The following is a 240,063-nucleotide window of genomic DNA, read 5'->3' on the forward strand; positions in this document are numbered from 1 at the left end:
CTCCTTCACTGTTTTTTTTTATAAGACTCAATATATATATATATATATATGATCTTTATTCATCATTGGGACAGGTAGGTGAAGCAGGTACTTTTGATTGCATTTTTTAAGGATTTTGACAGCACTAAGGCATATACATGTAGCTCCAATTTATAGTTGACCTCTGCTCCTCAATTGGATTGTGGCAACACATATTTGCATATACAAGTAGAATGTTGTTCTTAAGTTTCAGCACTTTACACATAGTTTCCGGTTACAAGACTAGATGATACTGGTTTCTCATAAAATTCTGTCAGTACTGTGCCAATAGTTTCCTAGTAAAGTTGAACATTCCAAGATCACTCCTTCCATTTGCATGTACATGTACAAATGTACTTGCAGCCTGAAATTAAATATCAGAGTAATTCTGTCAGAAAATCAACAATTATTGACATTCAAAAGCATATAGATGTAGACTTGTTCATAATGGGGAATGTGTCCATAGGACACAGATGAGCAGCCCCTTGCATGTAAAGAATGAAAAGAGTGACACCACCCAAATTTTTACTTAATCTGAGTTGTGTTGTAGTAAGCATTGCATATAAGTATCACAATATTTGGATAAAGCAAACTTGTGTTAAAGAAAGGAACAAAAATTTAGCTATTTTAAAATTTATAAAGGGGCATAACTCTAGAAAAGTAAAAGCAACCCCACCAAAAATTCAAACTTCATGTGTGTTTGTTGGTAACAAGAATAATATATATGCATTAATTGTGAATTTTATTTAGTTTAATAACATTTGTAGAGGCAAACTGAAGTTAGAGAACAGAAAACAAATTTCGGACGTACATGCAAGTTTGATACCGGTAAGACTGACAATGAAAGGAAAATCTAACTTAATGCCCCTGCCACTATGGTGTAAAAATAATGAAGAATTTGTTGTGATCAATAACTAGCAAACAAAATATAATTACATGCACAACAAGACTAGTGTAAATAGTGATTTTGTTTCTATAGGTTGAATAAAGGCTTCTTGCTGTTCAGCTGCCTTAATTTTGAAAATGCAGCTCATGCAGTCCTCATGAATAAATTATGCTGAGGCTTTTTGTACCCTATTTGGAATATAGGATACACAAATTTTGTATTTATTAAAAATTACTATTCACAAAGCAACAATTATTTTCAACTCAAAATACAGTACCTGGCCAAAAGTAGTTGTCACCTGCATTTTTTTGCTACATGTATATCATGTAAATATTTTATATAAAAACACATTTCTTCAAAAAATATTTTGAGGGCATTTCAAAATGTATGGTTGGATTTAATTTATATCTACCAGAGCTTAAAAGAAGTAGAATGGTCTATATTAATATGTGTTTATTTGATAATAGTTTCGTTTTAAGTGTTTTTGTTTTTTTCTTGAGAATGCATAAAATATTTTTCAATAATTACTATATTTATATATAGCAAATGCCAATTTAAATTTCTTAACAGAAAATAATGAAAATGAGACTAAAAAAGAATAAAAGCACAATATACAAACCTGTGACAATATTGCTTCTATTGGTACCAGGTTGCTTAAAATCAATCCAAAATGACCCCAAAATATTTTTTTTTAATGTTGTTTTAAATACACTATATATATGTTTAAAAGATGTACAGATGTATTGCCTCCTACTGTAAGGGTTATCATTTACAAATTAGGCCAATTATGTAATATTCTCAAAAAAAACCAAACAAGTCAATCAAACCCCTTGAGAACCTTAATTGATTATTATTTGAGGGGGTAGACAGGGGTAAGGAGACAGGGGAATGAGGGATCAGAGAAAAGGGTTATCTTGGAAATACATGTTGTCATTTTTATTTTGTCTTGGAACAAGGAGATGGAAGTATTGAAGTAAGAGGAGAAAGTTTTAGGGTAAAAGGGAAGGGAAATATAGTTGGGACAAGGGAGTAGAAACTGTGCATGCCCTAGGGAAGTTATGGGGTACCCCACATACATATGACCCTAACTCTATGTAACTTGGCTACGAAATTAGATTTACCAAATGATGATTAAAAAGACTAATTCATTGACACTAACAGTAGCGTAAAAATGACAGTTGTGGTGGTTCATAGTAGCTAGATGTCATCCCCTCCTCTTCGTCCGTTTGCACACGGATATCTCTCAAAACGGGCCAGACATGTTTACAACTTGCCAGTAAAGGGTGAAAATACTAATATAAACACATAAATAAGATACCAGCTATAACGATTAAACATGGAACAGAAATTGAGCTCGTACAAGGTCTCAGTCGCAGTGCTTTTCAACAGTAGCGAGTATTTTGAGACAGCCCCCAAGTTTGTATTTTTCGTGATATTGGTAACATTTGGCTGCCTAAAATATCGAAATATATGTTTTCTTATGAAATAACTCTACCTTCATCGTTGTATATTCACCATAATGTCTGTTATGTATGTAAATGGTCGTATTCATCAATGTGGTATGCTGAACGACAATGGCGACCTTGAAATTCCTCTGGTCCGGTTAATGGCGCCAAATTAGAGGGAAGCAACTCGCGCCAGACAAAATTACCGTATTTCACCTAAATAATCAAAGTTTCGCTTCTTGATAACAAACAGTCATACGATAACCACATTTATATTCAGCCATCGTTTATTAATATAATTTCAAACATTATTTTTATATAAGCCACCAATAACGAATTCACAATAAAGTAAATAATGGACTGCATTGAAATCAGACCTTATGGGGTAGAGGGGTTAAACAAAAGCTCGTAACTTTTTAAAAAGCCTGGTGACCCCCATTTTATTTTACCTTAAAATGCTCGAAAAGTTCATAGCTTTGACATATCTGTTTTTAAAAAAAATCTACCGGGAAAATTTTACGAAAAATCGATTCAATCAATATTTTTTGCCTTAAACTGAAATTAGAAAATGCAAAATTTAGACATAAATCTGAAAATAAAAGGATTTTTAAGTCAAAAACAACAACGGGAAAGGTTTCCATTTCAAATTCTAATGTTTTTTCGTATAAAAATTATACTGACTTGGTTTTAAAACTCTTTAAATTTGATGTAACCGTTATTGTTGTAAGGGTGGACATGTTTGGAAAAAGGGTCAAAATCGCACATTTCGCTTCAATTTGAGGGGAAAACGAGCCTGGTGACCCCCTTTTTTCTTTGCATTTTTGGATTCAGCATAAAAAAATCTACAGAATAAGTGAAAATAAAAAAAATCTACCGGGGGTCACTATTGGGGTGAGCCACCTTAATGACAACAGAAATGTTTGAATTTCATTATTCAGTACTGGAAAAATACTTCATATAAGGTTTGTACATTTTACTTTATACTCACCAAGTGAAGTAAGGCTTCAAACGTCATGCAGGAGAGATAAATCTTCAGTTCTCCAGTAGGAAAACTTTAACTATCGGACCAAAATCTATGTGATAATTTTAGTTGTCTGGTGATATCTTGAATACTTTTAAATTTTGACATGTAAGAATGATAACCCAGTAAATTTTTAAAGTATTTTATGCTGTAAAATATAAACTTTTCAAAATATTTTATTTATACATATAGATGTGAGCACAAACACCTACTTCCTGTTGGCTGAAAATTTCATATTCAAATCCACGCTGTAGGGGATAATTAGTGTTCCCCTAGTTGGTCCCTATATCCTAATTTTACAAAAGGCCCAATACCTCAAATCACAAATCAAGATCCACTTCAATGGGTTGCATCACATTTTCCTTTCTTGAGTTATGTTCATTTATAATGTTTTATGAAAACTGGCACATCATATGGTCAGCAGTATAATATATGTGTTCCCAGATTCTCCATTTGTTCAAAGTGGTGTTATCCAACAAATGTTTTTGTCACACTTTTCTCAGTAATAGTCAGGAGGACTTGAAATTTGGTCTGATATTGGCTTGGCAGTGATGAGTTATATTTTGAAATAAAATTAATATTTTTTTCACACATTTCTCCAGTACTTCTCAAAGAATGACTTCCTGTTTGAGCTTGCCTGTTGTGAGTTGTAAAGTGTGAATGCTTCTCAAATATGTTAGACACCTACTACCTGTTTTACAGTACTGTGAACTTGGAATGAGGTATGATAAATACTACAACAAAATGTGAAACTTCTTGTTATATAGTAAGTATTAGAGGTTCTGGATTTCTTTACTTACCCTAGGTGTTTTACCATGTATGCATAAAACAGTTATTTATTACAAAGTCAAATCTTGAGTTGTGAATGTTAACTTTGAGTTTTGTTTTGATTAATGTCTGCAAACTTTATCTTTTATGTATCATTAAAAGTTATGCTCACAGCTTTAAATACAATTCAGATGCAAAAACGTTTTACACAAAGACTTTTCATATACATTGAAATAAATTATATTCTTTGAGTAATATATTGTGTGTCTGAAATTTCAATTGCAACTAGACAATTTTTTAATTGTAAATTAGCTTTTAGCCATGGAAATGTACTTAAAAAAGATGTCAAATATTGCCAATTTTGTACTTATTGACGAAAATTGATAAGGTTTTTACATTTGTACCAACAATTTCAAACTTTCAACTAGTTTTAATAACTTATTTTGCTTTTTAAAGAGTGAAAAATGATTTCCTTTAGCAAAAATCCCCATTAAATGACAACAATGGCTATTAATATTTTGTTGCCATAAAAGATGAACCATAAAATCACATGTTTGAATGCACAACTATACATATAACTGATAATCGGTAATGAACGAATAGATTTTAAATTATAAATAATTCAATGTCGTGAATGATTTGGATTTTTCTTTTGACTGTTGAAATGCATGTTTATTTAGAAATTAATCATATTGTTGTTTGTTAATATATATATGGATTCCTTTTATTGTTGGATACCAATTTTTCATTGTAAATCTAAATGCAAAATTTAAATATTGATATTTGTATGGAGTTCTTCTAATAAACTATAATTGATATCCACCATGTAAAGTGAAGTCATAGATTATGTCATTTATGCCATATATTGGTAATGTTATTTGTTTTTATACGATTAGATATTTTTTTTAATACTATCTGTTATGTGTTAATTCAGTCATGCAAGGTTTTTAATAAAAAAGTATGGTACCACAAAAAAACATTTTTTTTCTTTGTTTGGGCTGCTTTCATATCAAGCCTATGACTTCTATTGCAGACAGTGAGACAGGGAACATGACTTGGTGGTGCTAGAGACGGCAGCGTTAAATTATTATGTAAAGGCTTTATACTTCAGATAATAGAAGAACTGGATGCTTCATTCTTTGTATAAAGATATCTTATATTATGACGTTTCCCTCTGCCACTTTCCTTGATCTCATATTCATGGTTCAGTGACTACTTGAAAAAAACCTTAATTATGTGAATTATGAGTAGTAAGAGTATCCATATTTGGTATGTGCGAGATCCTCATGCCTGTCAGTAGGTTTTCAGTTCACCTCAACCTCATTTCATAGGTCATTGAACAACGTTTAGATTTTGTGTTCAAGTCCATATCTAAGATACTATAAGCAAAAGGTCAATTATATTTGATGTATGGAATGATTGTAGGGTGAACATGTCTGTCTGGCAAGATTCATATGACCTTGACCTCATTTGAATGGTTCATTGGTCAATGATAAGGTTTTTTGTTTATTTATCAGCTACTATACGCAATAGGTCAACCATACTTTGTGAAATGAATGTTTGTAAGTTTTACATTTATATTTGTCCTGCAGGGTTTTTATGACCTTGACCTCATTTTTAAGGTTCATTGTTCAATGTTAAGATTTCACGATTTGATCTGTTTCTGGGGTATTTTTAGTCATAGGACCACTTTATTTGGTATATTAATGATTGTAAGATGTCCATGTCTGGTGGCATGGTTCATCAGACTGTGACCTCATTTTCATAGAACATTGATATAAATGTTAAGTTTCAAGTAATAATTGTAGTTAAAGATACGTATCACAGGCTTTCAACATGAAATAAATGATAAAATTAGGGAGAGACATTTCATCATTTGTTAACTTGTTCTTTCAAGTAGTTTAAAATTTAATCAAACATTGTTGTTTTATTAGCCAGGGTTTTCAAAACTTCAAAACCAGTTTCTACTATGGTGATGCTAGACTGGTGGGCAGGTAAAAGTGGATACCTAATTTGTATAAAGTACTCATACAATTTTTAATCCTGATCCATAAAACTTCAGACGTAGATTGAACATATTTCAACAACTCCTACACCTTTCAACCAAGATTTCTGAAACTTCACAGGAAGATTGTTCATATGTTGTCAGAAGTCGTACACCTGCTACTATTGAATTGTTTGAGATCTTTTTATGCCCCCGCCGTAGTAGAGGGGGCATTGAGTTTTACACTTGTCCATCTGTATATCTGTACGTCCCAAAGTTGGTTTCCGTTCTCTAACTATAGTTTGCCTCAACCAAATGTTATGAAACTTCTACACAATGCTTATTACCACTAAATACAGATCCGGTTTGAATTTTGGTGGCAGAGATCAAGTTTGAATTTTGGGGCTTTCACTTTTACTGTGCTGGAGTTATGCACTTTCAAATGGAAAAATTGCTGAAAAATTTCAAAAATATCAATCAAGTCATTTTGTTTTTATACTACCGCAAAAAAATTTAGCAACCCAAAAAAATAGGGTCACAAGTTCGACTCACAACAGTTTAGGAATTAGGGGCCCAAAAGGGGCCCAAATAAGCATTTTTCTTGGTTTTCGCACCATAACTTTAGTATAAGTAAACAGAAATCTTTGAAGTTAAAGCACAATGTTTATGACCATAAAAGGAAGGTTGGGATTGATTTTGGGAGTTTTGGTCCAAACAGTTTAGAAATTATGGGCCCAAAGGGTCCAAAATTAAACTTTGTTGGATTTCATCAAAAATTGAATAATTTGGGTTCTTTGATATGCAAATCTAACTGTGTATGAAGATTCTTGACTTTTGGTCCTGTTTTCAAATTGGCCTACATCAAGGTCCAAAGGGTCCAAAATTTAACTTTATTTGATTTTAACAAAAATTGAATTCTTGGAGTTCTTTGATATGCTGAATCTAAATATGCACTTAGATTTTTGATTATAGGCCCAGATTTCAAGTTGGTCCAAATCGGGGTTCAAAATAAAGTTTCTTTGATTTCAACAAAAATTGAATTCTTGGGGTTCTTTGATATGCTGAATCTTAACATGTATTAAGATTTTTGTTTATTGGGCCAGTTTTCAAGTTGGTCAAAATCGGGTTTCAAAATTAAACTTTGTTTGATTTCAACAAAAATTGAATATATAGGGTTCTTTGATATATGCTGAATCTAACCATGTATTTAATTTTTTGATATTTGGGCCCGGTTATTAAATTGGTCCACATTGAAATCTAAAGGGTCCAAAATTGAACTTTATTTGATTTCATCAAAAATTGAATTCTTGAAGTTCTTTGATATGCTGAATCTAACCATGTATTTAGATTTTGGATATTGGTAAAGGTAAATGTCCAATTTAAAATTTTTAAGTTTTTAAGTTTTTAAGTTTAAGTTCTTTGACAACATTCTTTCTGTGTCAGAAACCTATGTTGTGTCAACTATTTATTCACAATCCAAATTCAGAGCTGTATCAAGCTTGAATGTTGTGTCCATACTTGCCCAGTATTAGGTCCGTTCGCGCCAAATACACTTTTGCACCCTACACGTTTGCACCTCGCACGTTCGCACCCAAGGTCTGTTCGCGCCCAATTTTAATTCAAATTCCAGTTGAATAATATGAAAATCATGATTGTTGTTTTAAATTGCTATGATGTAAATAAGGAATGTATTTATAGCTTGGTATGCGTGAAACTTTGAAGATTTTAAATGAAAAACACAAAAGATAATTGTTTTTAACAACTTGGTCCCTTTGATCTGAAACATTGAAACAATGAAATATAGCAATACAATATTATGACCAAAACATGATAAAATTTATTCAACACACAAAATAACGTAGTCAGAATCTCAATTCATTTTGAAACAAGTAAATGAAACAAAGTTAAAGCAATACACTAACCAAAACATGATGAAGAGTTATTCAACACAAAATAAAACATTGACAGAATTGCACTTTATTTAGAAAGGAATAAATTTTTTTAACAATAGTTTCCAAAATATGATTAAGATTTATTCAACACCAAAAAAATCCTGTCTCACTTTATTTTGAGACAATGACAACAATTATACTTATAAGAATACACTTGATTACAAAGTTATTCAACACAAAACCAATTAAAATTAGTTCTTGAGTTATGTCCCTTTATAACTTTATATATTCGAGAAGGGCATCATCTGTGTCCCTATGGACACATTTCCCATTTTTTCTTATTTAATATGACTTTGGAACTAAGTTATTTTTCCGTCAAAATTCAATAAAAAAAAAATTACCAACTTTTAAAAATATAAAAATTGTTCAAAAACTATAATTCTAAGAAATTTAACAGTAGACACTCGGTTGGTACATAAGTAACATCGAACTATTGAATATATTTTTAAATTATGGAAAAGAAGTTATTTCCCGGAAAAAAACGATAAGATCCGGAAATTAATTATTACTATGAACCGGAAGTAGGTTGAAGAGCATCTGATGGACCAAAAGTAAAGTTAAAGCTTCTCGTTTAAAATGTAAAGTATGTGGAACATCAAACTTCTCTACACCATGCAGTTTTAGGATGATGTCAAAGGAATGGCCTTAGGACGCCAAGAAGGCCAGGTAAATCATTTTAAGCTTTTAAACACTGTATAACAATGTCCGTCTGTACAATGTTTTCATAATATTTTCGTATCATACATGTATGTCACTGTGTCAGTGTGTGTGTGTAACATTGGTGTAACGGTAAACACTGATGATACTTAATAGATTGGAGAGGCAGCAACCAATCAGCACATTTTTCTATCTAGACGTTAATATACAACATTCAATTGTAAAATAAGGGGGATTTGCTACCTGAATTTGTCTGAAAGCAATGAAGCACTGAAGGTTTGGGTGTAAGTCCAAAAGATAATGAGTCTTGAGAGGCTACTTTATTTTTTGCTTTGATATTTAAAAGTGACACTTTCAGGGATCTCCATGGCCTATTTAACGATGGCGCCCCACCATCGTTCAAATGTCTTGCACCATCGTCAAATGACTTACAATAGAATACAAATACACATAAGCATACATCGTAAGTAAAAATATAACTTAAAGCACTAAAAGCATAATACTAATCAAACAATAGGAAACACTTTCTTTCACTCTTCATGAATAACTTGTTAAATTGAAAGTTAATTGAAATAAATATTACTTTATAAATACTGTTACAATTCTTAATATTTCTTCTTTAAATAAATACTGTTCTTAAAAATGTGCATAAATTATCTTGTACCGATTATGATCCATCTATAGTAATAATGATGTGTCTCCGAATATCAAATAACTTGCAATTAATAAAAACTAGACAACGTAACGTACGTAAAAGGCTAAACGTCATAAAACTTTAAAACGGGAAATATAACAATTCATAAGAGCGCAACATTACATGTATGCGCAAATACCAAAAATTGTATCTACAATTATTACAAATAAAATAAATAAATTCAGTCATAATAAATAAAGTCGCCCAACAATTTGGAATTACATTTCGAATCTAACACATTCAAATTGATACATCGGCGTTTCCGGTTTCTTTTCAGACTTGTAAGATGCATGTTGGATAGTATCGATTTGCTAGATAAAAGTCATTATAAAACTTTTCATTTGACAAAGTTAGCTTTACAAATCTAATTAACCTTACGACTCATTTTGTCGTTGCTGCAAACCAGCCTATGCCGGTAATGGATTCATGATTTCTGAATTTGACAGTGTCCGTGAAAAATAAGCTCTACATGATTTTTAACCCCCATAACAATTACTGAAAATAACAAGAAAACAACATGGGGACCTTCGTGATATATATATAGCTATTGGTCATTCTCGACTAAGTTAAAGGGAGGGGGCATGAGGGCTTGGTCTTTGAAGGGTTACAAACTGCAATGATTGAAAATATATATAGTAACAATAACATCTTCATGCCTTATATATCATGTACTGTAGTACGCCGCTAGATTAAAACTGACGTGGAAAGGTAACACATGCCCACCGAAAGCTCTTTTAAGAGAGCCCAGGTGGTCGTGTGGTCTAGCGGGACGGCTGCAGTACAGGCGATTTGGTGTCACGATATCACAGTAGCATGGGTTCGAATCCCGGCGAGGGAAGAACCAAAAATTTGCGAAAGCAAATTTACAGATCTAACATTGTTGGGTTGATGTTTAGACGAGTAGTATTACTTCTATATAGTATTTAAAATGAAAATTCAAATAGATATAATTTAAATGATTAAATAAGCAATGAATTAGCATGTTCACCTATCCTTATGTGGAGGGATGAAATACTTTCGATCGTGCTACACTGTAAGGCGTAGATACAGTTTATGATGGTGAAAGTTCCTCCATTGTTCAATTTTCATCCATGGAGATCCCTGACTTTAAGACGTCATAATTATTTGGACTAGGTGCTTGTCATGGGACGTTTTTGATGTTTAAACACCTTGACCTTGCCATTACTGCAATACTGTACATCACAAAGGTTCCTGAAAAGTTTTGACATTATACTACAAAATACTTGATGCCACAATGGAAAAGTGATTGTTGTATGACATTAATCATGTCTATAGTTCAAGCTGCAAAGTATATGTCACAGGCTCTAGACATTCTGTCATTAGTATAAAAATATTGGCAGTGGGAAGAAAACAGTGTCCATATATATATAAAAAGGGAATGCTTCCCATGTCAAAATCAGCAAAATGTAAACAAAACGGTTTATTTTTTCGTGAAAGGCTTGTGCTTTACTGGTGCAGTATTTTTGGACAAGGGAGTACCTTATTATTACTCCTGTGAACTTTTTACTGGATATTAATCAACTAATCTTTTTTATATATATATGGACACTACTTTCTTCCCATTGACAATATGTTTATATCAACTGTCGCAGATTTCCAAATAGTGATAAGGTGTATACTATCAGTATAATTATAATTCCATGTTTGTAAATAGAATTAAAATAAAATAAATTGAGTTATGTCCCTTTATAACATTATATGCAAGAGGGGGCATCATATTTTCCAATGAACACATTTCCTATTTATTTGGTTCTGTTTGTCTCATTACATGCATTAGCAACAAAGGTCGCTGAAGGCGAGACATAGATGTTGGCAGCGTCAACATTTGTTAAGTTTTCTGATAAAGTTAGTTTGAAAGAAATAAGTTGTGATAGATTAATGATATATTCTATAAAGTTGAACTACTATATAGGTTCAGATTAGTTAAATACTATTTTGAGGCCATGTCCCCTTGTGTATTGTCCAGCGACTTGCAATTAAAAGGCAAATTACAATGATAAGTTTCCTGCTTAAAGATAGTTCGGTATGAACTAAATGTGATAGATCATATTTATTTTCTATAACGTTGCAATACTATCAATTCTTATCACTTTGACAACTATTTCCAGAACTAGTGTCCTAGGTCACAGTCCAGTCACTTTGAGTTACCGGTAATTAGCTATAGCAATGTGGCTGTCCATCAGATTTTCTTTTTCTAAAATTTCTGCTGTCATGTGAGACATAACTGTGTCAACAGTTTATTAAATTACTATATTAACAAACTGGCAATATTGTATCAGATTGTCTTTTCCTTAATTTTCTGCTGACAGGCAAGACATACATGTATCTCTGTCTTTTTAGCTCACCTGGCCCGAAGGGCCAAGTGAGCTTTTCCCATCACTTTGCGTCCGGCGTCCGTCATCCGTCGTCCGTCGTCGTTGTTAACTTTTACAAAAATCTTCTCCTCTGAAACTACTGGGCCAAATTGAACCAAACTTTGCCACAATCATCATTGGGGTATCTAGTTTTAAAAATGTGTGGCGTGACCCGGTCAACCAACCAAGATGGCCGCCACGGCTAAAAATAGAACATAGGGGTAAAATGCAGTTTTTGGCTTATAACTCAAAAACCAAAGCATTTAGAGGAAATCTGGCATGTGGTAAAAATGTTTATCAGGTCAAGATCTATCTGCCCTGAAATTTTCAGATGTATCGGTCAACCCGTTGTTGGGTTGCTGCCCCTGAATTGGTAATTTTGTGGAAATTTTGCAGTTTTTGGTTATTATCTTGAATATTATTATAGATAGAGATAAACTGTAAACAGCAATAATGTTTAGCAAAGTAGGATTTACAAATAAGTGAACATGACCGAAATGGTCAGTTGACCCGTTTAGGAGTTATTGCCCTTTATAGTCAATTTTTAACCATTTTTCGTAAATCTTAGTTATCTTTTACAAAAATCTTCTCCTCTGAAACTACTGGGCCAAATTAATCCAGGCTTGGCAATAATCATCTTTGGGGTATCTAGTTTTAAAAATGTGTCCGGTGACCTGACTATCAAATCAAGATGGCCGCCACAGCTAAAAATAGAACATAGGGGTAAAATGCAGTTTTTGGCTTATAATTCAAAAACCAAAGCATTTAGAGCAAATCCAACACGGGGTAAAATTATTAATCAGATCAAGATCTATCTGCCCTATAATTTTCAGATGAATCTGACAACCCATTGTTGGGTTGCTGCCCCTGAATCGGTAATTTTAAGGAAATTTTGCTGTTTTTGGTTATTATCTTAAATTTTATTATAGATAGAGATAAACTGTAAACAGCAATAATGTTTAGAAAAGTAGGATTTACAAATAAGTCAACATGACCGAAATGGTCAGTTGACCCGTTTAGGAGTTATTGCCCTTTATAGTCAATTTTTAACCATTTTTCGTAAATCTTAGTTATCTTTTACAAAAATCTTCTCCTCTGAAACTACTGGGCCAAATTAATCCAGACTTGGCAATAATCATCTTTGGGGTATCTAGTTTTAAAAATGTTTCCGGTGACCCGACTATTAAATCAAGATGGCCGCCACAGCTAAAAATAGAACATAGGGGTAAAATGCAGTTTTTGGCTTATAACTCAAAAACCAAAGCATTTAGAGCAAATCCAACACAGGGTAAATTTATTAATCAGATCAAGATCTATCTGCCCTATAATTGTCAGATGAATCTGACAACCCATTGTTGGGTTGCTGCCCCTGAATCAATAATTTTAAGGAAATTTTGCTGTTTTTGGTTATTATCTTAATTTTTATTATAGATAGAGATAAACTGTAAACAGCAATTATGTTCAGCAAAGTAAGATTTACAAATAAGTCAACATGACCGAAATGGTCAATTGACCCCTTAAGGAGTTATTGTCCTTTATTGTCAATTTTTAGTGGAAGAAGACGTCAAGTCTTCTGAAGACTTAAGGGGCCGACCATTTGCATTGAGTCTCCGTATGCCGCATTCATTTCGTGTATTACAATTTCAAAACAACTTAGATTCCCGACACAGATTTTTACACATGATTAGGCATCTGAATCATTTAATTTGTAAATTATGATTGTAAAACAATCACTATCGTAAATATGACCCTTTTATTTATGTAAATTATTAGATTTCATCTCATCCACATGAACGTTATTTGTTTACTTGTAACAGGATGTTTTGACTGTAGATATTTGTATTACGCATGCGTGAATTTGGTATCGGGACAACTTGCCCTGTTTACAAGTTCGCCCTTGAAGTTACGAATTTGCAATCCTGCAGACAAGAAGATTTTGTTTTTATATAAATAAAAAGGATATATATATAACGTGTTGTCTTTATTCATGGCTTTCCTTTGTCATGTGAATTAGATGCCCTTCGTAACATACATGTGACCTCCCGTTTAGGAGAAAAAACTCCCGTGTATGAAATTTTTCAGACGCCATATTTGATCATTTCTTACTACTGTACATCTTCGCTAGCCAAGGGTTACGATCCACTCCCGCTCTCTTCACCCTTGGCGGATTGAGATAAAATTTCGGAGACACAAGATAAGGATTTTTATTGGTTGCAGTCAAAACTCGCTGCATCCAATCAAAATGCGCCTGTAACATGATCACGTGTAAATGTAGAAAGTGTTTGTAAACAATTGCCACGTGTTTTTTGTGCAACAAGCCTTTACATCCCTAAACATACGACTATATTTAGTGAAAACTTGAATGTTTTTAATCAACAAATGGAAGTTCCTGTGTATGTTTCATGCACAAATGCATGAATGTTGACGTATGCTTTCATTTCCGGCTTTACCAAGTGTGTAGCATCTAGACGCTACCGTGTTTTTACCTCCAAGCTGAAGAGTTCAAGTGCTACCATTGGTCAAGACTAATGTATTCTGAATTGGCGTGGTTTTTATCTTCCGATAGATGGCGCAACATTGTTATCGCAAATGTTGGCTCAATCCGCCAAGGGTGAAGAGAGCGGGAGTGGATCGTAACCCTTGGCTAGCGAAGATGACTACTGTACGGGTGTAGTTGACACCTGTGTTAAATTTTACCTGAACATCAAAGAAGATGTATAATTATATGGCTTCACTTGACAGCTTGGGTGTCAAACATACTGGTAATCAACGATGTTCAGGGGCGGATGCAGGAATTTTCGAAAGGGGGGGTGCTAACCCAGGGCAAAGGGGGGGTGCAAAACATATGTCCCGATACAAATGCATTGATCGGCAAAAATAAAGGGGGGTGCGCACCCCCGGAACCCCCCCTCTGGATCCGCCACTGATGTTTACCTCCGTCTAACTGCCGTTGTGTTATCAAAACGATGTGTATTGGGAATATTGAAATACTTTTTTGTTACTTCCCTTTGTTTTATCCTGTTTTTAGTTATTTTGATTTTAAAAATGTAAATTGTAAAAAGACTATAAATGATTAATATTTTAATCAAATAATCATAAAAGGATGTTGATTAAATGAATTTAAATGATTTTGGACAAATAAAAAAAATAAAATTTATAAATTATTTTAGCAATCTAGACCTCCTTTCAAGGATTAAATTGAAGGTTATATCATAAATTTGTTTATAACCGATTAATAGTCAACATACAGTATGTGCAACTAGACTAATAAAAGGTCTAGTAGTTAGAATAATACCTAGTAAAATCTTGTAATTTTAATTTGTAAATGTTAGTATATATTAGATTTTATTGTGTAAGCTAAGAAATAGCAAGACATTTTACACTGTTTTTAAGTCTTTTTAAGCTTTCTACAAATATGACTTTCATAATGCTTAAAATCCATGCAGTACTAGTGTTAGTGTATGTTATTTTTTTAATTAATTTACGATGTTGCAAATGTACAGATAAGATATATAAATATAATGATTCATTTGCAAGCAGTGAACAATCATTTGTCAAAAACAAAACAAAACAAAACAAGAAACAGATTCTTCTTATTATTTTATTTTATTCAAATAGAGAGGCAATAAGGGAACTATAAACATTACAATTTGATGGAAATTTGAAGAAAAAACACAATTTCTACATCATTTGGTTACATTTACGACAAAATTTATGTCGATAATAAAACATGATGTTTTGACCATTCAGTACTTAATATATGCATAGTTCTTGGGGAAAAGTTTCATCAAATAATATGAATATAAATGACTTTTTTTGTGCTCATTTTTTACAGTGGGTTGTGATGATCTTCCAGTTAGGTTACCCTCATTTGGAGTGTTGTTCCCAACCTGTTAAAGGTCCATCTTTGTGCATAATTCAAAATTGGAAATTTCAACAAGCATCTAATATTCTTAATCTGGAAAATAAACCCTGGTCTGCTAGCTTCATGTATATTTTTTCTACTGATTTAATATATAACTAGAATCATACAACCAGACTTAAGGAAAAGGCATGTAAGTTCATCATACAAATATGACAATTTTTCTAGACAATCCAGATCTTGCAAAATACATCGCTAAAAATTGTAACCTTTAAAATTGTTGTTGTGCAGTAAAAACCCATATGGGAACTTTCAAAAGTTGGCAGGTATGTAACAAGTCTTGCTATTTTTATGCTCCATTTATGGGCAATATGTTTTCTAGTCTGTCCGTCCGTCCTGCTTCTGGTTATAAAGTTTATGGTCGAGGTAGTTTTTGATGAAGTTGAAATCCAATCAACTTGAAACTTAGTACACATGTGTTCCTCTTGATATGATCTTCTTAATTACTGCCAAATTAAATATTTTACCTGATTTTCATAGTCAACTGAACATAGAAAATGATTGTACGGATTGGAAATCCATGTACTTATGACCTTTTCTTGTTTGAAGAAAAAAAATACATTTCAACAATAATGGAACAAAGCAGCCTGGGTAAGTGGGGCTGCTTTTATGGTAATTCAAGTTACCTTTTATTCACCTTCTTCCACTTCAGAGCTATCAGCTCTTTGATTAACAATTTTCATAAAATTTGTAAATTTTTATTAACCTTTTCCACTGAAACTACTGGGCCAACTTCATTATAGATAGAGATAAATGTAAGCAGCAAGACTAGTAAAGTAAGATTTACAAACACATCACCATCACCAAAACACAATTTTGTCATGAATCCATCTGCTTTCTTTGTTTAATATTCACATAGACAAAGGTGAGCGACACAGGCTCTTTGGAGCCTCTAGTTTCAAAGCTACTAGACCTTAACAGGTTTGGGACATAAAATGGGGAATAGTTCCCTAAATGAATATCTATTTTATACTTTTCTGTAACATGTACATGTATTCTGTTAAAAATCTGTATATAATGCACCAAATTTCACAAAGATGAAGCAAGACTATCAGGGGCGGATTCAGCCATTTTAAAAGGGGGGGGGGGGGGGGTGTTCCAACTATATGTCTCCATTCAAATGCATTGATCGGCCCCTGGACCCCCCCCCCCCCCCCCCCCCCTGGATCTGCCAATGACTATATATGTATACATTTTTTGTACTGAGAAAAAAATTGACTTTCCATTTCTATGTAGCAACATTCCAGCAGTGCCTGCATATAGAGTACTATATACCTCCCAATTGAAACGATATTCCCGTGCTTGTATTTCCTATCATGATATCCTCGAAAGAGGATTGCTGCTCACAAGGAAGCTATTAACCATGAGTTCCAAATACTGTGGATTCACTTATTTTCGTGGATTATAGAAAACTTGCATGTTCGTGGACACTTAAGTTCGTGGTTTCGCCGATGTCTGTATACAAGCTTATAGAAAATTTGGTATTTGTTGGACATTTAATTTCGTGGTTCGACTGTACCCTCGAAAGCCACGAAATTTGGTATCCAACGAATAATAATGAATCCACAGTAGGTTATTTTACTGACGCCATCACGAGTTGGTTGACCGTTATGAAATAACCGTTGCACAGATGATATTGGATATGTTCCTTACATCGTAACTACAATCCCTTCCCTTTTATGAATGTGACCTACCTAATTAGACTATTTACCGGGTTTGTAATAACATGAGCAACTCAACAATTTTCAAGGCTATTCAATAATCTTTTTAAAGAATAATTGCTCTTTAATAAATGTTGAATGACTTTAAAACTTTGATAAATACAAAAAGAGAAAAACTGTAAATTGCAAAATTAAGCTAATAATGATTCATTGCTGATCATCAGCATCAAGTCTGTGAGGTAAGTATTTTCTAGTCTATGGCTATGAGTAAAAGGTCAAATGTATTTTGTGTCTGCATTGATTGAAAGGTGTATTGTACCTAACATCATTTTTTCTATGAATCATTGTCAATGACCATGTTAAGTTTGTTTTACACTTGTATCTAGAAGACTTATAAAATAATGATCAGGCTCAGATAAGTATGTGAGACATTTCAGCATGTGCACTCTAGTTTTGTTTCAAACATGTTATTGTATATTTAGGTATACATTGTAACATGCAAGAAAACACTACTATGGCATTTTATTTTATGTCTTAGAATACTCTGTAAATTCCAATGTTAATCTGACACGACCTTATGAAATATATGTAAACAATATTGCCACAAGGCATGATGGAAATTTTTTAATTTCTTGTGGTTATCAATGTGACATATTATATGCATACATTGATCTAACATTTATAAAATTGGAGAAGTAGTTATATACCTCATCTGTTTATTTTAAGATATTCCCTCAGTTTTGAATAACTTTATGTTTTCATAGTTAAAAAACTTTTACAAAGTTTATTATGATTACAAAGTAAACTTTATAACTAAACATATAAAAAAATATATGCATTTATTTATTTAAGAATATTCATACACAGGTATAAACAAACCAGGGTCTACATCTTATTAAACAGTGAAATTTTCACATGAAGTTGTAAAAAATAGCCTTACAGTCAATACACCAGTTGTGAAATACCTAGTGATTATTGAAGCATCCGTCAAATTATAAATCATTTTACAAAAGATACCTGTGAATATTATAGTGTTTGATTGATGACAAAAATGTAGGAGTTATTGACAGCTTAAATCCCATTTACCTTTTAAAAAGCCTCTCACCTCAAGGACAATTACCTACTTCATTAATTATTATGTATATGTAGGTGTGAATAAAGAATTTTTGGCTACATGTTTTAACCAACTGCTGCATTATGTGTGTAAAATTTTGGCTGCATTTTAAGTATTGACAGTTATATATGTGTTTGAGTTATACAGATATATGTTAGAGATGATGAAAGTATTGCTAATGTGTGTAAGGAATCATTCTCCTACCTCAAAGGTAAATTATATTTCAATTCACTTTTACTCTTTAATTTGGTAATATGACTAAAAGTATATCAGACAAAATTATTTTTCTTTTTATAAACACTGAACATACATGACATATAGGGTTTCTAGCACAATGTTTAGATGTGAAAATAATTTTACTCATTTGTAAGTCTAAATATGATTAATTTATTTTGCTTTACACAGAATTAAAAAAAAAAGATGCTGAAGGCAAGACAATCATGTAGATGTAATTTTTGCAAAAATTGTGTCATGTATTTAAAACATGTTTTACAAAAACAAAAGTTCCATTTTAAATTTTGTTAGCTTCATTTGCATTTAGCATTTCCTGAAATCATAATAATATATCTCTCTCAAAATGAGGTATAATTTTAGTTTATTAAACAATTGCAATAATAAGTACACACAAAATTTCTGAATTAATTAAGTATTTGAATGTTTCACCTTATTCAGTATTGAAAAAAGTTTTTTTTTGTTTTTACCAATTTTGTTTAAACAGTATCCATTGCAGATTTTTTTTAATGAAAATATAACATTTGATCCCTTTTTAAAACGCTAATTAGTTTCTTTATACATAGCTATCAACCCCCCTACTAAATATAAAACATCTGATTCTATTTCAAGAATAAATAGAAATCCTAGAAAAGGAGAATGAAATTTCAAACTGAAATTTTGACCAAAAAAAAAGAAAATATATCGAAAATTCTGAAAAATTGTCCCTAAAACGAAAATAGTTGGGATACTGTGACCTACTTTTAAAAATGATCATATCTACTTCTTTACTTCCTTCATCAATAATTGTTGCCTACATGTAGATCTCCTCTTCTTAATAATGGACACAATGCAATTTGTGCAATACATTTTTCTAGTTAACAGATCATGATCGTTATGTATTAGGCTAACATAAGAAAAAATGGGACTGTCAATAAATATTGAGGCATTACCAAAAAATGAGTTCTTAAATTGATTAAATAGCCTTATATTTTGATCTGGAAATATGAAATTTTTCAAAAGTTTAGTATTGTGTTTTATTCTTAGGTATGTCAATGACATAACTGATTTATTTACATACACTGTACTAATTTTCAATACTTGACTTTACTTAGTCAAATTAAGTATTTATATATTTTCTTTATCCATGTTCGTCTGGCAAATAACTTTATTTAATCTGTGAAAATATGCATAATACCCGGCCACGTCCACTTGTATTTTTGTCTATCTGATGAGTTAAGCCTTTTTCAACTTATTTTTATATTTCGTTCTTATGTTGTACTGTTATACCACTGTCCCAGGTAAGGGGAGGGTTGGGATCATGCTAACATGTTTAACCCCGCCACATTATTGATGTATGTGCCTGTCCCAAGTCAGGAGCCTGTAATTCAGTGGTTGTCATTTGTTTATGTCTTTATGTGTTACATATTGGTTTTTCGTTCATGTTTTTACATAAATAAGGCCGTTAATTTTTTTGTTTGAATTGTTTTACATTGTCTTATTGGGGCCTTTTATAGCTGACTATCCGGTATGGGCTTTGCTCATTGTTGAAGGCTGTACGGTGACCTATAGTTGTTAATGTTTTTGTCATTTTGGTATTTTGTGGATAGTTGTCTCATTGGCAATCATACCACATCTTCTTTTTCATATTTAAGTATTGCCTGTATAAGATGGATTTTCTGTTTAAAATTACATATAATTTAAGACATTGCTTGCTTCAGTATTTAACCTGCTGCACATTTGTTGAGTCAATAGCACACTTTTCAGCTTACCTGGTTAATGGTTTGTGTAATATAAAAAAGAAGATGTGGTATGATTGCCAATGAGACAACTATCCACAAAAGACCAAAATGACACAAACATTTTCTGGTCAGCTTTCAAAATTTGAACTAAATGTTGGTAACCAAAGTTGTATGATTATGATTTGAAGTGGGTTTTTTTAATGCCCTAGTTTTTAAACCCCTGTTTAGGGTTTCTTTAAATTCAAATCAATGAACACCACTAAAGTGTTATAATATAGTACACAAATAAATTACAATGAACATCAGCCCCTTATCTCCCTCCACCAACTCTTACAATACGTTCATTAGAGGTAATTTAGTCTATGTTTATATCTACATTATAAACAAGCAGTACCATGTACACAGTAGGTCAGTAATCAGTATTTATCTTGATGCATCAAAACAGATAAGTTTGAAGGGATGATCAACCCTAGGATCAACCAGTGGATGTGTCTAGTTTCTCACTAACTTCATTACAATTTATGGCTTTTCAATTTGTATTCTGTTCTTAGTATTAATATAGAACATTAGTTATTTTTTTATTTTACAAATTTGTGTTGTAAGAATTTATGGAATTATTAGTTATTTTATGGAGTAATTAAAAACATGTGATAGTTGAAGAGATGAATATTTGATGAAAACTTACACATGAGAAGTTAACTCTTGAAAGATCTTTTGAATAACTGAAGAGATTTTCAAGTTGAAAGTCATTGAAAGTGCTTTACAATAATATTTGGAGAATGCATGGGACAATTTTCTTGTTTGGATATAACTAGTGACAAAGGTTGCAACATTTTAGGGAAAAAAACCTGTTTTGGATGTTTTATGACTGGAATGTGATGTTATATAGTTGATTGTTTTTGTCTGGATTAATACTTATCATATCTTGTATCAGTGTTTTAGCAATTCAACTTCTTTTACGTCAGATGCAACTTTGAGATTCTTTGATTACTAAATAATTATCTATCTAAAAACTGCTGGCTTAGCTTCCCTACGTGGAAGGATCAAGATGGATCGTTTTTTAAGAACAAGAAAATGAAATACAGATTTAAAATATGAAATTGAAGTATTCATATATATGTTGACAAGAAAGATTTTTTAACATCTTTAAAAAACATTCATATAAATGATGTCTATTTTTAAACAAGGAATTATAAAGACAAGCCAAAAAATTGAGGTTAACCTTGTGTCAGATTACAATATTTTTTGGAAATAAAAAAATAGGAAGTACTGTAGTGATTTATTACACTAATACTAAGGATTTGTAATTTTAGTGATATTTAGCCGAAATTAGAAGTGGGAAAAATAATCTCTGTGAAGTGGATATATTCAATAACACTACTATATCAAATGGGGAAATTTATGTGATAAAATGAAACAAATTTAATTTGTTGAAACTTCCTGAGAAGGGAGAATGACAATTTAACACTTGAAAGTCACATGCACAAACAACCACAGAGTAAATAAAAATACCAATACATTGTTGACGTTGTTTGCTAGTTGGATAAAATGACATTGGTAAGTTTATTTCAATAGACTAGGGTAGGGATTAGATCCCCCTTGATGTTTTGTTCATGTTTATCTGTTTATATGCAGAATTTAGATATTTTTGCTAGGTTGAAATCAAGTTAAGGATATAGACAATGGTAGATTGGGGTTGGGGTTGGGAAGGGTAGGGTAAAACCTGTTTTTTTGCAAACTGCAAATTGGTTGTATTATGCTATGGTGTTGTTTAATCTATTTCTTGTACATCATCTTGCTTTTGTGCTATTTTGATAATTTTACCAGATTTTCCTGTATATGGTTTTAGCAGGGTTCTCCATGAATAATACTAATAGATTTTGTGTAATTGATTCCCCTTAAAGTAATTGACCAGGATCCTTAAATTCGTAGTGTCGAAGTTGACAGGAAAAAGTGCAAACACTTTTTTTTTCTCTGCCCTCATAACAACACTAGAACCTTACATACGATTGCATTATATGGTTACAAATAATCAGAGGAGAATTCCTTATGGTTTATGAAATCATTGCTTGGACGGATAGTAAAGATGCCAAAAAACAGATACAAATATTATGTATTTAGTGTCATTTGAATTGTTAGTCCTGATTTTTAGAAACAGCTTCTTTTTTATGCATTCATGGTAAAGAAACTTTATGTAAAGTCAATTTCGTCAGTAAACACATGACATGTGGCAAAAATAATCATTTGTGATGTTACAGTCTTTCTTTGAATAAAGTAATATGGTAGTAAAAGTTAACCATCCACTTAACATAAGTTTATCACTTTAATTTGCATATTATGTGGGTGTATAATAATCCACCCTTTATCACAGAAAAATTAGATAACATATATATACATAAATTACAATGATTATTGAAAGAGAGCATCAACATTATTTGGTTTAGTTTGATAGTTGTCTGTAAAACAATCGTGACTAATTTAATATACTGTAAATTCAGAAATTTCTGGGAGAATTTTTTATTATGATCGTTGAAAATGGACAAAATTGTCAGATTGGAAATGAATAATGCTTTACACAATTAGAAAAATGTCAGTTCTTTTTTTTGTGCTATCCATTCTAAAATATCATTACAAAAATTGAGAATTTACAATAATTATAAACAAAATATCAATGACAATCAAAAATATCTCCTTAAATTTTGTTAACTTTATTTTGAGCTGTATGATATACATATTTAGATTTGAGTGGTATACATGTATGGTATAAACTGCTTTAATTTATAAGTAAAAGTAAATTACATATCATTAAAACTGAGGAAGGTGATGTATTTTGAAAATTGATACACAATACCTCTACACACAGTTTGTTATTTAAATTAATATAATACAAGTATTATTAGGTACAAATACCTATGTCTAATATTATATGAGTCAACCCATGTTTTCCTTTAAATTTTTATTCATACAAAAGATTTTACACCTGTGTGTAAAGTGAGTTACTCCTACACAAACACTTATACTATACACAGACAAGAATCTAACTCATTGTGTAATTACTTTTTAATGCATTTGTTTACTTTACCAGTTTTATGTTAATTGTAATTGATTCAGTTTATTGAAAAGTGTAGGCTCTTATCTGGTAACTTGTGGTGTTGGATTTCTCTTCTAGCTGTTAGTATCTTTAATCTTATCCCCCCCCCCTTTTCGCCAAAGAAAAAAAACAAGACCACATATAAAAACGGTTATAACTTGTCATTCATTAGCACAAATTGTCTGATTTTTGAAATCTATTTTTAGCTCACCTGGCCCGAAGGGCCAAGTGAGCTTTTCTCATCACTTTGCGTCCGTCGTCTGTCGTCTGTTGTCGTCCGTCGTCGTTAACTTTTACAAAAATCTCATCCTCTGAAACTACTGGGCCAAATCAAACCAAACTTGGCCACAATCATCATTGGGGTCTCTAGTTTAAAAAATGTGTGGCTTGACCCGGTCAACCAACCAAGATGGCCGCCACGGCTAAAAATAGAACATAGGGGTAAAATGCAGTTTTTGGCTTATAACTCAAAAACCAAAGCATTAAGAACAAATCTGACAGGGATATATTTGTTAATCAGGTCAAGATCTAACTGCCCTGAAATTTTCAGATGAATCGGACAACCCATTGTTGGGTTGCTGCCCCTGAATTGGTAATTTTAAGGAAATTTTGCTGTATTTGGTTATTATCTTGAATATTATTATAGATAGAGATAAACTGTAAACAGCATTAATGTTCAACAAAGTAAGTTTAACAAATAAGTCAACATGATCGAAATGGTCAGTTGACCCCTTAAGGAGTTATTGCCCTTTATAGTCAATTTTTAACCATTTTTCGTAAATCTTAGTTATCTTTACAAAAATCTTCTCCTCTGAAACTACTGGGCCAAATTAATCCAAACTTGGCAACAATCATCTTTGGGGTATCTAGTTTAAAAAATGTGTGGTGTGACCCGGTCAACCAACCAAGATGGCCACCAAGGCTAAAAATAGAACATAGGGGTAAAATGCAGTTTTTGGCTTATAACTCAAAAACCAAAGCATTTAGAGCAAATCTGACGTTGGGTAAAATTGCTGATCAGATCAATATCTATCTGCCCTGTAATTTTCAGATGAATCTGACAACCCGTTGTTGGGTTGCTGTCCGTGAATCAGTAATTTTAGGGAAATTTTGCTGTTTTTGGTTATTATCTTGAATATTATTATAGATAAAGATGAACTGTAAACAGCAATAATGTTCAGCAAAGTAGGATCTATAAATAAGTCACCATGACCGAAATGGTCAATTGACCCCTTAAGGAGTTATTGTCCTTTATAGTCAATTTTTTACAATTTTCATAAAATTTGTAAATTTTTAAATAACATTTCCACTGATACTACTGGGCCAAGTTCATTATAGATAGAGATAATTGTAAGCAGCAAGACTGTTTAGTAAAGAAAGATTTAAAAACACATCACCATCAACAAAACACAATTTTGTCATGAATCCATCTGCTTTCTTTGTTTAATATTCACATATACCAAGGTGAGCGACACAGGCTCTTTAGAGCCTCTAGTTTTTATATATATTTATATGCCCTTAGGATAGGCTAATACATCTTTCTCTACATATAAAAAGAAGATTTGGTATGATTGCCAATGAGACAACTCTTCACAAGAGACCAAATGACACAGAAATTAACAGCTATAGCTAGGTCAACAATATAATACCTATTTAATTAAATTCAGACTAGAAACCCCTCAGAGAGAAACCTTTTGACTATTTCATTTTATTCTTGCAAAAATTTCAATATGCAAAACAAAGGTGTCTCATGCACTCCTGGCACACCAGTTTATTTTGTACTATTGATCTTATTCCGAAGTGCCCACTTCAAGTGGAAGGGATATTTATTTGGAAGTTTCTACAAATGAGTATTTATATGGTTTGGTTCTGATAAAAAGAAATTTGGTCCAAAACATTGACGGGCATTGACTTTATACTTTAAAAATCTTATTTTTGAGAGCCTATCCAGCAACTGACACCAATTATGATTTTGAGTTTCCTATTATGCTTTTTACTTAATGCAGATTGTTTTGGCAATATACCAATTAATAAAAATCTGCCAAGGAAAACCTTGATACATATGGTACATATTAGTGTCTATGGAAATAATTTTTAATGTATGTAGACAATCTTCATACTCTTGAAAATCACTAAATTAATTAAAACATAATATAAATTAAAATTAAAAAAGTACCATTTGTTTTAGAGTGTTGTATTTAATGTTTGGGATATTCCAAAACACCTACAACTTAACTGCCAAGAGTTACATTCTGGTTCATGTCTAGTGAGCCTTTATTTTACCATCAGTTTTATCCATGCAGTAAGTCACAATTAGTTAAATTCACAGGTTAACTTAAGCATATATGTAGTCAAACATGCCATAAAGGTCACATCTATTAAGAAAATTCTACTGGGGATTCATTATTATTCATTGGATACCAATTTTCATGGATTATGTGGTAACCCAGGAACCAAGAATTTCAGTGTCCAAAGCTTTACAGATTTTCTCTAGAAATTTATGCAGACTTCAGCAAAACCACAATCAAATATTCATGAAAATGCAAGTTTTCTTCCATCTATGAAAATTGGTACCTATGAAAATAAATGAATTTGTAGTATCTCAGCTTTTCAGCCTTTTTTCATTCCAGAGTATTACCTTTGCATTTTAAACCTCAATTAAAAGGTCACCTCTCATAAAGGGTAAGTTTTCTTTAATCAAGAGGATGACATCCATTTACAGATGATGGAGGTCTAAATGCTGAGGACAGGTCTAACTGTACATTTAAAAAAAAATTGCAATGATTTTAAAATGATGTTATAAAACATTTTTCAGGATGACATTACACGTTTTTGGCGTGAGGAGAGAGAAGAAGGAGCAGTGTACAGTGTTTATCTCAAGAAAATCACATACCACTCATTCTGTGCGGTAAATATCATTATTTATTATAATTTTACTCAATTAAAAAGTATTAATAATACTTTGAATTGTCTGAAGAAGTCTCAGCAACATTAAAAAATGTCAATCACAATTGAGTTTACATATAATACAGTAATGATGCATTAAATTTAAGGATGATTGCTGCCAATATTTAAGATAGTCATTTGTTTTACCAATAATGGTACTTTTCAATATAAATTTGGGAGCTACAATGGTTTAGTGGTCTAAGTAGTTGAACTACTGTCACTTAGGCTATGAGTTTGAATCAGGCATGTGGCTGGTGCATTCAGCTCCAATCAATTGACTAGGATTGTCATTGTTCCTACCAAATGTTAATGGTTCTCTCTTGGAACTCTGACATGATCACATCCTAAACAAATTAGATTAAATACCATGAAATAGTGCAAAAGTGGCCTTAGATATTAATCATTTGATCAATTTATGTATTTTTTTTGTTGCACAATTTTAAATACTGTGAAAAAGGAAATTTGAAGAAAAAAGATTGACAGAATCAAAGTGCTAGTTTGGCAATTGCAAGGTATTTTTAGGTAGAGTACATGCAACTTTATTCCACTTTGAACTAGTAAAAGTTCATGATTTATTGTTTTAAGTGCTGTAATGCTATATTTAAAAAGTTGTTTTTTTGACATTTTAATGGCAGTCTGCAGTAACTTCTATAGTTATATAACCATAACATGCACAAGGTCATTGATTTTAGAGTTTTGAATTGATTAATTTTGGAGATAAGATGTTCATTCCACTTCCTTCTATCTGAAAAAATGATTAATATTTTCCTCTATTGCAAGTTAGATAACGATTGAATTAAATTTCCTATCATTCTTATCGGACGTTTTGTGTTCTGAAGATTAATACATTTGTACTACATCTTATATGTATGGTATATATGCTCCCAAAAAACAACAGTGTCAGTGTGAACCGAGACATTTTAAAACAAAACTTTAGAGAAATTCATTTCAAATAGAAACAGGGTAGAAAATTAAAGCATAGAGCACCTTAATTTTGAAATGATATAACTACACCTGCAACTGTTACACTCAATTTAATTTGAAAATATTCTGATTCTTGAGTAGGATTACACCTACAATAAAACTGTAGAAAGGTTGTGTTTGTCTGATATTTTGAAAAAAATGTGTGGTTAACAGGAATTATCTAAAAAAAATACCTGAATCAAAGAATATTTTAGTTCATTTATGTTTTGAAATTTAGAAATTTTTCTAGGCCTTGAACTAGTACTCATATTTTGTTAAGGGGCCAGCTGAGACCAGCCTCTGGGTGCAGGATTTTGTTGCTGTGTTGAAGACCCATTGGTTGCCTTCCACTGTTTTCTGCTCGTTGGTTGGGTTATTTTCTCACTTTGATACATTCCACATTTCTCTTCTCAATTTTTAACAATGAAAGACAATTTTAATAGCAAACACCACATAGGTGGAGATAGCCTGTGTTGGGCAATACCCTGACTTTTGTTTGTTCTATTTTTTCTCAAAATGGAGAACTGTAGCCTCTTGTGTTAATATGCAATTGTTTTATAACTACTTTTATGAAGTTTTAACAAGATGCCCATGGTTATTTTAAAAAGTGAACAAGTTGTTATTAAAATCTTGAGTTGCTCTACTAATTTGAACTTGAAATAATAAAGATCATAGATTTGTATTTACATAGTAAGATTTTTTTCTATTTATTGAAACGCATATCATGCATATAGTTTAAATAAAGAAAATGGTATTACAATCGCTAAAATTTATAAAATGATTATTAAGCCAGCAGTACTGTACATGATGATGTAGTGTGAAAAATAAAAATAAAAATTTCTAATTTAGATTTTGCTCTACATACAGCTATGAGATTGAATATTTGGTATTGTTTATTGTTAAGTGTGGTGTGAACTGGTACAAGCAATCAAAATAAAACTGAAAGTCATTATGTCTATACCATTAAAACATAGTCATTTTTAGCCTAAATTTTAACTGAGGTCTACTTTCCAATAACACCAATTTCTGTTTTTTGTGAATGATCTTATATTTAATAAAACTTACCAGTTTCGACTAACTTTTCTAGTCAGATTGATCTATGAAATGAACATAAGAACGAGGAGGGAAATCTTTTTTTTGACAGGTTATCCAGTTTACAAAAAAAACCAAAAAAAACCTCTTAGTTTTCAAATGCATGCTTGTATTAGATATGCATTGCAACTAAAACCTAGGTGCAGCCTTGGAGATCATTCAATGTTTCTGGGTACAGATCTTGTCTACGTGATAATTACATCATTTACATTCACTAATGCTGTCTTTTTTTCTGATTTTCCTGATAACCTCTTCACTAAATGCTTTAAATCATTCTTTTTATTCTTAAAATGTTTTACAGTTTCAAGCAGAAATCTGTATTTTTTATTTTCTAAATCAAAATAACTGTTGTGGTTGTTATCAAGATAATTCTATTCTTGCATCTAACCATGTCAGAGAAAATTAAAATAGAATAAACTGTTCATCTTCAATCTATTGTTTTTCATTACAAAAAGTATTCTGCTGTTTGGTTGGGATGTTGTCTCTTGGACACAATCCCCATTTTCATTCTCAATGTAACAGGTCCATTTGTATGATCCAGAATGTTACCTGTTCGTCTAAAATAAATTCAAGAAAACATACTGTCTTGTTTAGCTCATTATTGAAGGCTGTATGGGGAGCAATATAGTTACATTTAATCTACTTCATTGTACTTTATTTGGACTCCTTTAGACAGTTATCTCATTGTAAATCAAATGACATCTTCTGTTTAATATAGTCTATTGCATAAGTACTGTAAGCAAATGAATATATATATATGTATGTTAAAAGTAAAAAAGAGAAAGGGAACCCTAACTTGAATTTGATTCTTGTTGAATACAAAGATATTTTTGCTTGCTTATCAGATGGAGTGATTGTGAAAACAAAATGTACCGTAAATGGCAAGTACCTTGAACAATAATCTCATTAACTTGTATTTTGAAAAAAATAATTATTTTGTTAAATACTGTATTTCAGTTGGAAAATGAAAAAGGTAAAGAATTTTCACATCTCATGTGGGAGACACAGAAAATACGAGTGATCAAAGCAGGGAGATTAGAAAAACTAGTGGAAAGCTTGGTGACAGTCAAAGGAGAGCTGGACTCTACTTATGTGAATGTTTTCTTGGCTACTTTTCGCACATTTGCAACACCCAAACAGGTTTTGGATTTACTTATAGACAGGTTAGTCAACAAAACCATTTATTTCCCTGTGTATTATGTACATAACAATATAAAGGTCAGAATATCGTCATTTATTATTATATGTTTTACCACCAAAACCCCCCAGTATGAAACTTAAACTTTTTAACATCTAAGATTATGAATTGTTATAATGGGAGGCTTCTAAAAAGCATTTCAATTGTTACTGAGTAGGTAGACCCAAGTGTTTTTTTAAAGAGAAAAGAAAAGTTTTGTTTTTATACTTCCTATCTCCAACAAGTTCATGTATGTGGAGGATATTTTAGTGCATTGTTATGCCATTTTAATGAAAAATTCATTAGTTTTGGTTTAAAAGTATAAATCCTGGGCTATAATGTCCCACTAAAATGTCCCCTGGTAGTTCAAATTTTTTCGCTAAGATAATTCAAGCATACATCAACATTTTTAGTCAATTACACATTATTCAAAATAATTACTCATGACTGTGATGTTGTAATATTTAAAAAAAAACCCGACCAGTTCTTATAAACAGGATGATTCCATCTGTCATCATTTCAGTTTTAACGTTTTGTTGTTGTTTACTTAATGCCATTGCAACGGGCAAACCCATAGTAACAATATCAAGACAAACATTCAAAATAGAAAAAAATATTTCCTGTGTTTTGGCAACCTAATTGTTTCCATGATAACAAATAAATATACCAAAAGATGGTTTATTTATTTACATAATAATATAAACATCCAGAGAAGTTAACAATGTATCTACTCTCAAGCTGCACCTGTTTGTTATTGTGTAAGGGCATCAGAACATCTGGTAAACTAACTACATTTAATTACTATTGAAAGATGTTTTCATTATTTTGCTTATTTTCTTATATTTTATTCTTGTACTTATATCCCTGTTTAAAAGTTATCTCAACTTGAAAGATATTTTTAAATGATATAGAATCTATTATATTTTACTTAGATACTAGTACAACAAATATTTTTACATTATTAACTCATAATTTAGTAACTATGTCCCTGTGAATAATTAAAGAATTTGAATTTGAATTTCCTTCATACATTCATTAAACATTTGTATGTACAATCTGAAAATATAAATTCTAACCTGTGTTTTATAGATTTAAATGGTTGAGAAAAACTGGTACTGATAGCAAAGAAAAGAAGGAATTACATGATAGTCAGCAAAGGTATTTTTATTCACCACTTATAGGCATTATGATTTTTGGTCTGTCTGTCCTGCTTTAGGTGAAAGTTTTTGGTCAAGTTAGTTTTTGATGAAGTTGAAGTCTAATCAACTTGAAACTTATAAAGTACACATAATCCCTATGATATGATCTTTCTAATTTTAATGGCGAAGTTTTAACCCAAATTTCACAGTCAACAAATGGGCAGGTTAAATTTTTTGGTTAAGGTAGTTTTTGGAGTTATAAGCAAACGCCAATAGAAACATTTAGAATTTATAGATTTATGAATGGTATTATTTTGCTGTATATGATAAGGCATAATTTCAAGTATATGAAACAAAAGCGAAACTTCAATAAAGATTTATCATCTTTAAACAGTAGAAATTTCCTCATTTTGTACTTCAGGAAAGGAAGTAAACCTCTTTGTGAGGCCTTGACATATTAATCACTGATAGATATGAAGTAAACTTATTTGTGTGGCCTTGGAATATTAATCACTGACAAATACTGTGGATTCATATTTATTGGCTGGATACTATTTTCGTGGATTTTGTGGATACCTTGAAGCCATGAATTCCTATGTCTAACCAATTAGAAATTTTCTAAAGGAATGTTTGCAGACATGGCAAAACCAAGAAATCAAACACCCACAAAAATGCAAATTTTCCTCAACTCACGAAAATTGGTACCAAAAATAAAAGATTAATTAACAGTACCAGTAGTATTAAACATCAAAGTAGTAAACTTATTTGTGTGGCCTTGGTATATTTAATCACTGATAGATAGGAAATAAACTTATTTGGTTGGCCTTGGAATATTAATCACTGACATAAAGTATTAAAGAGCAGATGCTACATGTCTGTTAGTGATGATTCAATGTCTTACTCATTATAACTCATCACTACCTATTTCTATTGGCAATACCAGTACCATTTTACACTTCACAATTAATGATTAATTAATGAATCCTCTGAGATTTATGTACAAAGCTTGTGTTTACATAGGTATATAATGTAAGATGTTTATCACAGTTACTTTGTTGGTAAATATATAAACTCTTTCTATATTGAAGATCACTTCAAAAGTTCCAGAAAGGATGTTAAAAACATTTTCTATCCCTCATAAAACTGAAAAATAAAAATTAAAAAGAACATGCTTGAATATTGAGCCTTATGTGTTTTATGATGTAACATTAAAAAAACTCAAAGGGTTTGTTTCAATTTCCGCTTCATTAAACAACTAACTATCAGATGCCGGGATATATATGCTGTTTCCAATTCATATACTTTGTATACACCATTTAGATTGATTAAAGAAATTTGTTTTACATGATAATTAATCTCATGGTAGCACTTTTCTATGAGGTCTCTATTTCATCTAGCTTAACATATAAGCCATTTGTTTATAACTGAAATTACTGAATGTTTTTAAATGGCTATTTTGTGTGTGTGTGTATGATGAGAATTAAGATAACATTACATCTGATAGAAATACCATGTGTATAACCAACAATAATGTTACCTAGATAACAAAGATAACATTATCATCTCTTGGAGGATCTGATTGTTAGAGTTGTAAGACTTACAATTTATAACCTTCTTTAACAGTTTCTTCATTATTTATTTTTTATGCCCCTGCTTTAGCAGAGGGGGCATTTAGTTTTACCCTAATATGTCTGTCCGTCTGCAGTCCGTCCGCCCGTCCTTCCATCCATCCAAAAATACATCTGTACATCCCAAAATTGGTTTCAGTTCTCTAACTTAAGTTTTCTACAATCAAATGTTATAAAACTAAAACACACTGCTTATTACCACAAACAACAGATCAAGTTAGAATTTGGTTAGTTTAACTTTACTGTCAGAATTGTATGCTCCCCACCAAACCCTGATTGTCATTATAGAACAATTTTCCTGAAAAATTTAATTGGAAATTTTCATAAAATCCTTATGTCAAATACAATAAAATTGAGAAAGGAAATGGGGAATGTTTCAAAGCGAGAACAACCCGAGCATAGAGCAGACAACAGCAGAAGGCCACCAATGGGTCTTCAATGTAGCGAGAATTCTTGCACTCGTAGGTGTCCTTCAGCTGGCTCCTAAAAAATATGTATACTAGTACAATGATAATGGATGTCATACTAGACTCCAAATTATACACAAGAAACTAAAATTAAAAATCATACAAGTCTAACAAAGGCCAGAGGCTCCTGACTTAGGACAGGCGCAAAATTGCGGTGGGGTTAAACATGTTTATGAGGTCTCAACCCTCCCCTATACTGAGGGTTGAAAGTTTGTTTTTTTGTGAAATCTATCCAATTGCAATTTTATAAATAAAAGAAACATCTAAATAGAAAAATAAAAAAATTACACAATGGTCTACAGTATTTTTTTATAGGACCATATATTTACTCATATTGACACAAAGCGTAATATAATACATGAACATAAGTATTTTTATTCCAGAACAATCAAATCTGTGATATCAGTATGGTTGGATACATATCCTGATGATTTTCGAGAAGATCCAGACTATCAATGCTTACATACTCTTATGAAATTCTCAGAACGTCACCTACCTGACAGTGACTTGTCATCACGAGCCAAACACAAATTAGAAAAATTCCAAAAGGAGTCTCTAAATAGATCAGGTATTTATTAACTGACATTAGTAGTCTCATTAGGAATTGAAGACTGGGGGCAAAAAGATGTGATAACAACTGCAGGTCTGATACATTAAGACCATATTCATACTTGCAAAATATATAGATATATAGATAGATTACAATAATAAAAAACTCACAATAATTTCTGAACTTACATGTACAGTATTTCCTCTATCAAACATATGAATGTGCTTGATCTTGTCTAGTCCAGTTGAAAGAAGTGAGGTGAAAATACCTAAAGGAATATCAACAATAGCACTGTTGGAACCTTAAAACATAGCATACAGGTATCCCTGTGCTGATGATAATGATTCTTAGAGAAAATTGGAGTTTTATTGTGACTTTGGAAACAGATGTAAAATTTAAGCTAACAAACATCTTATTATTCATCCTATTGACGATTCAGCTGTATTTATTATACATGTATGTGCATGCCAATTTATATATTGTATTACTTCAAAATAAATATGTTAAGTTAATTTGTAACATTGTGTATTTTCAGATGGTGGTATAGAATTCCGGTTCTCTTTATGTGATGAGGTAGATCACATGATGGATATGGATTATGTTAAGCCATTACAGTTAATGGATATCTCCAATCAGAGGCTAGCAGAACAGTTGACATATAAAGATGCAGTAAGTATTAGGCAGTTTTGTAGGTTAGATTAGGGTTCATAACAGACCCAAATATCACAAATAAACAGCTAAGTCTCAAACATGAGAACTAGTCTGCAGACTATCTATTCTTGGAAACTTTTTAAAAATCAGAACTGTTCACCATGAATCTATTTTTAAAAGCAATTAAACAAATATTTTAATAGTTCTCTGTCACATTTTAAGCAGTTTTAAAGACTCAATTGAAAATTACAAAATTATGAAAATCACTGCCAAAGTTTGTAAAGTTAGAAGAATAAGATTGATAAAACAATTTTAAACAGTGAAAATTAATGGATTATACTTGTTATAGATTTTTTATCTCTTATTTCAGCAATTGTTCAAAATGGTTGTACCTCATCAATGTCTAGGTGCGGTGTGGGCTCGGAGAGACAGGAAGCATGGTAGAGGAGGTAATGTGGCTTCAAGTGTATTGGCAACAATAGAACAGTTCAACAGAGTCTCTTTACGGGTTATTGCTACAATTCTGAAAAATCCTGAACTCAGAGCATCACAGCGTGCTAGGATTATACAGAAGTGGATAGAGACTGCTCAAGTAAGTAATTCAGTATTAAATAAAATTCCTAGTTTGGTATTGCAGAAAGGTGATACCCATCTACTATAAAACATAACATTCATATCCTATTTTCTTAGTCATATACTACCAGCTTTTTAGTTGTGATCTTTTTTAATTTAACATCCACATTTTTCAAGAACCATGGAACTGACTTTATATTTGAACAATTATTTCTTCACACTTGTTCCCAACTGGGCTAATTCATTTGCTTTGATAGAAAGAGTTTTAAGAAAATATGAAAGATTCAGAAATATTTGTAGAATATATTTTACACCCCATAAGAACTGTTTTGTTACTGTAAAGAACAAGTATTTTTTTTTGCACTTGCAAGGGTATAAATTCTTAATTGTGACTGAATTGAAGTGTATTCTTTTGACAGGAGTTGAGAAATTTGAAGAACTTTTCTTCTCTAAAGGCTATAATCTCAGGACTTCAGGCTCACTCTATATACAGGTTAAGGAGATGCTGGTCGTCTCTTCCCAAGTAAGCTATTAGTAATTACAAAATGTACATGCACATATAAACGTATTACGTTACATATATTATTGATTAAAAAAGAGGGGCGAAAGATACCAGAAGGACATTCAAACTCATAGATCAAAAACAAACTGACAATGCCATGACTAAAAACAAAAAGACAAATAGACAAATGATAGTACACAAGACACAACATAGAAACTAATAACTAAGCAACACGAACCCCACCAAAAACTGGTATCCTTGATATTCTTTGATTTTGAACTGTCAATACTGTTAAAGCTATATACATGTCAGTACCAAACTTACATTATAAACAAGAGTTTCTATAAACATAATCATGATATTATTGATAGAAATCTTTCATTGATATGTCCTCTTCTCATTTTAATCATCTTCACATATTTGGTTTATGAACTTTATAAATGATTGAATTTATATAGTGCACTTTTATTTTACCAACAAGCTTATTTAATCATTCCTGTTTTTCAGAGAGAGTATAGAATTATTCCAGAGGCTTGCAGAAATTTTCTCTAGTGAAAATAATCAGATAGCCTCCAGAGAATTATTAATGAAAGTAAGTAGTCAAATTAAAGTCAGGGTTATTGCATTTCAGAAAAGGTCAAAGTTTGTCTCATATTTTTACAGGTTATGTGAAAGAATAGATTATTATAACTTTTTTTTCCAGAAATTCAAGCATTGTATCAGCACATTCAATGGAAAAAAAAGTAAAAATCACAAAAATACTGACCTCCGAGAAAATTCAATAGAAAAGTCCCTCATCACATGGCAAAATCAAATGATCAAACGAATAGACAAGAACCGTCATATTCTTGACTTGGTACGGGTATTTTATAATGTAGAAAATGATGTTAAAACAAACTTTCCCTTAAAAAGATCATTTCAATTAAGTTGTTTTGAAGACACTCTGGATTTGGTTTTGCCTTTTATGAGTGATGTTGAGGTGAGGCATTTTAATGTTATTCTACTATGGGCATGCAGTAATTATCTTATTTTTCAATTACTTTTGGTCCACCATTTTTAGGAAGCAACAGCCAAGTTCCCTGAAGTAGATATCAGTAGTAAAACAACAAGGAGAAGGAATATGCAGAAAAGACAATCATGGATTGACAATGTAAGATTTCACAAAGTCATGTAGAATCAGATTAAGTAGTTACACTTGTATTCTTTAAAAAAGATCTATTGTAGAATATGTTATAACACTAATTGATGTTTTATAGAAATTTAAACCTTTATCAACTTCAACAAAGACTTAAAAGTTGCAAACAGCAAAATTGTAAAATTTGAATAATATTTTTGAAAGATAAAAAAATCAGTAATACACTGATACTGATGTCTTGAGCAATTTTAAGTTTGAAGCACCATTGTAGTATAAAACAAGGTCTAAAAAGCTGTTGAGCTTTCAGCAACATGACACAGGTATACATTCCTTTTCAGTCGGATTACAAATACAATTTTAAATATAATCATTGTAACTCCTAAATTGGTTCCATATAATTTATTTGTTTTGTCATCTTCTTGAAGTTACTGTAAAGGAATTACTTGATTTTTCCAGGGAATTGTGCAAGGAACGGTCCCTTACTTAGGAACATTTTTAACTGACTTAACAATGATAGATAGTGCTATATCAGACAGAACTGAAGATGGATTAATTAATTTTGATAAACGAAGAAAAGAATTTGAAGTTCTTGCCCAAATCAGACTTTTACAATCTGCTGCTCAGATTTATAATTTCACGGAAGATAAACAAGTGTGGATCTGGTTTGATGCCGTCCGAGTTTATGATGAAACTGAAAGGTAAATAACAATATCCTAGTGGAAAAATATATAGAATATGTTTTCCATTAGCCTTATTATTCGTGTTTCATACAAGGGGTGATTGAGATTAAAAAGAAAAAAAAACATACATTTGAAAATACTAGGCCATGACTTACCCACTAGTTGTAATAACATGGTAATTAAGGACCAGTAATCTTTAGGGCTGAAAAACACAGATCACATGTATCCACAAAAAAAGAACTATTAAAATTATGTTTGTCCTAACATATTATATAACTAACTTGAATATTTAGTTTGTTGAAACCTGCACTCTTTGTTTCTTCCACCAATAAAAACTAATGGTAACAATATATCACCATACTGTTGAACATGTTGAAAGTGGTGTTAAACACCAATCAAACAATCAATCAATCAATCCTATACTTAAACTTTGTTGAAATGCATACTTCTTTTCTGTTTTTGGCTTATATTATGTGTGAATGACCAGGCTTTGTAAGAAAAGATTGACAAACAGAGTTTAGTTTTGTTCCGCTATTAATATGTCTGTTTGTCAACTTGAAGCAATAAACATAATATTCAGGCCAAAATATGACATTTACCATACTTTCTTTTTCTCTTTTGTTCATATACCATAATAGAAATGATCATTACGATGTATTAAACAGCTGTTGACATTTCAGTGATTCTATTATTTTCTTTTTTAGTCATGATTTATCTTGTTCTATTGAACCACCAAAAGATGGAGCCACTAGGCTTAAAAAGAAATCATCCAGGTAAGTTTGATCTGTAATGATTGTAATTACTGAAATATGAAAAGGAAAAGAAAATACTAGTTTGGTGTTAAAAAAAACTAGTATGAAAAGAAAGACTGAAGGTTTAACATTCTAGGATAAGTAGGGAACATCTTTTCTAAATTGCTAGGCATTATCTCTCCCACAATTGTTAGTTTTGCTGGTTTGGACAAAACTTGCTTATAGTATGGTAGATAGATTGATTGGAATAGTGGGTATCTAATTTGTGTGATCAATTCCTCCTACAGTTTTCAACCCAGATCCCAGATACTACACAGTAAGACTGCATATCTGTTGAAGTTGTACACCTTTGATCATGGAATTGTTTAAGGATGATTTTTCTCATTTTCCCAGACTTAAGAACTTTAGTCTTTTCAGCAATGGAAGAGAAATTCTGTGTAGAAATCATATCCTACAGTTTTCAACTCCAGATCCCTAAATTTTACAGGAAGATTGCACATATGAAAAAAGTTCATCTGCTATTATGGAAATGTTTGAGGAATTGAAAACTTAGTCTTTTTCTGCTTAAAAAAAGTTTAAAACCTTCACAGAAATAGCGTACAACTATTGTAGAAGCTGTGCACTTGCCATAATGGAATTGCTTGAAGATTTTTTTGTATTTTCCCAGACTAAGAAACTAAGTGATTTTCCAGCAATATTTACAATTTTTTTTTATATTAACACCTAAAGTTTTCAAATCAAACCTCAAACATCACAAACACTTACATATATTTAAATTTATTTAAAGCCTAAAGACGACCTAGAAATGTGACAGGTGTGAAGGCGTCCATGATTTTTTTTTATCTAAATGTTGTATCATAATTTTTTTTTCTTTGATAGATTGATACTTTGATATGTAAGTGACATATATAAGTGCATATTTTACATTTACAGTCTAAGTCGTCCTCCAAAATTAGATGGATCCAAACTAGCTATGTTTTCTTGTGGACTTGATGATCGCTCCAGTATCTGTAGTTCATTAGATTCTCCTGTCTCACCTACTCCTGGCGTAAGTTTATTAAAAAAGTGTGAATTTTATTCAAGCTAATTATTTACCACTTTCAATATAGAGAGTCTTTATGTATTATTAAAAATTGTTTGCCAAACTGTTTTATCTTTTGACTAAAACATCGATATTTTTTGTCTCAGTGTTTATGCTTAACTTGTCATGTATGCTTTATTACATCTTATTTTAAATCTTATAGGAAGCATCCCTTTCATTGTATAGTATATACATCCATACATTTATTGATGTTATATGTTTGTTATTGACAGTATATTTGTTATTGGTTTCATGCAGAATAAAAAAGAAAAGACAAGCAAAGCAGGAAAAATATAAATAATTTATGAAACTTGACCAAACAAGGATTACCCTTTGAATGAAAATATTTGAAATCAAATTTTGAAAGTGTTTTAATATGAAACATAAAGGTTATGGTTGAAATTTAAAGAAATAACTTGTTGAATTGCCTTAATTTTTAAGTCCTCATTTCATCTTTAAACTGATATATTTTCAGATGTCTCACTCATCATCAACATCATCTTTAGTATCATACGACAGTGACCCACCAACTCCATTTAAATCTTCTGACTCGTGTGTGATACGTGTCAGTTTAGAATCGGGAATTTATACCAATACTCATGTTTATAAAAGTATTATGGTAAGTACTCATACAACAGATTATTGTTCAGGTTGAAATATGTCAGAAGGACAGCCGTTTATATAAACACAAAGTTGCATAAAAAAAATATTTTGAAGATGTTTTATTAAAACTTTTTGTAGTTAGGATGCGCACATTCATAAGCATAAAACAGAATTAATATGTGCACTTAAATTGGCTCGTAATTTTTGAAGCATCCAAATGTTTTTGCACTTTCATTATTGATTAGACATGTTTTGTTCCTTAGATAGTGTCACAAAAACTTAAAACTGATAAGTATGATAACATTTGAGGCATTAAGAAAAGATCTGATGTTTAACAAAAAAAAAATTGTTATGAATACAATGTATAAGGAAATTGTTAAAGTGATTTGAATACTAACATACATGTTTTGTCTTTTATTTTACAGTTACAAAATACAGACCATACCAATACTGTGATAGATAAAGTGCTAGACAAATATGGAATAATTCATGGTAGACATGATGAATTCTGTTTATTACAACAATTATCTGATGGAGGTAAGCTCAGACAAAAAATTTAGTACTCTGGAAGACAACACTATATCACCTTTGACATTGCATTAGTTTCTTTGGTATGATTTAGTATTTGAATTTATAACTAGTTTATACCCATTTAGTCATTTAGAAAATTGGATGATTCTTAATAAAAGGAGAAGGTATGCAATTTTTGGGCTCTGAATTTGAAGAAAAGTTAGTCATAACAAAATGAAGTTTTGCTACAGGATGACCAATAAGAAGATGTCAGTGTGGGTAAAATACCTTTTTAGGAAAACTGGGCTCATATCTAATTCTAAAAAACAAAATCTAACTGAGTTTAGGTCAAATGTGTCAATTTCTATATATGTTTATCACATCATAGTTACAGCTTCTCTACCATTTCTTTATTGAAGCATCTAATCAATGAAATGAACAAAAATTTTGAAATAAAAGAAGAATTTGACTGTTTTTTCAATAACAAGAGCAAGAAAAAGGCTCATTTCATATATCCACCCTTTCATAGGGCATTGTTTGTAAAATTGAGATTGATCTGGAAATAATATTTAATCTTTTGCAATTTGAAAGTCTACTTTTGTCCAAATTCATTACTGAAAGAATATCTAAATCCAATATTTTGTAATGTGCTATGCATACTTATCAATATACCTAAGGTTATCCAATAGTTACTTTTTTACAACACAGAGTAATGTTTATTTTTTATTTTGCAGAATTCCTCATCCCAGATAAAGCAAATGTGTTTTATGCAATGAACAATACAGAAAGTGAACTTAAATTTATTGCAAGGTCTAAAGAAGATCAACAAACTAGGTCATTACATCGTAAAAGAGGAAGACGGAAATTCAGAATTACTTGATAGTCGCCATTAAACAGTGACTTATATTCTAGATATAATTCTCATCACAAATGAAGAAAATGGATGCTGTACCTTCCCAGAATGCTCTATTCCTAAAGAACTGGAGATGATACCCTCTTCTGGGTATTTTTTCTATGAGGTGTCTAGAAACAGACAAACTAAAAGAAATATGTAAGGATATGAAGGTGTTTTGTAGATCCATACATAGATCTCATTAATTTCTGTCATTTAGTTGGAAACCAGTGGAAATACAGTTCATGTACACCAACTCTTTCAAGATCATCTTTTATAAACCATTGTGTACAATTTAATGCGTTTATGTTGACATATAGGGCTTTTTGTTGCATACACAGAAACAATTTAAAATGAACTATTAATTATTTAAAATACATGAAAATGGAGTGACTGCTAACAATAATGATGAGCTGAATATGGTTTTTGATATCTTTTTTTTGAGAATATACGTTAAATGTTTCAAAAATATAATAGGTGTATAGTTTATTAAAATATGAAAATTATTTTCTACTTTTTGACTGAAAATTGTTAATTCTTTATTTAGGACCAATCTTTCTTAATATTCTTGTGATCAAATCTTTATCAAAGTTGTCCAAAACCTAAAACTTAAATAAGCAATTTGAACAAGGATCAACATTTGATTGGACTGAACACAACAGACGGCAAGTGTAAAATTAATATCAGCAAATCAATATAAATGTATGAGTTACTTCCCTTGTAAGTCATTCCAGATAAAATTTAGTATAAAAAAATTCACAGATAACAAATACTGACAGATTTGTATCCCCTAGTTATGCATCAGCTATGGCAGAAGATGTTTGGATGTTGTAAATAAATTCTATAGATGATCTCAATAAAAGTCATACTTAAAAACTTTTATATCAAATCTGATGAAATTCTCATTTGGTGTGTGGGTTTTCCTCATTGTTGAAGATTATTTAGTGACCTTGACCTGTTATGTTAAGTTCTCAATACATTGTTGAATAGCTGTCTCATCTCTTATCAGTTTTTGTCTCACCTGTGTCAAAAGTCGCAGATGAAAACGGTTTCTATTATTAAAGTATGTGTGCTGATTGGCCTACTTCAGGTTCATAAAACTGTGGTCATTCTACTTAAATTTAGTGCAATATGATATATATGTGGTGCTGTTTTATTTTTGTTACTAGGTAACAGTTATGAAACTTTGGTGATAATATGTGTATCTGTGTATAGTTTCAGCTTATGAATGGTTGACATATTTATCATACTTTTGTCTCTGTCATGTAAAAATCTGTTTACACAACAGAAAAACTGTAATATTAATATTATCTGATAAAAAGGCTTATGTTAATAGATTGTCAATTATTTTAAACTATATATGTTCTTAATAAAAGTATTGACTTTTTATTTAACATTGGGTAAAGCAACTAAAGACATTTTATCTTGACATTATAGTGATAATCCTTATTCAGTGATATAATAACCTTCATACAGGGTAATATAGATTTATCATACTCTCCATAACAAAAAATCAAAATTATAATTTAAGTTATGTCTTTATCTTGGTTTTGATATCTTTGCTCATTAAACTTAATTTTGTACAGATCACACACTTAAAATATCATTGTTTTATTAAAAGTTAATTGCAATATTGTATCATGTATAATCCATAGTGATTAACCTTATTTTAGAAACTCGAGCCTCTTTTTATACTGCCTGACTTGCCATTTTTGTGGTTGTGATATTTATATAGTTGTCCCGAATTTTTGTAATTTTTACTATTTTTAGATATGATGTAACATATGAAATGATTTGCTTTCTATCTAGTCATTTAGTTTTTATATATTATTTTACAATCAATCATCATTTTATCATGTTACTTAAGATGACTTGCAGGGTTGAACATTTTGAACTAAAAAAGGGGTGTCTGTATATTTTCAGGTGACATAATTAACAACTAGATAATGAAAGTTCTGCTAAATATTTTAATTTGTTTTGTTTATGATGATGTCATATTTACAGAATTTTATCTCGGAACTTTAAATCTGTAATATAACAAAAGTACATTGTATTCCGTGGGAGTTTTTAAAGGTAAAAGACAACATGTTTGTTTTTGGCAGTATTTTGTTATTTGCTCTGCATTTAGAATTTAGTTAAGAGATGTGTTTAACTTTTCCAAACATTGGAAAGTAATTTTCCTGTAAATATGAGGCATTATTTTAGGGAAATACACATTCAGAAACAGTTTTTAAAGTTTTCTCCAAAATAAGCATGGTATTTAAAAAAAAAATGTAACAATACTGCTGACATGTAATTTTAGTTTTTTTTTTTTTTTCGCTTTGATCAAGGCATTTTTGAATAAAACCAATTTTGACAATTCATAACTATAAATACAGTTTTTGAAAAATTTTCAAGGTAAAAGAAAATGTCTACAAAATTACAACACTACATAAGTAGCTGACTTTGAAGCAATTTCTTGTTATAATGTATCTTATTATAAAAATTGTGAATTATCCGAAAACCAAGTAATACTATAAAATATATTGTTAAGGCAGCAATTGTATTAATTTGTGTTATTTGTAACGTTTTCCCAAGTATGCATACAACATTTCTGTGGTATAAGTGATCGTTTGTTTCATTTAGCATATTGTAATATAGATAATAATTAATAAAAGATGATTATACCTTTCTGTAAAAGAATATCCAATAGGCATTGTAGTTTATTTAAGCATATCAAATAGCATTATTTCTAGTTCTTTTGATAATTGTCTTGTGATACTTAAAATTGTTTCCTTATATTTCAATATACCTTGAAGTAAAAGAACATTTAGTTTTATAGTTGTTTTACAGGAAACTGTATGTTGTTAAAATCAAGATGGATCATGTGATGCTACTTTAGTCAGGTGAACTATTCTTATGTTTATGTTAATCCCTGGGAGGCAGATTTGATAAATGTCACTCTTCAAAACAGCGCATGAAGCAATCTAAAAAGAATGTACAATTTAAGAAAACTATCATAGTGATTAAAATAATTGAATAAGTTTGGTTTATATTATACAGAAATAACCTAAAAATGTATTTTAACATACTATTTGGTATGTAATTGATATGCATAAATACTAGTGATTTTACAAGTAAATGTTGTTGTTTTTCAATCTGATCTTGAAGCTTATAAATTTGAAGGAGTTTTTATATTTAAATTTTTAGTATTTTTTTTTTGCATTTGCATTTGCAAAAGATCAGCATGAAAAGTGTCTAAAAATATCATTGCATTTTTTTTCATCTATCCTATTGTTTCTATGATAATGTAGTTATCCTTAAATTTCCTGTTCTAATACTCTCTGTGATGTCTGAGAATAACAGTGTAGACAAGGTAGGATTTAGATTGTTTATATATGTTACATTGTTTTGTGTATTGTCATATAAATGTTATGTAAAAACAAGCAAATAAAAAATCATTATTGAAGCTTTGTTGATTATAAATTCTGATATTTCCTGATTCAAACGCTTGTCATATTTGCAACCCAAAATTAAGCATAGAAATTGATAGCTGTGTGTTCCTTAAACCTTTGATTAAGCATAATATTCAGACATAACCTCCGGGTGCGGGAATTTCTCGCTACATTGAAGACCTGTTGGTGACCTTCTGCTGTTGTTTTTTTTATTTGGTTGGGTTGTTGTCTCTTTGACACATTCCCCATTTCCATTCTCAATTTTATAAATATTTCATGCATATCTTGGAAATGAATAGAATTACAACCAATCCAATAGGTTTATTGGAATGGATACCGGTAGCAAGAAATTGAACTGCCATATAAGGGAATGTTGGATAGTGGCAGAATTTGCATTGCATCAGACAACCTGCCTTCCCCTTGAGAGTTGTGGTAAGGGTTCTTCTATAAGTTGAAATATTCCTTTCTTAAGTCATCAGATCTTATCTGACAAAAGCTGCATGACTATAAGGGATGGCAATAAATACTTCCTCTGAAAATCTGGAACTTGAATGCAAATATCATCTTGAATACTCAAATGAAATGTTTTAAGACATGTGCTCATCTGCAATATAACCACCTGAGTTTATTTCTAATTGACTTCCATGTAATATAAATATCCAAACACAACAGATATGCAGCACCAATTGAAAAATTATTTACTATTCTCATTACATGATGTCTATCAAAGTCTGTTAACTTTTACAAAAAATTTGCCACTTAAATATTTGGGTCAAATGGAATCAAACTTTATCACAACCGTTCTTTGTATTTAGTTTTTAAAATGCTGTTGATCCTGACTGCCAAACAAGACTGGTATAATAAGAAAAATAAGCTATGGGTAAATTGCAAGTTTTGACTCATTTTGAAAACTGTAACTGAGAAAATCAGACCCAGTAATAATACTGCCCATTTTTTTTTACAAAAATGCAAGATTTTTAGCTCACCTGGCATAGCCATGTGAGCTTATGCCATCACTTGGCGTCCGTCGTCGTCGTCGTAAACTATTTCAAGAATCTTCTCCTCTGAAACTACTAGGCCAAATACTTCCAAACTTTAACTGAATGTTCCTCAGGGTATCTAGTTTATAAATTTTATTCGAAGTTTTGATCTATCAACAAACATGGTCGCCATTGCTAAAAATAGAACATAGGGGTCAAATGCAGTTTTTGGCTTATATCTCAAAAACGAAAGCATTTAGAGCAAATTTGACATGGGGTAAAAATGTTCATTAGGTCAAGATCTATCAGCCCTGAAATTTTCAGATGAATCAAGCAACCCATTGTTGGGTTGCTGCCACTTAATTGGTAATTTTAAGGAAATTTTGCAGTTTTTGGTCATTATCTTGAATATTACTATAGATAAAGATAAACTGTAAACAGCAAAAATGATCAGCAAAGTAAGATCTACAAATAAGTTAATATGACCAAAATTATCAATTGACCCCTTAAGGGGTTATTGTCCTTTAATGACAATTTTTCACAATTTGTTCATCATATTTGCTAACTTTAAAAAATCTTCTCCCCTAAAACTACTCAACCAAATTCAACCAAACTTCAACTGAATGATCAGTAGGGTGTATAAAATAAAGTTTGTGTTTTTATTTTCTATTTTGTCAAAAACATGGCCATCATGGCTAAAAATAGAACACAGGGTAAAATGCAGTTTTTGGCTTATATCTCAAAAACTCCAGCATTTAGAGCAAATAAGACAAGAAGTTAAAGTATTTATTAGGTCAAGGTCTACCTGTCCTGAAATTTTCAGCTGAAGTTGGTTACTGGTTTTTCAGGTATAATGCCCCTGAATTGATGATTTTAAAGAAATTTTGCAGTTTTGGGTTATTATCTTGAATATTATTATAGATACAGATAAACTTAATAGCAAAAATGTTAAGCAAAGTAAGATCTACAAATAAGTCAATTGACCAAAATTGTCAATTGACCCCTTAATGGGTTATTGCCCTTAAAAGACTTTTTTCACAATTTGTTCATCATGTTGACTTACTTTAAAAAATCTTCTCCTTTGAAACTGCTGTATCAATTTCAGCCAAACTTAGGCTAAATGAGTTTCAGAATATCTAGTATAAATTTTATATTTTATTTCCTTGTATGTCAAGAAACATAGCTCCTATGGCTAAAATAGAACATAGGAGAAAATGATTTTTTTTTTTTTGCTTTTGAAGAAAATAAGACGATTCAAAGAACATTTAAATAAATTGAAAAGCCAAAATAATCATTGATGAGAGATTTAACCAAAAAAATTCAGGTGAGCGATTCAGGCTCTTGAGAGCCTCTTGTTATTATAGCAAGTTTATTCCTTATAGGAGATATTGTTCTTTGAGTACTATTTTTGGAAAGTTTGCTATACATGTAGATTGCTATAGAAATAAAGTTTCTAGATAATGTAGTACTGGTGTTTGAAAACTAATATTAGAAAGATGCTTTTGAAATTTTGAGCTCTTGTATTTCAATAGCATACAGCTTGAATTAAAATGTACTGAATTTTCATCGATAAATCAAATAAGTACATTTTAATTCAATACACTCAAGTAAGAGTTATTCTTTACTTGCTTTTTCACAATAATTCTTGTGTGGTATTCTTTGAATTTCTTGGCAGTTATGGTTCTCTTGGACATGCTTTTTAGAGGAATTAGTCTGGTTCAATAGCCTGAATCAGCCCCTCAACTACTTTTTACATAAATAATAACTTTGGCTTCAAAGCCTTGTTCGTCCTTGTCTGGAGATCTTCTTGTAGTTCCAGTTTGGCAAGCATTTTGGAGACTTATCCATCCTCTCTTCACTTGTAATCTCTGGTGATAAATTTTGCTGCTTGACATGTTTATTTTTGTTACTGGGTAGGGGTCCCATACTATGGCTCCATATTGAATTATGAGATCAATTCTTAAAAGTCTAGTTCATTATCCAATCTGACACAAATTTCAATAACTGGAATGCCACTCAAGTTGAATATATGGTGACCCACTATAACAGCATAATTACTTGGAATTGTGTTTAATACCATGATGGTTCAATGGCATAAACTTAACTGGAGACAGAAATTTGACATGAAAAATTGTGGATTAGTGTAAAATAAAAAAAAATAGCTTACTATGATATATGGTTAAAGAATGTTATATAATATCAATATGGCAGAGAAGTGGTTTCAAGTTTAATATAAAGGGACATGACTGACATGAAATAAAAAATCAAAGGATTATCCCTATTTGTCTAATGTTCAAGGTGGAATAAAACAAGTATAACAATATCAATCTACAGAAATAGAATTTTCTTCAAGTAACAGAAATAACTATGTCACTAGTAACTTATTTAATGAGTATGTGGGTAATTAGTCCTATAACACATGACCGTGGGAGCATTATTTACTATTTCTATTCACTGTTCTGTTTTTTTCTAGTATCAAAGAAAATAATTACACATTTATTTACTTACTAGAATACTTCAGATCAATCAGGCAGTCTTTATTTAGTATTTACAAAAGAACAGCGAGTAGTCATTGGATATTGTAGATCATTAAATAGTCTTTACATATTTATTAGTACAAAAAAACCAGCCAGTAATCATAGGATATTGTAGATAATTCCAGTATTCTTGACCTATTTATTTGTACAAAAAAAAACCAATCAGTATAGTCATTGGATACTGACTGTAGATAATTCAGGCAGTCTTGACCTATTTATTTGTAAAAAAAATAACAGCCAGTAGTCATTGGATACTGTAGATCATTCAGGTAGTCTTGATTCTTGACCTGTTCATTTGTATTAAAAAAAATCGGTCTCACTAATTAGCGACAACAAGAATTTTAGCGACAACAAGCGTCAACAAGCGACAAGAAGCGACAACAAGAATTATTTTAGCGACAACAAGCGACAAGAAACTATTTAGCGACAAGAAAACATATTTTTTTTAATTAAAATTAATTATTGCAATAAATATTGAAAGAATATGCAAAACAAAATAATTTTAGCGACAAGAAAGTTAAAATTGATAGAAAAAAATGAAACATTATTTACATAATATTTTATCACTCTATTATGTATAACATTCGTTTATTCATACTTTGACTTTGATACATATTCTTCATATTTAAAAATATAAAAAAAGAAGCTCAATCTCTTTCTTCTTCACAAATGTTTAATTTCTTCACTACCAATATACTAATATAAACTTCACAATCACTTTCTTCCTCACAAATGTTTCATTTCTTCGTCTATCTATATAATAAAACATTTTAATTGGACATATCTGCTCGTATATTCAAAAAAAAAACATTACATACAAATTTCTTTATCTAATAAAAAAAAAAATGTTTTCTTGTCGCTAAATAGTCTTTTTGTCGCTTGTTGTCGCTAAAATAATTCTTGTTGTCGCTTCTTGTCGCTTGTTGACGCTTGTTGTCGCTTCTTGACGCTTGTTGTCGCTAATTAGTGAGACCCAAAAAAATCAGTCAGTTGTCATCTTCACTTCACGCACACATACACGAATATCAATTACCCATATGCTTACGAGGCATGTTGCAATGTTAAACTTATTACGGTATGTGAAAATCAAGACTTGCATAAAAAATATCCCAATATTAGAGGCAGTGGCGTCATTTTTCCTCAGAGCTTTCATCTCTTTGATTATTGTATGTCAGATAATCCTTCTATAAAAGAGGGACGAAAGATATCAAAGGGACAGTCAATCTCATAAATCTAAAACAAACTGACAACGCCATGGCTAAAAATGAAAAAGACAAACAGACAAACAATATTACACATGACACAACATAGAAAACTAAAGAATAAACAACACGAACCCCACCAAAAACTAGGGCTGATCTCAGGTGCTCCGGAAGGGTAAACAGATCCTGCTCCACATGTGGCACCCGTCGTGTTGCTTATGTGATAACAAATCCGGCAAATAGTCTAATTCGGTAGGTCACATACATGAAAGGGAAGGGGATTGTAGTTACGACGTAAGGATTCCCGATATCATTTGTGAAACGGTTATTCCATACCGGTCAACCAACTCGTGATGGCGTCCGTAAAATTTACGAAGGGATGATTTCAACTTCACCATTTGGAACTCTTGGTTTAATTGCTTCCTTGTGAGCAGCAACCCTCTATCAAGAAATCATGATAGGAAATGCAAGCACGGGAATATCGTATCAATTGGGAGATATATACTCCGTATGCAGGTGCTGCTGGAATGTTGCTACTTAATAGAAATGGAAAGTTCACAATTGGAAAGCTGAAATCATCTCTTTTGTCGTAAAGTTTTGTTTTCAATCGACCCTCATTGTCAATTTCTAGATGAAAGTCAAGATAAGTCTCTCGAATGCATGTATTTTAATCCTTAACAGTTATTTACATGAATGTCAAAATAATGAAACACTGATTACAGCACTGACATGTCAGCTTAAAGGTCATGCCGTTTTAAGATATCGTTAATTGAGAGAGCACTTCCTACAACTCTAGAAATAAGTGGTAAATATATTAATGAAGATGTGGTATGATTGCCAATGACACAACTCTCCACAAGAGACCAAAATGACACAGAAATTAACAACTATGGGTAACCGTACGGCCTTCAACAATGATTAAAGCCCATACCGCGTAGTCAGCTATATAAAAGGCTCCTAATGACAAATGTTAAACAAATCATGTGGCAAGATTGCCAATGAGACAACTATCCACCAAAGTTCAAATGAAGTGGGTAAAATTGAGAATGGAAATGGGGTATATTTCAAAGAGACAATAACCCGACAAAAGAGCAGACATCACCCGAAGGCCACAAATGGGTTTTCAACCGGCGCAGCGCGAAAATCCCGCACCCGGAGGTGGTCCTCAGCTGGCCCCTAAATAAAATTTAGTACTAGTTCATTGAAAAGGGACGTCAAACTAAACTCTAAAACATATAAATGAACTAAAATTAAAATAAACAGCTGTACCACGAGCGGATGATACGTCCATCGTGTTGAGTGTGTTCAAAGTTTTATGCAATAATCATAAATGGTTTCTGAGATGATGGCGCGACATGTGAACCCCCGCCCCTCTTTTTTTATGTTTCCAAATAAAATAAAATCTTGAATCATCACCATAAAGAATACAGATCTTAAGATAATATAACTAAGAAGTGTGTAAAGTTTTAACCAATAATCATAAATCGTTTTTGAAATACGGGCGCGACATTTGACCCCCTTTTTTTAAACAAAAAACTCAATATCTCTTAAATTGAATTTTAAATCATCAAAAAAAGGCAAACAGTTCTTTAGATAAGTTGGCTCGGGACTATTCGACTGCGCATAATTTCACGCATGAATTAAAAAAGTATTTGTTGTAAGAACGACATAATTTTTGTAAATATTTTGATTGATTAGAAATGTAAAATCATTGTAGATATGAGACTTATTTTCGTTATTATCCGTATTAGTTAAAGGGTCAAAATGACATTTAACCCATTTTCACCATTTTCCCGCCAATATTTGGGTTTTTAGGCAAATATTTTTTTTCCCGTATCGGTGACCGCTATGTTTTTTATTTGCTTATTCTTTGAAGCTATATTTCAGCTTTTTATAGTCATAGTACGTTTTTTATATATTCCGATAAAAATATGTCAACACCTCTATTTTCCCTATCATTTAATTGAAAAATGGTCCCTTTTACATACCTGTTTAAAAGTAAAATTTTCAGTGAGCTTAAATGGTCCGTAACCCCCTACTTTTTCCGACCAATTTGATTCACCTTCTGTATTGAATAAAATAACAAAAAATACGACACTTCTGATAGAAACTTCGAATAGGCCCCAGCTACGGGGCGCCGAATGGGACTCTTGTGGTTTTGTACAAAATTCAATTCTGTCATAACAAAATATTTGTCATGACAAAAGTGACTTTTGTCCACTGAAAGATAATTTTGTATAACAAAATTTCAAAGGAGTAGGTTCAGTAAGACCCCTTTTTGGCCCCAAAATTTAGCAGTTTTACAAAATTGTTTTAAAATGTAAACCTTTAGTTATTTATTGGACAGTAGAATGCTTCTGCTACATAAATATTGGCTGTTTTTACAATACAATGCACATATATCGAGTACTAGCACCATAAAGTCATGCTAAATCACTGAAATCTTCACAATTCTAGCATTTTAGTTAAATTTTAGACGGTTTTCGTGTTAAACAAAAGTGGCCGCATTCGTGTTCATCCTTAATATTGAAATGTAAGTTGTATTTTATTATAATACATAACATATATAAAGGTTGAGGATGAACACGAATGCGGCCACGTTCAATTTTGACAAAAAACAACCGAAAAGTGACATTTTTCGGCATATTTGATAGATTTTCCATACTTGAGCTTGAATCGGATCGTTTTAAATGACTAAATCAGTTAAAATCTTTCACATAAACTGATTGATTCAAATGAAATAGACACTTAAGTGTTTAAAAAGTGGTAAAAATCTTTCGTCAGATGAACCTGAAATATTTGAGGCCAAAATCGGTCCTTACCGGACCTACTCCTTTGTAGTATGCTACAAATTTTGTTAAACTGAACTCATTTTTGTTGACAAAAGTCAATTTTGTCCGTACAAAATTGAATTTCGAGTTCAAAACCACAAGAGTCCCATATATACGGCGACCCGTACCAGCCACCTTAATATAACTAAGAAGTATGTCAAATCATAACTTGATCGTTTTTGAAAAAAAACACACACCAGTTTAGTAAAAATAGTCTCGTAACTAAAAAAAAACTATGTTACTTTCATAAAATTTAGATGAAATTTACGGTGCGACATTTACCCTTCCGGAGCACCTGAGATCACCCCTAGTTTTTAGTGGGGTTCGTGTTGTTTATTCTTTAGTTTTCTATGTTGTGTCATGTGTACTATTGTTTTTCTGTTTGTCTTTTTCATTTTTAGCCATGGCGTTGTCTGTTTTAGATTTACGAGTTTGACTGTCCCTTTGGTATCTTTCGTCCCTCTTTTTAGACGCCAAACAAACGGACGGAAAGCCGGACATTTGTATACCTCAATGATTTACGTCCCGTCAAAATTTTGACGGGCGTACATCATGTACATGATCGTATAAAACATTCAAAAATAACAAAGGCCAGAGGCTCCTGACTTAATTGTTACAGACACAAAAATGCGACGGGATCAAACAAGTGGATGCAAAGCCCACATGCTGATATATATTAATCTGAATGTTATTGATTTTATTCATTAAAAACGCTATACGGTAATACGATTTCTTTCTAATAAGCAACTATGTAGAATTTACATTTTACAAGGATTTCTATACAAATCCTTGCATTTTATTATGCTAGCAATTTCCTTTTGGATATTGATAAAGTTAGAATTATCATTACAGTAACTCTGAAAACAAAATTAGTTCTACTAAATTAATACGGAATAATGCGTCTGCATTCATTGTAATTTGTATCAGAGATATGTCTGATCGAGTGGGACTAATAGATGGTCATAGATACATTCAATGTATGATTTACCATTTTCCATTTTTTAAGCATAATATTAATATTAGTGCCATTCATGTATAAGGGTACTTACTTTCTAGTGAACAAATAATACTTGATCTACATTTTCCAACGCTAATGTATCACAGGCACTTGTCTCAGATTCCCCCCCCCCCCCCCCCCTGTATTTAGGATTTTTTTTTTAGACAAGAGAAAAATTCTTATATGCCTAAGGTATATAGGATTCTTTCAGAGACAAGTGCCTGTGTAATGTATTCTAGACTTAAATAATAAGGGGTTTAAATTATTTCTTTTCGTATTTTTTTCGTGTGCACGTGTGCTCCACAACGGAGGAAAATACAAATAAAAAGAAAGTCAGAAATCTTTTGAAAAGAAGGTATAAAATGTGTCGACTTCCTGTCATGAAAAACGTAAACACAAATAATAAAGTTGGCACCAGTTTTTCATTTTAGAACAGAACAGACGATCTAACCACGTCAACTACATTAAAAAAATACCCGACTGAGATGCATAAAAACAAACCAATACCTGAACGACCTAAACCACCGTCCTTTAAAGAAATAATCGAAGATGTAGATAGTGCTCCAAATGACGACGTGGTCTTCTCTCCATATTCCTCTTCTGATGGTAACTAATTAACCGATCTTTATAATATGAGACGTGTTATATACATGGCTGGTAACACCCTCCATAAATCGACATCTTATTACATTTTCATGTGTACAACAACGTGCTCTTTTTCAGGGTCAGAAGTCTAAGTTTATGGAGAGAATCTGGGTCTACAATAACGATAAACTATACCCATTATCATGAATATCCTCTGTTATTTATTTTTCAGCATCCCATTATTCCATAAAGTATTTTTCTCTAAAATTCTTAATTTTTCTGTTGCATTATTCATGTTATTCTCTATTCTGTAAACCCCATCTACTAGACCGAGATTACTCTGACGTCCAACAGCTGTTTTGTCAGACACCCAAGCTTGTCTGGCAATACAGCTGTTGAACATCATAGTAATCTCGGATTACCCCTACACATCTACATGTAGTCCCTCTTTCATGTGCAAAAACTCCCTCCACCATTGTTTATATCTCTAAACTACTTTTATTGTAATAATAGTCAGAAAGTGCATGGATAAGAGCAAGAACACATTAGATAAACATAAAAGGTCAACATTAATTTTCATACATGTGTATTAAAATAATATTTAGCAAATAAAAAATAAAACCAAAAACATATTATTTAGAAAAAAATTGGAGTCCATTCCCAAAGCATATATATATATATATATACATTATATATGTGATGCATTGGTTTGGACTTTAAATTGATGCACATCTACTGAGATTACTAGATATCTCAGACATCTATAGTATTTTGCTATTGCTACTTTATTTGAAAATAAAAGTGTATGTTTCTTACATGAGAAGTGTACATTGCATTTTTTTATGTTTTTTTTTAGATATTAAAGAAAAGTCTACAGCTTTAGAAGAATCCTATTTGGAAACATCTGAGTTGAATATTGAGAATGAAAGCCCACAGGATGAGGCATATGATCAGGCAGTTGAGTTTATAAAACTTACAAACAAGTTAGAAAGTGCACCAACATTACTTGATGAACAGTTCAGAAGACTACAAGAACTTAAGTCAGAAGTTTCAAAATCTATAAACAAACTTAAAGAATCATCAGAGGCATTGCAGTCTTAGCATACAATGTATTTGATTGTTAAAATGCTTCAAAATCGTGATAGTGTTCATTAGAAATATTTATAAATATGAAAAGTGGTGAATGTTGTTTAATAGTTTTAATATTTATTTTTGATGTCTTAGTAATGATGTATTATGAAATTAAAAGGTATATACATGTACATAATATGAATGTACAACTTAAAATAAATGGTTACTGTGAATTAAGCAAAAAGTCTATACCAGCATACAACAATGTACAAATGAAATAAAGTTAGACTGAAAATCAACCATACATTTAGCTCTAATCAACAATCACAAACCACCATGTTATAAAATACAAAAAAGTTAATTGATTGGAAGTTGTGTCTTTTCATCTATCCCAGATATTAGTTTGACAACCTAGTTACAAGTGTTTGAGTCATGCAGAAAAAGATTAAAGCTCCCTATATGCTAACACACAGTTTCGTGCACATTGATTCTGCATGCAAGAAAGAAATGGCAAAATAAAAATTTATCAATTGAATGTTAAAGGAAACACCTATGCTGTCACTTTTTTAATTGATGACATATCATTAAATACCGACATTTGGTTTCAAAATATTTTTTGTGTGGAGATTATGACAAAATCGGGAGGTAACTTGTATCTTTTACAAGATTTGAATTTGTAATACTCAGTCTAAGACATGTAGTTTTGAAGCACATTTTACACTGTACAGTTCATCAGTTTGGAATGAGATGCACCTATGGGCATTAGAATTATCAGATCCCTTTGTTATCGTTAAAAATATGCCGAGTCAATATGATCAACAGGCTAACGGGGCCAATCAACCTGCAACCACGCTAAAACAGTATTCAAAGTCTCATTATTTTTTGTGTTGATAGACCATATGAATAGAGAACTGGTGAGTGGAGTCGCATCAAGTATTATTAGAAAATCGCTTCTTTGTGCTGTATCTGCTTCATTGTGTTCTAGGAAATATCCCAAACAAACAAATCTCAATAATGTCTGAAACATACGAAACTGACCTGGCATGTAATTTTGACGAATTCAATTGGGAGGTCGCTCGATGACGAACACGTACTCTTGTTTATAACATCTGGCGAGTGCTACCATGTCATGATGGAGATCTATCAGTCACGGTACTACGAATGTTATTGAAAACAAATGTACGATCAACAATGAACAATGACAGTTACATAGCATTACTGCATATTCATCGGGATTTCAGTGTGAATATTGACAAAGTAATAGAGAAGTTTGTTTCTGCCCAGACCCGAAGAGCAGATTTTGGACAATTTTGAGTAAATTATGCCTCACAAATATGTGTTTTTTTATGTATTACTCTATTCAGAAGATTTATTAATAGTTTTACATTCCTAAATGTTTATCTACATATTGCTCGTCTTTTAATCGTCCTATGACCGAAAACAGAAAAAAAACATTTTTCTGCATAATAGTTTTTTTTTATTTTTAAGGTGTGAACTTTGTCCAAACTGATCCATATATATAGGGCTTTCTAACCTTTCATTGAAATGTAAGTTTTTGCAATTGGTTTAAGACCTAACTATGACTTTAAGATGGAAAGCAGCAATAAAACATATTTTCTTGTGTATTTATTTCTTGAATTACCACACTAGTATACGTAAAGCCCGTCAGTTTCGTTTCCAATAATTATCAAATTCATCTGTGATGCCTCCTAGTTTATTTACAATCTAGTGGTCATATGATTTATAAGCACTGAAAAATAATGAAAATCAATGGCTTTCATTTCAGTATTTTCAGTGACTATCAAAAGTTGCATGTTTATATATAACGGCAAAATAGTCCGCTTTATCAGAGACATATATACACGTATATATGTCTCTGGCTTTATTAAATATAATTTGATTTTGAATTAATATGTGTATCAATATGATCACAAAAATACAGACATGAATAAATAATTGGTGACTAAGCCTTTTCAGCCATATATTAGCCATACTTACTCTTTGCCAGGGTTCTATGTTTTAAGATTTTATTTGAAAACAATGGTTGTTCCTATTTACCAACATGGCCAGCATTACTCAATTACTATTGCCACGAATGAGAAATAACCAGTGAAATTAAAACATTCTTATAAATCATGTACGCTCATTTTACTGAAAACGTATGCAAAATGATAAACAGGTGCTACCCTTTAAGATTTTATGGTAATGATAACAATAGCCTGGTATCCTGAAACCACCCCCTCTTCGTGACCACCACACGCATTTAGCCAGGAGCCCAGGCTTCATTCAATGACCACAACTTCCATTAAAAAGGGCATACGATACAGTTTTGAGACTGTATTTACAGTTTGATGAAAATTTCCATATATAGTCTATTATTTGGCTGATTTAATCAAATATGTTATAAAAAATATACCTCCATGTGCTACTTTTTGAGTAAAATGAGGTCGAAATTTTGTATATTTGCTCTAAATTCGGATTTGTGGCCTTATTTTTCCTCCCAAAAGAAAGACATAACTTTTTTGTTTTAAAATATAAACCATAATTGTTTTTTGTTAAATAAGTTGTAATTTCTGCATTTTATAAGTATCATAAAAATTTATGCTTTTTTTATTCAGAAATAACCTATTTATCAAATGGTCATGAATTGAGAAAAAAACCCGCCATTTTTTATGTATATATTTATCAAAATTAAGAAAATTGTACTATTTACCGTTTTATAAAATTTGAGGTTAAGTTTTTGTGGTGAAGTCTGTTTCTCAATTACTAATACTATGAACAATAGGTGTACCATATTTGGTGTATGAAATGATTGTAAGGTGTACATGTCCAAATGCCAGGTGTCATCTGACCTTGAACTTATTTTCATGGTTCAGTTGTTAAAGTTTTGTGTTTGGGCTGTTTTTCTAATACTGTATGCAATAGGTCGATTATATTTGGTGTATACAAATATTTTACGATGTACATGCGAGTCTAGCATGTCTTATTTGACCTTGACCAACATTTTATTGTTCATTGCTAATTGTTAAGTTTTTTTTGGGTTTGTTTTTCTTATACTATAAGCAACAGGCTAACTACGTTTAGTGTATATATGGAATTATTGTAATGTTTATATTTTTGTCTGACAATTATCATCTGACCATGAACTTATTTTCGTGGTTCATTGGTCAATCTTAAATATCCTGGTTAAGTTTGCTTCTTAGAAACAGTATGCAATTGTCAACTATATTCAAAGCATGTAATGATTGTAAGGTTTACAGGTATGTCTCAGGGTTCATCTGACCTTGACCTCATTTTCGGTGGTTATTTATCCTGGTTTTCCTGGTTACGTTTGTTTCTTAGATGTGCTATAGGTCAACTATATATTAAGTTTTTATAAGACATCTTCTAAAGTTTATGATTTATATAAGATACCTTACAAAATGTATAGGTATATAATTTTTTTTTATAAGGTATCTTGCATCTTTTAAAAGTTTTCTTATATAATAAAATATAAATAAAATGTCGTATATTAATGTACAAGATATCTTATATAATGAACAATGAAGGTACTGTCACGTGTGACCCAATTGCGGACAATAGATATATTTGTGTTGATGTTCCGTCAATTGCTCCTACAGCGTCTCTAATTTTCGGTCAGGTACCCTGTTTATCCCTACATTAATTTATTGTTGGCCATTGGACGAAATTTTCTGTTTTCCTGCTAAATATAGGAATACATCTGTTAATTAAATTTAGTATTGTTGCACTACTAGTTGTTCAAATTAAAATACTATCTCCATACGTAAATATTAAATTTGGAACAATTCTTGATTTACTGTTATCTGTTTTAACCCCTTCACACTTTTGTTATTTCTATTAGAAATAACAAAAAATCTGAGACTATTTAAAGCGAAATCAATTTGCTGTTATATTGACCCCCCCTTTTGCCCCCTCAATAAATAAATTAAATAAATTGATATAATGGACAACGGAAACACAGATTGCTTAAATATAAAGAATAATTTGATTGTCAGTTCATTTAATGACATTCTCAAATTCTCGTTCCTAGCGACCTCCTTTTTTTGTTCTGAGTCGAGCACACCTTTGTAGGTTTTAATTTTACATTACACGTGGATTGTGTTCATCAACATGGCAGACGTTAACAATGCAAGCTATGGTGAGTGCACGATATATACTATTATTTCAATGATTGATAAACATTTAGTTTCATTTAATCCGCTTGAACCAACCATAGGCGAATAGGGACTAGACCCCCCTTTTTCTGGAATTTTACTCAGGAAGAGAAGCTGCAGAAAAGAAAAAGACAGGATGAAAATTTGTTTTAAAAAAGTCAGGATAAACTCATAAAAAAGGCAGTACCGAATAGAGTGAAAAAAAGACAGGACAGAGATTAAATCTAAAACAAAAATGCAGGACACAACTTTTCATTCTAACCCCCTGTAAAAATGATAAAATGTACACCTTTTTTCCTGCTTGATATTTTATGTTCGTTTTCAAAAATTCATTTCTTTTAATCTTTAACTGATATACCTTTGATACATTTTTCAAAATACGTTTTTTTTGCAGCACCTACCATTCTTATGAAAAAGGAAAAGCTGAGACCTTCGCGTAACCTTTTAGCTGCCGTAGCTGGTCCGGTTCCTAAACAACCAGCTGTCGTAGCTGAACCAGATGCCGTAGCTGGACCTGCCCTTCAGCAACTAGATGTCGCCGCTGGGCCTGTTCAAACAGATGCCAAGATAGAAGACAAGGCCGTTGAATTGACCCACCTTACGGTTGCGCGACCAAAAAAACTTAAAGCGAAAAAGCGCCCATTATTGGACCTTATTTACGAAAACCAGTTGGAGTATAATAAATTTATAACAAAAAAGATTCCCAAACTTTTAAAGATGCTTGGGGTCTCTTCTGACTCAGATTCAGAATAAAATTTATTTTTGATGTTTTCTTGCTTTTTTTGAGGCGCAGTAGAATAAAATCACATAACTACATTTTTGTACAACACACAATTAAGAGTTACCGCATGTTCTGCATTAAAGTAAGAAAACCCTCTCGAAAGCAAAAAAGAGAACCTCCCTCCCTCAAATTTTTGTTTTTAAAAAGAAACAACGCAAAACAAAGCGAATCAGAAACAGCGAGCTCGGATCGACTAAAAAAGAAATCAAATATGTAGGCGAAGCAAAATATTAAATCATTTAAAAAAAAATATACCGTGCCAAAGACGTACACATTATCAACATATCCAGGACTTGGTTCAGGCGAACTAAACATGCGACGGAGTTTTACTAGTCTATCTAATTGGAACAAAAACCTATCATATGAACGGAAAGAGATGTAAATTAAAAAAATATCGATACGAAAAAATAGAGGAGATAAGAGAACCAAAACTATGTGCAGAAAAACTTCGGAAAACATAGAAAACAAATTATGACCCGGTGACAAAACAACAAAATAAAGCAATGTTGTGGGTCAGATGAGGTTATACTGTCAATCACGGTCGTTATTCTATTGGTATTTTATATAACCTCATCTTACCCACTTAACAAGCACCGACTTATCGATTCCGTCTAGGGGTTATTATTATTGAAAGATGACTTAACCCACATTATTGTTTTAGGAGGAAAACATATTTGATATAAATACCTAAAAAGGCGAGATCTGCAAGCAATAAAAAAGACCAACACTGTAAGTTACTTCCTTATAGGATGGGATTTTCCACCCCAGGCATATAGATGATGTTAGCTGTATTTGGTATGAAATATCGGATCTTTTTGTACTCTTCAGCTTTGTACATTTTTTGCCTTTGATTTTTTTAAGGCGTTACTGGCGAGTCTTTTCAATTTGTAGACGAAACACGCGTCTGGCATCTCTGATGAGTTTTTTTGAATGTCGATATACTTGCTCAAGGGCTGGTATGATCTATTGCTTTCTCTTGGCGCCCGTCGTCTGCCGTCGTCCATTAAATTCTACAAAATCTTCTCATTGCAAACTTAAACCATACATGGCCACCTTCATCCGTGGGGAAACTAGTTACACAAAAATTGAAGTTATTGCCCATGCATGATGATTTTTACCCATTTTGTGTTTGATGGCGAAAATGATAGGGATATCCGATAATAGAGAGAGAAACTAATGAGAAACTGTAAATAAACAAAATTACAGCCCGTAACAGAGAAGTGATCGAATTGATGTTTCTTTACCGTAAAAATTAGCTCAAGTACGTTATCGACAAACTTAATTGAGTAGTGACCGAACTATTGGTACTTTAACGTTAACAAGATTGACAATGCTGACAAACTTTCATGTGTCGATAATCAAGTTTAATACAGATAATATTGAAAATAATTCTAATAATATAAAACAAAATATGTCCATGCACCATTTCGATCCGGCGAAAAGTAGTCATTTCTTCAAAGTCAGAACAGAAAAAAAAGATTTATGGAAGGACGTCTTGATAAGTCAATATCAGGGTCAGAATATTGTTTTCTAAAAACTACCAGGCCCCTTCCTCCATGAAAATTAAATGGTCCGTGGCAAAAATAAAAAATTCCCACATGTTCAACTTCAAAATTTGACCAGATTGTATTCTTAACTGTCGGATAATATACTAGGATAACATAGAAACTTTCCTGTATGTGACGATTCTGTACTCATACTTCACGCGTAGTTGGGTACAAGTGTCCTCGTAGTGAACGCACCCGACTACGCGTGCAGTAAAAAGTGTACTCTTACGTCGGATACCGTGCAGTTTCTTTGTTATATCTGCATGTACTTTATCAAATACATGTACATGTTAATATTTACTTAATATTAAAAGGGTAAAAAATATTGCTGAAAGCCCGTTAAGGGTTTCTTTCTTGTGTATGATTATATAATTTTTCACATATCTGAACTCATTGACGATAATGTAAGGTGCTCTATTAGAAAAAAATGGATTTCTAGTTCGGGTTTGAAAAAGAAATTTCGCCTTTTCTTGAGCCTGTTTTGTACATTTAGTTTAATATATATGATCCAATGGAACCTTCGGTAAATAGGGAAATGAAAAGATATGGGGTAATTTATAGAGAGACCACACTCCATCCATGAGAAAAACGGAAGGAATTTAAAAATCTAGAGGTCTCCACAAGGCTTTCAACAAGGGTGGAATCTCACTCCTTCTGAAAAGCTCTAAATCGCCCCAACGTGTACATACGTTTGGTCATCAAAAGATTCTGGTTTCTCTTTTTGTGTGTCATAAATGTTCAATTCGGATTTGAATTTAATTTACCGAAACATAGATGTGCAATAATTCCGCTTCCTATACATGTTCATGAAGTTCTTAAATTTTGAATGTTCATTTCTTTAAAAAACACAATTTTTTTACAACAAAAATTCTCAAAATGTCCGTTAACAATGACAAAGTTTGACCATGAAAAATCACATATGTAAGAAAAGCAGTCGTTCAATTGATTATAAGAAAGTTTCAGTGTGTCATGTCAAATTTCTTTAATTTGAGAGTTTTCCTTTAGTTACAAATGTATCTCCATGTCTGATGGTGAAATAAAAATGAATGTCTCAGAAAGGGGTGAATTAGTTTCCATAAATGACAGATCTAGATGAATCGGGCCAAGCTTAGTAACTTACAGTAAACAGACTACTGTAACATCGACGCACTCGTCGAACTGTTTAAAAGATTTGTAGTTTTGACCAAAAATTTGTATACAACTTCATTTATAAATTAATCTGAATTTCATAGCGCGTCGTCACAATAATAAAAGTTATAAAAAAAAATCTATAACCAGCAGATCTATACTTCTATAAAGAAAGTATTCTTGTACAAAAGGGTATTTATTATAAAATGGTCCTAACTATAGAATAGATAGTTTACCACAGAATCTTAAACGGAAGTTTCGACAATATTAAACAGAAGAGATTTGAAAATAAATTTAACTTTAAATGAACACTGAAATAATTTTAATACCTCGAAGGTGTAAAGAATAAACCAACAATCTCAATCTTTAAAAGTGTCTTCATTGCACTAACCGACGAGTTCATGTTTACAGTAGAAACAGTGGATGTGACTCCAATAAATTCTTTAATATTGTAGTCATGAATATTTATCGCTTGTAATAAAAGAGGGACGAAAGATACCAAAGTGACAGTCAAACTCATAAATCTAAAACAAACTGACAACGCCATGGCTAAAAATGAAAAAGACAAACAGACAAACAATAGTACACATGACACAACATAGAAAACTAAAGAATAAACAACACGAACCCCACCAAAACTAGGGTTGATCTCAGGTGCTCCGGAAGGGTAAGCAGATCCTGCTCCACATGTGGCACCCGTCGTGTTGCGTATGTGATTACAAATCCGGTAAATACTATAATTCGGTAGGTCACATTCATGAGAGGGAAGGGGATTGTAGTTACGATGTAAGGAACATATCCGATATTATTTGTGAAACGGTTATTCAATAACGGTCAACCAACTCGTGGTGGCGTACGTAAAATTTACGAAGGGATGATTTCAACGGCACCATTTGAAACTCTTGGTTTAATAGCTTCCTTGTGAGCAGCAAACCTCTATCAAGAAAATAATGATAGGGAATGCAAGCACGGGAATATCGTATCAATTGGGAGATATATACCCCGTATGCAGGTGTTGCTGGAATGTTGCTACATGTACTTAGAAATGGAAAGTTCACAATTGGAAAGCTGAAATCATCTCTTTTGTCGTAAAGTTTTGTTATCAACCGACTATTAAATTGATAAATTTTTTATCGAGGTCGCACCAACTGTTTCTACAGCTTAGATCAGTTACATGTAACATGATCTCGTCGATTCGCACGACGAAGCCATTGTTTATGACAGAACACACATTCTAGATTATGTATTTTTGTTTCCGTCAGTTAGAAAGTATTTGATCATTTCAACTCCTTTGTATTTCATAATATGTGTGACATATGACATATGTTCGATTGAATAATGATTTCCTCGTAACAAATGATAGAAATTTCGGAGATCCCGTATTTGATCCTTTACCGTTAAAATGAAAATGCCAATGACAGAGGTTGATTATAAAAAATGTTTACTGTGTTAAAAAAACTTCGACTTAAACAATGAAAACTTACACGTTGGACATGAAATATTTTGTTGATGAAGAAAATTAAATTATGTCACTTCTGAAATAAGTTTGTCGATAACGTAACTTTTTCTGACGGTAAAGAAACGCGAATTCGATCACTTCTCTGTTACGGGCTGTATACTATCATTTTGATACTTCTGTTCATATCATACTAGTTAACAAAAGTAACAATCCACATATTTGAGCCGAAATTTATCATAAAATACAATAATATGGAAAACTGCTAACTTATCCAACGAGAAACACCTACTTCAAAGCAAAGGCGTCTGATTAAAAAAAAAACTGTCACCAAGTAGGAAAGTGACAAAATACTGTGTTATATAAACGGGTCAAATACAATTTAAAATTGGAAACAAATGCATGCATCATTATAATCTTTATTGGCAAACTTTGAGTGTACTTGGTACTGTTGGATTGTTGTTAGTGTAGATTTTCACAAGAAGATTATACAGCCAGATATCATGTGTTTTCAACCACGCTCTATTTTCCATCTCTGTTCCACAAAGATGATTGAAGTTGCAACTGAAAAAAAGTGAATGATATTGCTGTAACTATTGGATGCTTACAATAAGATCTTAGATAACATCTTAAAAAAATGCGTTTCAAAATAATACAAATTCATAAGGGAGAAAAAATAGCATTAACCAAATTTTCAAAATAATTGACAATTCTAAAAAATATTACAAGTAACTATTATTTAGCCCTGTTACATTATTCGATATTAAGACCATTTGGCAACCAATTGTCAAATCCCGCTTCATCCAAACTGAAAGATTCAAAATAGTGATATAAATAAATAGACGATCGTAATTAATTCAAAGCAACAGTATCTTACTTGTTCATTCCCACTGCAGGATCAGCCCCAGTGCGAATAATTGTATGGAAGAATGAAGATGTAGCCTCGCCCCAATACTCAGCAGAATTTGCCGTACCATATCCATGCTGCCATGTACCGTGTTGTTTTATGTAGTTATATACATATCTCAACTGTAAAATAATAAGTTCACATAAAATTGCATTTGATACATTTACATTTAACTTTAAACCATGAGTTTTACTGTTCAGTTTTAGTCAAACAAAAAATGCAATGTCTGTATAAACAAATGGTAGATTCCTGCGTTGCACCACCTTTAAAGAGAAAAAGCCCATTATATTTAGCCTAAAAATCGTAAATTTATACACTTTATATATACACTTTATATATATCTAACATTGTTGGGTTGATGTTTAGACGAGTTGTATATATATATATATATATATATAAGTACGTCTGAGTCAGTGACAACCCTACAACAGATGTATCCATCGGATCGCCATCAATGATGGTGATACATGGCTGTGTACATAATGTATATACAACTCGTCTAAACATCAACCCAACAATGTTAGATCTGTAAATTTGCTTTCGCAAATTTTTGGTTCTTCCCTCGCCGGGATTCGAACCCATGCTCCTGTGATATCGTGACACCAAATCGCCTGCACTGCAGCCGTCCCGCTAGACCGCACGACCACCTGGGCTCTCAAAAAAAGAGCTTTTGGTGGGCATGTGTTACCTTTCCACGTCAGTTTTAATCTAGCGGCGTACTACAGTACATGATATATAAGGCATGAAGATGTTATTGTTACAGATCAGCTAAATTATCTATAGTAAAGGATCCTACAAATTAATGTAAGATACAGTCACAGAAAATAATTATTTTCATAAGTACGTCTGAGTCAGTGACAACCCTACAACAGATGTATCCATCGGATCGCCATCAATGATGGTGATACATGGCTGTGTACATAATGTATATACAACTCGTCTAAACATCTATATATATATTATTGGTGTGGAATTAAAGTCCCATAGGATTGTAAGTATGCATGATTTTTTATTTTAGTTTCTTTTATATATTTCGGAGTTTAGTATGACGTCCATTATCACTGAACAAGTATACATTTTTGGTTAGGGGCCGGCTGAAGCACGCCTCCGTGTGCGGGATTTTCTCGCTGGACTGAAGACCTATATTGCCTAAGGCTGTTATCTGCTCTTTGACACATTCCGCATTTCCATTCTCAGTTTTATTTATTTCATCGCCTTTCATTTTCATAACTGGACTGGAGTTTTTACAGTAGTAAGTTCGAATTTCTGACTAGTTTAACAGTTTGGTTTTCTTGTATAAAAAAAACCCTGCTATTTTGGTCAGGATTTTGAATAAATTGCAATAGACGGAGAGCAACACTTACAGTCCAGCCACAGTAATGATAAAAAGTAAAATCACAAAACTACTGAACTCCGAGGAAAATTCAAAATTGAAAGTCCCTTATAAAATGGCAACATCAAAAGCTCAAACACACTAAATGATAACAACTGTCATATTCGTGTATTCTGCAAAATAAACGTAACGTGTCAATTAATTCATATTTCATTTGAGAAAACTTCGTGCACACAAGGACTATTTGAATTATAAATTTAAAACATTTTTTTACATAATCTCGACAATTCATAAAGTTGCTTCTTATATAAACACATGACATACTAATTCAGTCGAACATATATTGAAATGTTGATACGCAACAAATAAATAATAAAAACGACAATAATGATTTTGTTTTGGTTTATTGACATATATAATAACTCGTCAACTGGGATTTTTTTTGGATATATAAACTTTTCTCATCAAGGGATACATTTTCTGTTGCTTATTTGTTAAAACGGTCAAATACATTAATTGAATTCTAACACATGTAAAAGAACGTATATACTAAGACGAGGTTTACTGTTGATACATGAATGTGTATTAAACGGGCAATTTTGTTGAGGAGTTAATCCTATTTTCTCTTAAACAAAACATATGATAAATCACATGCATATGACAACTAGACAAAATACTGCAATCCCGTGTCAACAATCTTTTAAAATGGGTCAAAAGTTTAAAGAATTTATAAAGACTAACCATTTGTGTAAAACAGTAGATAAAACATAATAGTATGATACATGCAAGCATTTTTTTTAAAAGTCTTTGCCAAATAAGAGAACGAATACGAACGATGGATGAAATATAGATTCTTACATTGATACCAGTGGATTATCGGATTTATCCAATCGAGATAGTTAAATTATCAATTTTAAAGTTCGAGCCGCCTCGGCGAGTACTTTAAAATTTATAATTTAACTATCGAGATTGGATAAATCCGATAATCCACGAGTAACTATGTAAGAATCTGTTTCTCTAATGATTAAAAAGACATTTTCTTTTTTGTTTACCGAAAATCCCCTTCGAGTGCCTTTCACATTGCACGAAGTTGTCAATTTCATTAACACCTGTTATCATATTTTGGTTCATCCAGTCAGCCAAAAAGGTCATGACCCTTAAAATCATCCAATGATCTTCTGAGATCACCAGCAACCACACGTTGATTAAATTTTTTTATACAATGGGTTCGAAAAGGGATAAATTTCCATAGAATTAGAGAATTTAAATTACGCGACCTTCTGTTGCTAAAACTCTTCAAATACAATATAATTTGCAGATTGAGACAATTTAAGCTTTATTTGATGTAAATTATTATTATACATAAAATAGTAGAAAACGTCAATGATACGGCAACCTAATAATAAAAAGAATTAAAAGACTAGTTGTCTTACTTCTGTTTTTTATTTAATCTTTGTGTTAGTCTTAAATTGTAATTACACTTGACATGCTAGAAGGATACCCAGTAAATGTGTCATAGCTGAAATGTACAGCACTCGATCTGTTTTGTCATATAATTCGCTAGTCTCCATTTAAGCACATTATTAAATATCATAGTGAAATTTAAAAAAAAATATTTACCCTGTCTCTATCTACTTTTGGCATGTATTTATCAACTAAGTGGGCAAATTCGTGAACTAAGATATTTTCTTTGTGACCGTAAGGATCATGTGAGTTACATAGTACATTATCTTCTAAAACAACAGCTCTTGAATTGGTCAGACCAGCAATTGAATCATACTTTCGTCCGTCGAATGTACAGGTATGCTTACATGAACCATCACATTTGTCTGAAAAATGTTAAAAAATAACGTCTTAATTCATGACAAAGATCATATTCACGAAAAGTATTTTTCTACCTATATGCAGTACTGATTAGTCATGTACGTTTGTTTAATCTAACTTATGTCCCTTTATTTAGTATCAACTTTATTTTGAATAAGCCTTTGCTTCATTTAAGAAGTTTTGAATGTCAACTTCTGTAATTTATATTTTTTTTAATGGTTTATGTTATGTCATTATATTATACACATTAACATATATACGACTGTATTCCAGTTAAAGGCCAGTTCTGAGCTTTACTCGTCAAAGGGTTAGTACGTCTCTGTTGTTTTCATAGTTAACTGCAGTTCCTGTCACTATTTTTATCATTTAATGAAACGATTTCTATTTTGTAGTTCTGTTTCAATTAGTTTATAACCATATATAAAGAAATAATTACTATAATAATTTTTATCATCATAAACTATTTTAGATAAAAGACTTACTATGACACTGGGGTGTATCTTTCAGGTTATAATTTTCAGGGTAAATACCCGGACCTTCCGACTTAGCAAAAATGCCGACCCCATGCGATCTTCCCAAACCACAAAATATTGATGATGACATATGTCTGGTCATCAAGCCAACAACGGTACATCCCTGAAAATGACATAAAACATTAAAGCTTTAATATAAATGTTGATAACAGGCCAGTCGCAATCAATCATAATCTAATTAAAAGTAAGAGTACTTCACATTACTTTAGCCTTATCTAAAATTACCACTCACCTTGGTTAGAACCAATCATTCGAAAGTAAAATAACAAAAACACCAAACACCGAGGAAACTTAAAACGGGAAGTCCCTAATAAAATGTCGAAATCTAACGCTCAAACACATCAAACGAATGGATAACAATGTCATATTCCTGACTTGGTACAGTTATTTTTATTAAGCAAATGATGGATAAAACCTGGGTTTGTAGCTAGCTAAACCTCCCACTTGTTTGACAGTCGCATAAAAATCCGTAATATTGACAACAATGAACAATGTGTAAACCTAATGGGTTAAAATGTCAAAAATAAGATTACATCAGTCAACATATGGTGCTTTTATCTTAATCACTATAACATATAACACTAATACCAAATACCTCGCTTCGACCACGACAATGTAGTTGTTGTAGCATTGACAGCTACAAAATTTACTTTTTGTATTGCCTATAGCCAGATCACTTACAATGGTTGCTAGCACCGATAACTTTAGTTACTAGTAATATATTGTAGACTTATGGTAGATTACTTATCACCTCGCTTAGAACAAGATCTCTCTCGTTGTTGTTACACAGATAGCTAAACTACCGTCTTATCCTATATTTCTTCTCATCTTGTTCAAAGCCAGATCACTTAACAGATATTGTGGCACTGGCAGCTTAATGATAAACTATCGTGTATTACTCATCGTCTTGTTTAGAATAAAAAAATATCACAGCTTTTGTATAACAGATAGCTACACTATGGCATTGTCATTTATTACTTCTCACCTTGGTCAAAGCCAGATCACAAACAGAAGTTGAGTATCGACTTCAATTAATAAAAGCCTTATGGTGTATAACTTCTCACCTAGCTTAGAGCAGGAGATTGCACAGTTTTGGAACACAGACAGTTACACTATAGCCGTATACAAATTTCTCACCTTGGTCAAAGCCAGATCACTAACAGTTGTTGTAGCATCGATGACTACACTACAACCACTTGGTTTGCTCGTGTGACATCTTCCTGAATGATCCACCCATCGGTGTTTGAATCCTACACGTGTTTGATGCAGATGTACAGGAGGGGACGGTAGCAGGAACTGTAGCTGAAGATCAGGTGGCAATTTACTGTAAAAATTGTACTATTATATAAAAAAGAAGATGTGGTATGATTGCCAATGAGACAACTATCCACAAAAGACCAAATGACACAAACATTAACAACTATATTAGTACATTTGAGATTTACAATATCACTAGCCTTTTGGTGCACAAAATAACGGTTCTATTTAAAGAAAAAATATTGAATATGATTACAATGAATTCTAGTTGTTACTGTATCATTACTCCATATAACTGATAACGGCTGATAAAAAACTTGCAAATAAGCTTTAAAGTTATATTATATGTCTATCTCAATTCATAGCTTAAAGAAATAACTTGTAACTTCATAGTTGCATTTATAATTCAAAGTTTCTCTCTGTGATGTTATAGCGTTGATTGTACGCACAATTTTAGTACGAAGCGCTTACACGCAGATTAAGTTGGTTACATCTTTACCACCCAATGAGTTACACAAAGAAATATTCAATTCTCAAGTTAACACTGTAACTATGAAAAAGCTTCAGTTTTTGTTAAGAAAATATCAGGAAAGATCAGCAAATCAGTGCATCGATAATATAAACGTGTCCAAATGTAGGGAATTGATACGTCGTTGAACTATACAAACCTTATCTCATCGTTCGAAAGAGGAGGTGACGAACTATGAACTTCTGAAATGAAGAACAAACTTGAAAAGAAATGAACTATGAAGTTAGGAAGCAATTAAAAATTCTCTTCGCAGAAAACTGCAACTGAAATCGCACATGTTGTTTTCGATACTACCACAGCACAATTATCCATAATAGTGATTGTAGAGAATCAAATGTCAGACCCTTAATATTTGTCACTTAGCATACGATTTTATAGAAATAGAAATGAATTAGACTTATAAATCTAGCAACTATTGTCTACCGTTAAAGTAAAATCACAAAAATACAGAACTCCGAGAAAAATTCAAAAAAGAAAGTCCCAACTTGAAAGGCAATATCAAAACATCAAATGAATGCATAACATCTGTCATATTCCTGACTTGGTACAGGCATTTTCTTATTTAGAAAATAATGAATTAAACCTGATTTTACGGCTAGCTAAATCTCTCACCTGTATGACAGTCGCATCAAATTCTATCATATTGACAACGATGTGTGAACAAAAATAACAAGCATAATAGTTTAAAAAGTAAAAAATAGGTGTACTTTTTCTTATTAAGTCGTATAAACATAACACATGTAAGTGATTACGAAACCTATAATGATAAAAAGTATAAGATTGGATTTTTTTTTAACAAAAATGGCATTGATTTGTTAATTTCTTATTAAATATTGCCTCACATGTTTATTTTTTAAAATGAAATCTATAACAAAGATGCTACTAGCTATGCATTTTGGAATTAAAAAAAATAAAAATAAGTATTTGTGCTACCCAACTTTGGAGAAGAGTAAGATTAACATTTTGAAATGAGGCAACAACAATTCCAAAAAATATTGAAAACGAACGAGAGACTCCATCAAAAGATGTGCTGAATTTTATCAAGACGGCAATGATATAGTTTGATCGAACAATTCATCAGAAGTACACAACTTAAACTCTTCTGCAAATATAACTTTATGTCACTGAAAGATCTTCAGTGATGAACTAAGTTGTCGCTAACAATAGTTATTGATGTTTACTAAAACAGTTATAAAGAATATTAAATGTCCGTGTAAGACGTACTTTTAAAGAAAGTCCATTATTAATACTAATGCAGACCGAAACATAGTTGAAAACTATCCCACACATGTCTTTTTTTTGTGGGGGGGGGGGGGGGGCATCTATTCGGAAGTATATGAATAGCACACATTTAATCATTATTCAAAACAAGAACAATAAACAGGATTAAACTTATCTGAAAACCTGACCTCATCGTTTCACGATTTTTATGTCGTGAACTTTTGTAGCCAAATTTACTGCCAAATTTGGTATTGGTTTTTCTCACTGCTGCCTATAATTGCTTAAATCCACTTCATATGCAATTTGGTAGATAGCCGTTGTCTCATTGGCAATCATACCACACCTCCTCATTCTTATATTATGTATTGATAATGGATTAAGTAAATGATGTACCTTTTGCGACTTTTACACTGTGAAGATTAGAGAACATTGGACTACATTCTCTAAAAATATCTAGTATCGATTTGAGTGTACCAATGCCAATCACGGAAGACTGTTTTTCCCAAACATCCTTTATATTCATATATTTAAAACATGTTATAACCTTATATATTCCAGTATTTTTATAACATTGCGCTATCAACTCAGTACTTATTCAATGAAGTCTACGCCAACGTTTGGCAGATACGAAGACGTAATTTTAAATAATCAGCATTTTTATTTAATCAAATGAAGCTTTAAACCATATAGAAAAATGAAAACATACCACACAGTATACAACAAACGAGAGCCAAAACAGCAGCAAAACGAACCATTGCGAACTGAATGCAATCTGTCCAAGTTTCGTGCACGTTTTTATCGGAGATAAGCTTTGATAAGACATGTACCAGATTTTTGGGGTTCACACTTTATTCTGAATACTGTTGACATTTGAAGAGGAGTCGTGCACGTTTCTGAATATTCATACATCCCTTTTTTCAATTTTTGACTTTAGGTGTTCAAATTGAAGGTTAATACAAAAAAAGTCGCACGAAATATCACTCAATATTTAGCTGAAATCGTTGAAAAATAATGATAGGCTCAAATAATTGTTTCAAAAGCGTCGTCAGTTTTGTTTAGGTACCTTAATATTTATAAATTGTACACTAGAATCATATTTTGTCTACATAAGGCTCATTAGGGCTCATTAGGGGCATTTGTATCAAATACGATAACAGTTAACACAAGTATGCTTCCCCAGCAGTCTCACCAAATCTTTAAAAAAATGTTTTAATACAAAAATTTACTAGCAGATATGTCAAAGGGACTCATAACAGTCTTTAACAACAATGTATAGTTGTGTCGTCCATTACGAAACAAAAACTGAATTGGAAAAGCATTTTTTTCTTCCACTTTGTTAAGAATCTTCCTCTTCTGTATAATTAGTTATCAAAAGTTCCCGGGATTATAATTGTGTACGCCAAACGCGCGTTTCGTCTACATAAGACTCATTAGTGAAGCTCAGATCAAAATAGTTGTAAAGACAAACAAGTACAAAGTTGAAGAGCATTACACACCTACCTATCCTCTTCGCTCTTGGCGGAGCATAAGGTCGCCACAAGATTTCGCCATCAAATTCTGTCTTTAGCCTTTGTTTCTGCTTCTCCCCAGATCTTGTCAATCTCCCTCGGTTCGGCTTCAATTGTTCGACGCCAGGTGGTTTTGGGTCTTCCTCTTGGTCTCTTCCCCTGGGGTGTCAATTAAAGAGCTGTCCTGGTGATTTGAGGAGCATTGAGGATCCAAAACGTTTTACCAAATACGGCTAAGGTAATCTATTCCTGTGATAAAAAAATCTTTAGTTTTTTCGAAAAATCAAAGTTTTGTAACAGAAAATTTATAAAAATGACCATATAATTGATATTCATGTCAACATCGAAATGCTGACCACTGGGCTGGTGATACCCTAGTGGACGAAACGTCCACCAGCAATGGCATCGACCCAGTGATGTAAATAGTTTTCAAAGGTACCAGGATTATAATTGTGTACGCCAGACGCGCGTTTCGTCTACACTCATATGCGGTTTAGCTTAGCGAAAGGTAGTGCGACGTAATCAGTCAAACAAACATTATTAGATTAACTCTCTAAGGAACGATCGTTTCCATTGGTCAATTCAAACCTTCGACCTCACACCTTCGAAAAATAGAGCACACATACTATAACGTTGAATGGACTGATTAATATTCACGTATCTGGTCAAGGTCGTTTAAAGCTTCCATCGACGTATTCTAATACATGATTCCAATCACAATTCTAGCTTTTATAAATGTGCATGTAAAATTCATTGGTTTTATAGTTTTCTGCAATCGGTAGTTAAGTTTAAACTTTAAAATCTTAACAGTTTTCACATCTAAATATTCAATTTAAATGTCTCATCTAGATGAAGGGACGACATTTAAAGTTGAAACTGTTCAATGTAGGATAACAAAAAAAGCTCAATTCACATATTTTTTCATTTACTCCACACACCCACCCTCCCACCCCCCAGTTGCTTATCCTGCATTTTCTTTTACTCAATGGACTCGATGAATTAATGTTGTACTTAAAAAATGAAACCGTACTTTACTACAAACACTTCATATTCTTTTCCAAGTTTTATGTATTCGACATAGGATAGCGATTTTTTTTTCTGATTCCGTTTACTTCAAGAAGAAAAAATCCCGAAATTGTAAGTAAATTCATAACATGTAACCAACCATGCTTTGTTAGGAAAAAAAACGGAGATGGCCAATCATGGCACAGGGGATGATTAAATGTAGCTTATAAATTCCAATGATATAAGTTTTATTAGGTTTTGCTATATGTATCCTCGGTTGAAAAACGAACGTAAATTATATATTGTAAATATTTATAGACCGTTGGTATTCCCGTTTAGATGGTTTTACACTAGTAATTTTGGGGACCTTTATAGCTTGTTGTTCAGGGGCTCCGTGTTGAAGGCCGTACATTGACCTATGATGGTTTACTTTTGTAAATTGTTATTTGGATGGGGAGTTGTCTCATTGGCACACATCTTCCTTTACCTATGTAAATAGAAACAAACAGTTTTTTAAAAAGTGTTTATTCATTAGATCATTTAAATGTATCGATAAAAAGGTGAGTTTCTTCTTGCACATGCATTTAGTCATCCTTAATTTCTTGATATTTTGTTTATCATTTTATCATACACGTTTCGTTTTGTATTTCATTTTAAATACGAAAACATACTTCATATACTTTAGCGGATAGTTCAACAATGTTATGGAGCTCTATTCTTACAGTATAAAATTGAAAGATAAATGTTCATCCATTTAAAATCGAAAGCAGTACATTTATGATTGAAAAAAGAAGATGTGATATGATTGCCAATGAGACAACTCTCCACAAGAGACCAAAATGACACAGAAATAACAACTATAGGTCACCGTACGGCTTTCAATAATGAGCAAAGCCCATACCGCATAGTCAGCTATAAAAAGCCCCGAATTCAAACAAGAGAATTGTTCTTTATAAACTACGATTTCTCACAATTATTAATTTATTATTTAGTTCCACACATGCATAAGAAATAATCTTCGCCGATGTAACATTTCAATTTATTACAACAACCTGCCTTCACTGAAATCATTCAGGTGCACCAATGATAAAGTTATTTTGTTTCTTTCTTTGGGGGACAATTTCCTCCGTTTATGGTTCGCTTATATAGATACACTTTTGTACTGTGTGTATGTTTTATAGCATGAAAATAATAAAAGAGGAATGTCAGTGCAACCCCTGATTAATTATTGTAATGGATCAGTATTATGAGATATCCTTATATTTCTCATCATGCCGGGTACAAGATAATTGAGTTGCTGCATGCAAAGAACTTGGAATATTATAAAACAAAATATCAGTATAATATTTCGACCCCACTATTTGACGTTAACAAAACATTTATTTATTTATTTTGACCAAAGGTTTGTAAACTATACAAATAATTGTTTTTACGTTCGTAGTAACATGATAGTAAATTCCATTGTCAGTCACCTGTGTCAATTCACGTGCACATTGACTACACTGTTGTTGTATTTAAATCTTTCAGCCAATGAAATGAGACGTAACAAGTTGTTTGTTTGTGATACGCCAGAATGTTATCAAAGAACTATCAAACGCTAAAGTCGACTGCATTTCAGTATATATAAGACTCATCAGTGACGCTCAGATCAAAATAGTTGTAAAGCCAAACAAGTACAAAATTAGAGAGCATTGAGGACCCAAAATTCCAAAAAGTTTTACCTTGGATAAGAAAATCCTTAGGTTTTCGAAAAATCAAAAGTTTTGTTACAGAAACATTATAAAAATGACCATATAATTGATATTCATGTCAACACCGACATGCTGACTCCTAGGCTGGTGGTACCCTCGGGGACGAAACGTCCACCAGCAGTGACATCGACCCAGTAGTGTAGATAGTTATCAAAGGTACCAGGATTATAATTGTGTACGCCAGAAGGGCGTTTCGTCTACATAAGACTCAGATCAAAATAGTTGTAAAGTCAAACAAGTACAAAGTTGAAGAGCATTGAGGATCCAAAATTCCTAAAAGTTTTACCAAGTACGGCTAAGGTTATCTATTCCTGGGATACCTTTTTCCAAAAAGTTTTACCAAATACGGCTAAGGTAATATTTTCATGGGATACCAAAATTATATATATAAATATGTATATCAAAGAGGGACGAAAGATACCAGAGGGACAGTCAAACTCATAAATCGAAAATAAACTGACAACGCAATGGTTAAAAATTAAAAAAAAGACAAACAGACAAACAATAGTACACATGACACAACATAGACAAGGGGCTGTCACAACGACAGCAAACCGGATTTATTAACATTTATTTGTGTCCTGCAAATATCACAAGAACCATAACTTATGAACGGTGAAAGTAAAAATCGTCAATATCAAATTTGACCTCAACTTTGTCATCAGTATCAACATATTATAATTTGAAAAGCTTAGATTGAATGGTTTATGAGTAAATGCAACAACTTGAATGGAAATGCCATTTTACGATCTTTCAAGAACCATAACTCCTGAACGGTAAAAGTCAAAATCGTCATTATTGAACTTGACCTCTATTTTGTCAAAGAGGCGCATACAAAAACTAAGATGTAATATGAGTACAAGAGTTTCTAACCCTTTCAAGAATCCGGAGGTTGTGGATGCTTTATCCTCTTTGCATGACAAATATGTCGTTGTTCCGGCAGATAAAGCCTCCAATAATATTGTCTTCATATGTAAAAAACATTATTTGCAATGTCTCACTACAGAGCTTGGAATTGATCAAACTACTGGTAATCCTACATATTCTTTAACATCATTTACCAAGGATGAAATTTTACAAAATCATAAATCTGTCCTTCTTTCTTTTGGTATCAACATCAAAGAAAACGAAGAAAACTTGCCCTCATTATACTGGATACCTAAATTACACAAAACTCCATATAAAGAACGATACATAGCTGGGTCTTCAAAATGTTCGACTAAACATCTTTCTAAAGTATTGACTACTATTCTTTCTACAGTTAAAGATGGGCTTCAAAAATATTGTGAGGAGATATATTCTACCAGTGGTGTTAACCAGATTTGGATTCTCAAAAATTCGAAAGATCTACTGCTTAACCTTCGATCACAATCTTTGCAATTTTGCAGCAACATAAAAACTTTTGATTTTTCTACGCTATATACTACTATTCCCCATGCTCAGTTGAAAGATTGACTTCACCAACTCATAAAACAGAGCTTTTTCTATAAAAATGGGAATCGTAGATACAAATTTCTTGTTTTGGGATACAATACTTCATATTTTGTGAAGAATCACACTGAATCTTCCAGAAAATATACTGAAGATGATATTATTAAAATGCTGGACTTTTTGATCGACAATATATTTGTTGAGTTTGGAAGATTTATATTTCAACAGACAGTCGGTATTCCAATGGGTACTAATTGTGCACCCCTGCTGGCTGATTTGTTTTTGTATTCGTATGAAGCAGAATTTATTCAGAACCTTCTAAAAGACAAAAAGAAAAAGCACCTTGCGAAATTCTTTAATTTTACTTTTCGATATATTGATGATGTTTTATCGTTGAACAACTCATACTTCAGCCAATACTTACATCTCATATATCCCAGTGAACTTGAAATTAAGGATACTACTGATACTAGAAGGACTGCTTCATACCTTGATCTTTTCCTCAATATTGACGTAGATGGACGACTTCACACAAAAATCTATGATAAACGGGACGATTTCAACTTCCCAATTATCAATTTCCCATTTCTCAGCAGTAACATACCCTCTGCCCCTTCGTATGGTGTTTACATATCACAATTGATACGTTATTCACGTGCATGTTCACACTATACGGACTTCATATACAGGAGTGTGCTCCTTACGCAGAAACTGCTCCAACAAAGTTATGAGGAGGACAGATTAAAATTGATACTCCGTAAATTTTATGGACACCATCACGAATTGGTTGATCCATATGATGTCTCTTTAACCAAACTAGCTAAGGACATTTTTACCACATGGTAGATTGTGGTTTGTCATTATGTCGTCTAATCTTTTAATTACCAAACGTGACTTATTCCCGATTGTGACCGTTTTGCTGAATGTGAATTCGCATTACTATAAGACGTGTTTCTGTACTTGTTTATCCCAAATTCACGTATTTAGTTTACATGTTTAATGTTATATTTGTAATTCTCATCAGATTTTGTCAAATGTGTTGACGTCTTCTTATTATATATTTAGGTATGACGCATAGAAAAATTAATCACCTCCTCTTTATTAATTATATTAAATTTTGTACGATTATTTACGTTTGAAGTTGGATTCATAACAAACTGGACATATATATATATTACAGTTAATTGCTATTAATAAGTATTGCAATATGCATTTTGTTTAAATGAATTATCAGTATTTAGTTCTAAATCAATCCTAATTCTATCTCATTTTTTAATGATAGTTTTTCATATGTGACGTCATGCTGTTTCTAAATTTCATAAATTCAAATGTGGCATAACGTTTCTGCCTTTTCGCCATCGTATGTGACGTCACAATTTTTTTAATTACGTTGACGCCTGGACTGATTCGGATTTGTGTCTATTTTGTGATAAACTTGGGTTAAGTTTTCTGTAATTAGTTAATATTTCAGTTTCATTATGTATATCTCTTTCATATTCATTTGTTAAAATTTACTGTTTGCAATAGCATTAAGTATTCTATATAATAAGGATGTTCTTATCCCGTGCATAAAAACAATGCCGTATTTGTCAAAACCTTTTCAACTTTTGATCTTCAGTGTTGTACAACTTTGTACCTTTTTCACGTTCGATCTTTTATATCTAGGCGTTATGTATTCAGGTTTAGTTTTCTGTAATTAGTTAATAATTTAGTTTCTTTGTGTATATCTCTTTCATATTCATTTGATAAAATTTACTGTTTGCAATAGCATGAATTGTTCTATATAATAAGAATGTTCTTATCCCGGGCATAAAAACAATGCCGTTTTTTGCGAAACCTTTTCAACTTTTGATCTTCAGTGCTGTACAACTTTGTACTTTTTTCACTTTCGATCTTTTATATCTGGGCGTCACTGGTGAGTCTTGTGTGGACAAGGCGCGTTTTTGGCGTATTGAATTTTAAACCTGATGCTTTTTGTTATCTATTAATCATGTTTTTCTGTGTCTAATATGTTCTCCTATTTATTTGTATTGTAGTCCTGTAATATTATGTTGTCATTTCAATGTTATATTTAACTTTGCCATTAAAGTGCGAGGTTTGGCATGCCTTAAAACCAGGTTCAACCCACCACTTTTATTCCCCTTTAAAAGTGTCCTGTACCAAGTCAGGAAGATGGTCATTGTTATAATATTGTTCGTTTCTCTTTGTGTTGCATTTTTACGTTGAGTCGTTTGTGTTTTCTCTTATTTTTGAGATATTGAGATAAGACGTGGCACGGTACTTGTCTATCCCAAATTCATGTATTTGGTTTTCATGTTACATTTGTTATTCTCGTGGTGTTTTGTCTGATGATTGGTCTGTTTCTGTGTGTGTTGCGTTTCGGTGTTGTGTCGTTGTTCTCCTCTTATATTTAATGCGTTTCGCTCGGTTTTGGTTTGTTACCCCGATTTTGTTTTTTGTCCATGGATTTATGAGTTTTGAACAGCGGTATACTACTGTTGCCTTTATTTGTCATCAGTAACAACATATAAAAATTTCAAAAGCTTATGTTGAATGGTTCATGAGAAAATGCACGGACACGACTGACAACACCATTTTTCAATCTTTCAAGAACCATAACTCCTGAATGGTAAAATTCAAAATCGTCATTATTGAACTTGACCTTCATTTTGTCATCAGTAACAACATATTAAAATTTGGGAAGATTTGGTAGAACAGTTCATGCGTAAATGCACGGACACGACTGGAAACTCCATTTTTCCATCTTTCAAGAACCAGACTCCTGAACGGTAAAAGTCAAAATCGCCATTATTGAACTTGACCTTCATTTAGTTGTCAGTAACAACATATTAAAATTTTAAAAGCTTTGGTTGAATGGTTCATGAGTTAATGCACGGACGTGACTGGAAACTCCATTTTTCCATCTTTTAAGAACCATTATAAACTCCTGAACGGAAAAAGTCAAAATCGCCATTATTGAACTTGACCTTCATTAATTTGTCAGTAACAACATATTAAAATTTTAAAAGCTTTGGTTGAACGGTTCATAAGTTAATGCACGGACACGACTGGAAACTCCAGTTTTCCATCTGTCAAGAACCATAACTCCTGAACGGTAAAAGTCAAAATCGCAATTATTGAACTTGACCTTCATTTAGTTGTCAGTAACAACATATTAAACTTTTAAAAGCTTTGGTTGAACGGTTCATGAGTTAATGCACGGACAATATTTGATTGCCGCCCGCCCGCCCGCCGTACATCCCCAAATCAATAACCAACATTTTTGTCCCAAAAATCCGGTTAAAAATTAAAGAATAAGCAACATGAACCCCACCAAAAACTAGGGGTGATTTCAGGTGCTCCGAAAGGGTAAGAAGATCCTGCACCACATATGGCACCCGTCGTGTTGCTTATGTGATAACAAGTGAGGTAAATAGTCTAATATCTATAGTCTAAATATCAGTGACACAGTACGAAGTTGATGATTATTAAGGAACAAATATTCCGAGAATACAGCTAAGGTTACCTAATAATGGGGTAGAACATAGTCAGTATTTCTTAACATTTATGGTGTTGTAAACAGTATAATATGACGCTATCAACGACTAGTCGTGTCAACAGAGAAGTACTGACTACTGGGTTTGTTATTTCGTCGGCAGGGAACCTCCAACATCAGTGACATTGACCAAAGTGGTTGTGAGTAAACTCGTGATTATCATTTGGTACGCCAGACTCGCGTTTCTAATTAAGTTTTCATTTATACAAAATGTTGAGTATAAAATAAAGATGTAGGATCGATGTACACTGGGACTTAATATTACAACCATATGGACATTAGCTTGTTTTTCAAATAAGTTGGCGAAAAAATTTATTGTTCAAGAGAAAGGGTTGGAGAAAAGAAAATTGACCAGGGGAACTATGTATATTTGGTATACGATTGTAAGTTTCAATTGTCCGTCTGGTAGGATTCATGTGACCTTGATTTCTTCTTTAAATAAAATATGATTCCAGGAAAAACATCATGACCTGTGTACGGTCATTATTCATACTGATAAAACATAATACTGTTACTGTTTGTTACATATAAAAATCATAGTTTGAATTCGTATATTAGGCATTAGATTATACTTCTTCGTGTTTGCTGTTGAAAACATTTCGTTAAATTTTTGTCATGTATATTTATAATGCATTAACATGTTAACAAAATTGGACATTGGAGTTTTTGAAAAGTTGTTACATAATATAAAAGGATAATGTGTATTAGCAAAGTTAAAAGAACCTGTAGAAAATGTGCTTTCTATGGCCCTTCATCATCCCATCATCTCTCTAATATTTAAGAAATTTAAAAAGGAACAAATTATCATCATTATCTTTATTGGCAAACGCTGAGGGTACTGGTTACTGTTGGATTGTTGTTCGTGTAGATTTTAACAAGTAGATTATACATCCAGCTATCATGTTTTTTCAACCACGCTCTACTTTCCATCTCTGAACCACAAAGATGATTGAAGTTGCAACTGAAAAAAAGTGAATGATATTGTTGTAACTTTTGAATACTTACAACTAGATCGAAGGTGACTATTCAGAAAGCACTTGTAATAAAACGAAAGACGCACATTTCAAACAAAGTTCAAACAACATTTGATATCAGATTACATTGAGATACTTTTCACAAGAATAAATTAAAAACTAATGATATGAAAAATTAAGTATGTTTAGTTATTTTAATATTATTGAATATGTCTGTTATTTATTGAACCAAATGCAAGGCCTATTACTATGCAATAAATATATTTACATATTCAATCATTATCTTACTTGTTCATTCCCACATCCATAATACGGGTCATAGTATGGAAGAATGAGGATGTAGATTCAGCCCAATACTCAGCAGAATTAGCTGTACCATATCCATTCGGCCAAGTACCGTGTTGTTTAATGTAGTTGTAGACATATTTCAACTGTAAAATAATTATTTAAAATTAATTTTCAATAAAGATATTAAACCTTTATCATGCAGAGCTAGTTTTAAGTAATCCATATCAATTGTAATATTTCTTTTGATATCTTTTAACATTATCTCAACCAATCAAAAACAAATCTTAGATGTTGACACTATTTTCCATTAAAAAAATAAACACAAAAGCTGAAAAAAAATAAAACCACGAAATTTACAAAATATATTGGTTGTGGATTGTTGAAGGTAGAGCTGTCGGCACGGAACGTTTGCGCTTTTTCATAGGACATTTGCGCTTTTTTTTGTGGACACTTGCGCTTCAAAACATAGGACATTTGCGCTTTTTAAAAATGGACATTGCGCCTTTTATATATGACATTTGCGCTTTTTTATATATATATCTATGACTTCCCTTCTCTTTTATCCGAGCTTTAAAAGTTTAAAATTCATTTTATAGCACATTGTTGATATGTGTTTAAAAGTTTATGTACAGCTAAAACATTCTTAAGAAATAAAATCAAGTACTGTCATCACAATTACAGGTCAGTTTTAGCTTGATATTTGAAGCACAATGAGTAAACAAATTTTGCTCTTGTTATCTGTCCTGATTGGTACTTAGCCCGAATCTCAAATAAATGATCGAGTTTCTCCTTCCCATTTCAGTTGTACATTCCTTGTATTGTTTAGAGAGTCCTAATTCTTGAATCTATCTTTACCAGGCTTGGGACAGATGGAAACGGCAGCACTTCAAGAGAGCTGATGGGAATAAATTTCTAACAACAACCATAACCCGGTCATAACTTCAAAATCCATGATCAAGACTGTGAAAATGTGAACTAACTAATGACAAATATTAGTATAATTTATTTACGTAATGATAACTTCTCGTTAAGTTTACAGGTAGTCGACTATAGGTAAAAAGCGCAAATGTCCGATCAATTTAATACAGGTGAATCAAAATTAAAAGCGCAAATGTCCATAGTATTTGAAGCGCAAATGTCCTATCGTTTTACAGGTAAAAAAGCGCAAACGTCCTGTGCCCAGAGCTGTTAGATAACTAGAGGATATTCAAAGGTCGAAGTAATACTGACAACGACTTAGCAAATCACGAAAAAGAACGAAAAGACGAAAAATCAATACAACACTACACATGAAACTAAAAAACTTTTTGACACCAATGGTCTGGGCGGGAGGAAATCTTTGGTATTACAAAATAACATACAGTTAGACCAATCAAAATGTGTGAAATAAGACATATTACAAAATCGTCAATGTCAGTTGTTTGTAAAGTTTGCCTCCAAAATGTTGTATGAAAACTTGAAAATCGTTGTAGAGTGGCGTTGGGAAAATAATAATTGTACAATTCTTTATTTCTGTGAAAATAATTCAAGTTCTTGGATAATCCGGAAATGTCAACGTTTTTATTTCACTGCTATTTACAAAAATATTCAAGTTCACAAGCAACATTTTGGAAGCATGCATTTTGCCAAATTTTTTTTTCAAAGACTGTTTGTGAGATATTTTTTTCTTGAAAAATTTGTAATTTACAACATTTTAGATCCCGTTTAAAACGATCATCAGTTGTATCAACTATTACTAAGACCACAAATGGATGAAATATATAACATTATAGAGAAATATTTGGAAACAGTGCTGACTTGGAAAAAAAATCACATCCTATTTTCTTCGAGTCAAAATGAAAAAAATACGAAAATCTCTAACTATCATATGACAAAATGCTGCAATTTCTGCGTCATTCAACATTCACACCCTGAAGTTTAAGGCTTTTCAAAATAAGTTAATTTTGATTTTTTTTTTCACAACCACCAAATAGCAGAAAATTAAAACTGACTGTTCACGATTGCATCTTAGTGTGGTCCTGTACGGTTATAAATAAACTCTTCATAGATACCAGGACTAAATTTAATAGATACGCCAGACGCGCGATTCGTCTACAAAAGACTCATCAGTGACGCCCGAATCCAAAAAAGTTAAAAAGGCCAAATAAAGTACGAATATACCCCCACTTGATAAGCAGTGAAGATGGCTCACAAATTGACATGTGCTATACTTCGTTCTGTCACAAGCCCGCCAGTCTTCATTTAAGCACACTTTTAAATTTCAAATGCTACGTCACTTTGCGTTGAGGCCTTGACTAATTCGGGTGTGTCTATTTTTTGTGTTGGATTTTGTCGGTTTATGTAATGTATCTGGTTGTTTTTTGTAATTAGTTATTACATTCAGTTTTATCATGTATATCTTTTATATATTCATTTTATAAAATTTACTGTTTGCAAAAGTATAGATTACTCTAAATAATGAGGATGTTCTGGTTCCAAACAGAAAACCATGGCCGTTTTTGGCACAACTTTTTGAACTTTTGGTCCTCGATGCTGTTCGGCTTTGTACTTGTTTTGGCTTTCAAACTATGGTATCTGTAAGTAAGTCTTGTGTGGACAGAACGCACTTCTGGCGTATTAAATTTTAAACCTGGTGCCTTTAGATAGCTATTATTTTTGTGTTTCTTTGACAAATATGTTCTCCTATTTATTTGTATTGTAGTCCTGTAATGTTGTGTTGTCATTTTAATGTTATATTAAAAATGGCCATTAACGCGGGAGGTTTGGCATGCCACAAAACCAGGTTCAACCCACTATTTTTTACTTTAAGAAATGTCCTGTACCAAGTCAGGAATATGGTTATTGTTATATTATAGTTCGTTTCTGTGTCTGTTACATTCCAACGTTGTGTTTCTTTTGTGTCGTTTGTTTCCTCTTATATTTGAGTGTGAGTTCACATTATTATAAGACGTGTCACGGTACTTTTCTATCCCAAATTCATGTTTTTAGTTTTAATGTATTTTTTATTCTCATCGGATTTTGTCTTATGCTTAGTTCGTTTCTGTGTGTGTTACATTTTAATGTTGTATGGCCGTTCTCCTCTTACATTTAATGCGTTTCCCTCGGTTTTGGTTTGTGACCCGGATTTGGTTTTTTGTTCTATCGATTTATGAGTTTTGAACATCGGTATACTACTGTTGCCTTTAGGACTTCTGGTATAACCAAGATAATTTAGTTGTAAATGACACTCTTAAGTATTTTGTCAAAACTAGAATATTTGATCAAGCTAATCAATATTTGAATCAATTATTGGATGGCTCGCCAAAGTGTTTTTTATATAAAAACTGTGTAAATAATGTTCGTTTACAATTTTACCTTACTAAACATGTGAATTTTAGAGTGTATCTAACTAGAATAAGATTGTCTTCACATAACTTATTTGTTGAAACAGGACGATATCACGGGGTTAATAGATAAGAAAGGAAATGCACTCTCTGTACTTTAAAAACGATAGAAGACGAGTTTCATTTTATTTTACAGTGTGATTGTTATAATGAAATTAGGAGGCAGTATATTAAGCCATATTAATTTATTATAAGCGTCATTTAAGCTTATACAGTTGTTGGGCACAGAAAATGTAAAAGACATATGTAACCTTTGTAAATTTCTTTTCCATGCATTTAAATGTAGAACAGACATGTTATAAGTTACCAATACTTAATATAGATTATTATTCTTCTCGGATGTATTCATTTATCAGTCATGTATGTTTTGTGTATTTATTTATGATATATTGTATTTGCATATATATTATATTTGTACTGATAGGCATCATTTGCTCAAAGTAATAAAAGAATTGAAATTGAATATTTTACATATAACATTTACCCTGTCTCTATCTACTCGTGGCATGTATCTATCAACTAAGTGGGCAAATTCGTGAACTAAGATATTTTCTTTGTGACCATAAGGATCACGAGAATTACATAGCACATTATCTTCCAAAACAACAGCTCTTGAATTGGTCAGACCAGCAATTGAATCATACTTTCGCCCGTCGAATGTACAGGTATGCTTACATGAACCATCACATTTGTCTACAAAATGTTTGAAATAACATATGACAAAGAGCATATTCATTGATAAAGTATTTTATAAATATTATGTGCAGCTAAACAAAAGATCAGAAAGTATTTGACGAGATTAACTGACCTTATTTAATTTAATCAAGTATCAACATAGTTTATTTTTTATATTTATCGACATTTGTTTCATTCAAGTAGTTTAGTTCGTCAACTAAATGTTTGTTGATTATTCACTGATGTAATAATGTTCATTATCATACACATTATAATACCGGTGCACCATTTTAGTCCCTATCAGTTCTGAAATGTTTTTAACGATTTGTCACGTTTCTGTTGTTTTCACAGAAACAGCAGTTCTTGTGACTGTTTTGTTAAATTTTTGATTTATAATTTGTACTTTTATAATTATTATTATTAATAATCTTAGTCATAACGAACTTACTGTGACATTGGGGTGTATCTTTCAGGTTATAATTTTCGGGGTAAATACCCGGACCTTCGGACTTAGCAAAAATGCCGACACCATGAGATTTTCCCAAGCCACAAAATATTGCTGATGACATATGTCTGGTCATTAGGCCAATAATGGTACATGCCTGAAATTAACATAAATATACAGAATTTAAAGTTTTGATATAAATGTTGATAAGTCGCAATCAATCATTATCTCACTTAAGGATAATGTTCCCTAGTGTTGATTCAATGCTAAACATATGGAAATTATCCTTGTACTCTCATATTTGGCAATTTGGTGACTGATAGATGTAGGATTATTGCATGCAGTGCTAGCATTGATTTTCTTAAAAACAAGTTTATTAATGTAATTATTGGTTAAAACAAATATAAATATGGACCAAATCAAGTACACCTTGGTGCGCCCGACTTTAGTAACTCAGCACGAGGTGTTTTGGAATTTACAGGTTTACAAATGCTAGCACATCATAGAAAAGCAAGTGAGTAATGTATGGTTCAAATTTTATAACAAACATCTCTGTATTAAAGGCTGTGGATTTTCTATAAAAATCTTGGTTATTTTTAACAAAGTCCTCTTTTTCTATTAAATGCAATGCAACAGTAAATAATAATGCTTTGCATCAAGTTTCCCCTTGGTGTATGTACAAAATGGCTTTAAAAAATCTCTTTTATTCTTTATATCTGTAGTTTTGATACTATTGAAGTTTGAAAAGTTCGTACAAAAATTGCTACAGAAGGGGTCATAAACCATAACGAAATAGTACCTTACATAAAGTTAGCCTGATCCTATATTATTTCTCAGTTGGAATCAATCATTAATAGTTGATTGCTTTAGCATCAAAAGTCATGTTTTAAACTACTTAAGAACATTGCTACGAAAACGACAAAGCAGTTGCTGTAGCATTGACGGCTACACTATAAACATTTCATATTGTTTACAACAAGATTGTGAACAGTTGCTGTTTGACCAACAGTTTCAATTTATACAATTTACCCTTATAGAATATTACTTTTGTCTTTGATTAGAGAAGAATCTCTCAAAATTGTTGTAGCACATAGAGTTACACTATAACCTTATCCTATATTACTTCTCACCTTGGACAAAGCCAGATCACTAACAGTTGTTGTAGCATCGACGGCTACACTACAACCACGTGGTTTGCTCGTGTGAAATCGTCCTGAATGATCCACCCATCGGTGTTTGAATCCTATACGGGTTTGATGGAGATGTACGGGAGGAGACGGCAGAAGGAACTGTAGTTGAAGATCAGGTGGCAAATGACTGTAAAAATCTTGTTATTAGCATATTGAGGTTTAAAAAAATCAATAGATTTTATGGGAATGATGAAAGGTGGATTTAAAGCACAATTTGAACATTAAAGTGTGAATCATGCTACAATGTGTGCTGTTGTATTGTCATTTCACTATTAAATCCAGTACAGCTGACAAAAGTTTGCAGTCTAGATATGTTAATATTATGACGACGAAGATGCTTACCTAAGTTTATACCTTAAGAATGATTATGATTATGACAAATGCTGATTTCAAATAAATATTGTCAGCAAATCAGTTCATCAATAAACTAAAATGATGACAAATTCAGAGAATAGATTTTTTTAAACTAAACGAACCTTATTTCATCGTCTGATAGAGGAGGCGATAAACTCTGAACTTCTGAAATAAAATAAAAAACTTCGTAAGAAATGAGCTGTAAACTGTTTTAAATCTCGTCGGTACCATTCAACCTATACCTGCTTACTGGCATATTTTCAAATTCGTTATAAAGAGTGTGAAATCTATATCATGCGAGGTATATATCTCCCAATGGATACGCTATTCTCGTGCTTGCATTTCCTATCATGACTTTCTTGATAGAGGGTTGCTGCTCACAAGGAAGCTTTTAAACCAAGAGTTCCAAATGGTGAAGTTGAAATCCTGCCTTTGCAAATTTTACGGACTCCATCACGAGTTGGTTGACCGTTATGGAATTACCGTTTCACAAATGATATCGGATATGTTCCTTATGTCGTGACTACAATCCCTTCTCTTAAATGAATGTGACCTACGTAGTTAGGCTGTTTATCAAATTTGTTATCACTTAAGCAACACGACGGGTGCCACATGTTGAGCAGGATCTGCATACCCTTTCGTAGCACCTGAGATCACCTCTAGTTTTTGGTGGGGTTCGTGTTGCTTATTCTTTAGTTATTATGTTGTGTCATGTGTACTATAATAATTGTTTATCTGTTTGTCTTTGTTTTTAGCCATGGCGTTGTCAGTTTATTTTCGATTTATGAGTTTGACTGTAACTCTGGTATCTTTCGTCCCTCTTTTATTGTCGCAAAAAATTACTATTGTTTAAACTTAATACCAAAAATAGGTTAAAAAACTACAGTTTTGCAAAACAGGTATTTAGTTTGGGATGACTCGGGCTACCCTTATTATTAATAGGAGATATGTTTTGACAAACGCATACTAAAAACCAAAACAGAAAACCCACTAAAAATTATCTATCAAATATTGTTGTTTTGGCAAATGTTCTAAAGAAAACAACATTCTATTCCTATTACCTATGATGAGTTAATTTTATGAATAGCAAACATTCCAACATTATTGAGCATTGAAACAATAAACACATTTGAAAGCATCTGATAACGTTACATAATGCATTTAAAAGAACTAGATGATATGAGAACTTTCATATTCAAAGAATTCTATGGTTCTTTTACACTCTGAACATAAGGGAACATTAGCATAATACCTCTATAGCATTTTATCCCACAATAACACACCAATTGGTTAGAGAGCAATTAAAAGTATTCTCCTCAAAGCAAGATCATTTTTTATTTCAAAATTTGGATGAGAAATAGAAAGTATTGTGTCAGAAGATGAACTCACTTTGATTCCCAAAATAAATCTTAACTGCTAATTTTTCTTTAAATAAGTCAGATTACAAACCACTTCCGATCAAATCAAAGTAACTTCTGGTGTAATCTTCAGGCTAATTTTATGCTGATTTCCAATGGTTTGAATGGTTTCTTACCCATTCTTTTTCTTGAAATAAGTCAGTTTTAAAGTCGCTATAAATCCGGTTTACAAAATGACCATACGGTTTGTAATAATATTTTTATTAAAAACATATGATTCTAGTTATTTGTATACAAAGAGCCAACAATTTGATACATCCACTTTTCAAAGGGTAACGGTTGACTTTTAAAGTTATATGTCGTCCAACCTTATTGGAAGGTCTCATGGCTTTATGATCTATCAATATGAAGGTTTACCAAAGGTTCAAATCTATAACTTCAAATTCACATATGACTTTAACCTCACTTTCAAGGTCATAAAAGAAAGGCTTCATTAAAAGAACACGAGGTCTATACTGTTACATGGAAAAGTGAAAGAATTCATTATTTATATAGTTGACTGTATTTTCTCGACCTATCTTTTTTAATATGTTTATACTTGTATTTTTAAACAGTGTGCTGTTAGTTATTTCATGTGAACTGAACCACAACGGTATTTTAAAAAATAAATAACTAGCATTATCATTTATCGAAAGAAGCTTTTGACGGATGAGAAAAAAATAATAACATACCGCACCGTATACACAAAACGAGAACCAAAACAGCAACGTAAACCATTGCGAACTGAATTCAAGCTGGCCAAGTTTCGTGCACGTATTGACTGAAGATAAGCCATGATAAGTAAGACATGAAACATAAAATCAATGTAGGCTATAAAATACTTATTTCAAGTCAAGATGATGTCATGATGCTATCAATATTGTCTTCTTCAAATTTACTTAAAATAAAGACATTGTGTTTTAAACTGTTGCACTTGTTCATCAGACAAATCAAAAGTCGATAATAAAGGAAAACAAAATTTAAATTGATACCAAACTACTGAACAGTTAATAGTCCACACAAGACTACGGTTACAAGCATATTGTTATCCTCGGAGTTAAGTATTTTTGTGATTTTACATTTTATAGTTCAGACAGTTTTGGAAATAAAAGTATTTCTTGATTTTTCATTTGAGTAGGGACTTCCGTTTTGAATTTTTCGTTCAGTATTTTTGTACTTTTACTTTTGTCAACGCTTATAACAGTTAATTGTGGAAATGTGTCACAAATGGACATGTCACAAATGGACTAGGAACATTGAAATCGAACCAACAACATAAACTAGGGAATTGCAGGAACTCAAAAAAGGAACGAGACATAGTACATTGTCAAGGTAACCATCTATTGGTATGCGTTAATTTTCTGCCAATCAATACCACAGTCATCAAAAATGTCACACGAAAGAAACAGGACACTAATCAATGAATTTTACAAATCAGAGGATTATTCCGATATCAAAAGAGCAATAGAGTTTTATTTATTCGAGACACACCCTAATAGTCTTATTCTGTCGTTCGTTTTCATGACCCTGATGAAGAAGTTTTTGTGTCAGCAGCAAACTATTTATGAAGTTTATAAAGCTTGCAGGACTACAAAATTATACATGCATAGCAATATTAACAACAATCACATCAAAGATTAGGTTTACTAAATAAAATGTATGATTAACGAAAAAAATCTCCGTCTTACTTAAAACTATTAGTCTAGGATTTTCGATATCACAACTAGTTAAAATATTTACTAAATTTGATCATCGGTACAAGGACATCATTCCTAAATATAAATCAACATGCAGAAACTATCATTAAAAATGGCACATTGTCGTATTAGTATTGATTCACTCATAGGGTCTTTGCATTGGAAATAAACACATTTGATCTAAAACCAGAACAACCCAACTTAAAGTCACTTTACCTTCTGAAAATTCAGCCTCTTTTTGTAAGCACTGTTTTATAAATCAGAGGTGAAATATTGTATTTCTTAAATGATTGAAATTCAACATTTTAGTGTGAGAAATATTTATTTATATGCAAACTTTAAGGCCACTTGGTAAATATGGTTGATTGTTTGTGTACACTTTACTCAGCAAGTTATACAAAGATGGGTCATGGGTTCTCAGCCACTGTCTATTTTCCATCTCTGAACCGCAAACCTGATCAAAATTGCACCTAAAAAGGAAAATTAACTCTAAGAAAAGTTGAATAAAGTTAAATACATGTTAATGAAGTAAGAATAAGCATAAACACGAGTACAAATGCGATTTTCAATCAAAGTTTAGTTATGGATACTGTAAGTAGTAATTATGTTATTCTTAATATACATTTTTTTTATTTATAAGAGACAATAACATTCTTTTGAATGAAAATGATATGTGACTAAAAGTTGTAGAACTAAAATGAAATATGAATCTTTTTGAAAAAACCCAAAATTAAAGCCGTTTAAATCATCAGATTTAAAAATAATAAATATGTCAGTGTAAACCTCTTGTTATGAGGAAGACTTATGTTAAAATGTAATTCGGCTATAAAACATGCATTTTCTCTTACTGTCGTAGCTGGTTATTAAAGCACTTTTTCCACAATAGACCACTTTCGAGTTCATCCGTCACCGGAAAAAACTCGTCAATTATACGCGCCTTTATCATCGTCATTTGTGCGTTTAGGGGCGTCGTCACTTCCTTCCAATGTTGAGCGAGTGGTTGGAAAACTATAATTCTATCTTGTACGAATTATTCGGCAAATTGAATTCTCAAAATTGACAATCAACACTGCTGTCATTAGAGAAATGTCAGTAAGTACCTACAGAGCAACCATTATTTCTAGTTTATCCTGCACAAAGACGATCACTAAGACGCTTGATGAACGTAAATAGTGCAGGGATACAGGCGAGCCCCTCTATCTGATAAATGACGTCATAAAGGCGTGTATAATTGACGAGTTTTTGCCGGTGACGGATGAACTCGAAAGTGGTCTATTATATATATATATTTAATTTCATTCATACAATGTACCAATGAAAAACATTTTAGATGACGGTTCTTATTTCCAAAAATAAATTGAAGGTACGATTGGTTATTACGTAGCAGCTCATAATATAAAGATTTTCTTTACGGAGCCTTTATTCGTTTGATTTTTTTTCATAACAATTTGCAGATTTAATAATAGAATTGTAAAATGGGATGTTTTGAATGTTTCGTTTTTCTGCGATTTGGTAAAAAATGATTGTTTACACGAATGTAATTGGTTGAAAATATTTTTTTTTTTTTTGGAATAATGCTTTTGGCAATGTAAGATTATATTAAATGAAATAATAAGTTATAGTTCATAAACAATGTTATTTTTTCCCCCAGAACAAATATACAAACTCAGGCAATTTATAATTTTAATATATATTAGAACATACATCGCATTTAGAACAGACATTCAACCATTACCTATAGTATTTAGTTATTTTGTTACAAATATGTGTCGTAAAAGAGTAAATTAATGTAATAAGAACTTTTTGTCACACCGGATTTAAAGAAAAAGTTATTAACACTGAGTATATAAAAAAAAAGAAATACATTACAATATATATATATATAAGGAAAGGATTCCGTCCTCCAAACACAAACCTTTTATTTTTTATTGCATAATAATAAAAAGAAGTTCTGGAGACAACAGTTAAAAGACCCTATCAAATATCAAATAAACTAGTGATATTTTGATTTCTGATAATTACTCACAAGTCTAATCCTACTGAAGGGCTATGAAGGCCTGGGTATACGGCAGTATGAAACCAAGCAGATGTTGCTTCAGCCCAAAACTCGGCAGAGGTAGCCATACCATATCCGTCCTTCCAAATTTTGTGTTGTTTATCATAATGGTAGATATAATCAAACTGAAACAAAACTTAAACTAGTTATATAAAGCATATGGAATTTATTCTATTAATTTATAACATAAATTGTTTAATATATTGATTAAGTTTTTTTTTATGTATTCACTAAGGCTTAAATTACTGGTTTAAAATAAATAAAAACATTTGTATACAAATATCATCACTATGCGAATTGTCAAACATATAACAACATTTTTAAATACGAGAAAGACAAATTCTATTCCCAATCGTATGTTGTACAAATATTTATCAAATATGTTATTTGCTATTGCTTTTTGAATTCTATATTCTATATTCTATCTATTTTCAAAGGTTCGATGTTCGTTTTTTGTGCGTTGCTTTCGAATTGTCTCGTTTGTCCTTCTGGTTTATCTTGATAGAGGGTTGATGCTCACAAGGAAGCTATTAAACCAATTTTTCAAAATGGTGAAGTTGAAATCATGACTTCGAAAATTTTACGGACGCCATTACGAGTTGTTTGACCGTTATTGAATAACCGTTTCACAAATGATATCGGATATGTTCCTTGCGTCGTAACTACAATACACTTCCCTTTCATGAATATGACCTACCGGATTTGTTATTACATAAGCAACACTACGGGTGCCACATGTGGAGCAGGATCTGCCTATCCTTCCGGAGCACTTGAGATCACCCCTATTTTTTGGTGGGGTTCGTGTTGTTTAGTCTTTAGTTTCTATGTTGTGTCTTGTGAACTTTTGTTTGTCTGTTCGTCTTTTTTATTTGTCAGGTGTTTTTTGTTTTCGATCTATGAGTTTGACTGTCCCTCTGGTATCTTTCGTCCTTTTTTTTACCAACTGCCGTCAGTCTTTTGTTACTTGTATCTTTGTTGTTTTTGACTGTTGATTTATAATTACAGAAAAAAAAACCAATTCGATCAAGCTAAGCTATTTTCAAACAATGTTATTTGTATATCGATAAGTATAATATAGATATACGAAGATTTGGAATAAATGCTAATGAGACAACTAAAGTATACCAATTCAGGTCAAAGTGCGGACTTCAACACGGAGCATCTGCATTTTATGCAATGTATATTATTATATGATTTATGATGTTGTTGGCTTAACATTTAAGTTTTTTTACAACATAAAACAATGGATCATTTTGACTACAATTGAATACAATCATATACCCTGTTTTTGTATGATGTTGGTAAGTGTTTAAAAACTTGATGGCCAAACTCATGCACACAAATACTCTCTTTACGATTGTAAGGATCCTTGTTATTACACAAAATGTTATCATCTAAGACAACGGACCTTGAATTAGTTAGACCAGCAATTGAAGCATACTTCCTCCCATCGAATGTACATGTATGTGAACATGTACCATTACACATTTCTGTGAACAGAAGATATATTACATTTAAATATAAATAAATAGCCCTTATGCAATAATTGTAGAAAATATAAAGATAACAAATAGTGACCATGCTCGTTTTGTCACTAAACAGCAAGAATCACATTGCAGTGTATCACTTGTAAAATCAAAATCTGAATCATCTCAATTCATTTAGCAACATTTATTTCAAAAAGATTGAATCAATGAAACATTTGTCAATATTTATTAAAAAATCATTTGTAATAAAATGTCATCATGTCATTCAAAAGGCTGGACTGATCCATGTGCGAATAAAGAATCCTCGTATACTATAAATCTGTGCAGTGTGTTGTATTAGTTTTCATGTATCTGATATACTCATGCACTGAAACTATCAAAGTGTATAAAGAATTTTCATTCTTCCCTGACTCGTTCTAAAGTACAAATTAAATACATACTCAAACCAAGTCAAAAATATGAAATCAACATTTCACTTTGACGTTGTAAGGATGAAACAAAATCTTTTGAAATAAACTGTTTACAAAACTTGATTAGAAATGAAAAAATATTAGTGAGCAAATTCATATATACCCTTAATCCCTGCCCCACACAAATAGGTGGTGCTATTATGTTAGAAAAAAGGAAGATGGTGGTGGTTTGGATTGCCAATGATTCACCATCCTTGTGACAATACTAAGAAGTAAAAACACCAAAATACTGATCTTAGAGAAAATTCATTTTGGAAAGTCCATAATGACATGACAAAACGCATCGAAAACGCATGGAAAAAAACTGTCATGTTCCTGATGTGGTACAGGCATTTTCAAATGTAGAAAATTGGTGGATTAAACCTGGTTTTATAGCGCTAACCCTCTCACTTTGATGATAGTCTCATTAAATTCTGTTATATTTACATTGATGCGTTAACTAAACAGACCCAATAAAGACAGTTTGTAGACGATCTAATTTGAGATTGATTGTGACCTTGATGTTGGTAGGGAACCTCTTCTCATTATATTTGACCACGTATCGAAGCAAGGTATAAATATGTTCCCTGGTAATTGCCTCTAAATCCAATGAATTAAAAACACCCAGAAGCTTTCACTTTTAAAGTAAGTTTGCGATCCGATATTGAGTATTTCTATTTCAATGATTATAAAACTGTCTAATTGACTGACTGACAGATGAACTGGCCAAAAACTATATTACCCGCTACTATATAACCCGCTTCTTCTAAACCTTGTTCTGTTATAACACTGTCACAGGTTAGGGGAGGGTTGGGATCCGGCTAACATGTTCAACCCCGCCACATTATTCATGTATGTGCCTGTCCCAAGTCAGGAGCCTGTAATTCAGTGGTTGACGTTAGTTTATGTGTTACATATTTGTTTTTCGTTCATTTTTTTACATAAGTAAGGCCGTTAGTTTTTTCGTTTGAATTGTTTGTTTTACATTGTCTTATCGGGGCCTTTTTTAGCTGACTATGCGGTATAGGCTTTGCCAATTGTTGAAGGCCATACGGTGACCTATAGTTGTTAATGTCTGTGTCATTTTGGTCTTTTGTGGATAGTTGTCTCATTGGCAATCATACCACATCTTCTCTTTTATATTGGGTTTTAAACAGTTGTTCAATGTATCACACAAACGCTAATGATAGCAGTAAAACATTGCCTTGCCGGAGAATAAACATACTATGACACTCTGGTGTATCTCTGACGTTAGCGTTTTCTGGATACACTCCCATTCCATCTGATTTTGCAAAAACACCTACTCCATGTCCTCTGGAGCTGTAGTCAAATATTTCTGTAGACATATGTTTGATCATTAATCCGATAATAGTGCATGCCTAAAGAAAACATAAGCTTAATATAACAACAAAGTCCTGTTACTCTTCCAACCCTTTCGGAGCACCGGTGATCACCACCAGATTTGGGTGGGGTTCGTGATGCTTATTCATAAGTTTTCTATGTTTGTCTTTTCTTCTTCTTTAGCGTTGTTAGTTTATTTCGATCTATGAATTTGAATGTCCATTTGGTATCTTTCGCCCCTCTTTTACTTTTGAGTCATTTTTTAATCTTTGATCAGGTTGTTGCCTTATTGACACACTACCTGTTTCCATTTTCAATTTTGTGTTTAACTCTTTTCATGTTTTGTATCTTAAAAGGATATTTGACCCATGTACACTGTCAATGTGTAAATTTCTAATAGACGTTCATCTGAAAACTTTGTTATATATAATTGAATAATGTATGTTTTTGTTGGGATAGATAATGTATATCCCTTATTTTACCAGAACACAAACCCCCAAAAAAAATTCCAAAGAAACTTCCGTTTGTAACTTATGTTTTTTAAAAGTAATTCATATCATTCACACAGTTATAAATATAAGTCGTTTACTATTTATATATTATCTAATTATTTACACAATATAATCAGATAGAGATAAATAAGAAACTCAAACCAAACTTTGATTTAATAGGTTGAAGACCATATAGTGATATCGAACTTTTTCTTGATTTCTTCATTTATGTAATTAAAATATGTTTAAATTAAGTCTAACTATCTTTGGAACTGACTTACTTTGCTAAGAGCCTCGTCACTAACTGTTGTTGTAGCATCGACAGCTATACTCGAACCATTAGGTTGAGTTGTGTAACATCCTCCGGATTGATTAACCCATCGGTGCTTAAATCCTACCCGTGTATGACGAAGTCCAGGTGGTATACTACTACAAACATAATTCCACTTTCAATCATTTATGTATAATATTGCCTAATATGATTTTTGTCGAAAAACATTTAATCGCTAATCACTCTCAGTCAGTAAATAATAAGTTGAAATTTACAGAAACGATATAACTAATCGACTGCTTGAAATTAATCTTATGTATTTAGAATAAAACTTTTTTTTAAATCATTGGCATAACTTTTGGAATTTCAATGTTCCTGATTGCTTTCATTTTGAAAATATTGATAATGTGCATTAGTATTCGTTGGATACCAATGTTTGTGGAAATTCGTGGGTAAAGGGTAACAACGAATTTAAATGTTCAACGAAATGCAAATTTTCTAAAAGAATGCATGTGAACTTTGTCAAAACCATGAATTATAATATCCGTGAATATAGTTTTTTCTATTCACGAAAATTGGTACCCACGAAAATAAATGAATCTTGAGAAGTTCATATATATTTAAACTTCCACAAGTGAATTAGGTTAAATTGAAAAGTTAACATGCATTCTATGAATATGATTAAACAACAGGATTACGACCACAATTATGTAGCCTTATCACATGACGGAGTACGTTAATAAATTGCAAAACTTGTTGTCTGCTCTAATACAATTATACAATATGTTTAAACTAAATTTATTTCTACTATTTATTTTATTTCAGGCATTGTGTTTGAACATCACAATTTGTAATTCAGTATATGGATGGACTCATCTTATTTCTTTTATTTTAGTGTTAATTCTTTGTTATTCTTGTGAAAATATATCCACAAATCAAAAAGAAACCATATTGAAATTCCATATGATATCAAAGAAACGCTATACAAAAAAACCCTAAATATAAACCACATGTGTTAAATTGTCATGTTTCAGGAATAAAGTACTATCTAGGGCTAAAGAAGATACACTTTATAAGGTTAAACAAAAATATTTCAATTATATTTGTCCAGTAACGGCTTCTTATTATGAGAAACTTCCATCCCCTCCCTTATGTTTGATGTATCGATAACATTTCTAAAATGCATTATCAGTTATAAGTAATTTATCATTTATTTCATCAGAACACAAACCCAAAATAAAATTTCAAAAGAAACTTCCGTTTGTAACTTATGTTTTTAAGTAATACATATCATTCACACAATTAAAAATATAAGTCATTTACTATTTATAAATTAAATTATTTACACAGAATAATCAGATAGAGATGAATAAGAGACTCAAACCAAATTTTGATTTAATAGGTTGAAGACCAAATAGTGATATCGAGATTTTTCCTGATTTCTTTTTTTCGTCATACAATGAAGCGATTTAGCTAGCAATTAAACCAGATTCAATTGAATTTTATTTTCTACATCAGAAAAGTCAGGAATATTACAGTTGTTATAAGTTCGTTTGCTTTGTTTGAGCTTTTGCTTGTGACATTTGTTTAAGGACTTTCCTTTGTGAGTTTCCTCAGAGCTCAGTTTTATTGTTTTCTTTCTTTTTATCACGTTTGGTTGCACGTTTTACAATTCATACAGAGACAATCGTGAACCATTTTTAATTATCTACAGATCAGTTAAATACTAGAACTTCTAATACTACCTTGTGTCTTTGTTTGAGATATGAGGTGATAAACATCCAATTCCTGTAAATAAATTGTCACAAAAGAAAGTAATTTGTCCGAAACTAAGTATTTCTTATGTGTTTTTTTGTGTTTTTCTTTTATAGTTATCCTGTTTTTTCAAATGAAACATCCTTAGAAATGTTATGGTAGAACAAATATCACAAATATCACCTCATTGTAAGAATAATTATAAGCCTCATTTTAAGGTTAAAAATATACCAGATAAAAATAAAAGGCTTAAACTATTGTGTCTTTATGCCAACTAACTTCAGACAGCTTAATGCATCAAACTATTATCTGATACTATTGTATGTACCAACGATATACGACTTTGTTATGGATAAAAACTGCACATAGATTAACATTTAAATACTTATAGAATGATCCTTAATTATACATTATTTTCCATTATCAAACGATATAAATGACTCAAATTATAAAAACAATCTGCTTTACGTACCATTCAGGATACACAACACCAGAGCAAAAAAATCGAATATCATGGTAAAACAGTTGCACTACATTTCTGTCACGTTTCGAAAGTTCTAATAAGATAAGCTAGATCAAATATTATGCAATACATGTGATTTATTCGTGCATATTTTGGAATAAGAGTTCAAGAATAAGAAAAGTCTTCAATCTAATAATCATCAACAGTTAGAGTGTGCGAGATCAAGTTTATGAATACGATTTTGCTACTAGTTTATTGTATCGAATTCAAATTTTTGACAACGAAAACCAATGAACTATTCTCTCCAGACTTGGGAAAGGCAAACACAGAATGTGAGAATGCGGCGTGGGTACCTATTCTTTTGAACGCTCAATCTAGAACAGTGGTGTAAAAACATTATATAAGTACAGTTGAATCGTGCTTAACTGATCAGATCGATACAATGGTGAAAAATGATTACCAAAAACACGGACCGGACAGAGCAGGCTACAGATTTGATAGTACTCGCAGTAACTGACAGCTAGATCAAAGTCAATGGCAACTAATGAAAAGAAGAATGGAAACAAATATCTTATTTTGGAAAGAATATATCATACTTTTATTAGAACCAGAATAAACTCCTCTTCTTGCTTAAATAATTGATATATGACACATATCATACCGAAGCTTTTCATGAAGAATGAAAAAAAAGCTAGCATTATTCTTGTTAAACTTTAGGTTCTGCTCTATAGAAATATTCCTTTCACTCAATAATTGAAAGTGCAGTGTTTATTAATTTATGTATCCCATCGAACTTGTCATATGGTCAGTTAGTTTAACCATATTTATTTTTAATGGATTGGGAAACAAGTTTTTCAACTTATATTAATCCTTTTCCACTTTGCGGGTGCGAGTACTGCCTTGTAGTGGCATTACCCTACTCATTTTCGAAATCTACAAGGGTGTCTTTAACGTGCAAGAGATATGGCCAACTCTTAACACTTAATCGCCCCCTTCCGACAGACTATCATCGTTTCCTCAAGACCATACTCGCAAATGGTGTCAAGGGAGAGCCGAAAATTCAATTTGGTGATGTGATATTGGTGTTTTAACGCCACTTTTAATGAAAAAAGCTAGCATTATTCTTGTTTAACTTTAGGTTCTGCTCTATAGAAATATTCCTTTCGCTCAATAATTGAAAGTGCAGTGACTGTTAATTTATATATCCCATCGAACTTGTCATATGGTGAGTTAGTTTAAACATATTCATTTATAGTGGATTGAGAAACATGTTTTTCAACTTTTATTAATCCTTTTCCACTTTGCGGGTGTCAGTGTTGCCTTGTAGAGGCATTAGCCTGCTCCTTTTCGAAATCTACAAGGATTTAACGTGCAAGAGATATGGCCCACTCTTAACACTTAATCGCCCCCTTCCGACACACTATCATCGTTTCCTCAAGACCATACTCGCAAATTGTGTCAAGGGAGAGCCGACAATTCAATTTGGTGATGTGATATTGGTGTTTTAACGCCACTTTAAAACACAGTATTCAGGCTACTTCGATGCGGCCAGTTTGTATTGGTGGAGGAAGCCGGAGTGCCCGGAGAAAACCACCTGCCTTTGATATTCCTTGTCAATTAAGATTGAAGTCGAGTGCACCCACACGAACGGGGCTCACAACCTAGGTGTTGACTTGCCAGTGATTACAGTAGTAACTACTTAGACGACTAGGCCACCACCGAGGCTGTATTTGGAAAACATTTCAAAATTTTGGGTCCTCAAAGCACTTAAACTTCATAATACGTCCCCATAACATTTTAGTGTTAAGCTTCACTGATGAGTCTTATATATGTCATATAACTTATTATAAGTCTTTTATAGACGAAACACGCGACTGAATTACATTTTTTATTCTGGTATCTAAGATTAATTTAATATAATAAAGAACACCACAACAAATTCAGTTAAGTTTGCTTCTTATCCAGATATTAATCTAGATATTGACGATAAAGTATTTGAAAAAAGAAGATTTCAGCTTTCCTATTGTTTACCTTCTTTTCTTTGTAGTAATGTGCTAGAAGTTAGTACGATTTTCTCCAGATTTATCGTTTATCAAATGGTATCGTTAACCAGGTTAAACTCAACCAAAATGAAAATACTTGTTCCAAGTCAGATTTATGACAGTTTTATTACATTTCTGCCCGTTGTTTGGTATAGTCTTTCATTTTATTTTGTAAGGTTTTATTGACTTTTTTAATCAACCTTACAGTTCGGTAATTTTAATAATACATTTTACTATTATGGCTTCATTATGAGAAGGTTGCTGCTTTAAGAAAAGTTAATGGACGAAGGGTTTCTAGTGGCTACGTTGAATTCATCCCCCCGAATGTTCTTTTTTGACGCCACCATAAAATATATGTGTCATATATAGGTTAAAGATGATAAATTGTGACATCGTCGTTTGATTGATAATTATCTCCTTTTGAAACTATGACCGATTTCTATTTGACGGATGCAAATTGTGCAGCAGATACAATGTATGCATTTGCAGCAAATGGTTTTGGGTTGTGTCGATGTTGCTCAGTCTATGTTTTTCTAAATAGTGTTTGAAATTGTCTGTTCGTCGATTGTCGTTTTTCACCATTCTACTGTTGTGTTTAGTCTTAGCTAATTGAACTTCATTTTATTATTTTATTGTATAATGATGATGGCATGTCACTCACTCTACAAGTATGGGCTTGAATCTGATTTATCTTGAAAATTGACATTAGGGATACTAACAATATCAGAATGATAACAAGACGAAAGGAAGATACAAAGTGGATATTAAAAACGCACAATTCGAAGAACCACAGCGCCATTTTATTAATTGTTTCTTGACAATTAATCAGATTGACATATTTAAACTATATTTATGACACATGTGACGATTTACATGTTCTTTATTTTATTTCCCCATTTCACAGTTTTTTGGTTTTTTTTTCACAATCCCATCGCAAGGCGTTTAGATCAAATTGTTACATTTACAATTAACGAGTCATTGTGTGATTTCCAAGGATACATAAATTTCTTTTCGTTATAAGGCGTAACGAATACCGTTATGCGTAGTTATTTGCACAGGTGGATTCAACCGTGCATACAAAGCGGGAATTTAAATCATTCGACGGTTTGCATTCAATCAGTCTATACGTTTAATTCAATTGTTGTTAAGGTCTGTTTGAATTTTTTTTTAAATTTTTTTGTTGTTTTTGTTTTAAAAAACAATTTTTGTTCTATAGGTACTGTCTCCCACACGTATCAGATAATTCTAATAAACTAATAGTACAATTCAACAGATGCAAATGTACGCTGTTCAAAGTTACAATATTTATTCAATTGTCCGTTTTCATTCATTTACATGTTTAGTTGTGATTTGTTTCTAATTTTTGTATTTGTATTTTATAGATTGTGCAGGCTGTTGGTCAATTTTCTAGTGAAGAGAATGTGATAAGGACGGTTTTTGTGTAACACCTGCCATTCTAAATTTTTGTTCACATGTTGTTATTATGTTCCGAATGTATTCTTAAACGATTGGATGCTGCAAAACTACATCCCATAAAAATATTTGTGTCATTGAGCATTGTATAGAAAAGAAATGCTTTATGTTCGGTTGAACCCGTGAAAAAGAACATAAAAATATTCACCATAGTCTAAATGATTTTGAAGTAAACAACTTTTAGCCACCTTATGTAAATTCATACCGTATAGTCAGCTACTAACGGCCCATACGAAAAAGGGTAAAATACGTAGTTTCAATACACAAGAAATAAATAGGCCAGCTTCCAATTGAAAAGACTTGCATCCCCTTAATTTGAACTTTGGTGGATAGTTATTTCATTTGCAATCATACCACATCTTCTTATTTTTATAAGGAGGAAACACAAATTTGATATGCTTATAACTTTATATCTCAGTACGTTTTGAAAGTTTCATATAATTCATTATGATTCAGTTGTTTACATGCACACTTTTAGACCACTAGGTGTTGATGGTCGGTTATTAGTGTAAACTTTCACCAACAAGTTATACAGCCATACATCATGAGTCTTTATCCATTGTCTGTTTTCACTTTCCGATCTACATACGTGATTAAAACTACACCTGAAACAATCGAATATTTCACTAAATTACATTTATTCTTCGATCATAATGACACAAGATCAATTAAGAGGGGACGAAGAACATATCAATTAGTCTTCAAGTGAACCTGAAGGGTCGAGTAAACATTAATGTGCTGTCATTAATATCTCAAAGGAGAAACAAACCTTCAGTTTGTTCTTTGGCAACGAGACATTTCTACTCGTAGAATCAGTATTAAGTATTAAGTTTTGCCATTACGTAAAAGCAGTATGAGATGTTTGATGTTTTTTGTACACTTGCATTTCTGAGTGACATGCGAATGAGAAGGCGAAATTGGCTATTCAATTAAATATGCTCGTCGAAGAACACTAATAAAAAAGGTACACATTTTAAAAGAATGAAACATTGAATACTGATATGATTATTAGTTTTCTACTATGTTTAGCGTTTGCTGCAAATAATCTGTTGATGTCTTATTTCTGTGTTTGATTTGTAATTCAATGCAGTTTTTATAGTTTTCGAAAAAGTATCTGGACGAATTTTATGGCCCTGTTAACCGACTTGTTTTATACTCAAAATTCTTACAATACATTCTGTAACACAATATGAAAAAAAACCAATATTTAATTTAAAGTTTATCAAATATTCATATTGTTGATTCTTTTGTCCTTTTTTGGTAGTACCAAAATTATGTTTCAATTAGTTTATACGTATTTCAGGTGAGGGAACTATACCGACAGGATTGTCTGCCTCAAATATAAAACTCGTTGACAAGAATAATAACCTCAATTTACTCATTCAGAAACGAAATTACTTGCTACAAACCAAGGGGTTTACATATCTCAGTCAACACACAATTCTAGAAGATGATACTATAGTTGGGCTTTTAATTTAGAAATTTGAAATACTAAGGCTTTTCTACCTCAGGCAAAGGTAACCCACCATTTTTTTCCTTAAAAAATGCCCTGTACCAAGTCAGGAATATGGCCATTGTTATATTATAGTTCGTTTCTGTGTGTATTACATTTTAACGTTGTGTCGTTTGTTTTCTCTTGCGATAAGACGTGTCACAGTACTTGTCTATCCCAAATTCATGTATTTGATTTTGATGTAATATTTGTTATTCTCGTGGGATTTTGTCTGATGCTCGATCCGTTTCTGTGTGTGTTACATTTTTGTGTTATGTCGTTGTTCTCCTCTCATATTTAATGCGTTTCCCTCGGTTTTAGTTTGTTATCCCGATTTTGGTTTTTGTCCATGGATTTATGAGTTTTGAACAGCGGTATACTACTGTTGCCTTTATTTACCTTAGCTGTATTTGGCAAAACTTTTCGGAATTTTGGTCCTCAATGCTCTTCAACTTCGTACTTTATTTGGCCTATTTAACTTTTTTGGATTCGAGCGTCACTGATGAGTCTTTTGTAGACGAAACGCGCGTCTGGCTTTTATTTAAAATTTAGTCCTGGTATCTATGATAAGTTTATCTACATATGATACAGTCAAAGTGCAAAACAACACGATCTATGATAATCTACACCTGGTGGAGAAAAACCTTAGTGTTAAAACATAAGTATCGCTTCTGACACAAACACAATTTTTTTTCATGAGAGAAATGTACGCATCAGGTCTCCAGAGACCTTGTGATTCCGATTATGTTCACTTCCTTCCTTTTCTGCTAATTATTTGATTTATTAGGTGTCAAATTAATTCAATGCATTTTAAAAACTTACTCATCCATTCCTACAGCTGGACTATGATAGCCACTTCGTGTTACTGTATGGAAGAAAGACGATGATGCTTCAGCCCAGTACTCAGCTGAGTTAGCTGTACCATATCCATCTTTCCACACATGACGTTGTTTAATGTAATTGAAGATATACTCTAACTGTAATATAAAGTTTGTTTTTTATTTTTTACCTTAACCGTAATGCACTCATTTTAGATGTATTTGTCATTCTTAAAGGATTGACGCCCTTTGATTTGTAAACGGAGGCAGTAAAATATTATTAGTTTTAGAACGCCAGGCAAGAACATAATCACTAAAAGAAAAAAGAAACTTTAGTAACAAAATACAAAATGACTTTAAGAGGTTATTCTTCTATAACGGTTTTAAAGGTCTTGTTTCTTTTTTTTTTTTTTATCAAATTGATACCTAATTTGTGCCAAAATTTTTATAGCATTATCAATACTGATAAACAATCACTGTCGTCAACTGCTTATGTATCGTATAAGAAATATGTACAATTCATAATTTTGTCACCAAACATTAAAAAAAAAAATCGCAGAGTGTAAAGTGTACCGCTACTAACATTTATATCTGCAATATTTGGATTAAACCTTTTATTTTAAAGGGAAAACGTTTGGAAGGATGTTATGTATATACATTTGATACCATTTAAACAATAAGCAACACTGAAATATGTCAAGGGAGGCCTAAAAAGGACTCTTTAATACCAGACAATGTAGATGCAACAAGAAACACAGAAAAACAAACTCATTTGCTTATGTGTTTAACTAATTTGGTCTTTACAGGTGAAAATTGTGTTCCTCATATGATAATCTCGATTTACTACTCAAGAAGACATGTGTTAAAATTGTTTATCATATATACCCTGTTTCTGTCTGTTGTTGACATATATTTATGAACTTGATGGGAAAATTCATGAACTAGAACATTTTCCTGGTGCCCATAAGGATCTTGGGCATTACAAACAATATTATCATCCAATACAACAGATCTTGTATTTGTCAGACCAGCGATGGAGTCATATTTTCTTCCATCAAAAGTACAAGTATGTTGACATGAACCGCTACATGTACCTGTAAAAGATGAAAAAGGATATAAAAACAAAGGTTAAGAACGGATGTGGAGGTAAATAAAATATAGTTTTGAAGACTTGCAACTACGTTAATTCTACATAAAAGCATTAAATTATCATACATGAGGAGCATCTTACAGAAAAAAAAACCATTTAATATAAACTGAATTCGTTGACCTACCACGACATTGTGCAGTATCTCTAAGGTTGGCGTTTTCAGGATAAACTCCCATTCCCTCTGACTTTGCAAAAATACCGACACCATGTGCTCTGGAAACAAGATTGAAGGTTGATGATGACATATGTCTGGTCATCAATGCAATAATTGTACAGGCCTGAAAAAGAATCACGCCATTGCAATTGAGAATTTATGCATGTTCTAAACTACCGATAACATCGAGCCAAGGACTGAATATTCTCGGGAATATTAGAAAATGTTTCGACACACTGATTTGATTATACCTATCTTTTTTAATGAATGGCTATTATTTATTTTGAATGTATTGAACCATAAAATTTAATCTTTAATCTTCACCTTGAATAAACCGCGAAGCTGATTATGTAAAATGTAATGAGTCAAAAATTAATTTTATAGTTCAATAAATTCAAAATAAATTATTACCATTCATTATAAATAAATTTCTATCAAAAATAAGGCGTGTCGCCATAAAAATTGACAACATCAAAAATAAGATTAATACTTTAAACCAATCAGAAGACAGTAAATACACCGAATTTATATATCATTAATTGAATAAAAGAAATATTAAATATCAGTGTTAATACATCTTTAAATTTTATGAACTATATAATGTATATATAATGTGTGTTTTTTCAATAAATATAAATGCACATCAAAAATTGCAACTATACTAATAGAATACTATATGAACGTTGTAAAATTCACAATCAAGATCACAGTTACAAAACCCTTAAATGTTGGAGTCTTATTTTTCATAAGTCATGTATTTTCATTGAATATCTCGCTGATATCTCAGTTTTTAAAATGTTAGATGTATTACCTTGGACAGGGCTAAATCACTAACTGTTGTTGTTGCATCTACCGTTATACTGGCACCAGAAGGTCTAGTTGAATAGATACGTCCAGCATGGTCCACATAGCGACTTTTGAATCCTACACGTGTGTGATGTTGTTGAAGTGAATGCGATGGTAGTACAAACTGAACCTGAAGGTCAGGTGACAAACGGCTACAAATATACAAAATTATTGTAAATTTTGTGTTATATTATAATTTTGTAACAAGGCAATTGAAATCAAATATGTTTAGCAATAGCTCGAACAGTTTGTTCACAATGCCAATAAGGATAGCTTTATAAAACAGAAAAAGAAAATTGTAGGATTTTCAATATCGAATTCGAAATTAAAAAGTCACCCATATTTTATCAAGGTTCCATTTTATAAATGTGATAAAAGGATAATACCGACCTTATCTCTTCATCTGACAATGGAGGCGAAGAACTCTGTACTTCTAAAAACAAAACAAATTACGATCAGAATATCTAATACTACACAGTCAGTGTGTAATAAAAAGTAAAATCACAAAAATACTGAACTCAGAGGAAAATCAATTTGGAAAGTCCATAATCACATGGCAAAATCAAAAAACAAAACGCATCAAAAACGAATGGACAAGACCTGTCATATTCCTGACTTGGTACAGGCATTTTCAAATGTAGAAAATGGTGGACTAAACCTGGTTCTATAGCGCTAACCCTCTTACTTTAATAACAGTCTCATCAAATTCCGCTACATTTACATGATGCGTTAAATAAACAGTCACAATTAATAAAATAGTCAAAATATGGGTACATCAGTCATAATCGTATAACAATTTTAAAAGGAACAATTTAACAGAACACAAAAACATCTACTATATACGAACACATGGATTGATTTGAGTGTCTGACGTCAGAAAAATTATATACGTCACATAAATTTGTCGTTCAATGTGCATACAAACAATTTTAAAATTTACATAGGCAATGTACGCATACAGGGTTAAAAAATCAAAAGTATGTAAGAATAAATTACAGAAATAGACCGAGATTCAAACTAGTCCAAAAGTTATACATAGAATTTATGAGAATCCAAAACTTTTAAGTGAAGGGTACAATTCATTTCGATAATTTCAAATTCATACCAAAACATCGTGTGTTTGTCAACTTCGATTTCCCACTCTATAATATAAGGGCAAAAGATATTAAATTATTTACCCGTAAAGTAATTGGGTTTTTTTAACACATATATAATGATTTGTTTTTCTTTAACGTCTTTGTTTACAGTCATTTCTCAAAGAAGAATTACTTTGATTTATATAACTTTATTCAACAAAAAAAAAGCAGGAGAAAAAAAGATAAATTCACGGCAATATTTCAAAACAAATTTGCAAAAATGTAAAAGAAATTACATAGACAAATTATTGACAAACACTGACATACCAATTAGAGTACATAACGTAAGAATCAAAACACCTAACTGGACCACCATGGCGTAAGAAGAACCCTACCACGTCCCTTGAGTTCTCAGATAAACAGAAAATTAGACACTAGTATGTCAATGGTTTTATATCTTGAACTACCGCTGTACTAACATGTAGACATATGAACTCAGTAATATTCACCAATTCTTTATCTTAAGCGTGACCTGCGAATAATGGTATAGTACAGTTAATGACCGGAACAGAAAACAGTCAAATTTATTGAATATCATAGGATATCTAGAAAAGTACCTAGCCAGGCTGGGATATATTCAGTTTAAAGTGAATCTTCAAGTGCAAATTCTGTGGTTAAATGAAGAGATGAAAGATACAAAATGATTGTTAAAGTTAATAAAAAAAAAATGACAAAAAATGACTCATTACCGATTTCCATTTGAGATTAATATCATACTGGTTGCATGCAATGAAAAAAACATTCTAGATACGAGATGTTTCCCAGCATTAGATGTTGGAAAAGAGCTCATATGACAAACTTTAATTATAAAACTCTGACGAACTTAGATATGATGCTCCTGTGGAATGGAAAATAAAATATTTGTCTTGGAAACAGTTATAGTTTTGTAAAGCTATTACTTTATCATTTTTATTTCAGTTCAAAACATGATTGAAAAACTTTGCGAACTGAAATATCGCACAGCCCTTGTTTTAGCTTTTTCATTTATAAAGATATGATGTCTAGCTTTACCTTAAATGTATTCTATTCTGGTAAAATGCAAAATAATAACGGTTGTGTAGCAGACATAACAGATAGATGAAGTCAAGATAGTTGTAGTATTGGCATGCATACCATATCTTTTTTCAATTTTGAACCATAAACTCAAAATTTCAACGCAATCTTAAAAGGATTTTTTTTTTCTGAAATCATTTTTTCGATTTGTAACCAGATTAAATCTTGACCTCATTCTTTACTTCAGAAATCCAAACCATAATCTACATATGATTCCAGAACATTTGATTGTTGAGAGAAATTGGTATTCGAAAAATATGGAAAGTGTGTTAATAGACACATTTTGTTCCATCAGTATATTCATACGTTCCAAACGATATTTTTGTAAAATTTTTGAATCACGCAAGATTAAATAAAAAAAGAAAAGTAACAGTTTATTAAACCTATTGAATATATGGTCAAATTTCTACTTCAAAGATCCAAAACATTTTTCTAGCCAAGACCGGTTTGCTTTGCATTCCAAAATTATCCATATGTAGATAAAGTCATGATACTATATTTAATTTGTTCTATTGACCCTGTCTTATCTATTGGAACCGTTGTCATTTCCCTGTGAGGTAACATATAGTAGCTTTCACATGTATGATCCATGGGGAATTGCCTTTAGCTTGGTCTTTGAGCTCGTATATCAAAAAATTAGGTTTGAATCATGAAGTTAAAATTACTCTGTGTACTTCCTAAAACATTTTAATGTAAAATGGATATTGATAATTTTTTTGTCTCGAAGATGTGGTATGATTGCCAATGAGACAACTATACACAAAAGACCAAAATGACACAAATATTACCATCTATAGGTCACCGTACGGCCTTATTAAAAGCTAAATAGAATTAGTGAAGACGCAGTGCCTGATTATATGTAAGACATACTAATTAAAAATCCAACATGTTCAAAATAATGGTGGCTTCGAATAAAAAAAATTGATAGAAATCACCGAAGTAATTCTACTTATACTAAACATTTTAAAAACTTTTTGAAGATAGAAACTGTGGTTTCAAAATATTGATAACTATACTATATTTACCTATCATAGTCTATGATTCAAAGATCTTGGAATCAAATCGAAAACTGATGAAGCACTGATATTTCACCCCAAGAGAATGAGCTTAGTTTGAAACTCAAGTAAAGACATATATAACAAAAATAGCTTGATTTTAAAGCATCCTTTAAACTATGCACCACATCATTTTTCTTAGTTTTTTTGTTGTAAAAGAAAGACCACTCTTATATTAAACTAACTACAAGTTTATGATAAAAATTTCACATTTTCAAATTGTATTGCATCATTTATGATCTATAGTAACACATTTTCTTATGACTAATTTGATAATACATTCACATAAGCATTGAATTTCTAGTACTTTAAACTGCACAATTTGGGTATTAACCGACGAAACTATGCAAAATTTAAGTTTAAACGTGTCTAAGAAAACATTCTTTACATTTTGAAAATACTAGAGAAGTGACTTAGTACAAAAAGACTCAGAATATCATGTCTAAATAATAACTAGACTTGGACACCCACCAGTCCTTAATTATATACTTGTTAATAGAGTAGTGACTTAGTACAAAAAGACTCAGAATATCATCTCTAAATAATAACTAGACTTGGACACCCACCAGTCCTCATTTATATACTTGTATGTATGTTAACTGTATTTTCATCATACGAATGATGCATCTTCGTGTGAAACATCTCTTGTTTGAAGTTTTTTTTCGCCTATCATAAATACACATTTTTCCATGCATGAAATAGACCTGAAAGGTAACACATGGAAATTACAACTAGAAGTTGTGAACAAACAGGCATTGCCTTGACAAAAAAAGACATACGAACAAAAGAAAAACAAATGTTTACAAAAGTAATTTTTCTCTTATTGTTGATGTGTTCCCTCGTTTTTAGTTTGTTTTCTCTCAACCGATTGATGACTTTTAAAAAGCAATATATACTACTGTTGCCTTTATTTTACAAAATACAACATTGAAAACTAAATACAAATCAACACAAATTCCCACAAAAAAACACCCCAAAAACACAGGTGATATCAAGTGCCGCTCTACATTGGGCGCATATCCGTCGTGGTTCTGATTTAAGTGTAAAACCCGGGTGATAAGTATTATTCGATATATCATATTCTAGAAAAAGAGGATAGCACTATGGTTATGACAACTGGACCGATTATTCTATTGTTTACTTTTTATACATTGTGACTGAGATAAAGAGGTTTTTCATTTCTGTTCATACCACATCTTCTTATTCATATATCAGTCGCCATCTAAGAAACAGATATTGCATAATAGCCAAACAACTCGCGATGTCGTGCATAAATTTTTCTAACGGTTGATTTCAACTTCACAGCTAGAAACTTTTGGTTCAATAGCTTTCTTGAAATCTTCTCTCTATGAATTCGTTAGGCAATGGAAGCTCGGAAATATCGTATCACTTGGAAAATATAAACTCCATATGTAGAAACTAGTGTGATGCTTCACTGGCATTAAATCCTCTCTTTTGTCGTTAATTTGTGTTCTCAACCAAACCTCATTTTTACTTCTAGTGGCTAGTCAAGATATGAGGCTGACTAAACTGTATCTGTATGAAATGGCAAAATCAAAAGCTCATACATATCAAACGAATTGAAAACAACTGTCATATTCCGATAGATGCGTTCAACAGTCACAACACTTTGAATAATGTAATGAAACAACTTCATCTAGATAGGGTAACATAAAGGTTAAGTAAATCATCACCTTTACTTCAGTTTTACCAAGAAGCTAATGTATGCCTCTGGGTTTTTTTATGAAACAAACCAGGACCTTTATTTTAAATTTGTGTTTATGCTTGAACTGGGGAATTGATGTGTAACGGATAGAAAAGTAAAATGTTCAGTACTGTTGTAAAAGGAAAGAGACTTAGATTGTATGCACATTAACAGTATCTGAATCTGATCCCAACCAGGTAAGATCGATGATAAAATTATTTTTTATAATTTAGAAAAAGGTTTTGAGAAGCATATGCGAAGCAATATAAAAATGTTTGTAAGAACATTTATGTCATCTTAAATACGGATACTGCAGATCCAGTACTATATCTTTGGTTGCAATTCACAAGGAACATAGATCAGACCTATGATAGTTAAGGATTTCATCTTCGATAAGTGAAGTGGATGGTATATGGTGAGATTGTGAATTGTGAATACTTCATTCTTTGCCAAGTAGTAGATGCAAAAAGACACAATAAAGACTTTTTTGGGGGATTTATCTGCGAGGACAAAAACATTTTTTCAAGGAAGTAAGACAGGTGCTTAGCAATACTTTGGTCGATGAGATTGATTAAGCATGTGAATTCATTGACCAAATTCAACTGTAAGTTTCGTAAACGACGTCATAGCTTTAACTATATGAAAGAGTATCTGCGTCTTGTGGTATGTGTATGGACTATTCCGAAAATATGGGTGTTTCATCAATAAAATTGAGAGGTGTTAAATACATAAAAAGTAAAATAACAAAATTACACAACGGGATGTATAAGTATGGATCCATGTCAAGAACACAACCAAAAAAAGACTAATCGGTGAAAAGTATAATTGTGAAGAAAAATAAGAAATACTATAACATTTTATTAAGATGATAAACAACGTCAGTACCTAGAATCTATACTTCAAACTCATCGTATATTATTTGCTTAGTTGATACGGAATATTTTTCAACAAGGTCTTTGTACCTTCCGATGAATTTTTTTAAGAAAAAGAACGAGGCGTTCTTTGACATACCCCTGGTTCATCTGCTTTCTACTCGGACACTGATGACGTTTTACAAAGAATGAGTAGCAGCTACAAGCTCTCGAATATCGATTAAGTTGGGAAATATGTATCCCATATGCAGGTGATATTGGTAAACTGCTACTAAGGTTGGGGAAATTGTTAATTTTAAAATTAAAATCGTCATGTGTGTCCTAGATTCTTGGGGCCTCGGTGGCCGCGTGTTCTACGAAGTTACTACTTTAATCACTAGCCAGTCAACACTGAGGTTGCGAGTTCGAACTCCACTCGACTCAAATCTTAATTGTCTAGGATTGTCAGTTTTCCCATCGAAGTGGTTTTACTCCGGGCACTCCGGCTTCTTCCACCAATAAAAACTGGCCGCCACGAAATAGCCAAAATGTGGTGCTTAAAAGTAGTGTTAAAAAAATCAAATCATAGATTCTACTTCAAATTAAACGGACAGTAGTCTATTGGTGTATAAATCTCAAAATTTTCTCCTCTTATATTTAATGCGTTTCCCTCAGTTTTAGTTTGTTACCCCGATTTTGTTTTTTGTCCATGGATTTATGAGTTTTGAACAGCGGTATACTACTGTTGCCTTTATTTATCAAAACTAATTTACAAACTGAAATAGATGAAATTGAATAAACTTAAATAAGCTGGACCATGTGCGAATTGGCAGGGTAAGAATCTCCAAATATGTACAAATCATCCTCCATGCAAATACACGCATAGGTAAAATGTAATTATCAGGATTATAATAAACCGATAAAAATACAAAACAGAATTATCCTGGTATCTGTAGATCTAAGAAAGCAAAAACTATGTTAATTGTTAGTTGAGACACTATTATATAGTGTCGGTCAAACAATTTTGGATTGTAACAAAAAAAAAGAAAGTTGTGTTGATTTTAGTTATTCTTATCCATAACTCTGTTGAAGCAGATTCTGTGTAAAAAGCACACCCTTGTTTATGAATTCCGTTTCAAAATATACCTAAACATGGTCCAACTTCTCAACATAATGTGACTGTTCGAATCTTTTCTGAGGTTGTCTTTGGTAATATCTAAAATTCTTTAGATTGGAATTGACACGTGGTATACTTAGATTTTGTGATTTTTATTTACCTCAAATACTGTGTTTTATTTTGTTTTTAAGTGTAGTACCACCACATCATGGTACGTCACATCCGGTTGAATACGAAAATAGGTATGCAAATTGAATTTGACAGTTGTAGAAAATTAACCCTGCATTTTAATGCACTTAAATTTTTCTGAGTCATAGACACAAGGGGTACAATCAAAATCACGTGATGGATATACACACACCGGAAGTAACCGTCGAGCAGACCGTTTGAAAGGTAAGTAGTCGTATTAACTTGTTTATATCAATACAATTTAATAAATAAGGTAGTGCACCGAATGTCGGATACTATCTAGTTTTGAAATACACAATTATCCTTGCTGGAAAGCGTGCAGTTAATGCTAACACTTCGACACAGTTATCCGTCGAAAATTTGGAACTGTGTCGAAGTGTTTGCAATAACTGCACGCTTTCTAGCAAAAACAATTGTGTATTTTAAAATAACATACTATCCGACATTCGGTGTGCCAACTTATTAATCAAAATTTAATTGATATAAACAATAAAATGCAACTGCTAACCTTTCAAGCGGCGAGTTCGACTGTAACTTCCGGTGTGTGTGTAAATACTGTAGATTTTTCTTTAAGAAGAGCTGATGTATTAAATTGATTTTTTCCCAGTTTGTCTAGGATAATTGTCGATGATGTTTTAATTTTGATGAATTTGTTCCTGTTTGTCTAGCTAGAATGATAAGGACGAGCCTTTTTTTTCTATTTTCTCTGAAATGATTTACGAGTGTTTGTTTTTCTCATTTTTTATTCTTTCAGTTATGGCAGGAATGTTAAGGAGAATTTTTTCGCTTATTAATTGTGTGTCGGTATGTATCAGATAATAAAGGAGTTCTTTTTTGGCATTTTTTTTTTAATGCATACATATACTATGATTAAATATAATAACGCTTTACCTGACAAAACTAGAGTCTTGTTGATAATGAGTCATTCAGTTTTTATTTTGTATACTTAAAACATTCAATATATACCTTTATGAATACGTATTAGTCAAAGGTAACTATTTATTGTGAAATGTAAGGAATATTTTTCTTTTGATTCAATGTAACTCGTATTTTTTTTCAAATTTACCGGACATATACTTTTTAATGTAGACAACAGAAACTGTACAATGCATTTAACACATCAATACAATTTAGTGATAAAATCCGCAGAGAAATGCAATTATGGCAATCAGAAATACAGCAAGCAGGTTAAGGAAAATTCTCCATAGTCTTTTCTCTTGTAGAAATGTTTTTCTATCAGCTACTTGTATTTCTTGGGTCAGATGAGAATCGTTGCTACCAAACAGGAATACCACGAAACGTGAACACAACCCTCCAGATTGACGTTGATCGCTGTCGCATTCTTCTGTGATAAATAAAAAATGTGTATTGTATACCATTCAGACGATAAAAGATGTTATATCTGTCTGTCTGTCATGCATTTATATTTATAAAAAACAGAAATCGCAAAACAAGAACCCGAATAACAAACTGACTGAAAGGTGTAGTGTATACCAAGGGATAGCTTAATGCCCCATGTTTCAGAATTCCGCTTTCATGAAAAAAGATTTAATCGCAACTAATGTCAGTTTAAGTTATAATCCTGGTACTAAGACAGTCTTCAATATTAATATATGCAATTTTTCGATATATATTTATATTTATCTTACCTCCTATACATTTCTAGAAATGTGATTGGTTAAAAGCATCCGCGTGAAGACCGTGAATATTATATATTAGGTTAGTATGGAGGCGGGGCTTATTTCATACACGGTTAGTAGTGATGTTACGTCCCTTTATGCAAACAAAACAGAACTGATAAAAATCTTGAAAAATCTTAAAAGCTTTCAACAGACAAAGAAATTGATGATAAAGATTAAAATAAATTCATTAAACACATTTAAACCTTAAACATTTTAAAGTTGTTATCGTTGGCTATTCAGGATTGAAGACTGGATTGCTCATTTTAAGAGATCGCAAGTCTACATTTTACACGTTAACATAGTCGGTAAAATAAATTCGTTACATAGTGTGCTAGGGACGTAATACGGTATATACCTTATTAGGTGACTAGCACACTATGTAACTAATAATATTCATGTTTCATTTTGATATCTTCTTAAGCAGATTCTAATCCAACCTCATAACTATGGTTATCAGGATAGTTATGTGCTTTAGGCGCTTAAGTTGGTTAGCACTTTCCGTCCTACTACATATTCTATAGTCACAAAAACATCAGAAATTATTAAGCAATTGTGAGGCCCCAGTGGCAGAGACAAATACATACCCCCTAGGTCATTAAACAGATAAAAGAGGGACGAAAGATACCAAAGGAACAGTCAAACTAATAATATAACATAGAAATGCTATGAATTGATCATTATAAAGATCCTCTGTTTAGAAAACAATAACAAACTTTCAAGTTTAAAAACACTTAGAGTAAAAGTTTTTATTAAACTGATAATATCAATGGTCCATACAAACGTACCTACTTAAAACATGAAAAAAAATATCTTTTAAGTACCTTTTATTGTCATATGTTCTTCACCAACTTTGTCCTTACGATTGACTGTATACGGGTCATATCGAGTCCACCACGTCACACCTACTAACTAAAATTGACTCAATTAGCTTTTACATTGCAATCATTTTTACATTACTAAAAGACTTATTTTTTTTATAACTCGTGAAAAGAACTACATGTACTTTTTACATTTTTAATTGTCTAACGTCTATCGTTACACATTGATTAATACTTGTAATGGATGACAAAATGGCACCATAAACCTTACATTAATACCTCATATATGAATATACTTCTTTCATATTTGGAGTTCATAACTATTCTATAAAAATGAAATGACAAAGTACAAAAAATAAAATTAATTTAATTTTATATTAAATTTGTACCTACCTCAGCTTCGGTTCTTTTAGTAGTAAACATGCTGATAACGACTACTGCAGATGCAGTCAACACCAACAGAAGAGGAATGAAATACATGGAGTGTAACTTGTATAGAATTTCTGGTCGGGTTTCTGGTTTACCACATGCTGGAGCAGGATAAACAAATTCAAGTATAAGCCGTGTGCCGCCAACTACATGTCCTATCAATAATCCCCAGAAAGCTCCCTAAAATACAAAATTTACTAAAAACAAGAATAATTTTCTATTTTTACGATGTTTTATACTAATTGATGTTTCAATACCAAATGTGAATCATTTGTGTCACTTTATATAAAGTAACTATTCGTCCTTTCCCGGCATGGTCGTGGCTTATCTCCTTTTACAAAACGCAACTATGATTTAACACATTTCGACCCAGAGTGTCAGTACTTAACACTGTTCTTAAGTTAAGTCAATCTTTTGGACTGGTTAATGTCATTTGATATTTAGTTTTGTTTTGCCTTAACTGTTTTTCATCTTTGGGTATTTTTTGAAATTCTTTTGTTTTACGAAATCTAATGGTTTTAGATAAACCAAAAAAGCGTGAAACAACAAAAAAGACAAACCCAACAGTAATTTATATATGTGAAAATAGTGGAGTTATATTGTCGATAGAAAACGTAAATTATATTTTTAATGTTCCTATCTAACATACGGCTAAATCATATACTATTCCAAAGCATGTCTGATCTATCTTTTTCTGTCCAGGGTTTCAATATTTTTTTCGACGCAATATCAGCAAATTAGAATCAAATCGGATATAACTTATAAAAATATAAAAAGTCACATGAGCTATGCATGCGTCATCCATCATGCGGATCGACACTTTATCGATCTAAGAGGTTTTCGTATAAAATCTGCTTCATATAAGTACAAAGACAAGACGGACAACAGGGTACGGAACAAGTAGTTATTGGAATAGCGACTACATACACATATATGGTATGATGATTCAAATACATATTGTTACTTTACCGCTTCAGTTGTCCCTTTCCAGAAAATAGATGTTAGAAACAAAACCCCAAGTGGCGATCCAAGATATCCCTCCACGACTACCATGTAAGTAAACAGTTTTCCTCCTTGTGCTGATTTAACCAATGGTATCCATAAAATGCTTAAGGTACACATCAGAACAATAAACAATCTGATAAAAAATGAAGCATAAATATATAGAAGATAAGGTTTGGTCACGTATGTTGGCTCTCTTAACTTTGTAATAGAATAAATTAATTATGCAAAAATTGACAAAAACCAAAACTTAAATCCACTAGTGTGATTCAATTTTATTACACTGTCGTTAAATGTAATTAGACTCAGAATCAAACATCGACTCACTAGCTTTAAATGAACTAAAAACTAAACAAAACCATCACAAAATCATTGGTCATGAAAGACGTCCTTAGACAAATTGCTCACTTAAGATATGCCAAGTTTCTTTAAGACACCTCTCAAAATACACATTTGCCTCAAGATATCTGAAATTACTAACGTTAATTTACTGTTTAGTAATTATATATCTGTGTATTTCGAAGTGTCGTGTAAATACTTCTTACAACTTTATACAGTGTTTACTCTATCTCGGCTGCTTAACAATTGGATGCTTTATTTTACAATTGGTGATCACCTTAGTGCTTACAATATTCTAAAAGGTTATTTATTCAATTTAAAAAGACTGTTTTATATGTTTTAACAACAAACAATGTCCATATGAACTATAATACTTAGTGAAACTATTTCGTTTTCATTGGTCATTTTATTTACCTTCCAACTATCAACAATTCCTTTTGTGTAGATGTTGTCCTTACCCTTCTCCAAATATCCATTGTGAACACTGTACTAGCACTATTGAATATAGATGTCAGGGAACTCATAATTGCTGACATCATAGCTGCTATCATGAAACCTCTCAATCCTTTAGATCAAAAGTATTGATTGTATATCCAGACAATACATAAACAAAACAGAAACTTCAAGACCAAACTGCTCTTGTTTTTGTGTTTATTTTTTAATCATATCTCGATTTATAGATTTATGCCTGTATCAAGTCATGAATATGAAATAGTAATCCATTCGTTTGATGAGTTTGGGCCTCTGATTTGTCCATTTGATTAGAGACGTTTCGTTTTGAATTGTCCCCGAAGTTCAGTATTTTTGTGATTTTCCTTTTTATTAAGATAACGTAGAATGTATCTTTATAGACCTGGTACATTGTATCTTTAAAAAGTAATTTAAAACGCTTTCCAAAAGCATATGTAGATATCCTCACTAAGTGACTGAAGTTATGAGGTTATGTGTAATCTTCTTCTTCTCGTTTGTTAATTACCAACAAGTAATAATTTTAGTCCCTTTTTCCGTATAAAAAAGATCATTAAATTTGTTCAGTTAAAAAAATAAGAACATGAAAAATAAATTGAAATCTGGAATATCTATAATATGAGAAGGTTAAATAGAATGAAAACTGATTCTAGTTCCACTTTTAATTGCTGAAAATGAACTACAGGAATCGCAATTACGTATTAGGTTACATTCATTACTCAAAAAAAATATACAACAAGAGTAAATTATAAAAAAGATTTTTACCGACAGGCATCAACTCCATTACTAATTTTGGATATGCAATATTAGAACATCCAGCTGGATTATCGCACACTTTCATACATACGTCAGGGTCCACACAAGCAACTTCATCTAAATAGGATAATACATAATATATTTTTTCCTAACTTGTATTTGATTTTGATTTTTTAACAATAAGTCCATAATATTGTCTGAGGCAACTAAATTAAGAATCTCAGTAATAATTTGTATTGTTTTAGTGTATTTCACAATAACTTACAAAATTATTTATTAATATTCTTGTACTTGTAATAAAATAAATCGGATGATACCATCACTAACTTAATCCCTATTTATATTCAATTGTGACGTTATTTTTTGTGGCGTCGACGATACATTCGTATGACACACTGTGACAGTTCTTCACATTATTATGCTGTTTTTGTGTACTGTAGTAAATTAATTTTAGGTGTTCGTTATTTTGCTGTGGTAACATGTCGAAACGAACTATTATATCATTTATTTTGTATTTCTCTGTTCTGAGTTTTCTTGCATTTATTTGTATAGTATTCCTGTCATGTAATGTTGTGATTTTATGAGGTTTGTTTTAACATTGTCATGAAGCGCGAGGTTAGGCTTGCCATAAAATCAGATTTAACTCACCATTTGTTTCTTCAAATGTCCTGTACAAAGTCAGGAATATGGCAATTATTTCAAATATTTCGTTTCTATGTATATTTGGTTTTGTTGCATTACAGTGTTTCTGTTGTTCCGTTGATTTCCTCTTATAGTTGATGTGTTTGTCTCGGTTTTATTTTTTTAACCCGGATTTGTGTTCTCTCAATCGATTAACTAATCGATGACTTCTAAACAGTGGTTACTATTGTTGCCGTCATTTATTGTCACAAAAAACATCCAAAAACATGCATGATCGAAAAAGTGTATACCTGGTTTACGTTAAATTATGTTATGTTCAAGATATATAGTTCATTGATTTTGATGACGCATATTTGTTGACAGAGAGAAATGTCAGAAACAACCTTAGAACATTACTTTTTTGTATTCGTTAAACCACAATGGTTTGTACTGTTTGGCTATCTCGTACTTATACGGAACTTGTTCCTTAGACTTCACCAGATGGGGCATCTCTTTTTCTGTCCCTAACTATGTGTACGTATAATCTTTACCACCTTTTGTGAATTTAAATGTAAAATTAAACAATTTAACAACTTGTAATTTATTATTATAGACCGGAACAGTGTAGCGGGATACACATGTTTGTTAGCGCTGAACCCCTTTCTAACCTAGTACAGTGGGAAAAGCATACCATACAACACATTAAATAACAGTTTAAAACGGTTATGATTATCAGACCAGTACAAACTACAAAACAAATCACAAAACGACAAAAGGTGCAAAACACCCTTGTACGAGTATACTTGCATTTACTTATATCAAGTTCATAGCAAGTTTCAACTTATGAGTACACCGAGTTTTTATATGACAACTTACCAAAGCAGAACATAGATTAAGTGTAAAGAAGTCATTCACAGTATGATGAACGCACGACCATGACTTTGTACAGTAACCAGTTATTAGTATCGACAAGATAGTATTCATAACTGTAAACCCTAAATAATAAGTTATGCTTGAATTCGTGAAAATATTTAGTATTGGTGAAGACATTTTTCACGGATCTTCCTATAGTGCTTTTATTGATAACACTGAAGAGTAGGTTAATTCAAACGGGTCTTTTTAGTTTACTCGGTTGTAATCTAATTTACAGGCTCTTTAAGCAACACCTTAAAAATAATTGAATATCGTATACATTGTTCCGTTTATAATATGGCTATGTGCACAGCTTAACTTCATCAACCAAAACCTTTGTATTTAAAATCAAAAATATGAAAAGGGTTCAAGTTATTTGAGGTAGTAAAATAATTTCTATTAATAACTTATCAGTGATACATAGATAAAGTTTATTAAAATATAAAACGTCACCAAAGATTGCACTTTGTAAATTAAACTGTTTCACAAACCACGCCTCTTTTGGGGAGATATATTATGTTCATGTAATCAATTTTGTGTACGTACTGGTTCAAAGATATGCTCTATAGGTTTCATCTTATAGAGACATAACTTGGGAATATATCCAGTAAAGATATATATGTATAGATGTGCAATTAAAATCTGTGAAAAACCTAAAGTCAAGGTAGGGGTAGTACAGAAGTTTAGTAGAAGATAAAACTCTGAGAATTTTGGGGCATATAAACGTTGAAAATGTGCCGCACAACCCTATATGTTAATCCTATAAAAAAAGCAGTAGTGCATATGAACTATTCGTTCTAGGATATATTAAACATCATAGTAAAAGTAGTACAGTTTTAGCCGTAAAAGGAGTTCCATTGATAAATAACATTGTCGATATTAACAGAAATACAACCTAGTATAGGCACTGGCATAACGAACGTGTTCGAAGGTACACTGTAAGAGAGAACCAAATAGAAAATTAATCAAAGGAATTAAAAAATTCCGTCTTTTGTCATTAAAATCTGCATAAAGTTCTCCGTGGGAAAGAAAATGAGAAGAAACATTACGGTCTATGTTGAGCTCAAAGAAGCTATTAAACCAAGAGTTCCAAATGGTGAAGTTGAAATCATCCCTTCGTAAATTTTACGGACCCCATCACGAGTAGGTTGACCGTTATGGAATAACTGTTTCACAAATGATATCGGATATGTTCCTTACGTCGTAACTACAATCCCCTTCCCTTTCATGAATTTGACCTACCGAATTAGACTATTTACCGGATTTGTAATCACATAAGCAACACGACGGGTGCCGCATGTGGAGCAGGATCTGCTTACCCTTCCGGAGCACCTGAGATCACCCCTGGTTTTTGGTGGGGTTCGTGTTGTTTATTCTTTAGTTTTCTATGTTGTGTCATGTGTACTATTGTTTTTCTGTTTGTCTTTTTCATTTTTAGCCATGGCGTTGTCAGTTTGCTTTAGATTTACGAGTTTGACTGTCCCTTTGGTGTCTTTCGTCCCTCTTTTGAGATTTTTTTTTAATTTCTTTTGGGTAGACTGTATAACTATCTGTCTATTTGATATATTTCTGATACAACAATTGAATTTCTCTAAACCACGTATATGACCTTTTTTCTGTTATTCGTTTTATAGTATAAGTGATTTAAATTCTATATACTAGATTTTAAAAAACCGGCATATTACATATGTATCATCTCCATATTTCGATATCATCATACTAATTATAATTTTTGGTTTTAATTTCAAAATCATTTTGTTTATTTACCTGGGTATAGAATCCTGCTGATCATTCCAGGAAACATCAGTAAAAATAACGGCAAAAGTTTCAAGTATCCCGCTACAAGTGATCCTCCCTTGGCATGTGAACAACTTTTTGCAGCTAATGACCGTTGGACTATAACCTTGAGGTTAATAAATAGTAATTTTTTATAAACGAACATTTTCATTTATTTTTCTGAAACTGGGTTAGATTTTTTGATTTCTTACTTATGAGTAATAATTTTCCTTATAAATAAACTCATCACAGATACAAGGATTGAAATTTTGTATTTGCGCCGGACGCGCATTTCGTCGAAAAAAGACTCATCAGTGACGCTGGAATAAAAATAAAGTTAAAAAGACCAAATAAAAAACGAAGTTGAAGAGTATTGAGGACTAAAGATTTCAAAATAAAGCTAAGGTATTCTATTTCTATTTTCTAAGGTAGAAAAGCCAGAATTTCAAAAATTCAAGCTTTGTAAACAGTTAATTTAATATAATGACCATATCAATGATAGTTTATGTCAACACTTTAAAAGTGCTCACTACTGGGCTGGTGATACCCTTGGAGAATATAAACTCCTCCAGTAGTGACATAGACCAGTGGTCGTAAATAAACTCATCATAGATACCAGAATTGAAATTGTTTTTGCACCCGACGAAAAGTGCATGTTCTAAATAAAAGACCGAAGAGATTTTATAAATGCTTATATGTATGTTCATTTTTAAGTAAGCATACATAAGAATAACTAGTAGTTTATTTGTAAAATTTGTATTAGTTAAGTTTATCTTTTTTGTTTAAAAATCACCATCATACAGTAATGTTTTTGATGTTCGTAAATATTTACAGAACATGATATTTGTATCATGGAAACAAGTAATATAATGATCAAGTAACTAATACTTACTTGATCACAACACCAGTACCATAAACAGCCAATAGAAGCCTGGAACACAAGTCCTGGCCAAGGGTTTTCCTGTCCCGCAGCATCGAGAAAGATATGGAACGCATCTTTCCTTGGTAACCCACAGGTCGTGTTCAGATCACGGGTTGATGGAAGTGCTTCCATGTATTTCTTTTTCATTGCATTATAACCTCCAACATGATTAAAACCTAAAAATAGGTAAATTAGATAAACATGATTTAAAATGTACTAAATCTTATATTTATATATATAATCATTTAAATGGTTTTTTTTGCATATATGTTAATCCAAGCGTACTCTTGAATCGATATTTTTATACATTGCTCCTTATATAAAACAATAGAAAACCGAATAAAAATGTATACAACAGTTTTATTAAGCTACTTTATCATTTTCTTATTCAAGGAATAGATTACCTTAGCCGTATTTGGCACAACTTTTTTGGAAATTTTGGGTCCTCAATGCTCTTTAACTTTGTATTTGTTTGGCTTTATGACTATTTTTATCTGACCGTCACTGATGAGTCTTATGTAGACGAAACACGCGTCTGGTGTATTAAATTATAATCCTGGTACCCTTGATAACTATTTACACCACTGGGTCGATGCCACTGCTGATGGACGTTTCGTACCCGACGGTATCACCAGCCCAGTAGTCAGCACGTCGGTGTTGACATGAATATCAATTACATGGTCATTTTATAAATTTCCTGATAACAAAACTTTGACCTTTTCGAAAAACTAAGGATTTTCTTATCACAGGAATAGATTACCTCAGCCGTATTTTGCATAGACGCAACGTTAGATATTGCTACCACCACGAAAAATAGAGTTAAGTAAATATTTTAAGGGAATTTTTTTTATAGAATCGTAAAATAAATATTTCAAATTATACATGAAAATAAAGATTGATTCTTAAATTTTTACATTATGATAGAGAAAGAATAAAAATATAATATGCATAGGCTTAGGAAGACACAGATTATCCGAAAAACGTTTACTTAAAGCGTTGTCCCATGTAACAAGCTAGAAACATAAAACTCGAACAATTCGCGAAATGTTTACGCAACTCTTCGAAATTTTGAATGAACATTCTATGACATGATATTGTTCAGTATTGGTAAGCATGGCTGTCTCCATTTAAAATTTGCATACATATTTTCAAAAGATTATGATGTACGGAAATGTCCCATCGGAAATTTAATTTGGAAACTTGAAACATTTCAGTTCAAAAATATTTTTTTTACAGATAGTGCATTAAATTTTAAGCACGATCGTTTTGTACTAAGTGTAAGCTCCCAAAATTCGAATTGGAAAATAAATTGAGCTGGATATTCAATTCAAAACTATAGATTTGCAATGTCTTGCGGAAATGTCCGAGTTAAACTTGCATGCCTTCACAAAATTTTTACGGCCAAACAAACAGAGATTTGATTCGGTGAAGATTATTTTTCGGCTTTGATAACTACACCACTAAAAAGTACTTTTAAAGTTGAAGTTAGTACATCAAATAGCATTAAGATTACTGAGTTATTTATAAAAAATAAAGATTAATGAAAATGTCTTGCAAGTTTGTCCTTTATCATAATTTGACGTCGCCAGAAGCGTAATCTGCTAGGGACGGCATGAACTGCATTCGCGTGTTCCTTCCTCCACTAAGTATAAATGTCTTGCTTTCAACAAAACGAAATGATGCACACATTACAAACATACACATCTATTAGATGATCAAAAAGTAAGAAAACTTCAGTACCATAAGTACAAGCTATTGTATGTCACTGCTTGAATAAAATCATACTCGGTTTGAAAATATGTATAATGCAGCAATATTCCTCCAAAAACACATAATTACTAGCAGTAAAATTGAATATCTTATTTTAATTATGAAATCATATTGGATGGGATCCTCACGGCATTTATACTTGTGTGTTATACTTTGCATTTACCCAAAAAGGAAAGCAGGAAGAATTAGATAAAGCACGTTTCCAATTTAACGTAATTTTTCTGTTACACTAAATGGTAGCAATATCTAACTTTTTGGAATTTGGGGTCCTCAGTGTTCTTCAACTTTTTTGTTTGGCTTTATAACTATTTTGATCTAAGCGTCACTGATGAGTCTTATGTAGACGAAATGCGGGTCTGGCGTATTGTATCATAATCTTGGTACCTTTGATAACTAATTAGATACTCTCGAGAGCAAAGACAAATAAGGCTGAATTGAAATTCAAAAATAAAAAATATGTGAATTGTAATTAGACTTTTACAGTGAGGATGGGAAGCGGGTATTGATATCTATCACGGCAATCATCATCTTGCATTACTATCTAATGGATATGTTTAGTCTCACAACTTTAACTTACTTATTCCCATTACTATGATGGCTCCAATAGTCATGATTGATGTTTGTAGTGTATCTGTATACATTACTGCTGTAAGTCCACCTTCACATAATAAAAAGTACAATATTTCATTTGTAATTGCTACTAGATTAAAGAAAGCACATTAAACGGTTTTAACTCATTTCGTTGAATTTGTTAAGCCGACCATTCGTTGAGTTTTGTTACATTATCCTGTAAAAAGTATCTTCACCTAGTCCGGCATTTTCAACAGAAGAATAAATAGGGGCGTATTATATACAAAATGACAGATTGTGTGTAAACATGGTGTATATGGTTATAATAAAAACATAAGAATGTTTTTTTTGTTTTTTTGTTTTTTTAAAGTACATTCAATTACATGGTATTACAAACTGATTAAGGTATAAAAAAGACGTGTTAAGTGCAAAAGGAGGCGAAGAGATTTTCTGCGCATGCTGTAAAATTATTATCGCAACTAAATTCTAGAGAGCTGTACTAAGATTCTTCTGAAATTGTTTACAAAAAACAAACAGTTGTCCTCAAATGTCGTCAAATAAATATTTTATAATAAAATCTAATTGTATATACTATAGTTTATATACCTAAAACTGTGTAAAGTCCTGTAATAAATAACAATATAGCAATCGATATATACATGTCCCATCCTAAAGCCATCTGTATGAACAGGGATCCAGCAAAAATACTGACCTAAAAAATGAAACTATTTCAATCGATAGAACGATGTCCGGACTTTGTGCAATGTCGAAAGCTTTTCTTCATATTAAATAGAATACTGTTACTGATAGTGTTTTATCTAAAGCACGACGCCATGTCCTTATTTCCTGACGCTCTGCCCTATTTTCGGACACCCTGCCCTTTTTCTACCGAGAAATAAACGCTACGATACGTGCTCTTTAGCGTTATCTGCATCAATATCGAGTTGCGGTATTGTTTGTTTTGCTAATCGAAGGGCGACAAGCATTGACTTAAGTTGGTTGCATGTTGTTACATGAAGACAATACAATATTCATCACTTCCGCGAGACTCGAGAGCGTACATCAAATCATTCAAGTGTTGGCAACAAAGTGTGTTACTTCATTAGAACGATTAACACATTTTATTTTTTAAATTTATATAAAAAAATACATCCAAAATATCAATGCATTTATATGTATTATTGTATTATTGTATGAATATACCTATTAACTTTGAGGCACTTTTAACACACTTACGGCAAGCTTAGTTAGAATATACAAAATGAGAGATAGAATACTAAGGTATGTTCGCATCCTTTGCCCTCCATGGCGTTTCTGTATGTACTCCGGTAGAGTATACACCTTAAATGATAAAAACAGTAACTATATGGTTAGAGAAATCAATATAAAACAAGACACACAAAAAAAAAGAAAGACAAGAGCGAAATGGAATGAAATGACATTTCTCGAAATGTACTGTGTATGTGCTTTAGTAGCCATTTCCAAATCTCCTGGTAAAGTTGAAGTAACTCGCCGTTATGAACTGGTCCTCTTTAATAAAGTATCTGTGTCACAGATGACCACGGATACATTCTCATATATTTTATGATAGTTTGATACTAAACCCCAAACGGGACGGATTGTCCCTGATATTCATATGGTGAAGACATAATCTTTTAATCAGTTTAATTGAGGTCTGGAGCTGGCATGTTAGTTAACTGCTAGTAGTATGTTGTTATTTATGTATTTTATTGTCATTTTGTTTATTTTCTTTTGTTACATCTTCTGACATCGGACTCGGACTTCTCTTGCACTGAATTTTAATGAGCGTATTGTTATGCGTTTACTTATACATTGGCTAGAGGTATAGGGGGAGGGTTGAGATCTCATAAACATGTTTAACTCCGCCGCAATTTTGCGCCTGTTCCATGTCAGGGGCCCGCGCTCTGGCCTTTGTTAGTCTTGTATGATTTTTGTTTAAGTTTCTTGTGTATGATTTGGAGTTTAGTATGACGTCCATTATCACTAAACTAGTATACATATTCTTTAAGGGGCCAGCTGAAGGACGCCTCCGGGTGCGGGAGTTTCTTGCTACATTGAAGACCCATTGGTGGCATTCGGCTGTTGTCTGCTCTATGGTGGGGTTGTTGTCGCTTTGACACATTCCCCATTTACTTTCTCAATTTAACGGATATGTTGTGGACTGGTAAAACAAATAGGATTTTTCTTCACTTCTTTTTTACTTATCATGAGCAATAAGAAGGAAGTCACGCGTGAAGCAGGATATGTTTAACCTTCTTGAGCAAATGAGGTCACTTCTAAATTTTTGGTGGGGTTAGTGGGACCATATGGTATGTTATCTATGCATTTTGCTTTGTATCGGGTTTCTAATGATTTTAAGTTTCTCTTTAAATTATCTCTGGGGTATCCCGTCTACTTATTATTTGATTCAGTGCAAAATGTTGCAACTTTTGTATTTATTTACGCACTTATTATACTTTAAAAAAACCTCCAAAACAATACTAAAAAAAACACAAAATTTCTGAGAGAAATTAAATTCTAGTAGAACATTTTGAGGCACAAAAAGTAAATTACCATAAAATACTGAACTGTGAGAAAAATTCAAAACGGAAAGCCCTTTACCAAACAGCAAAATCAAAGCTCACATTAAACTTTCGTCGTAAAATTATAAAAAAAAAAAGTTGATTTCTTTAGAACTTTATTTTTGTTAACAGGTGACTTCTTTCGAATCATTCTTTTCTAAACCTTGAATTCAGTTTATACAAATACAATATATTTTTTTTTATTTTTTTATTCAACCTACCCCAGCTGAAACGTACACCGGTATAAATATCCATCCTAACGCCAAGATAAGAAAAATCACCTAAAACATGGCAAAACAATTTAAACAATTCTAAGAACATTAAAAAGAAAATGCTTTTTAAAAGAAGAGGTAAGATAGACTTAATTGTGTGTGTGTTTGTTGTTGTTTGTAGCTGTTCACCACATTTGGTTTTCGTCTACTGTTTTGTGTTCTTGTTGTGTGCTGTCAAACCACTGTCCCAGATTAGAGGGAGGGGTTTGAGTCACCTATAACTAGTTTAACCCTGATACATTCTGTATGTGCCTGTCCAAAGTCAATAGCCTAAAATTCCGTATTTGTCGTTTTTTGCTGTGTAACATATTTGTTTTTCAATCATTATTGTGTACATGTTTAGTTGTGACTAATTGTAATTTTTAAAACATCCAAATGCTTATTGAAATAAATTGCCTCCATACAAATGTTAAACACCGTACAATAAATGCAAATAATAAATGACAAACAAGTTTTACTTACAAACCATTCAAACAGTACCAAAGAAATACCAGATGCCGCTCCAGCCCCTGCTAATCCAACAAAATGTTCACTTCCAATGTTACTTGAAAAAAGTGAGGCACCGACCTGATGTTAATACAAATAGGTAGATATAGATAGAATGTATTAAAGAACCTTTATTAGATATACAATGTTTCTGTTTTTGATACTAAATATATGATAAAAATATATAAATACAATATATTTACGAAAGAAGAAAGTCACATTTGATGAATATAATATCAAAAGTTCACATCAATAAATATTCGAGTGGAAATAAAAATCAAAGTACTGAAGTACTGAACATCAAATGACCTCAGGTTCTTGTGGATGGTCCAAAGCACATGTCACAGAAACAGATCACATCTCTATACCTAAAACTGAGGTTAATGTACAGAGATATTTTTTCGGATACAAGTTCGTGCATGGATGAAGAATAAACGATACTAAATTCAACCGCAACGTAATAAATATTATCTCGTAGTGATACAAATCAGTATACATGGGACTATTTAACTAATATTATTATAGTCCCAGAGTATACACTGGTTTGTTGTTATATATCATATTAATATAACGGTTGCATGTATATATATAATTCATTTTACTATTCTAATTATAGTGCAGTGCAAGTGCATGGTGGACACTCCTCTGTAAAAAATTCGATTTTTCTGAAAGATTGATTATGAAAAGCCATTTATAGTTTCCAGAAAAACAATAACATCTAGTAATCGGTCCTTGTCACTGGGGTAAAGCTGATGACCGTAACTGCATTCACGGTCATCCCAAGATGTCGGACGAAAAATTAGGTCAGTATTGTTATTGTCTGTTAAGGTGTTTCTACATCATTTTCTTTACAAAGCATACATTGGTACGATGTAAATTTATAAAAGATTCGCACGGAAGTCACAAATCTCTACCAAGGAACGTGTATAGAACGGAAAATTGGATTTGAAAAATTCGCTAAGATGACCGTAAATCATCTTTAAAATATTTTCAAGATGACCGTAACATATAATAAGGATGACCGTGATTGGTAAAATGATGACCGTAATTTCGGAAGGATGACCGTAATTTATAAAGGATGACCGTACCTTTCATAGTATAACCGTCATTTCTAAGAAAAATCCGTCTTTTGTATTACCTTTTTTGTATCAAATAATTAATCGTGTTGGTGAAAGACGTATTTATAAGACAACATTAGTTTAAACAATATTTATTCAGATAATTCATCATGATACGATATTATACAAAGGAAATAATATTCAGGATTCAGAAACAAGCAATTTGCTTTTACAAATCTGTCTCCTTTACAAAAATAATTCACTTATATATATTGAACAATACATAACTATAAATACTGGCATGCTCTGTAATAAATATATGAATATGAAAAAGGTGAAAGAAGAAAAAGAAGAAATAATTTAATGAGAAAAAAAATTAAAAAAAATAAACATGAATTGTTGTAATGTATACAGTGTGACATGCTTTGGTTCCTATTGAGTGACGAAGCATTAACACCAAGGGTTAAAACGTTTACTTTTAATAATATATTTCTGCACCAAACTAAATAAATGACTATTTTGCTCATCTGAGAGTACCGTTGATCCAAAAAGCAAAGTTTTTGTGTTAACTTGGACAGGAAGAACTGAAACAGAATCCAATAGTTCTTTTCTTAAATTAGTATATATAGGACAAGATAACAGGAAGTGAGAATTTGTTTCTACATCACCACAACGACAATTTGGAGAGTCCATACTAAGTTACGAAGGAAAAGGTGAGAATTCATTGAACTTGAATCCATTCTTAAGCGAGCATGAAGAATTTGACCAAAACGATGTCCTATATAATAATACGCTGGGATCTTACTATTTTGGGTACTAATTTGTTTTTTGAATAATGATAAAGATTCACATTTTCTTATGTTTAAGTTAAGAGTGTCCCATAGTTTTGTTGTTGCAGGGATGAAATATTCAGAATATAAACGGGTCCGTGTGTTGACTTGTGAATTATTTTTTCTCTGTCTTGTATTATGATCATGACTACTGTCTACTGAATCAGGCAATAAGTCTCTTAAATACTCTGGAGTTTTATTATTCAAAATTTTGTGATAATGAGTTAGTCTGTGATTGCGTCCGTCTTTCAGATAGTTTCAACATATAAATTGTTTATACTGGTAAGTTTAAAACCCCGCGTGACGATACGCGCTGCGTCAAGCTGAATACTTTCAAGTTAAGCAATTAAATTCTGTCCCAAACGACATCGGCATATTCAAGAATTGGGCAAAAATTTTTCAAGTCAAAATCTATCAAGAACGTTTTTCATTTTTCTCATTATATTTATTCTTTTGTAAGATTTAGAAACTATATATTCAATATGGTCGTTCCAGGATCCGTTTTTAGAAAAAAAAAGACACCTAGATGTTTGTGTTTACTTACTGTTTATAGCTCTTGGGTGTTCATATTTAACGGAGGATGAAAGGGTCTATTTATATTTTTGAAATTATCATACTTTCAGTTTTTTTGGGCATTAAAATTAACAAGCCATTTTTTTGACCAATTATAAATCTTATCTAGATCGTCATTTAGAATTTTAGCTGTTTCTGTTGGATTGTCAACCATAATATTTAATGAAGTGTCATCTGCGAATAGCTTAATTTGAGCTTGAATGTCTTCTACAATATCGTTTATAAATATCAAAAAAAGGAGAGGGCCTAGAATGGACCCTTGTGGGACGCCTGCATTTACAGGTAACCATTCGGAACTTGAACCGTTAATAACCACCCGCTGGACTCTATTTGTAAGATAATTTTCAAACCACCTTAGTAAAGAACCCTGTATGCCCGCTTGTTGAAGTTTAAATAGCAGTCCCTTATGCCGGACTCAATCAAACGCTTTTATACTTATATCACAGAATACTACCCTTATTTCTTTACCGCTATATAAAGCCTTCCCAAAATCATTCGAAACGTTAATTAATTGATTAACTGCTGAATCCCCCCGTGTAAAGCCTGACTGATTTTTCGTTAAAATATTATTGCGCATAAAGTGATTGTAAACATGTTTATATACACATCGTTCCATACACTTTGATATTACACTCAACAAGGAAATAAGTCTATAGTTTTTAACGTCATTCTGTTTACTGTTTTTATAAACTGGGGTAACATTTGCTCTTTTCCATTGATCTGGAAAAGTATACGTACTTAACGATAAGTTAAATAATTTACATAGTGGATATTTTAAAACAGAAGATGCTTCTTTTAACAATTTGGGACTTATGAGGTCTGGGCCAGAAGCTTTTGTAGGATTAACAATTTTCAATATATCTTCAACTTCAGTAACAGTAAGTTCTATATAACTAATGTCATCACTAATATTATGAAGTTCTTCAGGTAACACAGCACTAGAATCATCAATATTTGACTGGGAAGAAAAAAAAATCGATTAAATTCATTTGCCTTTTCGATTTCATCAAATATTAAGTTGTTATTAACCATTAATGGGGGTACACTTGCGTCGTTTGTTTTTAATCCGGATATTTGTTGAACCGTTTTCCACCAGTTATAATTAGTAGTGGACGGGTTACTGTTAGTGATTTTTTAGATTAAATAGTTGTTATAATCATCCTTCGATTTTCTTATTAAACTAGTAACTACATTTCGTATTTTCTTATTATATTTTTTAGCCTTTCTGTGGATTCTATTTTTTCCTTATCTTTTTTTTAACATCATTTGTTAGCCATAGAGGTTCATTTTTGCGAACAGTTATTAATTTATTTGGAAAACAATTTTCAGCAGCTTCTATGATAGTTTTTGTTATTTCGGTTGTAAATTGTTCAACGTTATTTAAGTAAATTACGGAATCCCAATTTTTTTCAGATAAATGTTACGATATCTGTCATAGTCTCCTCGATCATATAGCCAAATTTTCCGCTTAAAAGTTTTTTGACGACATTTTGGAAAGTTCAAAAGACTAATTAAAGGACAGTGAAAACGTATGTGGTCCAATAAAGGTGGCCCGACTCCATAGTAATTTATTATGTGAGCATCATTTGTTATAAAAAGGTCTAACAATGATGACGACGATTCAGTAAAATGAGTAGGTTCATCTATCATTTGTGTAAGACTAAATTGGCTTAACAAATGTGTAATTTTTGAAGACAACATTATGCTAAAGGTAGACAAAAATAAGACCTGCTTCAAATACATGGTTCGTCATATATAGCATCCAACTACTAGCCAAATAGTTAAAAAGAACTAACCGAGCCCCTATTGCGACAAAATCAACAAAAAACAATGCATACAAATATAGATGTTTCTTTCAATTGACGGTCATCCTTTTAAATTTAGTCATTCTTTATAAATTACGGTCATTCTTAACAATTAACGGTCATCTTTTAACCAATTACGGTCAGCCTTGTTATGAATCGCTAATCCTGTTACGGTCATCTCGACTACGATTTACGGTCATCCTCGCGAATTTTTCAAATCCAAATACCCGTTTTATACAGGTTCCTCGGTAGAGATTTGTGACTTCCGTGTGAATCTTTTATATATCTAAATCGTATCAAAGTATGCTTTGTAAAGAAAATGATGTAGAAACACCTTAACAGACAATAAAAATACTGACCTAATTTTTCATCCGACATCTTGGGATGACCGTGAATGCAGTTACGGTCATCAGCTTTACCCCAGTGCTTGTCGGGAGTGTCGCAAAACATTCTTGGCATATTCTCCCGTAAGCTTTAATTTTTCGGTACGTGTGCATAGATATCATCAATGATTTTTTTACTTTTCTATATAGAACTAATTACAACATATTTTCATATTATTAATTTGTGTTTTAATAAATATTTATAGGAGTATCTACTGATAAAATGAATTTGAAACAAGCGATAAGTAATGTTATTTTGCACTAGATAATGACCGCGGGTCTATAAATTTTATAGATCGGTTGAAAACCCAAAACAAATTTGCATAATGTAAATTGCGGCGATAACAATACATCGAAATGACCTCACGGTCATCGCGATGTAAAAAAAATCGATTTAACTCAAAATTTACGTTAGCAAAGCAATTTATGCATAAAGCAAATATGTACTTTTCAAAAATCAGTAAGATTACGAAATCTGTAATTTTTTAACTAGACATAGTCAAGCTACTTTCGTGACCAAGTTATTTATAAAATAATGCTTACGATAATTGACAAAGTTTTTCTTTCCTCAATTCAACATGTTGACTTTGTAATAACATAAATACACGTATTACCCTGTTTTTGATATAACCATCCCTAAGTGTAAATAAGCCTATGCGATCTATTAATATCGTTGGTCTGTATGTTTAATATATCATATGTACTACAAATTCTATATGATAAAACATAATGTGGGCAAGTCTAGACAAAGGGGAAATAAACGACAATCAAATAAAGAAAAATACATACAGAATTAAAAAACAATTTAATACTTGTTATGATAATGATTAAGTTCGTAAATTCTTTGTCATCAACGTGCGATGCTCTTCATCTACAGATTGAACTTACCGCAAACCATGGCATAGAACGACCGGCCAAAAAGTAATTCTTCACATTGCCTCTGTTTGGTCGACATAAAGTCTGAAATATTAATATACATTCATTAATGATAGAAACAAAAACTAACGTCTCGAAATTGTTAATAGCCATATATCAAATCTAATAATATTTTAAAAATTCAAGTTTTGAGTCAATTATACGAAACGGAAGTTTGTGTCTGTACAAGGCATCAAATAAACCACAACGAAAACCACATGGCCAAGCGAGCTAGTGACACGCACTTTGATAACGTTCGCAAATATAAATATATGCTCGTGTCTTTCGAAACGTACAGATAATTCATAAATTAAGGAATTTATTTTCACCAAAGTACCAAAATTCGATTCATCTAAAATCATGAAAATTCAGTAACTTTTTTTTAATACACATATTTTTAATTAGTTATCAAAAGTACCAGGATTATAATTTAGTACGCCAGACGCGCGTTTCGTCTACATAAGAATCATCAGTGACACTCAAATCGAAATATTTATAAAGCCAAACAAGTTCAAAGTTAAGGTAACACGATACCGAATGGCATATCTCCCGATTTCCAAACTTTTTGGCACACGTGTTCTTTGAATCGAGTTACATCGGAATATGTAATTTTTGTTTTCTTGGTATTTTCATAAGAAAACGTCAATTTTGGCGACAAATTTACTTAGGTATATAGGGAAAATGGCTATTTTTCGGCTTACTTTTTTATATTTTCCAAGGGATGGCTATGTCCTGATATACGGAGAAAAACAAAAAACTAACATAATATCCAGGATTGCATACTGAATCCATACACGTATAGAAACTTATATGTCACCATCCTTGTTTTTGAGATAAATGACTTCAAAGTTGATTGATACCCTTAGAATTTGGCCGAAAACGTGTGACGTTATTGAATACAGAATGTAACGTTATTCCTACTCAGAGAAATGGAAAACAAAATATGTGTCGGAATCTGAATGGTGATTATTTTATTTTCATTTCCCCTGTCGGGTGTCGTAAATTTCCTAGTAATGCAATAATGAAATATTTCGTCCCGTTCATAGAAATTTCACTCAAGTGAATTGAAATTAATTTTGTCTGATTTTCACACCAAACGAGCATATTGTATTTCAGTGGGTGTGGTTTGTTTATGTCTGTTTCCCGGCCGTTATTGAAAATCTTGGTTATTATTTGTATATTCCGAAGGCATACTGAATGTTTTACGGAGGGGACCAACCTAGTTTATGTGTTACATATTTGTTTTTCGTTCATAGTTTTATATAAATAAGGCCGTTAGTTTTCTCGTTTGAATTGTTTTACATTGTCATTTTGGGGCCTTTTATAGCTGACTATGCGGTATGGGCTTTTCTCATTATTAAAGGCCGTACGATGACCTATAGTTGTTATTGTTTGTGTCATTTAGGTCTCTTGGGAGTGTTGTCTCATTGGCAGTCATACCACATCTTCTTTTTAATATATACTTCAAACTTGCTTGAACTGGTTGGTTCCACGTGAATCTTATAATATACTAGTTCATGAATAAATCACCGGAAGTAGATACACGTTAAATTCACGTTTTGTTTTTTTTTAAAATAAGATTATTCAAATATCATCTTAATTCTAAAATTTAATTAAAATCATGAAAAATACCTTCATATTTTTGTAAAGCTCACGTGGAAATAACATGAGAAATTTGACGGTGATTCATTTGAATAACTGAGTTTTTAACTCCATCCTTTAAGACACCGATGGTGGTGTCATCGCTTCATCCATGCAGAAAAAGAGTACTTTACAAATTTGATCCAGTTAACAGTTTTATAATTGCTCGGTTTTTGGTGGTTGTTTAACGTTCAGTGGCAAATAGTTCATGCATGTTGGGGACGATACAATACAATTTTGAAAACAGTTGTTAATTAAAGACACATTTGATGCACCAGTCAAAAAAGGTTGAACATTCTGTTAGTTGTGAAAATTATGAGTGAAAATTATGATCCTAAAAAATACATATTCTAAAAAATAAAATAATAAAACTCAAAGACAATTTCAGAACTCGATCATATTCTTAATTTGCTAAATACATAAGTATAGCGTACTCTGCGTGTGGTAAATGTGTCAGTTGGTTGCTCAGCAAGCAAGACAAACATTGGCAAACTGTACGCAACATTTCACAAAATGTCTGTCATTTGTGGAAAATTATTTACAAAACAAATCTTGAGATCAGATATGCATTCTTTATAAGTAAAACAAACTGCGAAATAGAAAGGTTCCAGCTTGAAATTCCACATTTATGAGATGGAAGCCGGAGTCTGAACTCTGCGTTCCTTTATATTCTATCAAAATGCCTAATCAAGCAACCTGTCATGAACAAAAAATAAAGATAATCCAGAAGATATGCGCAGCTTTAATATAAGTTGTAACACCATGTACATAATTTAAACCCGAATCAAAAAGACTGTAGTGCTACGTAAATAATTATCCGTATACACCCTATATATGTATATATACCAAGTGCGGGATTGACGGTTGAACAAAAACAAGTGACACAATATGATGATACGTGCCTATTAGGATTTTGGTGACAAAAAATATTTGAATATCTAGTTCGTATAATGGAATAGTTATTCGGAGATTTAAAATGAAGTAGCAATGTAAGCAAACTAACATTTCCGTCATTTTTGTCTTTGGTGGAAAGTTGATAAATTGGCAATTTTACCGCACAACCTTATTTCTTTATGGTTTGAATTTTCTACCGAAGAATAAAAGTTTTAAGACTTAAACAAATATGTACTAGAGACTGACATGTTAGTTTGATACTTATACTACAAATACTTTGATGTTTTGATGTCGTTAAGTAGATATAGGAAGATGTGGTGTGAGTGACAATGAGACAACTCTCCATTCAAATAACAGTTTTAAAAAATAAACCATAGGTCAATGTACGGTGTTGTACAAATAAAATGTTCCATATAATTGTTTGCTTTATCTATACTTGTACTTTTACTTGTCTCATGTTATCCCACTTCCATAATGAGCAAGCGGTAACGTAGATATTTCTTTTTGCGTAAATGTTCGTTAACTTTGTCGATTTCTTTTAAAAAGAAAAAAATAGAGGCAATGATTTGAATTTTAACAACTAAAGTTACAAGTGACGATTGTAAATTGTAGGATTGATTGGCTTTACGTCCAGTGACAAATAGACCATGCATGTTACATGTATGGGCGAGAACAAAATAATAAATACAATTGGTAGGTTATGAAATAGAGGCGTTCCGGGATTATGGTTGAGTAAATTTTGAATGGCACTTGAAAATGAGGGTATATTGGATAGGGACAGAAACTTTATCTTGCAACAGGCCACATACAGATCGACCACTCAAAGAGTTGTTGCAAAGATTTTTGATTTTCAAAGAGCACAGCACTCTCTTTATTCGAGGCATCGGATTTAATTTCCCCATTCTGATCGGATGTGGCTGCAAAGTTGATACATCCCGCACAGCCAAATGGACGCCTCGCTTTGGAAGCATTTTACTGTCGGTCAAAAGAATCCCAAGTTCCAATTTCTATTCCCTTGTCACCCTTGGGTGTAATTCGTAGAATAAAAACAAAATATAAAAATTATGTATATTGTCAGAAAAATAAAATGTATTTGTACTCACTACGGAACAAGACTCTTTCTGTCGTTTGAATAACTAGAGGCTCTAAAGAGCCTGTGTCGCTCACCTTGGTCTATGTGAATATTAAACAAAGGAAGCAGATTGAAAATTGACTACAAAGGTCATCTGAAAATTTCAGGGCAGATAGATCTTGACCTGATTAACAATTTTACTTCATGTCAGATTTTCTCTAAATTATTTGGTTTTTGAGTTATAAGCCAAAAACTGCATTTTACCCCTATGTTCTATTTTTAGCCCTGGCGGCCATCTTGGTTTGATGGCCAGGTCACCGGACACATTTTTTAAACAAGAAACCCCAAAGATGATTTTGCCAAGTTTGGATTTTTCAAAACGGCATTTTGTTTCATTTTGCAGGGAGATTATGTGACCCAAATTTAATGAAACTGTAAATAGAGGATTTTTTTTTATTTTGATAAACATGGAGTAAAAAATGACGTTTTTTCCTCAATTCATGAACATTTAATAAATATGAGTTATTTTTTAATCAAAAACTGCATAGTTTTTAGAATATTTATAAAATACAGAAATTACCGATTATTTAACAAAAAACAATTTGTGTTTATCTTCTATAACAAAAAAGTTATGTCTTTCTTTACAAAAAGAAATTACGGCCACAAATCTGAATTTTGAGCAAATATACAAAATTTCGACCTCATTTTACTCAAAAAGTAGCACATGAAGGTACATTTTTTATTACATATTTGACTTAATCAGGTAAAAAATAGCCTTTATGCAAATGTTCATGAACTTGTAAATACAGGATCAAAACTGTATCGTATGCCCTTAAAGAGCATTGAGGATCCATAATTCCAAAAAGTTGTGCCAAACACGGCTAAGGTAATCTATGCCTGGAATAAGAAAATCCAAAGTTTTGTAAACAGGAAATTTATAAAAATGACCACATGATGGATATTCATGTCAACACCGAAATGTTGACTACTGGGCAGGTGATACCCTCGGGGACGAAACGTCCACCAGCAGTGGCATCGACCCAGTGGTTTAAATAGTTATCAAAAGTACCAGGATTATAATTAAGCACGCCAGACGCGCGTTTCGTCTTCATAAGACTCATCAGTGACGCTTAAATCGAAATATTTATAAAGCCAAACAAGTTCAAAGTTGAAGAGCATTGAGGATCCAAAATTCCAAAAAGTTGTGCCAAATACGGCTAAGATAATCTATGCCTGGAATAAGAACATCCTTAGTTTTTCGAAAATCCAAAGTTTTGTAAACAGGAAATTTTTAAAAATGACCACATGATTGATATTCATGTCAACACCGAAATGTTTTTAAAGGACGTCACTTAAACTTGTACACCGTTGTACGATCTTTGAATAGTTTTTTTTATAGGTACTTATTGATTTTAATTTTGATAAATTTTAACACAACGTAAAAGATTGCAGGCTATTTCCACATGATATCTAACAACCGTGTATAGCCCTACATCATCTTAACTGTCGAGTCCTGTCCCAAACCAGGAGCCTTTATTTCAGCGGTAGTCGTTTGTCATATTTGTTTGTCTCGATATTTTTTTCCCGTTTAACATTTGGTAATGATGGACCCTTATAAATACCTTTATAGTTTAGTCTTAGAGGCATGATTTTTTTATTAGTTGTTAGTAGCTTTGAACTAGCTGTCAGATATCTGCGAGTACTCTCAGATCTGTTCATTGTGTCTTTTTGTGTCTGGATGTATAAGTACCCGGCAAATCTGACACGGGATTAAATTGTTCATCAGGTCAAGATCTATCTGCCCTGAAATTTTCAGTTGAATTGGACAATCCGTTGTTTGGTTGCTGTCCCTGAATTGGTAATTGTATGGAAAATTTACTGTTTTTGGTTATTATCTTGAATACTATCATAGCTAGAGATAAACTGTAAACAGCAATAATGTTCCACAAAGTAAGATTTACAATTAAGTCGAATGACTGAAATGGTCAGTTGACCCCTTAAGAAGTTATTGTCCTTTATAGTCAATTTTTAACAATTTTTCGTAAATTTTAGTAATCTTTTACAAAAAAATCTTCTCCTCTGAAACAACTGGGCCAAATTAATCCAAACTTGGCAACAATCTTCTTCGGGGTATCTAGTTTAAAAATGTGTTCGATGATTTGGCCATCCAACCAAGATGGTCGCCACGGCTAAAAATAGAACATAAGGTAAAAATGTGGTTTTTGGCTAAAAACTCAAAAACCAAAGCATTTAGAGCAAATCTGAAATGGGATAAATTGTTCATCAGGTCAAGATCTATCTGCCCTAAAATTTTCAGATGAATTGGACAACCCGTTGTTGGGTTGCTCTCCCAGAATTGGTAATTTTATGGAAATTTTACTGTTTTTGGTTATTATCTTGAATATTATCATAGCTAGAGATAAACTGTAAACAGCAATAATGTTCAGCAAAGTAAGATTTACAATTAAGTCAACATGACTGAAAGGTCAGTTGACCCCTTAAGAAGTTATTGCCCTTTATAGTCAATTTTTAACAATTTTTCGTAAATTTTCGTAATCTTTAACATAAATCTTCTCCTCCGAAACAACAGGGCCAAATTAATCCAAACTTGGCCACAATCATCTTTGGGGTATTTTGTTTAAAAAATGTGTTCGGTGACCCGGCCATCCAACCAAGATGGTCGCCACGGCTAAAAATAGAACATGCAGTTTTTGGCTTTTAACTCAAAAACCAAAGCATTTAGAGCAAATCTGACAACAGGTAAAATTGTTTATCAGTTCAATATCTATCTGCCCGTAAATTTTCAGATGAATCGGACAACCCGTTGTTGAGCTGCTGCCCCTAAATTGGTAATTTTAAGGAAATTTTGCTGTTTTTGGTTATTATCTTGAATATTATTAGATGGAGATAACCTGTAAACAGCAATAATGTTCAGCAAAGTAATATTTACAAATAAGTCAACACCACTGAAATGGTCAAAACACACCCTAAGGAGTTCTTGTCCTTTATAGTCAATTTTTAACAATTTTCATAAAATTTGAAAACTTTTACTTACATTTTCCACTGAAACTACTGGGCCAAGTTCATTATAGATAGAGCTAATGTTATTAGCAGCAAGCATGTTGTACAAACACATCACCATCACCAAAACACAATTGTGTCATGAATCAATCTGCTTCTTTTGTTTAATATTCACATGTACCAAGGTGAGCGAAACAGGCTCTTTAGAGCCTCTAGTTTATCTATCTGACGAGTTAAGCCTTTTTCAACTGATTTTTATAGTTCGTTCTTATGTTGTAATGTTATTACACTGTCCCAGGTTAAGGGGAGGGTTGGGATCCCGCTAACATGTTCAACCCCGCCACATTATTGTAATTCAGTGGTTGTCGTTTGTTTATGTGTTACATATTTGTTTTTCGTTCATTGTTTTACATAAATAAGGCCGTTACTTTTCTCATTTGAATTGTTTTACATTGTCTTATCGGGGCCTTTTATAGCTGACTATGCGGTATGGGCTTTGCTCATTGTTGAAGGTCGTACGGTGACCTATAGTTGTTAATGTTTGTGTCATTTTGTTATTTTGTGGATAGTGGTCTCATTGGCAATCATACCGCATCTTCTTTTTTATACTTTCTATATTGTATGTGTTTTGCTATTGTTACGTACGTATTAGCTGTAACGTCATCATAAGCAGTATGAGGCACGGAGGAAAATGCAGTGGCAAAATATAACTTTAGAAAGAAAAAAGGTCCAGAAGTTTTTACATATACAATATAAGGTCAAAGTTAAAAAAATATCATCATTTTTGCACGAGGCTTAAAAAACCTAGAACAGTTTTGTGCCGAATACAAAACAATAATGCTACAATAAAAGCTATGCAAATGTGAACAAATCAAATGTGAACACAAAAATAAAAGATTATTTGTCACCCCTAAGATAACCCCAAACTACGAAGAAAAGTGACGAAACAAAAAATCGACATTACACGATGTATCACTATGTTACTATATTTGGTAGATAAAGACAACATGATGTGTATTTTTTTCAGTATAAAACTTGATGTATTAAACTATAAAGTATTGTAAAAAGTCAATGTTGTTACGATAAAAGCCGTTTTTTCATGTTTAATTGAAAACCATTAATAAATTTAAGGGTTTTCAAATGACCAATATGTTTGAGTGAATAAGCAAGAACTTCAAATAACTGATTTGCGAAGATTTGAAGTTATTTGTAGTAAACCCCCCGAAGTTCATCTGCAAAACATTTCAATTACATATGAAATATACTTAAAAATTAAGATAATTTTTAGTGCCATATAAGCGAATTAATTTAACAAAAACTTACCCACAATCCAACACCTAAGACAGATATAAAATATAAAATGACGACTAGAATATCTGCCCAGTGGTTCAATCCTTTCGTGTATGCCATTTCACTTGTATACTACATGTAGTACTATGAAAATAGTTTCACTGCATAATTAGAAACGTTATCTAGTTCAAGTAAACACATTATCTAAATGTAATTTATTTCCATATGAAATACCGAATATAAATGCAAATATTATCAAATATATACTATAAGATAAACAATGTTGACATTTTGATTCGACTAAATTAGGTTTGAAATTATTCCCGATAATTGTCAGACTTAATTGTCAGAAATCTATCGGTATACACATGTATTCGGGGCCATTTATAGTTGACTATGCGATATGACTTTGTTAATTTTTGTAGGCCGTACGGTGACCTGTAGTTAATTTCTGTGTCATTTGGTCTCTTATGAATATTTATCACATTGGCAATCATACCACAAAAGAGTTTTGTAAAAGTTAACGGACGACTGACGACAGATGCATAGTGATGAGAAAAGCTCACTTGGCCCATTGATTCAGGTGAGCCAAAAAGGAGAGAAAGACAGATGTAGAAGATCATCGCATATAGCGAGCTATGACTGTTGATTTGCTGGTGTTCTTGATCGCCGTACAGTGACCTGTATTTGCTATATTCTTCATTCGATCTCTGGTGGAAAATTGTCTCATTGGCAATTATATTACATTTTTTGTTGTCTTGCCTGCAACTGTTACTTTCCGGCAACGTCTGCTTCACTATTTGTAGTAAGCTTTATTTTCGAAAGTTTGAAGACATGAATGATTCATACAAGATGCCTGGTGTTACATAGTTTCAATCTGTCATACACCAGATCTTGTTTTCATTGTTCATAGACTGCTAAAAAAAAATCTGTCATATGAAACCCCGCCACATTCAGTCTGTATGTGCCTGTAATGTAAGAAGCCTTTAATTCAGTTGTTGTCTGTGCGTTACAGATTTTTCTTTCATTTTTTTGTACATAAATTTGGCTGTTAGTTTTCTCGTTTTATTTGCTCCTTCTATCTAAAAAAACCAACCCCAAAATACTAATTGGAAATGCAAAAACAGGAACATTAGTTAAATGTTTAATTTTGAAAACTGATACAAATGAACATTTACAACATTTTAAAACTGTGCCAGCACATTAGGCAACATAAAACGGAATGTTGGTGATAGTTTTGTATCAGTAACTAAATTATTAAAAGAACTGTACATGATAATGGCTTATTTTGTCGTAATAATACATTACACTTGTCTAGTAAAGAAAGCTTATGCACAGAAGTTGTAGGTGTACTATTACCGAAAGTATCCTGTATGATGATACTATTGAAACAATTTCTTCGGGTAACTGTCATTTTTCGAAATATAAAATTATAAATTTTTAGGAAAACTAAGGATTTTCTGATCCCAGGAATAGATGATTTTAGTCGTATTTGGCACAACTTTTTTGGAATTTTGGGTCCTCAATACTCTTCAACTTTGTACTTTGTGCTATTTAACTGTTTTGATATGAGCGTCACTGACGAGTCGTATGTAGACGAAACGTCTTGTGTATTAAATTATAATCCTGGTACCTTTTACTATTTACAAACTAGATAAAATGACGACCCCACACGTCAAGATAGATATTAGAAATAATGATAAAATCACCTGCAATTGCATTCGATTTATTTAACTTTGTGACAATATGATTTTTGTTTAACTGGTTGTATGTTGGTCCCCTTGTATATGTCTCCAATGTTACCTACTAAAGTTGTAACAAAGTTACATACCAATAGATTGTTGAACAATTTTTTCTTTCTTATCTAAAATTGTTGAAGTTTCATTTAAACATGTTTTAAAAAGTAAATTCAATCTAAATTATGTCAATTGTTTTACATTCTAATTTCGTGACCTTTTATAGTTGACTATGCGATATGGGCTTTGATCATTGTTGAATGTCGTACGGTGACCTTTAGTTGTTAATTTCTGTGTCATTTTGGTCTCTTGTGGAGAGTTGTCTCATTGGCATTCATACCACATCTTCCTTTTTATATGTGTTGATTGTGATCTCTGTTCTACCAATTATATTTTCATAACTGTTGTAGTTCTGTGCTTGCTATTTGACTTCATTGTATTGTTAAATGTTTACTGTCATTATTGTCGACCTATACATATATATATTGGTATGGCATTATATTTGCTTTTGCAATAAAATATTCACTTATTTATTCATTCATTCAATTAATTTATTCCGAAAATAAATAACTATTTTAATCAAATCAAAGTGATTGAAACAAACCACATTTCAATACCTCCCAATCAAATATGCATGAGTGCTGTGTGGAAGCCATAAAAAAATTATTCTTGCTTAATGTATACATATTCCCTTGCAAGTTTGCATGTTTATATTTATGTTGTATTGATATATCTTTTACAAAGTGTTTCTTTTTCAATCTGTAAGTTTATCAATATTTGTATATTGTCTATTCGTATTATGGCCGTTAATAATTGTCATTTTTAATTGCCTGCTTTGATTTTTACAAATTTCTTAATTTGTTTTATAGTTGTTTAAGAGTTTGCATTGTCACACTATTTCAAATAAACTTGTCGAGCAAAAAATGACAAAATTTGTTAAATTTATTTGCATTTTATAGTCTTTAATGTATCATCACCTACATATATTCTTTGATGCAATATCAGTTACCGGAACATACATCTAGGAAAGAATTGCGCGCTAATTGGTGCTCATCACGAAATAAAGTTTAATCTTTTGTTCCATGTTGAATACCTAAATTTACTTTTAAAACCAATATCAACAATCACACCTTGAAAAGCTGATACTTTCGTATGTTTTGTCTGCATATTGTTACGTCTATATTTTGTTTCGCAATTGCACAAATTTGTGACGTCAATTAATACTTCATTTCACTATTGCTATAAATCATAAATCAATCAGTAAGATATAAGGATGGATTTATTTGCATATGAATATAATTCTAAAAAATAATCAAAATTAATAGGTTCTGTTGAATAAAATCAAAACGAATATAATACCATCTCAATTTAGGCAAAATCATCATTATATTATTGTATGGTTTAATATTATTATACTAGTATATATTATAGTTTGGCCTCTTAAGTATTTATACCAATACACCAACTTGTTATGCTCCAGGTATACTATAGTATAATGAACGTGTTCATAAAACTAAAGACATCTTTTATGCATACTACTAGTATATGATTTACAAAAAAATACTGATTTATACTTTTTACAGATAAGATGACATTTGTATTTTTCTGCCAATGTAAAAATCAACCTAGTTGTCAGCACTTTTGTGCTGCATTGAATTATCATGATGTTAATTTTCAGTAAAAGTGTTCATAAAATGTGAAATATTAAAGAACTCTAAGATTTGTTTTATTCGAGTACTAGCGATGAAGAAAAACAACGCACATCTGGTGTACCAGAATATAGGCTAATATCTTTGATGGAAGTATTTACAGCCACTGGGTCGATGCCACTGCTGTTGGGCGTTTCATCCCCGAATGAGTCACGAGACGAATAGTCAGCACTGCTGTGTACATTTTCTGTTAATTAACTTTCATAAAATGCTGATTTTTTTATGAGTTGTTTTATCATATGATTTATGACTTTTCAACACCGGTAAACTACTGTTGCCTTTTTTTTACCAAACCATGGCAAATTAAACCAATTCTAAATAAATGCTATCCCTATTTGTACTTTATTTGAACAATAATTAATATTGACAACGAAAGACACGTGTATTGAACTCTAATATGTACATTTTCATATGCATTTGTTATTATAAAGTGTATTTCATAGCATATATGTGTATATACCTGCAAATCAAAATGGCGATAAACACTTTTCATAGAAATAAGATAACTGGTGAGCGACAAAATGTAAACGCAATACTACATTTAAATTATATATTGAATGTAAATTTCATTTTTGGGTTACCAAAATTTGCTAATAATAAAGCGGAACGAAAGATACCAGAGGAACAGTCAAACTCATAGATCGAGAACAAACTTACAATGCCATGCCTGAAACATAAAAAGACACAAAAAGACAAACAGACAAATAATGGTATATAAGACACAACATAGAAAACTAAAAACTAAGCAACACAAACTCCACCTTAAACTGGGGGTGATATCAGGTGCTCCGGATGAGTAAGAAGATCCTGCTTCACATGTGGTACCCGTCGTGTTGCTCAGGTAGCACTCCACAGTTAGGTGTGTAGTTTCGCATTTTGGCCCCTGTGGATTTTTCAGATAAGAGCTAGTGTGCAATTAAACTCATTTTTGGATAGCTGAGTATTATAGTAGCCTTCGTATTGGGTTTATATGAACATCAAGAGGTATATAATGTATGTAATATAGGCTGTTTTCTGTATGACTGTCCGTATTTTGTATTTCCATACCATACATTAGTCTGGCAATTATTATAATGTCCAACTTTTTGTCGCACGAACTTTGTGATTAGATTTTACGAAAAAATGAGGCGAAAGACACCCATTTTTATTTGATCATTATGAAGATTTATGAAAACAGTTTCTAAAAAGGTATCACTCAAAGGTATTGTAATTCTTGTTTGATCCAAATTTTGGGGGAGGTATGTGACATGTTTACCCCCCTTTTTGCAATATTTTACGGTAAATAAATGTGGAATGTTGCCATGGTTACACATAAAAGGGATTATTTTTCACCCTTTTAGCTTATGAAAATCAAATCTATGGAAGATACTGATTACATTCATATGCACATGTACAGCACAAACAGTTAGATTACTGTATAAGAAATCCAGGAATAGGAGATGATAAAACATTTTGTGGCTCATTTCTTATCTTTATTTTCTAACTGTGGAGTGCTACCTCATGTTATTTCAAACCCGATAAAAAGTTAAATTCGGTAAGTATTTACACTCTTCCGTTGCTGTTTTTGTTTTTGTGTTTTTTGTAGTTTTTAACTTACTATTTAGCTGTTAATGTAATATAAATTGGAAGAATACAATAATAATTGGACTGGCGACATTTGGGATTTGGGGATTTGCCTACGTATATGCATTTCTTCCGACGACGAAAATTCGTCTGTTTCTGATTGATCACACATGTATTAAAATTTTCTTTAACTATGTCAGAACAGTTATTCAAAATTAAGCTTGTCATAGACCATTTTCAAAATTAAATTGATTGGCGGTCATGCTACACGTACGTTCCCTTCAAAATATCTCGAAAGTACAACTAACTACTTATCCCAAATAATGCCCGACCCAATAACCTTATGTTACAATTAATTAATTACTCTTATTTATGTTCAGCTAAATACTGATACCCAAATCAATTTGTCAGAGATTCAAATTATGTCCCGTTGAACTTTCCTCCTCTCGTTTGAATTGTAAATGGATATCAATGGGATCGCTGTAATTATAAAATTACTTTTATGTCCTTTGCTTTGAAAATATATAAATATAAACATGTTTCTTATTTAGGAGAATAAAATTGTCATTGTAAAAAGATGTTGCTACTCAAAAGCAGTTGTTTTATATTTCCGTAGATTTGCTACGAGCATCCTTTAGGGTTACAACAAACAGCCAGACAATATGTCATATTGTTTAATCATAGCTGAAATCTTTATTGTTGCAAACGTTTTCCCTTGTTCCTTTCTCATACAGCTTCCATTGAAAATAAAGATCAGTTGATTAACGATTTTAAAATGTATGATTTCAAATAAACTTAAATCAAAGCCGCGTATGACATCCAAATAGATGATATCGTCTTCGTGGCAGTGCTATCTGATCTTAGATATGCACACATAGTGTCCGTAGGGTCCACTTATTGCGCAGATTATGTCAAGCTTGAAATAGTCCGAGTCTGGAAAAGCAGATAATATATTTCACAGATATTATTCAAAATGTGCTAACAATACCAAAAACCACAATACTTGTCCAAGCGCTTCCTAGATTACAAACTATCAAAATAACATCAAAGTCTTTCAACAAAGTGGTATATTATTGGTTCAAGTAAAAAAACAAATGCACGAACAGAAGTCTTCAATATATACTGTCGGACATATGTAAAGCATAAATTGTATTTTTTAACTACATCTTTCAAAATATATATTATGAAAATTAAAGAACTTCATCTGAAATTGTAAACACAAAGGTAAATAACAGATACAAAAACATTTTTTTCTTTTTGGAAGCTGTGTCATTTGACGCTATAACCATGGCAACTAATGTCACCATAATATTTGACATATAAGGGACATATCGATGACAAAAAAAATAGAGAGAACTGAGATGAACAACACATACTCAAGTAAGAAATGCCTGGGTAAAGGAATGGCAGAGTTTTATCAAGGAATGACAGAAGATTTGATATTAATTTACCAGAAACACCAAGTAAACATGTACAGTCGAACCTCGTTGTGTCGAAGTCGAAGGGACCAAACGAAAGTATAAGACTCATCTGAAGTTCGACTCATCCGAGGTCGAGTGTGACGTCATATGTTTGAAATGTATGAAATACCAATATGTGATTTCTGTGAACTAGATACATGTTTATTGATCATTGTGCTTTTTCGATTTGATAATATATGATTGTGTACTATGTTCCGACTATCTGGATTTTAAACATCTTTCCTTGGGATTCTTTGTATTGAACTATTGGTCATATATGTCTTTAAATAAAACGGTGTGTTACACACATCTTACTCACATGAAGCAAGAATCCTTTATTATACATTTCTACTCAAGAAAGGAAGATTTACTATTCGGAAGCTAGAATTATAACATTTGTCACACAGATTTGTGTTGAAGCGTCTTTTGTTGTCGGTTGTTCAGGATCTAGGTATGAAGCAGTTTCTGTGTTTTCAAGCAGTGTTTTTATTCCTTTTTTGCTCACTTGGATAGATGAAATGTCTTTTTTCCCTTTAGATTAATAACTAAAAATCGGGATATAGTATTTAAGAGTCGAGAAGGATACAAAATCGAAGCCAAGAACGATAAGTGTTCCAAAAAAATATTTGTATTAAACTAGTAGACGCAAGTTCTTTTAAAAACACAGGTAATTTATGCTAATTACAATCTGTACTCACGTGAATGTATTAAGAAGTAAAGTGAAAAAAATTGCTGCTTATATTTTTACTATTTAAATAAAGAACATCTTCTACGATGTTCTTATCCTAGGCAGATAACCTTAGGCGTATAAGGCATAACTTTTTGGAACTTTTGGCCACACTGCTTTTCAACTTTGTACTTGTTTTGGCTTTTGAACGTTTTTGATCTGAGCGATGCGTCTAGCGTATTATATTATAAACCTGGTACATTTTGGTAGCTATTATTGTGTGTTTATCTGTCCTATATGCTCTCCTATTTATTTGTATTGTAGTCATGTCATAAAATGTAGTCATTTTAATTATATTTAACATTGGCATAACATTTGGAGGTTTTGCTAGCCACAAAACCAGGTTCAACCCACCATTTTTATTAAGATGTCCTGTACAAAGTCAGGAAAATGTTCATTGTTGTATTATAGTTCGTTAATATGTGTGTTACTGTTAGTTTTGTGTTTCTATTGTGTCGTAGTTCTCCTCTTATATTTGCTGTGTTTCCCTGAGTTTTGGTTTGTAACCCGGATTTGTTGTTTTCTCAATCGATTTATGAATTTCGATAAGTGGTTTCACCCTGATTCTATCAAAATGTGTTTGATTTCATGCTTTTGCCAAAGACTGCATACTGGCCTATATAAAATTTGTTGTTCGTTGAATATTTTAATTCGTGGTTTACCAGTACCCAGAAAACCACGAAAATTTGTACCCCACGAATAGTTATGAATCCACAGTACACAATTGTATGCAATTACTGAACATTCTAAAAATCATAGATATTTTCAGAGCAGATCTGACATTTGACAACATATGAACGTATACTAGTAGTATATATAACACACAATTAGAGGAAGAAAAGTGACCATCAGTCAAAAAGACACTTACAAAGAATGACTTTACAAAGATTTTACAGAATTTTTTCCTGGCTATGTAAGAATTATAAATACATAATTAATTGGACGCTTCGACGGGCTTACTGTGATATAAACTCGTCTTAGGTTGGAAGTAAACTCCGTACTCCGGAGATATACGTTTGCATAAACTCTAGTCAAAATTCGATACCCATTGCAGAAGTGTGGTACGCTCTCTCTGTCTTTGCGAAAATCACATTTGTAATACAACACTTCAAGGGTTCGTTGGTAACGTTATACAAGAGAAAAATACAGCTTCATAATTGGCCATTTTTTGCAAGTTTCAGGGTGAAAACTTGATATCCACCATCCAAGTCAAACAAATTTTTTGGACAAGCCGATTTGACACAATGTTACGTTTGTTTTCATTCTGAATTTCAATTCTTGCTGTTTATAACTAGACATTTATAATATACCTATTACAGAATATATTTTGTTGGTGCATAAGAAGCCAAGTACAAAGCAGTTAATTCCCTTACATCGTCTTCCTTCTTAGTTCTGACATTTCAGGATCGTTGTGGCAGGAAAATCTCAAGTTCTTTTGTAGTATACTGAGATGTCGGATATACGATTAAAAAGTCCCAATACTTCTATCAATTCCACAGTAGGGAAAATGATAACGAACAATACACAAGTAACGCCTTAAACGATAAATAAACTATACAAAGTTCAACAAGAAACGTTGTTAAAGAAACTGTGAATGAAAATAAAAAGAAGTCAAATGAATCTTGCGCCAATTCAATAATTTGGTATTTGATAACTTATCTGTTGTCGTTGTTGTTATAGATGGGAACGCAATGTGGATGTACTAACATATTGTTCCTCTCCTGCTGCTGTTCACTTTATGAGAACAAAACTCTGTTGGCGTTTTACTTATGAGTAAACTACTCCTGTTGTTGTTATCCTTTTGAGAATTTGACTCCTATAATCGTTTTTCTAAGCCTACACAACTCCTGTCGTTAACTACGGATAATATTCAAGTGGTCTTGCTTGCTTGTGTAAAAAAAAACTTAATTTACTATGTTAATGTAAAAACACAGTAGTTTTATAAGCTTTCGGTTTTTTGGTGGGTTCTACTTTATAGTATTGCACACTCTACATTCATGTAACAATTAATAAGCAAATAAAACGGAAGATGATTATTGGTGATCAAAAGGCACATATCGAAGGAGTATAGAAAAAACCCACTAAAAATCTAAACAAAATAACCGATGAATACCACAAAACTTTCTCAAACACAGTATGTTTGAGCTTTTCGAAATAAAGGAAACAATTGCACTTGATATTTAGACCGTTAGTCACATTGAATGTTGATACATTAGTATCTTGTTAGTCTTTGAAGAAGAAATAGTTTGACTACGACAAATTCATTGTGTCTCATGTAACAAACAACCGGGAATCAAATCTTTGTCCTCCCACATTCGAGGCGATCACATAACCACGAAACCATCAAGAAGGTATGGAGATGTTGGAAGCAGATGGGATCTTTTGTGTGGTGTTAAAAGTAAAATAACCAAAAGTACCAAACTCCATCGAAAATTCGAAATTGGAAAGATCCTAATCAAATGACAAAATCAAAACATCAAACACACGAAACAAACGAAGAACACTTGGTACAGGTAATTTTGTCGATTCTGATTATTACTTCTTATTAATTGATATGAAAGTCCAGAAGTTTCTCTCCAGTAAATGATGTGTGAATAAATATTTGATTGCCTTGTAAATGTAAATTATCTTCAGGGAACAGTATCTTCATATTGTCATGAATTTAAGAAAGATGTCTGATAAAATTTGGGTTTTCTGGAAGGTAGATACTGCAAAAATTATCATACACTCATTTAGTGTTTTAAATTATTCTTCATTTTAAAAAAATATATCACACTAAAATACTCTTTGTAATTTTGAAAAATTTCATTGCCTAATTCTTTGACATTATCACACTTTTTTTTTATTATTAGTCTATAATTATTCTAAAGTTTTTGAATAAATTAAACATGAGAATCCAAATATTAGGATTGTTTGGATAAATTTCACATGGTCCTATTATAGAAAATGTGTAATTAAATTAACGGTACCAATTTTCTTGCACCAGATGCGCATTTCGACAATACATGTCTCTTCAGTGATGATCGTGGCCAAAATATTTAAAATCCAAAGCTTATATAAAAGATGAAGAGCTAAAATCCAAAAGGTTCAAAAAGTAAGTGTCCCATCAAAGATTATAACATTTGAATTTTTACCTTTCAATGAATATGCTATTTGTTACATTAATAGTTTTTCTTCGTTTCTACATGTATAAATAAAAATATCCCTTCGCTCACTGTTTTGAAACAGTGTTTATTGTACCAAAATATAAGTCTGTTATCTTTAATTAGTTTTAAATACAATCCTATGGCGGTCTCGACATTTACCGTTCCAAAGTTGTGTCCATATTGCAACAGGTGGAAACTGATATCTCGTCAAATTAAAACATTTAGTCAGCAAAAACACTGCTTCAATGTCATTTTGTGTACTAGAAACATGGTTACTAAACTTATTATGTATACCCCCTAACAACTGTTAGACTTGTCACTTTCGAGTAAAATTGAACAAAGCCTATAAAAGAAATAAATCATTTATTAAATGAATAAGTACACATGCAATGATTAGTGTCACAGCTTTGGTTTGATTTACTTCGAAACAATTTAGTTCTTGCAAGAGTTACTCCTATTGTCGCAAACAGGAAATCTTTCACAGCAGTCAGCATTTCTTGTGCAAGGATAACCATACCAGCAGTCGATGCAACGCTTTGCGCTAGGATCACAAATATTGTGTTTTCTACAACAATCGTTTGTTGTTGAACATGGACGTCTGAAACACCACATGTTTGGAAGTTTCATCCATGGCTTGTCCCTATTTTGACTATAACTGAAACAAAATCAAAACAAAATTTAAAAGTGACTGTCATCAAAATAATCGTGACCTGTAAGATACACATATGTCATGCATGGTATAAATTTAAGTGCATATGAAGATTATGAGTAATTCAAAACTTTTCGATATTGAAAAAAAATAATATCCGAATAAAATAAATGTCAATATTCTTTAATATTCTGAGTACTGGCATTTACATTTACTTCATTATGAATAACACGATCTAAAAGGGATAGAAATTTGATCTACGTCTAGGAGCCAGTAACGTTTAAAATTTACACAGTGTAAGAAATTATACACTAAATTCGATATCTCATATATAACACAAATCCTATTTTTAAGTAAAAAGATCGATGTATAAGAAAAATAATACTACAAATATTTCTACAGCTAAAAGAAAATGAAAAACTGAAACAAGAATTCACATGAAAGAGACAACAACATGCAAACTTATCAGAAATTACAGACGTATTATTTGGACAATTCTCCCTATAATTTTTTTTCTACAGTAACTTCAAAACTCTTCACATCAGCAAAATGTTTTCACTGAAAGATGCAACTTAATTGAATTGACATTTGTATATGTTGATTCGCAAAATATAATCAAGTTATTCTTAAACACATCTTTCTGTTTTGTTACGATGTATTAATATAGGTTCTTTTATATTCTATATTTTCATTTGTGGATTTTATTTCAAATATAAAGCTTCGAATGTGAAAAGTGGGAAAACAATATATGTTTGTAGATAAACATTCCGACTATTTTAGTCCATGCACATGCACATGCTTAGTAAACAAAATCACTTAAAAGATATTTGCGACTTTCATGTTTCCGAAAGTCATATTTAATAAAAGCAAAGATATCACCAAAGGGAGTACCGAAAGAAATGTGTAGATGCTATTTTTGTGTTTGTACATACTTGTTAGAATACTTGTAAATGTACCTATAATGTTTTCGATATGGCCGGTATCTTCTTCGTGATCCGTATCGGCTTCTTGGTCTGAAGCTGTACGATAACATGGCATATCTATATTAAAAAAAGAATGTATAGGTTACGTTTATACGAGGGGTTATAATAGATTACCGTTGAATACATCAATTCGTTTCTACGTATCATGATGTCTTCAATATTTTATAAATGATATCGGATATGTTCCTCACGTCGTAACTACAATCCCCTTCCCTTTCATGAATTTGACCTACCGAATTAGACTATTTACCGGATTTGTAATCACATAAGCAACACGACGGGTGCCGCATGAGGAGCAGGATCTGCTTACCCTTCCGGAGCACCTGAGATCACCCCTAGTTTTTGGTGCAGTTCGTGTTGTTTATTCTTTAGTTTTCTATGTTGTGTCATGTGTACTATTGTTTTTCTGTTTGTCTTTTTCATTTTTAGCCATGGCGTTGTCAGTTTGTTTTGGATTATGAGTTTGACTGTCCCTTTGGTATCTTTCGTCCCTCTTTTGTAAAGTTTTTAGATTTTATCTATATTTTTGGTGTTGTTTTTTTTTAAATTGGAAAACGAAAAAAACTAACTTTGAAGCAAGTTTTAAAGTAAGCACATTTGAATATTAAAAATGGTATTTAAAAATGTGTTCATATGTGAAATAATATATACATATGAAATATGAATAATGAATAATATCCAGTATCGGCTGCAGGAATTAAATTTTAATATAATCTATTAAATTTATGCTCATCCAATTAAAGGTATACCTTTTGTCTGTCGGTAGAGATTCTGTTTCCTGTTGGTCTGGCAAGTAATTATCGTAGTTACTCTGATATGCTGCAACAAAGCAAAAGTAAATACATTAGAAATTCAAATTTAAGTTCAAATAAAGTTATATTTGAAATGTTATACAGTATGCACACGGCCATTTAGACAATTTAGTTGTAGGACCAAGGATTTATAACGTACGACAAACCTATGTTTTTACAAATAAATGTTTTGATTTAATTCTTTATCAGTGTTTACCAACTTTGTACTTGTTTGGTTTTCTAACTGTTTGTGATCTGAGCGTCACTGATGCGTCTTATGTAGACAAAACGCGCGTCTATGTGTATCAAATTATAAGCATGGTACCTTTGATAACTGTTTACCGTAAAATGATTAGAAAGGCAGACTGTATTAATTTTATGATGATTATACGACTATAGTTTCAGATTGATAGCATTTTAGCGTGATACATTTTAGAAACCCGTATGCTTTGCTACATAGAGAGTGTAAAACACACATAGGTGGTATGATTAATCTTGACATGTCTAGAATGGAAAGATGATCGTGACTGAATGTCTAAGCATTCTTAGAATAATCTTGTCTATACAATTATACTTATGAAAAAACATATATCCGGCACTTCAATTAGTACATGACAAGTAGTCTCTGATGAAGAGTTTTCTCACTTGCAATTCTACCACATCTCCTTGCTTTTATATTTCATGTATAAGGTAGTACTTTAATCCGAGTCGTTATATTCCGGCCGCTCGCTATCACTAACTGAATGACAAGAAGAGGTGGATGGCGCTATAGATTTATATTTTTAAATTTATGTTGAATATGATTTTTATTCTTCAAAAAAAGCTACATAAGAGAATATTTTAAGTTATTCTTCAACCGAAGTATTTTTAATTGAGTAATAATAATAAAAAAAAATCTATTTAGCAGTAGATATTATTATTCTAAAATTATTTCATAAAGGAAGGATATTTTTCTTCATTTTCATTCTTAAATGATAAATAATTTTGCTGATCAAAAAGTAAAACTGCATATGTTTACAGTTGTCGTATTGGCAATCTAACGTTGTATTTGTATTGTTATATCCATTAAAGTTTAAGTTAAATGAAAAAAAATGGCAATTGTAAAGTTTGATATGCTAATGACAGCAATGGATATGGATAAAGACGTTGTTTATGTCGTCCGGTAGGGAATTGCAAATATGTTTTTCCTTACTTTGGTGCATTATAGCAAAGATACAATTTTATTATAGTACGTTCACAGTTTCAAGCAAAGACAAACTCATGAATAGGTAAACATGTTTTACTTAAGTGCCTGCATAAAATAGTTTGTTTCTCTCTCTTTTAACCTTTAAAATAAGTTATTTCGAAGATCACGATTAAAATGGGATAGATTGAGTACATAAAGACTACCCTTAAAATTCGGATACTATTCATACCATGATTGTAGTTAGTTATCAAAAGTACCAGGATTATAATTTAGTACGCCAGAGTTTGTTATAAATTTTATTTCATTAAATTCCACACGGTTTACCAAGAAAGAAACTAAAAGAAAAGGTAGATTTTCAATATGGATTAGATCGGCCATATGTTAGTATCCGTATTAGAATTTACCACATATTTATATAAAATCATTAAAAGTAAAGTTTTACATGGAAGTCTGGTTTTTGAAGGAAAATAAAAGAATTTTATAAGAAAAAAAATGCTTGAAATATTGAGTCTGTTTTGAATATTTATTTCTGGTATTCATTTGATAATCGTCCAACAGGGGAAACATGAAAATCTTCAAAATGAGAAACTAAGAAAAATATTATGATTTTTTGTTGCTTTAATACAGTCACTTGTAGCAAAAACTGTGAAAAATATTCCCTACAAAATGTGTAATAATAATGAATGCAACTACGATGTAATAAACATACCTGTAATGAAATCATTGACTAAAAGAATAATAATCCCTATTACTCCAAAAATATAAGTTGGCGAATAGTTTCTCATGAACGGCAACTTCATCGTGATCTACAATAGAAATGAAATTATTTTTCGATCAGAATGCTATAAATCTATATTGATTTTATTTTTAAACTTAATATTTCCCTCGGTGCCACCTATTACATTAATAATGAAATACAGACTTCGGCAGATAGTATTATATTCACGAAATCAGTAGAAGATTTAAACGTATTTGGTTTTCTCAATCAATATGAATAATACAAATGTTGAATCATTATACTGAAATTTATACTCAGTATTTTGAATATTTCATAATGCTAGTTGATATTCTTTTCCACCTCCACTGTTTCTTAATAGATGTTTTACGATGTAGCGTGTTCGATACATTCTCTCAAAAGTGCCATAAATTATGTTTATATCCAATACCACTTTAATCTATTAAATGAAAACCACAATTTACTTTTTAGTTTGTTTCCATGGCAAAAGGTAAAGTTTTGAGAATTGTCAAAAAATACCGATTCCTAATGGGAGGGGATGATCATAAACTGGTCATCAATTGGAACATAAAAAAGATATCTTTTGATTCGAATCAAAACTTCAGTGTATAAACTGGTAATTGGACGTTTAACTTTCGGATTCTAGATGTTAACATACATCTTTTGTTTTTTTCAATCTGTAAATATAAGAATTAACTTATTCGAAATATAAGAATTTACTTATTCGAAATATAAGAATTTACTTATTCGAAATATAAGAATTTACTTATTCGAAATGAAAGCAAGATACCGTCACTTTCTATCATTTCTTATACAGTTTATTAAAACCGTAGCTTCCGATTCTATATTTTATCAATATGTACGTAAATATATAATCAAAACATTCAATCTTAATACGAAAACGTGGTATGATGGCCAATTAGACATCTATCAATCTAAGTCACACAATGTATAAAAGTTAAAAATTACAAAAAAGTTCCATAGACTTCAACACGCCTCCATTCACTCTAACTTTAGTGAGAAGTGTAACATTACCCCTTAAAAGGGCAAACAAAGATAACCAATGAAAGGGCTTAAATCGACCAAAAAGACGTGTGTACAAAACCTGTACATTGTAAACATACATTGACGATTAAGTTTGATGTATGACACAATATGAATACAAGATTAAAACGTAGGTGCGTATGTAACAGAGACGTCACAGGTAGTAAAACAGTTGTAAGGACTGTTAAAAGATACAACTGTAACATTAGACAAAATGGTGTTAAATAAAACAACGTACATGTATAGGTCAATTTAAATATAATAATTTTGTTGTTAAGAATACGGATGTAAACATTTTAAACAAGATAAATACATTTGTTGTTAATAGTACGTGTTCAGAAGTCAAAATTTATCGTCAAACTAAATACTTATTAAAGGTTAAAATGTAGTTCATAATAAAACTCGTGGGACGAGTCGAAAATGAATTATAGAAATGCTATACAAATAGTGTCAACAGGTCAAATTAGCACGAAAGAACGATTTGAGAGTTCTCATAGTAACTAGAAGCTAGTTAAAAGCCAAAAACAATTTAAAACAATTAAAAATTATGCATCAGAGACTAAAATCAATTAAAATACATCTCAAGGATTTGGTATTTTAACGCCATGGACAGTCATGGACAAACTCGCACCATTTCAAAATAAAAGTATCGACAAGCAGTAGGAACTTTAGGATTCAACCTTATGATAAGTATATATCATGTTATATATATATAGATAAGGCAATCTGTGAATACAAAAACGTGGATGTATATTTTAACATCACAAAAAAATCGAAAAGATACAAATTTAGTTATGTTTTAATATGTTGATGACAAAATTGTTGTTAGTGCCAATGTTAACGATATTTATAGATCTTATATCAGCATTACTAACATCATCTTGACTAATAGTTTGTTTAAAGGTTCGGTGAGTTTCCACAGATCCGACATAGTGATTTCCGCGCTATTAGTACAATATTATCTTAAGATTTAGGATGTGAAATACTGGTTTTAATATTAAAGTTTTCTATATGAACAGCCAAATTTAATAATCAAATCTTTCGTCTACTATATGAGACATTTTAGTAAATGTTTTAATCCCGGATTTGATAATGAACCAGTGATGTATTGATTACGTTCGTTGAAATCTATGACATCACTACACACAAATAAACACTTGAATATCCCTTAATGCTACAATTCGTGAAACAATACTTTACCTTTTTCTGAACAGATGTCCACTAAAAAAGACTATTTGCGATTATAAGTATTAACTTTCGTCGAATTTCATTAAAGTTATTATTCAGAAAAAACAATGTACACTGTCACTGATGAGTCTTTTGTCGACGAAACGCGCGTCTGGCGTATATAATTTTTTTTAGTCCTGGTATCTATGATGAGTTTATTCATACATTAAAGACAGACTTCTCGATTATAACAATGATGAAGTTATTCATGCTATGTAGTATACAGAGATATCCGCGAGTGGGCAGCTATACCACACTGAGACAACTATAGAACTATACAACCCTCTTGGTCATACCAAATAATAATTGTTTTCTCCATTTCTTAAATTTGTCGATTACTAAAGGACAGCTCTCCATTATGAAAAGTGTCTTAATGTCAATCACATTTCAGATTTATCCATTTAGGGAAAAAAGGAATCATGTTCAAATACAACAATAACCCGAATACTTTCTAAATTACGATACAAATATAAAGTAATAGCTTGCATGTTTATGTAAATGTTGGCTGAATGAGTTGCATGCATGCAAAGTTGTTTAACTCATATTTTGAATATCCAATATACCTAAATGCAAATCAAAATATCACATTTCCTGAGGTTGTTTATGACTATATATAAAGTATCTTAAAACATCATCATTCATGTTAAAATATTAATAGAGAGAAAACGGTAAGATGTAGGCCAAAGTGATTTGATTTTGACCTGAAATAGATGATACCAGCAGGTATTAGTTAATGTCATCACAACTTTACCCAAATCAAATATCGAGCTGTTCATTTGCATGAAAGTTTTAATTTTAAATTACATTAAAAAACAAACTCCGTCAAGATCTAATTATAAAACTGCAATAATTCTAGTATCATTAATTTGTTTGGCGACGTATAGATCATCACTTCAAAAGTTCACACAAAATTTGAAATTAACCATGCTTAATATTTGCTCTCAGAATCTATAAAAGTCATGACAAATCCCTGGCTTTTATTGTCTGTATTTCACATGGGAAATCAGCTTGAGATATATTAGCGTAGAATGCGCAGGACTTTATGGTATTGCAAAGGTGCTTTTACCATTTGTTGACCCATTCATAACATTTTTTCTTTAATGTCATTTATTTCTGTAGTCAGTTCAGTTAAATTGCCATTAAGCCTCCAAGCTGCGTTTAAGCAAACACTGTTCTGCTTGAAATGGATATTGACAAATGTGTACTTTAAGTATCTTTTTTTATTGGAAGATGTCAATGAATATAAAACTTAAGATCTGTTTGATTTATCGACGTTTTTTTCCCATAAGTACAAATACAAAGAAATAAGATAATAACAATGCGACAGCAACGTTACATCACTGAAGTGTGTTTGCTGGAATACATATAGAAATGAAAACTTCGGCAGCATTTCACTAATTGTACACCTGTTAAAACCATCTTCAAATCAAAATTGAAAATAAATACATGAATTTAACATTTACACTAGAAGCATTAAACCAAAACAGGTACTATTTTCAAACTAGAAATTGCACGTTTTACCTTAGGACTAGAGACATGTTTTTAATTATGTCAGCGATGATACAATTACGACCAAGTGCGTGATGTGTCACCAAGTCTAAGCGTATATACAATATATTATAATCTGTTTGTGTCTGGAGGAAGTAAAACATTGGTTTGTATACTAGCGAAAAATGAAAATCCTTTAAAGTGAAAATGATACTCTAACAAACAAAAATTGTTATGTGTACCAATCATGAAATAGATTTTGCTAAAACAACTTTACAAATAAAATGTCAAGTTGAAATTATGTTGAATTGGTCATTGCAGACGGTGCATAAACACATTAAACAAAGCAAACGTAATGTCACATCTAAAATGAACCGTATATGTTTTGAGCTTCTAGGGAAAGGGTCCGTAGCTGAGACTGCTGTAGTAACAAATTTAAGATGTTATCATCTATTAATTAAACGATTAGGCAATTTCAAAAATGTCTTTTCTATTCATGTTTTTCATTTTGGATATAATGTTTCATTGATTACGGCAATGTTTGATTTCAAATCAGTAACACAATTACAAATTTTATAAATGGTAACGCCATATTATCATCAATGCATAATATATATTTTGTTCTTGGTATAAAACAAGAGGATCATTTTCGTTTCGGATTTGGGCGATAACATGACGTCATTTAAACATCATATATCAATTGAAAGCATTGTTCTATACTTTGATATCAATGGAAATTTATTTAAGGAAAACATTAAATATTTAATATCTTCATGAGTTGGAAGCAATCTTGAAATAAAATTTTTAACTTTAGAAACAGAAAATCGAAAAAAAATCAGTATATCGGGTAATACGATGACTATTTTATCGATATCAAAAAATTCAGACAATAAGACAATAAGCTTCAACACAGCTCATCAATTTATAATAAAAAAATCATGAAGTTACAAGATCCATGATTTTATTCAAAAGCTGGTCATCATTTCGATATCATTTGACTATAATAGTTATCAAAGATACCAGGATTATAATTTAGTACGCCAGACGCGCGTTTCGTCTACATAAGACTCATCAGTGACGCTCATATCGAAATATTTATAAAGCCAAACAAGTAAAAAGTTGAAGAGATGGGGATCCAAAGGTTCAAAAAGTTGTGCCAAATACGGCTAAGGTAATCTATGCCTGGGATAAGAAAATCCTTAGTTTTTCGGTAAATTCAAAGTTTTGTAAACAGGAAATTTATAAAATGACCACATTAATGATATTCATGTCAACACCGAAGTGTTGACTACTGGGCTGGTGATACCCTCGGGGACGAAACGTCCCCCAGCAGTGGCATCGACCCAGTGATGTAAATAGTTAATAAAAGTTATAATTTAGTACGCCAGACGCGCGTTTCGTCTACATAAGACTCATCAGTGACGCTCATATCGAAATATTTATAAAGCCAGATATTGTTAACCATGACTTTGAATTGGAATAGTTGTTTAAAGATAATCTTTCAAATGTAAGCATGCAAATCCAGATGTACTATGTTCGAATATAAGCAATGCAGTGATTGGAACATTTGGGATGAGTTTGTCCACAAAAAAGACACTATAAGAACAATTACTCCAATGCTAAAGTAATAACAATATTTTGTACTTTAAGATCAGAATAGATGATAGTACAAACTAAAAATAGGAGAAACAGAATATAAGTATGACTCAAAAATATATAAAGGCTTTTAAAAATTAATTACTCTTCATGGTAAAGTTAGATCCAAACATTGCGTCAGTACCTAAAATGGCTCTTTTTTTATAGATAGGACCAGATCGTGTGATATGAGATGGGTAAACATGCTTATGCAAAAAGTTCTAGTAATGTGACACAAAATGCATCACTTTTTTAGTTGTTCTTTTTGTCCTTTTGATACATTATTAAACAATATGCGTTTCTAATGATATTGATTTATCACTTAGGTGCTGATAACATGTAATAAAAGGTGATATAACAAAGGTTTCTATTATGGTATTTGCCTGTGTAGGTGTTTATGTTTGACTGTCATACATTTTGATTTCATCAGGTGCTTAGTTAGCAACAGCAAAGTGCAAGAAGTAGAACGATTAATTTTTGGATATTCATAGCATTTTTTGGATAGCATTCATTTATCAGTTTAGGAAGAACTTTTGCTAACGCTCAGGGTAAAAAAAATCGAATATAATGCCCAACCCATGGAAACAAATCTACGGCTGCCATGAATTATTTCTTAATTAGGGGCAAATAAATCTAGTTATTCTGCCATTATATGTCTCACCGTTTTGACATTATCAAAATATCGGTGCAAATCCAAACAGTCATTGTAAAAACGTATACCATCCTTATATATATATTGTATTGAGCTTGACATTAAACAACAACCATCAGTACATGCTAGCATGCGATACAATATTGAACAGTCTTTAGTTAATCCTCTTATTGCATCCTTTTATGTTAAGATTCGAGTAATTGCTTTTACACAATGGTGGTGTTATAGTATCTTGTGTGGGAAAATTGTGAATAATCTACTAGAATTGGTCGGCGAGGTGTGGTATGATTGCCAATGATACAACTATCTATTCTACCTCAGGCATAGATTACCTTAGCTGTATTTGGCACAACTTTTAGGAATTTTGGTTCTCAATGCTCTTCAACTTCGTACTTTATGTGGCCTTTTTATAACTGTTTTGGATTCGAGAGTCACTGATGAGTCTTTTGCAGACGAAACGCGCGTCTGGCGTATATACTAAATTTAGTCCTGGTATCTATGATGAGTTTATTGAGACAAAAAAGAACAAAGATGTGAACAAAAACTCCAGTTATTCTTAATTAATAAAGATGCCGTTAAATAAAGGCAACAGAAGAATACAGGTGTATAGAGGTCATAAATCAATTAAAAAAAAACCCAAATCCGTGTAACAAACTAAACCCCAGGGAACAAGATTTCAAAGAATCTATTGTTAAGGTGTTGTCCCGATACTGAATCGAATGGACATGATATCTTTAGTCTTTACTCAAAATCGTAACTGTATTTTTGGGAATATAAAGTTTACAGAAGATACGTAAAGGCAATCAAAACCACAAGATGACGATGAACATACAACAACATGGTTAAATAAAATGTAAACGGACAAAAACACAGAAATCTACAAAATACTATGAGTAGAAAATATACCAGTACGCTTGTATCTTGAACGTGTTCAAAAGCTGATTTTTAAGAAAACACTATTTTACTTTACACTAAACAGGCCAGTCAGGAATTATTGAATTAACTTCCGTTTGGGCCATACCCATCAAGATATGAGTTAAGGCTATCTGCCACGGAAACCTCAAAACGACATTATCTTCAAGATGCATACCATTATTTCAACTTTGATTTCTAGTACTACTTGTATTCTGAATAGCACAAATTCAAAGGAAACACATCTCACTGCGTCATTGTACGAATACAATAATTACATTTACTCTTAGATGTGGATTGCAATAAAAATATTAATTATTCAGAAAGGAAATAATTTACATTGTTGTCTCTTTGACACATTTCTATTTTTCTATGCTCAATTTCGTTTTGATAAATGTTATGAAGTTATAAATATATTGTTTTTAATACAGTGTTATCATTTTATACCTAGATTGTATACAAGGAATACAAATAAAAAAGACTTACTACAGAAGAAAAACTGTAATTGTTTTTATCAGGTTGACATCTTTTGAGAATATATATTATTGCAAAACGACTTTTTCTTCAGGATGTTTTGCCATGTGTGAATATCAATAGTTTGCAATTCAGGAGAATTTTATGAATCAACTGACGGATAGTTCTTATCTATACAGTAAAACATAGAAATGACACGTTCGAAATTTTATGCGTCCGAAGCTCTTTTTTCGATTTTATTTCATCAGAAAGAGCAAAAGATTGAAAGTCAGTGATGTTTTTTACCTATTGAAGTGCTTTATGACAAAAAAGCTATAGTACCTAGAAGAGGAAAAAAAAAATCCTAGGAAAGTTTAAAACGGAAGGTCATTTATCAAATAACAAATTCAAAAGCTCAAACACATCAGACGAATGGAAAACAACTGTCATATTCTAGATTTTATATATCCATTTCCTTATGAAGAAAATTGTGTATCAAACCCAGTTTTATAGCTAACTAAACCTCTCACTTGCATATGACAGACGCGTAGAATTCCATTATATTGTGCATGATTAAAATAAACAGATATATTAGGTAAAAATGTCAAAAAAATTGGGATACAAATAAAAGCAACAGTAGTATACCGCTGTTCGAAAGTCATACATCGATTGAGACTTTTAAAATTAACAAAGGCGGTCATCTCAGTACAAGACGTTGTATTCCTTACAATCAGAGTATTTCGTCATTGTTATCAATATACAAACTGTGATTGAAAATCGAGCCTTACGTCGATAGATATTATTCGTTATTTAATAATTTATATGAAATCGGGGGAAAGTTATAATTTCAAAATTAATATAGCATACATTGTCATAGACTCTTGAACTGAGATGACCGACTTTGTCAAACTTAAAAGTCTAAATATGAGGCAGAGGAAGCCGTATATGTTGTCTTTAATATTCTAGTACTACAGGATGGACTCTAATCAGAAAAGTTTAGATTGTTAATGCAAAGAACATTTATCAAAATCAAATGATCTGGCTTCTTTTTTTACAATTGCATGAAGTTACTTCAACCTGTATGGAAACAAGACGAGATCAGCAAGGAGAGTTGCACAGTTCGTTCCAATAGGAATACAAAAAGTTTTTTTATATGTTGAAAATTCTACCTTCAAATTTAAGTACTTTGGTACTGGCATGAAAATACAATTTTTTTGTGTTATTAAAGTTTGCTGTTACAAAATGTTAGAAATTATTATAAATTAAGGAATGTATCTCCTTCATGCAAAGCTCTGATTCCTTTTAGGATTTGGCTATACTTTTTGGACCTTTTGGATTATAGCTTTTCATATTTTATATAAGCTTTGTATTGCAAATATTTTGGCCACGAGCATCACTGAAGAGACATGTATTGTCGAAATGCGCATCTGGTGCAGAAATATTGGTACCGTGAATGTTATTACTACCACTGGGTCGATGTCTCTGCTGGTGGACTGTTAGTCCCCGAGGGTATCACCAGCCCAGTAGCCAGTACTTCGGTACTGGCATGAAAATACGGATTTTTTTGTGTTATTAAAATTTGCTGTTACTAAATGTTAGAAATAATTATAAATTAAGGAATGTATCTCCGTCATGCAAAGCTCTGATTCCTTTTAAGATTTGGCTATACTTTTTGGACCTTTTGGATTATAGCTCTTCATCTTTTATATAAGCTTTGGATTTCAAATATTTTGGCCACGAGCATCACTGAAGAGACATGTATTGTCGAAATGCGCATCTGGTGCAGAAAAACTGGTACTGTTAATGTAATTAACAAATATGTTGTTTATAAGACACTCTATCATTCTGATGACTTGTTTCTCTGTATAGCATGGTTTACCGTTTAATTCACCAGTAAAAAAAATATGCCGTTTGTAATCCCGGATGCATTCTTGATAAATCATATTTTTTTGGAACTTGTGGCAGTCCTTTGCGAGTTGTTCTTATTCATAAATTTTGTTTGTTACATTGATTGTCTGAATATTTGGTTTGTGAGGTTTAGGATCGATTTAGTTTGCTAATTCAATAGTTCCATCAAGACTCAACAGAATATGACAGGAACAATTATGATTCCTAAGTTAAAAGTATTTTGCGTTTAAATAATTCATGTTATTCATAAAACGGAACTTATTTTTGCACAATGCAAGACACTAAATTCAAAAGGGAGCTATCAATTATATTGACAAGAAACACAATTTCACAGTTGATGAATATTTCAAGATTTTAAAGCTTTAATGAATATATTGTTATTGTTCAAATTTAATCTTGAAACAAAATAAAAACTACGGATTCAAATTGGATAGACTTTTTGGTGTGTCAGTTATGTCGTTTTACAATTTGTTAGTCAACAACCAAATGGTTGAAACTCCAATTTTTCACCCAATATTTAAAAATATTTCTTCTTCAAAATCTATTCTACAATAATTCATGTCAGAATTTATATTCAGAATAAAGATATCGAAAAGGCAAACTATCATTGGATTGTATAATGCAGTTACGAAAGACCATAAAAATGAATTGCAAGAAACTCACTCTTTATCAATTGCGATTCATCTGAAAATGTCTAGAAATATATGTTAGAGGGGCGGGGATTACAAGTATTCTAAATAGTGGGAAAAGAGATATATAAGTTTAACATGCGGTAGAACTGTACTTACATCGGACTAGCAGTTTCTGAGATCTGAAAAAGTGAAATAATAATTCGCTCCTAGAAGCAAGTATGGTTCATTTTTTTTTCAAATTAAGCTAGGAAACATTGATGATGAATTATTCAAGTGCAAGTGAATAATTCGACCTCATTGAAAATACTTTTAAACAAAATTAATCTGTAAAAGACAATAATGATAGAATATTCTGTATAATAAATGGGATAACACATAGCTTAGAAGGTAACAGAGCAGATTGGTTCCCCTCGAAAAAAAAGTGTCAACCTTGGATTCTTGTTCTATCACCCTCTCAGCTATGTGTAATTCATAGAATGTCAATATGTAGACAACCTGCTTATTTAATTTCTAATCGGTAATGGTCCCAATACATGTAAAATATCCAGAGAATAAAAACGCTGTCGTTATTTATGAACTTATCTGTTCCAATAGATATGGTAATCCAGTTAAACTGGCTTCGTTATTCTCATAATCGACTGCACAAATCCCTACTGGCCTTGCTACAGCTTTCAATCTCTTAATTTGATTGTATGAAAGCATAAGATGATACAAATACTATAAAATAATGATGACATACTTAAATTGAGACACATATTGACAAAACTTTCAAAAATGTTAGTTAATAAAAGACTTATATGGTGTTCTCCAAGAATGGGAGGTGAGATTTCTGACTTAAAAAAAATACGCATCGACCTGATCCGCGTTTTATTTTGGTAGGATGAAAATAAGCCTAGACTATCATTTCAATATGTTTTTTGTAACATAGAGAAATAGACTGTTATAAGCAATGTTTACAAAACGTAGTTTTCATGCACTTATTATTATAAACAAATGACACATTTCAGTTGTTCTTAGTAAATGTATGCCATTTGAAAAATGTTCTGTTAAGCACAAATTAATAAGAAAAAAACGTTATACATTTGCAATATAAACTGTTTCCTAAATGAAACTTTGGCAATTTCCTTTTACATTTCAGGAAATTGATCACGTGTGTTATCACCCATCATTTCTCTGAGCTGCAGGTGAGGACTCTTTATAATGTTTGTGTTTTTTCTTCCGTCCTATAAATGTGTATAAAAATTAAAAGTCGAGGTGTTTTATTTGTTTTCATACAAGTGTAGGATCAGTAGATCTTAAATCAAACGTTTGACTCTTTCTATGATAACCATTTACATGCAACAAATTTCCGGTAATGAAAGACATTAAATGCAATTATAAGCCATGCTGCGAAAATGAAACAACACAATTAAACCCCTAGTGATTAAATCAATATTGAGTTACGTAACTAAATTCACAAGTCCTAACCTGAAGATTTTGACTTTTCCTACGAGACACAATAGAATAAATGAGTTGCAAAAGAGATTTTTCAGTCTTCTGAGAATTAAAGGAACTAGTTCACAGAATCTATTGTTAAATTTTTGCTTTTAATGCAATTATCAGCAAACAAAGACGACACGAATTAACGGAATGATTTCATAGGATTTTCCAATATTGTATGTTATTTTCTACAATAGTTCAATCGAATACGATCTCTTTTACAAAAAAAATAAAAATAAAACGAGAATAGAACTTCCATTTCTCTTAAGCTTGACTTAAAATGCAGATCTTAATATCTGTTTAAAAGCAGGCGGAAGAGAAAAAGCTGTTTGGAACTAAAAGAAAGAAGCAAATATTGTTTTGTGAATAAAAACAAAATGGATGAAAATTTTCATGCGTTCTACCAGGTAGCAAACGGTTAAATGGAAATTGATTTATGAAATGCAAGCCCTAGAATGCTATATAATTCAGAAAATATATAACTGTATATATGGTTATGTTGGAATGCTGCAACATACAAAAAGAAGGTTCACTAGAAAAAAATACAATTAACAGTGGTTTTTAAATTTCCTTCTAAGTAATGTCATTAACGGTACAAGGATCACATAATATTTCGGGAAGAAGCGTTGTTAACAATGAAAACTAATGATAACCAGTTATAACGTTGGCCGCATCAATATATGTGTTTGGAACTTTTAAATGTGCAAACAACAGATTTATACTAAAATTCGTCATCACCACGCCCTAGCCTATTCAAATTTTATCTGCAATAGATATGACACCAGTATTAGATATGATTGGACTGACTCAAAATTACAGCAGGGGATATTTTGTTTTTGTCTGTGTTATGAATAAATGTGTCTCCTACAATTATTGTCACACTCAATCAGTTGTGTGTGTATTGAGTTAGTGTTTTGTCCGGGGAAACAATTTATTATTTTGTTGTTATGTTGCTTTGACCTTGGTTTCTGTATCTGCGAGTACCCATATATCGTTTTTATATAATCTTGCTAATTCACCACTCTCGCCGTAAAGGGGAGGTTTTATCGCTCACAATCATGTTTTTGTCAGTCGCATTAAATATTTGCATGTCCCAAGTTATAAACATGAAATCAGTGGTTGACTTTGGTTATTGCCTGTTATATTTGTTTCTCAGATATTTTTTTTTAAATAACTTATGTCCTTATTTTTTTTTTTAATTCTTTCTCACATATTGAAAACCATTTCACAATTCCTAACTTTAATTCTACATGAATTCAAACAAAATATGTGTATATGCATTGTTTCAGGAATCAACATTATGGCTCCATAGCATTTAAAAAGCAATGTCGATTGTAGCTATTATTAAGTTACTGCCAATTTCATTTATACATAATGTATTGACCATCCACACCTAATGACCATTGTTGTATTCCTTTATGTCTGATCTGAGTAACATATTGTTTTGGTAAATATCGTTATCAACTGATTTAATTCATGATTAATGACAGTAACAGAAACCCTTTGATGCATTAATCAATTAGATGAACGAAAAACAAAACAAAGCTTAACTTAAGTCCCGTATGTTTAGTGATGGACTTCATGAAGGGAATACTTAATACAGTCTTTTTCTAAATTCAAAATTATTACACTGTTTGATATTATAATAACCATGTCTACAGCATTTGTCAGTTTTAACCTTTTATGTTAAATCATCTTTCGATATTTTCACATGAGAACACACAAAACTGACCATTACAACATGTTTTGTAAATATCAAACCCAGGAGATAGTAATATCATTTGGAAAATAATGGATGTAAAGGCGGCATGTTTTTGTGTTACTTTTTTATCTTTTGACATGAAACTAATTTGAATCTCTATCGTATTTCAATATAATATTAAATGCAAATAAAGTGGGACTAAACTAATTTGTTTTGTAAAGCTATAATAAAGTAGACATCTATGATTTTTATGCTTTTACAGGTAACAATTTTGAAAAGGAGATTAATCAGACAGACAAAAGGCACCTGCTTCCACTTTATATAATACGATTTTTTTCGTAACTGGAAAACAGTGTTTTATTATTTGATTTTTATGCAAGATTCCTGGAAAATTTCAGACTTAAAAAATTGTTTCCTAATATTGCTAAACAAAAGTTAGGAAAACTTTTTTAACACTGTTGACTTATAGTCTATAAAGATAAACAAAAATTTTTAGAAATGAGAATGGAAAAGGGGAATGTGTCAAAGAGACAAGAACCCGACCATAGAACAGACAAAAATAGAAGGTCACCAACAGGTCTTCAGTGCAGCGAGAAATTCCCGCACCCAGAGGCGTTATTCAGCTGGCACCTAAACAAATACATATACTAGCTCAGTGATAATGAACGCCATACTAAACTCCAAATTATACACAAAGAACTAAAATAAAAAATAATACAACACTAACAAAGTTTATCTGCAAAATAGAATTCCGGAAATGGTCGCAACAAATGAAGTTTGAGTATGTGGCGGGATTTATAATGTGTATGAACGTTTCTATCTTATCTAAAATACCTGTATAACAGGAGGAAATAATTTAAGAAACTTTAAAACATCCAGCATGTGGGATCAAATCGATTTGTTAGAAGATAAGCAATATTATTTAACAGTAACAGTTTACGGTAGGATCTTAAAATCAAGCTAATCGTCCATATGGAGTGTTCATCTGTGATATTGAGCTGGAACATTTTGATATCTTTTTTACAGTCATTTTATACTGGATTAGATGTATATTCACCTCGTGCTGAAATATGCGTGTGTCTGTATGTTTTTTTTTATTAAATAAGCGTATCAAGGAAAGCAAAATGTGCTTTTACAATTATTTTCTATCACTAAATAGATACCCCTTTCTATGACCCATGGACAGCCCACGAAAAATGACTGAATTGTTACACTTTCAACAAATTTCATTAATTACTTCAACTCATAAAGGGATAACCGGGCTTATAAATTATTAACATCAGACTTTAGCATGACGATGTTAATAAAACCAGTGACAAGAAAAGCTATTACACGTATTGTATGCGTTGTTGTAATTACAGCATTCGTAGTAGATTAAATAGATATCTTCAGTTTTATTATATATTTCGCTTATGATTAATTATGATTATATCAATTATCACACTTTCTGCTTTTAAAAAAACATTGCTTTTTATAAAACATACTAGTAGACATTTTAAAGTTACTATTTGTTTTCAATATAAAGCTAAATTGGAAACAGAAATTGTGTCTAATCGATGAGTATATGTATATATGTATGAACCACATTCATAAGTTAACACAGACATTTAAGAATTGTAGATCAGAATAATGTTCCGAAGTGTGACTAAACAATAAAACAGTCGTATATAACAGAGTTTTTCTTAACTCCCGATACCTGCTTGAATTTAAAAAAAAACACCTAATAAAATTCCAATAAATTCAAGCGGGGCGAGACCGAGTACATTGCTCAGAGTGTTTATACATTCGATAAAGAAATAAAACAGAACTACATTAAAACAGGATTGTTGCTACGACAAATGGAATATATCCATTGTTTTACATGTTACCGAAATTCATCACTCCAACAATTCATGGTGAACTCAAATGACTTTATCATTAATTAGAAATTGAAAGAATCAGATGCAATTTCGATGTTGTGGTGTAAAATACTTGTTCAGAAATGAACACTTTTTCATGAAAGGTCTTTCAATGATGATACTTAATAGTCATTCAAGTATTTAACTGTAAATATAGATAAAAGCTTCAACAAAAGAAAAATTACATTCCCCATTTCCATTCTCAATTTTATTCGAAACCGTTGTCCTTATAATCGATCTTACATGCTATATCACTTTAAATAAATTTCTAAGAACATGAATGATCATGTCGAAATGTTTTATAACGAATTACATACCATTCTCTACACGTCCGTTCCAACGATGATATGTATCTTTAATGTTTTTCAACGCCAAATATAAAGTAACAGAAGGTATTGCATTCGACATGAATTAATGTACTGTGCAAATCACATAATTTTGAAATTTGATTTCAAATCTATAAATTCAATCGAAATCCGCAGTAGAGTTGTTTGCATTTCACATGGGAAATTAAAGTGATCTATAGTGAAGCACCAATATTGAAAAATCCTGCCGATTGCAAATCTATTAATCATATGAAAGCTACTATAAAATTTTCTTTCGATCAATTTAATTGCAATTACACCTCCAAGCTATGATTAGCTGCACACATCTATTGATACTCCTGAATTGGGAATTGACAAACTGGTTCTTTGATTGTGTTTTTATGAACAGAAGACACCAAAGTGTTTCTTAAAATTTGAATTCAGTCTGAAACTAATCAAAGTGGAATTGACCATTTTTGTATGTATAGCATTATAAAAGAAAGGCGAAAGATACCCAGAGGGACATCCAAATTCGAACGTGGTAAATAAACTGACAACGCCATGGCTTAAAAAGAAAACGACCAAAAGTTTTGTTTATCAAACGACCCTAATGGTCAATTTCTAGATGTTATTATACCAGCGTCACACATTGGCGTATAGACCGGAGTGAACCAAACGTACAGAGATAAAAGACAAAGTCGGTATACGTTAGTTGCACGCCAGAGGAACACTAAACAATCGTTAAACGCGCGTTGTATACGTTTGAAGTACGTCGTTATACGCTTGGTGAACGCTACAACTCGAGGAAATTTTTAAGCAGCTTACAAATTTCCATTCAGCTCAAGCGTGTGTCTAGCGTAGACCTATACGCTACACGTAATACATATGAAAACGATACAGATAAGTTTGAGACACGTTTAGGGAACGCGGTATACGCTTCAAGGTCGTTCGACTTTAACTAAAACGTTTATGGGTGTGTTTGTAACAAAAATCACATAATAGAACGTCCAAGATACGTCAGGGACGCGTCTCAATTACATTCAATAATTTTTTTCCCTCCGTAATGTACATTCCATCTACGTTAGACAAACGCCAGGCATACGCCAAATACGTTTCTTGAACGCCCGATAAACACTTAGGGACGCTTCGCGTACGCCCAATACACGCTTAAAGGTCGTTGTGCACACGCTTCTGATATGATTGACAGGTTGAATGCATCCAAAGTTACTAGCGTGTTTGGAAGCGTACATGATATTTAAACACGCTCGTCGTACGTCGGAGCTATACGCTGCTGTGTGACGTCGGTATTAGTCAAGATATGAGGCAGACTTAACTGTATCTGTTGTATCCTTATCTCAAGTTCGATGGGAAAGTTTTTGGTGTTTTTTCATAAATTATAGGGGCAAAATGCTAACTTCTTTCTTTGCTATTGATAGTTTATTTTTACTGCATTTTCTGTTCCATACTATAACATGTATTTCAAATAAAATAGCATGGAACAATTCCAATGCGTTGTCAGTATATGCTAAGATAAGGAATGTTGTCTGTTGTAATAAAATAGTTTTTAAAAGATTTGTGGCAGATATGTTTTATTCAATTATCGAAGAGAAACCACTTTAACATGTACATCTACATTAAATTTAAAGTAAAAATAAAAACATGCAACATTATTAACTTTGAAGGAAGATAAAAGAATAAAATTTCTTTGATATTGATACGAACATGCTTTAAACACATACAATAGAATCTTATAGTTTATATTACTCTAGATACAAGATTTACACACCAATCCCAGATGATTTCTGCTTCGAATCAAATTAGAAGTAAAAACATCGTGAATGATTTATATGCATTGACACCAAAAGTTTAAATTCACAACAATTGATTAAACATGTATTCATGTTCATATAAGCATTTATTTATATATTTATGAATGATATAAAACTATTGTATATATTGCTAAACAATATAGGGAAAATGAGTAAAAACAATTCAAAAACCAGAAAGAATAAAAATAAGTATATTGAACACGATCAATAAAATATTTCGTATAATCTGTTATAGAGCAAAAAAACCAAAAACGGTTGCAACTTTTAACATACTTTTTTACTTTTATTGTGACATTTTCTAATTTTTGGAATAGCCATTGATTTTCAGCTGGAGTTTTTAACTATCTTCAAATGCAATAGAAAGTTTACCTATATGTAAATTAGATAAAAAAAAAATTCAAAAAAAAGAAATCTTAGAAGTTACAATGAGGACGCAAAATCGCTAGGCGCACATGAAAAAAAAACCCCAACAAATCCACTGACCTCAAAACTCACTGTAAATACAATGCTGTCTTTCACACCGACCGTTTTAATAAACAAGAAAGGATAAACAAATTGAATATCATAACTTAACATTTTGATTAATGATTGCATTAGATTTTATGCATGCCCAAACATACTTTCCGAACGCTATTTCCTATATTTTATTTTTCTATTTTAAAAATTGTATTCAACTCAACTGACTATGTTAATAAACATTGCGCAAAAACGTTAGTGTAAAGACTTTTCGAAGTTAGAGTTTAAGGTTATAGAAATGACTTCTGAAACCACTTCGAATTATCTTGAAAATTGTGATTCAATAGTTATCAAAGATACCAGGATTATAATTTAGTACGCCAGACGAGCGTTTCATCTACAAAAGACTCATCAGTGACGTTCAGATCAAAATAATTATAAAGCCAAACAAGTACAAAGTTAAACAGCATTGATGATCCAAAATTCCAATAAGTTGTGTCAATTACAGCCAAGGTAATCAATCCTGGGATAAGAAACACTTATGTTTTCCGAAAAAATCAAAGTTTTAAACAGGAAGTTTATAATAATGACCATATAACCGATATTCATGTCAATACCGAAGTGCTGACTACTGGACTGGTGACACCCTCGGGGACGAAAAGTCCAGTGACAGTGGCATCGACTCAGTGGTGTAAATAGTTATCAAAGGTACCAGGATTATAATTAGTACGCCAGACGCGCGTTTAGTCTACATACGACTCATCAGTGACGCTCATATCAAAATAGATATTTAGCTTAACAAGTACAAAGTTAAAGAGCATTTAGGACCCAAAATTCAAAAAAATTGTGCCAAATGCGGCTATGGTAATCTATCACGCCCAACAGAGCCATGTATGTTTTGTTCTTAATAATAGATTGTTTCTTATTCTTTGAAATTTTAATGAAGGTCATGATCAATTGTAGGAGTATGAGAAAGGAAATTACATCAAATAGTGACGCTCATGACGAATGATTGTTGGCAAACAAAAGGCCACTATAGTTAAACACTATTGCAACAATCAAATTGACATTTGGTAACGACGGTTTTCAGATAATTGCAACAAGAATGTTTATATAATTGTCAACACTTTTCTTTATAGAGCTATGCAATTCGAAAACCAATCACACAAGGAAACCCTTTAATTTTATTTGTAAAACAAGTAGAAGGCTGAACAGATTTTTAAGTTGAAAAATTAAATCATACCATGCAGTTGAAGATATAATTCTGGTGTAGATTGCTATAACTTGTCAGTGCAATATTAACCAGCAAACAATGTTTGAAGAATTTGTTTCCAAATGGAATACTTAATTCTTTATTGTTAGTGAGTTGCATGTTCTATTCCAGTGAAACTCAATAAACGTATTGTCTAAGTTGATATTATAATCATTTCTATTGTAAGTTTTGCTTAAGAGTTTAAAAAATTATAAACGAAAGGGCAAAAGCGAACGGCTTTAATAATGTGAATGATTGAAATCAAACTACAATTGCAAAGAAATATTTTGAAATCTGTGTAAATCAATTGTGAACTCATGTTCAATACTTTTTAAATATATCGATGCACTTAAATCTTAAATTGAGAAAAAGTAAAAAAAATAATCGTTTTATTACGAACTAGATTTTAAGCGCAAGTTTAAGTCCGAGTTTAGTTTACTGATAAGTATAATAACATAAACATTTGACTTAAAACAATAGATACCAGTAAATACGTATAAAGTGTTATAGTTTGAATTTGAATTCAATGTTTAGTGTTAATTTAATTTGATCAATTGAGGCAATACTGAGTTTATATTCAAGTATTTTTAGAATAAGGTATAGAGGTTAAATTTAACTCTTATCCAGGTATTTCAATATAAAAGTCATGTTAACGAAATGTTCCAGTAATAAATAGTAGAATATCACTCTCTAAATAATTGTTTGGGTTAATTTTTTATTAAAATTGAGTAAGTATTAGCGTTTCAAAAGCACATGTTCCAAAGCGCGATAATGTTTGACTTCCAGATGAATGTAGATCTATTCAACTATTACGTCTATTTGCATTCTTCACCCAGTTTCTCAAATTGAGCGGAACTGTAAAAATTGTCATATAAGTGGGAGGTTTAGATAGCCATAAAACCAGTCTTAATATACCATTATCTCCATGAAATGCAAGTCCAAAAACATGACATTTGTTCCTATGAGTGATTATGGACATAGTTTATTTTGAATAGATGTAATTTATTATCATACGATAACAATTATAACTGAACACACAAAAGGGGGGATTTAGTTTATTAATATTAATCCCCCTTTCCCACCCATTGCAAATTATTCTTACACATTTTGTTTTCGACTGTGTCAATATCAGGAGGGTAATGTTGTGTGAACTAGACCCCAGTGTACACATAAACTAAGTAGGGAAAAGAAAATGCATTAAATATCATTAATATTAACTTTTTTGTCATTTCTTGTGCTAATGTGGCATAAAGCAATCAGCAATCAATCAAGCACATACTGTCATCCGTTCCATTGATTTTTTTGTACGCCTAAAAATAGAGTTTAACTATCACAGGTTTAAAAGTAATCTCACGATCAAAGTCAATAGATGAATAGCTATTCAAACAAATCCCACAGAAAGCCGTTTAACGATCACAGTGAAACATAAATTAATCTTAAATTAAAAGAGAGCCGTGGTGTAGTGGTTAGTGCATCGGACTACTAACACAAAGGTTCCTGGTTCGATTCCCGTTTGGGATGAAAATTTCAGGAACTCAATTTTCGGCTCTCCCTTGACACCATTTGCGAGTATGGTCTTGAGGAAACGATGATAGTCCGTCGGACGGGGACGATAAATGGCTGGGCCGTGTTAAGAGAGAGCCACATCTCTTGCACGTTAAAGACACCCTTGTAGATTTCGAAAAAGAGTAGGCTAATGCCGCTACAAGGCAGCACTCGCACCCGCAAAGTGGAAAGGGATTAATATAAGTTGCAAAACTTGTTTCCCAATCCACTATAAATAAATATGTTTAAACAAATAAATTAATCAACAGATTATATTTAAATCATTCTACTATATTTTGTAGTTTTGATATTATACATCGTCATCTTTTCGAAATTTAATGGTTCTGCTGTTACCAAATACATTAATAATAATAATAATAATAATAATAATAATAATAATTATGATAATAATAATAATAATAATAATAATAATAATAATAATAATAATAATAATAATAATAATAATAATAATAATAATAAAATTAATAATAAACTTTTGGTTACGTAAAAAAAGTTTATATTTTTTCAAAACCAAATGAGTATTTAACAATTTTGGAAAGCTCACTCTTTTGTAATGACGAAAGAATAGAAAGTGTTTGGTGACGAGCTAGAAAGTAATAACGCATTAACGTCTTTAACAATGTATCGTTGTTTACAGATTAGGAAATTTTACGTTCCATTTTGTTCTACATTTCAATTATAACATATGATTAGAAGAATAGAAAAAAATATATGGATGGCTGCATTCATTTGTATATCTGGTGGAAAATTTATTAACAAAATGGTAAGATGCCCTAATTTCTAGATGGAAACTGTCAACATAGGTATTGATTTTACTAATTCAATAAATGGATAACCAGACTTATATTGTCAATATCAGACTAAAAGATGACAAGTATAATGTCCCTAATGCTAAGACTAAAGACAGATAGTGAATGTGTCAAATTGAAAACATAATTCTGCACTAGTAATCCGATAATAAAAATGATCCAAATCTAAATCACTTTTCATTCCATCACAATAGACTAATCAGCAGATTTCAAAATGTCTTATTTATTGATTAGATTTCAAATTAATTGGTACCATAAGTAAAATAACAAAAACACCAAACTCCATACTCCGTGCTCCAAGGAAAATTCAAAACCAGAAAGTCCCTTTACAAATGGCAATATTGAAAGCCCCAAAACATCATCTGAATGGTAAACAACTGTCACATTCCTGACTTGGTACAGTTATTTTCTTCTGTTAAACAATTGTAAAGAAATAAAATTGAGAATGGAAATGGGGAATGTGTCAAAGAGACAACAACCCGACCATAGAAAAAACAACAGCAGAAGGTCACCAACAGGTCTTCAATGTAGCGAGAAATTCCCGCACACGGAGGCGTCCTTCAGTTGGTCTCTAAACAAGTATACAAATATATTTTTTTACATAAATAAGGCCGTTAGTTTTCTCGTTTGATTGTTTTACATTGTCTTATCGGGGCCTTTTATAGCTGACTATGCGGTAAAGGCTTTGCTTATTGTTGAAGGCCGTACGGTGGCCTATAGTTGTTAATGTTTGTGTCATTTTGGTCTTTTGTGGATAGTTCTCTCATTGGCAATCATACCACCTCTTCTTTTTTATATATACCATTTTAGTGATAATGAAAGCCATACTAATTTCCAAATTGTACACAAGAAACTAAAATCAAAATAAAATAAGACTAACAAAGGCCAGAGGCTCCTGACTTGGGACAGGCGCAAACATGCGGCGGGGTTTAACATGTTTATGAAATCTCAACCCTCCTCTATACCTCTAGCCAATGTTGAAAACTTGGTTTTATAGCTAGTTAATCCTCTAAAATGTATGACAATTGCATGAAATTCCTTATATTGACAACTGCAAAATGAACTTCTGTTTTTGAAATATATGTTACACTTTAGGATGAATACATGTAAGTGTTGGTATACAGAAAAGCGATTAGGATGCGTTGAATTAATAACGTGTTGTTTTCAAATTTTACAGTCGCCGATAAAATCTGCAAGTGTTTGACCTGTTCAAATGAAAGCTTGTCACCAAATGCTTTGAAATGCAGACTTAAAGCAGTGACAACAATTGAGAAGAAATGTTATATAGTCATATCATTAACAATGAATGGATATGTGATCTTGCTTATCCAAATTTGTACAGAATTTCGATTCTGAAAAAAACCCAATCAAAGACATATTTCACTTATGTTGTCAACCCAATATAAAAGAATTAATATTAGTTTCATCTCACATATACGTTTACGTCGCGAGGATTTAATAATATAATAACAATAACCCTTATCAACAATATACGAGACCAAAGTGAAATATATGAAAGCCGATTCCTAAACTTGTCGACTTAAAAAATATATCCGTTAAAAGCTCGGTGTTCTTTTTCCTTTTACTATGTTTATAAAAAAATAAAAAATAACTAAGGACATTTTTACAACGTGTTAGATTGTGGTTTGTAATTACGTCGTCTGATCTTTATCTGATTACCGAACGTTACTTATTCCCGATTGTGACTGTCCTGCTGAGTGTTAATTCGCATTGCTATAAGACGTCTCACGGTACTTTTCTATCCCAATTTCATGTTTTTAGTTTTAATGTTATATTTGTCATTTTCATTTGATTTTGTCAAATGTCTTAACGTTGTAGTTGTAAATCTTATATTTTTTTCTGTTATATTCGTGTGTTATGGTAAAGATCACCCCTTCATTTATTAGATTTTAGTTTGGTTCAACGAAATTTATACGATTTATATTTGGTTTACAGCTTGATTCAGAAGAAACACCAACATAGCTAGATAATACAATTAATTATCTAATTACTACCACAATTTGATATTAATTAGCATAGTTATTTTCATTGTTATTAATTAATAAAATATCAGTATCACAAATCTAATCTTGAATCAATCCAAATTTTATCTTGTTTTTGGGAAATATTTTAAGAAATTCAAATGTGACGTCACTTTGTGCGTTGAGGCTTCAGTTTACTCGGCTATGTATTTTTACATTGGTTTACATTGTTTTCTGTAATGTATCCCTTTTTTATTCTGTACTTAGTCACCACTTCGGTTTTATCATGTATATCTATTATATAGACATTTCGTAAAGTTTACTGTTTGCAAAAGTATGAATTATTCTAAATAATAAGGATGTTCTTATCCCAGGAAGATAACCCTAGCCGTATTGGGCAAAAAATTTTGAAACTTTTGGTCCTCAGTGCTCTTCAACTTTATACTTGTTTTCTCTTTCGAACTTTTTTCATTTGAGCGTCACTAGTTAGTCTTGTGTGGACGAGGCGCACGTCTAGCGTATTAAAATTTAAACCTGGTACCTTTTGTAAGCTATTATTCATGTGTTTCTTTGTCCTATATGTTCTCCCATTTATTTGTATTGTAGTTTTGTCATGTCATGTTATCATTTTAATGTTATATCTAACATTTCCATTAAAGCGGGAGGTTTGGCGTGCCACAAAACCCTGTTCGATCCACCATATTTTTCTTAAAATGTTCTGTACCAAGTCAGGAAAATGACCATTGCTATATTAAAGTTCTTTTCTGTGTGTGTTACATTTTAACGTTATGTTTCTGTTGTGTCGTTGTTCTCCTCTTATTTTTAAGCGTTTCCCTCAGTTTTAGTTGGTAATCCGGATTTGGTTTTTTTTCTGAATCGATTTATGAATTTCGAAACGCGGTATACTACTGTTGCCTTTATTCGATCAGCTTTTCGTTTTCTTTGTTGGGTTTTGTATACTGTTGTTCGTCTTTTGGCCGCTTATTTTCCTTCTTTATTTATAACAGTGATTCGTATAATTCCTTTTAATTTTCGATAGCAATACCTGTACAGAGAATTAACTAAGTACCCAAAATATGGATCTTCAGTATTTAAAACTAACCATCTTCTTTGTTTAAGCTTTGGAAAGAGCCTCACGAAACATTGTTTTTTGCAATCGACTGTTTGGTGGTTCAAGAAAGTTGTATCAAATTTGCAGGCAAAATGAACGGTAGATTTTTTTCCATACGGGAAAGAAAATGGTCTGTCAGTTTTATTAACAAAATGTTTTCCCGGAGAAAAGTATTGAAATACGAACATTTGAAATCAAACTGCAAAATTTCAAAATATATGTAATAAACGGATATATTTCTTGTTAAGATCTTTGAAAAAACGCCGAAATTTAAGAAAAAAGTAAAATCACAAAAATACTGAACTCAGAGGAAAATCAATTTGGAAAGTCCATAATCACATGGCAAAATCAAAAAACAAAACGCATCAAAAACGAATGGACAAGAACTGTCATATTCCTGACTTGGTACAGGCATTTTCAAATGTAGAAAATGGTGGATTAAACCTGGTTCTATAGCGCTAACCCTCTCACTTTAATAACAGTCTCATCAAATTCCGCTTCATTACATGATGCGTTAAATAAACAGTCACAATTAATAAAATAGTCAAAATATGGGTACATCAGTCATCATCGTATAACAATTTTAAAAGGAACAATTTAACAGGACACAAAAACATCTACTATCTACGAACACATGGATTGATTTGAGTGCCTGACGTCATTTTTACATAGGCAATGTACGCATACAGGGTTAAAAAATCAAAAGTATGTAAGAATAAATTACAGAAATAGACCGAGATTCAAACTAGTCCAAAAGTTATACATAGAATTTATGAGAATCCAAAACTTTTAAAAGGGAACAATTTAACAGGACACAAAAACATCTACTATCTACGAACACATGGATTGATTTCAGTGTCTGACGTCAGAAAAATTATATACGTCACATAAATTTGTCGTTCAATGTGCATACAAACAATTTTAAAATTTACAAAGGCAATGTACGCATACAGGGTTAAAAAATCAAAAGTATGTAAGAATAAACTACAGAAATAGACCGAGATTCAAACTAGTCCAAAAGTTATACATAGAATTTATGAGAATCCAAAAATTGTTAATTCCACTATGCCATTGATTGATTTTGACGTTTGTGGTTCAACGTATATAGTAATTCATAATAAAAAAATATATCAAATGACATATTATAGACAAATATCATACTGACGGGATCTTTTAAAGTACAGAGTCACGTTATAAGCACAAAAGAAATACAAAGAGTCACATATACAAAACAAATCACAAAAAAATGAAAGCCAATACAAACACATTGACGAGATGTATAAGTACCGAGCCACGTCAAACGGATATCACATAAAACCATTCAACAGTAAAAATAATCTTAATAATATAACAAAAACAAATAAAAGAACAATAAAACATGTTGTTAAGATGATACACAACATCAGTACGCGGAATCTATACATCAAGACCATCGTGTATTATTTGAGAAGTTGATACAGAATATTTATCAACAAGGTCTTGGTACCTTCCGATGAACTTTTTTAGAAAAAGGACGAGACGTTATTTGACATACCCCTGGTTCATCATTTTTTTACTCAGACACTGATGACGTTTTACAAAGTCTGAGTAGGAGCTACAAGCTCTTGAATATCGAATAAGTTGGGAAATGTATATCCCATATGCAGGTGAAGTTGGTATATTGCTACTAAGGTGGGGGAAATTTATAATTTCGAAATTAAAATCGTCTCGTTTGTCATAGATTCTGGTACTGAGATGACTGTGTAAGTCAAATTCGAGATATAAGTCTAAAAATGAGGCGGAGGAAGCCGTGTCTGTTGTTTCTTTAATCTCGAGTTCTGAGGGATATATTAATGGAACCCAATCAGAAAAGTTCGGATTGTTTAAGGAAAGAACATCATCAATATATCTGAAAGTGAAATTAAATAATCTGGCTTCTTTGATCCTCTTGTTTTTGACAAGTGTCTGGAGGAACTCCGATTCATAAAGTACACAGCGTTCATATCAACAAATTAATATAAGTTACAACACAATAAACTCATCATAGATACCAGGATAATATAAGTAAAATAAAATATCAAATATTGTGTGCCAACAAATTATGTTTCATTTAGAATAGTTAATTGCAGGAATGGGATATTTCAATTCATGAAAAGGTTGAATGAATAACTTGTGTAATGCTAATTTGCATTTTGGTGTGATTTCAGTCGTCAAATGAAATACAATTTATAAAATTTGGTTGCAAAAACTGTGACTAAAATACAACTAATAGCTATAATTCGTGGTTAAATCTTTTGTATGAAATATAGTTTAACATTATATATCATTATTAATTATATCAATACATTAGTTGGCAAACTCATGAATAAATTCTCATAGTAATGTGACATCGACACAAACACCAAATGTATTGTTTCATCCATTCCGCTGTTATAAGTTTGACTAGTTTAGAACCCATTTAATCGACTTTATTAAGTTCCACTTATTACCTTTGATTGAATTGCAACCAACAACTGCTGGGTTTTTTTTTTTAATTATTGAAAGGCATTCAACACGATTTCATGATGTTAGATAACAAAGATTGCTTATGTGCCTAATGTGGGGGAATCAAATGAGTAATAATTTCCATTTATGATCGTAGAATGGCTTTTGTAATTGCAGTAACACTATTGTGTTACGTTAAATAGTATTGCTTTTGGAATAATCGTTAATGAATTAAAGGTAGAATTACACGTTGCACATTACGTATAAGACGAGAGACATTGTCTCTGAAAAACTGTAACAAATATCAACAGTGACAACGGTAAATTCCCTAACATCAATGCACTTTTATTACATTTATAGGGTAAACAAGCTAATGAATATTTAAGTCAAATTTAGAATTAGTATTTCAGAGATTGAAGGACGAATTAATAGCATCTAAAATTAAACAAATATTAAACCCATTATAAAACAATGATCAAAATTCTCAAGCTGTAAATGTGATAAATGATAGTCTTGATTTTTCAACAGAATCTTCAAGGGGTTTAGCATCCAGACATTTTTACATTAACATGCCCATAGACGGGAGAGAATGAGTGTCAAAAGTTTCCTGGCAGCAGCTATCCACCTTTCCAAAAATACATTTGTCAACCAGGCTTTCTCCATCAGTGCTGTGCTTTAAAGGCTAAACATAATTATCATGAATATTTAAGAGTACACCAGTTCAAACCATTAAAAACCGACTACTCCGCAAAAATAGACGAATAAAGACTAACACATGGTTATGATAATACAATTTGGAAATATCGAAATATGATTTTAACAAAACAGTTGTACATGGGTACATTCCTGTCCTTTATAAACCATATGTCTTGAAGGCAATTACATGATAAAATAACAGTTAACAACAGAACTCTATCCCTATATCAATTCTCTAAAAACATATTTAAAATATATTGAAAATACGATCACTTTTTCAACTAGTTCAGATACAATCAAAATATTTCATTGACTCTATCCCTACGTCCCTTCTTAGCGATTCAAGATGTTCCTTTTGTATTCTAATAACCTAGTATGGTGTTCAACATTCGCAAACACGGATATTGCATGTTGTAAATAATTTTTCACGTTGTTGGGTGTATTGTCTACAATTTGTTTTCTTCAAAAAAGGGTATGGGTTTGATATAAAGACGTTCGCATAGATAAACCCCTTGCACTTTTTTCTGTGTTTTGCAAAAAGCAAAGGTGAGTGAATAGTGGAAAGTTAAATATATCCATCCGATACAGTCTCGAAATATTTGTGAAAACGTCAATCCGGATAAAAAATGATGTGAAGTGAATATTTTTGTGAGAAAACTTCCGAAGATTGTAAAAGTCCTTGTACGTCATTTTAGCTATTTACAGAATATAACTTGAATAACATCGACAATAGCATCGTATGGGATAACTCAAGGGACCAATGCGCATACATTATTAATGAGATATGTGAGAAACTAGTTAAAAATCATTATCAATAAAGAAATCATTTTAATTTTATTCGTTTGTTTTTAATTAACACAAGAAAACTCAAAAGATGCAAAAAGATCAGGAATCGCATAACTCTCACGCAGAGATGATATGGAAATTTAAACAAAAATACTGTATCAGAAAATCAAGAAAAAAAAAGAACAACATGAATACCAGTATATATAAAAAAAAAAGTAAAGTAATGGAAGAAAAATGCACAGAACAAGAACTCTTTTGAAATTTAAGTAACAATTCTCTAAGAATAAGTCAAGAATAATATCTTTAAAAATCTTCGGTGACTATTAACTGTCGTTACAATTTGTGGTGCGAATGTAAAATGTTTTGCATTATTCATTTTTGCTAACTGCATGCGAACATATAGATACTTTTGCACATGAACGTTTTGATTAGTAATTTAAAGTATATTTCAATACTACTTTCGTTGTACAGTTTTAGCACTTTTATTCTTTCAATTCATGATTTATAATGTTAATCTAAAACATCATTTAAATACTTCATTTTGAGCAGTATTATATAGTACTTCTTTGGTTATATATTTGGATATAAAATATAAGGGTAAGTACAAACTGTAACTTTCCGTTTATCTCGTATCTTTTTTTTTAATCATTTAAATTCTTGAGTTGTCTCATTTTAAAACATGATTGCAAAATAATTCTGGTTCCAAGAATATTTTTGTCCTTCATCTCAGACTTTTACTTGCTATCGTCCCGTTGTAAATTCAGTTCCTTTTTTAAAACATTTGAAATTGGACCGTTTATAAAGACCTAAGGGACTTCCTATGTCTTGTTATTGTAAATTTGTAGTATATATTTTTCAAGCATTAAGCATTACAGTCAATGTATGCAAAAAAAATGTGTGCATATTCCTTTCTGAGAATAACAATAAAATTGTTTACTTTAACCCGTCTTGATTAAGGCTAACAGCTATAAAATAAACTAGACACCTTACCTGTAGATGTTGACAATCCAGAGTTTTGTATTCATTGATTGGAATGACAGGTCGTAATGTGTTTTAATTCTCCATCATCCTGAATAAATCTGCAACCTACAGAAATCTATTGGATAATACAACTAAAATAATTGTCATTAATCACGCTTACAAAGAGGCATCGTAGCTGATTGTACAGATATATTATTCCAATCAAATGTCATTCAAAAAAAATTAATTGCAAGTGTCAAACAATATCAGAGATTACATGCAAATATAAACAAATAAAACAAGAGGAAGTGGGAAACTTAGAACTGGCAGCGTTATAAATTAACAAGGTATTCTTCAAAATAGTTTAAATCATTAATAAAAACATTTGATAAATGGTCAATTTTCATTTTAAATTTTAAAAAATCAACACAACAAAAGTGAGATATTTCCAGAATGCAGAAGGAGTTTCTCGTACCTTACCAATGGCAAATTGTACGTTTAATTGATAAAATATATATGGAAAAAGTGAAAACAATTTTTTCTATATATCATAAAAATAAATTGAGAATGGAAATGGGGAATGTGCCAAAGAGGCAACAACTCGACCATAGAGCAGACAACAGCAGAAGGACACCAACAGGTCTTCAATGCAACGAGAAATCTCCGCACCCGGAGACGTCCTTCAGCTGGCCCCTAAACAAATAGATACTAGTTCAGTGATAATACATTTCTTTTTCTTTCTAATTTACTTAATACATTTTGTGGTGATAGCGTACATGGACAGTTGATATAACTTTTGTATTTTATTGTTTCTGATAGTAAATTATTGGAATAACCTCTATTATTGCATCATGTTATTGCTGTCAAGGTGTGTCGTTTAATGTATTATCTGCCTACTGTTGCATGTAAGTTGTAGGAGTAAGCTTTATAACATGAAATTGACATTTACACAACCTTGAATGAAACGCTGAGCACAGTTAATTAAGCTCTTTGTTATAACTGAAGTCCTCAGCCACGCACCCGGAACTGATCAAATTTGATTATTGATGGAGAAACAAAATGCATTTGCTGTCACCAGACCATATACAACAGAGTCTACGATCTATTCAATGTTAGATATAGCAATAGTTTTAATGGTATTTTTTGTTATTGTTTACGCCTTGAATTCTATCTGAAATTGATTCATAGTGTATGGCCTGAACTGTTGAGTACAATACAAAAGGTTAACAAGTAAAATACATTTTGTGACTCATTCGATGGGTTTTAATTGTTTCCATTGTTCTGGTACTCACGCGAAAACCACAATCTAAAGACTGAATCGTGCATTAGCGTTACTGATAAGTCTTTTGTAAATTCTACGAAACATGCGTCCAGCGTACTTTTATATCTTTTAAGAGTTTATTCAAAATAAGTATGATGTGTATTATTCTTCGAGAAAAATTATGTAATCAACAACTATTCTGATTGAATCATGTTAGGAAGGTCTAAAACGAAATTTTGCCGCTGAAGTAAACTAAAAATTTTAATCATACGTATTGTCATATTGATATGTATACGTGCTTCTGCATGTTAGTTGCATAAATTGATGATCGAAACCCATTTTCATCATAACACAGTAAACTATGTATCTACCCAAATCAAAAAAAATACCAGGGTTCAATTTTGATAAAAATACCCTCGATTGTCAAATTGATTAAAAAAATCGCAAAAAGTTCAGCTCTGTTCTAAACTGCATCATTTCAAAAGCCTAAAATACTTGGTTTAACAAGTATTTTTTTTTATTATAATGTTTACATTTTGGCACCTGTCGGCACATTTTGTTGATGTGTTCAAATGATTTTATTTTGTGACTTCTTCGGAACAAAAAGCTAAAGAAACCTTGACCATAACATTTGAACAAAAATATTTTGCAACAGATTACAAGGTTTGAATTAAATCCCTAGACACTGACAGTTTCTGTAATAGGGGGTTCAGTCAAAGTAAATTGTGCTTAAAACTTGTATAAATCATGAAAAAAATTACAAGACAGATTATATATACCTTAGGGGTTTTACCCTTGTACTTTCTTTTATTTGTTGTCAAAAAAGGAAATCAATTTGCATTAATAGTAATATCCCAATTTCGTCTATGAACAATATGTAGTAAGTTTGCCGGAATAAACAAAACTTAACTCTTTGGGTCAAGTGTACCCCTTGTAAACGTACTTAATATGACTTGTTAGTATTTGTATCATGTCCTGACATCTGTTTTAAATGCCTCTATCTACAAAATTGTCTGGATATGTGAATATTTGCATTGATAAATGTCAAACTTTGTCTTCGAGATGCTGTCATGCTGATTTTTGCATTATATCTTTATAATAAGAAATTCTCTCCAAAGCGTTCATCTCTATATGTCATTTGAAAGCTTCTTTATGACACTCTAGCAGTAACATACTGTTTGTCAGAGGAAACAAACTTATCTACACTAGACGCAATTAATAGTTTACGTGTACGTCAATCGTTAAAGGCAGTATTTTATGTTTTGTATATATACTATTATTTAGCACTTTTCATTGATGACACAGTATTGACTACTGTACCCCTATTTTTGACATTTTTACTCTTTGATTGGTTGTTTTGTTCATGCATCGTTCACAATGTAATGAAATTTGATGCGACTGTCATACAAGTGAGAGGTTTAGCTAGCTATAAAACCATGGTTCAATCCACCATTTGCTACATTAGAAAATGCCTGTAACAAGTCCGGAATATGGCAGTTGTCATCCATTCCTTTGATGTGTTTGGACTTTTGATTTTTGCCTTTTGAATTGGACTTTCCTTTTTGATTTTTCCTCGGAGTTCAGTATTTTTGTGTTTTTACTTTTTTTTTATATACTATTATTTAGCACATTTCATTGTGTTTATGTATCATTAAAAAGTGCACACATCTCTTTTATTAAAGTGCAACCTGATAGCTTGACAATGTTACATAATAATAGATCGTGCTATGTTTTATGATTTGTCAGCCTTCCACGTCTCACGAAGCCCTATTGATATTTGTGCACTTCATAACAACCACGAGAAAAACAAATAAAAACTTACTCTGATTGATAATTAAATGTTAAAATAGCATTTAAAGCAAGTGTAACTTATTCGCACTGATATCGTAACTACTTAACATGAGTTTCATCAACAGTTTATTTTTAGTGCAATAAAGTCAACATAAATTGCAGTTTATACTGGCAATGTACATTTTCGGTTTTGTTCATTTTTAATTAGAATTGGTTTGTATTTTGACTTGAGTAATTTCTCATCAACCATGTCTCATAATCAAAGCACATATTTCAGGTTCAAGATTTCGTAATAGCTAAATTCCGCTATTCCACAGCAACCACTACACACACTACAAGCTTATTTGTCAAAGGAAACGCTTATAACTTTTTCAAAATATGGCTTTGAATTTCAAAAGAATCATAAATTATCGAAAATTTCAGAATTTGAATCTTAATTGGGTCTTTTGCAGATATCACTACGAAGTAAAATAAATCTCTTCATAAAGTACATTATAGGCTCCAAGGTATAAGTAAGTTCACGAAGGGTTATAATTTGCCCTGTGATTGTAATGTTAGTTGTGATGTTATCCAGTTTCGCTCAAATGTTGAAAATTCCTACAAGTTTTAGTCATAATTAACTTTGGCCCTCAACCGTGATTTAGAAGATTTGGTTGCAGAAATCTTTTTATTCTAGGTTGTGGGGTATAATTTCCACAAGCTTTGAGGTAATAACATGCTCAAATGTTGAAAACAAACTGACTTTCAAGCTAAATATTTACGTTGTACTTTTATTGATAGAGATATTTAAACAAAGAAGCTTTGAAACAGATCCATTTAAGATCCATGTAGGGGCTATTTTGTATCTTATGATTACGTTAAAGTGAACCTGGTAAAAAAAAGTTTGATATGCCTTTTCTGATCATATTATCTTTTGAATAACTGTGTTTACATTTAAATTCATTTATAAAACAAATAAATATACAACAAAGCTAAATAAAATAGCATTTATGTCAAAATGATATATTTTTTTTCAATTTGAAAGTTTAGAATAGAAGACGAAGGCGTTAAGGAAAGAACACATATTTACCTAATCCGTGATTTGATCATTTCACAATTAAATAGTAAGAACATATTCTTACATTATTTATTTAATTTCAAGTCAGATGTCGTTATTCTCAAGATCTTTTTGAATTTAGTTTTTATTCATATTATATGAACATTTCATAGTTTCATGTACTATTAAATCATATGTCATCATGAAAACCAAATTGATCCTCTCTTGGGAAATTAATGGCTCAATGTTCTAACAAAGTGTTCGCTTAGCTGACACTTCATCTGTTAACTAGAACAAATTTGAATTGCAATTATAATTTAGATCGCAGGCTTTCATCATACTATTATCATAAATTCAAAATAGACATAGCAAGATTAAATTTACATATGGTGCACATTTTTCGAATGCTTGATTTTTGTAAAGCTAAGGCTTTTCTATCTCAGGAATAGATAACCTTTGCTGTATTTGGCAAAACTTTTAGTAATGTTTGGTCCTCAATGCTCTTCAAAGTCATATTTTATTTGACCCTTTTTACCATTTTTGGGTTGAGCGTCACTAACCGGTATTTTGTAGACGGAACGAGTGTCTAGTGCAAATACAAAACTTCAATCTTATTCATATGATGAGATTATTATTCAAGTTGTAATCTATAGCTATATATTCATTAACAAATATATTTTAAAAAATTTCACACAGTGGCCACAATCTTTTAGTATCAAGAATGAGACCAACTACAAAATAAAAGAGAAGTTGAAATTGAGTTTTCAGCGGTTAAAGATACCTCTGTGTGTGTTAATTCATACATATTAATTATACCATGAATAAAACAGCCACCCTATGCTTTCTTTCTTTGGACTGTTTTTATTTATCGCGAGTTCCAAAGTGCCCTCAGTATAAAAAATAAGATGTGGAATGGTTGCCAAATGAGATATCTCTCCCCATAGACTAAATAACACAGAAATTTACAACGGAATCTTAAAACGAGGAAAAAAACATACCGCTTAGTTAACGAAAAGAAACATGTAAAACAATTCAAACGAGAAACTATGTTACTCCGCAACAAACGATAACCACTAAATGCCTTTTTGTGTTTCTCTGATATATATGAAGTGGCTCTGTAATCAAACATCCCATAATTGTGTTATAGCGCTATTGTAATACAATTGTTTTTTGGTACTCTTGTCCTTCATTTTTCCTGACTATGGACAGTCGTTTTCTTATTTAGAAAATGGTGGATTAAACCTTGTTTTATAGCTATCTTAACTCCAATTATATTCCATTATATTGTGAAAAAAAAACCACAGATATAACAGGTAAAATGTCAAAGTAAGGGTACAACAGTCAACATTGTGTTTTAATCTTAACTATGAAAACAAACACATATGTAACAAAAGAACACAAAAAGGGCATATAGACAAAGCACATAAGCAAATTTTAAAGACAAAAAAAATGTACCATACCGTACAAACACACAATGACGGTATGTACAAGTAACGAGCCACGTCAAATGGATGTCACCTTAGATTTTTGTAGGGTTTCACGTTGCTCAGACTTGAGTTTTCTGTATTGTGATTTGTGTACTATTTTTCGTTTTTTTTGGGTTTTGTTCATGGCATTTTCCGGTTGTATTCAACGTATGAATTTGAATATCATTTTGGTATTTTACGTCTTACCTTTTTAGAACATGTCAAATATAAGTAGGTCTGCATTCTTCTATTATTATGGTAATTGAAAGAAAGGTTTATAGTGTTTAAGATAGGGAGTACGTGTTTGTAAAACCACAGCTTAATTATTTCAGATGAACATAAGCAGTTCGTTAATTGTTCAAATTAACTTCACCAAATCGGCCATTTGGTCAAACATTTAAAATGAAGCATTGATTCAAGTCTGGGGTACGAGAACTTTTTCTTTTCTTCTTTGCACTACATACATTGTTTATTATTACTCTTTTACATAAAGGCAACAGTAGTATACCGCGGTTTAAAATTCATAAATCGGTAGAGAAAAAAACAAGTCCTGGTTACAAACTAAAACTGAGGGAAACGTATCAAATATAAGAGAACTACGACACAACAGAGATACAACAGTGAAATGTAACACACACAGAAACGAACTATAATGTAACAATGGCTATTTCCATGACTTGGTACACCGGGAGTTGAGTTGTGTTTTTTTTTGGGGGGGGGGAGGGAATTTACTCACATTGTAAAAAAAATTGTTGAATTTATTTTTTCTGGTTAGGATAATTTATGATCTGATTCTGTATTTTAAGAGTAGCAAATGAATGACAATTTTTTCAGGCGTCAAAGTAGGATTACTAATTTTTCATTTGAACGATAAAAATATGTCTTTGATTAAAAAAAAAACAAAAAAAACTGTTGAAAAAAAACTTGTGACAAATCGATACCTAATTCTAAGTTGTTCCGAAGCGTGTTTTGAAGTCAGAAAACTATGATTGCTCTTTAAATTTGTATAGGGGCGATGAAAGAGCTTTACATGTTGATATAAATCAATTGAAGAAGACTGTATGATGTTTCAAGATTTATTTTGGGAAGATTTTGGTGTTGAGTAGATGTCACATTGAAGTATAACCAGCATCTTCCTTCAATCTTACTCATATTTTGTTTTGTCCTTGTCACCTCAAATCCAATATTGCAACTTATATGTGGTTAGGAACGAAAATCCTAATTTAATGGAAATACTTTCAAAAAAAAATTGAGAAAGGAAAAGGGGAATATGTCAAAGTAACAACACCCCGACCAAAGAACAGAATAGTTATCAGAAAACAGATCGTGGCATTTTTAGTAAAAAAAAATGTTTTTAATGATTTCTCATGGACTATTTACATGCAAAGAAACATTAATGTATTCTGTATATGCCTCGGACGCATAAAATTTTTGAAGTGTTATTCTTATTTTATTAGAGGATCAAAATACATGTTTTCCTATTATGAAGTATAGTTATGCAAACCTTACGTTTAAACTTGCTACATTTTCTAATTAATTAAACAACAAATAAAAATACTGATCTTGAGATTGATATTCGATTCCAATTTAAGCCTTGTTTCAGTTTAAATATCCGATGCCAACAAATAATTGAATCTGTCTTGCCGATGTTAATCTATTTCTTAGAAGAGCATTTATTTACTTCTGTGATCGTTTTTACATTTAGAAGAAAGTGAAAAGATTTCCTGAATCAGTTCTTTCGTCACTTTTAAGAACAACTTTAAATTGTGAAATTAGTATAAATAGAATAGATATTAGGAGTTGAATCTGGCTGAGGTTGTTATGAATTTAACAACGACGTTTACTAAACAACATATGGCTCTTTAAATGCATTTTGATGTGTTTCAAAGCTGACGAATTTAATATGAAGTTAAACGATTAAAAAACAGATAGAGAAAAATCCGCATCGGGGCAGGAGAATTGATATCGTTAATGTAAATACTGAGACTGGATTGAAACCTCTGCGGATGAATTGTTAGTCCCGAATCATGAAAAATGGGGATATTGTGTTTTTACAGTCTGTAGAAATTTTCTAATATCAAAGACAATATCTTCCTCGTGTTAAGCTGTGATTCATTGTTCGTTTTGTTTTTGGTTTATTATAAAACTGAGAAAGGAAATGGGAAACGTGTCAATGAAGCAACAATCCCATCAAAGAGTAGAAAACAGCCGAAGGCAACAAATGGGTCCTCAAAACAGCGAATAAAAATCCTACACTCGAAGAAGGGATTCGACTGGACCAAAACAAAATGTTTACCTGTTCAGTGAAAATGGACAGCAAACTAACATCCAAAACATATAAATAAACTGAAATAAAAAAAAAACATACAAGACTAACAGAGGCTCCTGACTCGGGACAAGCGCAAGCATGCAGTGGGGTTGAAAAATGTTCTGTGATATCTCAAACCTTCCCCTTTGCAAGAGTACGCACAGTAAAAATCAGTTTAAAAAAAGTCCGAGTCCGATGTCTGAAAAGTAAATAAAAAACTACGCAAAATGACAATGAAACTTAAATTAAAAACTAGCAGTTATTGATATGCTTGTTCTAGACCTCAATTTAATTGGTTGAAATATCATGTCTTCATCAAATTCAAATCAGGCACAATCCCTCCTGTTAGGGGCCTACATGATTTTGGATTATGGAGAGACTTTATTGTGAAAATGTGCATCTGGTGCTAAAATTTGAACCGAGAATGTTATTGACAAATCAATTAGTCACAAAGCTCAGGTCCTTGTTCATTCAAAATAAAAGCTTACAATGAGTTAATATTTTAAAGGTCTGTAAATTTGATTCTTACATAAGAAAACATCCTTTTCTCATTCAAATATGTACGACCTTCAAATCTCATGTACCAACAATTTGAAAATGTTAGTTACATTATTTCAATACTTACACGTTACCGTTGTAAAATCCGCATATAACATAATTCTTAAACATATGTTATCATCGTTTGCATTAAACAGTACACCATATTAAAAGTACTTCTACTAATTTTTCAAAGTTGATAGAGTAAAAAGAGATTTTCATCATATATACCTAGGTGATCTTAGTTTAGAGTAGTCAATTTCCATATATTTGGTAACAAAAAAATGGAAGTTTTTAACGACAATCAGACAGTCCAGTATGATGATAATTTTTGATTCGAAATATTTATGATTGGAATCAGATTTCTTTTTTTTTCACAAAAAAACGGCATTTGTCAAGGTCGAAGACTCAGTATTTGCGTTATCATTATTGTTTTAGGGAACAACAATCTTTCACCTTCATAACTAGAAAGACAGTTTTCCTAGTGATATCGAAAGTTAAACGTACTTTGTTTTTATGACAATATTTCCCCATTATTTTTCTTTTTCTTTTCTAAATTAGAAAGTAAGGATCTGTATTTTTTTAGTAATAGATCAAATCTATTTCCCTATAGAATGTCCGAAAAGTGTACATGTTTTTTTGACAGGAGTCACTTGGTCTTAACCTTATTCTATTATAAAATGATCACCATTAAGGGTTTACACTACTGACAGCAAAACCATTAATGTGAGTAAGTGGACAACGTTATTTTTTTTACTTAATGGTTTCAAGGTTCACTTATTTAATACATCTGGACAACATGTCAGTGTTTGCTAATGCCATCACCCTAAATTTGTCGTGAGTAGAAACTTTTAGAAATATCTTTTCTGACACCACTGCTCATATTTGATGAAAAAAGTGTGTGGACATTTATTGGTGTGTTAAGTTTATAATATTAGCCTTTTAAAAAAACTTGATCCCAGTGTTGAAACCTACAAATATATTAAAATACAGAAACCATAAGTCAACTGTATAGACATAGAATTATGCCTTTAAAAGACGATGTTTACCAATTTGTTTGCTCCACCTACGATAGTAGAGGAGCATTATGTTTCTGGTCTGTGCGTACGTCCGTTCGTCCTGCTTCAGGTTAAAGTTTTTGGTTAAGGTAGTTTTTGATGAAACTGAAGTCCAATAAACTTGAAACTTAGTACACATGTTCCTTATGATATGATCCTTCTAATTTTTAAGACAAATATGACTTTTGACCCTAATTTCACGGTCCACTGAACATAGAAAATGAAAGCGCGAGTTCAGGTTAAAGTTTTTGGTCAAGGTAGTTTTTGATGAAGTTCAAATCCAATCAACTTGAAACTTAGTACACATGTTCCATATGGTATAATCTTTCTAATTTTAATGTCAAATTAGATTTTTTTGCCAATTTCACGGTCTATTCCTGAGTTAGGTAAGACAATGCTACATAAAATGAGAGCCATTAATTACAGTTACAAAGTATAAATATGATTTAGACGCAGATAAATTATTAGAACAATTTGGATAAAGTGCTATCGACGATATAAAGAATGCTTCTTTAAGATTAAGTAATAAATTTTTCAACACAAACGTTTTAAAATTATAATCCTGGTACTTTTGATAACTATTATGTTTACATTCGGGAATCATACATTATTTGTTGCGTCATCTAAATTATGAAAATTTTAACTAGCACATGAAATGGAGATTTTCTTAAATCGTCATAAAGAACAAATTCTGATAAAAGAAAAGTAAAAGATACCAATGGGATATTCAAACTCATAAGTCAACAAACTATTAATGCCATGTCATAGTAAAATATCTCTCATACTACTTTAATTACAGACACTGCATACTTTAATTGTCTCCGAATTCAATACGAAGTAGGGTTATTTAAACATTGAAAAGCTCTTCTGTAACTGAATGGAAGATGTACAAAGTAAAATCACAAAACATTCTGAACTCCATTCAAAATGGAAAGTCCCATATCAAATGACAAAATCAAAAGCTCGAACACATCAAACGAATGGATTATAACTGTTTTATTTCTTACTTGGTACAGGAAACTCTTTTTAGTATGAAAATTCCCCTAAGATAATGTTTAAACATAGATTTGTATAACAGTTACTGCGGTATTAATATAACCACTGCCTGACAAATATCCTTTTTAATGTGTAACAACATACAATTTATTCACACGTATGTCGAGAAATTTATAAATATATTGCTGATTGACATTCGTCATTGTCGATGAAATTGGGAATATATATAATTGAGTTTTTTCTTCATTAAATTGTTCTGACTCTTATTAACAAATTCGTTTTTATTAATCGTAGAGCAATCGCTAACTACTCGGAAATTGCTACAATAGATATATATGATCTCTTAAATGTCTGATTCTGATATTGTGCTTGTGATATCCATATAACATAACTACAGTTGATTTGATAAGCGAAAAGGTCTTAGGAATTGAGAAGACATGGCATGATTCTTGAGAACATAGCTTCTTATTGACTTATTTACGAGTAGTCTGACATGACATAGACAAATATACAGTCGACTATTGGAAAATGTATCAGAAGTCTTGAATAGCAAATTGATATCTAAAATAAATGCATACATTTTTATATAGATAATACCGTTGGTTTTCCCGTTTAAATGGTTTTAAACTAGTAATTTTTGGGGCCCTTTATAGATTGCTGTTCGATGTGAGCCAATACTCCGTGTTGAAGGCCGTACCTTGACCTATAATGGTTTACTTTTATTAATTGTTACTTGGACGGAGGGTTGTCTCATTGGCACTCATCACATCTTCCTATATCTATATAATTTTTAGAACAACGAAATATTTTCAAGAAAGAATACTAATCAGATTTTGAACTTATGAAACAATATTCGTAACTGATTGAAGATGGCATGTAAAACAACATTCCAAGATACAATTTAAATCTTCAAGGAATTTGGTAAGGGGATATTCAATATCCGACTGCAATTAATGAAGGAGTATCACCAGTGGTTTGAGTAATAAAGACATTGTAACGATCAATCAACCCACACTGTCGACAGATTCACAAGTGATGTGATAGTTTGAAGGAATCTTCAAATTTGAAGTTTTTTATTAGTGCTACTTAAATTACAAAACAGCACCAGAACGCAATAACAGATTTATATCAATATTTAAAAAAAAAATTCTGGAACACTTTGCAGTCTTGCTACTTACTAGTAACATTCATTGTATACGTATATCAACAGACAATATTGAAGACAGGGAAACACGTCGTGCGTTATATTTTTCAACCCAAATTAATCTGTTATTCCAATCTAATTTTATATACTATAAAAGTTAATCAAAATACTTCTTACAAAGGTTTTTCTACGCACAGACATAGATCGTATAAGCAATTTTGACACAAGTTAAAGGAACTTTGGATTTTGAATACTTTTGAAGCAGATATTCCCTGAGTCTTATGTCGTCCCCGATGGTATTACACAAATGTACCAGCCCAGTCAGTAGTCCGGTCAGCACTTCAGTGTTGACATGAATATCAATTATATGATATTTTTTTTATAAATTTCCTGTTACAAATCATCAAGTTTTTCGAAAAACTAAGAATTTTCTTATCCCAGAAAAAGATTACCTAAGCCGCATTTGTCACAACCTTTTGGACCTATATGCTCTTCAACTTAGTACTTTTTTGGCTTTATAACTATTTTGATATGAGCGTCACTGATGAGTCTTATGTAGAAGACGAAACGCGCGCCTAGCGTGTTGAATTATAATCCTGGTACCTTTAATAAATATCTAAACTTTACTACTTGGTAAAAAGTAAAGACAAAAATACCGAACACCGAGGAAAATTCAAACGCAAATTCTTTTATTAAGTTGTAAAATCAAAAGCTCTGGACATACTACATCTCGACTACGTTTGCTCTTAATCGCAGGCTCAACAAAATGAAGAAAACACATTCCTTTCATACTATCTTTTGTTTTTAAGAAGCTCTGTCCAAGTTTGGTAAAAATCCAGGATAGTTTATGAATCTTTTTAAAACATTGACTGTATGTAATGTAAACTGTAGGAAAAACGAAGTCCATTTATAAGTAAAATACAGAAAAACAGTTACAATATCATTAACGGTACCAATTTTTCTGGACCAGATGCGCATTTCGACAATACATGTCTCTTCAGTGATGCTCGTGGCCAAAATATGTAAAATCCAAAGCTTATATAAAAGATGAAGAGCTAAAATCTAAAAGTTCCAAAAAGTATAGCCAAATCCGTGAAAGGAATCAGAGCATTGCACAAGGGAGATACATTCCTTAATTTATAATAATTTTAACATTTTGTAACAGCAAATTCAATAACACAAACAAAACGTATTTCCATGCCAGTACCGGAGTAGTGGCTACTGGGCTGGTGATACCCTCGGGGACTACTAGTAACAGTCCACCAGCAGAGGCATCGACCCAGTGGTTATGTTAACAAAATTTCCTTCAATGTTAGCTTTTGATCATAAACAAGCTTCTGTCCAAATTTGATACAAATCCAGGGTAGTTTAAGAAAATTATTATAATTTTAACAACTTTTACAACAGAGTGAATGTTATGTTGCCTGGCAGAAAGTCCATTTATAAGTAAAATACGAGAAAACAGGATTTGTTTTTTTACAAAATAAACTTGTAAATACTTCTATCTTATGATGATAAAAAAGCGTCTGTCTAGGTTTAGTAGAAATTCAGGATAGTTTAAGAATGTTGTTAAAATTCATAAACTTTAACCATTTGTGGACGCTGCCGACAATGGAATCTAGGATCGCTATGTCTCACTTTTTCGACAAAAATGGAGTTTAACAGTTGCTGTGCGGTTAAAAATGTTTGATTTGATCTCTGCAGGATTTATTTCAATATTGCATTTACATGTTTTCTTCCTGAATATGCATTTTATTTCCTATGTTAAACAGCAAAATGTTCTCATATATTATGGCGATATGGTGAGATGAAATTTGTTTTATATGATATATTACATTTTCTTGTGATTGTTAGATAGACACAAGTTGCGTGACAACACAACATTAGTAGATCTAAATGACATATCAATTAACCTATCACAATTTGACTTATTCCGGTAATTGTCACGATTCAGTGCATATCTCTCAGGTCATCAGATACCAATTTGTTATATTAGCAAAGTACATTACTTAGCGATGTTTAAAACAGACTTGATTTGTGCCATAAAACAAACTGTCTTAAAATTATATAATTTTCTTTGTTTTTGGATCTGTAAAATAACAGCCATTAAAAACATACAAATGACTTTAATAAGGAAATATGTGTAAAATACTAATCATATGGCTTTTCTATAATCCTGGTACCTTTGATAACTATTTTCTAGTTCTTTGTGAAATTTTCAGCTTAATTTGCAGGCAAAGCAAAAATGTCAGAAAAGAAAGATGAAAATATGTGGGATCTATTCAAGTATCTGCCAGCACAGAAGACCATTGAGGACAGCAATGTCAATGAATAAGCTTATGCATAAACAAAATAAACAGGTTTTTTTTCATAAATTTAATTCCACTTATCACAGATGTGCTTCATAACATAAATGTAAGATCTGGTTCAAAGTATATATGTATGCATTTCTATCAAATTACAATTATTCTACAGTAAACTTTTCTTTAAACAACATTTGGTTCTGTAAAATAAGCACAAAACAGAAACTCACTCAATGAGATTCTTAAATTCTGCTAATTTAATCATTTCATTGGCAAACAGGCTGCTGGTTATTTCAATATAGCAAAAAATTATAAAGAAAAGTCATTAAGTTATATCATTTTTCAATATAAGAATAGCGAAATATCACAGACTTCAAAATACATAGAATTTTATAACAAAAGCACTAATGTAAATTAATATTTATGTAAACTATCTGATAAGACCTTAATAGAAGACATATATAAGGAAAACTATCTTTATAATGTATCAATTATGCAAACATTACATACAAAAACAGATAAAACACAAGATCAAATTATACAAAAATATCACATGCCACTCTTTAATAAAATCTCACAAATATATCCTTTTTTAATAATGCATTAAAAAGAATATAAAACTCTAAAAAGTGGTTAAAATAGATCAAATAAATGCAGCTTTAATGTTCAAATGAAATATTCATGAAACATTACCACGTAAATCATAACTGATTATTAAATCGTGACATTTTTAAAAATAACTCCAACTGATTGTTGATAATACAATTAACTTGTGATTCCTATCTCTGTCTGGTTACCTGGTGTGTGTAAATGTCAATTTCAGGTAAATCCTCCACCTGGGAATTAGACACTATTTGAACTTTTTCTCTGCATCAGTAAATTGTTTCATTAGGGAATTTCCCTAGAAGTGATATGCATTTGCCTTCCTCCACAATGAAAATTTGTTTAATTTATGATCATCAATCACTATAAGTACTGTAGGCTATAATGATTTTTATCAATGAAGATTTTTTAATAAATGATTTCCTTATCCAGAGTATCATTAACTGTACTCATAGGATTTATAGTCAATGTTAACTAAAGGACAGAATAAATTAACTATTATAACAGCAATGTCTTCAACATGAATCCTGAACCAAATAATGTTGACTTATGCATAATTACTAAGTAACAGACCCTGAGGCATGAAACTAGGTCAGGGCTGCTTTAATTTTGTCAGACTAATATTTTAGTATTCCTGGCATGGAATGCACAAACAAACGTTTTTGTTTATTTTGCATAGGTACAGAGACACATGCATCAAACAACCTCCACCTGGTAACTTCAGTAGGAAAATGTTTGAAAAGATCTCTCTAGATTATATGTCCATAAAATCCTTGATTGATCTAGGTAAAAGCAATACGAAATCGCCAACACTTAGAAACAAAAGCTTAATGATATCAATTTCATTGAGCACACCAAAAGTTTTAGGAATAATCTGCAACAGTTTAAAAAAAAACTTTTGGAAAGATAAAAAAAATGGTTAAGAGTGCCTTAATTTTCACCATGACAAAGGCAGTTTATAATCAGCTTTGCTCGAGAGTTGCAACATAACAAAAGGGAATTAATGAAATATGCATAAATCATTTCTTGAATAGTACAACATGTATAACAAAAATATAAATATATATAATCAATATACATAATGCTAATCACTTGTTTATTGCTTTGATATATTAAAAGCAATTTTAAAGATGAATCTGATGAAATTGGTAGACTCTAGCATTCTCTTGGTAGCAATGATATTGTTCTAAATGTATAAATTACCATTTATATGACTTCACAATCTCATTCCAATAGTGGTTTTTTTTAGAGTTGAGTGTATTAATTTAATACCCAATGGGACTAAACATATAATATTGTATGGTTTGCTCATTCTAGGACAATGATAAATGGTGTCACTGTTTATTTTGTTTTATTTTTTATCCTATTATTCTGACATTTTTATTTCATTTTTGCCACATAATGGATATTTTAAGTCCTATAGGATTTTAAAAAATATTTTCAATTATTCTTTGCACTGGTTTTTTTTTTTGAAAAAAAAATTAAATCAATAAAAACTATTTCTATAAGTCATCAGTATTGTACATCTAAATAAATTAAAAACCTTGTTTTGATCTAAAAAAATAAACAGAAAAATCCAATTATAATCATATTAACATGGAGTTTTAAAAAACAATATTTTACAATATTTCAAAATTGCTTGTTGCCATGATCACAAATCAATAAGGCTTTAGAACAAGCCTAAAAATTGATTTACAAAATTTATTGAGATTGTTTTACATGGACTTCATAATTTATAATCTTACTGACATTTCATACAGTCATAAAGCTGTCATATATTTAACATGTACTTCAGTAAAACAAAACTAGATCTCTTCAAATGATTTTTGCTATCAAAGTAACATAATACATTTGAAAAAATAAAAACAGTTTTAAATATTAGGTAATCCTTACAAACATATGTTCTGTCCATTAAATTTAGATTATATATTTATATCTTGTAGAAATTTAATGTGAGAAAAATCTGTGAAAATGCATTTGTTAATATTTCTGTATTATAATTATCATATTTACAAATACCTACACATTTCATAAAATGGAATCAAATGTTTATATAATATATAATTCATACTGATTCATTTCCATAAATTTGGTTTCACAAAATATCATATTGCAACAACAATTGTGATTTTTCAAATTGTCTTAGGATTTAAACACATTTTAATCAATTGATGCAATATATGGCTTTAGTAACCCTGGTTACAGAAAAAGCATATTGCAGTGCACAAAGATTGTGAATTTCATTCTACAATATAATGATAATTATGAAAGAGGCTTCACAATTTCAATTTTATACTGAACATTTAATGGATTTTTATCAGTATCAATATTTCATTTAAACTATGATGTATCTAATACATCAAAATCTCATTTCATCATTACTGGCAGTATCAAAATTAATGCTTATAATGATTTCAAATATTTCTTTCACTTCTCTATAAAATATAAAAGCTCTCTTGTTCATTCAGCATTGTCTTCTTTGGGATCTTTTTGGGATAACTTTTCTAGTTCTTCCTGTAGTTCATGTTTAAAACCAGCATGGTCTCCACCTTCTTCTGTCATTTCCAAATCTTTCTCATCCTTATCATCTGTCTCATTCTTTGTCTCCTTATCATCCTTCTCATCATTATCATCCGCAGCCTGGTCCATAAATTTTAAATCTTCCATTTTGAGTTTGTTTTCTGGAATAGTAGATGTAGGAGATTCGTTGGCTCCCATAGAAGGTGTGACTCCAGCAGAATCCATATTTGATTGAGAATCAGGATCAAGATTAGGTTCTCCTTCAGAGGTGGTCTGAACTGACAGTACAGCATCACGAGTATTTATAGTGTGTCCATCCATTGTACCACCACTACTTTCATTTTCCTCAGTTCCTGGTCTCTCAATAATTTCAGTCATGTGACTAACATCTGACCTTGACTTTTCCATACTCAGTTCATCCATAGTCATTGCAGGAATGTCTATATTAATAAATGTATCTGTTGTTCTGTGATTCTTTTCTTTAGGTTTTTCAGTAGGTTGTCCAAGGGGTGGTACTTCAACAACCAAAGTTCTAACATGAGTATCTTCATGTTCTTCATCTTTTTCCTCAATAACTGGTGCCATAGAAGATTCCCTAGATAATAGTTCTCGTTTCCGACCAGATTTTGGATTGTCCTGTTTTTTGTCTTTAGATTCCGGGGATGGTGGCGGGGGAGCAGGAGATTCCCCTTTAGTAGAGGCATTCCTACTTGTAAGTGATGTTCCACTACTGGCCTCTGACCTTACTGTAGAATTAGCTGTGGTATAATTCCTGGAGCTTGGATCTCCCAATGCCAATCTAGAATCCAGGTTAACACTAGATGAGTGAGTATTTTGACTACTTTCATGAAGTCCAGCATTTGTTCCTGATGGGGTCATATCATAATCTGCCTCATTAACAGAGGGCCATGGTTCTGGGGTAGACACTGTTGATGGATCTTTTAACCTTGACACAATTGGTTTCAGTTCAAGTTCACTATTTTCTTTGACAGATGAATTAACAGTTGATTTATTGGACCTAATAGTATGGCCTGAAGTTGGTTTTGGTGTTTCAGGTTGTTCCATGGGCGTTGTAACACTAGATCTGGGTGCCTCTATTTCCCTGTCAGGTGATGACGGAGGTGCTGGAACCTCTGGAACATCCTGTGAAAATCTGACACTTCTTCCTCCTCTTGAAACAGGATGTGCTGAATCCATACCACCTTCATGTTGTGCCTCCTTAATTGTATCAAGACCTCCTGCAAATAAATGAACCAGAAATACATGAAAAGAAAGAAGTCTCAGATACCTTTCAAAAATCTTAATTCTATTTATTTTATTTAATTCACAGTTAAATTAGGTTAGTTGAAAAGGTAATTTATCTGTATAGAAAATTGAATTGTTTCATCTTTAGTTTCAATCTATCTAATTCCAGTTTTTATCTTGGTTCATTTATCACTTAAAAATAAAGTTTGTCCATTTGTCATTGTATGATTGCAATGTTTTTAATCAACAGATGTATTGATTGACACACAACTTTATTTTAAGATGTTCCTAGCTGTATCATTGGTTTTTAGTGTCACCCATTTTAATCAAATTATGTTTGAAATCAATCAATTCAAAGAGCAAATCTAATAGTTATAAGTGTTGGCAGATATATTGCAATGTTAAGTGTCAAGTCTAGGACAATGTATCTGACAACAGTGCTGAAGCTTGTGAACATTATTCTTGGTTCTGTTTGTAGTGTAAATGGGTCAAATGTACTTTTATTTAATTGGATGAATACTTTTGTAAGTTTTTAATTGAATTGGTTTACTTCTGACTTATTTTCGTGATAGCCAAACATTTACTTTCTACATTGGCTAGAGGTATAGGGGGAGGGTTGAGATCTCATAAACATGTTTAACCCTGCCATATTTTGTGGCTGAAAAAATGCGGCTGTCCCAAGTCAGGAGCCTCTTGCCTTTGTTATTCTTGTATTATTTTTAATTTTAGTTTCTTGTGTACAATTTGGAGTTTAGTAAGGCATTCATTATCATGATTATCACTGAACTAATATATATTTATTTTGGGCCAGCTGTTGTCTTTTCTATGGTTGAGTTGTTGTCTCTTTAACCCATTCCCCATTTCTATTCTCGATTTTAATATTCATATTGGTGTCTTATGTATAAAAAAATACCACAAAATGTCCAAATAATCATAATGTCATCTCTTTGCAAAATGGTATACAAAATTTTTGCAAGATCTGTGACATAGCCCATTTACTGTTCCTTGACCTTTAGCACTCTGGTTTAACAAGCTGATCAAAAAAGCCGTTAGTTTTAGGAATTCAGGTTTTACCTGTTGGTTCTGGAGACAGCCTTGGTGAGTTGGTAGGAGCTCTGATATTTTGTGTTGGTGATGATACACCTTCTCTGGTATCTCCTCTGGTTTGAACATTTGATCTCATTGTGGTATCTCTGCTAAAGGTACCAGTAGGAGTCTGGTGTGTTGCTGGAGTTGTAGCAGGAGCATGTGGTACTTTAGTAGACAAGGCAGGGGATACAGTATGCATGGGGGCTGCTTCACGTCCAGATCTGGAAGACTGCAATAATATTTTGTAAATTAATAAAAATCATTCAAGACTTGACAAACTACTGAAGACATACCTAAAGGTCAAGTATTATAATCAATTTCTTTTTCCTTCAATCACTTCCCTTAATGAAATTATTTACTAGCACATGTAAATTGATGTAATGCAGTACAAACCTAACCAGTATATAATAGGCAAGATGGCTTTTAGCATGCTATAACCTTTAAAGTTTTGAAAATATCAGGCAGCTCTTCTATTTAATTATTACTCTGCACATATCACTTTTTTGTTTAGTGACATCAGCACACAGTAGAATCTGTTCTATAAAGTAAAATGTTCATCCCTTTCAAATATACTTAAATAGATTGCCTGTTGAATTGTACAACAATAATACTTTGGGGCATTTAATTGTCTAAAACCATTTGGTTTTTTTCTTTTCTTTATTCAGATTTGCGCCAACATTAAATATCTATAAACCCATTAAGGTGGCTCTGGACTATTCGACTGCGCATAATTTCACACATAAATTACAAAAGTATTTGTCGTAAATTCGATATAATTTTTTAAAATATTTTGATTGATTAGAAATGTTTAATCATTATAGTTATGTAACTTATAGAATATTTTCGTTATTATCTGTATTTGTTAAAGGGTCAAAATGACATTTCACCCATTTTCACCATTTTCCCACCAAAATTTGGGTTTTAAGGCAATATAATTTTTTTTCCTTTTAGGTGACATATGTTTTTTATTGGCTCATTCTTTGAGGCTATATTCCAGCTTTTCATATTACAGTTTTGGACCAATTGTCATAGATCGGTTTTTTTATATTCCGATAAAAATATGTCAACACCTCTATTTTCCCTATCATTTCATTGAAAAATGGTCCCTTTAAAATACCTGTTTAAAAGTAAAATTTTGGGCTTAAAAGGTCTGTGACCCCCTATTTTTTTTCGACCAATTTGATTCATTTTCTTTAAAGAATAAAATAACCAAAAAAACGGCACTTCTGATAGAAAGTTCGAATAGGCCCGAGCCACCTTAATACAAGTGAATCTCTTTATCTAATAACAAATCAAACAAATACAAATTAAGTACAAACAAGAGTAAAAATGATTTACTTAGGAGTGACTGAAAAGGTCAAAATGATTTTGACAAAATCTAGTTCTAATCAACGCTAGCTAATTCTAACAAGTAATGACAAGTCTTCACAAAATGTTTAACCAAAAAGACTAAAACCTATTTGTTAAAGCTACAGTGCATGTTTTTCTGTAAATACCAAATTCAGAAGGTATTTCTATAGACCTGGGCTGCTCCACTTGTAATTAATCATAGACTGTTATAAGTAGCCATTAAAATATTTAACTATCAATAAAATACAATAACTTTTAACATATAGTATCTTCAATATCTTCCTACTCTATAAGTATTTTAGCCTAATTGTGCACACTGATGGAACACAATAAAAAAGACACAATTATGCAAATTCTTTCATATAAAATTTTACTACAAAAACCACATAAACTAATAATTTTCAAAAACTAATGAATATGAAGATAACATATAGCATATACTAGTATAAAGTATCTCAGAAATAGAAACAAACAGAACAAGAATGTGTCCTAAGTACACGGATGCCCCATCTGCATTATTGGTTTCTATTTTCAGTGAATCGTGAAAACTGGGTAATATCTTTAATCTGGCATTAAAATTAGACGATCATTTCATAAGGATAATGTGTACTTAGTTTCAAGTTGATTGGACTTCAACTTCCTCAAAAACTACCTCAATCAAAAAACTTAACCTGAAGCGCGACAGACGGATGAAAGGACTGAAGAACAGACAAAAGGACGAACAAACAGACAGACCCAAAAACCAGAAAACATTATGCCCATAAATGGGGCATAAAAAGATTATGCAGTCGCAACTGGATTAACATTCCTTTGCTTGCATTTACTTTTATAGCAGACATGACAAAAATTAAACATCCTGATGCGTCAATAATATATTATCCCCACTATGTACCTATACTGACGTTGTAATCCTTTAAATTAGCTCTGTGTAGTTTATAATTCTAAGTGGAGAAATCTTGTCACAGACAGAAACAGTCTCAAGGGACACTACTTAGACAAGACTTAGTCTGGTGTACACATAAAGATGTCAAACTATTCTTAATTGTTCTAACAGATCTCTTCAAGTTTTTATTTGGTGTTAATAAACCTTTCTTTTCCTTTAAGGCATAACATTTTACTAACCATATATAGATATAAGAAGATGTGGAATGAGTGCCAATGAGACAACATTTTATAATTTTATAATTTGACAAATATTGAAGTTATTTTGAGGTAGGATTATGAACATGTATTTACACAGTAATGAGCAAAACCTGTAAATTGCTGTCATATGAAAATGGATTGTGAATAGATCTCCATATTAATGACAATTTAAATATAAACTGCCTTTTAAACTAAACAAAAAAGATATTGGGTAAAACTACAATCTACAATACTAAATACCTACTTTTATTTATCATATAAACAATAAACCAACAAAATTCTATAATTTCTAATTTTCATAATAATAATTTCTTAGCCTAAAACCGTAATCCCTGTATCAAGCCATTACAAGTTTATGTAAGAAAATAATGAATAAAAGCATCACAGTCAGATTTCAAAGACTTTTAAAATTTACCAAGAAAATATATATATATATTTTTTTTGAAAATACTGAAGGTTTCTCAATTTCTATTTTAAACATACTAGAAACAAACATGTATGAATGGTGGCCTTTGTCACAAACTGTTTAGGGAGTCTCTTTACAATAAATAGGTATCAAATCAGTTGTATTCACATTTTTTGTTTGTTGTCTTTTATCAATAACAAGAAGTGTGGTCTATCCATACAAATAGATGGAACACTGATACTTCATGTGCCAATACATTTGCATTGGCACATTAAGTTTCAGTGTTCCATCTATTTGTATGCATGCCATGATATTGATAGGTTTTTTTCTCTTGTAACGATTGGTTATAATGCTTTGTGTGAGACATTTGAAATCTGACAGATCCACTTCAACTTACAATATAATCGATTAAATCAAGAAAGATATACTTCTTTGGTAGTGACTGTAAAAACAGAGTACATAAAATAAGTCTTCTTGACTTCCTAAGTACATGAAATATAATAGGCACCATTTAGCTGAAATATCACTGCCTACTTAGGATAAAACATTGATACAAGATTTAAATATTTCATCTAATGCCATATCAGAACCTAGATCATTGTTTTGCATTGTAACCACCTACAGCACGCCTCTTTCTGTATAGCATTTCTAAATCTTAATACATAAATTTGCCAAAATATAAAAAATTTAAGCTGGCATGGAACAATAGCATTTTTTTAATTAGTCACTGTTCAACCATGCAAATTTATATCATTTCAATTAGTTCAAATACAAGCAAAGAAATTATTTATTTATGACTAAAAGCTTCAGTTTATTAAGTGTATTTCAATATTGGTTATGGATTATTGGGTTTTCTGCACACTGACATCATGAAGTATCAACAGGAAGGCAAATAAGGCTCAAAACGTGTCAAACCTCAAACTTATATGAAAGATATCACAGAAAAATTTAAAACGTTTCAGGTAAAACAAAATTTGATTCCCTCAGCCTTATTAACACTTGGTTGTGAAATTTGTTCACATCTGTGAGATAACTTTTCCTTTAACATCACAATTCTATAATAGGAGTATTACAAATTGACTGAGTAGGGTAATCAAGGCAGAGGGAAGTATGATAAAATGAAATATTTAAAAGTAACATGAGGATATCGTGCAAGAATAAAATTAAATAATAAAGTTAAATCAAATAAATTGAAAATAATAAAACAAAAAAATGTATCTTCTATGTCTATCAATGGGAAATAACTTGTGTAACTTGCCACACTAACCTGTTTGATAGTAAGCTGTTAATTTTTAAAAAATGTTATAAAAAAGCATAAAAATCACTATTTCAAACAGATAAATATAACCTTACACACACACACACACAACTTTTTTGTATAGATACGGCAAAGGTCATGTTTACTTCAAGAACTGGCAAAATTATTCTTATGTTTTAATACAATGGGATATAAAAAATGGCATTCTTAAAGAAATGTTTAACAAAAAATCCAAAATTATTGATTCAAAAGGAATTCCTGGTACAAAATGAATACCCGTTTTGTAGATGTGTATAGATACGGCAAAGGTCATGTTTACTTCAAGAACTGGCAAAATTATTCTTATGTTTTAATACAATGGGATATAAAAAATGGCATTCTTAAAGAAATGTTTAACAAAAAATCCAAAATTATTGATTCAAAAGGAATTCCTGGTACAAAATGAATACCCGTTTTGTAGATGTGACCCATGTTTTGTTTTGGGGAACAAAAAAAAATCATTTCAATCCAAATAAAGTAAATGGTTCTTAATGCAACTAGATAATAAGTACCTGAATGCTGTGAATATCTCATTGCATTAATAGAATCTTTAGTTTAGAAGAAGTTGTTGATGTGGATGGACAAACAATGTACAATCAAAGAGACACTCAAAGGGACACAATAATACTGTGCATCTCCCTTTTAGTAAGAATTGATATAAACATTATATGTTATCACCTCCCAGACATTTGTGGTTTATTACCACTGTTCATGCTGTTATACTTAAACTGTCAAATCTAACATGCTTTTTATTCATAATCTACATGTACCTTTCTTAAAGGAGTTTTTCTCTAAAAATAGAGCAATACAATTCTCTAACTCTTCTTTAATAGCTTGACAAAAAATATATCTATAATACACTAAAGATCTCCATAAAAGTTTGATAATTTTATTTCTGAACCAGTTAAAGTTTATGTTTTCTATAAGATCAATAGCTTTTTTAAAACACTGAAAATATTGAGATAAATGTGTATCCCATTTTGGCATAAAACTATATCAGAATTACTGTCTCTTTGTGCCTTTCACCTTATGTTTGAAAGTTTTCACAACAAACTATGGATAATGAAATTTAAAATCCTCCTGACCTGACCATGTTGTATCAGTAAACTTACATGTGGTGTATCTGTAGACCCTCCTTCATCATGTAATGCTTCCTTTCTCACAGACTCCACAGAGGGAATGTTAACTCGTACAGTTGTACCATGTTCTGACGCCTGACTTTCAGACTCCCGAACACTCACTGGTGGAGTTGGTACTGGAGCTAAAGTTAACAAATTCAATATGTTTATCTTTTTTTATAAATATTTCTATATATCAAATATAATGAATAAGAAAACTCATAATCAGCAGCTTTTTTTAGCAAAATAACTATATTGAGGAAAGATAGGGTGTATGACACCATTTGCAATCTATTTTTTGAAAATCATGGCATAAACTAGAGGCTCTAAAGAGCCTGTGTCACTCAACTTTGTCTATGAATATTGAACAAAGGATGCAGATGAATTCATGACAAAACTGTGTTTTGGTGATGGTGATGTGTTTGTACATCTTACTTTACTGAACATTCTTGCTGCTTACAGTTATCTCTATCTATAATGAACTTGGGCAAGTAGTTTCAGTGGAAAATGTTAGTAAAAATTTACAAATTTTATGAAAATTGTTAAAAATTGACTATAAAGGACAATAACTCCTTAGGGGGTCAATTGACCATTTTGGTCATGTTGACTTATTTTTAGGTCTTACTTTGCTGTACATTATTGCTGTTTACAGTTAATCTCTATCTATAATAATATTCAAGATAATAACAAAAAACTGCAAAATTTCCTAAAAATTACCAATTCAGGAGCAGCAACCTAACAAAAGGTTGTCCGATCCATCTGAAAATTTCAGGGCAGATAGAACTTGACCTGATAAACAATTTAACCCAGTCAGATTTGCTCTAAATGTTTTGGTTTTTGAGTTATAAGCCATCTCCTTTAATTCCTATACCACGACATGTTTAAGGTAGAATTATACTAATGAATCTTTTGAGCAACTCTGATGAACATTAACTAGATTTTTTATGAATACATAGGAACAATAAAATAAAATTTTCTTTCCATTGTACACGACCAGCACGTTATCTCTTGTCTGTAGTTTGATGAATATTTTGAACCAATTGGAGTGTCAAAAATTGAAAGATGTTCAATAAAAAAGATAAATCTTTGAATGAAAATAACCATTCGTCACCCTCTTTGATTTATCTCCTTAATGACTTTTAACTCAATTGCATGTTTGCTCATACTAGAAAATTAAAAGTGATTGTTTCTAAGACACTTTGAATTTAATGATTTGTTGATTCCACTACTACAGCAACAATGTTTTATTGGGTAAAGTTAACTGCTGTTATTCATCAAATAACTGAAATGAATATTGATTGCAGTAAAACTGAATTAAATTGAGTGAAAAAACACATGCTAAAAAAAAACCTGTGTCAAAAGTGCATGATGTGCAGTTAGTCTGCATATTGAAATTGTTGCAAGAATTAAATGGGATATTAATGAAACATTTATTCAGGAAGCAAATAAAATGGTTCTGTAGAATATCATGCCTGAGGATACCATTAGGCCTATAAATATTGCTTCAAATATGACACCACTGTCATACACAAGCCTTAGCATGCTTGGGTTAATTTAAATAAACAATTAAAAGTTCCATAACTCTGGAATGACAAACTAGAAAAATTAAAAAAGCAAAATCAAATCTACCTTCACCAATCCTAACAACAGTTCCAGTTTGTAATAACTTAATCCAGGCATACTAGAGCTAGTGCATGATAATTTAAAACAATGCCTTACTTTATTTGACAGTCAAAGTACAATAACTCTTTTTATTTATTTATTTCACAGTTAATGCTTTTTAATAGTTGTGTAAAGTTTTCAGTTAGTCAATCTTAGTAAACTCAAGTTATGGTACAATTATGTGAAAATTTACTCTAATCTGAGAATTTAAGTCCCTGACAAACAGTTAGAGTCCCGTAACTCATGAACAACAAACTGGAAAGGAAATTCTATCAATCAATCATAACAATCTTGTAAAGTTTGTAGGAAATTGCAATTCTGATGTTGATGCAAATTTTTTTAAAATATCCTTAAATTTGAGGGTTGTCTCTTAGCTCGGGAACAGTACAAACTCAAAAATGTTAAAATATAAAAAAAGAGCTTTCTTCTGTCAATCATTATGATGTGTCAAAATTATAAGTGAATTGGTTATAGCAAATGAAATGTCCTGCCTTCCACATGCATATAGTTAAAATTAAATACAGCAATACCTACCAATAGTAAGATCAACATGTTGGTAATTTTTCTTGTTATATGTAAATGACTTTGTATGTTTCACACCAGTTGGTAACTCTGGTAACCCAAGTGATATTGATGCTAACTTGGTTTTCTGGTTTTTAACTATAAATAATATAAAAAAATCATATTAGGTATCTATTAATACTAAATGATCATAGAGCATCATGCTTATGAAAATTTGTATACTTGTCTGTCTAATTAAAATAAATTCTCTGCACTTGCTCCTTATTTTTGTTTGTTGTTTTTAAGTGTCCAACATAGGCACACTAAACATATTAGCAAACCACTTCAATAGAGTAAGGAGAAACAAAAGATATTTATAAAAGGTAATTCTTTGCTGGTTAAAGGGGGGTAATAATCAAATCATAAGTAATGTTCACATGTATTTACTATTTCAAGTTGGAAATTTTATTTGTGTTCTACTTACATTACTCAAAAAGATATAGAAATATGAAAGGTAAAACATACACATATTTCTTAAAGTACACCTTTTTTCTTACTAATGTTTGAAGATTCAAGCAGGTTTACACAAAATATTTGAAAATATGGAAAAGTTACCTAGCTGTGAACTTCACACATTATTTCAAAATACATTTTCCATTAAAAAAAAAGAATCAATACCTCAACCTTCAATTCAATATCAAGCAGACTGGTGACACCTTAAGATTGTTACATAAATATTAGCAAAATAAAATATTTTTATTTAAATTTATGAAAAGGGAAATTACATAAACATATTCACAAAACAAACAAAAAGTACAGTGTTGAAGAAAATACCTACCTTCTAAGAACAATATTGATAACAAACATATCAGCTTCTTTTTTTCAAAATTTAAATAAAATCTGCCCTGCACCAAAAGTTATTCATTATATCAAACTGGTATTTTTTTACTCTACATGTAACAATATTGTTTGGAATATAGTTCAAACATTCTGGCTTTCTTCTATAACTACAGTATAAGTTGCTTCCTTTTCTTGAAATTACATTTTTTGTACATAAAGAAAAACAAAAAAACAAACATTTACACTTGATTCTAAGTATATATATGGATAGCAAATTACATCTGTACTTAATATGAACAGTTATAAAAACAAATATTTCAATATCTCATGTATGTATTTTATCTTGAAAAATATGGTGGTGTTTTTTTTTTCGCTTTTTAAAAAGCATTATATCTGTATTCTAATCTTTGGAGTACAATATCTAACACAACAAAAAGGAAGTAACCATTTCCAGCACACATGATTCACAATAAAACAATCATAAGGCTACTGCAACTTAATTTATATGGTTTGATTTTCACCTCTCCCTTCAGTTCTTTTCTAAATTTTTACTTTAAAATTTGAATAATTATGTTCATTTCCGTTTTTCTGTTCATATTTTGATTTAAATATATATACACCATAGGCATAGTAATTAGTTTGTTGTACCCTACAAAAACTATTTGACAAACAAAAAAATTTATCAAAAACTACATGTTTTCCCGTAAAAGTTTTTATTGATTTAACCATGTTAAATTGAATTCCTGTAATTAATAGTACAAATAAATAATTTCCTAAAACCAAATGTTTTATAAGCAGATAGATGAAATTAAACAATTAAGTTATTGTAGCCTACAAATAATGAACATCAATTTCTGGTTTCCATTTCCAATTGAACACTTGTTACCTTTCTTAGGTTTCTTCTTTTTGACCAATTGCTGATCATGACCTATAAATGTTTCATGAAATATTGCTATTCAAAAAGACAACACTGACTATAAAGATAAGCTTTCTTTACCTTTATAGGACTGTACATTATTTAAATTTCATTAAACTGTCTCTTATAATAAATAAGTTGAAAGTATTACTCAGTAACAAACTTGTACAAATGTTGTATTGTACATTGTCTAGTTACTTTTTCAATTGTTTTTTTTTACATTTTATTAGTCTTGATCTGTTATTCAAACATTTTTCAGGTGGTATATATGCTATTTGCACTTTTGCAGTTAATAAAAATAAAGTGTGGTATCAGTGCACCATAAAAAAACTGGATCTATATCTCTTACAATTAAAAATAAATAGTAAAAGACTATATCCTTACCAATTGGAGGTAAGGGTTTCTTCTGATTATATTCTCTTTTTCTGTTTATGTACAAATCCCTGATTGATTCTACGTATTCACTATCTAGTGGTTGATGACTCCTCTCACTAATAGCATCCACAATATGTTTTGGCTGTTCAACACCATCCTCATCTAAGTGAAATACTGGTTTGGTTTCTATAAGATGTCCAGTTCTTAAATTTCTGGATTTTCCCTCGTGAATATTCATCTTTTTTTGTTGCAAAAGTTCAACACTAGTTGATGTAAGGTTAGAAATTCCTCTATCAAAACTTGGGAAAAACTTTTCTATCAGCTCATGCATGGCCTCCCTGGATGTGAAATCACTGTAAATAACAAATAAAACATTGGTTCCTTATATCGCTTGACATTTTATCTTATAACCAAATGACAACTATTTAGTTAAAAACTGTAATAATTTTGAACTTTACTCTTTGAAAGCTAGAACACAGATAATAAAATTTTAAAAGAACTGCTCAAAAATGAAAGAAATATCAATGCAAAGGACTTCTTGTTAGTATATTAAAGTATCAAAAAACTGATCTCATTATATTTTAAACATTATTCTATTCATTTTCTGATACAAACAATGTACATAAATGTCTGAGTGTTCTATATCAGATTTCTCAACTAAGAGTGCAATATATGACTGATTTAGTCAAATCTAGTGTGTATACATTTACAATTGTAAAGAAAAATATACTCACCTAGGTTTAGCATTGTCCAGTACCTGTATCAGTATCTCTCGTGGAAGTTCCAATAATTCATCTAGCCTGTAATTACAAGGTGAAATATAAAAATAAAACATATGAAATTTCAAACCTCAACCTTCCCAACATGGTAAAATTCCTTTTGCCTCTTTGATTTTCATGACCAGTATCATTTTGTGTTGTATCACAAAATTGTTTACTCTAAATTCAAGCATGACTCATTTTAACTAACTGTACCCTGAGTAATCAGAGTAAAACTAAAAACAAGAGAACATTTAGATATAATAGCTCAAATGCCAATTGCTTGCGTCATTTTGTGTCACATTATCTTACATTGTATACAATTTTTATGTAGAAATACAAATTATTTAAAATAGAACATAAGACATGTGAACCAGCAAGAAACACTACATATTCATCTAGCTTAAAACATTAAATTCACAACTTCACACTAAATCTCAGATATTATTTCTTAGCTCATCACAAATAAGGCAAAAAAAGCTCTTGCAACAACTCTGTATACTCAATATTTCAAACTGACTTCATGGAAAACTGATGCAACAATATGTAAATCTAAGCGCCTTAGCAAAAATAAGTCTATCGTAAATGTTACAAAACTTTAATGAAATTATTATTAGGTATAGGTATATGTAATACAGTATATGTCACAATATATATGTGTTAGTAATTTTAAACATTGATTTGTCAGGAATTGAGGGAAACATGTGTCTTATAAAGCCATAATAAAGGAAGCATTCCAGGATAGATCGTATGTAAATGTTAAATCGTGTTAAAGACAATAGGAAAAGTATTTTAATCAATAAATCAATTTATTGTATTAAAGTGACAGTGTGATTGTATCAAAATACTTTTCAAGGGACATGTCAATTAAGGTATATGAAAAATAGCAACAACTATAACTGTGCATATTAAATTTGTGCAGTACCCAGTACACTCACTCTGCATATACAGGATTGCTGAAATATAACCAATTAATTGCTACAATGCTATTGATACAATAAATGTGACTTTAGGCTATGCAAAATAATGTGGCTTTTGAAAATGACTGATTTATCAGTGGATTAATTTTTTCAATGATTTTTGTTATTATCGTAACAAGCAAACAAATGTATATAGACTAATTTACATGGGTAAAGGATAATACCCTGCATTAATAAATCTACCAAATGTTGATTTTTATTATTCTAAATAGGTTGTTTTTAATAATTGAAAGTATGTGGTTCAAATATTGACGGATTGATTGGTGTTTAACGTCACTTTCAACACTATTGTTCTATTTCATGACGGTCAGTTTTCATTGGTGTAGAAAACCAGAGTGCTGGAGAGAATTACAGAACTTCAGTAGGAAAACTGACAACGGTAGTCAATTAAGATTTGAGTTCGTTCAAATACATCTTGTACAAAATTAGAAACATAATCAATATTGCTAATCATAACAGGAAAGACATCAGAAATAACTTTATATGTCTTCATGTACAACAATATAATTATAACTATCCTGCTTCTTTATTTGGTATAAATAACTTTTTGTATTTTACAGAATTAAACAGTTGTTCTGGACTTACCCTTCCATATCAAATATAAACTGTGGTCTTCTACCTCCTTGTGACCGGTAGTTTAGTGTCCCTCTGCTGTAGGGGGTAATCATTCTACTGGAGGGGGGTGGGGATCGTCCTCTTCTTCTCTGTAATTAAGATCTCAAACTGTTTAATGATGACAAATTTTATGATAGTTTTAAAAGAATAACTTTATACTTTCTGAAATAAAATCATATTCTAATATATTAAATAATAATTCTAGATATCTGATATTAAATTTTCATTATGTTTTGAGAATCATTTTTAAATAATTTAAGTCGTAGTAAAATTGTTAAATCAAATTTTGTAGACTTTGTTAAATAGTCAATCATACTTGCATCTTATTTTATGGATATTTACTTTTTCAAATCAATGTATATATTTTGTAAAAATGTGTAAAAAATATTTGTTTGTAATGTCAATATTCAAGTATAGTACCATTTATAATTTTGTCTATGTTAAAACATATAAATACACATGTTAAATTCACAAAAAATATAAGGAACCTGGCTTTGAGGGATAAGCATTTTATTACAGAGGAAATATTCTTATATAAAGCATAGCAGGAAAGCAACATTTTAAACTATTGAATGTATAGTACTATTTTAACTCCTGATAGAAAATATAATGTATAAATGTGTATACTTCATCCAGTGTCATCAAGTCACCATAAAAAGAGGCTACACAGAAAGTTATATAAATTGAAGAAGAAATATTCATGTATATATGTAAAGCAAAAACCAAAAGTAGGAGAAAATGATATATGAATTTGTAACCTATATCATGTATATGTTTGGTTTTTTTTTTAAACACCAGTTCATTTTTCTTTCAAAAATCTGGTGAATAAAAACAAATCAACAAACATTCCACTAATTTTATACTCTTATTAAAATTTTGCTATAGTGTAATGCTTTACCATTTTTAAAGCTGCAGAAAAAATACTAGTACTAGTAGTTGACCTGCATCATATGTTCCTGAACAAATTATGATGTCAGGAAAATATTAAAATTCTTGGTGTGTTGTCAATACAATGTATATGTGATTATTCCATTTGAAGACTACAATATTTGCTTTGAAATTCTTTTAATATTATGAGAAGATAGATGCTTGATTTCATTCATATGAAATATGACTATATACAGAATTTTTAGTTAAAGTCCCCTGCAAAGTTCAAATGTGAAAAAATTCCTTATTGAGCTACCTTTGATGACTAGTTTATAACGTAAGCATCATTTTATAGCATTATATGCTGCATACTACTATAACATAAAAACCAACAAATTTCTAAAGTTCACAATTTGAGGTTAATTACTAAATCTATCTTAATACTAAACAGTCAAACTTTTATTAAGAGACCACTTAAGGGAAACACATTTTAATACAAGTGGTCGTCTAAGAATAGAGATTCACACATTTGAATAGAAGAATTCTGCATGCACATAACTCCTCTCTAATGCATAATGCAATATTTTTTTTCCTTGGCTGGTTTACATCTTCTTTTATATAATTATTTTGAACATCACAAGAAAGTTTCTGGTTATATCAAATCCAGTCTCTTCCAAGTAAAAATATCCCAAAGTACATAACCTTTATGGGCCTTATTTTTGAAATTTTTTCGGCAGTGATCCTTTAGTTGGGGTGGTAATTAAACATTTTTGATTTTTGATAGTAGTTTATCCCTCTTAGTGAAACATGATTGGCTCTAAAAGCATTGCTGGTTATCCTTTTATACAAGTTTAAAATAATTGTTGGTAGATTTATGCCATTGGTTGCTTTATACCGTCAAAAGAATAAGGAAAATACATAGAGGGTATTTTAAAGTGGTCACATAAAGCAGTTAGTTGCTCGATACAGGTAATCGTTAAGGCATCTTTGACTGTATATATACATAACATATAAAGGGAAGAATGATTAAATGGATACAATGAAATGACAGACGGAGTGCTTAAAAATATCTTATATAAACATGTAGAGTATATATTGTGCATGTCTTACATCACTGATAAAACTGTAATGGCTCTCTTTCTATAAAACCCAGATAAAATAATCATTATAAAGAGTCACAGAACTACATGTAGGGAAAAGCTATCAAAGTTCAAGTTAAGTTTGACCCAGATTTCAGTTTTCTATTTTCAAGTTGTCTAACCTATATTCATTAGACACTGGTTAATTCCAAAGTAAATTCCTGAAATCTGAGTGAAATACAGAAAACAAAGGGAAATTTCTACTATTAACATGCCATAGAAGTTCACCTTTAAAACAGGCCAGATTGGCCAATTTTGTAGCTGTTGAAATAAAATAAAATAGTATTGTTATTGTTTTTAATATACAGTACAAGATGTGAAAAGAATGTCCTGAAAAACTAATATTCACTAGTTGTTTTGAAACACTAGTTGAATCATGCTCATTTCTGTAGGAGGTATTGAAATTAAATTCAAACAATAACATACTTTTAATAACAAATATAATGATTTCAAACTCTCTGCTGTTTGCAATTAATGTTGATGGTCAATTTATCTAACTTTTGCAGAAATTGGTTAATATTAACCATTTAAGCCAATTTTCTTGGGTTTTTTTAACTAAATACACAAATACGCTTACCCTTGTAAAAGACATCTGATCGTAATCCAGATCTGTTGGTAACATATCACCTGTAATGTCCTTTAGTAATAGCTTAGGTTTAGATCCTTGGGATAGCTGGTTGATCGATGCCCTTTAAAAACAAGAATATAAATTCATTTATGCATTAGAAAATTACTCCTTTGAAAGTGTTAGCCCAATTTGTAATAATTTACAATATGTTATAATATATGCAGAATGATAGTTCCATAATTTAGAAAGAGGACTTTTGAGATTTTACCATTTGAATCTAATAAATAAAATTATGAAATCAAAGAGCTGAATAGCTCTGAGGGGAAAGACGGCCCTTGTTTCTAGTTCATTTTTTTGGGGGGAAAGGGGGGGGGGGGGGTATCTTTTGATAGTCTTCATATAAAGAAGGAAAAAAAAGAACAGCTAGAACATGTAGAAAGGTTGACAATATTGAAATCAATTGTTGTTTAATGTAATTTCATTTCTTTAGTTTAGGATTCAATTTAGACCAATGGAAGAGATTTGCATCTTCTAAATCTAAACATTCAATTAAAGTTGATAGTTAATTATCTAAAATTCAACTAGTTGAATTCTGTCATTTAACAACAACTACAATATGTTTTGAAATCTTAATAGGGTATGACTGAACTGCAGGCTAGGGCCCTTTTCCATTTTTTTGTGACAGTACTCTTTTAGATTTTTAGTTTTTTCTTAAGAAAGTAAGGACTGAAAATCTATTCAGTTTTAAATTTCCATTGATAAAGTTCCCAGTTACAACTCTCATCAAAGGGATACAGGTACTAATAATAAACAATATGATTGATGTAAACTGTGTGAAGCTTATTTTCAAATCCTGCATTTTGAAATATTTGTAAAATTTCATGAATAAATAGGTTTAAACTACAAAATGCAACATTTGTAATTTTTGTTTTGTTACCATTACAATGATTATGTTGGTACACAAAATTTAGTTTTAATGGAAGACTACTTATCATATACTAAATGTCACCTTTTAAGTGTTTATTTTAGTGGATAATTACTCATAAATTGAGGTGCTCCTGATTTGGAGGAAGATTCTCATAACAGAGTTTCATTTCTCTCCCCAATCTCATGTAGCCCCTCCGACTTTGTTGGCCTAAGACCACAATTAATGACCCCGCTTTTCGTTGTCCACGAATATAGTTCCTTTTAATTGGAGTGTATTTTTCCTTATTTTTTTTCTTTCCTTTCCTCACTCATTTCTTAAATCTTTTTGGGTGGAAATGAAAGAAGAGAGGTCAAACAAATGTTTGGATGTTGTATTTTAACTGATTTTGATATGGAATGAGTGATTAGGCCAAGTGCAAAAAGGTGATATTTACAGTTTTCGGAACATCTCTTGACTTGTCAATAGGGGTATGGATGTGTATTGGCTAAATTTGTAAAAGTGATTGCTCCAATCTTTCTGAATTTTGGATATATATTTGGACTAGGACTATACATTACACACACAAAAAATTTGACAAAAGTATGAGGTGCCATTTTTTTAAAGATGCAAAAGGTTGTAAAGAACTGATAGAGGAATTAATTGTGGTCTGTGGCCTGTTTACTTTGATAGTTGTCGACCTACAAACTAAAGTATTGCATGTTGATGTTTGAATCATCTACAGCAAACATAATTATGTTTAAATTTAACAAATACCATTTTTTGATTAGTGCACAATCTTTGTGAATGATTTAAATAACCAGTGAACGAAGGATATCCTTGTGTCTGCGTACTGTGGCATTCGTGGGTACCAATTTTTGAGGATTAAGGAAAACTAGCGCATTCTTGGATATTTAATTTCATGGTTTGTATACAAACTTTCAGAAAATTTGTCATTCAAAACATTGAATTTCATGATTTACCTGTACACACAAAATCCAGGAAAATTGGTATCCAACGAATAATAATGAATCCATAGTATGTTGAAATTCTATAATGTTATAATACCATCTCCTTATTGCAGAATGGGGAGATAAAAAGACATTTTTTTCAAGATAAAATTAGTTATACATGTACTAGTGACAGATTGATTGTGAAATAAGCATAATAATTTACAAAACTCACATTTGGTCTTGTGTAACTTTTCTTTTATAATTAGGATTAGGAACCCAAACGAGACACTGCTTTGGTACAAATGCATTATCCCATGTACTGTTTAAATCATCAACATCAAATACTTCCTGAACTTCTACAACCTTCACTGGTTTCTTAACTGTCCTTGTGTCAATAGATATCGGGGTGCCTGCTGGGGCCTTTGGTTTAAATCCGCTGCTGTAAAAAAAAAAGAAAAAAAGAGACAATGATTTAAGTATATATATATCTTTATAAAACTCAGATTTATATATTCAGGATTCATATAAATATTCAATCAAATTGGTATTGAACAAATAAACTAAAATTTCCAAGTTAATAATTAGTTTCACATTACTATTAAAGTATTGACTTTGATTTTAAAGGAGTTTATATCTAAACTTAATAATTCTATTTCATCTAACTAAAAAATGTATAGAGAGCTCTTTTCAATGTTTTAAAACATTTGTATAGAAAACACATTAAATCATTGATAAATCATTGAAAAATAAATTCTTACATTTGTCTTAAAATAATAAAATTTCCAAATCATAAAGCAATAAAAGCTATATATCCGATCACTTCTTTTTCATCACAAAGGAAATAAATAAACTAATAAGACAGAGATTTGATTCCCCTGTGCATCCTAATCACAAACTTTTACAATTATTGATGCCACCAATTTTCATCACAGACGGGACAAAATTTATTCATTAACATAATACAAGTTTTCTTGCCTTGCACTCTTAGTCATTCCATCTTTGACCAAAGGTAATGAAGATTTTCTGGTATGTGCAGGCTTCCCATAATGCTTTGCTGGATATAAATCTTTCTCATCATCCCCATAATCTCCCAACATATTATAAACCTTGACCGTTGGAAGGTCTGAAATATTAAGTCATATCTGTTCAATGTACATATATGATAAATATTGAGAGAAAATAATTTTAGCCTATTTCCTTGTTTTGAATAATTGATAATAGATTATTTGTAATACGAATGTACTACTGTCATAAAATGTGCATGAAACAGTTTTACTTTACAAAAAATTGTATGATTTCTTTTAACATGATTAATGAAATTCAAATTTTATGAACTACATTATACAATGTAGTGTACAGTGAAATAAGAATGTACAGATGTATTACTTCACAATTCCAAGTTTGTTTTGATTCAAATCAAAATAATATGTTTTGGTTCATGGTTAGATAAGGTGATAAACAATTTTTACTGGAACGAACATCAAGAACAAAATCATTTCTAAATATGCTTAACATACAACTGTTATCCTCCAGTTGAGCCTTGCACTATTCAGTCATTTTACAATCCTCACTGTCCAGCAGTGACCTCACAATCTCTTTGATTGCTCTAAAGTGCCCTTTCAAACAACTAACACCCTTCTGCCCTGACATTCAAGTTGGAACACAGTGTATGGTCTCTCTGTGACTTTGAGATGAGGAACAGCAATAAAAGCTCTGTTTCTTTGGTTTTCGTTTTTAATTTTTGCTGTGCATATACTGACTTTGTGTCATGGATGGATACTCCTTTGTTTTTTCTGTTATGGTGCTAAATATATACATAGGGGATGATATTTTACCAGTTTCAATACTATCTGGAGATGGTTAATATATACAAAGGTGATAATATTTTACCAGTTTCAATATTATTTGGTGATGGTTAATATGTACAAAAGGTGATAATATTTTACCAGTTTCAATACTATCTGGTGATGGTATTCTTGGTGCATAGTGGGGTATTCCTTTGATTTTTCTATTACTAGAACTCCAACAAGAGGGGTGCTGACAAAGCGGACCACAATTCGTTTCATCCTCCATAAACTCTTTAGTCCGCTGTACGTCCCACATCATTGTAAACTATGGAGATCAAACTGAAAATATGGATAATATGAAATCATATATCTTTAAAACATTCTGGAATTTATAGTATACATTTTGTAGATAAAGAATCATATGCATGTTTTGTATATGTATTAACAATTAAAGCAATATGCATTATATGTATATGTTGATGAGTATGATATATATGATCAAGATACAGAATCATGTGTCAATTTGTGATTCATATCAGTAATGCAAGTTCTAGCGTTATTAAGGGCTCAGCTCAAGCCTCCACTGAATTTTGTCTACCAATACTTCTTCTGGGGTCCTTAAGACATCCTTGATTTGGTTGATACCTTCAAACCTTGTGCATGTTGTGATGGTCTTTCAGAGATGGAGTTTAACTGTATAACATAAAACTTATTGGTCATCTCAAATAATGGTATGTTTTAAAATGTTATTCATATATTTTCATATATTTTTCAAAAACAATCATCCAAATAATCAAAAAGTATTTGAAATGGTCAAACTTTTTGATTACCAAAACACTAACTTTAAAGAAAGCTAGTGCATTGTTTAATTGTTATGCCTACAGTCAAAGGAAATAACAAACACTAACATGATTAATATAACATTTACCATATCCAACTATAGCAGTCATCACGTGACTTTGGCAACGTCACAGACATCACCCGTATCATGCCCAAGTAAAATGTATAGAATTGCACAGGGGCTTTCGGGAAATGATTAAATAAATTACTTTTTGATCGTGATAAAAAAAGTGTGGACATATATAGTTATTCTTTATATATTTAGAAATACATTTATGCCTTTTGGAAAAGTTTAAATTTTGGTCTTCTCCCTTCCAAATGCTTTTTAAAAAATTTCATGTTGCCTCGAAAGTTCACATAGTTAAATCATACAACTACGATAAATATTGGATTTTCTGTCGTGTTGAACCTAAAATTGCATTTTATACAAAACACTGAAAACAGATGGAAAAATTGTGAACATATGTGCTTATTACTATTTCAGAAAATCTGATATTATTTTCAAGATGGCGCCACATATACAGCTTGGGCCACCTTGGTAAAAATTTATTTTGAAAGATTGTTACAATGAAAATCTAATAACTGTTGGATGCTCGTGCTTTCAATCATTGTCTTACCTTAAAGCAACATATAATCAAACATTGGTTCCTTTTGATAAAGCTGAAACATGATGTTGTTGGTTTTTTTTATAAAATTTTTAAAAAATAGCGACCTAATAATTTTCAAACATAGAAGATGTTCGACACTTAGTTTGTCCATGCAAATAATTCAATTCAATTTCACTGTTAATATTGCAATTAAATATGACAGGTCATTGTCATTATAATGATAGCCAAGGACAAAGCAAGAATAAGTCATAACATCAACGCGATCAAATAAAACAAGCATGGCACCTAATCAAGATGTAAGTTTTGACAATGCCTAGATGTAGATGTAAGTTTTGACAATACCTCTGTAGATAAGTGTTGTCTGATTTAAAATGAAATTTCATTGGGATATTATTTTATATTTATTATAAAGAAGATCTGGAATTGATATTAACCGAGGTAGTATAACTATATTATTTCAATTTACATTAATTCATTGGGTAACCAGTAAATTTTACATAATACGAAATTGAAAAGGCTAATTAAACCAGTCACATGCAGAGTTATTGAACGTATTTAAGACTGGTTTATAGTTGCATATGCCCAGATTATTTCTTGTGTTTCTACATTTTTTACGGAAATATTATTTTTCATTCATATTTATGAACTGAATATTATATATAACCATGATTTATAAAACATTTAAGCTAATGCTGAATATCCCAATCATGTTACTCCAGTCCTCTTTACAGAAAAAAATGTTAACCAAGAAAGGTCAGAGAAAACATGGAAAACATGGAAAAAGGAAGCAAAAAACATAGATGTGTTAAAAGTAAAACAACAACAAAGGATGCTTGTATATACATTACAAATGTATATATTGCCAATATACATACATTTTACTTATTGTATTGTTAAAGAAATCAATGCTAGGCAATTCAAACTTTTTTAACCAAATCAAAATTTATAAATAAAGGCCTCATAAGATTTGGCTGTATCCTAAGTTATATTGTTTTAAAATTTTACAACTATCTGCCTAGTCTGACCCAATAATTCTGATTTACAGTACTGTAACAATAACTGAATAATACATTGTGATTTCTATAGATCTACAATGTACCTTTGACATGAGTTCAATTAAATTTTCACTTCACAACAGAAATATAAAAATGACTTAGGGTCTGGTTAGTGCTAAAAAAGCAGGGTCAGTAGATAGGGTAACAGTAAAGACATTTTTAAATTTTGTTTTGCCTTACACTGAAAATTACAGATAAAATTCCTACCATCAGGTGTAACATCAGACATATTCAGTAATCAGGAATTTTTTTTAACAGAAAATTAAGCTAGGAATCAGTGGGATAGATTCTTTTGCAATTTGGTAAAAACGTATCTTCATGTATTAATTGTCAAGCCCTCAGTCATGAAGCCAATGACAGAGGGTTTCCCAAACAAAACATTTGGTTTTCAAATTATTTTATTGCACCTCAGTTAAATTATCACTGTCACTTTGTGATTGGTTTTACACCATCACGTAGTGACCCCCTATGAGTATGTAGGGGGCTAGTAATTTTTATAGGGGGTTCATGACGCGTTAATGGTGACGTCATGTATTAATGTTGTTGTGTTTTATTGTTTTTTTTTCAACAAAACTCAGCAGAAAAAGTTCACCGTGCCATAAATTTGGGGTCTCACTAATTAGCGACAACAAGCTTCAACAAGCGACAAGAAGCGACAACAAGAATTATTTTAGCGACAACAAGCGACAAGAAGACTATTTAGCGACAAGAAAACATTTTTTTTATTAGATATATAGAAATTTGTATGTAATGTTTTTTTTTAAATATACGAGCAGATATGTCTAATTAAAATGTTTTATTATATAGATACAAATGTAGACGAAGAAATGATAAATTTGTGAGGAAGAAAGAGATTGAGCTTCTTTTTTTTTATTTTTAAATATGAAGAATATGTATAAGATAATGTGAAGTTTATATTAGTACATAATGGTAGATGAAGAAATTAAACATTTGTGAAGAAGAAAGAGATTGAGCTTCTTTTTTTTATTTTTAAATATGAAGAATATATGTATAAGATAATGTATGCATCTGTTTATCAAAGTCAAAGTATGAATAAACATATGGAGATATATATGGAGCGGGCATAATGGAATATAATATTTTTATCAATTTTAACTTTCTTGTCACTAAAATTATTTTCTTTTGCATATTCTTTTGCATATTTATTGCAATAATTAATTTTAATTAAAAAAAATATGTTTTCTTGTCGCGAAATAGTTTCTTGTCGCTTGTTGTTGCTAAAATAATTCTTGTTGTCGCTTCTTGTCGCTTGTTGACGCTTGTTGTCGCTAAAATTCTTGTTGTCCCTAATTAGTGAGACCGTAAATTGGTTATACGTTTAACTACGGACCCACTACGATCCATATACATGTAGGGTGAATAAAATGAAAACAATGAAATCCAATGGGGGTTTTGGCTTCCACCCTATCAATGTCTATGGATTTTACTTAACCCTCTATGGATCCGAAGGGGTCAGTTGCAAACCATATAACTTATAATAGTACGTTACAGACTGTTTATAAAGTACATTTATGTTACAGATGCAAAAAAAATTATGTTTCTGTAGTTTTTTATTTGCAATAAACGTTAAGTATTAAATGAATTGTTTCAGAAACATCACACCCTTCAACACCTGTCACGTATTATATTATTTATATCACCTTCATGATTAACCGTGCAAACTGTAAACAATGCTAAAAAAACAATACTGGTAGTGGTACAAAAATTCACAACAATATTGTATATCAGTATTGTTAACTTTACTAGTAAACAAGTGATGTGGTAGCCATGTTTATGTGATCAATAATCATAGCTACAAATAACCTAAAAAATATATCAAGATTGTTAAATTACCCCTAATACAAATTACATATCTATTTTGGATTTTTGTGCGCCATTTTGAAACAATTTCTTAGCAACTTGCAGGCTCGCAGTAAATGTATCTAAAAACCCCTAAATTTTAAGCCAAAACATAGAACATAACGTACAACTAAAACGCTGAACCACTATCAAGTGGGTGAAATAAAAGGAAGTCAATGGTTATAATTTGTATTGCCTTTTATAAATATTTTTTCAATATATTACAAAACACAATATATCATAAATAAGTAAATACACAAATGAAAATACATAACCATAAATATATAATAAATATATTTTTTGGCAAACATCCGCCGGGGACATATCCAACTAAGTTAGACATCACGTGACTTTTGTGACGTATAATAGGCGCCATTTTGTATTATATTTCCCCATATAAAATGCATATATGCTTCAATAAAGTTTAATCAACCATTCAATCCGATCCATTAGTCACGTCTCAGTCCTTACAGCTGAACGGACGTGCTGGGTCAGCTCTCCTTTACCCGCTATCTTCGATGAGGGTTTACAGTTAGATGTTCAACGACTTACTACTTAAGATGACAGAAACCAATCCATGCCGTACAGAGAGACGTAGTAGTTGGCGTACCCGCGTTAACATGCCTCCAAAACCATTGTCTATTATGGGGAGTGTCATGCCGATTAACGTCCGAGGGCTGTATCCTAGGCTGTTGGGTGATACGACCTTCATTTCACTGCCTCACGGGTTTGGTCCTGATAACGCTTCCTGTCATCTTCTGAACTACGTCCGAGATCGTCTACCAGTACTCCTTCATCGAGGCTAGCGGGCTGCCAAGCTGACCAAACTGGCCCTGAAAGCAGCCGTTAGTGAAGAAAAACATCAAAATAGTAAACAAAGAAAAATCAACTCACCAAAACCAAGATGGCGGCCTACATATTGCGACCTCCCCTTCTTGTTCCTGACCCATGGCATCAAATCATTTAAAGCTCACCAAACGCCTTCGGGCACCGAGCCGACCGTGCGAGGGCTGAAAGGCCAGTCAAGGTCGTTAAACACTTCCATATATAAAGTTTAATTTTCTCATAAAACTGATCCGTTTTCTTACTTTTGCAAATCAATCCTTGATATTCAAACATATTTCTATCAAACAATGTTGGTCCTAACAGTTTAATTTTTGATTAAATTCGGTCAAATCGACATCGTAAAACATGCACTTTTTCTCGTAATTTCTCCGTTGACTCAATGCTAAATTACCGATACCCATGTCTACTTTTACAACAAATAAAGAAATTCTGTAAATAAAACACAAACTTTGCAAATCGATCAAGTATATTCAAACATATAGCTGGCGAAAAATACTACTTAAAACAGTTTAATTTCAGGACAAATTCGGTCAAACATCGATTTAAAAAGGGAATTTTCCGAGATTTTTCAAAATGGCGGCTGATGTATCATATGGAAATGTTGCATCAAATCAATGATTTCTATTATAGTAAGACTTTCCTAGATTATATCTAATTTTCATAAAGAATCTCTGATGTTTCTGTTATTTTCCTTTAGTGATATTTCGATATCATTTATTTCAAAATTTCTTAATAAAAAAAAATATTTTAAGTGTGACACAGGAACATTTATTTTTACAGATATTCATCCAGGCGATACTATAACCAGAAAATAGTTTACAATATCTGTAATAAAAAAAAATCTCTTTTTTTTTTAAAGTTTTTTAAGTTTTCTGTATATTTTATTTTTCTTTAGAAATATATAAAACATTTCTTTTACAACAAAAAAAATAATTTTCATCCCAAGAGAAAAAAAAAACCGATGTCCAATTGTAATAGAGAAATATTCTATACCTTTACATTCCTTGACCGAACAGGTGAAATCTAACTTGGGTTAAATGTTACATCATAATATATTGTCAGGTAGACGTGCAAACCAAAAGCAACCAGGTGACATTCAACATCCTGTCAGTGTGTATACATGTATTGCCAGAGTTTAAATTTTGTGATATACAAACGTTTTCATAAATGTACAAATAAATATATTCTCCTTCCCGTGTCAAATCAGAAGAAGTATGGTTCATAATAAACTTTATGAGAATATTAATATTATGAAAATTTCTTTAAAAAAAATATTTTTTGCTTAAAAGGCATTCAAATATTTATATGTTTCTATAATTATTTCAAAGAAATATTCTGATTCAAATATTAATTTAAATGAATTTCGATCATTAAATATGATTTTATTGTTATTTATTTTTTAATTCAATATTTAAAGCTAAATCTAGGCAATGAATCGATATAAGTTTAAATTGTGTAAAAAAAAGAGTTATTGTATACATTCCAGCAGAGACGTATGATACGATTGATCTGGTTTTAACAATATTGTATACCCTATAATATCTATCGACAGAGTTATCGGTCCTGAATATGACTGATATAGTTGGGTATGGTATAAATGTATAAAAGGGGAAAAAAATCTAAATAGAAGGGAGGTGGGTAATTTCAACGTAATATCAAATTCAAAATTGTAAAGAAAACACTTTGCAATAGTATAAATAAACAATTATCAACATAGGAAAAGTTTATATCCAATAAAAAGGTCGAAATAATATAGTGAGTAAATTTAATGCAAGAGTTACCTAACGAAAATCTAGTTTGAACCAGTGTGATTACTGAAACTGAAACATATAAATTTCACTGTTTTGCTAATTGAATAATTTAAATCTTAAATAAAAGGCAGTGGCTATTTGACCGGCACTGAATAAAACTGTTCATTGATGATGAGTAGAGAATAAAAAAGCTTAATAATAATTTAAAATCATTTCATTACAATATCAAGCATTAAAAATACAGTACAATAACACAAAAAAATTGAAGATGTTCATAAATAATACTTTATAACTTTATGATATTAATTAAAAGCATGATAACACATTAATATATACATTACTAAATATATTTTTTCTAAAATATTTATAAAAAATCTGTGCTACATCACTACTCCACATTACCAGATTTTTCTGACTTTCTAATTGGCTTAAATTATTTGCGAACAGAACGAGACCTCAAGACAAGTGGTATATTTCAAAAGAGGACTGTCAGTTCAGCATTCTCGATTGATTCACCTTAGTATAAATATCAAGAGTTGGTGACACCATGTGCTTGGGCATATCCTGACACAGTTTTCACTCAGGTCGGAAGTGAAACTGGAGCAGAAAGAAAGTGGTGATAGAGAAATTATATGGACAGCTACAACAAGCCAAGGCCAAGTGAGGGTCAATTCAAAAAGTTGTTCTTGTATGTTTCATCAAAGTGTGCTTCTCCCGTCTAGGCATATACTAAAACTAAGAGAAGTTAATCACGAAAATTTCTTCTATCAAATATGAAAAAACGTGGAAGGCCATAGGGTTAGACCAAACTGTCACCGTAAAGCGGCAATTGTGTTCCATTTCATAAGAAAAGTACCACAGAAATCGGATTTTTTGTTAATTAGACTGGTTTGTTGGAAGCGATTTAGCAAAAAATGCTGTCAATAACACCATTTTAATTACCAAGGAACCAGTTGAAGCAAGACCTGAACTTTTAACTGCCTCTTGTTTGGACTCAATTGTAAACATTGATTTAATCAAAAAGTATTGTCAAATAGATGCATGGGAAGCTATTAAGAGCGTTTATAAAGAGAAGAAAAAGCAGTGGCGGATTCAGAGGGGGGCGTAGCGTACGTCCTTTTTTTTTTTTTTTTTTGGTAAAAAGATTAATCAGACTAGACTTCGTAAACTTTGCCATTTTCCGAGTATTTAATTTTTATACGACAATTCTTTACTTATAAAGATATTTTTCGCTGGTATTTACAGATTGTCAACTGAAGTCATGTGATTTGCTATGGTGGAGTTGACCAGTGTGTTGAAAAAAACGGCACTTGGTCATTTTGAAATTTGAATTACAGTAATACACATTGCTTAGGCTGAGGATGTCATGACAATCAGGAAACCTTCAAAGCGACACAGGATTGAGCAAGAACGTATTGACTTCTATTTCACTATTCCACCAAATAGAAAGTAATAGTAAATACTCTATAGACTATTACACTCTTATTTACTTATATGTAATTTAAGTATTGTTTATACAAACAGAAAAGTAATTTCAGTTTTCAAGTAATTAATTTTATGATAAAGATGCTGACATTATGGATGCAATTAATTAACATACACAGACCACTTGTTAACATTTGACACTTTGAAGTTACAACTGGAATCTCACTAGGAGGCACACTAATCTTGTCTTAATCAGATACATGTCACAAACAATCACTGTGGGAGAGGAAGCAGAATATGATACCAGATCTCTTTAATACTGATTACACAATAAATAGTTTATTATTTGAGGGTCAGTAGGTCAGTCTCCTCCCCTGGATGTTAGATGTACCCAATCTGTGTGTAAAGCCTATTGCATGGTCTTTGTATAATCAGTTTCTTGGTTCATAGCAGCCTGACTAGTTGATGGAGTTTTACAGTGCTATTATTCAATTTACCTCCCACCTTCCCCTTCCTATAACACCTTCAATATTGTTTCATGACTAGAGAAACAACTCAGCTTAAACTAGTGATATTTTTTTCTTTATTTCAGTTTTCCTTAATGGAATTTTATCACTGGTCATTTCTAAAATTTCATTCATCCCCAAGCATTTCGGGGACAAATTTTATCAAATTTATTCCAGTGCCAGTTTGATAGACCCCTGCTACTTCACGAGTACATGGGCTATCCCCCAGGCAGACCCTTGCACTACCTGGCTGCCGATGAGACGCCTAGTCTCATCACCTAAGTGGAGAACCCTCGCTTCACATTCCCCGGATGGCGCATTGTCGGGCAGGCAGGTTCTTCCTTACACTGAAGGTTGCAAGCTGACTTGCTCAGGCAGGAACTCAAAATTGCGTTTGTATGCTGAGTGTTTCTCAAGGGCCAAAATTAAATGATTTTTTAATAAATATTATTATTCTAACTGTCTTTCTGCTTTAAGCCAGTATGATTTGCTGAGACTATGTTTTAGTTTACACACAGAAACCCCTTATATTTGCCTTGGTTGTAGTTTGTTTTGGAGCAGTTATTTTGGTCTTTTTGCTCATTTTAATGTGGGCTAGCTATCATATTGCAATGCTGACTTTATTGAGATTTGCTATATCAGGATCCCTCAACAGTTACACAAACAAAGATTACACAAACAAAAGATTACACAACCTCCTACTGAAACTACAGAAATAATATTTCCATATGAGACTACAAGAAATAATATTTCCATATGAGACCACAAGAAATATATAATAAGAGTCTACAAGAAAATACAATAGAACACTACAAGAAAATACAATACAAGACCACAAGAAAATACAATATGAGATAGCAGGATACAAACACCTTTGAAGTTTGTATAAACATGAAAAAAAGAATGATCTCCAGTCAATATAAGCTCCAGAAAGATTTCAAGTCTCAGGAACGAACCATTTGATTTGAGGAGGCAGTCTGAGATATTTGAGAGGGAAAAAAATGACTCTGATTCTTGCCTTAAACAAAAGTTCTGGCCGTATCTGGATTAAAAACAATAGTCTTGTCCAATTTTTTGCTATTAAAAACGAAAATTTCCAACAGAACTATTTAATACAAAATGAACATGATGAATAAAAACGGGCGTATTTTTTTGTGGCCGGGGTTTGCATGTCTGACTGGAATGTCTGTTTCGCCGGACTTATATATTGAATACTTTTTCAAGACCAGGGTGTGAGCTTTATGTCTCCATTTGTCGACCGTCCATCAAACTTTGTTGTCATTTCAGACACTTTCGTAGTCTTTGGTGGATTTGGAACGCCTCACTTCGGTTCCCTTAGTTATGTTGGGTGAAACATATAAATCAAATATTTTGATAATAACTGCTTGTTTGTCTTTTTTAACTCGTGTAAGTCGTGTAAGTCGTATTGTAAATTTCATCGAATTTCCATGTCTATTTTTTACTGACAAGTATACAACAAATATATCAGTACATAGCTTTGGATCAATACTATCATTTTATGATAGGCAATTAATAGGGAGAATACAGCATAAAAAATGTCCAACCCTTACACTTTACAGCAACAATAAAATATACATGCCCCAAGCCAGGAACCGTTTAAATAGTGCATATTACATTTTTTTATGTTTTTTAGCCCCAAAAAGGTCCCAAATTTTTTTCGCCTCGCTCCACTCGGCAAAATTAAAATTATTCGCCCCCCCTTTACAAAATCCTGGATCCCCCCTGTCAATATTTTTTAATGCATCAGTATAATATGAATAACAATAATTATGACACAATACATGTATGACCGAAAATTAAAAAAAAATCATATGATAAATAAGTAATTCTACAAATTACGATTTTTTTTCAATATTAAACAAACATTTACCTAAATGACTACACGTTAAGTTCTTTCACATTGTGAACTGATTACAACTGTTTAATTTTAAAAGTGGATAGATATTGCCAATAATATTTCTTAATGTATACTGAGTTTTTCGGTTTCCCAAAATGACCACAACGTAATTAATGAGTTTCAGGGTTTGTGTTCGTAATTCAACATTCATGTCGTAAACGGTTTTGTTTAGACAGTGGCTATTTGACCGGCACCAGCTAAATAGCAAATTTGCCATTTGACCGGCACCGGCAAAATAGCAAATTTGCTTATTTAGCCGGCACTGAATAAAACTGTTCATTGATGTGATAAGTAGAGAATAAAAAAAGCTTTATAATAATTTAAAATCATTTTATCACAAAAAAAATTTCTAAAAAAAATGTTCTCCCACATTATATTTACTTCCGATATTTTCAATTTCAAAATACGCGTACGGTCCAAATACTCATACGGTCTGGAACATATACATTACTTAATACTGGTATATATTTTTTCCTAAAGTATTTATAAAAAAAGTTGATGTACCAACTTGTGTAAAATCTATGGTTTAAATTTTCTATCATGCTAAAAAAGTAGTGGTATGATCTATCATGGTTATGTAAAACTACGTACATCTTAAAAAAGACAATGCTTAAGGTTGTTTGCTTCGAATTTCAAAAGGACACATGTTTTAACATTTGCAATTGTTACAAAACCAATCATTTGCCTTTAGAAGTTGTTTTTATCTAGCACTAGATAAATGTTGCCACTTCAAACAGGAACTACACATTACACTGGCTTCCTTTGAATCTGCATCATGTGTGCATATGTTGCATATGTAGATATGGTTCTGTAAACATGTATATTCTATAAGCTGCATGTATTGCTTCTCAATAAAGTATTCAATCTAATTAAAATATTGATCTCTGATTACGTTATACTGCATATGCAGTATAACGTAATCAGAGATCAATATTTTAATTAGATTGTAAATTTTAATTAGATTGTAAAGTATTATTATTATTATGATAATGATAATTGCAGTTATAGCGAACCAAATGAAAGTTTTCCACAGAGTCGTCTGCTCTTGACCAAGGTATTTTAACTTTTGCAAGTTTACCTGTACCATTCAATCAATACAACAGCTATTGTTCTCTGTATAGTTTATTTACTTGGACATTTAAATTTCTTCTAGGAGAAATCTATCACTCATTGATTCCTGACCAAAAAAATATCTTCTCTGTTGATTGAAATACATGTATAAACTCACATAAACTGTATGTGATACAGTATTTATTCAATATTAAAAATATATAATCAATCTGTTCAATATAAGCACTGATTTAATTATAAAAAGTTTATTTCTGATTTTTTTTTGTTAAATACTGCATCCATTTATGTTTCAGAGAATCTGCATGTTTTTCGTAGTTCTTCAGTTATAAAGAATACATTTATGAAAACCTTTATTTAAACATTATCATTTCAAGATTTCATTTGTGAACAGACTAAAACACAGCAAATTTTAAAGTAAAATGTTGAAATTTGATCAGAAATCAACTTTTAATGTTTAAACTATTGTTTATATCAAACCAATTGAAAATGTGTAATTGATTAAATAAATACAACATCACATGCAGTTTTATAATTACTTATTTGTTAATACATGTATTTCCATCATTGACAGTTTAATTTTTTGTTCAGGTAAATTAATCAATGAGTGATAGATTTCTCTTGCAAGAAATTTAAAGGTCCTGGTGAATTAACTAAACAGAGAACAATACCTGTTGTATTTGTTAGATGGGACAATAGAACTGCCAACAATTTAAATGGACAGGTAACTTGCAGGTGAATCTGTGGAAAACTATGATAGGTTTCGCAATAATATAAATACAGCTGCGAGTCACTCTGAGTCGATAGCATAAAACGCAAATTAAGGACTATTTCACCGAATAAACTTTAAACTGGTGTAACACGTGAAAGTTAATTCAAAGGACATTTTGTTTAATTTGCTCATCAATTTTCTGATTTGAGTGTATTAACACGAGCAAAATAGTACTACTGTCGTTAAAAAGACATTCTAGCAGATAATGGAGTTCGTCTCCAATGCTACCTAAATTACAAAGTTGACATTTTGTATCATTTCTATTAAAACAATTCTCCATCCCTGATTCGATTGGGAGTCTGTGGTTTGTGGTTCTATATCTACAAAAAAATAATACTTTTGTGCATATCCAAGAATCGAAATATTTGTCAAAATTTAAATCTAACTTAATTTTTTTATAATTTACTGCTTTTGCAGACTCTTGTAATTGTGTATTTCCCTCAGTTTGTATTGATCTTGTCGCTTCCCAGCAACACTGCGGATGCAGCTATTTATACTATAGCAGGAGTTATACCACTCCAAGGCATTATACACAAAGCAGGCTAGCCTTAAACATATACAACAAGATTTGTGGTATGGAATCATCCGTCGAAAAAGATCTGGCAGAAAGACAACTCTTGATTTCCGGATTTAACTCCAAAAAATGTTTTTTAAAATACAATGCTTACTCGCCCAATATAATATACCATCAGCTCATGAACTTATACAGAACCCGGTCAGTAGAAACAGATGGAAAGCAAATGTTAAGATGGCACAGTGGCCAATGTTTGGCATGAACAACTCAGGACAAACGTATCTTTATTCAGCTCTCTTCGCAATTTATCTACAAATAATATTCTATGGCACAATATTCATCCATGTCTTCAAGTGTTGGTACCTCTGTACAAGATATTAGCCACCTACAACCAAAATCAAAGCTATTAACAGGAACTTATTATCTGCAAAGCAATAAGGCTGCATTTAACCAAAACTCAATAGATCCAACTTGTCTTCTATGCCGAATGAAAATTCAGAAACTATTGAACATTTTGTTCTATAGATTGTAAATCTCTGAATAATACTCGTATACCATACTTGCATGAATTAGACTGCTTTCTTCGTAGCATTAAAAACTGTGATAAATGCTTTAACCTAACCAGCATAGTAATAAATAAACATTACCATCAAATACAACTTACATTTCAATATTAAGAATGAACAAAAATGCGGCCACTTTCATTTAATACAGAAACTGTCTAAAATTTAACTAAAATCGAGGATTTGTATAGTGACACTATACAAATCCTTGCTAAATTGCTAAAATTTTGAAGATTTCATTTATTTAGATTGACTTAATGATGCTAGTACCCGATATACGGGTTTTTTATTGTCAAAATCAGCCCGGGGCCATATTTATGTAGCAGAAGCATTCGGCTTCTTTCTAATAAATAACTAAAAGTTTAAATCTTAACAATTTTGTAAAACTGCTATATTTTGGGGCCAAAAGGGGATCTTACTGAACCTACTCCTTTATTAGCAAGCTTAAAACTGAATAAGCATTAGTTATACCAAGCAAAAATATCAATCAATCTCTTTGTCGTAAAAAATTACTTCAGAATATAAACAGTAATAAAAACTGAAAGAACTATTAAGACACATTTTAACAATTTAACATGAAATTAAGAAATACAATTATTGTGTGAACTATTTAAAGCTAGTGCTGCCAATGTCCGAGAAAAAATGACTCTAAACGTATTTTTTTTATTATTACAAATGCAATTTTATGTGACCTATAAATTTATCCAATTTTGGCAAAAAAACCTTGGAAAAGAATCCATCTATACATATTCTATCAAAATGCAAACCTTCACATGTGAAAACAGTAAAATCATTAGGCATTGAAATAGACTATCAGTTTTATTTTGGTGTTCATATCAGTTCAATCTCATCGCAGCAATTAAATGCTTTAAAACGTTCAGACTCAGTTTTGGATAGACTTAGTAAACTTACTATATTTCATACTTTAACTCTTAGTAATTTATTTTTTTGCCTTTTGGCATGGCATTTTTGAACTGGAAAAAAAATGCAAAAAAAATAGAAAAGATGCAGAAAAGAGCACTCCGTTTTGTATATGAGGATTTTATCAGCTCCTATGAGGACCTCTTACTTAAAGCTAAGGCGCCAGGCTCCTGGCAGATCAGACGGATTAGAACAATGGCTCTAGAAACTTTTAAATTATAAACGATATAGCTCCTGCGTGCTTACAAAATTTGGTTAATGTAAAACAATCTAAATATTCTTTCAGGTATGTAAATATTCTGGAAATTCCACAGGTAAAGTCAATCCGTTACGGTAAAAAAAAATCGTTCAGATTGGCTGTTGCTTAAGTTTATGGAACAGCCTTCCAAACCATTTCAGGACTGAAATAGTTTTTCACATGTTAAAAGTCTTGTTCAGTCCTGGAACGGTTTGGAATGTCGCTGTTTTGCCTGCAAATAATTATTGAGCTGCTTATTAATAAACTTATGTTGCTTTTGGTTGCTCTGGTCTAGCATGTTTTTACTTCATTCTAAAATATGTTGCTTATTTTTATTGCATGATATGTATGTGAGATTTCAACTATGTATTACAGGTCATTTTAGTCATGTCAAAATGAACTGTTTTTATGTAATTTATATTTTTTTATATTCGGTCAAAAGCTCCTTAGAGCTTGTGTTGCTTATTTGTGATAATTTGTTCTTATGTCGAATTAAAATAAAGTTTTCTTATCTTATCTTATACTCAGACGAAACATATTACGGAAAATCGCACGTGACAAATACGT

At 31.5% G+C, this 240,063-nt stretch overlaps 10 protein-coding genes across 17 annotated transcripts; 3 read left to right on the forward strand and 7 right to left on the reverse strand.

Annotated features, from left to right (window-relative positions):
• Nucleotides 1-8,571: 8,571 nt before the first annotated feature.
• LOC134706965 (ral guanine nucleotide dissociation stimulator-like 1) lies at nt 8,572-44,329 on the forward strand. Of its 3 annotated transcripts, none has more exons than XM_063566364.1 (16): nt 8,572-8,740; nt 26,356-26,448; nt 29,499-29,704; nt 30,808-30,876; nt 33,336-33,520; nt 34,038-34,171; nt 34,524-34,745; nt 35,146-35,249; nt 35,736-35,820; nt 36,289-36,378; nt 36,820-37,061; nt 37,748-37,816; nt 38,729-38,843; nt 39,352-39,495; nt 39,905-40,016; nt 40,724-44,329. In XM_063566364.1, the coding sequence occupies exons 1-16, from the start codon at nt 8,714-8,716 to the stop codon at nt 40,867-40,869; spliced, it is 2,043 nt and encodes a 680-aa protein (XP_063422434.1). In that variant the 5' UTR covers nt 8,572-8,713; the 3' UTR covers nt 40,870-44,329. The 3 variants fall into 3 exon arrangements, with proteins under 3 accessions (XP_063422434.1, XP_063422433.1, XP_063422435.1); XM_063566363.1 differs by lacking the exon at nt 8,572-8,740 and adding an exon at nt 18,542-18,708; XM_063566365.1 differs by lacking the exon at nt 8,572-8,740 and adding an exon at nt 21,524-22,006.
• An 8,895-nt stretch (nt 44,330-53,224) lies between these two features.
• LOC134706967 (UPF0449 protein C19orf25 homolog) lies at nt 53,225-54,817 on the forward strand. The gene is made up of 2 exons (XM_063566366.1): nt 53,225-53,468; nt 54,304-54,817. Exons 1-2 carry the CDS (start codon nt 53,348-53,350, stop codon nt 54,546-54,548), a joined length of 366 nt encoding a protein of 121 aa, XP_063422436.1. The 5' UTR covers nt 53,225-53,347; the 3' UTR covers nt 54,549-54,817.
• Nucleotides 54,818-58,489: 3,672 nt separating this feature from the next.
• Nucleotides 58,490-59,459, forward strand: LOC134706968 (uncharacterized). Its single transcript, XM_063566367.1, has 2 exons — nt 58,490-58,677; nt 59,088-59,459. Exons 1-2 carry the CDS (start codon nt 58,650-58,652, stop codon nt 59,444-59,446), a joined length of 387 nt encoding a protein of 128 aa, XP_063422437.1. The 5' UTR covers nt 58,490-58,649; the 3' UTR covers nt 59,447-59,459.
• A 4,547-nt stretch (nt 59,460-64,006) lies between these two features.
• Nucleotides 64,007-71,989, reverse strand: LOC134705031 (uncharacterized). The gene is made up of 7 exons (XM_063563799.1): nt 71,916-71,989; nt 70,128-70,170; nt 69,340-69,526; nt 68,152-68,305; nt 67,466-67,674; nt 64,483-64,634; nt 64,007-64,169 (listed from the first exon to the last, which is right to left on the reverse strand). Exons 1-7 carry the CDS (start codon nt 71,962-71,964, stop codon nt 64,025-64,027), a joined length of 939 nt encoding a protein of 312 aa, XP_063419869.1. The 5' UTR covers nt 71,965-71,989; the 3' UTR covers nt 64,007-64,024.
• Nucleotides 71,990-81,276: 9,287 nt separating this feature from the next.
• LOC134705708 (uncharacterized) lies at nt 81,277-89,941 on the reverse strand. Its single transcript, XM_063564428.1, has 7 exons — nt 89,859-89,941; nt 87,892-87,934; nt 87,356-87,542; nt 86,229-86,382; nt 85,590-85,798; nt 81,723-81,865; nt 81,277-81,421 (listed from the first exon to the last, which is right to left on the reverse strand). Exons 1-7 carry the CDS (start codon nt 89,902-89,904, stop codon nt 81,277-81,279), a joined length of 927 nt encoding a protein of 308 aa, XP_063420498.1. The 5' UTR covers nt 89,905-89,941.
• A 1,238-nt stretch (nt 89,942-91,179) lies between these two features.
• On the reverse strand, nt 91,180-99,264 carry LOC134705032 (uncharacterized). The gene is made up of 7 exons (XM_063563800.1): nt 99,186-99,264; nt 98,704-98,746; nt 96,969-97,116; nt 96,081-96,234; nt 94,201-94,409; nt 92,890-93,044; nt 91,180-91,333 (listed from the first exon to the last, which is right to left on the reverse strand). The coding sequence occupies exons 1-7, from the start codon at nt 99,226-99,228 to the stop codon at nt 91,189-91,191; spliced, it is 897 nt and encodes a 298-aa protein (XP_063419870.1). The 5' UTR covers nt 99,229-99,264; the 3' UTR covers nt 91,180-91,188.
• Nucleotides 99,265-103,080: 3,816 nt separating this feature from the next.
• Nucleotides 103,081-108,721, reverse strand: LOC134705033 (uncharacterized). Its single transcript, XM_063563801.1, has 7 exons — nt 108,555-108,721; nt 107,542-107,584; nt 107,117-107,303; nt 106,276-106,429; nt 105,887-106,095; nt 105,006-105,160; nt 103,081-103,296 (listed from the first exon to the last, which is right to left on the reverse strand). The coding sequence occupies exons 1-7, from the start codon at nt 108,601-108,603 to the stop codon at nt 103,152-103,154; spliced, it is 942 nt and encodes a 313-aa protein (XP_063419871.1). The 5' UTR covers nt 108,604-108,721; the 3' UTR covers nt 103,081-103,151.
• Nucleotides 108,722-115,165: 6,444 nt separating this feature from the next.
• LOC134706969 (sodium/glucose cotransporter 4-like) lies at nt 115,166-143,343 on the reverse strand. The gene is made up of 15 exons (XM_063566368.1): nt 143,178-143,343; nt 135,200-135,271; nt 129,639-129,743; nt 129,126-129,185; nt 127,559-127,663; nt 126,929-127,034; nt 126,330-126,410; nt 123,953-124,158; nt 123,052-123,187; nt 119,761-119,868; nt 118,942-119,092; nt 118,156-118,324; nt 117,151-117,366; nt 116,761-116,848; nt 115,166-115,602 (listed from the first exon to the last, which is right to left on the reverse strand). The coding sequence occupies exons 1-15, from the start codon at nt 143,262-143,264 to the stop codon at nt 115,388-115,390; spliced, it is 1,905 nt and encodes a 634-aa protein (XP_063422438.1). The 5' UTR covers nt 143,265-143,343; the 3' UTR covers nt 115,166-115,387.
• Nucleotides 143,344-153,831: 10,488 nt separating this feature from the next.
• On the reverse strand, nt 153,832-187,238 carry LOC134705034 (uncharacterized). 3 transcript variants are annotated; one of them, XM_063563805.1, is made up of 5 exons: nt 187,106-187,238; nt 157,804-157,900; nt 155,867-155,936; nt 155,091-155,174; nt 153,832-154,140 (listed from the first exon to the last, which is right to left on the reverse strand). In XM_063563805.1, the coding sequence occupies exons 2-5, from the start codon at nt 157,892-157,894 to the stop codon at nt 153,918-153,920; spliced, it is 468 nt and encodes a 155-aa protein (XP_063419875.1). In that variant the 5' UTR covers nt 157,895-157,900; nt 187,106-187,238; the 3' UTR covers nt 153,832-153,917. The 3 variants fall into 3 exon arrangements, with proteins under 3 accessions (XP_063419875.1, XP_063419873.1, XP_063419874.1); XM_063563803.1 differs by having other exon boundaries at nt 155,067-155,174; XM_063563804.1 differs by lacking the exon at nt 187,106-187,238 and adding an exon at nt 158,127-158,215 and having other exon boundaries at nt 155,067-155,174.
• Nucleotides 187,239-202,955: 15,717 nt separating this feature from the next.
• On the reverse strand, nt 202,956-229,054 carry LOC134706970 (proteoglycan 4-like). 4 transcript variants are annotated; one of them, XM_063566369.1, is made up of 15 exons: nt 228,969-229,054; nt 224,771-224,950; nt 223,800-223,947; nt 223,057-223,263; nt 220,977-221,088; nt 220,628-220,660; nt 218,364-218,482; nt 217,737-217,754; nt 216,775-216,840; nt 216,050-216,393; nt 215,636-215,677; nt 213,943-214,068; nt 211,741-211,889; nt 206,418-206,661; nt 202,956-205,336 (listed from the first exon to the last, which is right to left on the reverse strand). In XM_063566369.1, exons 2-15 carry the CDS (start codon nt 224,928-224,930, stop codon nt 204,039-204,041), a joined length of 3,066 nt encoding a protein of 1,021 aa, XP_063422439.1. In that variant the 5' UTR covers nt 224,931-224,950; nt 228,969-229,054; the 3' UTR covers nt 202,956-204,038. The 4 variants fall into 4 exon arrangements, with proteins under 4 accessions (XP_063422439.1, XP_063422440.1, XP_063422441.1 ...); XM_063566370.1 differs by lacking the exons at nt 220,628-220,660; nt 228,969-229,054 and adding exons at nt 220,371-220,400; nt 228,776-228,911; XM_063566371.1 differs by lacking the exons at nt 220,628-220,660; nt 228,969-229,054 and adding an exon at nt 228,776-228,910.
• Between the last annotated feature and the right edge of the window lie 11,009 nt (nt 229,055-240,063).

This window comes from Mytilus trossulus, chromosome 2 (genome assembly GCF_036588685.1).
Source record: "Mytilus trossulus isolate FHL-02 chromosome 2, PNRI_Mtr1.1.1.hap1, whole genome shotgun sequence".
NCBI lineage: Eukaryota > Metazoa > Mollusca > Bivalvia > Mytilida > Mytilidae > Mytilus > Mytilus trossulus.

Excerpts from the sequence above, each read along its gene's own strand:
- LOC134706965 (XM_063566363.1), top strand. The coding sequence starts at position 18,649 with ATGTTAGAGATGATGAAAGTATTGCTAATGTGTGTAAGGAATCATTCT. Across the intron at positions 35,821-36,288 it reads CCAGAGAATTATTAATGAAA|GAAGCAACAGCCAAGTTCCC; the intron begins GTAAGTAGTCAA and ends CACCATTTTTAG. Across the intron at positions 37,062-37,747 it reads GTTTATGATGAAACTGAAAG|TCATGATTTATCTTGTTCTA; the intron begins GTAAATAACAAT and ends TTTCTTTTTTAG.
- LOC134706970 (XM_063566369.1), bottom strand. The coding sequence starts at position 224,930 with ATGATGTGGGACGTACAGCGGACTAAAGAGTTTATGGAGGATGAAACG. Across the intron at positions 221,089-223,056 it reads AAAGTTACACAAGACCAAAT|GGCATCGATCAACCAGCTAT; the intron begins GTGAGTTTTGTA and ends TTGTTTTTAAAG. Across the intron at positions 214,069-215,635 it reads AAAGAAGAAACCTAAGAAAG|TTAAAAACCAGAAAACCAAG; the intron begins GTAACAAGTGTT and ends TATTATTTATAG.
- LOC134706969 (XM_063566368.1), bottom strand. The coding sequence starts at position 143,264 with ATGGCATACACGAAAGGATTGAACCACTGGGCAGATATTCTAGTCGTC. Across the intron at positions 123,188-123,952 it reads GGTACTGGTGTTGTGATCAA|GTTATAGTCCAACGGTCATT; the intron begins GTAAGTATTAGT and ends ATTAACCTCAAG. Across the intron at positions 119,093-119,760 it reads AATGGAGTTGATGCCTGTCG|GATTGAGAGGTTTCATGATA; the intron begins GTAAAAATCTTT and ends TTTGATCTAAAG.
- LOC134705033 (XM_063563801.1), bottom strand. The coding sequence starts at position 108,603 with ATGGTGGTCCAGTTAGGTGTTTTGATTCTTACGTTATGTACTCTAATT. Across the intron at positions 106,430-107,116 it reads GTGATTTAGCCCTGTCCAAG|GCCTGTACAATTATTGCATT; the intron begins GTAATACATCTA and ends ATTCTTTTTCAG. Across the intron at positions 105,161-105,886 it reads CAACAACAGACAGAAACAGG|TTAGAGTATATCTTCAATTA; the intron begins GTATATATGATA and ends TTTATATTACAG.
- LOC134705032 (XM_063563800.1), bottom strand. The coding sequence starts at position 99,228 with ATGATATTCGATTTTTTTGCTCTGGTGTTGTGTATCCTGAATG. Across the intron at positions 93,045-94,200 it reads CAACATCATACAAAAACAGG|TTTGATTATATCTACCATTA; the intron begins GTATATGATTGT and ends GTTTTGTTTCAG. Across the intron at positions 91,334-92,889 it reads CCTTCAGTAGGATTAGACTT|GTGCAATTTTGATCAGGTTT; the intron begins GTGAGTAATTAT and ends TTTCCTTTTTAG.
- LOC134705034 (XM_063563803.1), bottom strand. The coding sequence starts at position 157,894 with ATGAAGTTGCCGTTCATGAGAAACTATTCGCCAACTTATATTTTTGGA. Across the intron at positions 155,937-157,803 it reads AGTCAATGATTTCATTACAG|CATATCAGAGTAACTACGAT; the intron begins GTATGTTTATTA and ends GCTTTGTTGCAG. Across the intron at positions 155,175-155,866 it reads TCTCTACCGACAGACAAAAG|ATATGCCATGTTATCGTACA; the intron begins GTATACCTTTAA and ends TTTTTAATATAG.
- LOC134705708 (XM_063564428.1), bottom strand. The coding sequence starts at position 89,904 with ATGGTTTACGTTGCTGTTTTGGTTCTCGTTTTGTGTATACGGTGCG. Across the intron at positions 87,543-87,891 it reads CTATCAGACGATGAAATAAG|TCATTTGCCACCTGATCTTC; the intron begins GTTCGTTTAGTT and ends AGATTTTTACAG. Across the intron at positions 81,866-85,589 it reads CACGAGTAGATAGAGACAGG|TTGAAATATGTCTACAACTA; the intron begins GTAAATGTTATA and ends ATTATTTTACAG.
- LOC134706967 (XM_063566366.1), top strand. The coding sequence starts at position 53,348 with ATGCATAAAAACAAACCAATACCTGAACGACCTAAACCACCGTCCTTT. Across the intron at positions 53,469-54,303 it reads TCCATATTCCTCTTCTGATG|ATATTAAAGAAAAGTCTACA; the intron begins GTAACTAATTAA and ends GTTTTTTTTTAG.
- LOC134705031 (XM_063563799.1), bottom strand. The coding sequence starts at position 71,964 with ATGGTTCGTTTTGCTGCTGTTTTGGCTCTCGTTTGTTGTATACTGTGT. Across the intron at positions 68,306-69,339 it reads GTGATCTGGCTTTGACCAAG|GGATGTACCGTTGTTGGCTT; the intron begins GTGAGAAATTTG and ends TGTCATTTTCAG. Across the intron at positions 67,675-68,151 it reads AGATACACCCCAGTGTCATA|ACAAATGTGATGGTTCATGT; the intron begins GTAAGTCTTTTA and ends AACATTTTTCAG.
- LOC134706968 (XM_063566367.1), top strand. The coding sequence starts at position 58,650 with ATGGCAGACGTTAACAATGCAAGCTATG. Across the intron at positions 58,678-59,087 it reads CGTTAACAATGCAAGCTATG|CACCTACCATTCTTATGAAA; the intron begins GTGAGTGCACGA and ends TTTTTTTTGCAG.